This window comes from Rhipicephalus microplus, unplaced genomic scaffold, assembly GCF_043290135.1.
Source record: "Rhipicephalus microplus isolate Deutch F79 unplaced genomic scaffold, USDA_Rmic scaffold_12, whole genome shotgun sequence".
NCBI classification, from domain to species: Eukaryota; Metazoa; Arthropoda; class Arachnida; order Ixodida; family Ixodidae; genus Rhipicephalus; species Rhipicephalus microplus.
This window is the reverse complement of record NW_027464585.1, coordinates 4,405,985-4,670,301: the sequence shown is the minus strand read 5'-3', so window position 1 is coordinate 4,670,301 and position 264,317 is coordinate 4,405,985.

Sequence of the window (264,317 nt, the reverse complement as noted above, 5' to 3'; positions counted from 1 at the left end):
AGTTGGGGAGTTTCTAGTCGCGGAGTTTCTAGTTGTGGAGTTTCTAGTAGTGGACTTTTAGTTGTGGAGTTTCAAGTTGAGGAATTTATAGGTGTGGAGTTTCTAGTTGTTAAGTTTTTAGTTGTCGGGTTTCTAGTTGCGGAGTTTCTAGTTGTGGAGTGTCTAGTTGTGGAGCTTTTAGTTGAGGAGTCTGTAGTTGTTTAGTCTCTAGCTGTGGAAATTCTAGTTGTGGAGTTTCTGGTTCCAGAGTTTGTTGTTGCGGAGTTTCCAGATGTGGTGTTTCTAGTTGTGGAGTTTCTGGCTGTGGAGTTTCCAGTTGCGGAGTTTCTAGTTGTGGAGTTTCTAGTTGTGGAGTTTCTAGCTGTGGAGTTTCTAGTTGTTGAGTTTCTAGTTGACGAGTTTCTATTTGCGAAGTCTCAAGTTGTGGAGTTTCTGCTTGTGGAGCTTCTAGTTGCGGAGTTTGTAGTTGCGGAGTTTCTAGTTGAAGAGTTTCTAGTTGTGGAGATTCTAGTTGCCGAGTTTCTTGTTGCGAAGTCTAGAGTTGTGGAGTTTCTTGCTGTGGAGTTTCTAGTGGTTGAGTTTCCAGTTGACGAGTTTCTATTTGCGAAGTCTCAAGTTGTGGAGTTTCTAGCTGTAGAGTTTATAGTTGTGAAGTTTTTAGTTGTGCAGTTTCCAGTTGTGGAATATCTATCTGTGTAGTTTCTAGTTGTGCAGTCTCAATTTTGGAGTTCCTAGTTGTGAAGTCTCTAGTTGTGGTGTTTCTAGTTGTGGAGTGTCTATTTGTGGAATTTCTAGTTGTGCAGTTTCTAGTTGTGGAGTTTCTAGTTGGTGTTTTTTTGTTTTCGAGTTTCTAGCTGTAGATTTTCTATTTCCAGAGTTCCTAGTTGCGGAGTTTCTAGTTGCAGAGTTTCTAGTTGTGGAGTTTCTAGTTGTGGAGTTTCTAGTTGTGGAGTTTTAGTTGTGGAGTTTCAAGTTGTGGAATTTATAGGTGTGGAGTTTCTAGTTGTTGAGTGTCTAGTTGTGGAGTTTCTAGTTGCGGAGTTTCTAGTTGTGGAGTTTCTACTTGTGGAGTTTCTAGTTGTGGAGTTTTTAGTTGCGGAGTTTCCGGTTGCGGAGTTTCAGGTTGTGGAGTTTCTAGTAGTGGAGTTTGTAGTTGTGGAGTATCTAGTTGTGGAGTTTCAAGTTGAGGAGTTTTCAGTTGTGGATTTTGAAGTTGTAGAGTTCCTAGTTGTAGAGTTTCTAGTGGTGGAGTTTCTAGTTGTTGAGTTTCTAGTTGCGGAATTTGTAGTTGAGGAATTCGTAGTTGTGGAGTATCTAGTTGTGGTGTTTCAAGTAGTGAAGTTTCTAGCTGTGGAGTTTCTAATTGCGGAGTTTCTAGTTGCAGAGTCTCACGTTGCGGAGTTTTCTAGTTGTGGAGTCTGTAGTTGTGGAGTATCTATTTGTTGGGTTTCAACTTGTGGAGTTTCTAGTTGTCGAGTTTCTGGTTGTTGGGTTTCTAGTTGCCGAGTTTCTAGTTGCGAAGTCTCAAGTTGTTGAGTTTCTAGCTGTAAAAATTCTAGTTGCGAAGCTTCTAGTTGCGGAGTTTCTAGTTGTGGAGTTCCTAGTTGTGGAATTCGTAGTTGTGGAGTATCTAGTTGTGGTGTTTCAAGTAGTGAAGTTTCTAGCTGTGGAGTTTCTAATTGCGGAGTTTCTAGTTGCAGAGTTTCACGTTGCGGAGTTTTCTAGTTGTGGAGTTTCTAGTTTCAGAGTTTCTATTTGCGGAGATTCAAGTTGCCGAGTTTCTAGTTGTGAAGTCTCAAGTTGTGGAGTTTGTAGTTGTGGAGTATCTAGTTGTGGAGTTTCAAATTGTGGAGTTTTTAGTTGTGGATTGTGAAGTTGTAGAGTTTCTAGTTGCGGAGGGTCTAGTTGGGAGTTTCTAGTTGCGGAGTTTTCTAGTTGTGGAGTCTGTAGTTGTGGAGTTGCTAGTTGTGGAGTTTCTAGTGGTGGATTTTCTAGCTGTGGAGTTTCTAGTTGCGGAGTTTCTAGTTGCAGAGTTTCTAGTTGTGGACTTTCTAGCTGTGGAGTTTCCAGTTGTGGAATTTCTAGTTTGGAGTTTCTAACTATGGAGTTTCAAGTTGTGGAATTTATAGTTGTGGAGTTTCTATTTGTGAGTTTCTAGTGGTCGGGTTTCTAGTTGCGGAGTTTCTAGTTGTGGAGTTTCTAGTTGTGGATTTTCTAGTTGTGGAGTTTTTAGTTGCGGAGTTTCTAGTTGCAGAGTTTCTGGTTGTGGAGTTTCAAGTTGTGTAGTTTCAATCTGTGTAGTTTGTAGTTGTGGAGTCTATATTTGTGGAGTTCCTAGTTGTGGAGTCTCTAGTTGTGGAGTTTCTAGTTGTGGAGTGCCCATTTGTGGAGTTTCTAGTTGTGAAGTTTCTTAGTGTGGAGTTTCTAGTTGGAGTTTTTAGTTTTCGAGTTTCTAGTTGTAGATTTTCTATTTGCAGACATCCTAGTTGTGGAGTTTCTAGTTGAGGGGTTTCTAGTTGTGGAAATTCTAGCTGTGGAGTTTCTACTTATGGGATCTCTAGTCGTTGTGTTTTTAGTTGTGTAGTTTCTATCTGAGGAGTTTCTAAATGCAAAGTCTCTAGTTGTGCAATCTCTAGTTGTGGAGTTTCTAGTTGTGGAGTTTCTAGTTGTGGAGTTTTTTGTTGGGGAGTTTCTAGTTTTGAAGTTTCTAGTTGTGGATTTTCTAGTTGCAGAGTTTCTAGTGGCGGAGTTTCCAGTAGGGGAGTTTCTACTTGAGTTTATAGTTGTGGATTTTCTAGTTGCAGAGTTTCGAGTTGCAGAGTTTCAAGTTGTGGAGTTTCTAGTTACGCAGTTTCTAGTTGAGGGGTTTCTAGCTGTGGAGTTTCTAGTTGCGGAGTTTCTATTTGCAGAGTTTCTAGTTGCGGAGTTTCTAGTTGCTGAGTTTCTAGTTGCGGAGTTTTCTAGTTGTGGAGTCTGTAGTTGTGGAGTTGCTAGTTGTGGAGTTTCTAGTGGTGGATTTTCTAGCTGTGGAGTTTCTAGTTGCGGAGTTTCTAGTTGCAGAGTTTCTAGTTGTGGACTTTCTAGCTGTGGAGTTTCCAGTTGTGGAATTTCTAGTTGTGGAGTTTCTAGCTGTGGAGTTTCAAGTTGTGGAATTTATAGTTGTGGAGTTTCTATTTGTGAGTTTCTAGTGGTCGGGTTTCTAGTTGCGGAGTTTCTAGTTGTGGAGTTTCTAGTTGTGGATTTTCTAGTTGTGGAGTTTTTAGTTGCGGAGTTTCTAGTTGCAGAGTTTCTGGTTGTGGAGTTTCAAGTTGTGTAGTTTCAATCTGTGTAGTTTGAGTTGTGGAGTCTATATTTGTGGAGTTCCTAGTTGTGGAGTCTCTAGTTGTGGAGTTTCTAGTTGTGGAGTGCCCATTTTTGGAGTTTCTAGTTGTGAAGTTTCTAGTTGTGGAGTTTCTAGTTGGAGTTTTTAGTTTTCGAGTTTCTAGTTGTAGATTTTCTATTTGCAGACATCCTAGTTGTGGAGTTTCTAGTTGAGGGGTTCCTAGTTGTGGAAATTTTAGCTGTGGAGTTTCTACTTATGGGATCTCTAGTCGTGGTGTTTTTAGTTGTGTAGTTTCTATCTGAGGAGTTTCTAAATGCAAAGTCTCTAGTTGTGCAGTCTCTAGTTGTGGAGTTTCTAGTTGTGGAGTTTCTAGTTGTGGAGTTTTTTGTTGGGGAGTTTCTAGTGTTGAAGTTTCTAGTTGTGGATTTTCTAGTTGCAGAGTTTCTAGTGGCGGAGTTTCCAGTTGGGGAGTTTCTACTTGAGTTTATAGTTGTGGATTTTCTAGTTGCAGAGTTTCGAGTTGCAGAGTTTCAAGTTGTGGAGTTTTTAGTTACGCAGTTTCTAGTTGAGGGGTTTCTAGCTGTGGAGTTTCTAGTTGCGGAGTTTCTAATTGCAGAGTTTCTAGTTGCGGAGTTTCTAGTTGCTGAGTTTCTAGTTGTGGAGTTTCTAGTTGGGGAGTTTCTATTCGCGGAGTTTCTAGTTGTGGAGTTTCTAGTAGTGGACTTTTAGTTGTGGAGTTTCAAGTTGAGGAATTTATAGGTGTGGAGTTTCTAGTTGTTGAGTTTCTAGTTGTCGGGTTTCTAGTTGCGGAGTTTCTAGTTGTGGAGTGTCTAGTTGTGGAGCTTTTAGTTGAGGAGTCTCTAGTTGTTGAGTCTCTAGCTGTGGAAATTCTAGTTGTGGAGTTTCTGGTTGCAGAGTTTGTTGTTGCGGAGTTTCCAGATGTGGTGTTTCTAGTTGTGGAGTTTCTAGTTGTGGAGTTTCTGGCTGTGGAGTTTCCAGTTGCGGAGTTTCTAGTTGTGGAGTTTCTAGTTGTGAGGTTCGTAGTTGTGGAGTTTCTAGTGGTGGAGTTTCTAGTTGTGGAGTCTCTAGTTGTGGAGTTTCTAGTTGTGGAGTTTCAAATTGTGGAGTTTCTAGTTGTGGAGTTTCCAGTTATGGAATTTCTAGTTGTGGAGTTTCTGGCTGTGGAGTTTCAAGTTGTGGAATTTATAGGTGTGGAGTTTCTATTTGTGGAGTTTCTAGTGGTCGTGTTTCTAGTTGCGGAGTTTCTAGTTGTGGAGCTTTAAGTTGTGGATTTTCTAGTGTTGGAGTTTTTAGTTGCGGAGTTTCCAGTTGTGGAGTTTCTGGTTTTGGAGTTTCAAGTTGTGGTGTTTCAATCTGTGTAGTTTCTAGTTGTGGAGTCTCAATTTGTGGAGTTCCTAGTTGTGGAGTCTCTAGTTGTGGAGTTTCTAGTTGTGGAGTGTCCATTTGTGGAGTTTCTAGTTGTGAAGTTTCTAGTTGTGGAGTTTCTAGTTGGAGTTTTTAGTTTTCGAGTTTCTAGTTGTAGATTTTCTATTTGCAGAGTTCCTAGTTGAGGAGTTTCCAGTTGAGGGGTTTCTAGTTGTGCAAATTATAGCTGTGGAGTTTCTACCTATGGAATCTCTAGTCGAGGTGTTTCTAGTTGTGTAGTTTCTATCTGAGGAGTTTCTAAATGCAGTCTCTAGTTGTACAGTCTCTAGTTGTGCAGTCTCTAGTTGTGGAGTCTATATTTGTGGAGTTCCTAGTTGTGGAGTCTCTAGTTGTGGAGTTTCTAGTTGTGGAGTGCCCATTTGTGGAGTTTCTAGTTGTGAAGTTTCTAGTTGTAGAGTTTCTAGTTGGAGTTTTTAGTTTTCGAGTTTCTAGTTGTAGATTTTCTATTTGCAGAGTTCCTAGTTGTGGAGTTTCTAGTTGTGGGGTTTCAAGTTGTGGAAATTCTAGCTGTGGAGTTTCTACTTATAGAATCTCTAGTCGAGGAGTTTCTAGTTTTGTAGTTTCTATCTGAGGAGTTTCTAAATGCAAAGTCTCTAGTTGTGCAGTCTCTAGTTGTGGAGTTTCTAGTTGTGGAGTTTCTAGTTGTGGAGTTTCTAGTTGTGCAGTTTCTAGTTGTGGAGTTTCTGGTTGGAGTTTTTTTGTTTTCGAGTTTTTAGCTGTAGATTTTCTATTTCCAGAGTTCCTAGTTGTGGGGTTTCTAGTTGTGGAAATTCTAGCTGTGGAGTTTCTACTTATGGAATCTCTAGTCGTTGAGTTTCTAGTTGTGTAGTTCCTATCTGAGGAGTTTCTAAATGCAAAGTCTCTAGCTGTGCAGTCTCTAGTTGCAGAGTTTCTAGTTGTGGAGTTTCTAGCTGTGGAGTTTCTTGTTGGGGAGTTTCTAGTTGTGAAGTTTCTAGTTGTGGATTTTCTAGTTGCGGAGTTTCCAGTTGGGGAGTTTCTACTTGAGTTTATAGTTGTGGATTTTCTAGTTGCAGAGTTTCGAGTTGCAGAGTTTCAAGTTGTGGAGTTTCAAGTTGCGAAGTTTCTAGCTGCGGAGTTTCTAGTTGCGGAGTCTCTAGTTGTGCAGTTTGTAGTTGTTGAGTTTCTAGTTGTGAAGTTTATAGTTGAGGGGTTTCTAGCTATGGAGTTTCTAGTTGCGGAGTTTCTATTTGCAGAGTTTCTAGTTGCGGAGTTTTTAGCTGCAGAGTTTCTAGTTGTGGAGTTTCTAGTTGTGGAATTTCTAGTTGTGGAGTTTCTAGTTGTGGAGTTTTAGTTGTGGCGTTTCCAGTTGAAGAATTTATAGGTGTAGAGTTTGTAGCTGTTGAGTTTCTAGTTGTCGGGTTTCTAGTTGCAGAATTTGTAGTTGTGGAGTGTCTAGTTGTGGAGTTTTTAGTTGAAGAGTCTCTAGTTGTTGAGTATCCAGCTGTGGAAATTCTAGTTGTGGAGTTTCTAGTTGCAGAAATTGTTGTTGCGGAGTTTCTAGATGTGGTTTTTCTAGTTGTAAAGTTTCTGGCTGTGGAGTTTCCAGATGCGGAGTTTCTATTTGTGGAGTTTCTAATTGTGAGGTTTGTAGTTGTGGAGTTTCTAGTGGTGGAGTTTCTAGTTGTGGAGTCTCTGGTTGTGGAGTTTCTAGTTGTGGAGTATCTAGTTGCGAACTCTCAAGTTGTGGAGTTTCTAGTTTTGGAGTTTCTAGCTGTGGAGTTTCTAGTTGTTGAGTTTCTAGTTGACGAGTTTCTATTTGCGAAGTCTCAAGTGTTTGAGTTTCTAGCTATGGAGTTTCTAGTGGCGGAGTTTGTAGTTGCGGAGTTTCTAGTTGCAGAGTTTCTAGTTGTGGAGATTCTAGTTGCCGAGTTTCTTGTTGCGAAGTCTCAAGTTGTGGAGTTTCTAGTTGTGGAGTTTCTAGTTGTGGAGTTTCTAGTTGTGGAATTTGTATTTGTGGAGTATCAAGTTGTGGAGTTTCAAGTTGTGGAGTTTCTAGTTGCGGAGTTTCTAGTGGCAGAGTTTCTAGTTGCGGAGTTTTCTAGTTGTGGAGATTCTAGTGGCGGAGTTTCAAGTTGTAGAGTTTCTAGTTGAGGAGTTACTAGCTGTGGAATTTCTAGTTGCGGAGTCTCTAGTTGTGCAGTCTCTAGTTGTTGAGTTGCTAGTTGTGAAGTTTCTAGTTGTGGGGTTTCTAGCTGTGGAGTTTCTAGTTGCGGAGTTTCTAGTTGCAGAGTTTCTAGTTGCGGAGTTTATGGTTGCAGAGATTCAAGTTGTGTAGTTTCTAGTTGGGGAGCTTCTAGTTGTTGAGTTTCTAGTTGTGAAGTTTATAGTTGTGGGGTTTCTAGCTGTGGAGTTTCTAGTTGCTAAGTTTCTAGTTGCAGAGTTTCTAGTGGCGGAGTTTCTAGTTGCAGAGTTTCTAGTTGTGGAGTTTCTAGTTGTGGAGTTTCTAGTTGTGGAGTTTTAGTTGTGGAGTTTCAAGTTGTGGAATTTATATAGGTGTCGAGTTTCTAGTTGTTGAGTGTCTTGTTGTGGAGTTTCTAGTTGCGGAGTTTCTAGTTGTGGAGTTTCTACCCTTGGAGTTTCTAGTTGTAGAGTTTTTAGTTGCGGAGTTTCTGTTTGCGGAGTTTCAGGTTGTGGAGTTTCTAGTGGTGGAGTTTGTAGTTGTGGAGTATCTAGTTGTGGAGTTTCAAGATGAGGAGTTTTTAGTTGTGGATTTTGAAGTTGTAGAGTTCCTAGTTGTGGAGTTTCTAGTGGTGGTGTTTCTGGTTGTTGAGTTTCTAGTTGCTGAGTTTCTAGTCGCGAAGTCTCAAGTTGTGGAGTTTCTAGCTGTGTAGTTTCTAGTTATGGAGTTTCCAGTTGTGGAGTTTCTAGTTGCGGAATTTGTAGTTGTAGAATTCATAGTTGTGGAGTATCTAGTTGTGGTGTTTCAAGTAGTGAAGTTTCTAGCTGTGGAGTTTCTAATTGCGGAGTTTCTAGTTGCAGAGTTTCACGTTGCGGAGTTTTCTAGTTGTGGAGTTTCTAGTTTCGGAGTTTCTATTTGCGGAGTTTCAAGTTGTGGTGTTTCTAGTTGGGGAGTTTCTAGTTGTGGAGTCTGTAGTTGTGGAGTATCAATTTGTTGGGTTTCAACTTGTGGAGTTTCTAGTTGTGGAGTTTCTGCTTGTTGGGTTTCCAGTTGGCGAGTTTCTAGTTCCGAAGTCACAAGTTGTGGAGTTTCTATCTGTGGAAATTCTATTTGCGGATTTTCTAGTTGCAGAGTTTTTAGTTGCGGAGTTTCTATTTGCAGAGTTTCTAGTTGTGGAGTTTCTAGAGTCAGAGTTTCTAGTTGTGGAGTTTCTAGTTGCGGAGCTTCTAGTTGTGGAGTTTCTAGTTGTTGAGTTTCTAGTTGTCAGATTTCTAGTTGCGGAGTTTCTAGTTGTGGAGTGTCTAGTTGTGGAGCTTTTAGTTGAGGAGTCTCTAGTTGTTGAGTCTCTAGCTGTGGAAATTCTAGTTGTGGAGTTTCTAGTTGCAGAGTTTGTTGTTGCGGAGTTTCTAGATGTGGTTTTTCTAGTTGTAGAGTTTCTGGCTCTGGAGTTTCCAGTTGCGCAGTTTCTAAATGTGAGGTTTGTAGTTGTGGAGTTTCTAATAGTGGAGTTTCTAGTTGTGGAGTTTCTAGTTGTTGAGTTTCTAGTTGACGAGTTTCTATTTGCGAAGTCTCAAGTTGTGGAATTTCTAGCTGTGGAGTTTCTAGTTCCGGAGTTTGTAGTTGCGAAGTTTCCAGTTGCAGAGTTTTTAGTTGTGGAGATTCTAGTTGCCGAGTTTCTTGTTGCGAAGACTCAAGTTGTGGAGTTTCTAGCTGTGGAGTTTCTAGTTGCAGAGTTTCTAGTTGTGGAGTTTCTAGTTGTGAAGTTTCTAGTTGGGAAATTTGTAGTTGTGGATTATCTAGTTGTGAAGTTTCTAGCTGTGGAGTTTCTAGTTGCTTAGTATGTAGTTGCAGAGTTTCTAGTTGCGGAGTTTTCTAGTTGTGGAGTTTCTAGTTGTGCAGTCTCAAGTTGTGGTGTTTCTAACTGTAAAGTTTGTAGTTGCAGAGTTTCTAGTTGTGGAGTTTCCAGCTGTGGAGTTTCTAGTTGTGGAATTTGTAGTTGTGGATTATCTAGTTGTGGAGTTTCTAGCTGTGGAGTTTCTAGCTGTGGAGTTTCTAGTTGCGGAGTATGTAGTCGCAGAGTTTCTAGTTGCGGAGTTTTCTAGTTGTGGAGTTTCTAGTTGTGCAGTCTATGGTTGTTGAGTTTCTTGTTGTGAAGTTTATAGTTGTGGGGTTTCTAGCTGTGGAGTTTCTAGTTGCGGATTTTCTAGTTGCAGAGTTTTTAGTTGCGGAGTTTCTAGTTGCAGAGTTTCTAATTGTTGAGTTTCTAGTTGGGGAGATTCGAGTTGCAGAGTTTCTAGTTGTGGAGTTTCTAGTTGTGGAGCTTTAGTTGTGGAGTTTCCAGTTGACGAGTTTCTATTCGCGAAGTGTCAAGTTGTGGAGTTTCTAGCTCTAAAGTTTCTAGTTGCGGAGTTTCTAGTTGTGGAGTTTCCAGTTGTGGAGTTTCTAGTTGTGGAATTTGTAGTTGTGGAGTATCTAGTTGTGGTGTTTTAAGTTGTGAAGTTTCTAGCTGTGGAGTTTCTAGTTGCGGAGTATCTAGTTGCAGAGTTTCTAGTTGCGGAGTTTCTAGTTGTGGGGTTTATACTTGTGGAGTTTCTATTTGTGGAGTTTTTAGTTGCGGAGTTTCTGGTTGCGGAGTTTCAGGTTGTGGAGATTCTAGCTGTGGAATTTGTAGTTGTGGAGTATCTAGTTGTGGTGTTTCAAGTTGCGGAGTGTGTAGTTGTGGAGTATCTATTTGTTGGGTTTCAACTTGTGGAGTTTCTAGTTGTGGAGTTTCTGGTTGTTGGGTTTCTAGTTGCCGAGTTTCTAGTTGCGAAGTCTCAAGTTGTGGATTTTCTAGCTGTGGAAATTTTAGTTGCGGAGCCTCTATTTGCGGAGTTTCTAGTGGTGGAGTTTGTAGTTGTGGAGTATCTAGTTGTGGAGTTTCAAGATGAGGAGTTTTTAGTTGTGGATTTTGAAGTTGTAGAGTTCCTAGTTGTGGAGTTTCTAGTGGTGGAGTTTCTGGTTGTTGAGTTTCTAGTTGCTGAGTTTCTAGTCGCGAAGTCTCAAGTTGTGGAGTTTCTAGCTGTGGAGTTTCTAGTTATGGAGTTTCCAGTTGTGGAGTTTCTAGTTGCGGAATTTGTAGTTGTGGAATTCGTAGTTGTGGAGTATCTAGTTGTGGTGTTTCAAGTAGTGAAGTTTCTAGCTGTGGAGTTTCTAATTGCGGAGTTTCTAGTTGCAGAGTTTCACGTTGCGGAGTTTTCTAGTTGTGGAGTTTCTAGTTTCGGAGTTTTTATTTGCGGAGTTTCAAGTTGTGGTGTTTCTAGTTGGGGAGTTTCTAGTTGTGGAGTCTGTAGTTGTGGAGTATCTATTTGTTGGGTTTCAACTTGTGGAGTTTCTAGTTGTGGAGTTTCTGCTTGTTGGGTTTCTAGTTGGCGAGTTTCTAGTTCCGAAGTCACAAGTTGTGGAGTTTCTATCTGTGGAAATTCTAGTTGCGGAGCTTCTAGTTGCGGAGTTTCTAGTTGTGGAGTTTCTAGTTGTGGAATTCGTAGTTGTGGAATATCTAGTTGTGGTGTTTCAAATAGTGAAGTTTCTAGCTGTGGAGTTTGCTAGTTGTGGAGTTTCTAGTTGCGGAGTTTCTAGTTGCGGAGTTTCAAGCTGTGGAGTTTCTAGTTGGGGAGTTTGTAGTTGTGGAGTTGCTAGTTGTGAAGTTTCTAGTGGTGGATTTTCTAGCTGTGGAGTTTCTAGTGGCGGAGTTTCTAGTTGCAGAGTTTCTAGTTGTGGACTTTCTAGCTGTGGAGTTTCCAGTTGTGGAATTTCTAGTTGTGGAGTTTCTAGCTGTGGAGTTTCAAGTTGTGGATTTTCAAGTTGTAGAGTTTTTAGTTGCGGAGTTTCTATTTGCAGAGTTTCTAGTCGTGGAGTTTCTAGTTGGGGAGATTCGAGTTGCAGAGTTTCTAGTTGTGGAGTTTCTAGATGTGCAGTTTTAGTTGTAGAGTTTTAAGTTGTGGAATTTATAGGTGTGGAGTTTCTAGTTGTTGAGTGTCTAGTTGTGGAGTTTCTAGCTGTGGAGTTTCTAGTCGTTGAGTTTCCAGTTGACGAGTTTCTATTCGCGAAATGTCAAGTTGTGGAGTTTCTAGCTGTAAAGTTTCTAGTTGCGGAGCTTCTAGTTATGGGGTTTCTACTTGTGGAGTTTCTAGTTGTGGAGTTTTTAGTTGCGGACTTTCTGGTTGCGGAGTTTCAGGTTGTGGAGTTTCTAGCTGTGGAGTTTGTAGTTGTGGAGTATCTAGTTGTGGAAATTCTAGCTGTAGAGTTTCTACTTATAGAATCTCTAGTCGTGGTGTTTTTAGTTGTGTAGTTTCTATCTGAGGAGTTTCTAAATGCAAAGTCTCTAGTTGTGCAGTCTCTAGTTGTGGAGTTTCTAGTAGTTGAGTTCCTAGTTTTGAAGTTTATAGTTGTGGGGTTTGTAGCTGAGCAGTTTCTAGTTGCGGAGTTTCTAGTTGCAGAGTTTCTAGTTGCGGAGTTTCTAGTTGCAGAGTTTCTATTTGTGGAGTTTCTAGTTGGGGAGTTTCTAGTTGTGGAGTTTCTAGTTGTGGAGTTTTAGTTGTGGAGTTTCAAGTTGAGGAATTTATAGGTGTGGAGTTTTTAGTTGTTGAGTTTCTAGTTGTCGGGTTTCTAGCTGTGGATCTTCTAGTTGCGGAGTATCTAGTTGCAGAGTTTCTAGTTGCGGAGTTTCTAGTTGTTGAGTTTCTACTTGTGGAGTTTCCAGTTGTAGAGTTTTTAGTTGCAGAGTTTCTGGTTGCGGAATTTCAGGTTGTGGAGTTTGTAGTTGTGGAGTTTGTAGTTGCAGAGTTTCTAGTTGCGAAGTTTCCAGTTGTGGAGTTTCCAGTTGTGGAATTTCAATCTGTGTAGTTTCTAGTTGTGGAGTTATAGTTGCGGAGTTTCTGGTTGCGGAGTTTCAGGTTGTGGAGTTTGTAGTTGTGGAGTTTGTAGTTGCAGAGTTTCTAGTTGCGAAGTTTCCAGTTGTGGAGTTTCAAGTTGTGGAATTTCAATCAGTGTAGTTTCTAGGTGTGGAGTCTCAATTTTGGAGTTCCTAGTTATGGAGTCTCTAGTTGTGGAGTTTCTAGTTGTGGAGTGCCTATTTGTGGAGTTTCTAGTTGTGCAGTTTCTAGTTGTGGAGTTTCTAGTTGGAGTTTTTTGTTTTCGAGTTTCTAGTTGTAGATTTTCTATTTGCAGAGTTCCTAGTTGTGGGGTTTCTAGTTGTGGAAATTCTAGCTGTGGAGTTTCTACTTATGGAATCTCTAGTCGTGGAGTTTCTAGTTGTGTAGTTTCTATCTGAGGAGTTTCTAAATGCAAAGTCTCTAGTTGTGCAGTCTCTAGTTGAGGAGTTTCTAGTTGTGGAGTTTCTTCTTGAGGAGTTTCTAGTTGTGAAGTTTCTAGTTGTAGATTTTCTTGTTGCAGAGTTTCTAGTTGCGAAGTTTCCACTTGGGGAGTTTCTACTTGAGTTTATAGTTGTGGATTTTCTAGTTGCAGAGTTTCGAGTTGCAGAGTTTCAAGTTGTGGAGGTTCTAGTTGCGGAGTTTCTAGTTGCGGAGTCTCTAGTTGTGCAGTCTCTAGTTGTTGAGTTTCTAGTTGTGAAGTTTATAGTTGAGGGGTTTCTAGCTGTGGAGTTTCTAGTTGCGGAGTTTCTATTTGCAGAGTTTCTAGTCCAGACTTTCTAGTTGCAGAGTTTCTAGTTGTGGAGTTTCTAGTTGTGGAGTTTCCAGTTGCGGAGTTTCTAGGTGTGGAGTTTCTAGTGGTGGACTTTTAGTTGCGGAGTTTCAAGTTGAGGAATATTTAGGTGTGGAGTTTCTAGTTGTTGAGTTTCTAGTTGTGGAGTTTCTGGTTTCCGGGTTTCTAGTTACGAAGTTTCTAGTAGTGGAGTTTCTAGTTGTGGAGCTTTTAGTTGAGGAGTCTCTAGTTGTTGAGTCTCTAGCTGCGGAAATTCTAGTTGTGGAGTTTCTAGTTGCAGAGTTTGTTGTTGCGGAGTTTCTAGATGTGGTGTTTCTAGTTGTAGAATTTCTGGCTGTGGAGTTTCCAGTTGCGGAGTTTCTAGTTGTGGAGTTTCTAGTGGTGGAGTTTCTAGTTGAGGAGTCTTTAGTTGTGGAGTTTCTAGTTGTGGAGTTTCTAGTTGCGAATTCTCAAGTTGTGGAGTTTCTAGTTGTGGAGTTTCTAGCTGTGGAGTTTCGTGTTGTTGGGTTTCTAGTTGACGAGTTTCTATTTGCGAAGTCTCAAGTTGTGGAGTTTCTAGCTGTGGAGTTTCTAGTTGCGGAGTTTGTAGTTGCGAAGTTTCTAGTTGCAGAGTTTCTAGTTGTGGAGATTCTAGTTGCCGAGTTTCTTGTTGCGAAGTCTCAAGTTGTGGAGTTTCTAGCTGTGGAGTTTCCAGTTGCAGAGTTTCTAGTTGTGGAGTTTCTAGTTGTGGAGTTTCTAGTTGTGGAATTTGTAGTTGTGGAGTACAGAGTTTTGGTGCTTCAAGTTGTGGAGTTTCTAGCTTAGGAGTTTCTAGTTGAGGAGTTTCTAGTGGCAGAGTTTCTAGTTGCAGAGTTTTCTAGTTGTGGAGATTCTAGTGGCAGAGTTTCAAGTTGTGGAGTTTCTAGTTGCGGAGTTACTAGCTGTGGAGTTTCTAGATGCGGAGTCTCTAGTTGTGCAGTCTATAGTTGTTGAGTTGCTAGTTGTGAAGTTTATAGTTGTGGGATTTCTAGCTGTGGAGTTTCTAGTTGCGGAGTTTCTTGTTGCATAGTTTCTAGTTGCGGAGTTTCTAGTTGCAGAAATTCTAGTTGTGGACTTTCTAGCTGTGGAGTTTCCAGATGTGGAATTTCTAGTTGTGGAATTTGTAGTTGTGGAGTATCTAGTTGTGGTGTTTCAAGTTGTGGAGTTTCTAGCTGTGGAGTTTCTAGTTGTGGAGTTTCTAGTGGCAGAGTTTCTAGTTGCGGAGTTTTCTAGTTGTGGAGATTCTAGTGGCGGAGTTTCAAGTTGTTGAGTTTCTAGTTGCGGAGTTACTAGCTGTGGAGTTTCTAGTTCCGGAGTCTCTAGTTGAGCAGTCTATTGTTGTTGAGTTGCTAGTTGTGAAGTTTATAGTTCTGGGGTTTCTAGCTGTGGAGATTCTAGTTGCGGAGTTTCTAGTTGCACAGTTTCTAGTTGCGGAGTTTCTAGTTGTGGAGTATCTAGTTGTGGTGTTTCAAGTTGTGGAGTATCTATTTGTCGGGTTTCAAGTTCTGGAGTTTCTAGTTGTAGAGTTTCTAGCTGTGGAGTTTCTAGTGGTGGAGTTTCCAGTTGATGAGTTTCTATTTGCAAAGTCTCAAGTTGTGGAGTTTCTAACTGTAATGTTTGTAGTTGCAGAGTTTCTAGTTGCGGAGTTTCCAGTTGTGGAGTTTCTAGTTGTGGAATTTGTAGTTGTGGATTACCTAGTTGTGGAGTTTCTAGCTGTGGAGTTTCTAGTTGCGGAGTATGTAGTTGCAGAGTTTCTAGTTGCGGAGTTTTCTAGTTGTGGAGTTTCTAGTTGTGCAGTCTCTAGTTGTTGAGTTTCTAGTTGTGAAGTTTATTGTTGTGGGGTTTCTAGCTGTGGAGTTTCTAGTTGCAGAGTTTCTAGTTGCAGAGTTTCTAGTTGCGGAGTTTCTAGTTGCGGAGTTTCTAGTTGTGGAGTTTCTAGTTGGAGAGTTTCGAGTTGCAGAGTTTCTAGTTGTGGAGTTTCTAGTTGTGGAGTTTTAGTTGCGGAGTTTCAAGTTGTGGAATTTATAGGTGTGGAGTTTCTAATTGTTTAGTGTCTAGTTGTGGAGTTTCTAGTGGTTGAGTTTCCAGTTGACGAGTTTCTATTCGCGAAGTGTCAAGTTGTGGAGTTTCTAGCTGTAAAGTTTCTAGCTGCGGAGTTTCTAGTTGCGGAGTTTCCAGTTGTGGAGTTTCTAGTTGTGGAATTTGTAGTTGTGGAGTATCTAGTTGTGGAGTTTCTAGTTGTGGAGTTTCTAGTGGCAGACTTTCTAGTTGCGGAGTTTTTTAGTTGTGGAGATTTTAGTGGCGGAGTTTCAAGTTGTGGAGTTTCTAGTTGCGGAGTTACTAGCTGTGGAGTTTCTAGTTGCGGAGTCTCTAGTTGTGCAGTCTATAGTTGTTGAGTTGCTAGTTGTGAAGTTTATAGTTGTGGGATTTCTAGCTGTGGAGTTTCTAGTTGCGGAGTTTCTAGTTGCACAGTTTCTAGTTGCGGAGTTTCTAGTTGCAGAGATTCTAGTTGTGGAGTTTCTAGTTGGGGAGTTTCTAGTTGTGGAGTTTCTAGTTGCGGAATTTGTAGTTGTGGAGTATCTAGTTGTGGTGTTTCAAGTTGTGGTGTATCTATTTGTCGTGTTTCAAGTTGTGGAGTTTCTAGTTGTGGAGTTTCTAGCTGTGGAGTTTCTAGTGGTTGAGTTTCCAGTTGACGAGTTTCTACTTGCGAAGTCTCAAGTTGTGGAGTTTCTAACTGTAATGTTTGTAGTTGCAGAGATTCTAGTTGCGGAGTTTCCAGTTGTGGAGTTTCTACTTGTGGAATTTGTAGTTGTGGATTATCTAGTTGTGGAGTTTCTAGCTGTGGAGTTTCTAGTTGCGGAGTATGTAGTTGCAGAGTTTCTAGTTGCGGAGTTTTTAGTTGCGGAGTTTCTGGTTGCAGAGTTTCAGGTTGTGGAGTTTCTAGTTGTGAAGTTTGTAGTTATGGAGTATCTAGTTGTGGAGTTTCAAGTTGAGGAGTTTTTAGTTGTGGATTTTGAAGTTGTAGAGTTCCTAGTTGTGGAGTTTCTAGTGGTGGAGTTTCTAGTTGTTGAGTTTCTAGTTACTGAGTTTCTAGTCGCGAAGTCTCAAGTTGTGGAGTTTCCAGCTCTAGTTTCTAGTTGCGGAGTTTCCAGTTGTGGTGTTTCTAGTTGCGGAATTTGTAGTTGTGGAGTATCTAGTTGTGGTGTTTCAAGTTGTGGAGTCTGTAGTTGTGGAGTATCCATTTGTTGGGTTTCAACTTGTGGAGTTTTTAGTTGTGGAGTTTCTGGTTGTTGGGTTTCTAGCTGCCGAGTTTCCAGTTGCGAAGTCTCAAGTTGTGGAGTTTCTAGCTGTGAAAATTCTAGTTGCGGAGCTTCTAGTTGTGGAATTCGTAGTTGTGGAGTATCTTGTTGTGGTGTTTCAAGTAGTTAAGTTTCTAGCTGTGGAGTTTGTAGTTGCGGAGTTTCTAGTTGCAGAGTTTCACGTTGCCGAGTTTTCTAGTTGTGGAGTTTCTAGTTGCGGAGTCTGTAGTTGTGGAGTTGCTATTTGTGGAGTTTCTAGTGGTGGATTTTCTAGCTGTGGAGTTTCTAGTTGTGGAGTTTCTAGTTGCAGAGTTTCTAGTTGTGGAGTTTCTAGTTGCAGAATTTGTAGTTTTGGGGTATCTAGTTGTGGTGTTTCAAGTTGTGGAGTATCTATTTGTCGGGTTTAAAGTTGTGGAGTTTCTAGTTGTGGAGTTTCTAGCTGTGGAGTTTCTAGTGGTTGAGTTTCCAGTTGACGAGTTTCTATTTGCGAAGTCTCAAGTTGTGGAGTTTCTAACTGTAAAGTTTGTAGTTGCAGAGTTTCTAGTTGCGGAGTTTCCAGTTGTGGAGTTTCTAGTTGTGGAATTTGTAGTTGTGGAATATCTAGTTGTGGAGTTTCTAGCTGTGGAGTTTCTAGTTGCGGAGTATGTAGTTGCAGAGTTTCTAGTTGTGGAGTTTCTAGCTGTGGAGTTTCAAGTTGTGGAATATATAGGTGTGGAGTTTCTGTTTGTGGAGTTTCTAGTGGTCGGGTTTCTGGTTGTGGAGTTTCTAGTTGTGGAGTTTCTAGTTGTGGATTTTCTAGTTCTGGAGTTTTTAGTTGCGGAGTTTCTAGTTGCGGAGTTTTTGGTTGTGGAGTTTCAAATTGTGTAGTTTCAATCTGTGTAGTTTGTAGTTGTGGAATCTCAATTTGTGTAGTTCCTAAATGTGGAGTCTCTAGTTGTGGAGTTTCTAGTTGTGGAGTGTCCATTTGTGGAGTTTCTAGTTGTGAAGTTTCTAGTTGTGGAGTTTCTAGTTGGAGTTTTTAGTTTTCGAGTTTCTAGTTGTAGATTTTCTATTTGCAGAGTTCCTAGTTGTGGAGTTTCTAGTTGAGGGGTTTCTAGTTGTGGAAATTCTAGCTGTGGAGTGTCTACTTATGGAATCTCTAGTCGTGGTGTTTTTAGTTGTGTAGTTTCTATCTGAGGAGTTTCTAAATGCAAAGTCTCTAGTTGTGCAGTCTCTAGTTGTGGAGTTTCTAGTTGTTGAGTTTCTAGTTGTGAAGTTTATAGTTGTGGGGTTTCTAGCTGTGGAGTTTCTAGTTGCGGAGTTTCTAGTTGCAGACTTTCTAGTTGCGGAGTTTCTAGTTGCAGAGTTTCTATTTGTGGAGTTTCTAGTTGGGGAGTTTCTAATTGCGGAGTTTCTATTTGTGGAGTTTCTAGTTGTGGAGTTTTAGTTGTGGAGTTTCAAGTTGAGGAATTTATAGGTGTGGAGTTTTTAGTTGTTGAGTTTCTAGTTGTCGGATTTCTAGCTGTGGATCTTCTAGTTGCGGAGTATCTAGTTGCAGAGTTTCTAGTTGCGGAGTTTCTAGTTGTGGAATTTCTACTTGTGGAGTTTCTAGTTGTGGAGTTTTTAGTTGCAGTTCCTGGTTGCGGAATTTCAGGTTGTGGAGTTTGTAGTTGTGGAGTTAGTAGTTGCAGAGTTTCTAGTTGCGAAGTTTCCAGTTGTGGAGTTTACAGTTTTGGAATTTCAATCTGTGTAGTTTCTAGTTGTGGAGTTTTAGTTGCGCAGTTTCTGGTTGTGAAGTTTGTAGTTGTGGAGTTTGTAGTTGCAGAGTTTCTAGTTGCGAAGTTTCCAGTTGTGGAGTTTGCAGTTGTGGAATTTCTATCTGTGTAGTTTCTAGTTGTGGAGTCTCAATTTTGGAGTTCCTAGTTGTGGAGTCTCTAGTTGTGGAGTTTCTAGTTGTGGAGTGCCTATTTGTGGAGTTTCTAGTTGTGCAGTTTCTAGTCGTGGAGTTTCTAGTTGGAGTTTTTTGTTTTCAAGTTTCTAGTTGTAGATTTTCTATTTGCAGAGTTCCTATCTGTGCGGTTTCTAGTTGTGGAAATTCTAGCTGTGGAGTTTCTACTTATGGAATCTCTAGTCGTGGAGTTTCTAGTTGTGTAGTTTCTATCTGAGGAGTTTCTAAATTCAAAGTCTCTAGTTGTGCAGTCTCTAGTTGTGGAGTTTCTAGTTGTTGAGTTTCTTGTTGAGGAGTTTCTAGTTGTGAAGTTTCTAGTTGTAGATTTTATAGTTGCAGAGTTTCTAGTTGCGAAGTTTCCACTTGGGGAGTTTCTACTTGAGTTTATAGTTGTGGATTTTCTGGTTGCAGAGTTTCTAGTTGCAGAGTTTCAAGTTTTGGAGTTTCTATTTGCAGAGTTTCTAGCTGCGGAGTTTCTAGTTGCGGAGTTTCTAGTACAGACTTTCTAGTTGCAGAGTTTCTAGTTGTGGAGTTTCTAGTTGGGGAGTTTCTAGTGGCAGAGTTTCTAGTTGCGGATTTTTCTAGTTGTGGAGATTCTAGTGGCGGAGTTTCAAGTTGTGGAGTTTCTAGTTGCGGAGTTACTAGCTGTGGATTTTTTAGTAGCGGAGTCTCTAGTTGTGCAGTCTATAGTTGTTGAGTTGCTAGTTGTGAAGTTTATAGTTGTGGGGTTTCTAGCTGTGCAGTTTCTAGTTGTGGAGTTTGTAGTTGCAGAGTTTCTAGTTGCGCAGTTTCTAGTTGCAGGGACTCTAGTTGTGGAGTTTCTAGTTGGGGAGTTTCTAGTTGCGGAGTTTCTAGTTGTGGAGTTTCTAGTTGCAGAATTTGTAGTTTTGGAGTATCTAGTTGTGGTGTTTCAAGTTGTGGAGTATCTATTTGTCGGGTTTAAAGTTGTGGAGTTTCTAGTTGTGGAGTTTCTAGCTGTGGAGTTTCTAGTGGTTGAGTTTCCAGTTGACGAGTTTCTATTTGCGAAGTCTCAAGTTGTGGAGTTTCTAACTGTAAAGTTTGTAGTTGCAGAGTTTCTAGTTGCGGAGTTTCCAGTTGTGGAGTTTCTAGTTGTGGAATTTGTAGTTGTGGATTATCTAGTTGTGGAGTTTCTAGCTGTGGAGTTTCTAGTTGCGGAGTATGTAGTTGCAGAGTTTCTAGTTGTGGAGTTTCTAGCTGTGTTGTTTCAAGTTGTGGAATATATAGGTGTGGAGTTTCTGTTTGTGGAGTTTCTAGTGGTCGGGTTTCTGGTTGTGGAGTTTCTAGTTGTGGAGTTTCTAGTTGTGGATTTTCTAGTTGTGGAGTTTTTAGTTGCGGAGTTTCTAGTTGCGGAGTTTCTGGTTGTGGAGTTTCAAGTAGTGTAGTTTCAATCTGTGTAGTTTGTAGTTGTGGAATCTCAATTTGTGTAGTTCCTAGTTGTGGAGTCTCTAGTTGTGGAGTTTCTAGTTGTGGAGTGTCCATTTGTGGAGTTTCTAGTTGTGAAGTTTCTAGTTGTGGAGTTTCTAGTTGGAGTTTTTAGTTTTCGAGTTTCTAGTTGTAGATTTTCTATTTGCAGAGTTCCTAGTTGTGGAGTTTCTAGTTGAGGGGTTTCTAGTTGTAGAAATTCTAGCTGTGGAGTGTCTACTTATGGAGTCTGTAGTCGTGGTGTTTTTAGTTGTGTAGTTTCTATCTGAGGAGTTTTTAAATGCAAAGTCTCTAGTTGTGCAGTCTCTAGTTGTGGAGTTTCTAGTTGTTGAGTTTCTAGTTGTGAAGTTTATAGTTGTGGGGTTTCTAGCTGTGGAGTTTCTAGTTGCGGAGTTTCTAGTTGCAGACTTTCTAGTTGCGGAGTTTCTAGTTGCAGAGTTTCTATTTGTGGAGTTTCTAGTTGGGGAGTTTCTAATTGCGGAGTTTCTATTTGTGGAGTTTCTAGTTGTGGAGTTTTAGTTGTGGAGTTTCAAGTTGAGGAATTTATAGGTGTGGAGTTTTTAGTTGTTGAGTTTCTAGTTGTCGGATTTCTAGCTGTGGATCTTCTAGTTGCGGAGTATCTAGTTGCAGAGTTTCTAGTTGCGGAGTTTCTAGTTGTGGAATTTCTACTTGTGGAGTTTCTAGTTGTGGAGTTTTTAGTTGCAGTTCCTGGTTGCGGAATTTCAGGTTGTGGAGTTTGTAGTTGTGGAGTTAGTAGTTGCAGAGTTTCTAGTTGCGAAGTTTCCAGTTGTGGAGTTTACAGTTTTGGAATTTCAATCTGTGTAGTTTCTAGTTGTGGAGTTTTAGTTGCGCAGTTTCTGGTTGTGGAGTTTTTAGTTGTGGAGTTTGTAGTTGCAGAGTTTCTAGTTGCGAAGTTTCCAGTTGTGGAGTTTGCAGTTGTGGAATTTCTATCTGTGTAGTTTCTAGTTGTGGAGTCTCAATTTTGGAGTTCCTAGTTGTGGAGTCTCTAGTTGTGGAGTTTCTAGTTGTGGAGTGCCTATTTGTGGAGTTTCTAGTTGTGCAGTTTCTAGTCGTGGAGTTTCTAGTTGGAGTTTTTTGTTTTCAAGTTTCTAGTTGTAGATTTTCTATTTGCAGAGTTCCTATCTGTGCGGTTTCTAGTTGTGGAAATTCTAGCTGTGGAGTTTCTACTTATGGAATCTCTAGTCGTGGAGTTTCTAGTTGTGTAGTTTCTATCTGAGGAGTTTCTAAATTCAAAGTCTCTAGTTGTGCAGTCTCTAGTTGTGGAGTTTCTAGTTGTTGAGTTTCTTGTTGAGGAGTTTCTAGTTGTGAAGTTTCTAGTTGTAGATTTTATAGTTGCAGAGTTTCTAGTTGCGAAGTTTCCTTTTGGGGAGTTTCTACTTGAGTTTATAGTTGTGGATTTTCTGGTTGCAGAGTTTCTAGTTGCAGAGTTTCAAGTTTTGGAGTTTCTATTTGCAGAGTTTCTAGCTGCGGAGTTTCTAGTTGCGGAGTTTCTAGTACAGACTTTCTAGTTGCAGAGTTTCTAGTTGTGGAGTTTCTAGTTGGGGAGTTTCTAGTGGCAGAGTTTCTAGTTGCGGATTTTTCTAGTTGTGGAGATTCTAGTGGCGGAGTTTCAAGTTGTGGAGTTTCTAGTTGCGGAGTTACTAGCTGTGGATTTTTTAGTAGCGGAGTCTCTAGTTGTGCAGTCTATAGTTGTTGAGTTGCTAGTTGTGAAGTTTATAGTTGTGGGGTTTCTAGCTGTGCAGTTTCTAGTTGTGGAGTTTGTAGTTGCAGAGTTTCTAGTTGCGCAGTTTCTAGTTGCAGGGACTCTAGTTGTGGAGTTTCTAGTTGGGGAGTTTCTAGTTGCGGAGTTTCTAGTTGTGGAGTTTCTAGTTGCAGAATTTGTAGTTTTGGAGTATCTAGTTGTGGTGTTTCAAGTTGTGGAGTATCTATTTGTCGGGTTTAAAGTTGTGGAGTTTCTAGTTGTGGAGTTTCTAGCTGTGGAGTTTCTAGTGGTTGAGTTTCCAGTTGACGAGTTTCTATTTGCGAAGTCTCAAGTTGTGGAGTTTCTAACTGTAAAGTTTGTAGTTGCAGAGTTTCTAGTTGCGGAGTTTCCAGTTGTGGAGTTTCTAGTTGTGGAATTTGTAGTTGTGGATTATCTAGTTGTGGAGTTTCTAGCTGTGGAGTTTCTAGTTGCGGAGTATGTAGTTGCAGAGTTTCTAGTTGTGGAGTTTCTAGCTGTGTTGTTTCAAGTTGTGGAATATATAGGTGTGGAGTTTCTGTTTGTGGAGTTTCTAGTGGTCGGGTTTCTGGTTGTGGAGTTTCTAGTTGTGGAGTTTCTAGTTGTGGATTTTCTAGTTGTGGAGTTTTTAGTTGCGGAGTTTCTAGTTGCGGAGTTTCTGGTTGTGGAGTTTCAAGTAGTGTAGTTTCAATCTGTGTAGTTTGTAGTTGTGGAATCTCAATTTGTGTAGTTCCTAGTTGTGGAGTCTCTAGTTGTGGAGTTTCTAGTTGTGGAGTGTCCATTTGTGGAGTTTCTAGTTGTGAAGTTTCTAGTTGTGGAGTTTCTAGTTGGAGTTTTTAGTTTTCGAGTTTCTAGTTGTAGATTTTCTATTTGCAGAGTTCCTAGTTGTGGAGTTTCTAGTTGAGGGGTTTCTAGTTGTAGAAATTCTAGCTGTGGAGTGTCTACTTATGGAGTCTGTAGTCGTGGTGTTTTTAGTTGTGTAGTTTCTATCTGAGGAGTTTTTAAATGCAAAGTCTCTAGTTGTGCAGTCTCTAGTTGTGGAGTTTCTAGTTGTTGAGTTTCTAGTTGTGAAGTTTATAGTTGTGGGGTTTCTAGCTGTGGAGTATCTAGTTGCGGAGTTTCTAGTTGCAGACTTTCTAGTTGCGGAGTTTCTAGTTGCAGAGTTTCTATTTGTGGAGTTTCTAGTTGGGGAGTTTCTAATTGCGGAGTTTCTATTTGTGGAGTTTCTAGTTGTGGAGTTTTAGTTGTGGAGTTTCAAGTTGAGGAATTTATAGGTGTGGAGTTTTTAGTTGTTGAGTTTCTAGTTGTCGGATTTCTAGCTGTGGATCTTCTAGTTGCGGAGTATCTAGTTGCAGAGTTTCTAGTTGCGGAGTTTCTAGTTGTGGAATTTCTACTTGTGGAGTTTCTAGTTGTGGAGTTTTTAGTTGCAGTTCCTGGTTGCGGAATTTCAGGTTGTGGAGTTTGTAGTTGTGGAGTTAGTAGTTGCAGAGTTTCTAGTTGCGAAGTTTCCAGTTGTGGAGTTTACAGTTGTGGAATTTCAATCTGTGTAGTTTCTAGTTGTGGAGTTTTAGTTGCGCAGTTTCTGGTTGTGGAGTTTTTAGTTGTGGAGTTTGTAGTTGCAGAGTTTCTAGTTGCGAAGTTTCCAGTTGTGGAGTTTGCAGTTGTGGAATTTCTATCTGTGTAGTTTCTAGTTGTGGAGTCTCAATTTTGGAGTTCCTAGTTGTGGAGTCTCTAGTTGTGGAGTTTCTAGTTGTGGAGTGCCTATTTGTGGAGTTTCTAGTTGTGCAGTTTCTAGTCGTGGAGTTTCTAGTTGGAGTTTTTTGTTTTCAAGTTTCTAGTTGTAGATTTTCTATTTGCAGAGTTCCTATCTGTGCGGTTTCTAGTTGTGGAAATTCTAGCTGTGGAGTTTCTACTTATGGAATCTCTAGTCGTGGAGTTTCTAGTTGTGTAGTTTCTATCTGAGGAGTTTCTAAATTCAAAGTCTCTAGTTGTGCAGTCTCTAGTTGTGGAGTTTCTAGTTGTTGAGTTTCTTGTTGAGGAGTTTCTAGTTGTGAAGTTTCTAGTTGTAGATTTTATAGTTGCAGAGTTTCTAGTTGCGAAGTTTCCACTTGGGGAGTTTCTACTTGAGTTTATAGTTGTGGATTTTCTGGTTGCAGAGTTTCTAGTTGCAGAGTTTCAAGTTTTGGAGTTTCTATTTGCAGAGTTTCTAGCTGCGGAGTTTCTAGTTGCGGAGTTTCTAGTCCAGACTTTCTAGTTGCAGAGTTTCTAGTTGTGGAGTTTCTAGTTGGGGAGTTTCTAGTTGCGGAGTTTCTAGTTGTGGAGTTTCTAGTGGTGGACCTTTAGTTGCGGAGTTTCAAGTTGAGGAATATTTAGGTGTGGAGTTTCTAGTTGTTGAGTTTATAGTTGTCGGGTTTCCAGTTGCGGAGTTTCTAGTTGTGGAGTGTCTAGTTGTGGAGCTTTTAGTTGAGGAGTCTCTAGTTGTTGAGTCTCTAGCTGTGGAAATTCTAGTTGTGGAGTTTCTAGTTGCAGAGTTTGTTGTTGCGGAGTTTCTAGATGTTGTGTTTCTAGTTGTGGAGTTTCCAGTTGCGGAGTTTCTAGTTGTGGAGTTTCTAGTGGTGGAGTTTCTAGTTGAGGAGTCTTTAGTTGTGGAGTTCCTAGTTGTGGAGTTTCTAGTTGCGAACTCTCAAGGTGTGGAGTTTCTAGTTGTGGAGTTTCTAGCTGTGGAGTTTCTAGTTGTTGAGTTTCTAGTTGACGAGTTTCTTTTTGCGAAGTCTCAAGTTGTGGAGTTTCTAGCTGTGGAGTTTCTAGTTGCGGAGTTTGTAGTTGCGAAGTTTCTAGTTGCAGAGTTTCTAGTTGTGGAGATTCTAGTTGCCGAGTTTCTTGTTGCGAAGTCTCAAGTTGTGGAGTTTCTAGCTGTGGAGTTTCCAGTTGCAGAGTTTCTAGTTGTGGAGTTTCTAGTTGTGGAGTTTCTAGTTGTGGAATTTGTAGTTGTGGAGTACAGAGTTGTGGTGCTTCAAGTTGTGGAGTTTCTAGCTTAGGAGTTTCTAGTTGAGGAGTTTCTAGTGGCAGAGTTTTTAGTTGCAGAATTTTCTAGTTGTGGAGATTCTAGTGGCGGAGTTTCAAGTTGTGGAGTTTCTAGTTGCGGAGTTACTAGCTGTGGAGTTTCTAGATGCGGAGTCTCTAGTTGTGCAGTCTATAGTTGCAGAGATTCTAGTTGTGGAGTTTCTAGTGGGGAGTTTCTGGCTGTGGAGTTTCCAGTTGTGGAGTTTCTAGTTGTGGAGTTTCTAGTTGTGAGGATCGTAGTTGTGAAGTTTCTAGTGGTGGAGCTTCTAGTTGTGGAGTCTCTAGTTGTGGAGTATCTAGTTGTGGAGTTTTTAGTTGCGAACTCTCAAGTTTTGGAGTTTCTAGTTGTGGAGTTTCTAGCTGTGGTGTTTCTAGTTGTTGAGTTTCTAGTTGACGAGTTTCTATTTGCGAAGTCTCAAGTTGTGGAGTTTCTAGTGGTTTAGTTTCCAGTTGACGAGTTTCTACTTGCGAAGTCTCAAGTTGTGGAGTTTCTAGCTGTAAAGTTTCTAGTTGCAGGTTTTCTAGTTGTGGACTTTCTAGCTGTGGAGTTTCCAGATGTGAAATTTCTAGTTGTGGAATTTGTAGTTGTGGAGCATCTAGTTGTGGTGTTTCAAGTTGTGGAGTTTCTAGCTGTGGAGTTTCTAGTTGTGGAGATTCTGGTTGTTGGGTTTCTAGCTGCCGAGTTTCCAGTTGCGAAGTCTCAAGTTGTGGAGTTTCTAGCTGTGAAAATTCTAGTTGCGGAGCACCTAGTTGTGGAATTCGTAGTTGTGGAGTATCTTGTTGTGGTGTTTCAAGTAGTTAAGTTTCTAGCTGTGGAGTTTCTAGTTGCGGAGTTTCTAGTTGCAGAGTTTCACGTTGCCGAGTTTTCTAGTTGTGGAGTTTCTAGTTGCGGAGTCTGTGGTTGTGGAGGTGCTAGTTGTGGAGTTTCTAGTGGTGGATTTTCTAGCTGTGGAGTTTCTAGTTGTGGAGTTTCTAGTTGCAGAGTTTCTAGTTGTGGACTTTCTAGCTGTGGAGTATCCAGTTGTGGAATTTCTAGTTGTGGAATTTGTAGTTGAGGAGAATCTAGGGTTGGTGTTTCAAGTTGTGGAGTTTCTAGCTGTGGAGTTTCTAGTTGTGGAGTTTCTAGTGGCAGAGTTTCTAGTTGCGGATTTTTCTAGTTGTGGAGATTCTAGTGGCGGAGTTTCAAGTTGTGGAGTTTCTAGTTGCGGAGTTACTAGCTGTGGAGTTTCTAGTTGCGGAGTCTCTAGTTGTGCAGTCTATAGTTGTTGAGTTGCTAGTTGTGAAGTTTCTAGTTGTGGGGTTTCTAGCTGTGAAGTTTCTAGTTGTGGAGTTTGTAGTTGCAGAGTTTCTAGTTGCGCAGTTTCTAGTTGCAGAGACTCTAGTTGTGGAGTTTCTAGTTGGGGAGTTTCTAGTTGCGGAGTTTCTTGTTGTGGAGTTTCTAGTTGCAGAATTTGTAGTTTTGGAGTATCTAGTTGTGGTGTTTCAAGTTGTGGAGTATCTATTTGTCGGGTTTCAAGTTGTGGAGTTTCTAGTTGTGGAGTTTCTAGCTGTGGAGTTTCTAGTGGTTGAGTTTCCAGTTGACGAGTTTCTATTTGCGAAGTCTCAAGTTGTGGAATTTCTAACTGTAAAGTTTGTAGTTGCAGAGTTTCTAGTTGCGGAGTTTCCAGTTGTGGAGTTTCTAGTTGTGGAATTTGTAGTTGTGGATTATCTAGTTGTGGAGTTTCTAGCTGTGGAGTTTCTAGTTGCGGAGTATGTAGTTGCAGAGTTTCTAGTTGTGGAGTTTCAGGCTGTGGAGTTTCAAGTTGTGGAATATATAGGTGTGGAGTTTCTGTTTGTGGAGTTTCTAGTGGTCGGGTTTCTGGTTGTGGAGTTTCTAGTTGTGGAGTTTCTAGTTGTGGATTTTCTAGTTGTGGAGTTTTTAGTTGCGGAGTTTCTAGTTTCGGAGTTTCTGGTTGTGGAGTTTCAAGTTGTGTAGATTCAATCTGTGTAGTTTGTAGTTGTGGAATCTCAATTTGTGTAGTTCCTAGTTGTGGAGTCTCTAGTTGTGGAGTTTCTAGTTGTGGAGTGTCCATTTGTGGAGTTTCTAGTTGTGAAGTTTCTAGTTGTGGAGTTTCTAGTTGGAGTTTTTAGTTTTCGAGTTTCTAGTTGTAGATTTTCTATTTGCAGAGTTCCTAGTTGTGGAGTTTTTAGTTGAGGGGTTTCTAGTTGTGGAAATTCTAGCTGTGGAGTGTCTACTTATGGAATCTCTAGTCGAGGTGTTTTTAGTTGTGTAGTTTCTATCTGAGGAGTTTCTAAATGCAAAGTCTCTAGTTGTACAGTCTCTAGTTGTGGAGTTTCTAGTTGTTGAGTTTCTAGTTGTGAAGTTTATAGTTGTGGGGTTTCTAGCTGTGGAGTTTCTAGTGGCGGAGTTTCTAGTTGCAGAATTTCTAGTTGCGGAGTTTCTAGTTGCAGAGTTTCTATTTGCGGAGTTTCTATTTGTGGAGTTTCTAGTTGTGGAGTTTTAGTTGTGGAGTTTCAAGTTGAGGAATTTATAGGTGTGGAGTTTTTAGTTGTTGAGTTTCTAGTTGTCGGGTTTCTAGCTGTGGATCTTCTAGTTGCGGAGTATCTAGTTGCAGAGTTTCTAGCTGCGTAGTTTCTAGTTGCGGAGTTTCTAGTCCAGACTTTCTAGTTGCAGAGTTTCTAGTTGTGGAGTTTCTAGTTGGGGAGTTTCTAGTTGCGGAGTTTCTAGTTGTGGACTTTCTAGTGGTGGACCTTTAGTTGCGGAGTTTCAAGTTGAGGAATATTTAGGTGTGGAGTTTCTAGTTGTTGAGTTTCTAGTTGTCGGGTTTCCAGTTGCGGAGTTTCTAGTTGTGGAGTGTCTAGTTGTGGAGCTTTTAGTTGAGGAGTCTCTAGTTGTTGAGTCTCTAGCTGTGGAAATTCTAGTTGTGGAGTTTCTAGTTGCAGAGTTTGTTGTTGCGGAGTTTCTAGATGTGGTGTTTCTAGTTGTGGAGTTTCTGGCTGTGGAGTTTCCAGTTGCGGAGTTTCTAGTTGTGGAGTTTCTAGTGGTGGAGTTTCTAGTTGAGGAGTCTTTAGTTCTAAAGTTTCTAGTTGTGGAGTTTCTAGTTGCGAACTCTCAAGTTGTGGAGTTTCTAGTTGTGGAGTTTCTAGCTGTGGAGTTTCTAGTTGTTGAGTTTCTAGTTGACGAGTTTCTTTTTGCGAAGTCTCAAGTTGTGGAGTTTCTAGCTGTGGAGTTTCTAGTTGCGGAGTTTGTAGTTGCGAAGTTTCTAGTTGCAGAGTTTCTAGTTGTGGAGATTCTAGTTGCCGAGTTTCTTGTTGCGAAGTCTCAAGTTGTGGAGTTTCTAGCTGTGGAGTTTCCAGTTGCAGAGTTTCTAGTTGTGGAGTTTCTAGTTGTGGAGTTTCTAGTTGTGGAATTTGTAGTTGTGGAGTACAGAGTTGTGGTGCTTCAAGTTGTGGAGTTTCTAGCTTAGGAGTTTCTAGTTGAGGAGTTTCTAGTGGCAGAGTTTTTAGTTGCAGAATTTTCTAGTTGTGGAGATTCTAGTGGCGGAGTTTCAAGTTGTGGAGTTTCTAGTTGCGGAGTTACTAGCTGTGGAGTTTCTAGATGCGGAGTCTCTAGTTGTGCAGTCTATAGTTGTTGAGTTGCTAGTTGTGAAGTTTAGAGTTGTGGGATTTCTAGCTGTGGAGTTTCTAGTTGCGGAGTTTTTTGTTGCATAGTTTCTAGTTGCGGAGTTTCTAGTTGCAGAGATTCTAGTTGTGGAGTTTCTAGTGGGGAGTTTCTGGCTGTGGAGTTTCCAGTTGTGGAGTTTCTAGTTGTGGAGTTTCTAGTTGTGAGGATCGTAGTTGTGAAGTTTCTAGTGGTGGAGCTTCTAGTTGTGGAGTCTCTAGTTGTGGAGTATCTAGTTGTGGAGTTTTTAGTTGCGAACTCTCAAGTTTTGGAGTTTCTAGTTGTGGAGTTTCTAGCTGTGGTGTTTCTAGTTGTTGAGTTTCTAGTTGACGAGTTTCTATTTGCGAAGTCTCAAGTTGTGGAGTTTCTAGTGGTTTAGTTTCCAGTTGACGAGTTTCTACTTGCGAAGTCTCAAGTTGTGGAGTTTCTAGCTGTGGAGTTTCCAGTTGCAGAGTTTCTAGTTGTGGAGTTTCTAGTTGTAGAGTTTCTAGTTGTGGAATTTGTAGTTGTGGAGTACAGAGTTGTGGTATTTCAAGTTGTGGAGTTTCTAGCTTAGGAGTTTCTAGTTGAGGAGTTTCTAGTGGCAGAGTTTTAGTTGCAGAATTTTCTAGTTGTGGAGATTCTAGTGGCGGAGTTTCAAGTGGTGGAGTTTCTAGTTGCGGAGTTACTAGCTGTGGAGTTTCTAGATGCGGAGTCTCTAGTTGTGCAGTCTATAGTTGTTGAGTTGCTAGTTGTGAAGTTTAGAGTTGTGGGATTTCTAGCTGTGGAGTTTCTAGTTGCGGAGTTTCTTGTTGCATAGTTTCTAGTTGCGGAGTTTCTAGTTGTGAGGATCGTAGTTGTGGAGTTTCTAGTGGTGGAGCTTCTAGTTGTGGAGTCTCTAGTTGTGGAGTATCTAGTTGTGGAGTTTTTAGTTGCGAACTCTCAAGTTTTGGAGTTTCTAGTTGTGGAGTTTCTAGCTGTGGTGTTTCTAGTTGTTGAGTTTCTAGTTGACGAGTTTCTATTTGCGAAGTCTCAAGTTGTGGAGTTTCTAGTGGTTTAGTTTCCAGTTGACGAGTTTCTACTTGCGAAGTCTCAAGTTGTGGAGTTTCTAGCTGTAAAGTTTCTTGTTGCAGGTTTTCTAGTTGTGGACTATCTAGCTGTGGAGTTTCCAGATGTGGAATTTCTAGTTGTGGAATTTGTAGTTGTGGAGCATCTAGTTGTGGTGTTTCAAGTTGTGGAGTTTCTAGCTGTGGAGTTTCTAGTTGTGGAGTTTCTGGTTGTTGGGTTTCTAGCTGCCGAGTTTCCAGTTGCGAAGTCTCAAGTTGTGGAGTTTCTAGCTGTGAAAATTCTAGTTGCGGAGCTTCTAGTTGTGGAATTCGTAGTTGTGGAGTATCTTGTTGTGGTGTTTCAAGTAGTTAAGTTTCTAGCTGTGGAGTTTCTAGTTGCGGAGTTTCTAGTTGCAGAGTTTCACGTTGCCGAGTTTTCTAGTTGTGGAGTTTCTAGTTGTGGAGTCTGTGGTTGTGGAGGTGCTAGTTGTGGAGTTTCTAGTGGTGGATTTTCTAGCTGTGGAGTTTCTAGTTGTGGAGTTTCTAGTTGCAGAGTTTCTAGTTGTGGACTTTCTAGCTGTGGAGTATCCAGTTGTGGAATTTCTAGTTGTGGAATTTGTAGTTGAGGAGAATCTAGGGTTGGTGTTTCAAGTTGTGGAGTTTCTAGCTGTGGAGTTTCTAGTTGTGGAGTTTCTAGTGGCAGAGTTTCTAGTTGCGGATTTTTCTAGTTGTGGAGATTCTAGTGGCGGAGTTTCAAGTTGTGGAGTTTCTAGTTGCGGAGTTACTAGCTGTGGAGTTTCTAGTTGCGGAGTCTCTAGTTGTGCAGTCTATAGTTGTTGAGTTGCTAGTTGTGAAGTTTCTAGTTGTGGGGTTTCTAGCTGTGAAGTTTCTAGTTGTGGAGTTTGTAGTTGCAGAGTTTCTAGTTGCGCAGTTTCTAGTTGCAGAGACTCTAGTTGTGGAGTTTCTAGTTGGGGAGTTTCTAGTGTCGGAGTTTCTTGTTGTGGAGTTTCTAGTTGCAGAATTTGTAGTTTTGGAGTATCTAGTTGCGGTGTTTCAAGTTGTGGAGTATCTATTTGTCGGGTTTCAAGTTGTGGAGTTTCTAGTTGTGGAGTTTCTAGCTGTGGAGTTTCTAGTGGTTGAGTTTCCAGTTGACGAGTTTCTATTTGCGAAGTCTCAAGTTGTGGAGTTTCTAACTGTAAAGTTTGTAGTTGCAGAGTTTCTAGTTGCGGAGTTTCCAGTTGTGGAGTTTCTAGTTGTGGAATTTGTAGTTGTGGATTATCTAGTTGTGGAGTTTCTAGCTGCGGAGTTTCTAGTTGCGGAGTATGTAATTGCAGAGTTTCTAGTTGTGGAGTTTCAGGCTGTGGAGTTTCAAGTTGTGGAATATATAGGTGTGGAGTTTCTGTTTGTGGAGTTTCTAGTGGTCGGGTTTCTGGTTGTGGAGTTTCTAGTTGTGGAGTTTCTAGTTGTGGATTTTCTAGTTGTGGAGTTTTTAGTTGCGGAGTTTCTAGTTTCGGAGTTTCTGGTTGTGGAGTTTCAAGTTGTGTAGTTTCAATCTGTGTAGTTTGTAGTTGTGGAATCTCAATTTGTGTAGTTCCTAGTTGTGGAGTCTCTAGTTGTGGAGTTTCTAGTTGTGGAGTGTCCATTTGTGGAGTTTCTAGTTGTGAAGTTTCTAGTTGTGGAGTTTCTAGTTGGAGTTTTTAGTTTTCGAGTTTCTAGTTGTAGATTTTCTATTTGCAGAGTTCCTAGTTGTGGAGTTTTTAGTTGAGGGGTTTCTAGTTGTGGAAATTCTAGCTGTGGAGTGTCTACTTATGGAATCTCTAGTCGTGGTGTTTTTAGTTGTGTAGTTTCTATCTGAGGAGTTTCTAAATGCAAAGTCTCTAGTTGTGCAGTCTCTAGTTGTGGAGTTTCTAGTTGTTGAGTTTCTAGTTGTGAAGTTTATAGTTGTGGGGTTTCTAGCTGTGGAGTTTCTAGTGGCGGAGTTTCTAGTTGCAGACTTTCTAGTTGCGGAGTTTCTAGTTGCAGAGTTTCTATTTGTGGAGTTTCTAGTTGGGGAGTTTCTAATTGCGGAGTTTCTATTTGTGGAGTTTCTAGTTGTGGAGTTTTAGTTGTGGAGTTTCAAGTTGAGGAATTTATAGGTGTGGAGTTTTTAGTTGTTGAGTTTCTAGTTGTCGGGTTTCTAGCTGTGGATCTTCTAGTTGCGGAGTATCTAGTTGCAGAGTTTCTAGCTGCGTAGTTTCTAGTTGCGGAGTTTCTAGTCCAGACTTTCTAGTTGCAGAGTTTCTAGTTGTGGAGTTTCTAGTTGGGGAGTTTCTAGTTGCGGAGTTTCTAGTTGTGGACTTTCTAGTGGTGGACCTTTAGTTGCGGAGTTTCAAGTTGAGGAATATTTAGGTGTGGAGTTTCTAGTTGTTGAGTTTCTAGTTGTCGGGTTTCCAGTTGCGGAGTTTCTAGTTGTGGAGTGTCTAGTTGTGGAGCTTTTAGTTGAGGAGTCTCTAGTTGTTGAGTCTCTAGCTGTGGAAATTCTAGTTGTGGAGTTTCTAGTTGCAGAGTTTGTTGTTGCGGAGTTTCTAGATGTGGTGTTTCTAGTTGTGGAGTTTCTGGCTGTGGAGTTTCCAGTTGCGGAGTTTCTAGTTGTGGAGTTTCTAGTGGTGGAGTTTCTAGTTGAGGAGTCTTTAGTTCTGGAGTTTCTAGTTGTGGAGTTTCTAGTTGCGAACTCTCAAGTTGTGGAGTTTCTAGTTGTGGAGTTTCTAGCTGTGGAGTTTCTAGTTGTTGAGTTTATAGTTGACGAGTTTCTTTTTGCGAAGTCTCAAGTTGTGGAGTTTCTAGCTGTGGAGTTTCTAGTTGCGGAGTTTGTAGTTGCGAAGTTTCTAGCTGCAGAGTTTCTAGTTGTGGAGATTCTAGTTGCCGAGTTTCTTGTTGCGAAGTCTCAAGTTGTGGAGTTTCTAGCTGTGGAGTTTCCAGTTGCAGAGTTTCTAGTTGTGGAGTTTCTAGTTGTGGAGTTTCTAGTTGTGGAATTTGTAGTTGTGGAGTACAGAGTTGTGGTGCTTCAAGTTGTGGAGTTTCTAGCTTAGGAGTTTCTAGTTGAGGAGTTTCTAGTGGCAGAGTTTTTAGTTGCAGAATTTTCTAGTTGTGGAGATTCTAGTGGCGGAGTTTCAAGTTGTGGAGTTTCTAGTTGCGGAGTTACTAGCTGTGGAGTTTCTAGATGCGGAGTCTCTAGTTGTGCAGTCTATAGTTGTTGAGTTGCTAGTTGTGAAGTTTAGAGTTGTGGGATTTCTAGCTGTGGAGTTTCTAGTTGCGGAGTTTTTTGTTGCATAGTTTCTAGTTGCGGAGTTTCTAGTTGCAGAGATTCTAGTTGTGGAGTTTCTAGTGGAGAGTTTCTGGCTGTGGAGTTTCCAGTTGCGGAGTTTTTAGTTGTGGAGTTTCTAGTTGTGAGGATCGTAGTTGTGGAGTTTCTAGTGGTGGAGCTTCTAGTTGTGGAGTCTCTAGTTGTGGAGTATCTAGTTGTGGAGTTTTTAGTTGCGAACTCTCAAGTTTTGGAGTTTCTAGTTGTGGAGTTTCTAGCTGTGGTGTTTCTAGTTGTTGAGTTTCTAGTTGACGAGTTTCTATTTGCGAAGTCTCAAGTTGTGGAGTTTCTAGTGGTTTAGTTTCCAGTTGACGAGTTTCTACTTGCGAAGTCTCAAGTTGTGGAGTTTCTAGCTGTAAAGTTTCTAGTTGCAGGTTTTCTAGTTGTGGACTTTCTAGCTGTGGAGTTTCCAGATGTGGAATTTCTAGTTGTGGAATTTGTAGTTGTGGAGTATCTAGTTGTGGTGTTTCAAGTTGTGGAGTTTCTAGCTGTGGAGTTTCTAGCTGTGGAGTTTCTGGTTGTTGGGTTTCTAGCTGCCGAGTTTCCAGTTGGGAATCTCAAGTTGTGGAGTTTCTAGCTGTGAAAATTCTAGTTGCGGAGCTTCTAGTTGTGGAATTCGTAGTTGTGGAGTATCTTGTTGTGGTGTTTCAAGTAGTTAAGTTTCTAGCTGTGGAGTTTCTAGTTGCGGAGTTTCTAGTTGCAGAGTTTCACGTTGCCGAGTTTTCTAGTTGTGGAGTTTCTAGTTGCGGAGTCTGTAGTTGTGGAGTTGCTAGTTGTGGAGTTTCTAGTGGTGGATTTTCTAGCTGTGGAGTTTCTAGTTGTGGAGTTTCTAGTTGCAGAGTTTCTAGTTGTGGACTTTCTAGCTGTGGAGTATCCAGTTGTGGAATTTCTAGTTGTGGAATTTGTAGTTGAGGAGAATCTAGTTGTGGTGTTTCAAGTTGTGGAGTTTCTAGCTGTGGAGTTTCTAGTTGTGGAGTTTCTAGTGGCAGAGTTTCTAGTTGCGGATTTTTCTTGTTGTGGAGATTCTAGTGGCGGAATTTCAAGTTGTGGACTTTCTAGTTGCGGAGTTACTAGCTGTGGAGTTTCTAGTTGCGGAGTCTCTAGTTGTGCAGTCTATAGTTGTTGAGTTGCTAGTTGTGAAGTTTATAGTTGTGGGGTTTCTAGCTGTGAAGTTTCTAGTTGTGGAGTTTGTAGTTGCAGCGTTTCTAGTTGCGCAGTTTCTAGTTGCAGAGACTCTAGTTGTGGAGTTTCTAGTTGGGGAGTTTCTAGTTGCGGAGTTTCTAGTTGTGGAGATTCTAGTTGCAGAATTTGTAGTTTTGGAGTATCTAGTTGTGGTGTTTCAAGTTGTGGAGTATCTATTTGTCGGGTTTCAAGTTGTGGAGTTTCTAGTTGTGGAGTTTCTAGCTGTGGAGTTTCTAGTGGTTGAGTTTCCAGTTGACGAGTTTCTATTTGCGAAGTCTCAAGTTGTGGAGTTTCTAACTGTAAAGTTTGTAGTTACAGAGTTTCTAGTTGCGGAGTTTCCAGTTGTGGAGTTTGTAGTTGTGGAATTTGTAGTTGTGGATTATCTAGTTGTGGAGTTTCTAGCTGTGGAGTTTCTAGTTGCGGAGTATGTAGTTGCAGAGTTTCTAGTTGTGGAGTTTCTAGCTGTGGAGTTTCAAGTTGTGGAATATATAGGTGTGGAGTTTCTGTTTGTGGAGTTTCTAGTGGTCGGGTTTCTGGTTGTGGAGTTTCTAGTTGTGGAGTTTCTAGTTGTGGATTTTCTGGTTGTGGAGTTTTTAGTTGCGGAGTTTCTAGTTGCGGACTTTCTGGTTGTGGAGTTTCAAGTTGTGTAGTTTCAATCTGTGTAGTTTGTAGTTGTGGAATCTCAATTTGTGTAGTTCCTAGTTGTGGAGTCTCTAGTTGTGGAGTCTCTAGTTGTGGAGTGTCCATTTGTGGAGTTTCTAGTTGTGAAGTTTCTAGTTGGAGTTTTTAGTTTTCGAGTTTCTAGTTGTAGACTTTTTATTTGCAGAGTTCCTAGTTGTGGAGTTTCTAGTTGAGGGGTTTCTAGTTGTGGAAATTCTAGCTGTGGAGTGTCTACCTATGGAATCTCTAGTCGTGGTGTTTTTAGTTGTGTAGTTTCTATCTGAGGAGTTTCTAAATGCAAAGTCTCTAGTTGTGCAGTCTCTAGTTGTGGAGTTTCTAGTTGTTGAGTTTCTAGTTGTGAAGTTTATAGTTGTGGGGTTTCTAGCTGTGCAGTTTCTAGTTGCGGAGTTTCTAGTTGCAGACTTTCTAGTTGCGGAGTTTTTAGTTGCAGAGTTTCTATTTGTCGAGTTTCTAGTTGGGGAGTTTCTAATTGCGGAGTTTCTATTTGTGGAGTTTCTAGTTGTGGAGTTTTAGTTGTGGAGTTTCAAGTTGAGGAATTTATAGGTGTGGATTTTTTAGTTGTTGAGTTTCTAGTTGTCGGGTTTCGAGCTGTGGATCTTCTAGTTGCGGAGTATCTAGTTGCAGAGTTTCTAGTTGCGGAGTTTCTAGTTGTGGAATTTCTACTTGTGGAGTTTCTAGTTGTGGAGTTTTTAGTTGCAGAGTTTCTGGTTGCGGAATTTCAGGTTGTGGAGTTTGTAGTTGTGGAGTTGGTAGTTGCAGAGTTTCTAGTTGCGAAGTTTCCAGTTGTGGAGTTTACAGTTGTGGAATTTCAATCTGTGTAGTTTCTAGTTGTGGAGTTTTAGTTGCGGAGTTTCTTGTTGCGGAGCTTCAGGTTGTGGAGTTTGTAGTTGTGGAGTTTGTAGTTGCAGAGTTTCTAGTTGCGAAGTTTCCAGTTGTGGAGTTTCCAGTTGTGGAATTTCAATCTGTGTAGTTTCTAATTGTGGAGTCTCAATTTTGGAGTTCCTAGTTGTGGAGTCTCTAGTTGTGGAGTTTCTAGTTGTGGAGTGCCTATTTGTGGAGTTTCTAGTTGTGCAGTTTCTAGTCGTGGAGTTTCTAGTTGGAGTTTTTTGTTTTCGAGTTTCTAGTTGTAGATTTTCTATTTGCAAAGGTCCTAGTTGTGCGGTTTCTAGTTGTGGAAATTCTAGCTGTGTAGTTTCTACTTATGGAATCTCTAGTCGTGGAGTTTCTAGTTGTGTAGTTTCTATCTGAGGAGTTTCTAAATGCAAAGTCTCTAGTTGTGCAGTCTCTAGTTGTGGAGTTTCTAGTTGTTGAGTTTCTTGTTGAGGAGTTTCTAGTTGTGAAGTTTCTAGTTGTAGATTTTATAGTTGCAGAGTTTCTAGTTGCGAAGTTTCCACTTGGGGAGTTTTTACTTGAGTTTATAGTTGTGGATTTTCTAGTTGCAGAGTTTCTAGTTGCAGAGTTTCAAGTTTTGGAGTTTCTAGTTGCAGAGTTTCTAGCTGCGGAGTTTCTAGTTGTGGAGTTTCTAGTCCAGACTTTCTAGTTGCAGAGTTTCTAGTTGTGGAGTTTCTAGTTGGGGAGTTTCTAGTTGCGGAGTTTCTAGTTGTGGAGTTTCTAGTGGTGGACCTTTAGTTGCGGAGTTTCAAGTTGAGGAATATTTAGGTGTGGAGTTTCTAGTTGTTGAGTTTCTAGTTGTCGGGTTTGCAGTTGCGGAGTTTCTAGTTGTTGAGTTTCTAGTTGTCGGGTTTGCAGTTGAGGAGTCTCTAGTTGTTGAGTCTCTAGCTGTGGAAATTCTGGTTGTGGAGTTTCTAGTTGCAGAGTTTGTTGTTGCGGAGTTTCTAGATGTGGTGTTTCTAGTTGTGGAGTTTCTGGCTGTGGAGTTTCCAGTTGCGGAGTTTCTAGTTGTGGAGTTTCTAGTGGTGGAGTTTCTAGTTGAGGAGTCTTTAGTTGTGGAGTTTCTAGTTGTGGAGTTTCTAGTTGCGAACTCTCAAGTTGTGGAGTTTCTAGTTGTGGAGTTTCTAGCTGTGTAGTTTCTAGTTGTTGAGTTTCTAGTTGACGAGTTTCTTTTTGCGAAGTCTCAAGTTGTGGAGTTTCTAGCTGTGGAGTTTCTAGTTGCGGAGTTTGTAGTTGCGAAGTTTCTAGTTGCAGAGTTTCTAGTTGTGGAGATTCTAGTTGCCGAGTTTCTTGTTGCGAAGTCTCAAGTTGTGGAGATTCTAGCTGTGGAGTTTCCAGTTGCAGAGTTTCTAGTTGTGGAGTTTCTAGTTGTGGAGTTTCTAGTTGTGGAATTTGTAGTTGTGGAGTACAGAGTTGTGGTGCTTCAAGTTGTGGAGTTTCTAGCTTAGGAGTTTCTAGTTGAGGAGTTTCTAGTGGCAGAGTTTTTAGTTGCAGAATTTTCTAGTTGTGGAGATTCTAGTGGCGGAGTTTCAAGTTGTGGAGTTTCTAGTTGCGGAGTTACTAGCTGTGGAGTTTCTAGATGCGGAGTCTCTAGTTGTGCAGTCTATAGTTGTTGAGTTGCTAGTTGTGAAGTTTAGAGTTGTGGGATTTCTAGCTGTGGAGTTTCTAGTTGCGGAGTTTCTTGTTGCATAGTTTCTAGTTACGGAGTTTCTAGCTGCAGAGATTCTAGTTGTGGAGTTTCTAGTGGGGAGTTTCTGGCTGTGGAGTTTCCAGTTGCGGAGTTTCTAGTTGTGGAGTTTCTAGTTGTGAGGATCGTAGTTGTGGAGTTTCTAGTGGTGGAGCTTCTAGTTGTGGAGTCTCTAGTTGTGGAGTATCTAGTTGTGGAGTTTTTAGTTGCGAACTCTCAAGTTTTGGAGTTTCTAGTTGTGGAGTTTCTAGCTGTGGTGTTTCTAGTTGTTGAGTTTCTAGTTGACGAGTTTCTATTTGCGAAGTCTCAAGTTGTGGAGTTTCTAGTGGTTTAGTTTCCAGTTGACGAGTTTCTACTTGCGAAGTCTCAAGTTGGGGAGTTTCTAGCTGTAAAGTTTCTAGTTGCCGGTTTTCTAGTTGTGGACTTTCTAGCTCTGGAGTTTCCAGATGTGGAATTTCTAGTTGTGGAATTTGTAGTTGTGGAGTATCTAGTTGTGGTGTTTCAAGTTGTGGAGTTTCTAGCTGTGGAGTTTCTAGTTGTGGAGTTTCTGGTTGTTGGGTTTCTAGCTGCCGAGTTTCCAGTTGCGAAGTCTCAAGTTGTGGAGTTTCTAGCTGTGAAAATTCTAGTTGCGGAGCTTCTAGTTGTGGAATTCGTAGTTGTGGAGTATCTTGTTGTGGTGTTTCAAGTAGTTAAGTTTCTAGCTGTGGAGTTTCTAGTTGCGGAATTGCTAGTTGCAGAGTTTCACGTTGCCGAGTTTTCTAGTTGTGGAGTTTCTAGTTGCGGAATCTGTAGTTGTGGAGTTGCTAGTTGTGGAGTTTCTAGTGGTGGATTTTCTAGCTGTGGAGTTTCTAGTTGTGGAGTTTCCAGTTGCAGAGTTTCTAGTTGTGGACTTTCTAGCTGTGGAGTATCCAGTTGTGGAATTTCTAGTTGTGGAATTTGTAGTTGAGGAGAATCTAGTTGTGGTGTTTCAAGTTGTGGAGTTTCTAGCTGTGGAGTTTCTAGTTGTGGAGTTTCTAGTGGCAGAGTTTCTAGTTGCGGATTTTTCTAGTTGTGGAGATTCTAGTGGCGGAGTTTCAAGTTGTGGAGTTTCTAGTTGCGGAGTTACTAGCTGTGGAGTTTCTAGTTGCAGAGTCTCTAGTTGTGCAGTCTATAGTTGTTGAGTTGCTAGTTGTGAAGTTTATAGTTGTGGGGTTTCTAGCTGTGAAGTTTCTAGTTGTGGAGTTTGTAGTTGCAGAGTTTCTAGTTTGGGAGTTTCTAGTTGCAGAGTTTATAGTTGTGGAGTTTCTAGTTGGGGAGTTTAGAGTTGCAGAGTTTCTAGTTGTGGAGTTTCTAGTTGTGGAGTTTAAGTTGTGGAGTTTCAAGTTGTGGAATTTATAGGTGTGGAGTTTCTAGTTGTTGAGTGTCTAGTTGTGGAGTTTCTAGCTGTGGAGTTTCTAGTGGTTGAGTTTTCAGTTGACGAGTTTTTATTCGCGAAGTCTTAAGTTGTGGAGTTTCTAGCTGTAAAGTTTCAAGTTGCGGAGTTTCCAGTTGTGGAGTTTCTAGTTGTCGAGTTTCTAGTTGTGGAGTTTCTAATTGTGGAGTTTCTAGTTTTGGAGTTTTTAGTTGCGGAGTTTCTGGTTGCGGAGTTTCAGGTCGTCGAGTTTCTAGTTGTGAAGTTTGTAGTTGTAGAGTATCTAGTTGTGGAGTTTCAAGTTGAGGAGTTTATAGTTGTGGATTTTGAAGTTGTAGAGTTCCTAGTTGTGGAGTTTCTAGTGGTGGAGTTTCTAGTTGTGGAGTTTCCAGTTGTGGTGTTTCTAGTTGCGGAATTTGTAGTTGTGGAGTATCTATTTGTTGGGTTTCAACCTGTGGAGTTTCTGGGTGTGGAGTTTCTGGTTGTTGGGTTTCTAGCTGCCGAGTTTCCAGTTGCGAAGTCTCAAGTTGTGCAGTTTCTAGCTGTGAAAATTCTAGTTGCGGAGCTTCTAGTTGTGGAATTCGTAGTTGAGGAGTATCTAGTTGTGGTGTTTCAAGTAGTTAAGTTTCTAGCTGTGGAGTTCCTAGTTGCGGAGTTTCTAGTTGCAGAGTTTCACGTTGCCGAGTTTTCTAGTTGTGGAGTTTCTAGTTGCGGAGTTTCTAGTTGTGGAGTTTCAAGTTGTGGAGTTTCAAGTTGGGGAGTTTATAGTTGTGGAGTTTGTAGTTGTGGAGTATCTAGTGGCGGAGTTTCAAGCTGTGGTGTTTCAAGTTGTGGAGTTTCTAGCTGTGGAGTTTCTAGTTGCGGAGTTTCTAGTTGCACAGTTTCTAGTTGCGGAGTTTCTAGTTGCAGAGATTCTAGTTTTGGAGTTTCTAGTTGGGGAGTTTCGAGTTGTGGAGTTTCTAGTTGCGGAATTTGTAGTTGTGGAGTATCTAGTTGTGGTGTTTCAAGTTGTGGAGTATCTATTTGTCGGGTTTCAAGTTGTGGAGTTTCTAGCTGTGGAGTTTCTAGTGGTTGAGTTTCCAGTTGACGAGTTTCTATTTGCAAAGTCTCAAGTTGTGGAGTTTCTAACTGTAATGTTTGTAGTTGCAGAGTTTCTAGATGTGGAGTTTCCAGTTGTGGAGTTTCTAGTTGTGGAATTTGTAGTTGTGGATTATCTAGTTGTGGAGTTTCTAGCTGTGGAGTTTCTAGTTGCGGAGTATGTAGTTGCAGAGTTTCTAGTTGCGGAGTTTTCTAGTTGTGGAGTTTCTAGTTGTGCAGTCTCTAGTTGTTGAGTTTCTAGTTGTGAAGTTTATTGTTGTGGGGTTTCTAGCTGTGGGGTTTCTAGTTGCGGAGTTTTTAGTTGCAGAGTTTCTAGTTGCGGAGTTTCTAGTTGCAGAGTTTCTAGTTGTGGAGTTTCTAGTTGGAGAGTTTCGAGTTGCAGAGTTTCTAGTTTTGGAGTTTCTAGTTGTGGAGTTTTAGTTGCGGAGTTTCAAGTTGTGGAATTTATAGGTGTGGAGTTTCTAGTTGTTGAGTGTCTAGTTGTGGACTTTCTAGCTGTGGAGTTTGCAGTTGTGGAATTTCTAGTTGGGGAATTCGTAGTTGTGGAGTATCTAGTTGTGGTGTTTCAAGTTGTGGAGTTTCTAGCTGTGAAGTTTCTAGTTGTGGAGTTTCTAGTGGCAGAGTTTCTAGTTGCGGAGTCTTCTAGTTGTGGAGATTCTAGTGGCGGAGTTTCAAGTTGTGGAGTTTCTAGTTGCGGAGTTACTAGCTGTGGAGTTTCTAGTTCCGGAGTCTCTAGTTGTGCAGTCTATAGTTGTTGAGTTGCTAGTTGTGAAGTTTATAGTTCTGGAGTTTCTAGCTGTGGAGTTTCTAGTTGCGGAGTTTCTAGTTGCACAGTTTCTAGTTGCAGAGTTTCTAGTTGTGGAGTATCTAGTTGTGGTGTTTCAAGTTGTGGAGTATCTATTTGTCGGGTTTCAAGTTGTGGAGTTTCTAGTTGTGGAGTTTCTAGCTGTGGAGTTTCTGAAAGTTGAGTTTCCAGTTGACGAGTTTCTATTTGCAAAGCCTCAAGTTGTGGAGTTTCTAACTGTAATGTTTGTAGTTGCAGAGTTTCTAGTTGCGGAGTTTCCAGTTGTGGAGTTTCTAGTTGTGGAATTTGTAGTTGTGGATTATCTAGTTGTGGAGTTTCTAGCTGTGGAGTTTCTAGTTGCGGAGTGTGTAGTTGCAGAGTTTCACGTTGCCGAGTTTTCTAGTTGTCGAGTTTCTAGTTGCGGAGTTTCTAGTTGCGGAGTTTCAAGTTGTGGAGTTTCAAGTTGGGGAGTTTCTAGTTGTGGAGTTTGTAGTTGTGGAGTATCTAGTGGCGGATTTTCAAGTTGTGGTGTTTCAAGTTGTGGAGTTTTCAGCTGTGGAGTTTCTAGCTGTGGAGTTTCTAGTTGCGGAGTTTATAGTTGCACAGTTTCTAGTTGCGGAGTTTCTAGTTGCAGAGATTCTAGTCTTGGAGTTTCTAATTGGGGAGTTTCGAGTTGTGGAGTTTCTAGTTGCGGAATTTGTAGTTGTGGAGTATCTAGTTGTGGTGTTTCAAGTTGTGGAGTATCTATTTGTCGGGTTTCAAGTTGTGGAGTTTCAAGTTGTGGAGTTTCTAGCTGTGGAGTTTCTAGTGGTTGAGTTTCCAGTTGACGAGTTTCTATTTGCAAAGTCTCAATATGTGGAGTTTCTAACTGTAATGTTTGTAGTTGCAGAGTTTCTAGATGTGAAGTTTCCAGTTGTGGAGTTTCTAGTTGTGGAATTTGTAGTTGTGGATTGTCTAGTTGTTGAGTTTCTAGCTGTGGAGTTTCTAGTTGCGGACTATGTAGTTGCAGAGTTTCTAGTTGCGGAGTTTTCTAGTTGTTGAGTTTTTAGTTGTGAAGTTTATTGTTGTGGGGTTTCTAGCTGTGGAGTTTCTAGTTGCGGAGTTTTTAGTTGCAGAGTTTCTAGTTGCGGAGTTTCTAGTTGCAGAGTTTCTAGTTGTGGAGTTTCTAGTTGGAGAGTTTCGAGTTGCAGGGTTTCTAGTTTTGGAGTTTCTAGTTGTGGAGTTTCAGTTGCGGAGTTTCAAGTTGTGGAATTTATAGGTGTGGAGTTTCTAGTTGTTGAGTGTCTAGTTGTGGACTTTCTAGCTGTGGAGTTTGCAGTTGTGGAATTTCTAGTTGTGGAATTCGTAGTTGTGGAGTATCTAGTTGTGGTGTTTCAAGTTGTGGAGTTTCTAGCTGTGGAGTTTCTAGTTGTGGAGTTTCTAATGGCAGAGTTTCTAGTTGCGGAGTCTTCTAGTTGTGGAGATTCTAGTGGCGGAGTTTCAAGTTGTGGAGTTTCTAGTTGCGGAGTTACTAGCTGTGGAGTTTCTAGTTCCGGAGTCTCTAGTTGTGCAGTCTATAGTTGTTGAGTTGCTAGTTGTGAAGTTTATAGTTCTGGGGTTTCTAGCTGTGGAGTTTCTAGTTGCGGAGTTTCTAGTTGCACAGTTTCTAGTTGCAGAGTTTCTAGTTGTGGAGTATCTAGTGGTGGTGTTTCAAGTTGTGGAGTATCTATTTGTCGGGTTTCAAGTTGTGGAGTTTCTAGTTGTGGAGTTTCTAGCTGTGGAGTTTCTAGTGACTGTGTTTCCAGTTGACGAGTTTCTATTTGCAAAGTCTCAAGTTGTGGAGTTTCTAACTGTAATGTTTGTAGTTGCAGAGTTTCTAGTTGCGGAGTTTCCAGTTGTGGAGTTTCTAGTTGTAGAATTTGTAGTTGTGGATTATCTAGTTGTGGAGTTTCTAGCTGTGCAGTTTCTAGTTGCGGAGTGTGTAGTTGCAGAGTTTCTAGTTGCGGAGTTTCTAGTTGCGGAGTTTCTAGTTGCGGAGTTTCTAGTTGTGCAGTCTCTAGTTGTTGAGTTTCTAGTTGTGAAGTTTATTGTTGTGGGGTTTCTAGCTGTGGAGTTTCTAGTTGCAGAGTTTCTATTTGCAGATTTTCTAGTTGCGGAGTTTCTAGTTGCAGAGTTTCTAGTTGTGGAGTTTCTAGTTGGAGAGTTTCGAGTTGCAGAGTTTCTAGTTGTGGAGTTTCTAGTTGTGGAGTATTAGTTGCGGAGTTTCAAGTTGTGGAATTTATGGGTGTGGAGTTTCTAGTTGTTGAGTGTCTAGTTGTGGAGTTTCTAGCTGTGGAGTTTCTAGTGGTTGAGTTTCCAGTTGACGAGTATCTATTCACGAAGTCTCAAGTTGTGGAGTTTCTAGCTGTAAAGTTTCTAGCTGCGGAGTTTCTAGTTGCGGAGTTTCCAGTTGTCGAGTTTCTAGTTGTGGAGTTTCTAATTTTGGAGTTTCTAGTTTTGGAGTTTTTAGTTGCGGAGTTTCTGGTTGCGGAGTTTCAGGTCGTCGAGTTTCTAGTTGTGAAGTTTGTAGTTGTGGAGTATCTAGTTGTGGAGTTTCAAGTTGAGGAGTTTTTAGTTGTGGATTTTGAAGTTGTAGAGTTCCTAGTTGTGGAGTTTCTAGTGGTGGAGTTTCTAGTTGCGGAGTTTCCAGTTGTGGTGTTTCTAGTTGCGGAATTTGTAGTTGTGGAGTATCTATTTGTTGGGTTTCAACCTGTGGAGTTTCTAGTTGTGGAGTTTCTGGTTGTTGGGTTTCTAGCTGCCGAGTTTCCAGTTGCGAAGTCTCAAGTTGTGCAGTTTCTAGCTGTGAAAATTCTAGTTGCGGAGCTTCTAGTTGTGGAATTCGTAGTTGTGGAGTATCTAGTTGTGGTGTTTCAAGTAGTTAAGTTTCCAGCTGTGAAGTTTCTAGTTGCGGAGTTTCTAGTTGCAGAGTTTCACGTTGCCGAGTTTTCTAGTTGTGGAGTTTCTAGTTGCGGAGTTTCTAGTTGCGGAGTTTCAAGTTGTGGAGTTTCAAGTTGGGGAGTTTCTAGTTGTGGAGTTTGTAGTTGCGGAATTTGTAGTTGTGTAGTATCTAGTTGTGGTGTTTCAAGTTGTGGAGTATCTATTTGTCGGGTTTGAAGTTGTGGAGTTTCAAGTTGTGGAGTTGCTAGCTGTGGAGTTTCTAGTGGTTGAGTTTCCAGTTGACGAGTTTCTATTTGCAAAGTCTCAAGTTGTGGAGTTTCTAACTGTAATGTTTGCAGTTGCAGAGTTTCTAGATGTGGAGTTTCCAGTTGTGGAGTTTCTAGTTGTGGAATTTGTAGTTGTGGATTATCTAGTTGTGGAGTTTCTAGCTGTGGAGTTTCTAGTTGCGGAGTATGTAGTTGCAGAGTTTCTAGTTGTGGAGTTTTCTAGTTGTGGAGTTTCTAGTTGTGGAGTTTCTAATTGCGGAGTTTCTAGTTGTGGAGTTTATAGTTGCGGAGTTTCGGGTTGCGGAGTTTCAGGTCGTCGAGTTTCTAGTTGTGAAGTTTGTAGTTGTGGAGTATCTAGTTGTGGAGTTTCAAGTTGAGGAGTTTTTAGTTGTGGATTTTGAAGTTGTAGAGTTCCTAGTTGTGAAGTTTCAAGTGGTGGAGTTTCTAGTTGTTGAGTTTCTAGTTGCTGAGTTTCTAGTCGCGAAGTCTCAAGTTGTGGAGTTTCTAGCTGTAGAGTTTCTAGTTGTGGAGTTTCCAGTTGTGGTGTTTCTAGTTGCGGAATTTGTAGTTGTGGAGTATCTAGTTGTTGGGTTTCAACTTATGGAGTTTCTAGTTGTGGAGTTTCTGGTTGTTGGGTTTCTAGCTGCCGAGTTTCCATTTGCGAAGTCTCAAGTTGTAGAGTCTAGCTGTGAAAATTCTAGTTGCGGAGCTACTAGTTGTGGAATTCGTAGTTGTGGAGTATCTAGTTGTGGTGTTTCAAGTAGTTAAGTTTCTAGCTGTGGAGTTTCTAGTTGCGGTGTTTCTAGTTGCAGAGTTTCACGTTGCCGAGTTTTCTAGTTGTGGAGTTTCTAGTTGCGGAGTTTCTAGTTGCGGAGTTTCAAGTTGTGGAGTTTCAAGTTGTGGAGTTTCTAGTTGTGGAGTTTGTAGTTGTGGAGTATCTAGTTGTGGAGTTGCTAGTTGTGGAGTTTCTAGTGGTGGATTTTCTAGCTGTGGAGTTTCTAGTTGCGGAGTTTCTAGTTGCAGAGTTTCTAGTTGTGGACTTTCTAGCTGTGGAGTTTCCAGTTGTGGAATTTCTAGTTGTGGAATTTGTAGTTGTGGAGTATCTAGTTGTGGTGTTTCAAGTTGTGGAGTTTCTAGCTGTGGAGTTTCTAGTTGTGGAGTTTCTAGTGGCTGAGTTTCTAGTTGCGGAGTCTTCTAGTTGTGGAGATTGTAGTGGCGAAGTTTCAAGTTGTGGAGTTTCTAGTTGCGGAGTTACTAGCTGTGGAGTTTCTAGTTGCGGAGTCTCTAGTTGTGCAGTCTATAGTTGTTGAGTTGCTAGTTGTGAAGTTTATAGTTCTGGGGTTTCTAGCTGTGGAGTTTCTAGTTGCGGAGTTTCTAGTTGCACAGTTTATAGTTGCGGAGTTTCTAGTTGTGGAGTATAGAGTGGTGGTGTTTCAAGTTGTGGAGTATCTATTTGTCGGGTTTCAAGTTGTGGAGTTTCTAGTTGTGGAGTTTCTAGCTGTGGAGTTTCTAGTGGTTGAGTTTCCAGTTGACGAGTTTCTATTTGCAAAGTCTCAAGTTGTGGAGTTTCTAACTGTAATGTTTGTAGTTGCAGAGTTTCTAGTTGCGGAGTTTCCAGTTGTGGAGTTTATAGTTGTGGAATTTGTAGTTGTGGATTATCTAGTTGTGGAGTTTCTAGCTGTGGAGTTTCTAGTTGCGGAGTGTGTAGTTGCAGAGTTTCTAGTTGCGGAGTTTTCTAGTTGTGGAGTTTCTAGTTGTGCAGTCTCTAGTTGTTGAGTTTCTAGTTGTGAAGTTTATTGTTGTGGGGTTTCTAGCTGTGGAGTTTCTAGTTGCGGATTTTCTATTTGCAGAGTTTCTAGTTGCGGAGTTTCTAGTTGCAGAGTTTCTAGTTGTGGAGTTTCTAGTTGGAGAGTTTCGAGTTGCAGAGTTTCTAGTAGTGAAGTTTCTAGTTGTGGAGTTTTAGTTGCGGAGTTTCAAGTTGTGGAATTTATAGGTGTGGAGTTTCTAGTTGTTGAGTGTCTAGTTGTGGAGTTTCTAGCTGTGGAGTTTCTAGTGATTGAGTTCCCAGTTGACGAGTTTCTATTCACGAAGTCTCAAGTTGTGGAGTTTCTAGCTGTAAAGTTTCTAGCTGCGGAGTTTCTAGTTGCGGAGTTTCCAGTTGTCGAGTTTCTAGTTGTGGAGTTTCTAATTGTGGAGTTTCTAGTTTTGGAGTTTTTAGTTGCGGAGTTTCTGGTTGCGGAGTTTCAGGTCGTCGAGTTTCTAGTTGTGAAGTTTGTAGTTGTGGAGTATCTAGTTGTGGAGTTTCAAGTTGAGGAGTTTTTAGTTGTGGATTTTGAAGTTGTAGAGTTCCTAGTTGTGGAGTTTCTAGTGGTGGAGTTTCTAGTTGCGGAGTTTCCAGTTGTGGTGTTTCTAGTTGCGGAATTTGTAGTTGTGGAGTATCTATTTGTTGGGTTTCAACCTGTGGAGTTTCTAGTTGTGGAGTTTCTGGTTGTTGGGTTTCTAGCTGCCGAGTTTCCAGTTGCGAAGTCTCAAGTTGTGCAGTTTCTAGCTGTGAAAATTCTAGTTGCGGAGCTTCTAGTTGTGGAATTCGTAGTTGTGGAGTATCTAGTTGTGGTGTTTCAAGTAGTGAAGTTTCTAGCTGTGGAGTTTCTAGTTGCGGAGTTTCTAGTTGCAGAGTTTCACGTTGCCGAGTTTTCTAGTTGTGGAGTTTCTAGTTGCGGAGTTTCTAGTTGCGGAGTTTCAAGTTGTGGAGTTTCAAGTTTTGGAGTTTGTAGTTGTGGAGTTTGTAGTTGTGGAGTATCTAGTTGTGGAGTTGCTAGTTGTGGAGTTTCTAGTGGTGGATTTTCTAGCTGTGGAGTTTCTAGTTGCGGAGTTTCTAGTTGCAGAGTTTCTAGTTGTGGACTTTCTAGCTGTGGAGTTTCCAGTTGTGGAATCTCTAGTTGTGGAATTTGTAGTTGTGGAGTATCTAGTTGTGGTGTTTCAAGTTGTGGAGTTTCTAGCTGTGGAGTTTCTAGCTGTGGAGTTTCTAGTTGCGGAGTTTCTAGTTGCACAGTTTCTAGTTGCGGAGTTTCTAGTTGCAGAGATTCTAGTTTTGGAGTTTCTAGTGGGGGAGTTTCGAGTTGTGGAGTTTCTAGTTGCGGAATTTGTAGTTGTGGAGTATCTAGTTGTGGTGTTTCAAGTTGTGGAGTATCTATTTGTCGGGTTTCAAGTTGTGGAGTTTCAAGTTGTGGAGTTTCTAGCTGTGGAGTTTCTAGTGGTTGAGTTTCCAGTTGACGAGTTTCTATTTGCAAAGTCTCAAGTTGTGGAGTTTCTAACTGTAATGTTTGTAGTTGCAGAGTTTCTAGTTGTGGAGTTTCCAGTTGTGGAGTTTCTAGGTGTGGAATTTGTAGTTGTGGATTATCTAGTTGTGGAGTTTCTAGCTGCGGAGTTTCTAGTTGCGGAGTATGTAGTTGCAGAGTTTCTAGTTGCGGAGTTTTCTAGTTGTGGAGTTTCTAGTTGTGCAGTCTCTAGTTGTTGAGTTTCTAGTTGTGAAGTTTATTGTTGTGGGGTTTCTAGCTGTGGAGTTTCTAGTTGCGGAGTTTTTAGTTGCAGAGTTTCTAGTTGCGGAGTTTCTAGTTGCAGAGTTTCTAGTTGTGGAGTTTCTAGTTGGAGAGTTTCGAGTTGCAGAGTTTCTGTTTTGGAGTTTCTAGTTGTGGTGTTTTTGTTGCGGAGTTTCAAGTTGTGGAATTTATAGGTGTGGAGTTTCTAGTTGTTGAGTGTCTAGTTGTGGAGTTTCTAGCTGTGGAGTTTCTAGTGGTTGAGTTTCCAGTTGACGAGTTTCTATTCGCGAAGTCTCAAGTTGTGGAGTTTCTAGCTCTAAAGTTTCTAGCTGCGGAGTTTCTAGTTGCGGAGTTTCCAGTTGTGGAGTTTCTAGTTGTGGAATTTGTAGTTGTGGAGTTTCTAGTTGTGGTGTTTTAAGTTGTGGTTTTTCTAGCTGTGGAGTTTCTAGTTGCGGAGTATCTAGTTGCAGAGTTTCTAGTTTCGGAGTTTCTGGTTGTGGAGTTTCTAATTGTGGAGTTTCTAGTTGTGGAGTTTATAGTTGCGGAGTTTCGGGTTTCGCAGTTTCAGGTCGTCGAGTTTCTAGTTGTGAAGTTTGTAGTTGTGGAGTATCTAGTTGTGGAGTTTCAAGTTGAGGAGTTTTTAGTTGTGGATTTTGAAGTTGTAGAGTTCCTAGTTGTGAAGTTTAAAGTGGTGGAGTTTCTAGTTGTTGAGTTTCTAGTTGCTGAGTTTCTAGTCGCGAAGTCTCAAGTTGTGGAGTTTCTAGCTGTGGAGTTTCTAGTTGTGGAGTTTCCAGTTGTGGTGTTTCTAGTTGCGGAATTTGTAGTTGTGGAGTATCTATTTGTTGGGTTTCAACTTGTGGAGTTTCTAGTTGTGGAGTTTCTGGTTGTTGGGTTTCTAGCTGCCGAGTTTCCAGTTGCGAAGTCTCAAGTTGTGGAGTTTCTAGCTGTGAAAATTCTAGTTGCGGAGCTTCTAGTTGTGGAATTCGTAGTTGTGGAGTATCTAGTTGTGGTGTTTCAAGTAGTTAAGTTTCTAGCTGTGGAGTTTCTAGTTGCGGAGTTTCTAGTTGCAGAGTTTCACGTTGCCGAGTTTTCTAGTTGCGGAGTCTTCTAGTTGTGGAGATTCTAGTTGCGGAGTTTCAAGTTGTGGAGTTTCAAGTTTTGGAGTTTGTAGTTGTGGAGTTTGTAGTTGTGGAGTATCTAGTTGTGGAGTTGCTAGTTGTGGAGTTTCTAGTGGTGGATTTTCTAGCTGTGGAGTTTCTAGTTGCGGAGTTTCTAGTTGCAGAGTTTCTAGTTGTGGACTTTCTAGCTGTGGAGTTTCCAGTTGTGGAATCTCTAGTTGTGGAATTTGTAGTTGTGGAGTATCTAGTTGTGGTGTTTCAAGTTGTGGAGTTTCTAGCTGTGGAGTTTCTAGCTGTGGAGTTTCTAGTTGCGGAGTTTCTAGTTGCACAGTTTCTAGTTGCGGAGTTTCTAGTTGCAGAGATTCTAGTTTTGGAGTTTCTAGTGGGGGAGTTTCGAGTTGTGGAGTTTCTAGTTGCGGAATTTGTAGTTGTGGAGTATCTAGTTGTGGTGTTTCAAGTTGTGGAGTATCTATTTGTCGGGTTTCAAGTTGTGGAGTTTCAAGTTGTGGAGTTTCTAGCTGTGGAGTTTCTAGTGGTTGAGTTTCCAGTTGACGAGTTTCTATTTGCAAAGTCTCAAGTTGTGGAGTTTCTAACTGTAATGTTTGTAGTTGCAGAGTTTCTAGTTGTGGAGTTTCCAGTTGTGGAGTTTCTAGGTGTGGAATTTGTAGTTGTGGATTATCTAGTTGTGGAGTTTCTAGCTGCGGAGTTTCTAGTTGCGGAGTATGTAGTTGCAGAGTTTCTAGTTGCGGAGTTTTCTAGTTGTGGAGTTTCTAGTTGTGCAGTCTCTAGTTGTTGAGTTTCTAGTTGTGAAGTTTATTGTTGTGGGGTTTCTAGCTGTGGAGTTTCTAGTTGCGGAGTTTTTAGTTGCAGAGTTTCTAGTTGCGGAGTTTCTAGTTGCAGAGTTTCTAGTTGTGGAGTTTCTAGTTGGAGAGTTTCGAGTTGCAGAGTTTCTGTTTTGGAGTTTCTAGTTGTGGTGTTTTTGTTGCGGAGTTTCAAGTTGTGGAATTTATAGGTGTGGAGTTTCTAGTTGTTGAGTGTCTAGTTGTGGAGTTTCTAGCTGTGGAGTTTCTAGTGGTTGAGTTTCCAGTTGACGAGTTTCTATTCGCGAAGTCTCAAGTTGTGGAGTTTCTAGCTCTAAAGTTTCTAGCTGCGGAGTTTCTAGTTGCGGAGTTTCCAGTTGTGGAGTTTCTAGTTGTGGAATTTGTAGTTGTGGAGTTTCTAGTTGTGGTGTTTCAAGTTGTGGTTTTTCTAGCTGTGGAGTTTCTAGTTGCGGAGTATCTAGTTGCAGAGTTTCTAGTTTCGGAGTTTCTGGTTGTGGAGTTTCTAATTGTGGAGTTTCTAGTTGTGGAGTTTATAGTTGCGGAGTTTCGGGTTTCGCAGTTTCAGGTCGTCGAGTTTCTAGTTGTGAAGTTTGTAGTTGTGGAGTATCTAGTTGTGGAGTTTCAAGTTGAGGAGTTTTTAGTTGTGGATTTTGAAGTTGTAGAGTTCCTAGTTGTGAAGTTTAAAGTGGTGGAGTTTCTAGTTGTTGAGTTTCTAGTTGCTGAGTTTCTAGTCGCGAAGTCTCAAGTTGTGGAGTTTCTAGCTGTGGAGTTTCTAGTTGTGGAGTTTCCAGTTGTGGTGTTTCTAGTTGCGGAATTTGTAGTTGTGGAGTATCTATTTGTTGGGTTTCAACTTGTGGAGTTTCTAGTTGTGGAGTTTCTGGTTGTTGGGTTTCTAGCTGCCGAGTTTCCAGTTGCGAAGTCTCAAGTTGTGGAGTTTCTAGCTGTGAAAATTCTAGTTGCGGAGCTTCTAGTTGTGGAATTCGTAGTTGTGGAGTATCTAGTTGTGGTGTTTCAAGTAGTTAAGTTTCTAGCTGTGGAGTTTCTAGTTGCGGAGTTTCTAGTTGCAGAGTTTCACGTTGCCGAGTTTTCTAGTTGCGGAGTCTTCTAGTTGTGGAGATTCTAGTGGCGGAGTTTCAAGTTGTGGAGTTTCTAATTGCGGAGTTACTAGCTGTGGAGTTTCTAGTTCCGGAGTCTCTAGTTGTGCAGTCTATAGTTGTTGAGTTGCTAGTTGTGAAGTTTATAGTTCTGGGGTTTCTAGCTGTGGAGTTTCTAGTTGCGGAGTTTCTAGTTGCACAGTTTCTAGTTGCGGAGTTTCTAGTTGTGGAGTATCTAGTTGTGGTGTTTCAAGTTGTGGAGTTTCTATTTGTCGGGTTTCAAGTTGTGGAGTTTTTAGTTGTGGAGTTTCTAGCTGTGGAGTTTCTAGTGGTTAAGTTTCCAGTTGACGAGTTTCTATTTGCAAAGTCTCAAGTTGTGGAGTTTCTAACTGTAATGTTTGTAGTTGCAGAGTTTCTAGTTGCAGAGTTTCCAGTTGTGGAGTTTCTAGTTGTGGAATTTTTAGTTGTGGATTATCTAGTTGTGGAGTTTCTAGCTGTGGAGTTTCTAGTTGCGGAGTGTGTAGTTGCAGAGTTTCTAGTTGCGGAGTTTTCTAGTTGTGGAGTTTCTAGTTGTGCAGTCTCTAGTTGTTGAGTTTCTTGTTGTGAAGTTTAGTGTTGTGGGGTTTCTAGCTGTGGAGTTTCTAGTTGCGGATTTTCTATTTGCAGAGTTTCTAGTTGCGGAGTTTCTAGTTTCAGAGTTTCTAGTTGTGGAGTTTCTAGTTGGAGAGTTTCGAGTTGCAGAGTTTCTAGTTGTGAAGTTTCTAGTTGTGGAGTTTTAGTTGCGGAGTTTCAAGTTGTGGAATTTATAGGTGTGGAGTTTCTAGTTGTTGAGTGTCTAGTTGTGGAGTTTCTAGCTGTGGAGTTTCTAGTGATTGAGTTTCCAGTTGACGAGTTTCTATTCACGAAGTCTCAAATTGTGGAGTTTCTAGCTGTAAAGTTTCTAGCTGCAGAGTTTGAAGTTGCGGAGTTTCCAGTTGTCGAGTTTCTAGTTGTGGAGTTTCCAATTGTGGAGTTTCTAGTTTTGGAGTTTTTAGTTGCGGAGTTTCTGGTTGCGGAGTTTCAGGTCGTCGAGTTTCTAGTTGTGATGTTTGTAGTTGTGGAGTATCTAGTTGTGGAGTTTCAAGTTGAGGAGTTTTTAGTTGTGGATTTTGAAGTTGTAGAGTTCCTAGTTGTGGAGTTTCTAGTGGTGGAGTTTCTAGTTTCGGAGTTTCCAGTTGTGGTGTTTCTAGTTGCGGAATTTGTAGTTGTGGTGTATCTATTTGTTGGGTTTCAACCTGTGGAGTTTCTAATTGTGGAGTTTCTGGTTGTTGGGTTTCTAGCTGCCGAGTTTCCAGTTGCGAAGTCTCAAGTTGTGCAGTTTCTAGCTGTGAAAATTCTAGTTGCAAAGCTTCTAGTTGTGGAATTCGTAGTTGTTGAGTATCTAGTTGTGGTGTTTCAAGTAGTTAAGTTTCTAGCTGTGGAGTTTCTAATTGCGGAGTTTCTAGTTGCAGAGTTTCACGTTGCCGAGTTTTCTAGTTGTGGAGTTTCTAGTTGCGGAGTTTCTAGTTGCGGAGTTTCAAGTTGTGGAGTTTCAAGTTGGGGAGTTTCTAGTTGTGGAGTTTGTAGTTGTGGAGTATCTAGTTGTGGAGTTGCTAGTTGTGGAGTTTCTAGTGGTGGATTTTCTAGCTGTGGAGTTTCTAGTTGTGGAGTTTCTAGTTGCAGAGTTTCTAGTTGTGGACTTTCTAGCTGTGGAGTTTACAGTTGTGGAATTTTCAGTTGTGGAATTTGTAGTTGTGGAGTGTCTAGTTGTGGTGTTTCAAGTTGTGGAGTTTCTAGCTGTGGAGTTTCTAGCTGTGGAGTTTCTAGTTGCGGGGTTTTTAGTTGCACAGTTTCTAGTTGCGGAGTTTCTAGTTGCAGAGATTCTAGTTTTGGAGTTTCTAGTTGGGGAGTTTCGAGTTGTGGAGTTTCTAGTTGCGGACTTTGTAGTTGTGGAGTATCTAGTTGTGGTGTTTCAAGTTGTGGAGTATCTATTTGTCGGGTTTCAAGTTGTGGAGTTTCAAGTTGTGGAGTTTCTAGCTGTGGAGTTTCTAGTGGTTGAGTTTCCAGTTGACGAGTTTCTATTTGCAAAGTCTCAAGTTGTGGAGTTTCTAACTGTAATGTTTGTAGTTGCAGAGTTTCTAGTTGTGGAGTGTCCAGTTGTGGAGTTTCTGGTTGTGGAATATATAGTTGTGGATTATCTAGTTGTGGAGTTTCTAGCTGTGGAGTTTCTAGTGGCGGAGTATGTAGTTGCAGAGATTCTAGTTGCGGAGTTTTCTAGTTGTGGAGTTTCTAGTTGTGCAGTCTCTAGTTGTTGAGTTTCTAGTTGTGAAGTTTATTGTTGTGGGGTTTCTAGCTGTGGAGTTTCTAGTTGCGGAGTTTTTAGTTGCAGAGTTTCTAGTTGCGGAGTTTCTAGTTGCAGAGTTTCCAGTTGTGGAGTTTCTAGTTGGAGAGTTTCGAGTTGCAGAGTTTCTAGTTTTGGAGTTTCTAGTTGTGGAGTTTTAGTAGCGGAGTTTCAAGTTGCGGAATTTATAGGTGTGGAGTTTCTAGTTGTTGAGTGTCTAGTTGTGGAGTTTCTAGCTGTGGAGTTTCTAGTGGTTGAGTTTCCAGTTGACGAGTTTCTATTCGCGAAGTCTCAAGTTGTGGAGTTTCTAGCTGTAAAGTTTCTAGCTGCGGAGTTTCTAGTTGCGGAGTTTCCAGTTGTGGAGTTTCTAGTTGTGGAATTTGTAGTTGTGGAGTTTCTAGTTGTGGTCTTTCAAGTTGTGGTTTTTCTAGCTGTGGAGTTTCTAGTTGCGGAGTATCTAGTTGCAGAGTTTCTAGTTTCGGAGTTTCTAGTTGTGGAGTTTCTAATTGTGGAGTTTCTAGTTGTGGAGTTTATAGTTGCGGAGTTTCGGGTTGCGGAGTTTCAGGTCGTCGAGTTTCTAGTTGTGAAGTTTGTAGTTGTGGAGTATCTAGTTGTGGAGTTTCAAGTTGAGGAGTTTTTAGTTGTGGATTTTGAAGTTGTAGAGTTCCTAGTTGTGAAGTTTCTAGTGGTGGAGTTTCTAGTTGTTGAGTTTCTAGTTGCTGAGTTTCTAGTCGCGAAGTCTCGAGTTGTGGAGTTTCTAGCTGTGGAGTTTCTAGTTGTGGAGTTTCCAGTTGTGGTGTTTCTAGTTGCGGAATTTGTAGTTGTGGAGTATCTATTTGTTGGGTTTCAACTTGTGGAGTTTCTAGTTGTGGAGTTTCTGGTTGTTGGGTTTCTAGCTGCCCAGTTTCCAGTTGCGAAGTCTCAAGTTGTAGAGTTTCTAGCTGTGAAAATTCTAGTTGCGGAGCTTCTAGTTGTGGAATTCGTAGTTGTGGAGTATCTAGTTGTGGTGTTTCAAGTAGTTAAGTTTCTAGCTGTGGAGTTTCTAGTTGCGGAGTTTCTAGTTGCAGAGTTTCACGTTGCCGAGTTTTCTAGTTGTGGAGTTTCTAGTTGCGGAGTTTCTAGTTGCGGAGTTTCAAGTTGTGGAGTTTCAAGTTATGGAGTTTCTAGTTGTGGAGTTTGTAGTTGTGGAGTATCTAGTTGTGGAGTTGCTAGTTGTGGAGTTTCAAGTGGTGGATTTTCTAGCTGTGGAGTTTCTAGTTGCGGAGTTTCTAGTTGCAGAGTTTCTAGTTGTGGACTTTCTAGCTGTGGAGTTTCCAGTTGTGGAATTTCTAGTTGTGGAATTTGTAGTTGTGGAGTATCTAGTTGTGGTGTTTCAAGTTGTGGAGTTCCTAGCTGTGGAGTTTCTAGTTGTGGAGTTTCTAGTGGCAGAGTTTCTAGTTGTGGATTTTTCTAGTTGTGGAGATTCTAGTGGCGGAAATTCAAGTTGTGGAGTTTCTAGTTGCGGAGTCTCTAGTTGTGCAGTCTATAGTTGTTGAGTTGCTAGTTGTGAAGTTAATAGTTGTGGGGTTTCTAGCTGTGAAGTTTCTAGTTGTGGAGTTTGTAGTTGCAGAGTTTCTAGTTGCGCAGTTTCTAGTTGCAGAGACTCTAGTTGTTGAGTTTTTAGTTGGGGAGTTTCTAGTTGCGGAGTTTCTGGTTGTGGAGTTTCTTGTTGCAGAATTTGTAGTTTTGGAGTATCTAGTTGTGGTGTTTCAACTTGTGGAGTATCTATTTGTCGGGTTTCAAGTTGTGGAGTTTCTAGTTGTGGAGTTTCTAGCTGTGGAGTTTCTAGTGGTTGAGTTTCCAGTTGACGAGTTTCTATTTGCGAAGTCTCAATTTGTGGAGTTTCTAACTGTAAAGTTTGTAGTTGCAGAGTTTCTAGTTGCGGAGTTTCCAGTTGTGGAGTTTCTAGTTGTGGAATTTGTAGTTGTGGATTACCTAGTTGTGGTGTTTCAAGTTGTGGAGTTTCCAGCTGTGGATTTTGTAGTTGCGGAGTATCTAGTTGCAGAGTTTCTAGTTGCGGAGTTTTCTAGTTGTGGAGATTCTAGTGACGGAGTTTCAAGTTGTGGAGTTTCTTGTTGCGGAGTTACTAGCTGTGGAGTTTCTAATGGCGGAGTCTCTAGTTGTGCAGTCTATAGTTGTTGAGTTGCTAGTTGTGAAGTTTATAGTTGTGGGGTTTCTAGCTGTGGAGTTTCTAGTTGCGGAGTTTCTAGTTGCACAACTTCTAGTTGCGGAGTTTCTAGTTGCAGAGATTTTAGTTGTGGAGTTTCTAGTTGGGGAGTTTCGAGTAATGGAGTTTCTAGTTGCGGAATTTGTAGTTGTGGAGTATCTAGTTGTGGTGTTTCAAGTTGTGGAGTATCTATTTGTCGGGTTTCAAGTTGTGGAGTTTCTAGTTGTGGAGTTTCTAGCTGTGGAGTTTCTAGTGGTTGAGTTTCCAGTTGACGAGTTCCTATTTGCAAAGTCTCAAGTTGTGGAGTTTCTAACTGTAATGTTTGTAGTTGCAGAGTTTCTAGTTGCGGAGTTTCCAGTTGTGGAGTTTCTAGTTGTGGAATTTGTAGTTGTGGATTATCTAGTTGTGGAGTTTCTACCTGTGGAGTTTCTAGTTGCGGAGTTTCTAGTTGCAGAGTTTCTAGTTGCGGAGTTTCTAGTTGCAGAGTTTCTAGTTGTGGAGTTTCTAGTTGGAGAGCTTCGAGTTGCAGAGTTTCTAGTTGTGGAGTTTCTAGTTTTGGAGTTTTAGTTGCGGAGTTTCAAGTTGTGGAATTTATAGGTGTGGAGTTTCTAGTTGTTGAGTGTCTAGTTGTGGAGTTTCTAGCTGTGGAGTTTCTAGTGGTTGAGTTTCCAGTTGATGAGTTTCTATTCGCGAAGTCTCAAGTTGTGGAGTTTCTAGCTGTAAAGTTTCTAGCTGCGGAGTTTCTAGTTGCGGAGTTTCCAGTCGCGAAGTCTCAAGTTGTGGAGTTTCTAGCTGTGGAGTTTCTAGTTGCGGAGTTTCCAGTTGTGGTGTTTCTAGTTGCGGAATTTGTAGTTGTGGAGTATCTAGCTATGGTGTTTCAAGTTGTGGAGTCTGTAGTTGTGGAGTCTCTATTTGTTGGGTTTCAACTTGTGGAGTTTCTAGTTGTGGAGTTTCTGGTTGTTGGGTTTCTAGCTGCCGAGTTTCCAGTTGCGAAGTCTCAAGTTGTGGAGTTTCTAGCTGTGAAAAGTCTAGTGGCGGAGCTTCTAGTTGTGGAATTCGTAGTTGTGGAGTATCTAGTTGTGGTGTTTCAAGTAGTTAAGTTTCTAGCTGTGGAGTTTCTAGTTGCGGAGTTTCTAGTTGCAGAGTTTCAGGTTGCCGAGTTTTCTAGTTGTGGAGTTTCTAGTTGCGGAGTTTCTAGTAGCGGAGTTTCAAGTTGTGGAGTTTCTAGTTGGGGAGTTTTTAGTTGTGGAGTTTGTAGTTGTGGAGTATCTAGTTGTGGAGTTTCTAGTTGTGGTGTTTCAAGTTGTGGTTTTTCTAGCTGAGGAGTTTCTAGTTGCGGAGTATCTAGTTGCAGAGTTTCTAGTTTCGGAGTTTCTGGTTGTGGAGTTTCTAATTGTGGAGTTTCTAGTTGTGGAGTTTATAGTTGCGGAGTTTCGGGTTGCGCAGTTTCATGTCGTCGAGTTTCTAGTTGTGAAGTTTGTAGTTGTGGAGTATCTAGTTGTGGAGTTTCAAGTTGAGGAGTTTTTAGTTGTGGATTTTGAAGTTGTAGAGTTCCTAGTTGTGAAGTTTAAAGTGGTGGAGTTTCTAGTTGTTGAGTTTCTAGTTGCTGAGTTTCTAGTCGCGAAGTCTCAAGTTGTGGAGTTTCTAGCTGTGGAGTTTCTAGTTGTGGAGTTTCCAGTTGTGGTGTTTCTAGTTGCGGAATTTGTAGTTGTGGAGTATCTATTTGTTGGGTTTCAACTTGTGGAGTTTCTAGTTGTGGAGTTTCTGGTTGTTGGGTTTCTAGCTGCCGAGTTTCCAGTTGCGAAGTCTCAAGTTGTGGAGTTTCTAGCTGTGAAAATTCTAGTTGCGGAGCTTCTTGCTGTGGAATTCGTAGTTGTGGAGTATCTAGTTGTGGTGTTTCAAGTAGTTAAGTTTCTAGCTGTGGAGTTTCTAGTTGCGGAGTTTCTAGTTGCAGAGTTTCACGTTGCCGAGTTTTCTAGTTGCGGAGTCTTCTAGTTGTGGAGATTCTAGTGGCGGAGTTTCAAGTTGTGGAGTTTCTAGTTGCGGAGTTACTAGCTGTGGAGTTTCTAGTTCCGGAGTCTCTAGTTGTGCAGTCTATAGTTGTTGAGTTGCTAGTTGTGAAGTGTATAGTTCTGGGGTTTCTAGCTGTGGAGTTTCTAGTTGCGGAGTTTCTAGTTGCACAGTTTCTAGTTGCGGAGTTTCTAGTTGTGGAGTATCTAGTTGTGGTGTTTCAAGTTGTGGAGTTTCTATTTGTCGGGTTTCAAGTTGTGGAGTTTTTAGTTGTGGAGTTTCTAGCTGTGGAGTTTCTAGTGGTTAAGTTTCCAGTTGACGAGTTTCTATTTGCAAAGTCTCAAGTTGTGGAGTTTCTAACTGTAATGTTTGTAGTTGCAGAGTTTCTAGTTGCAGAGTTTCCAGATGTGGAGTTTCTAGTTGTGGAATTTGTAGTTGTGGATTATCTAGTTGTGGTGTTTAAAGTAGTTAAGTTTCTAGCTGTGGAGTTTCTAGTTGCGGAGTTTCTAGTTGCAGAGTTTCACGTTGCCGAGTTTTCTAGTTGTGGAGTTTCTAGTTGCGGAGTTTCTAGTTGCGGAGTTTCAAGTTGTGGAGTTTCAAGTTATGGAGTTTCTAGTTGTGGAGTTTGTAGTTGTGGAGTATCTAGTTGTGGAGTTGCTAGTTGTGGAGTTTCAAGTGGTGGATTTTCTAGCTGTGGAGTTTCTAGTTGCGGAGTTTCTAGTTGCAGAGTTTCTAGTTGTGGACTTTCTAGCTGTGGAGTTTCCAGTTGTGGAATTTCTAGTTGTGGAATTTGTAGTTGTGGAGTATCTAGTTGTGGTGTTTCAAGTTGTGGAGTTCCCAGCTGTGGAGTTTCTAGTTGTGGAGTTTCTAGTGGCAGAGTTTCTAGTTGTGGATTTTTCTAGTTGTGGAGATTCTAGTGGCGGAAATTCAAGTTGTGGAGTTTCTAGTTGCGGAGTCTCTAGTTGTGCAGTCTATAGTTGTTGAGTTGCTAGTTGTGAAGTTAATAGTTGTGGGGTTTCTAGCTGTGAAGTTTCTAGTTGTGGAGTTTGTAGTTGCAGAGTTTCTAGTTGCGCAGTTTCTAGTTGCAGAGACTCTAGTTGTTGAGTTTTTAGTTGGGGAATGTCTAGTTGCGGAGTTTCTGGTTGTGGAGTTTCTTGTTGCAGAATTTGTAGTTTTGGAGTATCTAGTTGTGGTGTTTCAACTTGTGGAGTATCTATTTGTCGGGTTTCAAGTTGTGGAGTTTCTAGTTGTGGAGTTTCTAGCTGTGGAGTTTCTAGTGGTTGAGTTTCCAGTTGACGAGTTTCTATTTGCGAAGTCTCAATTTGTGGAGTTTCTAACTGTAAAGTTTGTAGTTGCAGAGTTTCTAGTTGCGGAGTTTCCAGTTGTGGAGTTTCTAGTTGTGGAATTTGTAGTTGTGGATTACCTAGTTGTGGTGTTTCAAGTTGTGGAGTTTCCAGCTGTGGATTTTGTAGTTGCGGAGTTTTCTAGTTGTGGAGATTCTAGTGACGGAGTTTCAAGTTGTGGAGTTTCTTGTTGCGGAGTTACTAGCTGTGGAGTTTCTAATGGCGGAGTCTCTAGTTGTGCAGTCTATAGTTGTTGAGTTGCTAGTTGTGAAGTTTATAGTTGTGGGGTTTCTAGCTGTGGAGTTTCTAGTTGCGGAGTTTCTAGTTGCACAACTTCTAGTTGCGGAGTTTCTAGTTGCAGAGATTTTAGTTGTGGAGTTTCTAGTTGGGGAGTTTCGAGTAATGGAGTTTCTAGTTGCGGAATTTGTAGTTGTGGAGTATCTAGTTGTGGTGTTTCAAGTTGTGGAGTATCTATTTGTCGGGTTTCAAGTTGTGGAGTTTCTAGTTGTGGAGTTTCTAGCTGTGGAGTTTCTAGTGGTTGAGTTTCCAGTTGACGAGTTCCTATTTGCAAAGTCTCAAGTTGTGGAGTTTCTAACTGTAATGTTTGTAGTTGCAGAGTTTCTAGTTGCGGAGTTTCCAGTTCTGGAGTTTCTAGTTGTGGAATTTGTAGTTGTGGATTATCTAGTTGTGGAGTTTCTAGCTGTGGAGTTTCTAGTTGCGGAGTATGTAGTTGCAGAGTTTCTAGTTGCGGAGTTTTCTAGTTGCACAACTTCTAGTTGCGGAGTTTCTAGTTGCAGAGATTTTAGTTGTGGAGTTTCTAGTTGGGGAGTTTCGAGTAATGGAGTTTCTAGTTGCGGAATTTGTAGTTGTGGAGTATCTAGTTGTGGTGTTTCAAGTTGTGGAGTATCTATTTGTCGGGTTTCAAGTTGTGGAGTTTCTAGTTGTGGAGTTTCTAGCTGTGGAGTTTCTAGTGGTTGAGTTTCCAGTTGACGAGTTCCTATTTGCCAAGTCTCAAGTTGTGGAGTTTCTAACTGTAATGTTTGTAGTTGCAGAGTTTCTAGTTGCGGAGTTTCCAGTTCTGGAGTTTCTAGTTGTGGAATTTGTAGTTGTGGATTATCTAGTTGTGGAGTTTCTAGCTGTGGAGTTTCTAGTTGCGGAGTATGTAGTTGCAGAGTTTCTAGTTGCGGAGTTTTCTAGTTGTGGAGTTTCTAGTTGTGCAGTCCCTAGTTGTTGAGTTTCTAGTTGTGAAGTTTATTGTTGTGGGGTTTCTAGCTGTGGAGTTTCTAGTTGCGGAGTTTCTAGTTGCAGAGTTTCTAGTTGCGGAGTTTCTAGTTGCAGAGTTTCTAGTTGTGGAGTTTCTAGTTGGAGAGCTTCGAGTTTCAGAGTTTCTAGTTGTGGAGTTTCTAGTTTTGGAGTTTTAGTTGCGGAGTTTCAAGTTGTGGAATTTATAGGTGTGGAGTTTCTAGTTGTTGAGTGTCTAGTTGTGGAGTTTCTAGCTGTGGAGTTTCTAGTGGTTGAGTTTCCAGTTGATGAGTTTCTATTCGCGAAGTCTCAAGTTGTGGAGTTTCTAGCTGTAAAGTTTCTAGCTGCGGAGTTTCTAGTTGCGGAGTTTCCAGTTGTCGAGTTTCTAGTTGTGGAGTTTCCAATTGTGGAGTTTCTAGTTTTGGAGTTTTTAGTTGCGGAATTTCTGGTTGCGGAGTTTCAGGTCGTCGAGTTTCTAGTTGTGAAGTTTGTAGTTGTGGAGTATCTAGTTGTGGAGTTTCAAGTTGAGGAGTTTTCAGTTGTGGATTTTGAAGTTGTAGAGTTCCTAGTTGTGGAGTTTCTAGTGGTGGAGTTTCTAGTTGCGGAGTTTCCAGTTGTGGTGTTTCTAGTTGCGGAATTTGTAGTTGTGGAGTATCTATTTGTTGGGTTTCAACCTGTGGAGTTTCTAATTGTGGAGTTTCTGGTTGTTGGGTTTCTAGCTGCCGAGTTTCCAGTTGCGAAGTCTCAAGTTGTGCAGTTTCTAGCTGTGAAAATTCTAGTTGCGGAGCTTCTAGTTGTGGAATTCGTAGTTGTTGAGTATCTAGTTGTGGTGTTTCAAGTAGTTAAGTTTCTAGCTGTGGAGTTTCTAGTTGCGGAGTTTCTAGTTGCAAAGTTTCACGTTGCCGAGTTTTCTAGTTGTGGAGTTTCTAGTTGCGGAGTTTCTAGTTGCAGAGTTTCAAGTTGTGGAGTTTCAAGTTGGGGAGTTTCTAGTTGTGGAGTTTGTAGTTGTGGAGTATCTAGTTGTGGAGTTGCTAGTTGTGGAGTTTCTAGTGGTGGATTTTCTAGCTGTGGAGTTTCTAGTTGTGGAGTTTCTAGTTGCAGAGTTTCTAGTTGTGGACTTTCTAGCTGTGGAGTTTACAGTTGTGGAATTTTCAGTTGTGGAATTTGTAGTTGTGGAGTATCTAGTTGTGGTGTTTCAAGTTGTGGAGTTTCTAGCTGTGGAGTTTCTAGCTGTGGAGTTTCTAGTTGCGGGGTTTTTAGTTGCACAGTTTCTAGTTGCGGAGTTTCTAGTTGCAGAGATTCTAGTTTTGGAGTTTCTAGTTGGGGAGTTTCGAGTTGTGGAGTTTCTAGTTGCGGACTTTGTAGTTGTGGAGTATCTAGTTGTGGTGTTTCAAGTTGTGGAGTATCTATTTGTCGGGTTTCAAGTTGTGGAGTTTCAAGTTGTGGAGTTTCTAGCTGTGGAGTTTCTAGTGGTTGAGTTTCCAGTTGACGAGTTTCTATTTGCAAAGTCTCAAGTTGTGGAGTTTCTAACTGTAATGTTTGTAGTTGCAGAGTTTCTAGTTGTGGAGTTTCCAGTTGTGGAGTTTCTGGTTGTGGAATTTATAGTTGTGGATTATCTAGTTGTGGAGTTTCTAGCTGTGGAGTTTCTAGTGGCGGAGTATGTAGTTGCAGAGATTCTAGTTGCGGAGTTTTCTAGTTGTGGAGTTTCTAGTTGTGCAGTCTCTAGTTGTTGAGTTTCTAGTTGTGAAGTTTATTGTTGTGGGGTTTCTAGCTGTGGAGTTTCTAGTTGCGGAGTTTTTAGTTGCAGAGTTTCTAGTTGCGGAGTTTCTAGTTGCAGAGTTTCCAGTTGTGGAGTTTCTAGTTGGAGAGTTTCGAGTTGCAGAGTTTCTAGTTTTGGAGTTTCTAGTTGTGGAGTTTTAGTAGCGGAGTTTCAAGTTGTGGAATTTATAGGTGTGGAGTTTCTAGTTGTTGAGTGTCTAGTTGTGGAGTTTCTAGCTGTGGAGTTTCTAGTGGTTGAGTTTCCAGTTGACGAGTTTCTATTCGCGAAGTCTCAAGTTGCGGATTTTCTAGTTGTAAAGTTTCTAGCTGCAGAGTTTGAAGTTGCGGAGTTTCCAGTTGTCGAGTTTCTAGTTGTGGAGTTTCCAATTGTGGAGTTTCTAGTTTTGGAGTTTTTAGTTGCGGAGTTTCTGGTTGCGGAGTTTCAGGTCGTCGAGTTTCTAGTTGTGATGTTTGTAGTTGTGGAGTATCTAGTTGTGGAGTTTCAAGTTGAGGAGTTTTTAGTTGTGGATTTTGAAGTTGTAGAGTTCCTAGTTGTGGAGTTTCTAGTGGTGGAGTTTCTAGTTTCGGAGTTTCCAGTTGTGGTGTTTCTAGTTGCGGAATTTGTAGTTGTGGTGTATCTATTTGTTGGGTTTCAACCTGTGGAGTTTCTAATTGTGGAGTTTCTGGTTGTTGGGTTTCTAGCTGCCGAGTTTCCAGTTGCGAAGTCTCAAGTTGTGCAGTTTCTAGCTGTGAAAATTCTAGTTGCAAAGCTTCTAGTTGTGGAATTCGTAGTTGTTGAGTATCTAGTTGTGGTGTTTCAAGTAGTTAAGTTTCTAGCTGTGGAGTTTCTAATTGCGGAGTTTCTAGTTGCAGAGTTTCACGTTGCCGAGTTTTCTAGTTGTGGAGTTTCTAGTTGCGGAGTTTCTAGTTGCGGAGTTTCAAGTTGTGGAGTTTCAAGTTGGGGAGTTTCTAGTTGTGGAGTTTGTAGTTGTGGAGTATCTAGTTGTGGAGTTGCTAGTTGTGGAGTTTCTAGTGGTGGATTTTCTAGCTGTGGAGTTTCTAGTTGTGGAGTTTCTAGTTGCAGAGTTTCTAGTTGTGGACTTTCTAGCTGTGGAGTTTACAGTTGTGGAATTTTCAGTTGTGGAATTTGTAGTTGTGGAGTGTCTAGTTGTGGTGTTTCAAGTTGTGGAGTTTCTAGCTGTGGAGTTTCTAGCTGTGGAGTTTCTAGTTGCGGGGTTTTTAGTTGCACAGTTTCTAGTTGCGGAGTTTCTAGTTGCAGAGATTCTAGTTTTGGAGTTTCTAGTTGGGGAGTTTCGAGTTGTGGAGTTTCTAGTTGCGGACTTTGTAGTTGTGGAGTATCTAGTTGTGGTGTTTCAAGTTGTGGAGTATCTATTTGTCGGGTTTCAAGTTGTGGAGTTTCAAGTTGTGGAGTTTCTAGCTGTGGAGTTTCTAGTGGTTGAGTTTCCAGTTGACGAGTTTCTATTTGCAAAGTCTCAAGTTGTGGAGTTTCTAACTGTAATGTTTGTAGTTGCAGAGTTTCTAGTTGTGGAGTGTCCAGTTGTGGAGTTTCTGGTTGTGGAATTTATAGTTGTGGATTATCTAGTTGTGGAGTTTCTAGCTGTGGAGTTTCTAGTGGCGGAGTATGTAGTTGCAGAGATTCTAGTTGCGGAGTTTTCTAGTTGTGGAGTTTCTAGTTGTGCAGTCTCTAGTTGTTGAGTTTCTAGTTGTGAAGTTTATTGTTGTGGGGTTTCTAGCTGTGGAGTTTCTAGTTGCGGAGTTTTTAGTTGCAGAGTTTCTAGTTGCGGAGTTTCTAGTTGCAGAGTTTCCAGTTGTGGAGTTTCTAGTTGGAGAGTTTCGAGTTGCAGAGTTTCTAGTTTTGGAGTTTCTAGTTGTGGAGTTTTAGTAGCGGAGTTTCAAGTTGCGGAATTTATAGGTGTGGAGTTTCTAGTTGTTGAGTGTCTAGTTGTGGAGTTTCTAGCTGTGGAGTTTCTAGTGGTTGAGTTTCCAGTTGACGAGTTTCTATTCGCGAAGTCTCAAGTTGCGGAGTTTCCAGTTGTGGAGTTTCTAGTTGTGGAATTTGTAGTTGTGGAGTTTCTAGTTGTGGTCTTTCAAGTTGTGGTTTTTCTAGCTGTGGAGTTTCTAGTTGCGGAGTATCTAGTTGCAGAGTTTCTAGTTTCGGAGTTTCTAGTTGTGGAGTTTCTAATTGTGGAGTTTCTAGTTGTGGAGTTTATAGTTGCGGAGTTTCGGGTTGCGGAGTTTCAGGTCGTCGAGTTTCTAGTTGTGAAGTTTGTAGTTGTGGAGTATCTAGTTGTGGAGTTTCAAGTTGAGGAGTTTTTAGTTGTGGATTTTGAAGTTGTAGAGTTCCTAGTTGTGAAGTTTCTAGTGGTGGAGTTTCTAGTTGTTGAGTTTCTAGTTGCTGAGTTTCTAGTCGCGAAGTCTCGAGTTGTGGAGTTTCTAGCTGTGGAGTTTCTAGTTGTGGAGTTTCCAGTTGTGGTGTTTCTAGTTGCGGAATTTGTAGTTGTGGAGTATCTATTTGTTGGGTTTCAACTTGTGGAGTTTCTAGTTGTGGAGTTTCTGGTTGTTGGGTTTCTAGCTGCCCAGTTTCCAGTTGCGAAGTCTCAAGTTGTAGAGTTTCTAGCTGTGAAAATTCTAGTTGCGGAGCTTCTAGTTGTGGAATTCGTAGTTGTGGAGTATCTAGTTGTTGTGTTTCAAGTAGTTAAGTTTCTAGCTGTGGAGTTTCTAGTTGCGGAGTTTCTAGTTGCAGAGTTTCACGTTGCCGAGTTTTCTAGTTGTGGAGTTTCTAGTTGCGGAGTTTCTAGTTGCGGAGTTTCAAGTTGTGGAGTTTCAAGTTATGGAGTTTCTAGTTGTGGAGTTTGTAGTTGTGGAGTATCTAGTTGTGGAGTTGCTAGTTGTGGAGTTTCAAGTGGTGGATTTTCTAGCTGTGGAGTTTCTAGTTGCGGAGTTTCTAGTTGCAGAGTTTCTAGTTGTGGACTTTCTAGCTGTGGAGTTTCCAGTTGTGGAATTTCTAGTTGTAGAATTTGTAGTTGTGGAGTATCTAGTTGTGGTGTTTCAAGTTGTGGAGTTCCTAGCTGTGGAGTTTCTAGTTGTGGAGTTTCTAGTGGCAGAGTTTCTAGTTGTGGATTTTTCTAGTTGTGGAGATTCTAGTGGCGGAAATTCAAGTTGTGGAGTTTCTAGTTGCGGAGTCTCTAGTTGTGCAGTCTATAGTTGTTGAGTTGCTAGTTGTGAAGTTAATAGTTGTGGGGTTTCTAGCTGTGAAGTTTCTAGTTGTGGAGTTTGTAGTTGCAGAGTTTCTAGTTGCGCAGTTTCTAGTTGCAGAGACTCTAGTTGTTGAGTTTTTAGTTGGGGAGTTTCTAGTTGCGGAGTTTCTGGTTGTGGAGTTTCTTGTTGCAGAATTTGTAGTTTTGGAGTATCTAGTTGTGGTGTTTCAACTTGTGGAGTATCTATTTGTCGGGTTTCAAGTTGTGGAGTTTCTAGTTGTGGAGTTTCTAGCTGTGGAGTTTCTAGTGGTTGAGTTTCCAGTTGACGAGTTTCTATTTGCGAAGTCTCAATTTGTGGAGTTTCTAACTGTAAAGTTTGTAGTTGCAGAGTTTCTAGTTGCGGAGTTTCCAGTTGTGGAGTTTCTAGTTGTGGAATTTGTAGTTGTGGATTACCTAGTTGTGGTGTTTCAAGTTGTGGAGTTTCCAGCTGTGGATTTTGTAGTTGCGGAGTATCTAGTTGCAGAGTTTCTAGTTGCGGAGTTTTCTAGTTGTGGAGATTCTAGTGACGGAGTTTCAAGTTGTGGAGTTTCTTGTTGCGGAGTTACTAGCTGTGGAGTTTCTAATGGCGGAGTCTCTAGTTGTGCAGTCTATAGTTGTTGAGTTGCTAGTTGTGAAGTTTATAGTTGTGGGGTTTCTAGCTGTGGAGTTTCTAGTTGCGGAGTTTCTAGTTGCACAACTTCTAGTTGCGGAGTTTCTAGTCGCAGAGATTTTAGTTGTGGAGTTTCTAGTTGGGGAGTTTCGAGTAATGGAGTTTCTAGTTGCGGAATTTGTAGTTGTGGAGTATCTAGTTGTGGTGTTTCAAGTTGTGGAGTATCTATTTGTCGGGTTTCAAGTTGTGGAGTTTCTAGTTGTGGAGTTTCTAGCTGTGGAGTTTCTAGTGGTTGAGTTTCCAGTTGACGAGTTCCTATTTGCAAAGTCTCAAGTTGTGGAGTTTCTAACTGTAATGTTTGTAGTTGCAGAGTTTCTAGTTGCGGAGTTTCCAGTTGTGGAGTTTCTAGTTGTGGAATTTGTAGTTGTGGATTATCTAGTTGTGGAGTTTCTAGCTGTGGAGTTTCTAGTTGCGGAGTTTCTAGTTGCAGAGTTTCTAGTTGCGGAGTTTCTAGTTGCAGAGTTTCTAGTTGTGGAGTTTCTAGTTGGAGAGCTTCGAGTTGCAGAGTTTCTAGTTGTGGAGTTTCTAGTTTTGGAGTTTTAGTTGCGGAGTTTCAAGTTGTGGAATTTATAGGTGTGGAGTTTCTAGTTGTTGAGTGTCTAGTTGTGGAGTTTCTAGCTGTGGAGTTTCTAGTGGTTGAGTTTCCAGTTGATGAGTTTCTATTCGCGAAGTCTCAAGTTGTGGAGTTTCTAGCTGTAAAGTTTCTAGCTGCGGAGTTTCTAGTTGCGGAGTTTCCAGTCGCGAAGTCTCAAGTTGTGGAGTTTCTAGCTGTGGAGTTTCTAGTTGCGGAGTTTCCAGTTGTGGTGCTTCTAGTTGCGGAATTTGTAGTTGTGGAGTATCTAGCTATGGTGTTTCAAGTTGTGGAGTCTGTAGTTGTGGAGTCTCTATTTGTTGGGTTTCAACTTGTGGAGTTTCTAGTTGTGGAGTTTCTGGTTGTTGGGTTTCTAGCTGCCGAGTTTCCAGTTGCGAAGTCTCAAGTTGTGGAGTTTCTAGCTGTGAAAAGTCTAGTGGCGGAGCTTCTAGTTGTGGAATTCGTAGTTGTGGAGTATCTAGTTGTGGTGTTTCAAGTAGTTAAGTTTCTAGCTGTGGAGTTTCTAGTTGCGGAGTTTCTAGTTGCAGAGTTTCAGGTTGCCGAGTTTTCTAGTTGTGGAGTTTCTAGTTGCGGAGTTTCTAGTAGCGGAGTTTCAAGTTGTGGAGTTTCTAGTTGGGGAGTTTTTAGTTGTGGAGTTTGTAGTTGTGGAGTATCTAGTTGTGGAGTTTCTAGTTGTGGTGTTTCAAGTTGTGGTTTTTCTAGCTGAGGAGTTTCTAGTTGCGGAGTATCTAGTTGCAGAGTTTCTAGTTTCGGAGTTTCTGGTTGTGGAGTTTCTAATTGTGGAGTTTCTAGTTGTGGAGTTTATAGTTGCGGAGTTTCGGGTTGCGCAGTTTCATGTCGTCGAGTTTCTAGTTGTGAAGTTTGTAGTTGTGGAGTATCTAGTTGTGGAGTTTCAAGTTGAGGAGTTTTTAGTTGTGGATTTTGAAGTTGTAGAGTTCCTAGTTGTGAAGTTTAAAGTGGTGGAGTTTCTAGTTGTTGAGTTTCTAGTTGCTGAGTTTCTAGTCGCGAAGTCTCAAGTTGTGGAGTTTCTAGCTGTGGAGTTTCTAGTTGTGGAGTTTCCAGTTGTGGTGTTTCTAGTTGCGGAATTTGTAGTTGTGGAGTATCTATTTGTTGGGTTTCAACTTGTGGAGTTTCTAGTTGTGGAGTTTCTGGTTGTTGGGTTTCTAGCTGCCGAGTTTCCAGTTGCGAAGTCTCAAGTTGTAGAGTTTCTAGCTGTGAAAATTCTAGTTGCGGAGCTTCTAGTTGTGGAATTCGTAGTTGTGGAGTATCTAGTTGTGGTGTTTCAAGTAGTTAAGTTTCTAGCTGTGGAGTTTCTAGTTGCGGAGTTTCTAGTTGCAGAGTTTCACGTTGCCGAGTTTTCTAGTTGTGGAGTTTCTAGTTGCGGAGTTTCTAGTTGCGGAGTTTCAAGTTGTGGAGTTTCAAGTTATGGAGTTTCTAGTTGTGGAGTTTGTAGTTGTGGAGTATCTAGTTGTGGAGTTGCTAGTTGTGGAGTTTCTAGTGGTGGATTTTCTAGCTGTGGAGTTTCTAGTTGCGGAGTTTCTAGTTGCAGAGTTTCTAGTTGTGGACTTTCTAGCTGTGGAGTTTCCAGTTGTGGAATTTCTAGTTGTGGAATTTGTAGTTGTGGAGTATCTAGTTGTAGTGTTTCAAGTTGTGGAGTTCCTAGCTGTGGAGTTTCTAGTTGTGGAGTTTCTAGTGGCAGAGTTTCTAGTTGTGGATTTTTCTAGTTGTGGAGATTCTAGTGGCGGAGTTTCAAGTTGTGGAGTTTCTAGTTGCGGAGTTACTAGCTGTGGAGTTTCTAGTTGCGGAGTCTCTAGTTGTGCAGTCTATAGTTGTTGAGTTGCTAGTTGTGAAGTTAATAGTTGTGGGGTTTCTAGCTGTGAAGTTTCTAGTTGTGGAGTTTGTAGTTGCAGAGTTTCTAGTTGCGCAGTTTCTAGTTGCAGAGACTCTAGTTGTGGAGTTTTTAGTTGGGGAGTTTCTAGTTGCGGAGTTTCTGGTTGTTGAGTTTCTTGTTGCAGAATTTGTAGTTTTGGAGTATCTAGTTGTGGTGTTTCAACTTGTGGAGTATCTATTTGTCGGGTTTCAAGTTGTGGAGTTTCTAGTTGTGGAGTTTCTAGCTGTGGAGTTTCTAGTGGTTGAGTTTCCAGTTGACGAGTTTCTATTTGCGAAGTCTCAATTTGTGGAGTTTCTAACTGTAAAGTTTGTAGTTGCAGAGTTTCTAGTTGCGGAGTTTCCAGTTGTGGAGTTTCTAGTTGTGGAATTTGTAGTTGTGGATTACCTAGTTGTGGTGTTTCAAGTTGTGGAGTTTCCAGCTGTGGATTTTGTAGTTGCGGAGTATCTAGTTGCAGAGTTTCTAGTTGCGGAGTTTTCTAGTTGTGGAGATTCTAGTGACGGAGTTTCAAGTTGTGGAGTTTCTTGTTGCGGAGTTACTAGCTGTGGAGTTTCTAATGGCGGAGTCTCTAGTTGTGCAGTCTATAGTTGTTGAGTTGCTAGTTGTGAAGTTTATAGTTGTGGGGTTTCTAGCTGTGGAGTTTCTAGTTGCGGAGTTTCTAGTTGCACAACTTCTAGTTGCGGAGTTTCTAGTTGCAGAGATTTTAGTTGTGGAGTTTCTAGTTGGGGAGTTTCGAGTAATGGAGTTTCTAGTGGCGGAATTTGTAGTTGTGGAGTATCTAGTTGTGGTGTTTCAAGTTGTGGAGTATCTATTTGTCGGGTTTCAAGTTGTGGAGTTTCTAGTTGTGGAGTTTCTAGCTGTGGAGTTTCTAGTGGTTGAGTTTCCAGTTGACGAGTTTCTATTTGCAAAGTCTCAAGTTGTGGAGTTTCCAACTGTAATGTTTGTAGTTGCAGAGTTTCTAGTTGCGGAGTTTCCAGTTGTGGAGTTTCTAGTTGTGGAATTTGTAGTTGTGGATTATCTAGTTGTGGAGTTTCTAGCTGTGGAGTTTCTAGTTGCGGAGTATGTAGTTGCAGAGTTTCTAGTTGCGGAGTTTTCTAGTTGTGGAGTTTCTAGTTGTGCAGTCCCTAGTTGTTGAGTTTCTAGTTGTGAAGTTTATTGTTGTGGGGTTTCTAGCTGTGGAGTTTCTAGTTGCGGAGTTTCTAGTTGCAGAGTTTCTAGTTGCGGAGTTTCTAGTTGCAGAGTTTCTAGTTGTGGAGTTTCTAGTTTTGGAGTTTTAGTTGCGGAGTTTCAAGTTGTGAAATTTATAGGTGTTGAGTTTCTAGTTGTTGAGTGTCTAGTTGTGGAGTTTCTAGCTGTGGAGTTTCTAGTGGTTGAGTTTCCAGTTGACGAGTTTCTATTCGCGAACTCTCAAGTTGTGGAGTTTCTAGCTGTAAAGTTTCTAGCGGCGGAGTTTCTAGTTGCGGAGTTTCCAGTTGTGGAGTTTCTAGTTGTGGAATTTGTAGTTGTGGAGTATCTAGTTCTGGTGTTTAAAGTTGTGGAGTTTCTAGCTGTGGAGTTTCTAGTTGCGGAGTATCTAGTTGCAGAGTTTCTAGTTTCGGAGTTTCTAGTTGTGGAGTTTCTAATTCTGGAGTTTCTAGTTGTGGAGTTTTTAGTTGCGGAGTTTCTGGTTGCGGAGTTTCAGGTTGTGGAGTTTCTAGTTGTGGAGTTTCTAATTGTGGAGTTTCTAGTTGCGGAGTTTTTAGTTGTGGAGTTTCTGGTTGCGGAGTTTCAGGTTGTGGAGTTTCTAGTTGCTGAGTTTCTAGTCGCGAAGTCTCAAGTTGTGGAGTTTCTACCTGTGGAGTTTCTAGTTGCGGAGTTTCCAGTTGTGGTGTTTCTAGTTGCGGAATTTGTAGTTGTGGAGTATCTAGCTATGGTGTTTCAAGTTGTGGAGTCTGTAGTTGTGGAGTCTCTATTTGTTGGGTTTCAACTTGTGGAGTTTCTAGTTGTGGAGTTTCTGGTTGTTGGGTTTCTAGCTGCCGAGTTTCCAGTTGCGAAGTCTCAAGTTGTGGAGTTTCTAGCTGTGAAAATTCTAGTGGCGGAGCTTCTAGTTGTGGAATTCGTAGTTGTGGAGTATATAGTTGTGGTGTTTCAAGTAGTTAAGTTTCTAGCTGTGGAGTTTCTAGTTGCGGAGTTTCTAGTTGCAGAGTTTCACGTTGCCGAGTTTTCTAGTTGTGGAGTTTCTAGTTGCGGAGTTTCAAGTTGTGGAGTTTCTAGTTGGGGAGTTTTTAGTTGTGAAGTTTGTAGTTGTGGAGTATCTAGTTGTGGAGTTTAAAATTGTGGAGTTTCTAGTTGTGGATTTTGAAGTTGTAGAGTTCCTAGTTGCAGAGTGTCTAGTTGGGAGTTTCTTGTGGCGGAGTTTTCTAGTTGCGGAGTCTGTAGTTGTGGAGTTGCTAGTTGTGGCGTTTCTAGTGGTGGATTTTCTAGCTGTGGAGTTTCCAGTTGTGGAATTTCTAGGTGTGGAATTTGTAGTTGTGGAGTATCTAGTTGTGGTGTTTCAAGTTGTGGAGTTTCTAGCTGTGGAGTTTCTAGTTGTGGAGTTTCTAGTGGCAGAGTTTCTAGTTGCGGATTTTTCTAGTTGTGGAGATTCTAGTGGCGGAGTTTCTAGTTGCAGAGTTTCACGTTGCCGAGTTTTCTAGTTGTGGAGTTCCTAGTTGCGGGGTCTGTAGTTGTGGAGTTGCTAGTTGTGGAGTTTCTAGTGGTGGATTTTCTAGCTGTGAAGTTTCTAGTTGCGGAGTTTCTAGTTGCAGAGTTTCTAGTTGTGGACTTTCTAGCTATGGAGTATCCAGTTGTGGAATTTCTAGTTGTGGAATTTGTAGTTGAGGAGTATCTAGTTGTGGTGTTTAAAGTTGTGGAGTTCCTAGCTGTGGAGTTTCTAGTTGTGGAGTTTCTAGTGGCAGAGTTTCTAGTTGCGGATTTTTCTAGTTGTGGAGATTCTAGTGGCGGAGTTTCAAGTTGTGGAGTTTCTAGTTGCGGAGTTACTAGCTGTGGAGTTTCTAGTTGCGGAGTCTCTAGTTGTGCAGTCTATAGTTGTTGAGTTGCTAGTTGTGAAGTTTATAGTTGTGGAGTTTGTAGTTGCAGAGTTTCTAGTTGCGCAGTTTCTAGTTGCAGAGACTCTAGTTGTGGAGTTTCTAGTTGCAGAATTTGTAGTTTTGGAGTATCTAGTTGTGGTGTTTCAAGTTGTGGAGTATCTATTTGTCGGGTTTCAAGTTGTGGAGTTTCTAGTTGTGGAGTTTCTAGCTGTGGAGTTTCTAGTGGTTGAGTTTCCAGTTGACGAGTTTCTATTTGCGAAGTCTCAAGTTGTGGAGTTTCTAACTGTAAAGTTTGTAGTTGCAGAGTTTCTAGTTGCGGAGTTTAGAGTTGTGAAGTTTCTAGTTGTTGAATTTGTAGTTGTGGATTATCTAGTTGTGGAGTTTCTAGATGTGGAGTTTCTAGTTGCGGAGTATGTAGTTGCAGAGTTTCTAGTTGCGGAGTTTTCTAGTTGTGGAGTTTCTAGTTGTGCAGTCTCTAGTTGTTGAGTTTCTAGTTGTGAAGTTTATAGTTGTGGTGTTTCTAGCTGTGGAGTTTCTAGTTGCGGAGTTTCTAGTTGCAGAGTTTCTAGTTGCGGAGTTTCTAGTTGCAGAGTTTCTAGTTGTGGAATTTCTAGTTGGGGAGTTTCGAGTTGCAGAGTTTCTAGTTGTGGAGTTTCTAGTTGTGGAGTTTTAGTTGTGGAGTTTCAAGTTGTGGAATTTATAGGTGTGGAGCTTCTACTTGTTGAGTGTCTAGTTTTGGAGTTTCTAGCTTTGGAGTTTCTAGTGGTTGAGTTTTCAGTTGACGAGTTTTTATTCGCGAAGTCTGAAGTTGTGGAGTTTCTAGCTGTAAAGTTTCTAGTTGCGGAGTTTCTAGTTGCGGAGTTTCCAGTTGTGGAGTTTCTAGTTGTGGAATTTGTAGTTGTGGAGTATCTAGTTGTGGTGTTTCAAGTATTGGAGTTTCTAGCTGTGGATTTTCCAGTTGCGGAGTATCTAGTTGCAGAGTTTCTAGTTGCGGAGTTTCTAGTTGTGGAGTTTCTACTTGTGGAGTTTCTAGTTGTGGAGTGTTTAGTTGCGGAGTTTCTGGTTGCGGAGTTTCAGGTTGTGGAGTTTCTAGTTGTGGAGTTTGTAGTTGTGGAGTATCTATTTGTTGGTTTTCAACTTTTGGAGTTTTTAGTTGTGGAGTTTCTGGTTGTTGGGTTTCTAGTTGCCGAGTTTCTAGTTGCGTAGTCTCAAGTTGTCGAGTTTCTAGCTGTGGAAATTCTAGTTGCGGAGCTTCTAGTTGCGGAGTTTCTAGTTGTGGAGTTTATAGTTGCGGAATTTGTAGTTGTGGAGTATCTAGCTATGGTGTTTCAAGTTGTGGAGTCTGTAGTTGTGGAGTCTCTATTTGTTGGGTTTCAACTTGTGGAGTTTCTAGTTGTGGAGTTTCTGGTTGTTGGGTTTCTAGCTGCCGAGTTTCCAGTTGCGAAGTCTCAAGTTGTGGAGTTTCTAGCTGTGAAAATTCTAGTGGCGGAGCTTCTAGTTGTGGAATTCGTAGTTGTGGAGTATATAGTTGTGGTGTTTCAAGTAGTTAAGTTTCTAGCTGTGGAGTTTCTAGTTGCGGAGTTTCTAGTTGCAGAGTTTCACGTTGCCGAGTTTTCTAGTTGTGGAGTTTCTAGTTGCGGAGTTTCAAGTTGTGGAGTTTCTAGTTGGGGAGTTTTTAGTTGTGAAGTTTGTAGTTGTGGAGTATCTAGTTGTGGAGTTTAAAATTGTGGAGTTTCTAGTTGTGGATTTTGAAGTTGTAGAGTTCCTAGTTGCAGAGTGTCTAGTTGGGAGTTTCTTGTGGCGGAGTTTTCTAGTTGCGGAGTCTGTAGTTGTGGAGTTGCTAGTTGTGGCGTTTCTAGTGGTGGATTTTCTAGCTGTGGAGTTTCCAGTTGTGGAATTTCTAGGTGTGGAATTTGTAGTTGTGGAGTATCTAGTTGTGGTGTTTCAAGTTGTGGAGTTTCTAGCTGTGGAGTTTCTAGTTGTGGAGTTTCTAGTGGCAGAGTTTCTAGTTGCGGATTTTTCTAGTTGTGGAGATTCTAGTGGCGGAGTTTCTAGTTGCAGAGTTTCACGTTGCCGAGTTTTCTAGTTGTGGAGTTCCTAGTTGCGGGGTCTGTAGTTGTGGAGTTGCTAGTTGTGGAGTTTCTAGTGGTGGATTTTCTAGCTGTGAAGTTTCTAGTTGCGGAGTTTCTAGTTGCAGAGTTTCTAGTTGTGGACTTTCTAGCTATGGAGTATCCAGTTGTGGAATTTCTAGTGTTGGAATTTGTAGTTGAGGAGTATCTAGTTGTGGTGTTTAAAGTTGTGGAGTTCCTAGCTGTGGAGTTTCTAGTTGTGGAGTTTCTAGTGGCAGAGTTTCTAGTTGCGGATTTTTCTAGTTGTGGAGATTCTAGTGGCGGAGTTTCAAGTTGTGGAGTTTCTAGTTGCGGAGTTACTAGCTGTGGAGTTTCTAGTTGCGGAGTCTCTAGTTGTGCAGTCTATAGTTGTTGAGTTGCTAGTTGTGAAGTTTATAGTTGTGGAGTTTGTAGTTGCAGAGTTTCTAGTTGCGCAGTTTCTAGTTGCAGAGACTCTAGTTGTGGAGTTTCTAGTTGCAGAATTTGTAGTTTTGGAGTATCTAGTTGTGGTGTTTCAAGTTGTGGAGTATCTATTTGTCGGGTTTCAAGTTGTGGAGTTTCTAGTTGTGGAGTTTCTAGCTGTGGAGTTTCTAGTGGTTGAGTTTCCAGTTGACGAGTTTCTATTTGCGAAGTCTCAAGTTGTGGAGTTTCTAACTGTAAAGTTTGTAGTTGCAGAGTTTCTAGTTGCGGAGTTTAGAGTTGTGAAGTTTCTAGTTGTTGAATTTGTAGTTGTGGATTATCTAGTTGTGGAGTTTCTAGATGTGGAGTTTCTAGTTGCGGAGTATGTAGTTGCAGAGTTTCTAGTTGCGGAGTTTTCTAGTTGTGGAGTTTCTAGTTGTGTAGTCTCTAGTTGTTGAGTTTCTAGTTGTGAAGTTTATAGTTGTGGTGTTTCTAGCTGTGGAGTTTCTAGTTGCGGAGTTTCTAGTTGCAGAGTTTCTAGTTGCGGAGTTTCTAGTTGCAGAGTTTCTAGTTGTGGAATTTCTAGTTGGGGAGTTTCGAGTTGCAGAGTTTCTAGTTGTGGAGTTTCTAGTTGTGGAGTTTTAGTTGTGGAGTTTCAAGTTGTGGAATTTATAGGTGTGGAGCTTCTACTTGTTGAGTGTCTAGTTTTGGAGTTTCTAGCTTTGGAGTTTCTAGTGGTTGAGTTTTCAGTTGACGAGTTTTTATTCGCGAAGTCTGAAGTTGTGGAGTTTCTAGCTGTAAAGTTTCTAGTTGCGGAGTTTCTAGTTGCGGAGTTTCCAGTTGTGGAGTTTCTAGTTGTGGAATTTGTAGTTGTGGAGTATCTAGTTGTGGTGTTTCAAGTATTGGAGTTTCTAGCTGTGGATTTTCCAGTTGCGGAGTATCTAGTTGCAGAGTTTCTAGTTGCGGAGTTTCTAGTTGTGGAGTTTCTACTTGTGGAGTTTCTAGTTGTGGAGTGTTTAGTTGCGGAGTTTCTGGTTGCGGAGTTTCAGGTTGTGGAGTTTCTAGTTGTGGAGTTTGTAGTTGTGGAGTATCTATTTGTTGGTTTTCAACTTTTGGAGTTTTTAGTTGTGGAGTTTCTGGTTGTTGGGTTTCTAGTTGCCGAGTTTCTAGTTGCGTAGTCTCAAGTTGTCGAGTTTCTAGCTGTGGAAATTCTAGTTGCGGAGCTTCTAGTTGCGGAGTTTCTAGTTGTGGAGTTTATAGTTGCGGAATTTGTAGTTGTGGAGTATCTAGCTATGGTGTTTCAAGTTGTGGAGTCTGTAGTTGTGGAGTCTCTATTTGTTGGGTTTCAACTTGTGGAGTTTCTAGTTGTGGAGTTTCTGGTTGTTGGGTTTCTAGCTGCCGAGTTTCCAGTTGCGAAGTCTCAAGTTGTGGAGTTTCTAGCTGTGAAAATTCTAGTGGCGGAGCTTCTAGTTGTGGAATTCGTAGTTGTGGAGTATATAGTTGTGGTGTTTCAAGTAGTTAAGTTTCTAGCTGTGGAGTTTCTAGTTGCGGAGTTTCTAGTTGCAGAGTTTCACGTTGCCGAGTTTTCTAGTTGTGGAGTTTCTAGTTGCGGAGTTTCAAGTTGTGGAGTTTCTAGTTGGGGAGTTTTTAGTTGTGAAGTTTGTAGTTGTGGAGTATCTAGTTGTGGAGTTTAAAATTGTGGAGTTTCTAGTTGTGGATTTTGAAGTTGTAGAGTTCCTAGTTGCAGAGTGTCTAGTTGGGAGTTTCTTGTGGCGGAGTTTTCTAGTTGCGGAGTCTGTAGTTGTGGAGTTGCTAGTTGTGGCGTTTCTAGTGGTGGATTTTCTAGCTGTGGAGTTTCCAGTTGTGGAATTTCTAGGTGTGGAATTTGTAGTTGTGGAGTATCTAGTTGTGGTGTTTCAAGTTGTGGAGTTTCTAGCTGTGGAGTTTCTAGTTGTGGAGTTTCTAGTGGCAGAGTTTCTAGTTGCGGATTTTTCTAGTTGTGGAGATTCTAGTGGCGGAGTTTCTAGTTGCAGAGTTTCACGTTGCCGAGTTTTCTAGTTGTGGAGTTCCTAGTTGCGGGGTCTGTAGTTGTGGAGTTGCTAGTTGTGGAGTTTCTAGTGGTGGATTTTCTAGCTGTGAAGTTTCTAGTTGCGGAGTTTCTAGTTGCAGAGTTTCTAGTTGTGGACTTTCTAGCTATGGAGTATCCAGTTGTGGAATTTCTAGTGTTGGAATTTGTAGTTGAGGAGTATCTAGTTGTGGTGTTTAAAGTTGTGGAGTTCCTAGCTGTGGAGTTTCTAGTTGTGGAGTTTCTAGTGGCAGAGTTTCTAGTTGCGGATTTTTCTAGTTGTGGAGATTCTAGTGGCGGAGTTTCAAGTTGTGGAGTTTCTAGTTGCGGAGTTACTAGCTGTGGAGTTTCTAGTTGCGGAGTCTCTAGTTGTGCAGTCTATAGTTGTTGAGTTGCTAGTTGTGAAGTTTATAGTTGTGGAGTTTGTAGTTGCAGAGTTTCTAGTTGCGCAGTTTCTAGTTGCAGAGACTCTAGTTGTGGAGTTTCTAGTTGCAGAATTTGTAGTTTTGGAGTATCTAGTTGTGGTGTTTCAAGTTGTGGAGTATCTATTTGTCGGGTTTCAAGTTGTGGAGTTTCTAGTTGTGGAGTTTCTAGCTGTGGAGTTTCTAGTGGTTGAGTTTCCAGTTGACGAGTTTCTATTTGCGAAGTCTCAAGTTGTGGAGTTTCTAACTGTAAAGTTTGTAGTTGCAGAGTTTCTAGTTGCGGAGTTTAGAGTTGTGAAGTTTCTAGTTGTTGAATTTGTAGTTGTGGATTATCTAGTTGTGGAGTTTCTAGATGTGGAGTTTCTAGTTGCGGAGTATGTAGTTGCAGAGTTTCTAGTTGCGGAGTTTTCTAGTTGTGGAGTTTCTAGTTGTGCAGTCTCTAGTTGTTGAGTTTCTAGTTGTGAAGTTTATAGTTGTGGTGTTTCTAGCTGTGGAGTTTCTAGTTGCGGAGTTTCTAGTTGCAGAGTTTCTAGTTGCGGAGTTTCTAGTTGCAGAGTTTCTAGTTGTGGAATTTCTAGTTGGGGAGTTTCGAGTTGCAGAGTTTCTAGTTGTGGAGTTTCTAGTTGTGGAGTTTTAGTTGTGGAGTTTCAAGTTGTGGAATTTATAGGTGTGGAGCTTCTACTTGTTGAGTGTCTAGTTTTGGAGTTTCTAGCTTTGGAGTTTCTAGTGGTTGAGTTTTCAGTTGACGAGTTTTTATTCGCGAAGTCTGAAGTTGTGGAGTTTCTAGCTGTAAAGTTTCTAGTTGCGGAGTTTCTAGTTGCGGAGTTTCCAGTTGTGGAGTTTCTAGTTGTGGAATTTGTAGTTGTGGAGTATCTAGTTGTGGTGTTTCAAGTATTGGAGTTTCTAGCTGTGGATTTTCCAGTTGCGGAGTATCTAGTTGCAGAGTTTCTAGTTGCGGAGTTTCTAGTTGTGGAGTTTCTACTTGTGGAGTTTCTAGTTGTGGAGTGTTTAGTTGCGGAGTTTCTGGTTGCGGAGTTTCAGGTTGTGGAGTTTCTAGTTGTGGAGTTTGTAGTTGTGGAGTATCTATTTGTTGGTTTTCAACTTTTGGAGTTTTTAGTTGTGGAGTTTCTGGTTGTTGGGTTTCTAGTTGCCGAGTTTCTAGTTGCGTAGTCTCAAGTTGTCGAGTTTCTAGCTGTGGAAATTCTAGTTGCGGAGCTTCTAGTTGCGGAGTTTCTAGTTGTGGAGTTTATAGTTGTGGAATTCGTAGTTGTGGAGTATCTAGTTGTGGTGTTTCAAGTAATGAAGTTTCTAGCTGTGGAGTTTCTAATTGCAGAGTTTCTAGTTGCAGAGTTTCACGTTGCGGAGTTTTCTAGTTGTGGAGTTTCTAGTTGCGGAGATTCTAGTTGCGGAGTTTCAAGTTGTGGAGTTTCTAGTTGTGGAGTTTCTAGTTGTGGAGTTTGTAGTTGTGGAGTATCTAGTTGTGGAGTTTCAAATTGTGGAGTTTCTAGTTGTGGATTTTGAAGTTGTAGAGTTCCTAGTTGCGGAGTGTCTAGTTGGGAGTTTCTAGTTGCGGAATTTTCTAGTTGCGGAGTCTGTAGTTGTGGAGTTGCTAGTTGTGGAGTTTGTAGTGGTGGATTTTCTAGTTGCAGAGTTTCTAGTTGCGGAGTTTCTAGTTGCAGAGTTTCTATTTGTGGAGTTTCTAGTTGGGGAGTTTCTAGTTGCGGAGTTTCTAGTTGTGGAGTTTCTAGTTGTGGAGTTTTTAGTTGCAGAGTTTCTGGTTGCGGAATTTCAGGTTGTGGAGTTTGTAGTTGTGGAGATTGTAGTTCAGAGTTTCTAGTTGCGAAGTTTCCAGTTGTGGAGTTTCCAGTTGTGGAATTTCGATCTGTGTAGTTTCTAGTTGAGGAGATTTATTTGCGGAGTTTCTGGTGGCGGAGTTTCAGGTTGTGGAGTTTGTAGTTGTGGAGTTTGTAGTTGCAGAGTTTCTAGTTGTGAAGTTTCCAGTTGTGGAGTTTCCAGTTGTGGAATTTCAATCTGTGTAGTTTCTAGTTGTGGAGTCTCAATTTTGGAGTTCCTAGTTGTGAAGTCTCTAGTTGTGGAGTTTCTAGTTGTGGAGTGCCTATTTGTGGAGTTTCTAGTTGTGCAGTTTCTAGTTGTGGAGTTTCTAGTTGGAGTTTTTTGTTTTCGAGTTTCTAGTTGTAGATTTTCTATTTGCAGAGTTCCTAGTTGTGGGGTTTCTAGTTGTGGAAATTCTAGCTGTGGAGTTTCTACTTATGGAATCTCTAGTCATGGAGTTTCTAGTTGTGTAGTTTCCATCTGAGGAGTTTCTAAATGCAAAGTCTCTAGTTGAGCAGTCTGTAGTTGTGGAGTTTCTAGTAGTGGAGTTTCTTGTTGAGGAGTTTCTAGTTGTGAAGTTTTTAGTTGTAGATTTTCTAGTTGCAGAGTTTCTAGTTGCGAAGTTTCCACTTGGGGAGTTTCTACTTGAGTTTATAGTTGTGGATTCTCTAGTTGCAGAGTTTCTAGTTGCAGAGTTTCAAGTTGTGGAGTTTCTAGTTGCGGAGTTTCTAGCTGAGGAGTTTCTAGTTGCGGAGTCTCTAGTTGCGCAGTCTCTAGTTGTTCAGTTTCTAGTTGTGAAGTTTATAGTTGAGGGGCTTCTAGCTGTGGAGTTTCCAGTTGCGGAGTTTCTATTTGCAGAGTTTCTAGTCCAGACTTTCTAGTTGCAGAGTTTCTAGTTGTGGAGTTTCTTGTTGGGGAGTTTCTAGTTGCGGAGTTTCAAGTTGAGGAATATTTAGGTGTGGAGTTTCTAGTTGTTGAGTTTCTAGTTTTCGGGTTTCCAGTTGCGGAGTTTCTAGTTGTGCAGTGTCTAGTTGTGGAGCTTTTAGTTGAGGAGTCTCTAGTTGTTGAGTCTCTAGCTGTGGAAATTCTAGTTGTGGAGTTTCTAGTTGCAGAGTTTGTTGTTTAGGAGTTTCTAGATGGGTGTTTCTAGTTGTGGAGTTTCTGGCTGTGGAGTGTCCAGTTGCGGAGTTTCTAGTTGTGGAGTTTCTAGGTGTGAGGTTCGTAGTTGTGGAGTTTCTAGTGGTGGAGTTTCTAGTTGAGGAGTCTTTAGTTGTGGAGTTTCTAGTTGTGGAGTTTCTAGCTGTGGAGTTTCTAGTTGTTGAGTTTCTAGTTGACAAGTTTCTATTTGCGAAGTCTCAAGTTGTGGAGTTTCTAGCTGTGGAGTTTCTAGTTGCGGAGTTTGTAGTTGCGAAGTTTCTAGTTGCAGAGTTTCTAGTTGTGGAGATTCTAGTTGCCGAGTTTCTTGTTGCGAAGTCTCAAGTTGTGGAGTTTCTAGCTGTGGAGTTTCCAGTTGCAGAGTTTCTAGTTGTGGAGTTTCTAGTTGTGGAGTTTCTAGTTGTGGAATTTGTAGTTGTGGACTACAGAGTTGTGGTGCTTCAAGTTGTGGAGTTTCTAGCTTAGGAGTTTCTAGTTGAAGAGTTTCTAGGGGCAGAGTTTCTAGTTGCAGAGTTTTCTAGTTGTGGAGATTCTAGTGGCGGAGTTTCAAGTTGTGGAGTTTCTAGTTTCGGAGTTACAAGCTGTGGAGTTTCTAGATGCGGAGTCTCTAGTTGTGCAGTCTATAGTTGTTGAGTTGCTAGTTGTGAAGTTTATAGTTGTGGGATTTCTAGCTGTGGAGTTTCTAGTTGCGGAGTTTCTTGTTGCATAGTTTCTAGTTGCGGAGTTTCTAGTTGCAGAGATTCTAGTTGTGGAGTTTCTAGTGGGGAGTTTCTGGCTGTGGAGTTTCCAGTTGCGGAGTTTCTAGTTGTGGAGTTTCTAGTTGTGAGGATCGTAGTTGTGGAGTTTCTAGTGGTGGAGCTTCTAGTTGTGGAGTCTCTAGTTGTGGAGTTTCTAGTTGTCGAGTTTTTAGTTGCGAACTCTCAAGTTTTGGAGTTTCTAGTTGTGGAGTTTCTAGCAGTGGTGTTTCTAGTTGTTGAGTTTCTAGTTGACGAGTTTCTATTTGCGAAGTCTCAAGTTGTGGAGTTTCTAGTGGTTTAGTTTCCAGTTGACGAGTTTCCATTTGCGAAGTCTCAAGTTGTGGAGTTTCTAGCTGTAAAGTTTCTAGTTGCAGGGTTTCTAGTTGTGGACTTTCTAGCTGTGGAGTTTCCAGTTGTGGAATTTCTAGTTGTGGAATTTATAGTTGTGGAGTTTCTAGTTGCGGAGTTTCTAGTTGTGGAGTATCTAGTTGTGGTGTTTCAAGTTGTGGAGTATCTATTTGTCGGGTTTCAAGTTGTGGAGTTTCTAGTTGTGGAGTTTCTAGCTGTGGAGTTTCTAGTGGTTGAGTTTCCAGTTGACGAGTTTCTATTTGCAAAGTCTCAAGTTGTGGAGTTTCTAACTGTAATGTTTGAAGTTGCAGAGTTTCTAGTTGCGGAGTTTCCAGTTGTGGAGTTTCTAGTTGTGGAATTTGTAGTTGTGGATTATCTAGTTGTGGAGTTTCTAGCTGTGGAGTTTCTAGTTGCGGAGTATGTAGTTGCAGAGTTTCTAGTTGCGGAGTTTTCTAGTTGTGGAGTTTCTAGTTGTGCAGTCTCTAGTTGTTGAGTTTCTAGTTGTGAAGTTTATTGTTGTGGGGTTTCTAGCTGTGGAGCTTCTAGTTGCGGAGTTTCTATTTGCAGAGTTTCTAGTTGCGGAGTTTCTAGTTGCAGAGTTTCTATTTGTGGAGTTTCTAGTTGGAGAGTTTCGAGTTGCAGAGTTTCTAGTTGTGGAGTTTTAGTTGCGGAGTTTCAAGTTGCTGAATTTATAGGTGTGGAGTTTCTAGTTGTTGAGTGTCTAGTTGTGGAGTTTCTAGCTGTGGAGTTTCTAGTGGTTGAGTTTCCAGTTGACGAGTTTCTATTCGCGAATTCTCAAGTTGTGGAGTTTCTAGCTGTAAAGTTTCTAGCTGCGGAGTTTCTAGTTGCGGAGTTTCCAGTTGTGGAGTTTCTAGTTGTGGAATTTGTAGTTGTGGAGTATCTAGTTGTGGTGTTTCTAGTTGTCGGGTTTCTAGCTGTGGATCTTCTAGTTGCGGAGTATCTAGTTGCAGAGTTTCTAGTTGCGGAGTTTCTAGTTGTGGAGTTTCTACTTGTGGAGTTTCTAGTTGTGGAGTTTTTAGTTGCAGAGTTTCTAGTCGCGAAGTCTCAAGTCATGGAGTTTCTAGCTGTGGAGTTTGTAGTTGCGGAGTTTCCAGTTGTGGTGTTTCTAGTTGCGGAATTTGTAGTTGTGGAGTATCTATTTGTTGGGTTTCAACCTGTGGAGTTTCTAGTTGTGGAGTTTCTGGTTGTTGGGTTTCTAGCTGCCGAGTTTCCAGTTGCGAAGTCTCAAGTTGTGGAGTTTCTAGCTGTGAAAATTCTAGTTGCGGAGCTTCTAGTTGTGGAATTCGTAGTTGTGGAGTATCTAGTTGTGGTGTTTCAAGTAGTTAAGTTTCTAGCTGTGGAGTTTCTAGTTGCGGAGTTTCTAGTTGCAGGGTTTCACGTTGCCGAGTTTTCTAGTTGTGGAGTTTCTAGTTGCGGAGTTTCTAGTTGCGGAGTTTCAAGTTGTGGAGTTTCAAGTTGGGGAGTTTCTAGTTGTGGAGTTTGTAGTTGTGGAGTATCTAGTTGTGGAGTTGCTAGTTGTGGAGTTTCTAGTGGTGGATTTTCTAGCTGTTGAGTTTCTAGTTGTGGAGTTTCTAGTGGCAGAGTTTCTAGTTGTGGATTTTTCTAGTTGTGGAGATTCTAGTGGCGGAGTTTCAAGTTGTGGAGTTTCTAGTTGCGGAGTTACTAGCTGTGGAGTTTCTAGTTGCGGAGTCTCTAGTTGTGCAGTCTATAGTTGTTGAGTTGCTAGTTGTGAAGTTTATAGTTGTGGGGTTTCACGCTGTGAAGTTTCTAGTTGTGGAGTTTGTAGTTGCAGAGTTTCTAGTTGCGCAGTTTCTAGTTGCAGAGACTCTAGTTGTGGAGTTTTTAGTTGGGGAGTTTGTAGTTGCGGAGTTTCTAGTTGTGGAGTTTCTAGTTGCAGAATTTGTAGTTTTGGAGTATCTAGTTGTGGTGTTTCAAGTTGTGGAGTATCTATTTGTCGGGTTTCAAGTTGTGGAGTTTCTAGTTTTGGAGTTTCTAGCTGTGGAGTTTCTAGTGGTTGAGTTTCCAGTTGACGAGTTTCTATTTGCGAAGTCTCAAGTTGTGGAGTTTCTAACTGTAAAGTTTGTAGTTGCAGAGTTTCTAGTTGCGGAGTTTCCAGTTGTTGAGTTTCTAGTTGTGGAATTTGTAGTTGTGGATTATCTAGTTGTGGAGTTCTAGCTCTGGAGTTTCTAGTTGCGGAGTATGTAGTTGCAGAGTTTCTAGTTGCGGAGTTTTCTAGTTGTGGAGTTTCAAGTTGTGCAGTCTCTAGTTGTTCAGTTTCTAGTTGTGAAGTTTATAGTTGTGGGGTTTCTAGCTGTGGAGTTTCTAGTTGCGGAGTTTCTAGTTGCAGAGTTTCTAGTTGCGGAGTTTCTAGTTGCAGAGTTTATAGTTGTGGAGTTTCTAGTTGGGGAGTTTAGAGTTGCAGAGTTTCTAGTTGTGGAGTATCTAGTTGTGGAGTTTTAGTTGTGGAGTTTCAAGTTGTGGAATTTATAGGTGTGGAGTTTCTAGTTGTTGAGTGTCTAGTTGTGGAGTTTCTAGCTGTGGAGTTTCTAGTGGTTGAGTTTTCAGTTGACGAGTTTTTATTCGCGAAGTCTCAAGTTGTGAAGTTTCTAGCTGTAAAGTTTCTAGTTGCGGAGTTTCTAGTTGCGGAGTTTCCAGTTGTGGAGTTTCTAGTTGTGGAATTTGTAGTTGTGGAGTATCTAGTTGTGGTAATTCAAGTTGTAGAGTTTCCAGCTGTGGATTTTGTAGTTGCGGAGTATCTAGTTGCAGAGTTTCTAGTTGCGGAGTTTTCTAGTGTTGGAGATTCTAGTGGCGGAGTTTCAAGTTGTGGAGTTTCTTGTTGCGGAGTTACTAGCTGTGGAGTTTCTAGTTGCGGAGTCTCTAGTTGATCAGTCTATAGTTGTTGAGTTGCTAGCTGTGAAGTTTATAGTTGTGAAGTTTCTAGCTGTGGAGTTTCTAGTTGCGGAGTTTCTAGTTGCACAGTTTCTAGTTGTGGAGTTTCTAGTTGCAGAGATTCTAGTTGTGGAGTTTCTAGTTGGGAAGTTTCGAGTAATGGAGTTTCTAGTTGCGGAATTTGTAGTTGTGGAGTATCTAGTTGTGGTGTTTCAAGTTGTGGAGTATCTATTTGTCGGGTTTCAAGTTGTGGAGTTTCTAGTTGTGGAGTTTCTAGCTGTGGAGTTTCTGGTTGTTGGGTTTCTAGTTGCCGAGTTTCTGGTTGCGAAGTCTCAAGCTGTTTATTTTCTAGCTGTGGAGTTTCTAGTTGCGGAGTTTCTAGTTGTGGAGTTTCTAGTTGTGGAGTTTCTAGTTGTGGAATTCGTAGTTGTGGAGTATCTAGTTGTGGTGTTTCAAGTAGCGAAATTTCTAGCTGTGGAGTTTCTAGTAGCGGGGTTTCTAGTTGCAGAGTTTCTAGTTGTGGAGTTTTCTAGTTGTGGAGTTTCTAGTGGCGGAGTTGCTAGTTGTGGAGTTTCTAGTGGTGGATTTTCTAGCTGTTGAGTTTCTAGTTGCGGAGTTTCTAGTTGCAGAGTTTCTAGTTGTGGACTTTCTAGCTGTGGAGTTTCCAGTTGTGGAATTTCTAGTTGTGGAATTTGTAGTTGTGGAGTATCTAGTTGTGGTGTTTCAAGTTGTGGAGTTTCTAGCTGTGGAGTTTCTAGTTGTGGAGTTTCTAGTGGCAGAGTTTCTAGTTGTGGATTTTTCTAGTTGTGGAGATTCTAGTATCGGAGTTTCAAGTTGTGGAGTTTCTAGTTGCGGAGTTACTAGCTGTGGAGTTTCTAGTTGCGGAGTCTCTAGTTGTGCAGTCTATAGTTGTTGAGTTGCTAGTTGTGAAGTTTATAGTTGTGGGGTTTCTAGCTGTGAAGTTTCTAGTTGTGGAGTTTGTAGTTGCAGAGTTTCTAGTTGCGCAGTTTCTAGTTGCAGAGACTCTAGTTGTGGAGTTTTTAGTTGGGGAGTTTCTAGTTGCGGAGTTTCTAGTTGTGGAGTTTCTAGTTGCAGAATTTGTAGTTTTGGAGTATCTAGTTGTGGTGTTTCAAGTTGTGGAGTATCTATTTGTCGGGTTTCAAGTTGTGGAGTTTCTAGTGTTGGAGTTTCTAGCTGTGGAGTTTCTAGCTGTGGAGTTTCCAGTTGACGATTTTCTATTTGCGAAGTCTCAAGTTGTGGAGTTTCTAATTGTAAAGTTTGTAGTTGCAGAGTTTCTAGTTGCGGAGTTTCCAGTTGTTGAGTTTCTAGTTGTGGAATTTGTAGTTGTGGATTATCTAGTTGTGGAGTTCTAGCTGTGGAGTTTCTAGTTGCGGAGTATGTAGTTGCAGAGTTCCTAGTTGCGGAGTTTTCTAGTTGTGGAGTTTCAAGTTGTGCAGTCTCTAGTTGTTGAGTTTCTAGTTGTGAAGTTTATAGTTGTGGGGTTTCTAGCTGTGGAGTTTCTAGTTGCGGAGTTTCTAGTTGCAGAATTTGTAGTTTTGGAGTATCTAGTTGTGGTGTTTCAAGTTGTGGAGTATCTATTTGTCGGGTTTCAAGTTGTGGAGTTTCTAGTTTTGGAGTTTCTAGCTGTGGAGTTTCTAGCTGTGGAGTTTCCAGTTGACGATTTTCTATTTGCGAAGTCTCAAGTTGTGGAGTTTCTAATTGTAAAGTTTGTAGTTGCAGAGTTTCTAGTTGCGGAGTTTCCAGTTGTTGAGTTTCTAGTTGTGGAATTTGTAGTTGTGGATTATCTAGTTGTGGAGTTCTAGCTGTGGAGTTTCTAGTTGCGGAGTATGTAGTTGCAGAGTTCCTAGTTGCGGAGTTTTCTAGTTGTGGAGTTTCAAGTTGTGCAGTCTCTAGTTGTTGAGTTTCTAGTTGTGAAGTTTATAGTTGTGGGGTTTCTAGCTGTGGAGTTTCTAGTTGCGGAGTTTCTAGTTGCAGAGTTTATAGTTGTGGAGTTTCTAGTTGGGGAGTTTCGAGTTGCAGAGTTTCTAGTTGTGGAGTTTCTAGTTGTGGAGTTTTAGTTGTGGAGTTTCAAGTTGTGGAATTTATAGGTGGGGAGTTTCTAGTTGTTGAGTGTCTAGTTGTGGAGTTTCTAGCTGTGGAGTTTCTAGTGGTTGAGTTTTCAGTTGACGAGTTTTTATTCGCGAAGTCTCAAGTTGTGGAGTTTCTAGCTGTAAAGTTTCCAGTTGTGGAGTTTCTAGTTTTGGAATTTGTAGTTGTGGAGTATCTAGTTGTGGTGTTTCAAGTTGTGGAGTTTCCAGCTGTGGATTTTGTAGTTGCGGAGTATCTAGTTGCAGAGTTTCTAGTTGCGGAGTTTTCTAGTGTTGGAGATTCTAGTGGCGGAGTTTCAAGTTGTGGAGTTTCTTGTTGCGGAGTTACTAGCTGTGGAGTTTCTAGTTGCGGAGTCTCTAGTTGTGCAGTCTATAGTTGTTGAGTTGCTAGCTGTGAAGTTTATAGTTGTGGGGTTTCTAGCTGTGGAGTTTCTAGTTGCGCAGTTTCTAGTTGCAGAGACTCTAGTTGTGGAGTTTCTAGTTGCAGAATTTGTAGTTTTGGAGTATCTAGTTGTGGTGTTTCAAGTTGTGGAGTATCTATTTGTCGGGTTTCAAGTTGTGGAGTTTCTAGTTGTGGAGTTTCTAGCTGTGGAGTTTCTAGTGGTTGAGTTTCCAGTTGACGAGTTTCTATTTGCGAAGTCTCAAGTTGTGGAGTTTCTAACTGTAAAGTTTGTAGTTGCAGAGTTTCTAGTTGCGGAGTTTAGAGTTGTGAAGTTTCTAGTTGTTGAATTTGTAGTTGTGGATTATCTAGTTGTGGAGTTTCTAGATGTGGAGTTTCTAGTTGCGGAGTATGTAGTTGCAGAGTTTCTAGTTGCGGAGTTTTCTAGTTGTGGAGTTTCTAGTTGTGCAGTCTCTAGTTGTTGAGTTTCTAGTTGTGAAGTTTATAGTGTTGGTGTTTCTAGCTGTGGAGTTTCTAGTTGCGGAGTTTCTAGTTGCAGAGTTTCTAGTTGCGGAGTTTCTAGTTGCAGAGTTTCTAGTTGTGGAATTTCTAGTTGGGGAGTTTCGAGTTGCAGAGTTTCTAGTTGTGGAGTTTCTAGTTGTGGAGTTTTAGTTGTGGAGTTTCAAGTTGTGGAATTTATAGGTGTGGAGCTTCTACTTGTTGAGTGTCTAGTTTTGGAGTTTCTAGCTTTGGAGTTTCTAGTGGTTGAGTTTTCAGTTGACGAGTTTTTATTCGCGAAGTCTGAAGTTGTGGAGTTTCTAGCTGTAAAGTTTCTAGTTGCGGAGTTTCTAGTTGCGGAGTTTCCAGTTGTGGAGTTTCTAGTTGTGGAATTTGTAGTTGTGGAGTATCTAGTTGTGGTGTTTCAAGTATTGGAGTTTCTAGCTGTGGATTTTCCAGTTGCGGAGTATCTAGTTGCAGAGTTTCTAGTTGCGGAGTTTCTAGTTGTGGAGTTTCTACTTGTGGAGTTTCTAGTTGTGGAGTGTTTAGTTGCGGAGTTTCTGGTTGCGGAGTTTCAGGTTGTGGAGTTTCTAGTTGTGGAGTTTGTAGTTGTGGAGTATCTATTTGTTGGTTTTCAACTTTTGGAGTTTTTAGTTGTGGAGTTTCTGGTTGCGGAGTTTCTAGTTGTGGAGTTTATAGTTGTGGAATTCGTAGTTGTGGAGTATCTAGTTGTGGTGTTTCAAGTAATGAAGTTTCTAGCTGTGGAGTTTCTAATTGCAGAGTTTCTAGTTACAGAGTTTCACGTTGCGGAGTTTTCTAGTTGTGGAGTTTCTAGTTGCGGAGATTCTAGTTGCGGAGTTTCAAGTTGTGGAGTTTCTAGTTGTGGAGTTTCTAGTTGTGGAGTTTGTAGTTGTGGAGTATCTAGTTGTGGAGTTTCAAATTGTGGAGTTTCTAGTTGTGGATTTTGAAGTTGTAGAGTTCCTAGTTGCGGAGTGTCTAGTTGGGAGTTTCTAGTTGCGGAATTTTCTAGTTGCGGAGTCTGTAGTTGTGGAGTTGCTAGTTGTGGAGTTTGTAGTGGTGGATTTTCTAGTTGCAGAGTTTCTAGTTGCGGAGTTTCTAGTTGCAGAGTTTCTATTTGTGAAGTTTCTAGTTGGGGAGTTTCTAGTTGCGGAGTTTCTAGTTGTGGAGTTTCTAGTTGTGGAGTTTTTAGTTGCAGAGTTTCTGGTTGCGGAATTTCAGGTTGTGGAGTTTGTAGTTGTGGAGATTGTAGTTCAGAGTTTCTAGTTGCGAAGTTTCCAGTTGTGGAGTTTCCAGTTGTGGAATTTCGATCTGTGTAGTTTCTAGTTGAGGAGATTTATTTGCGGAGTTTCTGGTGGCGGAGTTTCAGGTTGTGGAGTTTGTAGTTGTGGAGTTTGTAGTTGCAGAGTTTCTAGTTGTGAAGTTTCCAGTTGTGGAGTTTCCAGTTGTGGAATTTCAATCTGTGTAGTTTCTAGTTGTGGAGTCTCAATTTTGGAGTTCCTAGTTGTGAAGTCTCTAGTTGTGGAGTTTCTAGTTGTGGAGTGCCTATTTGTGGAGTTTCTAGTTGTGCAGTTTCTAGTTGTGGAGTTTCTAGTTGGAGTTTTTTGTTTTCGAGTTTCTAGTTGTAGATTTTCTATTTGCAGAGTTCCTAGTTGTGGGGTTTCTAGTTGTGGAAATTCTAGCTGTGGAGTTTCTACTTATGGAATCTCTAGTCATGGAGTTTCTAGTTGTGTAGTTTCCATCTGAGGAGTTTCTAAATGCAAAGTCTCTAGTTGAGCAGTCTGTAGTTGTGGAGTTTCTAGTAGTGGAGTTTCTTGTTGAGGAGTTTCTAGTTGTGAAGTTTTTAGTTGTAGATTTTCTAGTTGCAGAGTTTCTAGTTGCGAAGTTTCCACTTGGGGAGTTTCTACTTGAGTTTATAGTTGTGGATTCTCTAGTTGCAGAGTTTCTAGTTGCAGAGTTTCAAGTTGTGGAGTTTCTAGTTGCGGAGTTTCTAGCTGAGGAGTTTCTAGTTGCGGAGTCTCTAGTTGCGCAGTCTCTAGTTGTTCAGTTTCTAGTTGTGAAGTTTATAGTTGAGGGGCTTCTAGCTGTGGAGTTTCCAGTTGCGGAGTTTCTATTTGCAGAGTTTCTAGTCCAGACTTTCTAGTTGCAGAGTTTCTAGTTGTGGAGTTTCTTGTTGGGGAGTTTCTAGTTGCGGAGTTTCAAGTTGAGGAATATTTAGGTGTGGAGTTTCTAGTTGTTGAGTTTCTAGTTTTCGGGTTTCCAGTTGCGGAGTTTCTAGTTGTGCAGTGTCTAGTTGTGGAGCTTTTAGTTGAGGAGTCTCTAGTTGTTGAGTCTCTAGCTGTGGAAATTCTAGTTGTGGAGTTTCTAGTTGCAGAGTTTGTTGTTTAGGAGTTTCTAGATGGGTGTTTCTAGTTGTGGAGTTTCTGGCTGTGGAGTGTCCAGTTGCGGAGTTTCTAGTTGTGGAGTTTCTAGGTGTGAGGTTCGTAGTTGTGGAGTTTCTAGTGGTGGAGTTTCTAGTTGAGGAGTCTTTAGTTGTGGAGTTTCTAGTTGTGGAGTTTCTAGCTGTGGAGTTTCTAGTTGTTGAGTTTCTAGTTGACAAGTTTCTATTTGCGAAGTCTCAAGTTGTGGAGTTTCTAGCTGTGGAGTTTCTAGTTGCGGAGTTTGTAGTTGCGAAGTTTCTAGTTGCAGAGTTTCTAGTTGTGGAGATTCTAGTTGCCGAGTTTCTTGTTGCGAAGTCTCAAGTTGTGGAGTTTCTAGCTGTGGAGTTTCCAGTTGCAGAGTTTCTAGTTGTGGAGTTTCTAGTTGTGGAGTTTCTAGTTGTGGAATTTGTAGTTGTGGACTACAGAGTTGTGGTGCTTCAAGTTGTGGAGTTTCTAGCTTAGGAGTTTCTAGTTGAAGAGTTTCTAGGGGCAGAGTTTCTAGTTGCAGAGTTTTCTAGTTGTGGAGATTCTAGTGGCGGAGTTTCAAGTTGTGGAGTTTCTAGTTTCGGAGTTACAAGCTGTGGAGTTTCTAGATGCGGAGTCTCTAGTTGTGCAGTCTATAGTTGTTGAGTTGCTAGTTGTGAAGTTTATAGTTGTGGGATTTCTAGCTGTGGAGTTTCTAGTTGCGGAGTTTCTTGTTGCATAGTTTCTAGTTGCGGAGTTTCTAGTTGCAGAGATTCTAGTTGTGGAGTTTCTAGTGGGGAGTTTCTGGCTGTGGAGTTTCCAGTTGCGGAGTTTCTAGTTGTGGAGTTTCTAGTTGTGAGGATCGTAGTTGTGGAGTTTCTAGTGGTGGAGCTTCTAGTTGTGGAGTCTCTAGTTGTGGAGTTTCTAGTTGTCGAGTTTTTAGTTGCGAACTCTCAAGTTTTGGAGTTTCTAGTTGTGGAGTTTCTAGCAGTGGTGTTTCTAGTTGTTGAGTTTCTAGTTGACGAGTTTCTATTTGCGAAGTCTCAAGTTGTGGAGTTTCTAGTGGTTTAGTTTCCAGTTGACGAGTTTCTATTTGCGAAGTCTCAAGTTGTGGAGTTTCTAGCTGTAAAGTTTCTAGTTGCAGGGTTTCTAGTTGTGGACTTTCTAGCTGTGGAGTTTCCAGTTGTGGAATTTCTAGTTGTGGAATTTATAGTTGTGGAGTTTCTAGTTGCGGAGTTTCTAGTTGTGGAGTATCTAGTTGTGGTGTTTCAAGTTGTGGAGTATCTATTTGTCGGGTTTCAAGTTGTGGAGTTTCTAGTTGTGGAGTTTCTAGCTGTGGAGTTTCTAGTGGTTGAGTTTCCAGTTGACGAGTTTCTATTTGCAAAGTCTCAAGTTGTGGAGTTTCTAACTGTAATGTTTGAAGTTGCAGAGTTTCTAGTTGCGGAGTTTCCAGTTGTGGAGTTTCTAGTTGTGGAATTTGTAGTTGTGGATTATCTAGTTGTGGAGTTTCTAGCTGTGGAGTTTCTAGTTGCGGAGTATGTAGTTGCAGAGTTTCTAGTTGCGGAGTTTTCTAGTTGTGGAGTTTCTAGTTGTGCAGTCTCTAGTTGTTGAGTTTCTAGTTGTGAAGTTTATTGTTGTGGGGTTTCTAGCTGTGGAGCTTCTAGTTGCGGAGTTTCTATTTGCAGAGTTTCTAGTTGCGGAGTTTCTAGTTGCAGAGTTTCTATTTGTGGAGTTTCTAGTTGGAGAGTTTCGAGTTGCAGAGTTTCTAGTTGTGGAGTTTTAGTTGCGGAGTTTCAAGTTGCTGAATTTATAGGTGTGGAGTTTCTAGTTGTTGAGTGTCTAGTTGTGGAGTTTCTAGCTGTGGAGTTTCTAGTGGTTGAGTTTCCAGTTGACGAGTTTCTATTCGCGAATTCTCAAGTTGTGGAGTTTCTAGCTGTAAAGTTTCTAGCTGCGGAGTTTCTAGTTGCGGAGTTTCCAGTTGTGGAGTTTCTAGTTGTGGAATTTGTAGTTGTGGAGTATCTAGTTGTGGTGTTTCTAGTTGTCGGGTTTCTAGCTGTGGATCTTCTAGTTGCGGAGTATCTAGTTGCAGAGTTTCTAGTTGCGGAGTTTCTAGTTGTGGAGTTTCTACTTGTGGAGTTTCTAGTTGTGGAGTTTTTAGTTGCAGAGTTTCTAGTCGCGAAGTCTCAAGTCATGGAGTTTCTAGCTGTGGAGTTTGTAGTTGCGGAGTTTCCAGTTGTGGTGTTTCTAGTTGCGGAATTTGTAGTTGTGGAGTATCTATTTGTTGGGTTTCAACCTGTGGAGTTTCTAGTTGTGGAGTTTCTGGTTGTTGGGTTTCTAGCTGCCGAGTTTCCAGTTGCGAAGTCTCAAGTTGTGGAGTTTCTAGCTGTGAAAATTCTAGTTGCGGAGCTTCTAGTTGTGGAATTCGTAGTTGTGGAGTATCTAGTTGTGGTGTTTCAAGTAGTTAAGTTTCTAGCTGTGGAGTTTCTAGTTGCGGAGTTTCTAGTTGCAGGGTTTCACGTTGCCGAGTTTTCTAGTTGTGGAGTTTCTAGTTGCGGAGTTTCTAGTTGCGGAGTTTCAAGTTGTGGAGTTTCAAGTTGGGGAGTTTCTAGTTGTGGAGTTTGTAGTTGTGGAGTATCTAGTTGTGGAGTTGCTAGTTGTGGAAATTCTAGTGGTGGATTTTCTAGCTGTTGAGTTTCTAGTTGCGGAGTTTCTAGTTGCAGAGTTTCTAGTTGTGGACTTTCTAGCTGTGGAGTTTCCAGTTGTGGAATTTCTAGTTGTGGAATTTGTAGTTGTGGAGTATCTAGTTGTGGTGTTTCAAGTTGTGGAGTTTCTAGCTGTGGAGTTTCTAGTTGTGGAGTTTCTAGTGGCAGAGTTTCTAGTTGTGGATTTTTCTAGTTGTGGAGATTCTAGTGGCGGAGTTTCAAGTTGTGGAGTTTCTAGTTGCGGAGTTACTAGCTGTGGAGTTTCTAGTTGCGGAGTCTCTAGTTGTGCAGTCTATAGTTGTTGAGTTGCTAGTTGTGAAGTTTATAGTTGTGGGGTTTCACGCTGTGAAGTTTCTAGTTGTGGAGTTTGTAGTTGCAGAGTTTCTAGTTGCGCAGTTTCTAGTTGCAGAGACTCTAGTTGTGGAGTTTTTAGTTGGGGAGTTTCTAGTTGCGGAGTTTCTAGTTGTGGAGTTTCTAGCTGCAGAATTTGTAGTTTTGGAGTATCTAGTTGTGGTGTTTCAAGTTGTGGAGTATCTATTTGTCGGGTTTCAAGTTGTGGAGTTTCTAGTTTTGGAGTTTCTAGCTGTGGAGTTTCTAGTGGTTGAGTTTCCAGTTGACGAGTTTCTATTTGCGAAGTCTCAAGTTGTGGAGTTTCTAACTGTAAAGTTTGTAGTTGCAGAGTTTCTAGTTGCGGAGTTTCCAGTTGTTGAGTTTCTAGTTGTGGAATTTGTAGTTGTGGATTATCTAGTTGTGGAGTTCTAGCTGTGGAGTTTCTAGTTGCGGAGTATGTAGTTGCAGAGTTTCTAGTTGCGGAGTTTTCTAGTTGTGGAGTTTCAAGTTGTGCAGTCTCTAGTTGTTCAGTTTCTAGTTGTGAAGTTTATAGTTGTGGGGTTTCTAGCTGTGGAGTTTCTAGTTGCGGAGTTTCTAGTTGCAGAGTTTCTAGTTGCGGAGTTTCTAGTTGCAGAGTTTATAGTTGTGGAGTTTCTAGTTGGGGAGTTTAGAGTTGCAGAGTTTCTAGTTGTGGAGTATCTAGTTGTGGAGTTTTAGTTGTGGAGTTTCAAGTTGTGGAATTTATAGGTGTGGAGTTTCTAGTTGTTGAGTGTCTAGTTGTGGAGTTTCTAGCTGTGGAGTTTCTAGTGGTTGAGTTTTCAGTTGACGAGTTTTTATTCGCGAAGTCTCAAGTTGTGAAGTTTCTAGCTGTAAAGTTTCTAGTTGCGGAGTTTCTAGTTGCGGAGTTTCCAGTTGTGGAGTTTCTAGTTGTGGAATTTGTAGTTGTGGAGTATCTAGTTGTGGTGTTTCAAGTTGTAGAGTTTCCAGCTGTGGATTTTGTAGTTGCGGAGTATCTAGTTGCAGAGTTTCTAGTTGCGGATTTTTCTAGTGTTGGAGATTCTAGTGGCGGAGTTTCAAGTTGTGGAGTTTCTTGTTGCGGAGTTACTAGCTGTGGAGTTTCTAGTTGCGGAGTCTCTAGTTGATCAGTCTATAGTTGTTGAGTTGCTAGCTGTGAAGTTTATAGTTGTGAAGTTTCTAGCTGTGGAGTTTCTAGTTGCGGAGTTTCTAGTTGCACAGTTTCTAGTTGCGGAGTTTCTAGTTGCAGAGATTCTAGTTGTGGAGTTTCTAGTTGGGAAGTTTCGAGTAATGGAGTTTCTAGTTGCGGAATTTGTAGTTGTGGAGTATCTAGTTGTGGTGTTTCAAGTTGTGGAGTATCTATTTGTCGGGTTTCAAGTTGTGGAGTTTCTAGTTGTGGAGTTTCTAGCTGTGGAGTTTCTGGTTGTTGGGTTTCTAGTTGCCGAGTTTCTGGTTGCGAAGTCTCAAGCTGTTTATTTTCTAGCTGTGGAGTTTCTAGTTGCGGAGTTTCTAGTTGTGGAGTTTCTAGTTGTGGAGTTTCTAGTTGTGGAATTCGTAGTTGTGGAGTATCTAGTTGTGGTGTTTCAAGTAGCGAAATTTCTAGCTGTGGAGTTTCTAGTAGCGGGGTTTCTAGTTGCAGAGTTTCTAGTTGTGGAGTTTTCTAGTTGTGGAGTTTCTAGTGGCGGAGTTGCTAGTTGTGGAGTTTCTAGTGGTGGATTTTCTAGCTGTTGAGTTTCTAGTTGCGGAGTTTCTAGTTGCAGAGTTTCTAGTTGTGGACTTTCTAGCTGTGGAGTTTCCAGTTGTGGAATTTCTAGTTGTGGAATTTGTAGTTGTGGAGTATCTAGTTGTGGTGTTTCAAGTTGTGGAGTTTCTAGCTGTGGAGTTTCTAGTTGTGGAGTTTCTAGTGGCAGAGTTTCTAGTTGTGGATTTTTCTAGTTGTGGAGATTCTAGTATCGGAGTTTCAAGTTGTGGAGTTTCTAGTTGCGGAGTTACTAGCTGTGGAGTTTCTAGTTGCGGAGTCTCTAGTTGTGCAGTCTATAGTTGTTGAGTTGCTAGTTGTGAAGTTTATAGTTGTGGGGTTTCTAGCTGTGAAGTTTCTAGTTGTGGAGTTTGTAGTTGCAGAGTTTCTAGTTGCGCAGTTTCTAGTTGCAGAGACTCTAGTTGTGGAGTTTTTAGTTGGGGAGTTTCTAGTTGCGGAGTTTCTAGTTGTGGAGTTTCTAGTTGCAGAATTTGTAGTTTTGGAGTATCTAGTTGTGGTGTTTCAAGTTGTGGAGTATCTATTTGTCGGGTTTCAAGTTGTGGAGTTTCTAGTTTTGGAGTTTCTAGCTGTGGAGTTTCTAGCTGTGGAGTTTCCAGTTGACGATTTTCTATTTGCGAAGTCTCAAGTTGTGGAGTTTCTAATTGTAAAGTTTGTAGTTGCAGAGTTTCTAGTTGCGGAGTTTCCAGTTGTTGAGTTTCTAGTTGTGGAATTTGTAGTTGTGGATTATCTAGTTGTGGAGTTCTAGCTGTGGAGTTTCTAGTTGCGGAGTATGTAGTTGCAGAGTTCCTAGTTGCGGAGTTTTCTAGTTGTGGAGTTTCAAGTTGTGCAGTCTCTAGTTGTTGAGTTTCTAGTTGTGAAGTTTATAGTTGTGGGGTTTCTAGCTGTGGAGTTTCTAGTTGCGGAGTTTCTAGTTGCAGAGTTTATAGTTGTGGAGTTTCTAGTTGGGGAGTTTCGAGTTGCAGAGTTTCTAGTTGTGGAGTTTCTAGTTGTGGAGTTTTAGTTGTGGAGTTTCAAGTTGTGGAATTTATAGGTGGGGAGTTTCTAGTTGTTGAGTGTCTAGTTGTGGAGTTTCTAGCTGTGGAGTTTCTAGTGGTTGAGTTTTCAGTTGACGAGTTTTTATTCGCGAAGTCTCAAGTTGTGGAGTTTCTAGCTGTAAAGTTTCCAGTTGTGGAGTTTCTAGTTTTGGAATTTGTAGTTGTGGAGTATCTAGTTGTGGTGTTTCAAGTTGTGGAGTTTCCAGCTGTGGATTTTGTAGTTGCGGAGTATCTAGTTGCAGAGTTTCTAGTTGCGGAGTTTTCTAGTGTTGGAGATTCTAGTGGCGGAGTTTCAAGTTGTGGAGTTTCTTGTTGCGGAGTTACTAGCTGTGGAGTTTCTAGTTGCGGAGTCTCTAGTTGTGCAGTCTATAGTTGTTGAGTTGCTAGCTGTGAAGTTTATAGTTGTGGGGTTTCTAGCTGTGGAGTTTCTAGTTGCGGAGTTTCTAGTTGCACAGTTTCTAGTTGCGGAGTTTCTAGTTGCAGAGATTCTAGATTTGGAGTTTCTAGTAGAGGAGTTTCGAGTAATGGAGTTTCTAGTTGCGGAATTTGTAGTTGTGGAGTATCTAGTTGTGGTGTTTCAAGTTGTGGAGTATCTATTTGTCGGGTTTCAAGTTGTGGAGTTTCTAGTTGTGGAGTTTCTAGCTGTGGAGTTTCTAGTGGTTGAGTTTCCAGTTGTGGAGTTTCTAGTTGTGGAATTTGTAGTTGTGGATTATCTAGTTGTGGAGTTTCTAGCTGTGGAGTTTCTAGTTGCGGAGTATGTAGTTGCAGAGTTTCTAGTTTCGGAGTTTTCTAGTTGCGGAGTTTCTAGTTGTGCAGTCTCTAGTTGTTGAGTTTCTAGTTGTGAAGTTTATTGTTGTGGGGTTTCTAGCTGTGGAGTTTCTAGTTGCGGAGTTTCTAATTGCAGAGTTTCCCGTTGCGGAGTTTCTAGTTGCAGAGTTTCTAGTTGTGGAGATTCTAGTTGGAGAGCTTCGAGTTGCAGAGTTTCTAGTTGTGGAGTTTCTAGTTGTGGAGTTTTAGTTGCGGAGTTTCAAGTTGTGTAATTTATAGGTGTGGAGTTTCTAGTTGTTGAGTGTCTAGTTGTGGAGTTTCTAGCTGTGGAGTTTCTAGTTGCGGAGTATCTAGTTGCAGAGTTTCTAGTTTCGGAGTTTCTAGTTGTGGAGTTTCTAATTGTGGAGTTTCTAGTTGTGGAGTTTTTAGTTGCGGAGTTTCTGGTTGCGGAGTTTCAGGTTGTGGAGTTTCTAGTGGTGGAGTTTCTAATTGTGGAGTTTCTAGTTGTGGAGTTTTTAGTTGTGGAGTTTCTGGTTTCGGAGTTTCAAGTTGTGGAGTTTCTAGTTGCTGAGTTTCTAGTCGCGAAGTCTCAAGTTGTGGAGTTTCTAGCTGTGGAGTTTCTAGTTGCGGAGTTTCCAGTTGTGGTGTTTCTAGTTGCGGAATTTGTAGTTGTGGAGTATCTAGTTATGGTGTTTCAAGTTGTGGAATCTGTAGTTGTGGAGTATCTATTTGTTGGGTTTCAACTTGTGCAGTTTCTAGTTGTGGAGTTTCTGGTTGTTGGGTTTCTAGCTGCCGAGTTTCCAGTTGCGAAGTCTCAAGTTGTGGAGTTTCTAGCTGTGAAAATTCTAGTGGCGGAGCTTCTAGTTGTGGAATTCGTAGTTATGGAGTATCTAGTTGTGGTGTTTCAAGTAGTTAAGTTTCTAGCTGTGGAGTTTCTAGTTGCGGAGTTTCTAATTGCAGAGTTTCACGTTGCCGAGTTTTCTAGTTGTTGAGTTTCTAGTTGCGGAGTTTCTAGTTGCGGAGTTTCAAGTTGTGGAGTTTCTAGTTGGGGAGTTTCAGGTCGTCGAATTTCTAGTTGTGAAGTTTGTAGTTGTAGAGTATCTAGTTGTGGAGTTTCAAGTTGAGGAGTTTTTAGTTGTGGATTTTGAAGTTGTAGAGTTCCTAGTTGTGAAGTTTCTAGTGGTGGAGTTTCTAGTTGTTGAGTTTCTAGTTGCTGAGTTTCTAGTCGCGAAGTCTCAAGTCATGGAGTTTCTAGCTGTGGAGTTTTTAGTTGCGGAGTTTCCAGTTGTGGTGTTTCTAGTTGCGGAATTTGTAGTTGTGGAGTATCTATTTGTTGGGTTTCAACCTGTGGAGTTTCTAGTTGTGGAGTTTCTGGTTGTTGGGTTTCTAGCTGCCGAGTTTCCAGTTGCGAAGTCTCAAGTTGTGGAGTTTCTAGCTGTGAAAATTCTAGTTGCGGAGCTTCTAGTTGTGGAATTCGTAGTTGTGGAGTATCTAGTTGTGGTGTTTCAAGTAGTTAAGTTTCTAGCTGTGGAGTTTCTAGTTGCGGAGTTTCTAGTTGCAGGGTTTCACGTTGCCGAGTTTTCTAGTTGTGGAGTTTCTAGTTGCGGAGTTTCTAGTTGCGGAGTTTCAAGTTGTGGAGTTTCAAGTTGGGGAGTTTCTAGTTGTGGAGTTTGTAGTTGTGGAGTATCTAGTTGTGGAGTTGCTAGTTGTGGAGTTTCTAGTGGTGGATTTTCTAGCTGTTGAGTTTCTAGTTGCGGAGTTTCTAGTTGCAGAGTTTCTAGTTGTGGACTTTCTAGCTGTGGAGTTTCCAGTTGTGGAGTTTCTAGTTTTGGAATTTGTAGTTGTGGAGTATCTAGTTGTGGTGTTTCAAGTTGTGGAGTTTCCAGCTGTGGATTTTGTAGTTGCGGAGTATCTAGTTGCAGAGTTTCTAGTTGCGGAGTTTTCTAGTGTTGGAGATTCTAGTGGCGGAGTTTCAAGTTGTGGAGTTTCTTGTTGCGGAGTTACTAGCTGTGGAGTTTCTAGTTGCGGAGTCTCTAGTTGTGCAGTCTATAGTTGTTGAGTTGCTAGCTGTGAAGTTTATAGTTGTGGGGTTTCTAGCTGTGGAGTTTCTAGTTGCGGAGTTTCTAGTTGCACAGTTTCTAGTTGCGGAGTTTCTAGTTGCAGAGATTCTAGATTTGGAGTTTCTAGTAGAGGAGTTTCGAGTAATGGAGTTTCTAGTTGCGGAATTTGTAGTTGTGGAGTATCTAGTTGTGGTGTTTCAAGTTGTGGAGTATCTATTTGTCGGGTTTCAAGTTGTGGAGTTTCTAGTTGTGGAGTTTCTAGCTGTGGAGTTTCTAGTGGTTGAGTTTCCAGTTGTGGAGTTTCTAGTTGTGGAATTTGTAGTTGTGGATTATCTAGTTGTGGAGTTTCTAGCTGTGGAGTTTCTAGTTGCGGAGTATGTAGTTGCAGAGTTTCTAGTTTCGGAGTTTTCTAGTTGCGGAGTTTCTAGTTGTGCAGTCTCTAGTTGTTGAGTTTCTAGTTGTGAAGTTTATTGTTGTGGGGTTTCTAGCTGTGGAGTTTCTAGTTGCGGAGTTTCTAATTGCAGAGTTTCCCGTTGCGGAGTTTCTAGTTGCAGAGTTTCTAGTTGTGGAGATTCTAGTTGGAGAGCTTCGAGTTGCAGAGTTTCTAGTTGTGGAGTTTCTAGTTGTGGAGTTTTAGTTGCGGAGTTTCAAGTTGTGTAATTTATAGGTGTGGAGTTTCTAGTTGTTGAGTGTCTAGTTGTGGAGTTTCTAGCTGTGGAGTTTCTAGTTGCGGAGTATCTAGTTGCAGAGTTTCTAGTTTCGGAGTTTCTAGTTGTGGAGTTTCTAATTGTGGAGTTTCTAGTTGTGGAGTTTTTAGTTGCGGAGTTTCTGGTTGCGGAGTTTCAGGTTGTGGAGTTTCTAGTGGTGGAGTTTCTAATTGTGGAGTTTCTAGTTGTGGAGTTTTTAGTTGTGGAGTTTCTGGTTTCGGAGTTTCAAGTTGTGGAGTTTCTAGTTGCTGAGTTTCTAGTCGCGAAGTCTCAAGTTGTGGAGTTTCTAGCTGTGGAGTTTCTAGTTGCGGAGTTTCCAGTTGTGGTGTTTCTAGTTGCGGAATTTGTAGTTGTGGAGTATCTAGTTATGGTGTTTCAAGTTGTGGAATCTGTAGTTGTGGAGTATCTATTTGTTGGGTTTCAACTTGTGCAGTTTCTAGTTGTGGAGTTTCTGGTTGTTGGGTTTCTAGCTGCCGAGTTTCCAGTTGCGAAGTCTCAAGTTGTGGAGTTTCTAGCTGTGAAAATTCTAGTGGCGGAGCTTCTAGTTGTGGAATTCGTAGTTATGGAGTATCTAGTTGTGGTGTTTCAAGTAGTTAAGTTTCTAGCTGTGGAGTTTCTAGTTGCGGAGTTTCTAATTGCAGAGTTTCACGTTGCCGAGTTTTCTAGTTGTTGAGTTTCTAGTTGCGGAGTTTCTAGTTGCGGAGTTTCAAGTTGTGGAGTTTCTAGTTGGGGAGTTTCAGGTCGTCGAATTTCTAGTTGTGAAGTTTGTAGTTGTAGAGTATCTAGTTGTGGAGTTTCAAGTTGAGGAGTTTTTAGTTGTGGATTTTGAAGTTGTAGAGTTCCTAGTTGTGAAGTTTCTAGTGGTGGAGTTTCTAGTTGTTGAGTTTCTAGTTGCTGAGTTTCTAGTCGCGAAGTCTCAAGTCATGGAGTTTCTAGCTGTGGAGTTTTTAGTTGCGGAGTTTCCAGTTGTGGTGTTTCTAGTTGCGGAATTTGTAGTTGTGGAGTATCTATTTGTTGGGTTTCAACCTGTGGAGTTTCTAGTTGTGGAGTTTCTGGTTGTTGGGTTTCTAGCTGCCGAGTTTCCAGTTGCGAAGTCTCAAGTTGTGGAGTTTCTAGCTGTGAAAATTCTAGTTGCGGAGCTTCTAGTTGTGGAATTCGTAGTTGTGGAGTATCTAGTTGTGGTGTTTCAAGTAGTTAAGTTTCTAGCTGTGGAGTTTCTAGTTGCGGAGTTTCTAGTTGCAGGGTTTCACGTTGCCGAGTTTTCTAGTTGTGGAGTTTCTAGTTGCGGAGTTTCTAGTTGCGGAGTTTCAAGTTGTGGAGTTTCAAGTTGGGGAGTTTCTAGTTGTGGAGTTTGTAGTTGTGGAGTATCTAGTTGTGGAGTTGCTAGTTGTGGAGTTTCTAGTGGTGGATTTTCTAGCTGTTGAGTTTCTAGTTGCGGAGTTTCTAGTTGCAGAGTTTCTAGTTGTGGACTTTCTAGCTGTGGAGTTTCCAGTTGTGGAATTTCTAGTTGTGGAATTTGTAGTTGTGGAGTATCTAGTTGTGGTGTTTCAAGTTGTGGAGTTTCTAGCTGTGGAGTTTCTAGCTGTGGAGTTTCTAGTGGCAGAGTTTCTAGTTGTGGATTTTTCTAGTTGTGGAGATTCTAGTGGCGGAGTTTCAAGTTGTGGAGTTTCTAGTTGCGGAGTTACTAGCTGTGGAGTTTCTAGTTGCGGAGTCTCTAGTTGTGCAGTCTATAGTTGTTGAGTTGCTAGTGTTGAAGTTTATAGTTGTGGGGTTTCTAGCTGTGAAGTTTCTAGTTGTGGAGTTTGTAGTTGCAGAGTTTCTAGTTGCGCAGTTTCTAGTTGCAGAGACTCTAGTTGTGGAGTTTTTAGTTGGGGAGTTTCTAGTTGCGGAGTTTCTAGTTGTGGAGTTTCTAGTTGCAGAATTTGTAGTTTTGGAGTATCTAGTTGTGGTGTTTCAAGTTGTGGAGTATCTATTTGTCGGGTTTCAAGTTGTGGAGTTTATAGTTGTGGGGTTTCTAGCTGTGGAGTTTCTAGTTGCGGAGTTTCTAGTTGCACAGTTTCTAGTTGCGGAGTTTCTAGTTGCAGAGATTCTAGTTGTGGAGTTTCTAGTTGGGGAGTTTCGAGTAATGGAGTTTCTAGTTGCGGAATTTGTAGTTGTGGAGTATCTAGTTGTGGTGTTTCAAGTTGTGGAGAATCTATTTGTCGGGTTTCAAGTTGTGGATTATCTAGTTGTGGAGTTCTAGCTGTGGAGTTTCTAGTTGCGGAGTATGTAGTTGCAGAGTTTCTAGTTGCGGAGTTTTCTAGTTGTGGAGTTTCAAGTTGTGCAGTCTCTAGTTGTTGAGTTTCTAGTTGTGAAGTTTATAGTTGTGGGGTTTCTAGCTGTGGAGTTTCTAGTTGCGGAGTTTCTAGTTGCAGAGTTTCTAGTTGCGGAGTTTCTAGTTGCAGAGTTTCTAGTTGCGGAGTTTCTAGTTGCAGAGTTTATAGTTGTGGAGTTTCTAGTTGGGGAGTTTAGAGTTGCAGAGTTTCTAGTTGTGGAGTTTCTAGTTGTGGAGTTTTAGTTGTGGAGTTTCAAGTTGTGGAATTTATAGGTGTGGAGTTTCTAGTTGTTGAGTGTCTAGTTGTGGAGTTTGTAGCTGTGGAGTTTCTAGTGGTTGAGTTTTCAGTTGACGAGTTTTTATTCGCGAAGTCTCAAGTTGTGGAGTTTCTAGCTGAAAAGTTTCTAGTTGCAGAGTTTCTAGTTGCGGAGTTTCCAGTTGAGGAGTTTCTAGTTGTGGAATTTGTAGTTGTGGAGTATCTAGTTGTGGTGTTTCAAGTTGTAGAGTTTGCAGCTGTGGATTTTGTAGTTGCGGAGTAACTAGTTGCAGAGTTTCTAGTTGCGGAGTTTTCTAGTGTTGGAGATTCTAGTGGCGGAGTTTCAAGTTGTGGAGTTTCTTGTTGCGGAGTTACTAGCTGTGGAGTTTCTAGTTGCGGAGTCTCTAGTTGTGCAGTCTATAGTTGTTGAGTTGCTAGCTGTGAAGTTTATAGTTGTGAAGTTTCTAGCTGTGGAGTTTCTAGTTGCGGAGTTTCTAGTTGCACAGTTTCTAGTTGCGGAGTTTCTAGTTGCAGAGATTCTAGTTGTGGAGTTTCTAGTTGGGGAGTTTCGAGTAATGGAGTTTCTAGTTGCGGAATTTGTAGTTGTGGAGTATCTAGTTGTGGTGTTTCAAGTTGTGGAGTATCTATTTGTCGGGTTTCAAGTTGTGGAGTTTCTAGTTGTGGAGTTTCTAGCTGTGGAGTTTCTGGTTGTTGGGTTTCTAGTTGCCGAGTTTCTAGTTGCGAAGTCTCAAGTTGTTTATTTTCTAGCTGTGGAGTTTCTAGTTGCGGAGTTTCTAGTTGCGGAGTTTCTAGTTGTGGAGTTTCTAGTTGTGGAATTCGTAGTTGTGGAGTATCTAGTTGTGGTGTTTCAAGTAGCGAAGTTTCTAGCTGTGGAGTTTCTAGTAGCGGGGTTTGTAGTTGCAGAGTTTCTAGTTGCGGAGTTTTCTAGTTGTGGAGTTTCTAGTGGCGGAGTTGCTAGTTGTGGAGTTTCTAGTGGTGGATTTTCTAGCTGTTGAGTTTCTAGTTGCGGAGTTTCTAGTTGCAGAGTTTCTAGTTGTGGACTTTCTAGCTATGGAGTTTCCAGTTGTGGAATTTGTAGTTGTGGAATTTGTAGTTGTGGAGTATCTAGTTGTGGTGTTTCAAGTTGTGGAGTTTTTAGCTGTGGAGTTTCTAGTTGTGGAGTTTCTAGTGGCAGAGTTTCTAGTTGTGGATTTTTCTAGTTGTGGAGATTCTAGTGGCGGAGTTTCAAGTTGTGGAGTTTCTAGTTGCGGAGTTACTAGCTGTGGAGTTTCTAGTTGCGGAGTCTCTAGTTGTGCAGTCTATAGTTGTTGAGTTGCTAGTTGTGAAGTTTATAGTTGTGGGGTTTCTAGCTGTGAAGTTTCTAGTTGTGGAGTTTGTAGTTGCAGAGTTTCTAGTTGCGCAGTTTCTTGTTGCAGAGACTCTAGTTGTGGAGTTTTTAGTTGGGGAGTTTCCAGTTGCGGAGTTTCTAGTTGTGGAGTTTCTAGTTGCAGAATTTGTAGTTTTGGAGTATCTAGTTGTGGTGTTTCAAGTTGTGGAGTATCTATTTGTCGGGTTTCAAGTTGTGGAGTTTCTAGTTTTGGAGTTTCTAGCTGTGGAGTTTCTAGTGGTTGAGTTTCCAGTTGACGAGTTTCTATTTGCGAAGTCTCAAGTTGTGGAGTTTCTAACTGTAAAGTTTGTAGTTGCAGAGTTTCTAGTTGCGGAGTTTCCAGTTGTTGAGTTTCTAGTTGTGGAATTTGTAGTTGTGGATTATCTAGTTGTGGAGTTCTAGCTGTGGAGTTTCTAGTTGTGGAGTTTGTAGTTGTGGAGTATCTATTTGTTGGTTTTCAACTTTTGGAGTTTTTAGTTGTGGAGTTTCTGGTTGTTGGGTTTCTAGTTGCCGAGTTTCTAGTTGCGTAGTCTCAAGTTGTCGAGTTTCTAGCTGTGGAAATTCTAGTTGCGGAGCTTCTAGTTGCGGAGTTTCTAGTTGTGGAGTTTATAGTTGTGGAATTCGTAGTTGTGGAGTATCTAGTTGTGGTGTTTCAAGTAATGAAGTTTCTAGCTGTGGAGTTTCTAATTGCAGAGTTTCTAGTTGCAGAGTTTCACGTTGCGGAGTTTTCTAGTTGTGGAGTTTCTAGTTGCGGAGATTCTAGTTGCGGAGTTTCAAGTTGTGGAGTTTCTAGTTGTGGAGTTTCTAGTTGTGGAGTTTGTAGTTGTGGAGTATCTAGTTGTGGAGTTTCAAATTGTGGAGTTTCTAGTTGTGGATTTTGAAGTTGTAGAGTTCCTAGTTGCGGAGTGTCTAGTTGGGAGTTTCTAGTTGCGGAATTTTCTAGTTGCGGAGTCTGTAGTTGTGGAGTTGCTAGTTGTGGAGTTTGTAGTGGTGGATTTTCTAGTTGCAGAGTTTCTAGTTGCGGAGTTTCTAGTTGCAGAGTTTCTATTTGTGGAGTTTCTAGTTGGGGAGTTTCTAGTTGCGGAGTTTCTAGTTGTGGAGTTTCTAGTTGTGGAGTTTTTAGTTGCAGAGTTTCTGGTTGCGGAATTTCAGGTTGTGGAGTTTGTAGTTGTGGAGATATTAGTTCAGAGTTTCTAGTTGCGAAGTTTCCAGTTGTGGAGTTTCCAGTTGTGGAATTTCGATCTGTGTAGTTTCTAGTTGTGGAGATTTATTTGCGGAGTTTCTGGTGGCGGAGTTTCAGGTTGTGGAGTTTGTAGTTGTGGAGTTTGTAGTTGCAGAGTTTCTAGTTGTGAAGTTTCCAGTTGTGGAGTTTCCAGTTGTGGAATTTCAATCTGTGTAGTTTCTAGTTGTGGAGTCTCAATTTTGGAGTTCCTAGTTGTGAAGTCTCTAGTTGTGGAGTTTCTAGTTGTGGAGTGCCTATTTGTGGAGTTTCTAGTTGTGCAGTTTCTAGTTGTGGAGTTTCTAGTTGGAGTTTTTTGTTTTCGAGTTTCTAGTTGTAGATTTTCTATTTGCAGAGTTCCTAGTTGTGGGGTTTCTAGTTGTGGAAATTCTAGCTGTGGAGTTTCTACTTATGGAATCTCTAGTCATGGAGTTTCTAGTTGTGTAGTTTCCATCTGAGGAGTTTCTAAATGCAAAGTCTCTAGTTGAGCAGTCTGTAGTTGTGGAGTTTCTAGTAGTGGAGTTTCTTGTTGAGGAGTTTCTAGTTGTGAAGTTTTTAGTTGTAGATTTTCTAGTTGCAGAGTTTCTAGTTGCGAAGTTTCCACTTGGGGAGTTTCTACTTGAGTTTATAGTTGTGGATTTTCTAGTTGCAGAGTTTCTAGTTGCAGAGTTTCAAGTTGTGGAGTTTCTAGTTGCGGAGTTTCTAGCTGAGGAGTTTCTAGTTGCGGAGTCTCTAGTTGCGCAGTCTCTAGTTGTTCAGTTTCTAGTTGTGAAGTTTATAGTTGAGGGGTTTCTAGCTGTGGAGTTTCCAGTTGCGGAGTTTCTATTTGCAGAGTTTCTAGTCCAGACTTTCTAGTTGCAGAGTTTCTAGTTGTGGAGTTTCTTGTTGGGGAGTTTCTAGTTGCGGAGTTTCAAGTTGAGGAATATTTAGGTGTGGAGTTTCTAGTTGTTGAGTTTCTAGTTTTCGGGTTTCCAGTTGCGGAGTTTCTAGTTGTGCAGTGTCTAGTTGTGGAGCTTTTAGTTGAGGAGTCTCTAGTTGTTGAGTCTCTAGCTGTGGAAATTCTAGTTGTGGAGTTTCTAGTTGCAGAGTTTGTTGTTTAGGAGTTTCTAGATGGGTGTTTCTAGTTGTGGAGTTTCTGGCTGTGGAGTTTCCAGTTGCGGAGTTTCTAGTTGTGGAGTTTCTAGGTGTGAGGTTCGTAGTTGTGGAGTTTCTAGTGGTGGAGTTTCTAGTTGAGGAGTCTTTAGTTGTGGAGTTTCTAGTTGTGGAGTTTCTAGCTGTGGAGTTTCTAGTTGTTGAGTTTCTAGTTGACAAGTTTCTATTTGCGAAGTCTCAAGTTGTGGAGTTTCTAGCTGTGGAGTTTCTAGTTGCGGAGTTTGTAGTTGCGAAGTTCCTAGTTGCAGAGTTTCTAGTTGTGGAGATTCTAGTTGCCGAGTTTCTTGTTGCGAAGTCTCAAGTTGTGGAGTTTCTAGCTGTGGAGTTTCCAGTTGCAGAGTTTCTAGTTGTGGAGTTTCTAGTTGTGGAGTTTCTAGTTGTGGAATTTGTAGTTGTGGACTACAGAGTTGTGGTGCTTCAAGTTGTGGAGTTTCTAGCTTAGGAGTTTCTAGTTGAAGAGTTTCTAGGGGCAGAGTTTCTAGTTGCAGAGTTTTCTAGTTGTGGAGATTCTAGTGGCGGAGTTTCAAGTTGTGGAGTTTCTAGTTTCGGAGTTACAAGCTGTGGAGTTTCTAGATGCGGAGTCTCTAGTTGTGCAGTCTATAGTTGTTGAGTTGCTAGTTGTGAAGTTTATAGTTGTGGGATTTCTAGCTGTGGAGTTTCTAGTTGCGGAGTTTCTTGTTGCATAGTTTCTAGTTGCGGAGTTTCTAGTTGCAGAGATTCTAGTTGTGGAGTTTCTAGTGGGGAGTTTCTGGCTGTGGAGTTTCCAGTTGCGGAGTTTCTAGTTGTGGAGTTTCTAGTTGTGAGGATCGTAGTTGTGGAGTTTCTAGTGGTGGAGCTTCTAGTTGTGGAGTCTCTAGTTGTGGAGTTTCTAGTTGTCGAGTTTTTAGTTGCGAACTCTCAAGTTTTGGAGTTTCTAGTTGTGGAGTTTCTAGCAGTGGTGTTTCTAGTTGTTGAGTTTCTAGTTGACGAGTTTCTATTTGCGAAGTCTCAAGTTGTGGAGTTTCTAGTGGTTTAGTTTCCAGTTGACGAGTTTCTATTTGCGAAGTCTCAAGTTGTGGAGTTTCTAGCTGTAAAGTTTCTAGTTGCAGGGTTTCTAGTTGTGGACTTTCTAGCTGTGGAGTTTCCAGTTGTGGAATTTCTAGTTGTGGAATTTGTAGTTGTGGAGTATCTAGTTGTGGTGTTTCAAGTTGTGGAGTTTCTAGCTGTGGAGTTTCTAGTTGTGGAGTTTCTAGTGGCAGAGTTTCTAGTTGCGGAGTCTTCTAGTTGTGGAGATTCTAGCGGCGGAGTTTAATGTTGTGGAGTTTCTAGTTGCGGAGTTACTAGCTGTAGAGTTTCTAGTTCCGGAATCTCTAGTTGTGCAGTCTATAGTTGTTGAGTTGCTAGTTGTGAAGTTTATAGTTCTGGGGTTTCTAGCTGTGGAGTTTCTAGTTGCGGAGTTTCTAGTTGCACAGTTTCTAGTTGCGGAGTTTCTAGTTGTGGAGTATCTAGTTGTGGTGTTTCAAGTTGTGGAGTATCTATTTGTCGGGTTTCAAGTTGTGGAGTTTCTAGTTGTGGAGTTTCTAGCTGTGGAGTTTCTAGTGGTTGAGTTTCCAGTTAACGAGTTTCTATTTGCAAAGTCTCAAGTTGTGGAGTTTCTAACTGTAATGTTTGTAGTTGCAGAGTTTCTAGTTGCGGAGTTTCCAGTTGTGGAGTTTCTAGTTGTGGAATTTGTAGTTGTGGATTATCTAGTTGTGGAGTTTCTAGCTGTGGAGTTTCTAGTTGCGGAGTATGTAGTTGCAGAGTTTCTAGTTGCGGAGTTTTCTAGTTGTGGAGTTTCTAGTTGTGCAGTCTCTAGTTGTTGAGTTTCTAGTTGTGAAGTTTATTGTTGTGGGGTTTCTAGCTGTGGAGCTTCTAGTTGCGGAGTTTCTATTTGCAGAGTTTCTAGTTGCGGAGTTTCTAGTTGCAGAGTTTCTATTTGTGGAGTTTCTAGTTGGAGAGTTTCGAGTTGCAGAGTTTCTAGTTGTGGAGTTTTAGTTGCGGAGTTTCAAGTTGCTGAATTTATAGGTGTGGAGTTTCTAGTTGTTGAGTGTCTAGTTGTGGAGTTTCTAGCTGTGGAGTTTCTAGTGGTCGAGTTTCCAGTTGACGAGTTTCTATTCGCGAATTCTCAAGTTGTGGAGTTTCTAGCTGTAAAGTTTCTAGCTGCGGAGTTTCTAGTTGCGGAGTTTCCAGTTGTGGAGTTTCTAGTTGTGGAATTTGTAGTTGTGGAGTATCTAGTTGTGGTGTTTCTAGTTGTCGGGTTTCTAGCTGTGGATCTTCTAGTTGCGGAGTATCTAGTTGCAGAGTTTCTAGTTGCGGAGTTTCTAGTTGTGGAGTTTCTACTTGTGGAGTTTCTAGTTGTGGAGTTTTTAGTTGCAGAGTTTCTAGTCGCGAAGTCTCAAGTCATGGAGTTTCTAGCTGTGGAGTTTGTAGTTGCGGAGTTTCCAGTTGTGGTGTTTCTAGTTGCGGAATTTGTAGTTGTGGAGTATCTATTTGTTGGGTTTCAACCTGTGGAGTTTCTAGTTGTGGAGTTTCTGGTTGTTGGGTTTCTAGCTGCCGAGTTTCCAGTTGCGAAGTCTCAAGTTGTGGAGTTTCTAGCTGTGAAAAATCTAGTTGCGGAGCTTCTAGTTGTGGAATTCGTAGTTGTGGAGTATCTAGTTGTGGTGTTTCAAGTAGTTAAGTTTCTAGCTGTGGAGTTTCTAGTTGCGGAGTTTCTAGTTGCAGGGTTTCACGTTGCCGAGTTTTCTAGTTGTGGAGTTTCTAGTTGCGGAGTTTCTAGTTGCGGAGTTTGTAGTTGTGGAGTATCTAGTTGTGGAGTTGCTAGTTGTGGAGTTTCTAGTGGTGGATTTTCTAGCTGTTGAGTTTCTAGTTGCGGAGTTTCTAGTTGCAGAGTTTCTAGTTGTGGACTTTCTAGCTGTGGAGTTTCCAGTTGTGGAATTTCTAGTTGTGGAATTTGTAGTTGTGGAGTATCTAGTTGTGGTGTTTCAAGTTGTGGAGTTTCTAGCTGTGGAGTTTCTAGTTGTGGAGTTTCTAGTGGCAGAGTTTCTAGTTGTGGATTTTTCTAGTTGTGGAGATTCTAGTGGCGGAGTTTCAAGTTGTGGAGTTTCTAGTTGCGGAGTTACTAGCTGTGGAGTTTCTAGTTGCGGAGTCTCTAAATGTGCAGTCTATAGTTGTTGAGTTGCTAGTTGTGAAGTTTATAGTTGTGGGGTTTCTAGCTGTGAAGTTTCTAGTTGTGGAGTTTGTAGTTGCAGAGTTTCTAGTTGCGCAGTTTCTAGTTGCAGAGACTCTAGTTGTGGAGTTTTTAGTTGGGGAGTTTCTAGTTGCGGAGTTTCTAGTTGTGGAGTTTCTAGTTGCAGAATTTGTAGTTTTGGAGTATCTAGTTGTGGTGTTTCAAGTTGTGGAGTATCTATTTGTCGGGTTTCAAGTTGAGGAGTTTCTAGTTTTGGAGTTTCTAGCTGTGGAGTTTCTAGTGGTTGAGTTTCCAGTTGACGAGTTTCTATTTGCGAAGTCTCAAGTTGTGGAGTTTCTAACTGTAAAGTTTGTAGTTGCAGAGTTTCTAGTTGCGGAGTTTCCAGTTGTTGAGTTTCTAGTTGTGGAATTTGTAGTTGTGGATTATCTAGTTGTGGAGTTCTAGCTGTGGAGTTTCTAGTTGCGGAGTATGTAGTTGCAGAGTTTCTAGTTGCGGAGTTTTCTAGTTGTGGAGTTTCAAGTTGTGCAGTCTCTAGTTGTTCAGTTTCTAGTTGTGAAGTTTATAGTTGTGGGGTTTCTAGCTGTGGAGTTTCTAGTTGCGGAGTTTCTGGTTGCAGAGTTTCTAGTTGCGGAGTTTCTAGTTGCAGAGTTTATAGTTGTGGAGTTTCTAGTTGGGGAGTTTAGAGTTGCAGAGTTTCTAGTTCTGGAGTATCTAGTTGTGGAGTTTTAGTTGTGGAGTTTCAAGTTGTGGAATTTATAGGTGTGGAGTTTCTAGTTGTTGAGTGTCTAGTTGTGGAGTTTCTAGCTGTGGAGTTTCTAGTGGTTGAGTTTTCAGTTGACGAGTTTTTATTCGCGAAGTCTCAAGTTGTGAAGTTTCTAGCTGTAAAGTTTCTAGTTGCGGAGTTTCCAGTTGTGGAGTTTCTAGTTGTGGAATTTGTAGTTGTGGAGTATCTAGTTGTGGTGTTTCAAGTTGTAGAGTTTCCAGCTGTGGATTTTGTAGTTGCGGAGTATCTAGTTGCAGAGTTTCTAGTTGCGGAGTTTTCTAGTGTTGGAGATTCTAGTGGCGGAGTTTCAAGTTGTGGAGTTTCTTGTTGCGGAGTTACTAGCTGTGGAGTTTCTAGTTGCGGAGTCTCTAGTTGATCAGTCTATAGTTGTTGAGTTGCTAGCTGTGAAGTTTATAGTTGTGAAGTTTCTAGCTGTGGAGTTTCTAGTTGCGGAGTTTCTAGTTGCACAGTTTCTAGTTGCGGAGTTTCTAGTTGCAGAGATTCTAGTTGTGGAGTTTCTAGTTGGGGAGTTTCGAGTAATGGAGTTTCTAGTTGCGGAATTTGTAGTTGTGGAGTATCTAGTTGTGGTGTTTCAAGTTGTGGAGTATCTATTTGTCGGGTTTCAAGTTGTGGAGTTTCTAGTTGTGGAGTTTCTAGCTGTGGAGTTTCTGGTTGTTGGGTTTCTAGTTGCCGAGTTTCTGGTTGCGAAGTCTCAAGCTGTTTATTTTCTAGCTGTGGAGTTTCTAGTTGCGGAGTTTCTAGTTGCGGAGTTTCTAGTTGTGGAGTTTCTAGTTGTGGAATTCGTAGTTGTGGAGTATCTAGTTGTGGTGTTTCAAGTAGCGAAGTTTCTAGCTGTGGAGTTTCTAGTAGCGGGGTTTCTAGTTGTGGAGTATCTAGTTGTGGTGTTTCAAGTTGTGGAGTTTCCAGCTGTGGAGTTTCTAGTTGTGGAGTTTCTAGTGGCAGAGTTTCTAGTTGCGGATTTTTCTAGTTGTGGAGATTCTAGTGGCGGAGTTTCTAGTTGCAGAGTTTCACGTTGCCGAGTTTTCTAGTTGTGGAGTTCCTAGTTGCGGGGTTTGTAGTTGTGGAGTTGCTAGTTGTGGAGTTTCTAGTGGTGGATTTTCTAGCTGTGAAGTTTCTAGTTGCGGAGTTTCAAGTTGCAGAGTTTCTAGTTGTGGACTTTCTAGCTATGGAGTATCCAGTTGTGGAATTTCTAGTTGTGGAATTTGTAGTTGAGGAGTATCTAGTTGTGGTGTTTAAAGTTGTGGAGTTCCTAGCTGTGGAGTTTCTAGTTGTGGAGTTTCTAGTGGCAGAGTTTCTAGTTGCGGATTTTTCTAGTTGTGGAGATTCTAGTGGCGGAGTTTCAAGTTGTGGAGTTTCTAGTTGCGGAGTTACTAGCTGTGGAGTTTCTAGTTGCGGAGTCTCTAGTTGTGCAGTCTATAGTTGTTGAGTTGCTAGTTGTGAAGTTTATAGTTGTGGAGTTTGTAGTTGCAGAGTTTCTAGTTGCGCAGTTTCTAGTTGCAGAGACTCTAGTTGTGGAGTTTCTAGTTGCAGAATTTGTAGTTTTGGAGTATCTAGTTGTGGTGTTTCAAGTTGTGGAGTATCTATTTGTCGGGTTTCAAGTTGTGGAGTTTCTAGTTGTGGAGTTTCTAGCTGTGGAGTTTCTAGTGGTTGAGTTTCCAGTTGACGAGTTTCTATTTGCGAAGTCTCAAGTTGTGGAGTTTCTAACTGTAAAGTTTGTAGTTGCAGAGTTTCTAGTTGCGGAGTTTAGAGTTGTGAAGTTTCTAGTTGTTGAATTTGTAGTTGTGGATTATCTAGTTGTGGAGTTTCTAGATGTGGAGTTTCTAGTTGCGGAGTATGTAGTTGCAGAGTTTCTAGTTGCGGAGTTTTCTAGTTGCAGAGTTTCTAGTTGTGGAATTTCTAGTTGGGGAGTTTCGAGTTGCAGAGTTTCTAGTTGTGGAGTATCTAGTTGTGGAGTTTTAGTTGTGGAGTTTCAAGTTGTGGAATTTATAGGTGTGGAGCTTCTACTTGTTGAGTGTCTAGTTTTGGAGTTTCTAGCTTTGGAGTTTCTAGTGGTTGAGTTTTCAGTTCACGAGTTTTTATTCGCGAAGTCTGAAGTTGTGGAGTTTCTAGCTGTAAAGTTTCTAGTTGCGGAGTTTCTAGTTGCGGAGTTTCTAGTTGTGGAGTTTATAGTTGTGGAATTCGTAGTTGTGGAGTATCTAGTTGTGGTGTTTCAAGTAATGAAGTTTCTAGCTGTGGAGTTTCTAATTGCAGAGTTTCTAGTTGCAGAGTTTCACGTTGCGGAGTTTTCTAGTTGTGGAGTTTCTAGTTGCGGAGATTCTAGTTGCGGAGTTTCAAGTCGTGGAGTTTCTAGTTGTGGAGTTTCTAGTTGTGGAGTTTGTAGTTGTGGAGTATCTAGTTGTGGAGTTTCAAATTGTGGAGTTTCTAGTTGTGGATTTTGAAGTTGTAGAGTTCCTAGTTGCGGAGTGTCTAGTTGGGAGTTTCTAGTTGCGGAGTTTTCTAGTTGCGGAGTCTGTAGTTGTGGAGTTGCTAGTTGTGGAGTTTGTAGTGGTGAATTTTCTAGTTACAGAGTTTCTAGTTGCGGAGTTTCTAGTTGCAGAGTTTCTATTTGTGGAGTTTCTAGTTGGGGAGTTTCTAGTTGCGGAGTTTCTAGTTGTGGAGTTTCTAGTTGTGGAGTTTTTAGTTGCAGAGTTTCTGGTTGCGGAATTTCAGGTTGTGGAGTTTGTAGTTGTGGAGATTGTAGTTCAGAGTTTCTAGTTGCGAAGTTTCCAGTTGTGGAGTTTCCAGTTGTGGAATTTCGATCTGTGTAGTTTCTAGTTGTGGAGATTTATTTGCGGAGTTTCTGGTGGCGGAGTTTCAGGTTGTGGAGTTTGTAGTTGTGGAGTTTGTAGTTGCAGAGTTTCTAGTTGTGAAGTTTCCAGTTGTGGAGTTTCCAGTTGTGGAATTTCAATCTGTGTAGTTTCTAGTTGTGGAGTCTCAATTTTGGAGTTCCTAGTTGTGAAGTCTCTAGTTGTCGAGTTTCTAGTTGTGGAGTGCCTATTTGTGGAGTTTCTAGTTGTGCAGTTTCTAGTTGTGGAGTTTCTAGTTGGAGTTTTTTGTTTTCGAGTTTCTAGTTGTAGATTTTCTATTTGCAGAGTTCCTAGTTGTGGGGTTTCTAGTTGTGGAAATTCTAGCTGTGGAGTTTCTACTTATGGAATCTCTAGTCATGGAGTTTCTAGTTGTGTAGTTTCCATCTGAGGAGTTTCTAAATGCAAAGTCTCTAGTTGAGCAGTCTGTAGTTGTGGAGTTTCTAGTAGTGGAGTTTCTTGTTGAGGAGTTTCTAGTTGTGAAGTTTTTAGTTGTAGATTTTCTAGTTGCAGAGTTTCTAGTTGCGAAGTTTCCACTTGGGGAGTTTCTACTTGAGTTTATAGTTGTGGATTTTCTAGTTGCAGAGTTTCTAGTTGCAGAGTTTCAAGTTGTGGAGTTTCTAGTTGCGGAGTTTCTAGCTGAGGAGTTTCTAGTTGCGGAGTCTATAGTTGCGCAGTCTCTAGTTGTTCAGTTTCTAGTTGTGAAGTTTATAGTTGAGGGGCTTCTAGCTGTGGAGTTTCCAGTTGCGGAGTTTCTATTTGCAGAGTTTCTAGTCCAGACTTTCTAGTTGCAGAGTTTCTAGTTGTGGAGTTTCTTGTTGGGGAGTTTCTAGTTGCGGAGTTTCAAGTTGAGGAATATTTAGGTGTGGAGTTTCTAGTTGTTGAGTTTCTAGTTTTCGGGTTTCCAGTTGCGGAGTTTCTAGTTGTGCAGTGTCTAGTTGTGGAGCTTTTAGTTGAGGAGTCTCTAGTTGTTGAGTCTCTAGCTGTGGAAATTCTAGTTGTGGAGTTTCTATTTGCAGAGTTTGTTGTTTAGGAGTTTCTAGATGGGTGTTTCTAGTTGTGGAGTTTCTGGCTGTGGAGTTTCCAGTTGCGGAGTTTCTAGTTGTGGAGTTTCTAGGTGTGAGGTTCGTAGTTGTGGAGTTTCTAGTGGTGGAGTTTCTAGTTGAGGAGTCTTTAGTTGTGGAGTTTCTAGTTGTGGAGTTTCTAGCTGTGGAGTTTCTAGTTGTTGAGTTTCTAGTTGACAAGTTTCTATTTGCGAAGTCTCAAGTTGTGGAGTTTCTAGCTGTGGAGTTTCTAGTTGCGGAGTTTGTAGTTGCGGAGTTTCTAGTTGCAGAGTTTCTAGTTGTGGAGATTCTAGTTGCCGAGTTTCTTGTTGCGAAGTCTTAAGTTGTGGAGTTTCAAGTTGTGGAGTTTCTAGTTGCGGAGTTACTAGCTGTGGAGTTTCTAGTTGCGCAGTCTCTAGTTGTGCAGTCTCTAGTTGTTGAGTTGCTGGTTGTGAAGTGTATAGTTGTGGAATTTCTAGCTGTGGAGTTTCTAGATGCGGAGTTTCTAGTTGCACAGTTTCTAGTTTCGGAGTTTCTAGTTGCAGAGATTCTAGTTGTGGAGTTTCTAGTTGGAGAGTTTTTAGTTGCGGAGTTTCTAGTTGTGGAGTTTCTAGTTGCGGAATTTGTAGTTGTGGAGTATCTAGTTGTGATGTTTCAAGTTGTGGAGTATCTATTTGTCGGGTTTCAAGTTGTGGAGTTTCTAGTTGTGGAGTTTCTAGCTGTGGAGTTTCTAGTGGTTGAGTTTGCAGTTGACGAGTTTCGATTTGCGAAGTCTCAAGTTGTGGAGTTTCTAACTGTAAAGTTTGTAGTTGCAGAGTTTCTAGTTGCGAAGTTTCCAGTTGTGGAGTTTCTAGTTGTTTAGATTCAAGTTGCCAAGTTTCTTGTTGCGAAGTCTCAAGTTGTGGAGTTTCTAGCTGTGGAGTTTCTAGTTGTGAGTTTCCAGTTGTGGAGTTTCTAGTTGTGGAGTTTCTAGTTGTGGAATTTGTAGTTGTGGAGAATCTAGTTGTGGAGTTTCTAGTTGTGGAGTTTCTAGTTGTGGAGTTTTAGTTGTGGAGTTTCAAGTTGAGGAATTTATAGGTGTGGAGTTTCTAGTTGTTGAGTTTCTAGTTGTCGGGTTTCAAGTGACAGAGTTTCTAGTTGTGGAGCTTTTAGTTGAGGAGCCTCTAGTTGTTGAGTCTCTAGCTGTGGAAATTCTAGTTGTGGAGTTTCTGGTTGCAGAGTTTGTTGTTGCGGAGTTTCTAGATGTGGTGTTTCTAGTTGTGGAGTTTCTAGTTGTGGAATTTGTAGTTGTAGAGTATCTAGTTGCAGAGTTTCTAGTTGCGGAGTTTCTAGTTGCAGAGATTCTAGTTGTGAAGTTTCTAGTGGGGAGTTTCTAGTTGAGGAGTTTCTAGTTGTGGTGTTTCTAGTAGCGGAATTTGTAATTGTGGAGTATCTAGTTGTGGTGTTTCAAGTTGTGGAGTCTGTATTTGTGGAGTATCTATTTGTTGGGTTTTAAGTTGTGGAGTTTCTAGTTGTGGAGTTTCTAGCTGTGGAGTTTCTAGTGGTTGAGTTTCCAGTTGACGAATTTCTATTTGCGAAGTCTCAAGTTGTGGAGTTTCTAGCTGTAAAGTTTCTAGTTGCAGAGTTTCTAGTTGTGGAGTTTCCAGTTGTGGAGTTTCTAGTTGTGGAATTTCAATCTGTGTAGTTTCTAGTTGTGGAGTCTCAATTTTGGAGTTCCTAGTTGTGGAGTCTCTAGTTGTGGAGTTTCTAGTTGTGGAGTGTCTGTTTGTGGAGTTTCTAGTTGTGAAGTTTCAAGTTGTATATTTTCTAGTTGGAGTTTTTAGTTTTCGAGTTCCTTGTTGTAAATTTTCTATTTGCAGAGTTCCTAGTTGTGGAGTTTCTAGTTGTGGGGTTTGTAGTTGTGGAGTTTCTTGTTGGGGAGTTTCTAGTTGTAGAGTTTCTGGCTGTGGAGTTTCCAGTTGCGGAGTTTCTAGTTGCGAAGTTTCCAGTTGGGTAGTTTCTACTTGAGTTTATAGTTGTGGATTTTCTAGTTGCAGAGTTTCGAGTTGCAGAGTTTCAAGTTGTGGAGTTTCTAGTTGCGGAGTTTTTAGCTGCGGAGTTTCTAGTTGCGGAGTATCTAGTTGTGCAGTCTCTAGTTGTTGAGTTTCTAGTTGTGAAGTTTATAGTTAAGGGGTTTCTAGTTGAGGAGTTTCTAGTTGCGGAGTTTCTATTTGCAGAGTTTCTAGTTGCGGAGTTTTAGCTGCAGAGTTTCTAGTTGTGGAGTTTCAAGTTGGGGAATTTCTAGTTGCGGAGTTTCCAGTTGTGGAGTTTCTAGTTGTGGAGTTTCTAGTTGTGGAGTTTTAGTTGTGGAGTTTTAATTTGAGGAATTTATAGGTGTGGAGTTTGTAGTTGTTGAGTTTCTAGTTGTCGGGTTTCTAGTTGCGGAGTTTCTAGTTGTGGAGTGTCTATTTGTGGAGCTTTTAGTTGAGGAGTCTCTAGTTGTTGAGTCTCTAGCTGTGGAAATTCTAGTTGTGGAGTTTCTAGTTGCAGAGCTTGTTGTTGCGGAGTTTCTAGATGTGGTTTTTCTAGTTGTAGAGTTTCTGGCTGTGGAGTTACCAGTTGCGGAGTTTCTAGTTGTGGAGTTTCTAGTTGTGAGGTTTGTAGTTGTGGAATTTCTAGTGGTGGAGTTTCTAGTTGTGGAGTCTCTAGTTGTGGAGCTTCTAGTTGTGGAGTTTCTAGTTGTGGAGTTTCTAGCTGTAGAGTTTCTAGTTGTTGAGTTTCTAGTTGACGAGTTTCTATTTGCGAAGTCTCAAGTTGTGGAGTTTCTAGCTGTGGAGTTTCTAGTTGCGGAGTTTGTAGTTGCGGAGTTTCTAGTTGCAGAGTTTCTAGTTGTGGAGATTCTAGTTGCCGAGTTTCTTGTTGCGAAGTCTTAAGTTGTGGAGTTTCAAGTTGTGGAGTTTCTAGTTGCGGAGTTACTAGCTGTGGAGTTTCTAGTTGCGCAGTCTCTAGTTGTGCAGTCTCTAGTTGTTGAGTTGCTAGTTGTGAAGTGTATAGTTGTGGAATTTCTAGCTGTGGAGTTTCTAGATGCGGAGTTTCTAGTTGCACAGTTTCTAGTTTCGGAGTTTCTAGTTGCAGAGATTCTAGTTGTGGAGTTTCTAGTTGGGGAGTTTTTAGTTGCGGAGTTTCTAGTTGTGGAGTTTCTAGTTGCGGAATTTGTAGTTGTGGAGTATCTAGTTGTGATGTTTCAAGTTGTGGAGTATCTATTTGTCGGGTTTCAAGTTGTGGAGTTTCTAGTTGTGGAGTTTCTAGCTGTGGAGTTTCTAGTGGTTGAGTTTCAAGTTGACGAGTTTCTATTTGCGAAGTCTAAAGTTGTGGAGTTTCTAACTGTAAAGTTTGTAGTTGCAGAGTTTCTAGTTGCGAAGTTTCCAGTTGTGGAGTTTCTAGTTGTTTAGATTTAAGTTGCCAAGTTTCTTGTTGCGAAGTCTCAAGTTGTGGAGTTTCTAGCTGTGGAGTTTCTAGTTGTGAGTTTCCAGTTGTGGAGTTTCTAGTTGTGGAGTTTCTAGTTGTGGAATTTGTAGTTGTGGAGAATCTAGTTGTGGAGTTTCTAGTTGGGGAGTTTCTAGTTGTGGAGTTTTAGTTGTGGAGTTTCAAGTTGAGGAATTTATAGGTGTGGAGTTTCTAGTTGTTGAGTTTCTAGTTGTCGGGTTTCAAGTGTCAGAGTTTCTAGTTGTGGAGCTTTTAGTTGAGGAGCCTCTAGTTGTTGAGTCTCTAGCTGTGGAAATTCTAGTTGTGGAGTTTCTGGTTGCAGAGTTTGTTGTTGCGGAGTTTCTAGATGTGGTGTTTCTTGTTGTGGAGTTTCTAGTTGTGGAATTTGTAGTTGTGGAGTATCTAGTTGCAGAGTTTCTAGTTGCGGAGTTTCTAGTTGCAGAGATTCTAGTTGTGAAGTTTCTAGTGGGGAGTTTCTAGTTGAGGAGTTTCTAGTTGTGGTGTTTCTAGTAGCGGAATTTGTAATTGTGGAGTATCTAGTTGTGGTGTTTCAAGTTGTGGAGTCTGTAGTTGTGGAGTATCTATCTGTTGGGTTTTAAGTTGTGGAGTTTCTAGTTGTGGAGTTTCTAGCTGTGGAGTTTCTAGTGGTTGAGTTTCCAGTTGACGAATTTCTATTTGCGAAGTCTCAAGTTGTGGAGTTTCTAGCTGTAAAGTTTCTAGTTGCAGAGTTTCTAGTTGTGGAGTTTCCAGTTGTGGAGTTTCTAGTTGTGGAATTTCAATCTGTGTAGTTTCTAGTTGTGGAGTCTCGATTTTGGAGTTCCTAGTTGTGGAGTCTCTAGTTGTGGAGTTTCTAGTTGTGGAGTGTCTGTTTGTGGAGTTTCTAGTTGTGAAGTTTCTAGTTGTATATTTTCTAGTTGGAGTTTTTAGTTTTCGAGTTCCTTGTTGTAAATTTTCTATTTGCAGAGTTCCTAGTTGTGGAGTTTCTAGTTGTGGGCTTTGTAGTTGTGGAGTTTCTTGTTGGGGAGTTTCTAGTTGTAGAGTTTCTGGCTGTGGAGTTTCCAGTTGCGGAGTTTCTAGTTGCGAAGTTTCCAGTTGGGTAGTTTCTACTTGAGTTTATAGTTGTGGATTTTCTAGTTGCAGAGTTTTGAGTTGCAGAGTTTCAAGTTGTGGAGTTTCTAGTTGCGGAGTTTGTAGCTGCGGAGTTTCTAGTTGCGGAGTATCTAGTTGTGCAGTCTCTAGTTGTTGAGTTTCTAGTTGTGAAGTTTATAGTTAAGGGGTTTCTAGTTGAGGAGTTTCTAGTTGCGGAGTTTCTATTTGCAGAGTTTCTAGTTGCGGAGTTTTAGCTGCAGAGTTTCTAGTTGTGGAGTTTCAAGTTGGGGAATTTCTAGTTGCGGAGTTTCCAGTTGTGGAGTTTCTAGTTGTGGAGTTTCTAGTTGTGGAGTTTTAAGTTGAGGAATTTATAGGTGTGGAGTTTGTAGTTGTTGAGTTTCTAGTTGTCGGGTTTCTAGTTGCGGAGTTTCTAGTTGTGGAGTGTCTATTTGTGGAGCTTTTAGTTGAGGAGTCTCTAGTTGTTGAGTCTCTAGCTGTGGAAATTCTAGTTGTGGAGTTTCTAGTTGCAGAGCTTGTTGTTGCGGAGTTTCTAGATGTGGTTTTTCTAGTTGTAGAGTTTCTGGCTGTGGAGTTACCAGTTGCGGAGTTTCTAGTTGTGGAGTTTCTAGTTGTGAGATTTGTAGTTGTGGAATTTCTAGTGGTGGAGTTTCTAGTTGTGGAGTCTCTAGTTGTGGAGCTTCTAGTTGTGGAGTTTCTAGTGGTGAATTCTCAAGTTGTGGAGTTTCTAGTTGTGGAGTTTCTAGCTGTAGAGTTTCTAGTTGTTGAGTTTCTAGTTGACGAGTTTCTATTTGCGAAGTCTCAAGTTGTGGAGTTTCTAGCTGTGGAGTTTCTAGTTGCGGAGTTTGTAGTTGCGGAGTTTCTAGTTGCAGAGTTTCTAGTTGTGGAGATTCTAGTTGCCGAGTTTCTTGTTGCGAAGTCTTAAGTTGTGGAGTTTCAAGTTGTGGAGTTACTAGCTGTGGAGTTTCTAGTTGCGCAGTCTCTAGTTGTGCAGTCTCTAGTTGTTGAGTTGCTAGTTGTGAAGTGTATAGTTGTGGAATTTCTAGCTGTGGAGTTTCTAGATGCGGAGTTTCTAGTTGCACAGTTTCTAGTTTCGGAGTTTCTAGTTGCAGAGATTCTAGTTGTGGAGTTTCTAGTTGGGGAGTTTTTAGTTGCGGAGTTTCTAGTTGTGGAGTTTCTAGTTGCGGAATTTGTAGTTGTGGAGTATCTAGTTGTGATGTTTCAAGTTGTGGAGTATCTATTTGTCGGGTTTCAAGTTGTGGAGTTTCTAGTTGTGGAGTTTCTAGCTGTGGAGTTTCTAGTGGTTGAGTTTCCAGTTGACGAGTTTCGATTTGCGAAGTCTCAAGTTGTGGAGTTTCTAACTGTAAAGTTTGTAGTTGCAGAGTTTCTAGTTGCGAAGTTTCCAGTTGTGGAGTTTCTAGTTGTTTAGATTCAAGTTGCCAAGTTTCTTGTTGCGAAGTCTCAAGTTGTGGAGTTTCTAGCTGTGGAGTTTCAAGTTGTGGAGTTTCTAGTTGCAGAGTTTCTAGCTGCGGAGTTTCTAGTTGCGGAGTCTCTAGTTGTGCAGTCTATAGTTGTTGAGTTTCTAGTTGTGAAGTTTATAGTTGAGGGGTTTCTAGCTGTGGAGTTTCTGGTTGCGGAGTTTCTATTTGCAGAGTTTCTAGTTGCGGAGTTTCTAGCTGCAGAGTTTCTAGTTGTGGAGTTTCTAGCTGTGGAGTTTGTAGTTGTGGAGTTTCTAGTTGTGGAGTTCTAGTTGTGGAGTTTCAAGTTGAGGAATTTATAGGTGTGGAGTTTGTAGTTGTTGAGTTTCCAGTTGTCGGGTTTCTAGTTGCGGAGTTTCTAGTTGTGGAGTGTCTAGTTGTGGAGCTTTTAGTTGAGGAGTCTCTAGTTGTTGAGTCTCTAGCTGTGGAAATTCTAGTTGTGCAGTTTCTAGTTGCAGAGCTTGTTGTTTCGGAGTTTCTATATGTGGTTTTTCTAGTTGTAGAGTTTCTGGCTGTGGAGTTTTCAGTTGCGGAGTTTCTAGTTGTGGAGTTTCTAGTTGTGAGGTTTGTAGTTGTGGAATTTCTAGTGGTGGAGTTTCTTGTTGTGGAGTCTCTAGTTGTGGAGTTTCTAGTTGTGGAGTTTCTAGTGGTGAACTCTCAAGTTGTGGAGTTTCTAGTTGTGGAGTTTCTATCTGTAGAGTTTCTAGTTGTTGAGTTTCTAGTTGACGAGTTTCTATTTGCGAAGTCTCAAGTTGTGGAGTTTCTAGCTGTGGAGTTTCTAGTTGCGGAGTTTGTAGTTGCGGAGTTTCTAGTTGCAGAGTTTCTAGTTGTGGAGATTCTAGTTGCCGAGTTTCTTGTTGCGAAGTCTTAAGTTGTGGAGTTTCTAGCTGTGGAGTTTCTAGTTGCGGAGTTTCTAATGTGGAGTTTCTAGTTGTGGAGTTTCTAGTTGTGGAGTATCTAGTTGTGGTGTTTCAAGTTGTGGAGTTTCTAGCTGTGGAGTTTCTAGTTGCGGAGTTTCTAGTGGCAGAGTTTCTAGTTGCGGAGTTTTCTAGTTGTGGAGATTCTAGTGGCGGCGTTTCAAGTTGTGGAGTTTCTAGTTGACGAGTTTCTATTTGCGAAGTCTCAAGTTGTGGAGTTTCTAACTGTAAAGTTTGTAGTTGCAGAGTTTCTAGTGTCAGAGTTTCCAGTTGTGGAGTTTCTAGTTGTGGAATTTGTAGTTGTGGATTATCTAGTTGTGGAGTTTCTAGCTGTGGAGTTTCTGGTTGCGGAGTATCTAGTTGCAGAGCTTCTAGTTGTGAAGTTTATAGTTGTCGGGTTTCTAGCTGTGGAGTTTCTAGTTGCGGAGTTTCTAGTTGCAAAGTTTCTAGTTGCGGAGTTTCTAGTTGCAGAGATTCTAGTTGTGGAGTTTCTAGTTGGGGTTTTTCTAGTTGCGGAGTTTCTAGTTGTCTAGTTTCTAGTTGCGGAATTTGTAGTTGTGGAGTATCTAGTTGTGGTGTTTCAAGTTGTGGAGTCTGTAGTTGTGGAGTATCTATATGTTGGGTTTCAATTTGTGGTGTTTCTAGTTGTGGAGTTTCTAGCTTGGGAGTTTCTAGTGGTTGAGTTTCCAGTTGACGAGTTTCTATTTGCGAAGTCTCAAGTTGTGGAGTTTCTAGCTGTAAAGTTTCTAGTTGCAGAGTTTCTAGTTGCGAAGTTTCCAGTTGTGGAGTTTCCTATTGTGGAATTTCAATCTGTGTAGTTTCTAGTTGTGGAGTCTCAATTTTGGAGTTCCTAGTTGTGGATTCTCTAGTTGTGGAGTTTCTAGTTGTGGAGTGTCTATTTGTGGAGCTTCTAGTTGTGAAGTTTCTAGTTGTGGAGTTTCTAGTTGGAGTTTTTAGTTTTCGAGATTCTAGTTGTAGATTTTTTATTTGCAGAGTTCCTAGTTGTGGGGTTTCTAGTTGTGGAAATTCTAGCTGTGGAGTTTTTACTTATGGAATCTCTAGTCGAGTAGTTTCTAGTTGTGTAGTTTCATTCTGAGGAGTTTCTAAATGCAAAGTCTCTAGTTGTGCAGTCTCTAGTTGTGAAGCTTCTAGTTGTGGAGTTTCTTGTTGGGGAGTTTCTAGTTGTGAAGTTTCTAGTTGCAGAGTTTCTAGTTGTGGAGATTCTAGTTGCTAAGTTTCTTGTTGCGAAGTCTCAAGTTGTGGGGTTTCTAGCTGTGGAGTTTCTAGTTGCGAAGTTTCTAGTTGTGGAGTTTCTAGTTGTGGAGTTTCTAGTTGTGGAATTTGTAGTTGTGGAGAATCTAGTTGTGGAGTTTCTAGTTGTGGAGTTTCTAGTTGTGGAGTTTCTAGTTGTGGAGTTTTAGTTGTGGAGTTTTAGTTGTGGAGTTTCAAGTTGAGGAATTTATAGGTGTGGAGTTTCTAGTTGTTGAGTTTGTAGTTGTCGGGTTTCAAGTTGCGGAGTTTCTAGTTGTGGAGCTTTTAGTTGAGGAGCCTCTAGTTGTTGAGTCTCTAGCTGTGGAAATTCTAGTTGTGGAGTTTCTGGTTGCAGAGTTTGTTGTTGCGGAGTTTCTAGATGTGGTGTTTCTAGTTGTGGAGTTTCTAGTTGTGGAATTTGTAGTTGTGGAGTATGTAGTTGTGGTGTTTCAAGTTGTGGAGTTTCTAGCTGTGGAGTTTCTAGTTGCAGAGTTTGTAGTTGCGGAGTTTTCTAGTTGTGGAGCTTCTAGTGGCGGAGTTTCAAGTTGTGGAGTTTCTAGTTGCGGAGTTACTAGCTGTGGAGTTTCTAGTGGCGGAGTCTCTAGTTGTGCAGTCTCTAGTTGTTGGGTTGCTAGTTGTGAAGTTTATAGTTGTGGGGTTTCAAGCTGTGAAGTTTCTAGTTGCGGAGTTTCTAGTTGCAGAGTTTCTAGTTGCGGAGTTTCTAGTTGCAGAGATTCTAGTTTTGAAGTTTCTAGTGGGGAGTTTCTAGTTGAGGAGTTTCTAGTTGTGGAGTTTCTAGTTGCGGAATTTGTAATTGTGGAGTATCTAGTTGTGGTGTTTCAAGTTGTGGAGTCTGTAGTTGTGGATTATCTATTTGTTGGGTTTCAAGTTGTGGAGTTTCTAGTTGTGGAGTTTCTAGCTGTGGAGTTTCTAGTGGTTGAGTATCAAGTTGACGAGTTTCTATTTGCGAAGTCTCAAGTTGTGAAGTTTCTAGCTGTAAAGTTTCTACTTGAAGAGTTTCTAGTTGCGGAGTTTCCAGTTGTGGAGTTTCTAGTTGTGGAATTTCAATCTCTGTAGTTTCTAGTTGTGGAGTCTCAATTTTGGAGTTCCTAGTTGTGGAGTCTCTAGTTGTGGAGTTTCTAGTTGTGGAGTGTCTATTTGTGGAGCTTCTAGTTGTGAAGTTTTTAGTTGTAGAGTTTCTAGTTGGAGTTTTTAGATTTCGAGTTCCTTGTTGTTGATTTTCTATTTGCAGAGTTCCTAGTTGTGGAGTTTCTAGTTGCAGAGTTTGTTGTTGCGGAGTTTCTAGATGTGGTGTTTCTAGTTGTGGAGTATCTAGTGTTGGTGTTTCAAGTTGTGGAGTTTCTAGCTGTGGAGTTTCTAGTTGCGGAGTTTCTAGTTGCAGAGTTTGTAGTTGCGGAGTTTTCTAGTTGTGGAGCTTCTAGTGGCGGAGTTTCAAGTTGTGGAGTTTTTAGTTGCGGATTTACTAGCTGTGGAGTTTCTAGTTGCAGAGATTCTAGTTGTGAAGTTTCTAGTGGGGAGTTTCTAGTTGAGGAGTTTCTAGTTGTGGAGTTTCTAGTTGCGGAATTTGTAATTGTGGAGTATCTAGTTGTGGTGTTTCAAGTTGTGGAGTCTGTAGTTGTGGAGTATCTAATTGTTGGGTTTCAAGTTGTGGAGTTTCTAGTTGTGGAGTTTCTAGCTGTGGAGTTTCTAGTGGTTGAGTTTCCAGTTGACGAGTTTCTATTTGCGAAGTCTCAAGTTGTGGAGTTTCTAGCTGTAAAGTTTCTAGTTGCAGAGTTTCTTGTTGCGGAGTTTCCAGTTGTGGAGTTTCTAGTTGTGGAATATCAATCTGTGTAGTTTCTAGTTGTGGAGTCTCAATTTTGGAGTTCCTAGTTGTGGAGTCTCTAGTTGTGGAGTTTCTATTTGTGGAGTGTCTATTTGCAGAGTTTCTAGTTGTGGAGTTTCTAGTTGTGGGGTTTGTAGTTGTGGAAATTTTAGCTGTGGAGTTTCTACTTATGGAATCTCTAGTCGTGGAGTTTCTAGTTTTGTAGTTTCTATCTGAGGAGTTTCTAAATGCAAAGTCTCTAGTTGTGCAGTCTCTAGTTGTGGAGTTTCTAGTTGTGGAGTTTCTAGTTGTGGAGTTTCTTGTTGGGGAGTTTCTAGTTGTAGAGTTTCTGGCTGTGGAGTTTCCAGTTGCGGAGTTTCTAGTTGCGAAGTTTCCAGTTGGGTAGTTTCTACTTGAGTTTATAGTTGTGGATTTTCTAGTTGCAGAGTTTCTAGTTGCAGAGTTTCAAGTTGTGGAGTTTCTAGTTGCGGAGTTTCTAGCTGCGGAGTTTCTAGTTGCGGAGTATCTAGTTGTGCCGTCTCTAGTTGTTGAGTTTCTAGTTGTGAAGTTTATAGTTAAGGGGTTTCTAGTTGAGGAGTTTCTAGTTGCGGAGTTTCTATTTGCAGAGTTTCTAGTTGCGGAGTTTTAGCTGCAGAGTTTCTAGTTGTGGAGTTTCAAGTTGGGGAATTTCTAGTTGCGGAGTTTCCAGTTGTGTAGTTTCTAGTTGTGGAGTTTCTAGTTGTGGAGTTTTAGTTGTGGAGTTTTAAGTTGAGGAATTTATAGGTGTGGAGTTTGTAGTTGTTGAGTTTCTAGTTGTCGGGTTTCTAGTTGCGGAGTTTCTAGTTGTGGAGTGTCTATTTGTGGAGCTTTTAGTTGAGGAGTCTCTAGTTGTTGAGTCTCTAGCTGTGGAAATTCTAGTTGTGGAGTTTCTAGTTGCAGAGCTTGTTGTTGCGGAGTTTCTAGATGTGGTTTTTCTAGTTGTAGAGTTTCTGGCTGTGGAGTTACCAGTTGCGGAGTTTCTAGTTGTGGAGTTTCTAGTTGTGAGGTTTGTAGTTGTGGAATTTCTAGTGGTGGAGTTTCTAGTTGTGAAGTCTCTAGTTGTGGAGCTTCTAGTTGTGGAGTTTCTAGTTGTGGAGTTTCTAGCTGTAGAGTTTCTAGTTGTTGAGTTTCTAGTTGACGAGTTTCTATTTGCGAAGTCTCAAGTTGTGGAGTTTCTAGCTGTGGAGTTTCTAGTTGCGGAGTTTGTAGTTGCGGAGTTTCTAGTTGCAGAGTTTCTAGTTGTGGAGATTCTAGTTGCCGAGTTTCTTGTTGCGAAGTCTTAAGTTGTGGAGTTTCAAGTTGTGGAGTTTCTAGTTGCGGAGTTACTAGCTGTGGAGTTTCTAGTTGCGCAGTCTCTAGTTGTGCAGTCTCTAGTTGTTGAGTTGCTAGTTGTGAAGTGTATAGTTGTGGAATTTCTAGCTGTGGAGTTTCTAGATGCGGAGTTTCTAGTTGCACAGTTTCTAGTTTCGGAGTTTCTAGTTGCAGAGATTCTAGTTGTGGAGTTTCTAGTTGGGGAGTTTTTAGTTGCGGAGTTTCTAGTTGTGGAGTTTCTAGTTGCGGAATTTGTAGTTGTGGAGTATCTAGTTGTGATGTTTCAAGTTGTGGAGTATCTATTTGTCGGGTTTCAAGTTGTGGAGTTTCTAGTTGTGGAGTTTCTAGCTGTGGAGTTTCTAACTGTAAAGTTTGTAGTTGCAGAGTTTCTAGTTGCGAAGTTTCCAGTTGTGGAGTTTCTAGTTGTTTAGATTCAAGTTGCCAAGTTTCTTGTTGCGAAGTCTCAAGTTGTGGAGTTTCTAGCTGTGGAGTTTCTAGTTGTGAGTTCCCAGTTGTGGAGTTTCTAGTTGTGGAGTTTCTAGTTGTGGAATTTGTAGTTGTGGAGAGTCTAGTTGTGGAGTTTCTAGTTGTGGAGTTTCTAGTTGTGGAGTTTTAGTTGTGGAGTTTCAAGTTGAGGAATTTATAGGTGTGGAGTTTCTAGTTGTTGAGTTTCTAGTTGTCGGGTTTCAAGTGTCAGAGTTTCTAGTTGTGGAGCTTTTATTTGAGGAGCCTCTAGTTGTTGAGTCTCTAGCTGTGGAAATTCTAGTTGTGGAGTTTCTGGTTGCAGAGTTTGTTGTTGCGGAGTTTCTAGATGTGGTGTTTCTAGTTGTGGAGTTTCTAGTTGTGGAATTTGTAGTTGTAGAGTATCTAGTTGCAGAGTTTCTAGTTGCGGAGTTTCTAGTTGCAGAGATTCTAGTTGTGAAGTTTCTAGTGGGGAGTTTCTAGTTGAGGAGTTTCTAGTTGTGGTGTTTCTAGTAGCGGAATTTGTAATTGTGGAGTATCTAGTTGTGGTGTTTCAAGTTGTGGAGTCTGTAGTTGTGGAGTATCTATTTGTTGGGTTTTAAGTTGTGGAGTATCTAGTTGTGGAGTTTCTAGCTGTGGAGTTTCTAGTGGTTGAGTTTCCAGTTGACGAATTTCTATTTGCGAAGTCTCAAGTTGTGGAGTTTCTAGCTGTAAAGTTTCTAGTTGCAGAGTTTCTAGTTGTGGAGTTTCCAGTTGTGGAGTTTCTAGTTGTGGAATTTCAATCTGTGTAGTTTCTAGTTGTGGAGTCTCAATTTTGGAGTTCCTAGTTGTGGAGTCTCTAGTTGTGGAGTTTCTAGTTGTGGAGTGTCTGTTTGTGGAGTTTCTAGTTGTGAAGTTTCTAGTTGTATATTTTCTAGTTGGAGTTTTTAGTTTTCGAGTTCCTTGTTGTAAATTTTCTATTTGCAGAGTTCCTAGTTGTGGAGTTTCTAGTTGTGGGGTTTGTAGTTGTGGAGTTTCTTGTTGGGGAGTTTCTAGTTGTATAGTTTCTGGCTGTGGAGTTTCCTGTTGCGGAGTTTCTAGTTGCGAAGTTTCCAGTTGGGTAGTTTCTACTTGAGTTTATAGTTGTGGATTTTCTAGTTGCAGAGTTTCTAGTTGCAGAGTTTCAAGTTGTGGAGTTTCTAGTTGCGGAGTTTCTAGCTGCGGAGTTTCTAGTTGCGGAGTATCTAGTTGTGCCGTCTCTAGTTGTTGAGTTTCTAGTTGTGAAGTTTATAGTTAAGGGGTTTCTAGTTGAGGAGTTTCTAGTTGCGGAGTTTCTATTTGCAGAGTTTCTAGTTGCGGAGTTTTAGCTGCAGAGTTTCTAGTTGTGGAGTTTCAAGTTGGGGAATTTCTAGTTGCGGAGTTTCCAGTTGTGTAGTTTCTAGTTGTGGAGTTTCTAGTTGTGGAGTTTTAGTTGTGGAGTTTTAAGTTGAGGAATTTATAGGTGTGGAGTTTGTAGTTGTTGAGTTTCTAGTTGTCGGGTTTCTAGTTGCGGAGTTTCTAGTTGTGGAGTGTCTATTTGTGGAGCTTTTAGTTGAGGAGTCTCTAGTTGTTGAGTCTCTAGCTGTGGAAATTCTAGTTGTGGAGTTTCTAGTTGCAGAGCTTGTTGTTGCGGAGTTTCTAGATGTGGTTTTTCTAGTTGTAGAGTTTCTGGCTGTGGAGTTACCAGTTGCGGAGTTTCTAGTTGTGGAGTTTCTAGTTGTGAGGTTTGTAGTTGTGGAATTTCTAGTGGTGGAGTTTCTAGTTGTGGAGTCTCTAGTTGTGGAGCTTCTAGTTGTGGAGTTTCTAGTTGTGGAGTTTCTAGCTGTAGAGTTTCTAGTTGTTGAGTTTCTAGTTGACGAGTTTCTATTTGCGAAGTCTCAAGTTGTGGAGTTTCTAGCTGTGGAGTTTCTAGTTGCGGAGTTTGTAGTTGCGGAGTTTCTAGTTGCAGAGTTTCTAGTTGTGGAGATTCTAGTTGCCGAGTTTCTTGTTGCGAAGTCTTAAGTTGTGGAGTTTCAAGTTGTGGAGTTTCTAGTTGCGGAGTTACTAGCTGTGGAGTTTCTAGTTGCGCAGTCTCTAGTTGTGCAGTCTCTAGTTGTTGAGTTGCTAGTTGTGAAGTGTATAGTTGTGGAATTTCTAGCTGTGGAGTTTCTAGATGCGGAGTTTCTAGTTGCACAGTTTCTAGTTTCGGAGTTTCTAGTTGCAGAGATTCTAGTTGTGGAGTTTCTAGTTGGGGAGTTTTTAGTTGCGGAGTTTCTAGTTGTGGAGTTTCTAGTTGCGGAATTTGTAGTTGTGGAGTATCTAGTTGTGATGTTTCAAGTTGTGGAGTATCTATTTGTCGGGTTTCAAGTTGTGGAGTTTCTAGCTGTGGAGTTTCTAACTGTAAAGTTTGTAGTTGCAGAGTTTCTAGTTGCGAAGTTTCCAGTTGTGGAGTTTCTAGTTGTTTAGATTCAAGTTGCCAAGTTTCTTGTTGCGAAGTCTCAAGTTGTGGAGTTTCTAGCTGTGGAGTTTCTAGTTGTGAGTTCCCAGTTGTGGAGTTTCTAGTTGTGGAGTTTCTAGTTGTGGAATTTGTAGTTGTGGAGAGTCTAGTTGTGGAGTTTCTAGTTGTGGAGTTTCTAGTTGTGGAGTTTTAGTTGTGGAGTTTCAAGTTGAGGAATTTATAGGTGTGGAGTTTCTAGTTGTTGAGTTTCTAGTTGTCGGGTTTCAAGTGTCAGAGTTTCTAGTTGTGGAGCTTTTATTTGAGGAGCCTCTAGTTGTTGAGTCTCTAGCTGTGGAATTTCTAGTTGTGGAGTTTCTGGTTGCAGAGTTTGTTGTTGCGGAGTTTCTAGATGTGGTGTTTCTAGTTGTGGAGTTTCTAGTTGTGGAATTTGTAGTTGTAGAGTATCTAGTTGCAGAGTTTCTAGTTGCGGAGTTTCTAGTTGCAGAGATTCTAGTTGTGAAGTTTCTAGTGGGGAGTTTCTAGTTGAGGAGTTTCTAGTTGTGGTGTTTCTAGTAGCGGAATTTGTAATTGTGGAGTATCTAGTTGTGGTGTTTCAAGTTGTGGAGTCTGTAGTTGTGGAGTATCTATTTGTTGGGTTTTAAGTTGTGGAGTATCTAGTTGTGGAGTTTCTAGCTGTGGAGTTTCTAGTGGTTGAGTTTCCAGTTGACGAATTTCTATTTGCGAAGTCTCAAGTTGTGGAGTTTCTAGCTGTAAAGTTTCTAGTTGCAGAGTTTCTAGTTGTGGAGTTTCCAGTTGTGGAGTTTCTAGTTGTGGAATTTCAATCTGTGTAGTTTCTAGTTGTGGAGTCTCAATTTTGGAGTTCCTAGTTGTGGAGTCTCTAGTTGTGGAGTTTCTAGTTGTGGAGTGTCTGTTTGTGGAGTTTCTAGTTGTGAAGTTTCTAGTTGTATATTTTCTAGTTGGAGTTTTTAGTTTTCGAGTTCCTTGTTGTAAATTTTCTATTTGCAGAGTTCCTAGTTGTGGAGTTTCTAGTTGTGGGGTTTGTAGTTGTGGAGTTTCTTGTTGGGGAGTTTCTAGTTGTATAGTTTCTGGCTGTGGAGTTTCCTGTTGCGGAGTTTCTAGTTGCGAAGTTTCCAGTTGGGTAGTTTCTACTTGAGTTTATAGTTGTGGATTTTCTAGTTGCAGAGTTTCGAGTTGCAGAGTTTCAAGTTGTGGAGTTTCTAGTTGCGGAGTTTCTAGCTGCGGAGTTTCTAGTTGCGGAGTATCTAGTTGTGCAGTCTCTAGTTGTTGAGTTTCTAGTTGTGAAGTTTTTAGTTAAGGGGTTTCTAGTTGAGGAGTTTCTAGTCGCGGAGTTTCTATTTGCAGAGTTTCTAGTTGCGGAGTTTTAGCTGCAGAGTTTCTAGTTGTGGAGTTTCAAGTTGGGGAATTTTTAGTTGCGGAGTTTCCAGTTGTGGAGTTTCTAGTTGTGGAGTTTTAGTTGTGGAGTTTTAAGTTGAGGAATTTATAGGTGTGGAGTTTGTAGTTGTTGAGTTTCTAGTTGTCGGGTTTCTAGTTGCGGAGTTTCTAGTTGTGGAGTGTCTATTTGTGGAGCTTTTAGTTGAGGAGTCTCTAGTTGTTGAGTCTCTAGCTGTGGAAATTCTAGTTGTGGAGTTTCTAGTTGCAGAGCTTGTTGTTGCGGAGTTTCTAGATGTGGTTTTTCTAGTTGTAGAGTTTCTGGCTGTGGAGTTACCAGTTGCGGAGTTTCTAGTTGTGGAGTTTCTAGTTGTGAGGTTTGTAGTTGTGGAATTTCTAGTGGTGGAGTTTCTAGTTGTGGAGTCTCTAGTTGTGGAGCTTCTAGTTGTGGAGTTTCTAGTGGTTAACTCTCAAGTTGTGGAGTTTCTAGTTGTGGAGTTTCTAGCTGTAGAGTTTCTAGTTGTTGAGTTTCTAGTTGACGAGTTTCTATTTGCGAAGTCTCAAGTTGTGGAGTTTCTAGCTGTGGAGTTTCTAGTTGCGGAGTTTGTAGTTGCGGAGTTTCTAGTTGCAGAGTTTCTAGTTGTGGAGATTCTAGTTGCCGAGTTTCTTGTTGCGAAGTCTTAAGTTGTGGAGTTTCAAGTTGTGGAGTTTCTAGTTGCGGAGTTACTAGCTGTGGAGTTTCTAGTTGCGCAGTCTCTAGTTGTGCAGTCTCTAGTTGTTGAGTTCCTAGTTGTGAAGTGTATATTTGTGGAATTTCTAGCTGTGGAGTTTCTAGATGCGGAGTTTCTAGTTGCACAGTTTCTAGTTTCGGAGTTTCTAGTTGCAGAGATTCTAGTTGTGGAGTTTCTAGTTGGGGAGTTTTTAGTTGCGGAGTTTCTAGTTGTGGAGTTTCTAGTTGCGGAATTTGTAGTTGTGGAGTATCTAGTTGTGATGTTTCAAGTTGTGGAGTATCTATTTGTCGGGTTTCAAGTTGTGGAGTTTCTAGTTGTGGAGTTTCTAGCTGTGGAGTTTCTAGTGGTTGAGTTTCCAGTTGACGAGTTTCTATTTGCGAAGTCTCAAGTTGTGGAGTTTCTAACTGTAAAGTTTGTAGTTGTGTTTCTAGTTGCGAAGTTTCCAGTTGTGGAGTTTCTAGTTGTTTAGATTTAAGTTGCCAAGTTTATTGTTGCGAAGTCTCAAGTTGTGGAGTTTCTAGCTGTGGAGTTTCTAGTTGTGAGTTTCCAGTTGTGGAGTTTCTAGTTGTGGAGTTTCTAGTTGTGGAATTTGTAGTTGTGGAGTATCTAGTTGTGGAGTTTCTAGTTGGGGAGTTTCTAGTTGTGGAGTTTTAGTTGTGGAGTTTCAAGTTGAGGAATTTATAGGTGTGGAGTTTCTAGTTGTTGAGTTTCTAGTTGTCGGGTTTCAAGTGTCAGAGTTTCTAGTTGTGGAGCTTTTAGTTGAGGAGCCTCTAGTTGTTGAGTCTCTAGCTGTGGAAATTCTAGTTGTGGAGTTTCTGGTTGCAGAGTTTGTTGTTGCGGAGTTTCTAGATGTGGTGTTTCTTGTTGTGGAGTTTCTAGTTGTGGAATTTGTAGTTGTGGAGTATCTAGTTGCAGAGTTTCTAGTTGCGGAGTTTCTAGTTGCAGAGATTCTAGTTGTGAAGTTTCTAGTGGGGAGTTTCTAGTTGAGGAGTTTCTAGTTGTGGTGTTTCTAGTAGCGGAATTTGTAATTGTGGAGTATCTAGTTGTGGTGTTTCAAGTTGTGGAGTCTGTAGTTGTGGAGTATCTATCTGTTGGGTTTTAAGTTGTGGAGTTTCTAGTTAAGGAGTTTCTAGCTGTGGAGTTTCTAGTGGTTGAGTTTCCAGTTGACGAATTTCTATTTGCGAAGTCTCAAGTTGTGGAGTTTCTAGCTGTAAAGTTTCTAGTTGCAGAGTTTCTAGTTGTGGAGTTTCCAGTTGTGGAGTTTCTAGTTGTGGAATTTCAATCTGTGTAGTTTCTAGTTGTGGAGTCTCAATTTTGGAGTTCCTAGTTGTGGAGTCTCTAGTTGTGGAGTTTCTAGTTGTGGAGTGTCTGTTTGTGGAGTTTCTAGTTGTGAAGTTTCTAGTTGTAAATTTTCTAGTTGGAGTTTTTAGTTTTCGAGTTCCTTGTTGTAAATTTTCTATTTGCAGAGTTCCTAGTTGTGGAGTTTCTAGTTGCAGAGCTTGTTGTTTCGGAGTTTCTATATGTGGTTTTTCTAGTTGTAGAGTTTCTGGCTGTGGTGTTTCTAGTTGTGGAGCTTCTAGTGGTGAACTTTCAAGTTGTGGAGTTTCTAGTTGTGGAGTTTCTAGTTGTGGAGTTTCTAGCTGTGGAGTTTCTAGTTGTTGAGTTTCTAGTTGACGAGTTTCTATTTGCGAAATCTCAAGTTGTGGAGTTTCTAGCTGTGGAGTTTCTAGTTGCGGAGTTTGTAGTTGCGGAGTTTCTAGTTGCAGAGTTTCTAGTTGTGGAGATTCTAGTTGCCGAGTTTCTTGTTGCGAAGTCTCAAGTTGTGCAGTTTCTAGCTGTGGAGTTTCTAGTTGCGGAGTTTCTAGTTGTGGAGTTTCTATTTGTGGAGTTTCTAGTTGTGGAATTTGTAGTTGTGGGGTATCTAGTTGTGGTGTTTCAAGTTGTGGAGTTTCCAGTTGTGGAGTTTCTAGTTGCGGAGTTTCTAGTGGCAGAGTTTCTAGTTGCGGAGTTTTCTAGTTGCGGAGATGCTAGTGGCGGAGTTTCAACTTGTGGAGTTTCTAGTTGCTGAGTAACTAGCTGTGGAGTTTCTAGTCGCGGAGTCTCTAGTTGTGCAGTCTCCAGTTGTTGAGTTGCTAGTTGTGAAGTTTATAGTTGTGGGGTTTCTATCTGTGGAGTTTCTAGTTGCGGAGTTTCTAGTTGCACAGTTTCTAGTTGCAGAGTTTCTAGTTGCAGAGATTCTAGTTGTGGAGTTTCTAGTTGGGGAGTTTCTAGTAGCGGAGTTTCTAGTTGTGGAGTATCTAGTTGTGGTGTTTCAAGTTGTGGAGTTTCTAGTATTGGAGTTTTTAGCTGTGGAGTATCTAGTGGTTGAGTTTCCAGTTGACGAGTTTCTATTTGCGAAGTCTCAAGTTGTGGAGTTTCTAACTGTAAAGTTTGTAGTTGCAGAGTTTCTAGTTGCGGAGTTTCCGGTTGTGGAGTTTCTAGTTGTGGAATTTGTAGTTGCGGATTATCTAGTTGTGGAGTTTCTAGCTGTGGAGTTTCTGGTTGCGGAGTATCTAGTTGCAGAGTTTCTAGTTGTCTAGTTTCTAGTTGCGGAATTTGTAGTTGTGGAGTATCTAGTTGTGGTGTTTCAAGTTGTGGAGTCTGTAGTTTTGGAGTATCTATATGTTGGGTTTCAAGTTGTGGAGTTTCTAGTTTTGGAGTTTCTAACTGTGGAGTTTCTAGTGGTTGAGTTTCCAGTTGACGAGTTTCTAGTTGCAAAGTTTCCAGTTGTGGAGTTTCCAGTTGTGGAGTTTCTAGTTGTGGAATTTGTAGTTGTGGAGTTTCCAGTTGTGGAGTTTCCTATTGTGGAATTTCAATCTGTGTAGTTTCTAGTTGTGGAGTCTCAATTTTGGAGTTCCTAGTTGTGGATTCTCTAGTTGTGGAGTTTCTAGTTGTGGAGTGTCTATTTGTGGAGCTTCTAGTTGTGAAGTTTCTAGTTGTGGAGTTTCTAGTTGGAGTTTTTAGTTTTCGAGATTCTAGTTGTAGATTTTTTATTTGCAGAGTTCCTAGTTGTGGGGTTTCTAGTTGTGGAAATTCTAGCTGTGGAGTTTTTACTTATGGAATCTCTAGTCGAGTAGTTTCTAGTTGTGTAGTTTCATTCTGAGGAGTTTCTAAATGCAAAGTCTCTAGTTGTGCAGTCTCTAGTTGTGAAGCTTCTAGTTGTGGAGTTTCTTGTTGGGGAGTTTCTAGTTGTGAAGTTTCTAGTTGCAGAGTTTCTAGTTGTGGAGATTCTAGTTGCTAAGTTTCTTGTTGCGAAGTCTCAAGTTGTGGGGTTTCTAGCTGTGGAGTTTCTAGTTGCGAAGTTTCTAGTTGTGGAGTTTCTAGTTGTGGAGTTTCTAGTTGTGGAATTTGTAGTTGTGGAGAATCTAGTTGTGGAGTTTCTAGTTGTGGAGTTTCTAGTTGTGGAGTTTCTAGTTGTGGAGTTTTAGTTGTGGAGTTTTAGTTGTGGAGTTTCAAGTTGAGGAATTTATAGGTGTGGAGTTTCTAGTTGTTGAGTTTGTAGTTGTCGGGTTTCAAGTTGCGGAGTTTCTAGTTGTGGAGCTTTTAGTTGAGGAGCCTCTAGTTGTTGAGTCTCTAGCTGTGGAAATTCTAGTTGTGGAGTTTCTGGTTGCAGAGTTTGTTGTTGCGGAGTTTCTAGATGTGGTGTTTCTAGTTGTGGAGTTTCTAGTTGTGGAATTTGTAGTTGTGGAGTATGTAGTTGTGGTGTTTCAAGTTGTGGAGTTTCTAGCTGTGGAGTTTCTAGTTGCAGAGTTTGTAGTTGCGGAGTTTTCTAGTTGTGGAGCTTCTAGTGGCGGAGTTTCAAGTTGTGGAGTTTCTAGTTGCGGAGTTACTAGCTGTGGAGTTTCTAGTGGCGGAGTCTCTAGTTGTGCAGTCTCTAGTTGTTGGGTTGCTAGTTGTGAAGTTTATAGTTGTGGGGTTTCAAGCTGTGAAGTTTCTAGTTGCGGAGTTTCTAGTTGCAGAGTTTCTAGTTGCGGAGTTTCTAGTTGCAGAGATTCTAGTTTTGAAGTTTCTAGTGGGGAGTTTCTAGTTGAGGAGTTTCTAGTTGTGGAGTTTCTAGTTGCGGAATTTGTAATTGTGGAGTATCTAGTTGTGGTGTTTCAAGTTGTGGAGTCTGTAGTTGTGGATTATCTATTTGTTGGGTTTCAAGTTGTGGAGTTTCTAGTTGTGGAGTTTCTAGCTGTGGAGTTTCTAGTGGTTGAGTATCAAGTTGACGAGTTTCTATTTGCGAAGTCTCAAGTTGTGAAGTTTCTAGCTGTAAAGTTTCTACTTGAAGAGTTTCTAGTTGCGGAGTTTCCAGTTGTGGAGTTTCTAGTTGTGGAATTTCAATCTCTGTAGTTTCTAGTTGTGGAGTCTCAATTTTGGAGTTCCTAGTTGTGGAGTCTCTAGTTGTGGAGTTTCTAGTTGTGGAGTGTCTATTTGTGGAGCTTCTAGTTGTGAAGTTTTTAGTTGTAGAGTTTCTAGTTGGAGTTTTTAGATTTCGAGTTCCTTGTTGTTGATTTTCTATTTGCAGAGTTCCTAGTTGTGGAGTTTCTAGTTGCAGAGTTTGTTGTTGCGGAGTTTCTAGATGTGGTGTTTCTAGTTGTGGAGTATCTAGTGTTGGTGTTTCAAGTTGTGGAGTTTCTAGCTGTGGAGTTTCTAGTTGCGGAGTTTCTAGTTGCAGAGTTTGTAGTTGCGGAGTTTTCTAGTTGTGGAGCTTCTAGTGGCGGAGTTTCAAGTTGTGGAGTTTTTAGTTGCGGATTTACTAGCTGTGGAGTTTCTAGTTGCAGAGATTCTAGTTGTGAAGTTTCTAGTGGGGAGTTTCTAGTTGAGGAGTTTCTAGTTGTGGAGTTTCTAGTTGCGGAATTTGTAATTGTGGAGTATCTAGTTGTGGTGTTTCAAGTTGTGGAGTCTGTAGTTGTGGAGTATCTAATTGTTGGGTTTCAAGTTGTGGAGTTTCTAGTTGTGGAGTTTCTAGCTGTGGAGTTTCTAGTGGTTGAGTTTCCAGTTGACGAGTTTCTATTTGCGAAGTCTCAAGTTGTGGAGTTTCTAGCTGTAAAGTTTCTAGTTGCAGAGTTTCTTGTTGCGGAGTTTCCAGTTGTGGAGTTTCTAGTTGTGGAATATCAATCTGTGTAGTTTCTAGTTGTGGAGTCTCAATTTTGGAGTTCCTAGTTGTGGAGTCTCTAGTTGTGGAGTTTCTATTTGTGGAGTGTCTATTTGCAGAGTTTCTAGTTGTGGAGTTTCTAGTTGTGGGGTTTGTAGTTGTGGAAATTTTAGCTGTGGAGTTTCTACTTATGGAATCTCTAGTCGTGGAGTTTCTAGTTTTGTAGTTTCTATCTGAGGAGTTTCTAAATGCAAAGTCTCTAGTTGTGCAGTCTCTAGTTGTGGAGTTTCTAGTTGTGGAGTTTCTAGTTGTGGAGTTTCTTGTTGGGGAGTTTCTAGTTGTAGAGTTTCTGGCTGTGGAGTTTCCAGTTGCGGAGTTTCTAGTTGCGAAGTTTCCAGTTGGGTAGTTTCTACTTGAGTTTATAGTTGTGGATTTTCTAGTTGCAGAGTTTCTAGTTGCAGAGTTTCAAGTTGTGGAGTTTCTAGTTGCGGAGTTTCTAGCTGCGGAGTTTCTAGTTGCGGAGTATCTAGTTGTGCCGTCTCTAGTTGTTGAGTTTCTAGTTGTGAAGTTTATAGTTAAGGGGTTTCTAGTTGAGGAGTTTCTAGTTGCGGAGTTTCTATTTGCAGAGTTTCTAGTTGCGGAGTTTTAGCTGCAGAGTTTCTAGTTGTGGAGTTTCAAGTTGGGGAATTTCTAGTTGCGGAGTTTCCAGTTGTGTAGTTTCTAGTTGTGGAGTTTCTAGTTGTGGAGTTTTAGTTGTGGAGTTTTAAGTTGAGGAATTTATAGGTGTGGAGTTTGTAGTTGTTGAGTTTCTAGTTGTCGGGTTTCTAGTTGCGGAGTTTCTAGTTGTGGAGTGTCTATTTGTGGAGCTTTTAGTTGAGGAGTCTCTAGTTGTTGAGTCTCTAGCTGTGGAAATTCTAGTTGTGGAGTTTCTAGTTGCAGAGCTTGTTGTTGCGGAGTTTCTAGATGTGGTTTTTCTAGTTGTAGAGTTTCTGGCTGTGGAGTTACCAGTTGCGGAGTTTCTAGTTGTGGAGTTTCTAGTTGTGAGGTTTGTAGTTGTGGAATTTCTAGTGGTGGAGTTTCTAGTTGTGAAGTCTCTAGTTGTGGAGCTTCTAGTTGTGGAGTTTCTAGTTGTGGAGTTTCTAGCTGTAGAGTTTCTAGTTGTTGAGTTTCTAGTTGACGAGTTTCTATTTGCGAAGTCTCAAGTTGTGGAGTTTCTAGCTGTGGAGTTTCTAGTTGCGGAGTTTGTAGTTGCGGAGTTTCTAGTTGCAGAGTTTCTAGTTGTGGAGATTCTAGTTGCCGAGTTTCTTGTTGCGAAGTCTTAAGTTGTGGAGTTTCAAGTTGTGGAGTTTCTAGTTGCGGAGTTACTAGCTGTGGAGTTTCTAGTTGCGCAGTCTCTAGTTGTGCAGTCTCTAGTTGTTGAGTTGCTAGTTGTGAAGTGTATAGTTGTGGAATTTCTAGCTGTGGAGTTTCTAGATGCGGAGTTTCTAGTTGCACAGTTTCTAGTTTCGGAGTTTCTAGTTGCAGAGATTCTAGTTGTGGAGTTTCTAGTTGGGGAGTTTTTAGTTGCGGAGTTTCTAGTTGTGGAGTTTCTAGTTGCGGAATTTGTAGTTGTGGAGTATCTAGTTGTGATGTTTCAAGTTGTGGAGTATCTATTTGTCGGGTTTCAAGTTGTGGAGTTTCTAGTTGTGGAGTTTCTAGCTGTGGAGTTTCTAACTGTAAAGTTTGTAGTTGCAGAGTTTCTAGTTGCGAAGTTTCCAGTTGTGGAGTTTCTAGTTGTTTAGATTCAAGTTGCCAAGTTTCTTGTTGCGAAGTCTCAAGTTGTGGAGTTTCTAGCTGTGGAGTTTCTAGTTGTGAGTTCCCAGTTGTGGAGTTTCTAGTTGTGGAGTTTCTAGTTGTGGAATTTGTAGTTGTGGAGAGTCTAGTTGTGGAGTTTCTAGTTGTGGAGTTTCTAGTTGTGGAGTTTTAGTTGTGGAGTTTCAAGTTGAGGAATTTATAGGTGTGGAGTTTCTAGTTGTTGAGTTTCTAGTTGTCGGGTTTCAAGTGTCAGAGTTTCTAGTTGTGGAGCTTTTATTTGAGGAGCCTCTAGTTGTTGAGTCTCTAGCTGTGGAAATTCTAGTTGTGGAGTTTCTGGTTGCAGAGTTTGTTGTTGCGGAGTTTCTAGATGTGGTGTTTCTAGTTGTGGAGTTTCTAGTTGTGGAATTTGTAGTTGTAGAGTATCTAGTTGCAGAGTTTCTAGTTGCGGAGTTTCTAGTTGCAGAGATTCTAGTTGTGAAGTTTCTAGTGGGGAGTTTCTAGTTGAGGAGTTTCTAGTTGTGGTGTTTCTAGTAGCGGAATTTGTAATTGTGGAGTATCTAGTTGTGGTGTTTCAAGTTGTGGAGTCTGTAGTTGTGGAGTATCTATTTGTTGGGTTTTAAGTTGTGGAGTATCTAGTTGTGGAGTTTCTAGCTGTGGAGTTTCTAGTGGTTGAGTTTCCAGTTGACGAATTTCTATTTGCGAAGTCTCAAGTTGTGGAGTTTCTAGCTGTAAAGTTTCTAGTTGCAGAGTTTCTAGTTGTGGAGTTTCCAGTTGTGGAGTTTCTAGTTGTGGAATTTCAATCTGTGTAGTTTCTAGTTGTGGAGTCTCAATTTTGGAGTTCCTAGTTGTGGAGTCTCTAGTTGTGGAGTTTCTAGTTGTGGAGTGTCTGTTTGTGGAGTTTCTAGTTGTGAAGTTTCTAGTTGTATATTTTCTAGTTGGAGTTTTTAGTTTTCGAGTTCCTTGTTGTAAATTTTCTATTTGCAGAGTTCCTAGTTGTGGAGTTTCTAGTTGTGGGGTTTGTAGTTGTGGAGTTTCTTGTTGGGGAGTTTCTAGTTGTATAGTTTCTGGCTGTGGAGTTTCCTGTTGCGGAGTTTCTAGTTGCGAAGTTTCCAGTTGGGTAGTTTCTACTTGAGTTTATAGTTGTGGATTTTCTAGTTGCAGAGTTTCTAGTTGCAGAGTTTCAAGTTGTGGAGTTTCTAGTTGCGGAGTTTCTAGCTGCGGAGTTTCTAGTTGCGGAGTATCTAGTTGTGCCGTCTCTAGTTGTTGAGTTTCTAGTTGTGAAGTTTATAGTTAAGGGGTTTCTAGTTGAGGAGTTTCTAGTTGCGGAGTTTCTATTTGCAGAGTTTCTAGTTGCGGAGTTTTAGCTGCAGAGTTTCTAGTTGTGGAGTTTCAAGTTGGGGAATTTCTAGTTGCGGAGTTTCCAGTTGTGTAGTTTCTAGTTGTGGAGTTTCTAGTTGTGGAGTTTTAGTTGTGGAGTTTTAAGTTGAGGAATTTATAGGTGTGGAGTTTGTAGTTGTTGAGTTTCTAGTTGTCGGGTTTCTAGTTGCGGAGTTTCTAGTTGTGGAGTGTCTATTTGTGGAGCTTTTAGTTGAGGAGTCTCTAGTTGTTGAGTCTCTAGCTGTGGAAATTCTAGTTGTGGAGTTTCTAGTTGCAGAGCTTGTTGTTGCGGAGTTTCTAGATGTGGTTTTTCTAGTTGTAGAGTTTCTGGCTGTGGAGTTACCAGTTGCGGAGTTTCTAGTTGTGGAGTTTCTAGTTGTGAGGTTTGTAGTTGTGGAATTTCTAGTGGTGGAGTTTCTAGTTGTGGAGTCTCTAGTTGTGGAGCTTCTAGTTGTGGAGTTTCTAGTTGTGGAGTTTCTAGCTGTAGAGTTTCTAGTTGTTGAGTTTCTAGTTGACGAGTTTCTATTTGCGAAGTCTCAAGTTGTGGAGTTTCTAGCTGTGGAGTTTCTAGTTGCGGAGTTTGTAGTTGCGGAGTTTCTAGTTGCAGAGTTTCTAGTTGTGGAGATTCTAGTTGCCGAGTTTCTTGTTGCGAAGTCTTAAGTTGTGGAGTTTCAAGTTGTGGAGTTTCTAGTTGCGGAGTTACTAGCTGTGGAGTTTCTAGTTGCGCAGTCTCTAGTTGTGCAGTCTCTAGTTGTTGAGTTGCTAGTTGTGAAGTGTATAGTTGTGGAATTTCTAGCTGTGGAGTTTCTAGATGCGGAGTTTCTAGTTGCACAGTTTCTAGTTTCGGAGTTTCTAGTTGCAGAGATTCTAGTTGTGGAGTTTCTAGTTGGGGAGTTTTTAGTTGCGGAGTTTCTAGTTGTGGAGTTTCTAGTTGCGGAATTTGTAGTTGTGGAGTATCTAGTTGTGATGTTTCAAGTTGTGGAGTATCTATTTGTCGGGTTTCAAGTTGTGGAGTTTCTAGCTGTGGAGTTTCTAACTGTAAAGTTTGTAGTTGCAGAGTTTCTAGTTGCGAAGTTTCCAGTTGTGGAGTTTCTAGTTGTTTAGATTCAAGTTGCCAAGTTTCTTGTTGCGAAGTCTCAAGTTGTGGAGTTTCTAGCTGTGGAGTTTCTAGTTGTGAGTTCCCAGTTGTGGAGTTTCTAGTTGTGGAGTTTCTAGTTGTGGAATTTGTAGTTGTGGAGAGTCTAGTTGTGGAGTTTCTAGTTGTGGAGTTTCTAGTTGTGGAGTTTTAGTTGTGGAGTTTCAAGTTGAGGAATTTATAGGTGTGGAGTTTCTAGTTGTTGAGTTTCTAGTTGTCGGGTTTCAAGTGTCAGAGTTTCTAGTTGTGGAGCTTTTATTTGAGGAGCCTCTAGTTGTTGAGTCTCTAGCTGTGGAATTTCTAGTTGTGGAGTTTCTGGTTGCAGAGTTTGTTGTTGCGGAGTTTCTAGATGTGGTGTTTCTAGTTGTGGAGTTTCTAGTTGTGGAATTTGTAGTTGTAGAGTATCTAGTTGCAGAGTTTCTAGTTGCGGAGTTTCTAGTTGCAGAGATTCTAGTTGTGAAGTTTCTAGTGGGGAGTTTCTAGTTGAGGAGTTTCTAGTTGTGGTGTTTCTAGTAGCGGAATTTGTAATTGTGGAGTATCTAGTTGTGGTGTTTCAAGTTGTGGAGTCTGTAGTTGTGGAGTATCTATTTGTTGGGTTTTAAGTTGTGGAGTATCTAGTTGTGGAGTTTCTAGCTGTGGAGTTTCTAGTGGTTGAGTTTCCAGTTGACGAATTTCTATTTGCGAAGTCTCAAGTTGTGGAGTTTCTAGCTGTAAAGTTTCTAGTTGCAGAGTTTCTAGTTGTGGAGTTTCCAGTTGTGGAGTTTCTAGTTGTGGAATTTCAATCTGTGTAGTTTCTAGTTGTGGAGTCTCAATTTTGGAGTTCCTAGTTGTGGAGTCTCTAGTTGTGGAGTTTCTAGTTGTGGAGTGTCTGTTTGTGGAGTTTCTAGTTGTGAAGTTTCTAGTTGTATATTTTCTAGTTGGAGTTTTTAGTTTTCGAGTTCCTTGTTGTAAATTTTCTATTTGCAGAGTTCCTAGTTGTGGAGTTTCTAGTTGTGGGGTTTGTAGTTGTGGAGTTTCTTGTTGGGGAGTTTCTAGTTGTATAGTTTCTGGCTGTGGAGTTTCCTGTTGCGGAGTTTCTAGTTGCGAAGTTTCCAGTTGGGTAGTTTCTACTTGAGTTTATAGTTGTGGATTTTCTAGTTGCAGAGTTTCGAGTTGCAGAGTTTCAAGTTGTGGAGTTTCTAGTTGCGGAGTTTCTAGCTGCGGAGTTTCTAGTTGCGGAGTATCTAGTTGTGCAGTCTCTAGTTGTTGAGTTTCTAGTTGTGAAGTTTTTAGTTAAGGGGTTTCTAGTTGAGGAGTTTCTAGTCGCGGAGTTTCTATTTGCAGAGTTTCTAGTTGCGGAGTTTTAGCTGCAGAGTTTCTAGTTGTGGAGTTTCAAGTTGGGGAATTTTTAGTTGCGGAGTTTCCAGTTGTGGAGTTTCTAGTTGTGGAGTTTTAGTTGTGGAGTTTTAAGTTGAGGAATTTATAGGTGTGGAGTTTGTAGTTGTTGAGTTTCTAGTTGTCGGGTTTCTAGTTGCGGAGTTTCTAGTTGTGGAGTGTCTATTTGTGGAGCTTTTAGTTGAGGAGTCTCTAGTTGTTGAGTCTCTAGCTGTGGAAATTCTAGTTGTGGAGTTTCTAGTTGCAGAGCTTGTTGTTGCGGAGTTTCTAGATGTGGTTTTTCTAGTTGTAGAGTTTCTGGCTGTGGAGTTACCAGTTGCGGAGTTTCTAGTTGTGGAGTTTCTAGTTGTGAGGTTTGTAGTTGTGGAATTTCTAGTGGTGGAGTTTCTAGTTGTGGAGTCTCTAGTTGTGGAGCTTCTAGTTGTGGAGTTTCTAGTGGTTAACTCTCAAGTTGTGGAGTTTCTAGTTGTGGAGTTTCTAGCTGTAGAGTTTCTAGTTGTTGAGTTTCTAGTTGACGAGTTTCTATTTGCGAAGTCTCAAGTTGTGGAGTTTCTAGCTGTGGAGTTTCTAGTTGCGGAGTTTGTAGTTGCGGAGTTTCTAGTTGCAGAGTTTCTAGTTGTGGAGATTCTAGTTGCCGAGTTTCTTGTTGCGAAGTCTTAAGTTGTGGAGTTTCAAGTTGTGGAGTTTCTAGTTGCGGAGTTACTAGCTGTGGAGTTTCTAGTTGCGCAGTCTCTAGTTGTGCAGTCTCTAGTTGTTGAGTTCCTAGTTGTGAAGTGTATATTTGTGGAATTTCTAGCTGTGGAGTTTCTAGATGCGGAGTTTCTAGTTGCACAGTTTCTAGTTTCGGAGTTTCTAGTTGCAGAGATTCTAGTTGTGGAGTTTCTAGTTGGGGAGTTTTTAGTTGCGGAGTTTCTAGTTGTGGAGTTTCTAGTTGCGGAATTTGTAGTTGTGGAGTATCTAGTTGTGATGTTTCAAGTTGTGGAGTATCTATTTGTCGGGTTTCAAGTTGTGGAGTTTCTAGTTGTGGAGTTTCTAGCTGTGGAGTTTCTAGTGGTTGAGTTTCCAGTTGACGAGTTTCTATTTGCGAAGTCTCAAGTTGTGGAGTTTCTAACTGTAAAGTTTGTAGTTGTGTTTCTAGTTGCGAAGTTTCCAGTTGTGGAGTTTCTAGTTGTTTAGATTTAAGTTGCCAAGTTTATTGTTGCGAAGTCTCAAGTTGTGGAGTTTCTAGCTGTGGAGTTTCTAGTTGTGAGTTTCCAGTTGTGGAGTTTCTAGTTGTGGAGTTTCTAGTTGTGGAATTTGTAGTTGTGGAGTATCTAGTTGTGGAGTTTCTAGTTGGGGAGTTTCTAGTTGTGGAGTTTTAGTTGTGGAGTTTCAAGTTGAGGAATTTATAGGTGTGGAGTTTCTAGTTGTTGAGTTTCTAGTTGTCGGGTTTCAAGTGTCAGAGTTTCTAGTTGTGGAGCTTTTAGTTGAGGAGCCTCTAGTTGTTGAGTCTCTAGCTGTGGAAATTCTAGTTGTGGAGTTTCTGGTTGCAGAGTTTGTTGTTGCGGAGTTTCTAGATGTGGTGTTTCTTGTTGTGGAGTTTCTAGTTGTGGAATTTGTAGTTGTGGAGTATCTAGTTGCAGAGTTTCTAGTTGCGGAGTTTCTAGTTGCAGAGATTCTAGTTGTGAAGTTTCTAGTGGGGAGTTTCTAGTTGAGGAGTTTCTAGTTGTGGTGTTTCTAGTAGCGGAATTTGTAATTGTGGAGTATCTAGTTGTGGTGTTTCAAGTTGTGGAGTCTGTAGTTGTGGAGTATCTATCTGTTGGGTTTTAAGTTGTGGAGTTTCTAGTTAAGGAGTTTCTAGCTGTGGAGTTTCTAGTGGTTGAGTTTCCAGTTGACGAATTTCTATTTGCGAAGTCTCAAGTTGTGGAGTTTCTAGCTGTAAAGTTTCTAGTTGCAGAGTTTCTAGTTGTGGAGTTTCCAGTTGTGGAGTTTCTAGTTGTGGAATTTCAATCTGTGTAGTTTCTAGTTGTGGAGTCTCAATTTTGGAGTTCCTAGTTGTGGAGTCTCTAGTTGTGGAGTTTCTAGTTGTGGAGTGTCTGTTTGTGGAGTTTCTAGTTGTGAAGTTTCTAGTTGTAAATTTTCTAGTTGGAGTTTTTAGTTTTCGAGTTCCTTGTTGTAAATTTTCTATTTGCAGAGTTCCTAGTTGTGGAGTTTCTAGTTGCAGAGCTTGTTGTTTCGGAGTTTCTATATGTGGTTTTTCTAGTTGTAGAGTTTCTGGCTGTGGTGTTTCTAGTTGTGGAGCTTCTAGTGGTGAACTTTCAAGTTGTGGAGTTTCTAGTTGTGGAGTTTCTAGTTGTGGAGTTTCTAGCTGTGGAGTTTCTAGTTGTTGAGTTTCTAGTTGACGAGTTTCTATTTGCGAAATCTCAAGTTGTGGAGTTTCTAGCTGTGGAGTTTCTAGTTGCGGAGTTTGTAGTTGCGGAGTTTCTAGTTGCAGAGTTTCTAGTTGTGGAGATTCTAGTTGCCGAGTTTCTTGTTGCGAAGTCTCAAGTTGTGCAGTTTCTAGCTGTGGAGTTTCTAGTTGCGGAGTTTCTAGTTGTGGAGTTTCTATTTGTGGAGTTTCTAGTTGTGGAATTTGTAGTTGTGGGGTATCTAGTTGTGGTGTTTCAAGTTGTGGAGTTTCCAGTTGTGGAGTTTCTAGTTGCGGAGTTTCTAGTGGCAGAGTTTCTAGTTGCGGAGTTTTCTAGTTGCGGAGATGCTAGTGGCGGAGTTTCAACTTGTGGAGTTTCTAGTTGCTGAGTAACTAGCTGTGGAGTTTCTAGTCGCGGAGTCTCTAGTTGTGCAGTCTCCAGTTGTTGAGTTGCTAGTTGTGAAGTTTATAGTTGTGGGGTTTCTATCTGTGGAGTTTCTAGTTGCGGAGTTTCTAGTTGCACAGTTTCTAGTTGCAGAGTTTCTAGTTGCAGAGATTCTAGTTGTGGAGTTTCTAGTTGGGGAGTTTCTAGTAGCGGAGTTTCTAGTTGTGGAGTATCTAGTTGTGGTGTTTCAAGTTGTGGAGTTTCTAGTATTGGAGTTTTTAGCTGTGGAGTATCTAGTGGTTGAGTTTCCAGTTGACGAGTTTCTATTTGCGAAGTCTCAAGTTGTGGAGTTTCTAACTGTAAAGTTTGTAGTTGCAGAGTTTCTAGTTGCGGAGTTTCCGGTTGTGGAGTTTCTAGTTGTGGAATTTGTAGTTGCGGATTATCTAGTTGTGGAGTTTCTAGCTGTGGAGTTTCTGGTTGCGGAGTATCTAGTTGCAGAGTTTCTAGTTGTCTAGTTTCTAGTTGCGGAATTTGTAGTTGTGGAGTATCTAGTTGTGGTGTTTCAAGTTGTGGAGTCTGTAGTTTTGGAGTATCTATATGTTGGGTTTCAAGTTGTGGAGTTTCTAGTTTTGGAGTTTCTAACTGTGGAGTTTCTAGTGGTTGAGTTTCCAGTTGACGAGTTTCTAGTTGCAAAGTTTCCAGTTGTGGAGTTTCCAGTTGTGGAGTTTCTAGTTGTGGAATTTGTAGTTGTGGATTATCTAGTTGTGGAGTTTCTAGTTGTGGAGTTTCTAGTTGTGGAGTGTCTATTTGTGGAGCTTCTAGTTGTGAAGTTTCTAGTTTTGGAGTTTCTAGTTGGAGTTTTTAGTTTTCGAGTTTCTAGTTGTAGATTTTTTATTTGCAGAGTTCCTAGTTGTGGGGTTTCTAGCTGTGGAAATTCTAGCTGTGGAGTTTTTACTTATGGAATCTCTAGTCGTGGAGTTTCTAGTTGTGTAGTTTCATTCTGAGGAGTTTCTAAATGCAAAGTCTCTAGTTGTGCAGTCTTTAGTTGTGAAGCTTCTAGTTGTGGATTTTCTTGTTGGGGAGTTTCTAGTTGTGAAGTTTCTAGTTGCAGAGTTTCTAGTTGTGGAGATTCTAGTTGCTAAGTTTCTTGTTGCGAAGTCTCAAGTTGTGGGGTTTCTAGCTGTGGAGTTTCTAGTTGTGGAGTTTCTAGTTGTGGAATTTGTAGTTGTGGAGAATCTAGTTGTGGAGTTTCTAGTTGTGGAGTTTCTAGTTGTGGAGTTTTTGTTGTGGAGTTTTAGTTGTGGAGTTTAGAGTTGAGGAATTTATAGGTGTGGAGTTTCTAGTTGTTGAGTTTCTAGTTGTCGGGTTTCAAGTTGCGGAGTTTCTAGTTGTGGAGCTTTTAGTTGAGGAGCCTGTAGTTGTTGGGTCTCTAACTGTGGAAATTCTAGTTGTGGAGTTTCTGGTTGCAGAGTTTGTTGTTACGGAGTTTCTAGATGTGGTGTTTCTAGTTGTTGAGTTTCTAGTTGTGGAATTTGTAGTTGTGGAGTATGTAGTTGTGGTGTTTCAAGTTGTGGAGTTTCTAGCTGTGGAGTTTCTAGTTGCGGAGTTTCTAGTTGCAGAGTTTGTAGTTGCGGAGTTTTCTAGTTGTGGAGCTTCTAGTGGCGGAGTTTCTTGTTGTGGAGTTTCTAGTTGCGGAGTTACTAGCTGTGGAGTTTCTAGTGGCGGAGTCTCTAGTTGTGCAGTCTCTAGTTGTTGAGTTGCTAGTTGTGAAGTTTATAGTTGTGGGGTTTCTAGCTGTGAAGTTTCTAGTTGCGGAGTTTCTAGTTGCAGAGTTTCTAGTTGCGGAGTTTCTAGTTGCAGAGATTCTAGTTGTGAAGTTTCTAGTGGGGAGTTTCTAGTTGAGGAGTTTCTAGTTGTGGAGTTTCTAGTTGCGGAATTTGTAATTGTGGAGTATCTAGTTGTGGTGTTTCAAGTTGTGGAGTCTGTAGTTGTGGATTATCCATTTGTTGGGTTTCAAGTTGTGGAGTTTCTAGTTGTGGAGTTTCTAGCTGTGGAGTTTCTAGTGGTTGAGTTTCAAGTTGACGAGTTTCTATTTGCGAAGTCTCAAGTTGTGAAGTTTCTAGCTGTAAAGTTTCTACTTGCAGAATTTCTAGTTGCGGAGTTTCCAGTTGTGGAGTTTCTAGTTGTGGAATTTCAATCTGTGTAGTTTCTTGTTGTGGAGTCTCAATTTTGGAGTTCCTAGTTGTGGAGTCTCTAGTTGTGAAGTTTCTAGTTGTGGAGTGTCCATTTGTGGAGTTTCTAGTTGTGAAGTTTCTAGTGTGAGTTTTTGGTTTTCGAGTATCTAGTTGTAGATTTTCTATTTTCAGAGTTCCTAGTTGTGGGGTTTCTAGTTGTGGAAATTCTAGCTGTGGAGTTTCTACTTATGGAATCTCTAGTCGTGGAGTTGATAGTTGTGTAGTTTCATTCTGAGGAGTTTCTAAATGCAAAGTCTCTAGTTGTGCAGTCTCTAGTTGTGGAGTTTCTAGTTGTGGAGTTTCTTGTTGGGGAGATTCTAGTTGTGAAGTTTCTAGTTGTGGATTTTCTAGTTGCGGAGTTTCTAGTTGGGGAGTTTCCAGTTGGGGAGTTTTACTTGAGTTTATATATGTGGATTTTCTAGTTGCAGAGTTTCGAGTTGCAGAGTTTTAAGTTGTGGAGTTTCTAGTTGCGGAGTTTCTAGCTGCAGAGTTTCTGGTTGCGGAGTCTCTAGTTGTGCAGTCTCTAGTTGTTGAGTTTCTAGTTGTGAAGTTTATAGTTGAGGGGTTTCTAGCTGTGGAATTTATAGTTGCGGAGTTTCTGTTTGCAGAGTTTCTAGTTGCGGAGTTTCTAGTAGCAGAGTTTCTAGTTGTGGAGTTTCTAGTTGGGGAGTTTTTAGTTGCGGAGTTTCTAGTTGTGGAGTTTCTAGTAGTCGAGTTTTAGTTGTGGAGTTTCAAGTTGAGGAATTTATAGATGTCGAGTTTCTAGTTGTTGAGTTTCTAGTTGTCGGGTTTCCAGTTGCGGAGTTTCTAGTTGTGGAGTGTCTAGTTGTGGAGCTTTTTGTTGAGGAGTTCCTAGTTGTTGAGTCTCTAGCTGTTGAAATTCTAGTTGTGGAGTTTCTAGTTGCAGAGTTTGTTGTTGCGGAGTTTCTAGATGTGGTGTCCCTAGTTGTGGAGTTTCTTGCTGTAGAGTTTCCAGTTGCGGAGTTTCTAGTTGTTGAGTTTCTAGTTGTGAGGTTCGTAATTGTGGAGTTTCTAGGGGTGGAGTTTCTAGTTGTGGAGTCTCTAGTTGTGGAGTTTCTAGTTGTGGGGTTTCTAGTTGCGAACTCTCAAGCTGTGGAGTTTCTAGTTGTGGAATTTCTAGCTGCGGAGTTTCTAGTTATCGAGTTTCTAGTTGACGAGTTTCTATTTGCGAAGTCTCAAGTTGTGGAGTTTCTAGCTGTGGAGTTTCTAGTTGCGGAGTTTCTAGTTGCAGAGTTTCTAGTTGTGGAGATTCTAGTTGCCAAGTTTCTTGTTGCGAAGTCTCAAGTTGTGGAGTTTCTAGCTGTGTAGTTTCTTGTTGTGGAGTTTCTAGTTGTGGAGTTTCTAGTTGTTGAGTTTCTAGTTGTCGGGTTTCAAGTTGCTGAGTTTCTAGTTGTGGAGTTTCTAGTTGTGGAGCTTTTAGTTGAGGAGCCTCTAGTTGTTGAGTCTCTAGCTGTGGAAATTCTAGTTGTGGAGTTTCTGGTTGCAGAGTTTGTTGTTGCGGAGTTTCTAGATGTGGTGTTTCTAGTTGTGGAGTTTCTAGTTGTGGAATTTGTAGTTGTGGAGTATCTAGTTGTGCTGTTTCAAGTTGTGGAGTTTCTAGCTGTGGAGTTTCTAGTTGCGGAGTTTCTAGTTGCAGAGTTTGTAGTTGCGGAGTTTTCTAGTTGTGGAGCTTCTAGTGGCGGAGTTTCATGTATGTGGACTTTCTAGTTGCGGAGTTACTAGGTGTGGAGTTTCTAGTGGCGGAGTCTCTAGTTGTGCAGTCTCTAGTTGTTGAGTTGCTAGTTGTGAAGTTTATAGTTGTGGGGTTTCTAGCTGTGGAGTTTCTAGTTGCGGAGTTTCTAGTTGCAGAGTTTCTAGTTGCGGAGTTTCTAGTGTCAGAGATTCTAGTTGTGAAGTTTCTAGTGGGGAGTTTCTATTTGAGGAGTTTCTAGTTGCAGAGTTTCAAGTTGTGGAGTTTCTAGTTGTGGAGTTTCTAGCTGCGGAGTTTCTAGTTGCGGAGTCTCTAGTTGCGCAGTCTCAAGTTGTTGAGTTTCTAGTTGTGAAGTTTATAGTTGAGGGGTTTCTAGTTGTGGAGTTTCTAGTTGCGGAGTTTCTATTTGCAGAGTTTCTAGTTGCGGAGTTTCTAGCTGCAGAGTTTCTAGTTGTGGAGGTTCTAGTAAGGGAGTTTCTAGTTGCGGAGTTTCTAGTTGTGGAGTTTCTATTTGTGGAGTTTCTAGTTGTGGAGATTTAGTTGTGGAGTTTCAAGTTGAGGAATTTATAGGTGTGGAGTTTGTAGTTGTTGAGTTTCTAGTTGTCGGATTTCTAGTTGCGGAGTTTCTAGTTGTGGAGTGTCTAGTTGTGGAGCTTTTAGTTGAGGAGTCTCTAGTTTTTGAGTCGCTAGCTGTGGAAATTCTAGTTGTGGAGTTTCTAGTTGCAGAGTTTGTTGTTGCGGAGTTTCTAGATGTGGTTTTTCTAGTTGTAAAGTTTCTGGCTGTGGAGTTTCCAGTTGCGAAGTTTCTAGTTATGGAGTTTCTAGTTGTGAGGTTTGTAGTTGTGGAATTTCTAGTGGTGTAGTTTCTAGTTGTGGAGTCTCTAGTTGTGGAGTTTCTAGTTGTGGAGTTTCTAGTGGCGAACTCTCAAGTTGCGGAGTTTCTAGTTGTGGAGTTTCTAGCTGTGGAGTTTCTAGTTGTTGAGTTTCTAGTTGACGAGTTTCTATTTGCGAAGTCTCATGTTGTGGAGTTTCTAGCTGTGGAGTTTCTAGTTGCGGAGTTTGTAGTTGCGTAGTTTCTAGTTGCAGAGTTTTTAGTTGTGGAGATTCTAGTTGCCGAGTTTCTTGTTGCGAAGTCTTAAGTTGTGGAGTTTCTAGCTTTGGAGTTTCTAGTTGCGGAGTTTCTAGTTGTGGAGTTTCTAGTTGCAAAGTTTCTAGTTGTGGAGATTCTAGTTGCTAAGTTTCTAGTTGTGGAGTTTCTAGTTGTGGGGTTTCTAGCTGTGGAGTTTCTAGTTGTGGAGTTTTAGTTGTGGAGTTTTAGTTGTGGAGTTTCAAGTTGAGGAATTTATAGGTGTGGAGTTTCTAGTTGTTGAGTTTCTACTTGTCGGGTTTCACGTTGCGGAGTTTCTAGTTGTGGAGCTTTTAGTTAAGGAGCCTCTAGTTGTTGAGTCTCTAGCTGTAGAAATTCTAGTTGTGGAGTTTCTTGTGGCGGAGTTTCAAGTTGTGGAGTTTCTAGTTGCGGAGTTACTAGCTGTGGAGTTTCTAGTTGCGGAGCCTCTAGTTGTGCAGTCTCTAGTTGTTGAGTTGCTAGTTGTGAAGTTTATAGTTGTGGGTATTCTAGCTGTGGAGTTTCCAGTTGCGGTGTTTCTAGTTGCACAGTGTCTTGTTGCAAAGTTTTTAGTTGAAGAGATTCTAGTTGTGGAGTTTCTAGTTGCGGAATGTGTAGTTGTGGAGTATCTAGTTGTGGTGTTTCACGTTGTGGAGTATCTATTTGTCGGGTTTCAAGTTGTGGAGTTTCTAGTTGTGGAGTTTCTAGCTGTGGAGTTTCTAGTGGTTGAGTTTCCAGTTGACGAGTTTCTATTTGCGAAGTCTCAAGTTGTGGAGTTTCTAACTGTAAAGTTTGTAGTTGCAGAGTTTGTAGTTGCGGAGTTTCCAGTTGTGGAGTTTCTAGTTGTGGAATTTGTAGTTGTGGATTATTTAGTTGTGGAGTTTCTAGCTGTGGAGTTTCTAGTGGCGGAGTCTCTAGTTGTGCAGTCTCTAGTTGTTGAGTTGCTAGATGTGAAGTTCATAGTTGTGGGGTTTCTAGCTGTGGAGTTTCTAGTTGGGGAGTTTCCAGTTGGGGAGTTTCTACTTGAGTTTATAGTTGTGGATTTTCTAGTTGCAGAGTTTCGAGTTGCAGAGTTTCAAGTTGTGGAGTTTCTAAGGTTGGAGTTTCTAGCTGCGGAGTTTCTGGTTGCGGAGTCTCTAGTTGTGCAGTCTCTAGTTGTTGGGTTTCTAGTTGTGAAGTTTATAGTTGAGGGGTTTCTAGCTGTGGAGTTTCTAGTGACGGAGTTTCTATTTGCAGAGTTTCTAGTTGCGGAGTTTTTAGTTGCAGAGTTTCTAGTTGTGGAGTTTCTAGTTGGGGAGTTTCTAGTTGCGGAGTTTATAGCTGTGGAGTTTCTAGTAGTGGAGTTTTAGTTGTGGAGTTTCATGTTGAGGAATTTATAGGTGTGGAGTTTCTAGTTGTTGAGTTTCTAGTTGTCGGGTTTCTAGTTGCGGAGTTTCTAGTTTAGGAGTGTCTAGTTGTGGAGCTTTTAGTTGAGGAGTTTCTAGTTGTTGAGTCTCTAGCTGAGGAAGTTCTAGTTGTGGAGTTTCTAGTTGCAGAGTTTGTTGTTGCGGAGTTTCTAGATGTGGTGTTTCTAGTTGTGGAGTTTCTGGCTGTGGAGTTTCCAGTTGCGGAGTTTCTAGTTGTTGAGTTTCTAGTTGTGAGGTTCGTAGTTGTGGAGTTTCTAGTGGTGGAGTTTCTAGTTGTGGAATTTGTGGTTGTGGAGTATCTAGTTGTGGTGTTTCAAGTTGTGGAGTTTCTAGCTGTGGAGTTTCTAGTTGCGGAGTTTCTAGTGGCAGAGTTTCTAGTTGCGGAGTTTTCTAGTTGTGGAGATTCTAGTGGCGGAGTTTCAAGTTGTGGAGTTTCTAGTTGCGGAGTTACTAGCTGTGGAGTTTCTAGTTGCGGAGTCTCTAGTTATGCAGTCTCTAGTTGTTGAGTTGCTAGTTGTGAAGTTTATAGTTGTGGGGTTTCTAGTTGTGGAGTTTCTAGTTGCGGAGTTTCTAGTTGCACAGTTTGTAGTTGTGGAGTTTGTAGTTGCAGAGATTCTGGATGTGGAGTTTCTAGTTGGAAGTTTCTAGTTGCGGAGTTTCTAATTGTGGAGTTTCTAGTTGCGGAATTTGTAGTTGTGGAGTATCTAGTTGTTATGTTTCAAGTTGTGGAGTATCTAGTTGTGATGTTTCAAGTTGTGGAGTTTCTAGTTGTGGAGTTTCTAGTGGTTGAGTTTCCAGATGACGAGTTTCTATTTGCGAAGTCTCAAGTTGTGGAGTTTGTAACTGTAAAGTTTGTAGTTGCCGAGTTTCTAGTTGCGGAGTTTCGAGTTGTGGAGTTTCTAGTTGTGGAATTTGTAGTTGTGGATTATCTAGTTGAAGAGTTTCTAGTTGCGTAGTTTTCTAGTTGGAAGGTTTCTAGTTGCGGATTTACTAGCTGTAGAGTTTCTAGTGGCGGAATCTCTAGTTGTGCAGTCTCTAGTTGTTGAGTTGCTAGTTGTGAAGTTTATAGTTGTGGGGATTCTAGCTGTGGAGTTTCTAGTTGCGGAGTTTCTAGTTGCAGAGATTCTAGTTGTGGACTTTCTAGTTGGGGAGTTTCTAGTTGCGGAGTTTCTAGTTGTCTAGTTTCTAGTTGCGGAATTTGTTGTTGTGGAGTATCTAGTTGTGGTGTTTCAAGTTGTGGAGTCTGTAGTTGTGGAGTACCCATATGTTTGGTTTCAAGTTGTGGAGTTTCTTGTGGTGGAGTTTCTAGCTGTGGAGTTTCTAGTGGTTGAGTTTGCAGTTGACGAGTTTCTATTTGCGAAGTCTCAAGTTGTGGAGTTTCTAGCTGTAAAGTTTCTAGTTGCAGAGTTTCTAGTTGCGAAGTTTTCAGTTGTGGAGTTTCCAGTTGTGGAATTTCAATCTGTGTAGTTTCTAGTTGTGGAATCTCAATTTTGGAGTTCCTAGTTGTGGAGTCTCTAGTTGTGGAGTTTCTAGTTGTGGAGTGTCTATTTTTGGAGTTTCTAGTTGTGGAGTATCTAGTTGGAGTTTTTAGTTTTCGAGTTTCTAGTTGTAGATTTTCTATTTGCAGAGTTCCTAGTTGTGGGGTTTCTAGTTGTGGAAATTCGAGCTGTGGAGTTTCTACTTATGGAATCTCTAGTCGTGGAGTTTCTAGTTGTGTAGTTTCATTCTGAGGAGTTTCTAAATGCAAAGTCTCTAGTTATGCAGTCTCTAGTTGTGGAGTTTCTAGTTGTGGAGTTTCTTGTTGGGGAGTTTCTAGTTGTGAAGTTTCTAGTTGTGGATTTTCTAGCTGCGGAGTTTCTAGTTGGGGAGTTTCCAGTTGGGGAGTTTCTACTTGAGTTTATAGTTGTGGATTTTCTAGTTGCAGAGTTTCGAGTTGCAGAGTTTCAAGTTGCGGAGTTTCTATTTGCAGAGTTTCTAGTTGCGGAGTTTCTAGTTGCAGGAGTTTCTAGTTGTGGAGTTTCTAGTTGGGGAGTTTCTAGTTGCGGAGTTTCTAGTTGTGGAGTTTCTAGTTGCAGAGTTTCTAGTTGTGGAGATTCTAGTTGCTAAGTTTCTAGTTGTGGAGTTTCTGGTTGTGGGGTTTCTAGCTGTGGAGTTTCTAGTTGTGGAGTTTTAGTTGTGGAGTTTTAGTTGTGGAGTTTCAAGTTGAGGAATTTATAGGTGTGGAGTTTCTAGTTGTTGTGTTTCTACTTGTCGGGTTTCACGTTGCGGAGTTTCTAGTTGTGGAGCTTTTAGTTAAGGAGCCTCTAGTTGTTGAGTCTCTAGCTGTGGAAATTCTAGTTGTGGAGTTTCTTGTGGCGGAGTTTCAAGTTGTGGAGTTTCTAGTTGCGGAGTTACTAGCTGTGGAGTTTCTAGTTGCGGAGCCTCTAGTTGTGCAGTCTCTAGTTGTTGAGTTGCTAGTTGTGAAGTTTATAGTTGTGGGTATTCTAGCTGTGGAGTTTCCAGTTGCGGTGTTTCTAGTTGCACAGTGTCTAGTTGCAAAGTTTTTAGTTGAAGAGATTCTAGTTGTGGAGTTTCTAGTTGCGGAATGTGTAGTTGTGGAGTATCTAGTTGTGGTGTTTCACGTTGTGGAGTATCTATTTGTCGGGTTTCAAGTTGTGGAGTTTCTAGTTGTGGAGTTTCTAGTGGTTGAGTTTCTAGTGGTTGAGTTTCCAGTTGACGAGTTTCTATTTGCGAAGTCTCAAGTTGTGGAGTTTCTAACTGTAAAGTTTGTAGTTGCAGAGTTTGTAGTTGCGGAGTTTCCAGTTGTGGAGTTTCTAGTTGTGGAATTTGTAGTTGTGGATTATTTAGTTGTGGAGTTTCTAGCTGTGGAGTTTCTAGTGGCGGAGTCTCTAGTTGTGCAGTCTCTAGTTGTTGAGTTGCTAGATGTGAAGTTCATAGTTGTGGGGTTTCTAGCTGTGGAGTTTCTAGTTGAGGAGTTTCCAGTTGGGGAGTTTCTACTTGAGTTTATAGTTGTGGATTTTCTAGTTGCAGAGTTTCGAGTTGCAGAGTTTCAAGTTGTGGAGTTTCTACTTGAGTTTATAGTTGTGGATTTTCTAGTTGCAGAGTTTCGAGTTGCAGAGTTTCAAGTTGTGGAGTTTCTAAGGTTGGAGTTTCTAGCTGCGGAGTTTCTGGTTGCGGAGTCTCTAGTTGTGCAGTCTCTAGTTGTTGGGTTTCTAGTTGTGAAGTTTATAGTTGAGGGGTTTCTAGCTGTGGAGTTTCTAGTGACGGAGTTTCTATTTGCAGAGTTTCTAGTTGCGGAGTTTTTAGTTGCAGAGTTTCTAGTTGTGGAGTTTCTAGTTGGGAAGTTTCTAGTTGCGGAGTTTATAGTTTTGGAGTTTCTAGTAGTGGAGTTTTAGTTGTGGAGTTTCATGTTGAGGAATTAATAGGTGTGGAGTTTCTAGTTGTTGAGTTTCTAGTTGTCGGGTTTCTAGTTGCGGAGTTTCTAGTTTAGGAGTGTCTAGTTGTGGAGCTTTTAGTTGAGGAGTTTCTAGTTGTTGAGTCTCTAGCTGAGGAAGTTCTAGTTGTGGAGTTTCTAGTTGCAGAGTTTGTTGTTGCGGAGTTTCTAGATGTGGTGTTTCTAGTTGTGGAGTTTCTGGCTGTGGAGTTTCCAGTTGCGGAGTTTCTAGTTGTTGAGTTTCTAGTTGTGAGGTTCGTAATTGTGGAGTTTCTAGGGGTGGAGTTTCTAGTTGTGGAGTCTCTAGTTGTGGAGTTTCTAGTTGTGGGGTTTCTAGTTGCGAACTCTCAAGCTGTGGAGTTTCTAGTTGTGGAATTTCTAGCTGCGGAGTTTCTAGTTATCGAGTTTCTAGTTGACGAGTTTCTATTTGCGAAGTCTCAAGTTGTGGAGTTTCCAGCTGTGGAGTTTCTAGTTGCGGAGTTTGTAGTTGCAGAGTTTCTAGTTGTGGAGATTCTAGTTGCCAAGTTTCTTGTTGCGAAGTCTCAAGTTGTGGAGTTTCTAGCTGTGGAGTTTCTAGTTGTGGAGTTTCTAGTTGTGGAGTTTCTAGTTGTTGAGTTTCTAGTTGTCGGGTTTCAAGTTGGTGAGTTTCTAGTTGTGGAGTTTCTAGTTGTGGAGCTTTTAGTTGAGGAGCCTCTAGTTGTTGAGTCTCTAGCTGTGGAAATTCTAGTTGTGGAGTTTCTGGTTGCAGAGTTTGTTGTTGCGGAGTTTTTAGATGTGGTGTTTCTAGTTGTGGAGTTTCTAGTTGTGGAATTTGTAGTTGTGGAGTATCTAGTTGTGCTGTTTCAAGTTGTGGAGTTTCTAGCTGTGGAGTTTCTAGTTGCGGAGTTTCTAGTTGCAGAGTTTGTAGTTGCGGAGTTTTCTAGTTGTGGAGCTTCTAGTGGCGGAGTTTCATGTATGTGGAGTTTCTAGTTGCGGAGTTACTAGGTGTGGAGTTTCTAGTGGCGGAGTCTCTAGTTGTGCAGTCTCTAGTTGTTGAGTTGCTAGTTGTGAAGTTTATAGTTGTGGGGTTTCTAGCTGTGGAGTTTCTAGTTGCGGAGTTTCTAGTTGCAGAGTTTCTAGTTGCGGAGTTTCTAGTGTCAGAGATTCTAGTTGTGAAGTTTCTAGTGGGGAGTTTCTATTTGAGGAGTTTCTAGTTGCAGAGTTTCAAGTTGTGGAGTTTCTAGTTGAGGAGTTTCTAGCTGCGGAGTTTCTAGTTGCGGAGTCTCTAGTTGCGCAGTCTCAAGTTGTTGAGTTTCTAGTTGTGAAGTTTATAGTTGAGGGGTTTCTAGTTGTGGAGTTTCTAGTTGCGGAGTTTCTATTTGCAGAGTTTCTAGTTGCGGAGTTTCTATCTGCAGAGTTTCTAGTTGTGGAGGTTCTAGTAAGGGAGTTTCTAGTTGCGGAGTTTCTAGTTGTGGAGTTTCTATTTGTGGAGTTTCTAGTTGTGGAGTTTTAGTTGTGGAGTTTCAAGTTGAGGAATTTATAGGTGTGGAGTTTGTAGTTGTTGAGTTTCTAGTTGTCGGATTTCTAGTTGCGGAGTTTCTAGTTTAGGAGTGTGTAGTTGTGGAGCTTTTAGTTGAGGAGTCTCTAGTTGTTGAGTCGCTAGCTGAAAAAGTTCTAGTTGTGGAGTTTCTAGTTGCAGAGTTTGTTGTTGCGGAGTTTCTAGATGTGGTGTTTCTAGTTGTGGAGTTTCTGGCTGTGGAGTTTCCAGTTGCGGAGTTTCTAGTTGTTGAGTTTCTAGTTGTGAGGTTCGTAATTGTGGAGTTTCTAGGGGTGGAGTTTCTAGTTGTGGAGTCTCTAGTTGTGGAGTTTCTAGTTGTGGGGTTTCTAGTTGCGAACTCTCAAGCTGTGGAGTTTCTAGTTGTGGAATTTCTAGCTGCGGAGTTTCTAGTTATCGAGTTTCTAGTTGACGAGTTTCTATTTGCGAAGTCTCAAGTTGTGGAGTTTCTAGCTGTGGAGTTACTAGTTGCGGAGTTTGTAGTTGCGTATTTTCTAGTTGCAGAGTTTTTAGTTGTGGAGATTCTAGTTGCCGAGTTTCTTGTTGCGAAGTCTTAAGTTGTGGAGTTTCTAGCTTTGGAGTTTCTAGTTGCGGAGTTTCTATTTGTGGAGTTTCTAGTTGCAGAGTTTCTAGTTGTGGAGATTCTAGTTGCTAAGTTTCTAGTTGTGGAGTTTCTAGTTGTGGGGTTTCTAGCTGTGGAGTTTCTAGTTGTGGAGTTTTAGTTGTGGAGTTTTAGTTGTGGAGTTTCAAGTTGAGGAATTTATAGGTGTGGAGTTTCTAGTTGTTGAGTTTCTACTTGTCGGGTTTCACGTTGCGGAGTTTCTAGTTGTGGAGCTTTTAGTTAAGGAGCCTCTAGTTGTTGAGTCTCTAGCTGTGGAAATTCTAGTTGTGGAGTTTCTTGTGGCGGAGTTTCAAGTTGTGGAGTTTCTAGTTGCGGAGTTACTAGCTGTGGAGTTTCTAGTTGCGGAGCCTCTAGTTGTGCAGTCTCTAGTTGTTGAGTTGCTAGTTGTGAAGTTTATAGTTGTGGGTATTCTAGCTGTGGAGTTTCCAGTTGCGGTGTTTCTAGTTGCACAGTGTCTAGTTGCAAAGTTTTTAGTTGAAGAGATTCTAGTTGTGGAGTTTCTAGTTGCGGAATGTGTAGTTGTGGAGTATCTAGTTGTGGTGTTTCACGTTGTGGAGTATCTATTTGTCGGGTTTCAAGTTGTGGAGTTTCTAGTTGTGGAGTTTCTAGCTGTGGAGTTTCTAGTGGTTGAGTTTCCAGTTGACGAGTTTCTATTTGCGAAGTCTCAAGTTGTGGAGTTTCTAACTGTAAAGTTTGTAGTTGCAGAGTTTGTAGTTGCGGAGTTTCCAGTTGTGGAGTTTCTAGTTGTGGAATTTGTAGTTGTGGATTATTTAGTTGTGGAGTTTCTAGCTGTGGAGTTTCTAGTGGCGGAGTCTCTAGTTGTGCAGTCTCTAGTTGTTGAGTTGCTAGATGTGAAGTTCATAGTTGTGGGGTTTCTAGCTGTGGAGTTTCTAGTTGGGGAGTTTCCAGTTGGGGAGTTTCTACTTGAGTTTATAGTTGTGGATTTTCTAGTTGCAGAGTTTCGAGTTGCAGAGTTTCAAGTTGTGGAGTTTCTAAGGTTGGAGTTTCTAGCTGCGGAGTTTCTGGTTGCGGAGTCTCTAGTTGTGCAGTCTCTAGTTGTTGGGTTTCTAGTTGTGAAGTTTATAGTTGAGGGGTTTCTAGCTGTGGAGTTTCTAGTGACGGAGTTTCTATTTGCAGAGTTTCTAGTTGCGGAGTTTTTAGTTGCAGAGTTTATAGTTGTGGAGTTTCTAGTAGTGGAGTTTTAGTTGTGGAGTTTCATGTTGAGGAATTTATAGGTGTGGAGTTTCTAGTTGTTGAGTTTCTAGTTGTCGGGTTTCTAGTTGCGGAGTTTCTAGTTTAGGAGTGTCTAGTTGTGGAGCTTTTAGTTGAGGAGTTTCTAGTTGTTGAGTCTCTAGCTGAGGAAGTTCTAGTTGTGGAGTTTCTAGTTACAGAGTTTGTTGTTGCGGAGTTTCTAGATGTGGTGTTTCTAGTTGTGGAGTTTCTGGCTGTGGAGTTTCCAGTTGCGGAGTTTCTAGTTGTTGAGTTTCTAGTTGTGAGGTTCGTAGTTGTGGAGTTTCTAGTGGTGGAGTTTCTAGTTGCGGAATTTGTAGTTGTGGAGTATCTAGTTGTGATGTTTCAAGTTGTGGAGTATCTATTTGTCGGGTTTCAAGTTGTGGAGTTTCTAGCTGTGGAGTTTCTAGTGGTTGAGTTTCCAGTTGACGAGTTTCTATTTGCGAAGTCTCAAGTTGTGGAGTTTCTAACTGTAAAGTTTGTAGTTGCAGAGTTTCTAGTTGCGAAGTTTCCAGTTGTGGAGTTTCTAGTTGTGGAATTTGTAGTTGCGGATTATCTAGTTGTGGAGTTTCTAGCTGTGGAGTTTCTGGTTGCGGAGTATCTAGTTGCAGAGTTTCTAGTTGTCTAGTTTCTAGTTGCGGAATTTGTAGTTGTGGAGTATCTAGTTGTGGTGTTTCAAGTTGTGGAGTCTGTAGTTTTGGAGTATCTATATGTTGGGTTTCAAGTTGTGGAGTTTCTAGTTTTGGAGTTTCTAACTGTGGAGTTTCTAGTGGTTGAGTTTCCAGTTGACGAGTTTCTAGTTGCGAAGTTTCCAGTTGTGGAGTTTCCAGTTGTGGAGTTTCTAGTTGTGGAATTTGTAGTTGTGGATTATCTAGTTGTGGAGTTTCTAGTTGTGCAGTTTCTAGTTGTGGAGTGTCTATTTGTGGAGCTTCTAATTGTGAAGTTTCTAGTTTTGGAGTTTCTAGTTGGAGTTTTTAGTTTTCGAGTTTCTAGTTGTAGATTTTTCATTTGCAGAGTTCCTAGTTGTGGGGTTTCTAGCTGTGGAAATTCTAGCTGTGGAGTTTTTACTTATGGAATCTCTAGTCGTGGAGTTTCTAGTTGTGTAGTTTCATTCTGAGGAGTTTCTAAATGCAAAGTCTCTAGTTGTGCAGTCTCTAGTTGTGAAGCTTCTAGTTGTGGAGTTTCTTGTTGGGGAGTTTCTAGTTGTGAAGTTTCTAGTTGCAGAGTTTCTAGTTGTGGAGATTCTAGTTGCTAAGTTTCTTGTTGCGAAGTCTCAAGTTGTGGGGTTTCTAGCTGTGGAGTTTCTAGTTGTGGAGTTACTAGTTGTGGAATTTGTAGTTGTGGAGAATCTAGTTGTGGAGTTTCTAGTTGTGGAGTTTCTAGTTGTGGAGTTTTTGTTGTGGAGTTTTAGTTGTGGAGTTTAGAGTTGAGGAATTTATAGGTGTGGAGTTTCTAGTTGTTGAGTTTCTAGTTGTCGGGTTTCAAGTTGCGGAGTTTCTAGTTGTGGAGCTTTTAGTTGAGGAGCCTGTAGTTGTTGGGTCTCTAACTGTGGAAATTCTAGTTGTGGAGTTTCTGGTTGCAGAGTTTGTTGTTACGGAGTTTCTAGATGTGGTGTTTCTAGTTGTTGAGTTTCTAGTTGTGGAATTTGTAGTTGTGGAGTATGTAGTTGTGGTGTTTCAAGTTGTGGAGTTTCTAGCTGTGGAGTTTCTAGTTGCGGAGTTTCTAGTTGCAGAGTTTGTAGTTGCGGAGTTTTCTAGTTGTGGAGCTTCTAGTGGCGGAGTTTCATGTTGTGGAGTTTCTAGTTGCGGAGTTACTGGCTGTGGAGTTTCTAGTGGCGGAGTCTCTAGTTGTGCAGTCTCTAGTTGTTGAGTTGCTAGTTGTGAAGTTTATAGTTGTGGGGTTTCTAGCTGTGAAGTTTCTAGTTGCGGAGTTTCTAGTTGCAGAGTTTCTAGTTGCGGAGTTTCTAGTTGCAGAGATTCTAGTTGTGAAGTTTCTAGTGGGGAGTTTCTAGTTGAGGAGTTTCTAGTTGTGGAGTTTCTAGTTGCGGAATTTGTAATTGTGGAGTATCTAGTTGTGGTGTTTCAAGTTGTGGAGTCTGTAGTTGTGGATTATCCATTTGTTGGGTTTCAAGTTGTGGAGTTTCTAGTTGTGGAGTTTCTAGCTGTGGAGTTTCTAGTGGTTGAGTTTCAAGTTGACGAGTTTCTATTTGCGAAGTCTCAAGTTGTGAAGTTTCTAGCTGTAAAGTTTCTACTTGCAGAATTTCTAGTTGCGGAGTTTCCAGTTGTGGAGTTTCTAGTTGTGGAATTTCAATCTGTGTAGTTTCTTGTTGTGGAGTCTCAATTTTGGAGTTCCTAGTTGTGGAGTCTCTAGTTGTGAAGTTTCTAGTTGTGGAGTGTCCATTTGTGGAGTTTCTAGTTGTGAAGTTTCTAGTGTGAGTTTTTGGTTTTCGAGTATCTAGTTGTAGATTTTCTATTTTCAGAGTTCCTAGTTGTGGGGTTTCTAGTTGTGGAAATTCTAGCTGTGGAGTTTCTACTTATGGAATCTCTAGTCGTGGAGTTGATAGTTGTGTAATTTCTTTCTGAGGAGTTTCTAAATGCAAAGTCTCTAGTTGTGCAGTCTCTAGTTGTGGAGTTTCTAGTTGTGGAGTTTCTTGTTGGGGAGATTCTAGTTGTGAAGTTTCTAGTTGTGGATTTTCTAGTTGCGGAGTTTCTAGTTGGGGAGTTTCCAGTTGGGGAGTTTTTACTTGAGTTTATATATGTGGATTTTCTAGTTGCAGAGTTTCGAGTTGCAGAGTTTTAAGTTGTGGAGTTTCTAGTTGCGGAGTTTCTAGCTGCGGAGTTTCTGGTTGCGGAGTCTCTAGTTGTGCAGTCTCTAGTTGTTGAGTTTCTAGTTGTGAAGTTTATAGTTGAGGGGTTTCTAGCTGTGGAATTTATAGTTGCGGAGTTTCTGTTTGCAGAGTTTCTAGTTGCGGAGTTTCTAGTAGCAGAGTTTCTAGTTGTGGAGTTTCTAGTTGGGGAGTTTTTAGTTGCGGAGTTTCTAGTTGTGGAGTTTCTAGTAGTCGAGTTTTAGTTGTGGAGTTTCAAGTTGAGGAATTTATAGATGTCGAGTTTCTAGTTGTTGAGTTTCTAGTTGTCGGGTTTCCAGTTGCGGAGTTTCTAGTTGTGGAGTGTCTAGTTGTGGAGCTTTTAGTTGAGGAGTTCCTAGTTGTTGAGTCTCTAGCTGTTGAAATTCTAGTTGTGGAGTTTCTAGTTGCAGAGTTTGTTGTTGCGGAGTTTCTAGATGTGGTGTCTCTAGTTGTGGAGTTTCTTGCTGTAGAGTTTCCAGTTGCGGAGTTTCTAGTTGTTGAGTTTCTAATTGTGAGGTTCGTAATTGTGGAGTTTCTAGGGGTGGAGTTTCTAGTTGTGGAGTCTCTAGTTGTGGAGTTTCTAGTTGTGGGGTTTCTAGTTGCGAACTCTCAAGCTGTGGAGTTTCTAGTTGTGGAATTTCTAGCTGCGGAGTTTCTAGTTATCGAGTTTCTAGTTGACGAGTTTCTATTTGCGAAGTCTCAAGTTGTGGAGTTTCTAGCTGTGGAGTTTCTAGTTGCGGAGTTTCTAGTTGCAGAGTTTCTAGTTGTGGAGCTTTTAGTTAAGGAGCCTCTAGTTGTTGAGTCTCTAGCTGTGGAAATTCTAGTTGTGGAGTTTCTTGTGGCGGAGTTTCAAGTTGTGGAGTTTCTAGTTGCGGAGTTACTAGCTGTGGAGTTTCTAGTTGCGGAGCCTCTAGTTGTGCAGTCTCTAGTTGTTGAGTTGCTAGTTGTGAAGTTTATAGTTGTGGGTATTCTAGCTGTGGAGTTTCCAGTTGCAGTGTTTCTAGTTGCACAGTGTCTAGTTGCAAAGTTTTTAGTTGAAGAGATTCTAGTTGTGGAGTTTCTAGTTGCGGAATGTGTAGTTGTGGAGTATCTATTTGTCGGGTTTCAAGTTGTGGAGTTTCTAGTTGTGGAGTTTCTAGCTGTGGAGTTTCTAGTGGTTGAGTTTCCAGTTGACGAGTTTCTATTTGCGAAGTCTCAAGTTGTGGAGTTTCTAACTGTAAAGTTTGTAGTTGCAGAGTTTGTAGTTGCGGAGTTTCCAGTTGTGGAGTTTCTAGTTGTGGAATTTGTAGTTGTGGATTATTTAGTTGTGGAGTTTCTAGCTGTGGAGTTTCTAGTGGCGGAGTCTCTAGTTGTGCAGTCTCTAGTTGTTGAGTTGCTAGATGTGAAGTTCATAGTTGTGGGGTTTCTAGCTGTGGAGTTTCTAGTTGGGGAGTTTCCAGTTGGGGAGTTTCTACTTGAGTTTATAGTTGTGGATTTTCTAGTTGCAGAGTTTCGAGTTGCAGAGTTTCAAGTTGTGGAGTTTCTAAGGTTGGAGTTTCTAGCTGCGGAGTTTCTGGTTGCGGAGTCTCTAGTTGTGCAGTCTCTAGTTGTTGGGTTTCTAGTTGTGAAGTTTATAGTTGAGGGGTTTCTAGCTGTGGAGTTTCTAGTGGCGGAGTTTCTATTTGCAGAGTTTCTAGTTGCGGAGTTTTTAGTTGCAGAGTTTCTAGTTGTGGAGTTTCTAGTTGGGGAGTTTCTAGTTGCGGAGTTTATAGTTGTGGAGTTTCTAGTAGTGGAGTTTTAGTTGTGGAGTTTCATGTTGAGGAATTTATAGGTGTGGAGTTTCTAGTTGTTGAGTATCTAGTTGTCGGGTTTCTAGTTGCGGAGTTTCTAGTTTAGGAGTGTCTAGTTGTGGAGCTTTTAGTTGAGGAGTTTCTAGTTGTTGAGTCTCTAGCTGAGGAAGTTCTAGTTGTGGAGTTTCTAGTTGCAGAGTTTGTTGTTGCGGAGTTTCTAGATGTGGTGTTTCTAGTTGTGGAGTTTGTGGCTGTGGAGTTTCCAGTTGCGGAGTTTCTAGTTGTTGAGTTTCTAGTTGTGAGGTTCGTAGTTGTGGAGTTTCTAGTGGTGGAGTTTCTAGTTGTGGAGTCTCTAGTTGCGGAGTTTCTAGTTGTGGAGTTTCTAGTGGCGAACTCTCAAGTTGCGGAGTTTCTAGTTGTGGAGTTTCCAGCTGTGGAGTTTCTAGTTGTTGAGTTTATAGTTGACGAGTTTCTATTTGCGAAGTCTCAAGTTGTGGAGTTTCTAGCTGTTGAGTTTCTAGTTGCGGAGTTTGTAGTTGCGGAGTTTCTAGTTGCAGAGTTTCTAGTTGTGGAGATTATACTTGCCGAGTTTCTTGTTGCGAAGTCTCAAAATGTGGAGTTTCGAGCTGTGTAGTTACTAGTAGCGGAGTTTTTAGTTGCGGAGTTTCTAGTTGTGGAGTTTCTAGTTGCGGAATTTGTAGTTGTGGAGTATCTAGTTGTGATGTTTCAAGTTGTGGAGTATCTATTTGTCGGGTTTCAAGTTGTGGAGTTTCTAGCTGTGGAGTTTCTAGTGGTTGAGTTTCCAGTTGACGAGTTTCTATTTGCGAAGTCTCAAGTTGTGGAGTTTCTAACTGTAAAGTTTGTAGTTGCAGAGTTTCTAGTTGCGAAGTTTCCAGTTGTGGAGTTTCTAGTTGTGGAATTTGTAGTTGCGGATTATCTAGTTGTGGAGTTTCTAGCTGTGGAGTTTCTGGTTGCGGAGTATCTAGTTGCAGAGTTTCTAGTTGTCTAGTTTCTAGTTGCGGAATTTGTAGTTGTGGAGTATCTAGTTGTGGTGTTTCAAGTTGTGGAGTCTGTAGTTTTGGAGTATCTATATGTTGGGTTTCAAGTTGTGGAGTTTCTAGTTTTGGAGTTTCTAACTGTGGAGTTTCTAGTGGTTGAGTTTCCAGTTGACGAGTTTCTAGTTGCGAAGTTTCCAGTTGTGGAGTTTCCAGTTGTGGAGTTTCTAGTTGTGGAATTTGTAGTTGTGGATTATCTAGTTGTGGAGTTTCTAGTTGTGCAGTTTCTAGTTGTGGAGTGTCTATTTGTGGAGCTTCTAGTTGTGAAGTTTCTAGTTTTGGAGTTTCTAGTTGGAGTTTTTAGTTTTCGAGTTTCTAGTTGTAGATTTTTTATTTGCAGAGTTCCTAGTTGTGGGGTTTCTAGCTGTGGAAATTCTAGCTGTGGAGTTTTTACTTATGGAATCTCTAGTCGTGGAGTTTCTAGTTGTGTAGTTTCATTCTGAGGAGTTTCTAAATGCAAAGTCTCTAGTTGTGCAGTCTCTAGTTGTGAAGCTTCTAGTTGTGGAGTTTCTTGTTGGGGAGTTTCTAGTTGTGAAGTTTCTAGTTTCAGAGTTTCTAGTTGTGGAGATTCTAGTTGCTAAGTTTCTTGTTGCGAAGTCTCAAGTTGTGGGGTTTCTAGCTGTGGAGTTTCTAGTTGTGGAGTTTCTAGTTGTGGAATTTGTAGTTGTGGAGAATCTAGTTGTGGAGTTTCTAGTTGTGGAGTTTCTAGTTGTGGAGTTTTTGTTGTGGAGTTTTAGTTGTGGAGTTTAGAGTTGAGGAATTTATAGGTGTGGAGTTTCTAGTTGTTGAGTTTCTAGTTGTCGGGTTTCAAGTTGCGGAGTTTCTAGTTGTGGAGCTTTTAGTTGAGGAGCCTGTAGTTGTTGGGTCTCTAACTGTGGAAATTCTAGTTGTGGAGTTTCTGGTTGCAGAGTTTGTTGTTACGGAGTTTCTAGATGTGGTGTTTCTAGTTGTTGAGTTTCTAGTTGTGGAATTTGTAGTTGTGGAGTATGTAGTTGTGGTGTTTCAAGTTGTGGAGTTTCTAGCTGTGGAGTTTCTAGTTGCGGAGTTTCTAGTTGCAGAGTTTGTAGTTGCGGAGTTTTCTAGTTGTGGAGCTTCTAGTGGCGGAGTTTCATGTTGTGGAGTTTCTAGTTGCGGAGTTACTGGCTGTGGAGTTTCTAGTGGCGGAGTCTCTAGTTGTGCAGTCTCTAGTTGATGAGTTGCTAGTTGTGAAGTTTATAGTTGTGGGGTTTCTAGCTGTGAAGTTTCTAGTTGCGGAGTTTCTAGTTGCAGAGTTTCTAGTTGCGGAGTTTCTAGTTGCAGAGATTCTAGTTGTGAAGTTTCTAGTGGGGAGTTTCTAGTTGAGGAGTTTCTAGTTGTGGAGTTTCTAGTTGCGGAATTTGTAATTGTGGAGTATCTAGTTGTGGTGTTTCAAGTTGTGGAGTCTGTAGTTGTGGATTATCCATTTGTTGGGTTTCAAGTTGTGGAGTTTCTAGTTGTGGAGTTTCTAGCTGTGGAGTTTCTAGTGGTTGAGTTTCAAGTTGACGAGTTTCTATTTGCGAAGTCTCAAGTTGTGAAGTTTCTAGCTGTAAAGTTTCTACTTGCAGAATTTCTAGTTGCGGAGTTTCCAGTTGTGGAGTTTCTAGTTGTGGAATTTCAATCTGTGTAGTTTCTTGTTGTGGAGTCTCAATTTTGGAGTTCCTAGTTGTGGTGTCTCTAGTTGTGAAGTTTCTAGTTGTGGAGTGCCCATTTGTGGAGTTTCTAGTTGTGAAGTTTCTAGTGTGAGTTTTTGGTTTTCGAGTATCTAGTTGTAGATTTTCTATTTTCAGAGTTCCTAGTTGTGGGGTTTCTAGTTGTGGAAATTCTAGCTGTGCAGTTTCTACTTATGGAATCTCTAGTCGTGGAGTTGATAGTTGTGTAGTTTCTTTCTGAGGAGTTTCTAAATGCAAAGTCTCTAGTTGTGCAGTCTCTAGTTGTGGAGTTTCTAGTTGTGGAGTTTCTTGTTGGGGAGATTCTAGTTGTGAAGTTTCTAGTTGTGGATTTTCTAGTTGCGGAGTTTCTAGTTGGGGAGTTTCCAGTTGGGGAGTTTTTACTTGAGTTTATATATGTGGATTTTCTAGTTGCAGAGTTTCGAGTTGCAGAGTTTTAAGTTGTGGAGTTTCTAGTTGCGGAGTTTCTAGTTGTGGAATTTGTAGTTGCGGATTATCTAGTTGTGGAGTTTCTAGCTGTGGAGTTTCTGGTTGCGGAGTATCTAGTTGCAGAGTTTCTAGTTGTCTAGTTTCTAGTTGCGGAATTTGTAGTTGTGGAGTATCTAGTTGTGGTGTTTCAAGTTGTGGAGTCTGTAGTTTTGGAGTATCTATATGTTGGGTTTCAAGTTGTGGAGTTTCTAGTTTTGGAGTTTCTAACTGTGGAGTTTCTAGTGGTTGAGTTTCCAGTTGACGAGTTTCTAGTTGCGAAGTTTCCAGTTGTGGAGTTTCCAGTTGTGGAGTTTCTAGTTGTGGAATTTGTAGTTGTGGATTATCTAGTTGTGGAGTTTCTAGTTGTGCAGTTTCTAGTTGTGGAGTGTCTATTTGTGGAGCTTCTAGTTGTGAAGTTTCTAGTTTTGGAGTTTCTAGTTGGAGTTTTTAGTTTTCGAGTTTCTAGTTGTAGATTTTTTATTTGCAGAGTTCCTAGTTGTGGGGTTTCTAGCTGTGGAAATTCTAGCTGTGGAGTTTTTACTTATGGAATCTCTAGTCGTGGAGTTTCTAGTTGTGTAGTTTCATTCTGAGGAGTTTCTAAATGCAAAGTCTCTAGTTGTGCAGTCTCTAGTTGTGAAGCTTCTAGTTGTGGAGTTTCTTGTTGGGGAGTTTCTAGTTGTGAAGTTTCTAGTTTCAGAGTTTCTAGTTGTGGAGATTCTAGTTGCTAAGTTTCTTGTTGCGAAGTCTCAAGTTGTGGGGTTTCTAGCTGTGGAGTTTCTAGTTGTGGAGTTTCTAGTTGTGGAATTTGTAGTTGTGGAGAATCTAGTTGTGGAGTTTCTAGTTGTGGAGTTTCTAGTTGTGGAGTTTTTGTTGTGGAGTTTTAGTTGTGGAGTTTAGAGTTGAGGAATTTATAGGTGTGGAGTTTCTAGTTGTTGAGTTTCTAGTTGTCGGGTTTCAAGTTGCGGAGTTTCTAGTTGTGGAGCTTTTAGTTGAGGAGCCTGTAGTTGTTGGGTCTCTAACTGTGGAAATTCTAGTTGTGGAGTTTCTGGTTGCAGAGTTTGTTGTTACGGAGTTTCTAGATGTGGTGTTTCTAGTTGTTGAGTTTCTAGTTGTGGAATTTGTAGTTGTGGAGTATGTAGTTGTGGTGTTTCAAGTTGTGGAGTTTCTAGCTGTGGAGTTTCTAGTTGCGGAGTTTCTAGTTGCAGAGTTTGTAGTTGCGGAGTTTTCTAGTTGTGGAGCTTCTAGTGGCGGAGTTTCATGTTGTGGAGTTTCTAGTTGCGGAGTTACTGGCTGTGGAGTTTCTAGTGGCGGAGTCTCTAGTTGTGCAGTCTCTAGTTGATGAGTTGCTAGTTGTGAAGTTTATAGTTGTGGGGTTTCTAGCTGTGAAGTTTCTAGTTGCGGAGTTTCTAGTTGCAGAGTTTCTAGTTGCGGAGTTTCTAGTTGCAGAGATTCTAGTTGTGAAGTTTCTAGTGCGGGAGTTTCTAGTTGAGGAGTTTCTAGTTGTGGAGTTTCTAGTTGCGGAATTTGTAATTGTGGAGTATCTAGTTGTGGTGTTTCAAGTTGTGGAGTCTGTAGTTGTGGATTATCCATTTGTTGGGTTTCAAGTTGTGGAGTTTCTAGTTGTGGAGTTTCTAGCTGTGGAGTTTCTAGTGGTTGAGTTTCAAGTTGACGAGTTTCTATTTGCGAAGTCTCAAGTTGTGAAGTTTCTAGCTGTAAAGTTTCTACTTGCAGAATTTCTAGTTGCGGAGTTTCCAGTTGTGGAGTTTCTAGTTGTGGAATTTCAATCTGTGTAGTTTCTTGTTGTGGAGTCTCAATTTTGGAGTTCCTAGTTGTGGAGTCTCTAGTTCTGAAGTTTCTAGTTGTGGAGTGCCCATTTGTGGAGTTTCTAGTTGTGAAGTTTCTAGTGTGAGTTTTTGGTTTTCGAGTATCTAGTTGTAGATTTTCTATTTTCAGAGTTCCTAGTTGTGGGGTTTCTAGTTGTGGAAATTCTAGCTGTGCAGTTTCTACTTATGGAATCTCTAGTCGTGGAGTTGATAGTTGTGTAGTTTCTTTCTGAGGAGTTTCTAAATGCAAAGTCTCTAGTTGTGCAGTCTCTAGTTGTGGAGTTTCTAGTTGTGGAGTTTCTTGTTGGGGAGATTCTAGTTGTGAAGTTTCTAGTTGTGGATTTTCTAGTTGCGGAGTTTCTAGTTGGGGAGTTTCCAGTTGGGGAGTTTTTACTTGAGTTTATATATGTGGATTTTCTAGTTGCAGAGTTTCGAGTTGCAGAGTTTTAAGTTGTGGAGTTTCTAGTTGCGGAGTTTCTAGCTGCGGAGTTTCTGGTTGCGGAGTCTCTAGTTGTGCAGTCTCTAGTTGTTGAGTTTCTAGTTGTGAAGTTTATAGTTGAGGGGTTTCTAGCTGTGGAATTTATAGTTGCGGAGTTTCTGTTTGCAGAGTTTCTAGTTGCGGAGTTTCTAGTAGCAGAGTTTCTAGTTGTGGAGTTTCTAGTTGGGGAGTTTTTAGTTGCGGAGTTTCTAGTTGTGGAGTTTCTAGTAGTCGAGTTTTAGTTGTGGAGTTTCAAGTTGAGGAATTTATAGATGTCGAGTTTCTAGTTGTTGAGTTTCTAGTTGTCGGGTTTCCAGTTGCGGAGTTTCTAGTTGTGGAGTGTCTAGTTGTGGAGCTTTTAGTTGAGGAGTTCCTAGTTGTTGAGTCTCTAGCTGTTGAAATTCTAGTTGTGGAGTTTCTAGTTGCAGAGTTTGTTGTTGCGGAGTTTCTAGATGTGGTGTCTCTAGTTGTGGAGTTTCTTGCTGTAGAGTTTCCAGTTGCGGAGTTTCTAGTTGTTGAGTTTCTAGTTGTGAGGTTCGTAATTGTGGAGTTTCTAGGGGTGGAGTTTCTAGTTGTGGAGTCTCTAGTTGTGGAGTTTCTAGTTGTGGGGTTTCTAGTTGCGAACTCTCAAGCTGTGGAGTTTCTAGTTGTGGAATTTCTAGCTGCGGAGTTTCTAGTTATCGAGTTTCTAGTTGACGAGTTTCTATTTGCGAAGTCTCAAGTTGTGGAGTTTCTAGCTGTGGAGTTTCTAGTTGCGGAGTTTCTAGTTGCAGAGTTTCTAGTTGTGGAGATTCTAGTTGCCAAGTTTCTTGTTGCGAAGTCTCAAGTTGTGGAGTTTCTAGCTGTGTAGTTTCTTGTTGTGGAGTTTCTAGTTGTGGAGTTTCTAGTTGTTGAGTTTCTAGTTGTCGAGTTTCAAGTTGCTGAGTTTCTAGTTGTGGAGTTTCTAGTTGTGGAGCTTTTAGTTGAGGAGGCTCTAGTTGTTGAGTCTCTAGCTGTGGAAATTCTAGTTGTGGAGTTTCTGGTTGCAGAGTTTGTTGTTGCGGAGTTTCTAGATGTGGTGTTTCTAGTTGTGGAGTTTCTAGTTGTGGAATTTGTAGTTGTGGAGTATCTAGTTGTGCTGTTTCAAGTTGTGGAGTTTCTAGCTGTGGAGTTTCTATTTGCGGAGTTTCTAGTTGCAGAGTTTGTAGTTGCGGAGTTTTCTAGTTGTGGAGCTTCTAGTGGCGGAGTTTCATGTATGTGGAGTTTCTAGTTGCGGAGTTACTAGGTGTGGAGTTTCTAGTGGCGGAGTCTCTAGTTGTGCAGTCTCTAGTTGTTGAGTTGCTAGTTGTGAAGTTTATAGTTGTGGGGTTTCTAGCTGTGGAGTTTCTAGTTGCGGAGTTTCTAGTTGCAGAGTTTCTAGTTGCGGAGTTTCTAGTGTCAGAGATTCTAGTTGTGAAGTTTCTAGTGGGGAGTTTCTATTTGAGGAGTTTCTACTTGCAGAGTTTCAAGTTGTGGAGTTTCTAGTTGCGGAGTTTCTAGCTGCGGAGTTTCTAGTTGCGGAGTCTCTAGTTGCGCAGTCTCAAGTTGTTGAGTTTCTAGTTGTGAAGTTTATAGTTGAGGGGTTTCTAGTTGTGGAGTTTCTAGTTGCGGAGTTTCTATTTGCAGAGTTTCTAGTTGTGGAGTTTTAGTTGTGGAGTTTCAAGTTGAGGGATTTATAGGTGTGGAGTTTGTAGTTGTTGAGTTTCTAGTTGTCGGATTTCTAGTTGCGGAGTTTCTAGTTGTGGAGTGTCTAGCTGTGGAGCTTTTAGTTGAGGAGTCTCTAGTTGTTGAGTCGCTAGCTGTGGAAATTCTAGTTGTGGAGTTTCTAGTTGCAGAGTTTGTTGTTGCGGAGTTTCTAGATGTGGTTTTTCTAGTTGTAAAGTTTCTGGCTGTGGAGTTTCCAGTTGCGAAGTTTCTAGTTATGGAGTTTCTAGTTGTGAGGTTTGTAGTTGTGGAATTTCTAGTGGTGTAGTTTCTAGTTGAGGAGTCTCTAGTTGTGGAGTTTCTAGTTGTGGAGTTTCTAGTGGCGAACTCTCAAGTTGCGGAGTTTCTAGTTGTGGAGTTTCTAGCTGTGGAGTTTCTAGTTGTTGAGTTTCTAGTTGACGAGTTTCTATTTGCGAAGTCTCATGTTGTGGAGTTTCTAGCTGTGGAGTTTCTAGTTGCGGAGTTTGTAGTTGCGTAGTTTCTAGTTGCAGAGTTTTTAGTTGTGGAGATTCTAGTTGCCGAGTTTCTTGTTGCGAAGTCTTAAGTTGTGGAGTTTCTAGCTTTGGAGTTTCTAGTTGCGGAGTTTCTAAATGTGGAGTTTCTAGTTGTGGAGTTTCTAGTTGTGGAGTATCTAGTTGTGGTGTTTCAAGTTGTGGAGTTTCTAGCTGTGGAGTTTCTAGTTGCGGAGTTTCTAGTGGCAGAGTTTCTAGTTGCGGAGTTTTCTAGTTGGGGAGATTCTAGTGGCGGAGTTTCAAGTTGTGGAGTTTCTAGTTGCGGAGTTACTAGCTGTGGAGTTTCTAGTTGCGGAGTCTCTAGTTGTGCAGTCTCTAGTTGTTGAGTTGCTAGTTGTTAAGTTTATAGTTGTGGGGTTTCTAGCTGTAGAGTTTCTAGTTGCGGAGTTTCTAGTGTCACAGTTTCTAGTTGCGGAGTTTCTAGTTGCAGAGATTCTAGTTGTGGAGTTTCTAGTTGGGGAGTTTCTAGTTGCGGAGTTTCTAGTTGTGGAGTTTCTACTTGCGGAATTTGTAGTTGTGAAGTATCTAGTTGTGGTGTTTCAAGTTGTGGAGTATCTATTTGGCGGGTTTCAAGTTGTGGAGCTTCTGGTTGTGGAGTTTCCAGCTGTGGAGTTTCTAGTGGTTGAGTTTCCAGTTGACGAGTTTCTATTTGCGAAGTCTCAAGTTGTGGAGTTTCTAACTGTAAAGTTTGTAGTTGCAGAGTTTCTAGTTGCGGAGTTTCCAGTTGTGGAGTTTCTACTTGTGGAATTTGTAGTTGTGGATTATCTAGTTGTGGAGTTTCTAGCTGTGGAGTTTCTAGTGGCGGAGTCTCTAGTTGTGCAGTCTCTAGTTGTTGAGTTGCTAGTTGTGAAGTTTATAGTGTTGGGGTTTCTAGCTGTGGAGTTTCTAGTTGGGGAGTTTCCAGTTGGGGAGTTTCTACTTGAGTTTATAGTTGTGGATTTTCTAAGGTCGGAGTTTCTAGCTGCGGAGTTTCTGGTTGCGGAGTCTCTAGTTGTGCAGTCTCTAGTTGTTGAGTTTCTAGTTGTGAAGTTTATAGTTGAGGGGTTTCACGCTGTGGAGTTTCTAGTTGCGGAGTTTCTATTTGCAGAGTTTCTGGTTGCGGAGTTTCTAGTTGCAGAGTTTCTAGTTGTGGAGTTTCTAGTTGTTGAGTTTCTAGTTGTCGGGTTTCTAGTTGCGGAGTTTCTAGTTAAGGAGTGTCTAGTTGTGGAGCTTTTAGTTGAGGAGTTTCTAGTTGTTGAGTCTCTAGCTGTGGAAATTCTAGTTGTGGGGTTTCTAGTTGCAGAGTTTGTTGTTGCGGAGTTTCAAGATGTGGTGTTTCTAGTTGTGGAGTTTCTGGCTGTGGAGTTTCCAGTTTTGGAGTTTCTAGTTGTTGAGTTTCTAGTTGTGAGGTTCGCAGTTGTGGAGTTTCTAGTGGTGGAGGTTCTAGTTGTGCAGTCTCTAGTTGTTGAGTTGCTAGTTGTGGAGTTTCTAGTGGCGAACTCTCAAGTTGCGGAGTTTCTAGTTGTGGAGTTTCTAGCTGCGGAGTTTCTAGTTGTTGAGTTTCTAGTTGACGAGTTACTATTTGTGAAGTCTCAAGTTGTGGAGTTTCTAGCTGTGGAGTTTCTAGTTGCGGAGTTTGTAGTTGCGGAGTTTCTAGTTGCAGAGTTTCTAGTTGTGGAGATTCTAGTTGCCGAGTTTCTTGTTGCGAAGTCTCAAGTTGTGTAGTTTCTAGCTGTGGAGTTTCTAGTTGCGGAGTTTCTAGTTGTGGAGTTTCTAGTTGTAGAGTTTCTAGTTGTGGAATTTGTAGTTGTGGAGTATTTAGTTGTGGTGTTTCAAGTTGTGGAGTTTCTAGCTGTGGATTTTCTAGTTGTAGAAATTCGAGTTGCAGAGTTTCAAGTTGTGGAGTTTCTAGTTGCGGAGTTTCTAGCGGCGGAGTTTCTAGTTGCGGAGTCTCTAGTTGCGCAGTCTCAAGTTGTTGAGTTTCTAGTTGTGAAGTTTATAGTTGAGGGGTTTCTAGTTGTGGAGTTTCTAGTTGCGGAGTTTCTATTTGCAGAGTTTCTAGTTGCGGAGTTTCTAGCTGCAGAGTTTCTAGTTGTGGAGTTTCTAGTTGGGAGTTTCTAGTTGCGGAGTTTCTAGTTTCTTGTTGTGGAGTTTCTAGTTGTGGAGTTTTAGTTGTGTAGTTTCTAGTTGAGGAATTTATAGGTGTGGAGTTTGTAGTTGTTGAGTTTCTAGTTGTTGGGTTTCTAGTTGCGGAGTTTCTAGTTGTGGAGTGTCTAGTTGTGGAGCTTTTATTTGAGGAGTCTCTTGTTGTTGAGTCTCTAGCTGTGGAAATTCTAGTTGTGGAGTTTCTAGTTGCAGAGTTTGTTGTTGCGGAGTTTCTAGATGTGGTTTTTCTAGTTGTAGAGTTTCTGGCTGTGGAGTTTCCACTTGCGGAGTTTCTAGTTGTGGAGTTTCCAGTTGTGAGGTTTGTAGTTGTGGAATTTCTAGTGGTGGAGTTTCTAGTTGTGGAGTCTCTAGTTGTGGAGTTTCTAGTGGTGAACTTTCAAGTTGTGGAGTTTCTAGTTGTGGAGTTTCTAGTTGTTGAGTTTCTAGTTGACGATTTTCTATTTGCGAAATCTCAAGTTGTGGAGTTTCAAGCTGTGGAGTTTCTAGTTGCGGAGTTTCTAGTTGCAGAGTTTCTAGTTGTGGAGATTCTAGTTGCCGAGTTTCTTGTTGCGAAGTCTCAAGTTGTGGAGTTTCTAGCTGTGGAGTTTCTAGTTGCGGAGTTTCTAGTTGTGGAGTTTCTATTTGTGGAGTTTCTAGTTGTGGAATTTGTAGTTGTGGGGTATCTAGTTGTGGTGTTTCAAGTTGTGGAGTTTCCAGTTGTGGAGTTTCTAGTTGCGGAGTTTCTAGTGGCAGAGTTTCTAGTTGCGGAGTTTTCTAGTTGCGGAGATGCTAGTGGCGGAGTTTCAACTTGTGGAGTTTCTAGTTGCTGAGCAACTAGCTGTGGAGTTTCTAGTCGCGGAGTCTCTAGTTGTGCAGTCTCCAGTTGTTGAGTTGCTAGTTGTGAAGTTTATAGTTGTGGGGTTTCTAGCTGTGGAGTTTCTAGCTGCGGAGTTTCTAGTTGCACAGTTTCTAGTTGCGGAGTTTCTAGTAACAGAGATTCTAGTTGTGGAGTTTCTAGTTGGGGAGTTTCTAGTAGCGGAGTTTCTAGTTGTGGAGTTTCAAGTTGCGGAATTTGTAGTTGTGGAGTATTTAGTTGTGGTGTTTCAAGTTGTGGAGTATCTATTTGTCGGGTTTCAAGTTGTGGAGTTTCTAGTATTGGAGTTTCTAGCTGTGGAGTATCTAGTGGTTGAGTTTCCAGTTGACGAGTTTCTATTTGCGAAGTCTCAAGTTGTGGAGTTTCTAACTGTAAAGTTTGTAGTTGCAGAGTTTCTAGTTGCGGAGTTTCCAGTTGTGGAGTTTCTAGTTGTGGAATTTGTAGTTGTGGATTATCAAGTTGTGGAGTTTCTAGCTGTGGAGTTTCTAGTTGCGGAGTCTCTAGTTGTGCAGTCTCTAGTTGTTGAGTTGCTAGTTGTGAAGTTTATAGTTGTGGGGTTTCTAGCTATGGAGTTTCTAGTTGGGGAGTTTCCAGTTGGGGAGTTTTTACTTGAGTTTATATATGTGGATTTTCTAGTTGCAGAGTTTCGAGTTGCAGAGTTTTATGTTGTGGAGTTTCTAGTTGCGGAGTTTCTAGCTGCGGAGTTTCTGGTTGCGGAGTCTCTAGTTGTGCAGTCTCTAGTTGTTGAGTTTCTAGTTGTGAAGTTTATAGTTGAGGGGTTTCTAGCTGTGGAATTTATAGTTGCGGAGTTTCTGTTTGCAGAGTTTCTAGTTGCGGAGTTTCTAGTAGCAGAGTTTCTAGTTGTGGAGTTTCTAGTTGGGGAGTTTTTAGTTGCGGAGTTTCTAGTTGTGGAGTTTCTAGTAGTCGAGTTTTAGTTGTGGAGTTTCAAGTTGAGGAATTTATAGATGTCGAGTTTCTAGTTGTTGAGTTTCTAGTTGTCGGGTTTCCAGTTGCGGAGTTTCTAGTTGTGGAGTGTCTAGTTGTGGAGCTTTTAGTTGAGGAGTTCCTAGTTGTTGAGTCTCTAGCTGTTGAAATTCTAGTTGTGGAGTTTCTAGTTGCAGAGTTTGTTGTTGCGGAGTTTCTAGATGTGGTGTCTCTAGTTGTGGAGTTTCTTGCTGTAGAGTTTCCAGTTGCGGAGTTTCTAGTTGTTGAGTTTCTAGTTGTGAGGTTCGTAATTGTGGAGTTTCTAGGGGTGGAGTTTCTAGTTGTGGAGTCTCTAGTTGTGGAGTTTCTAGTTGTGGGGTTTCTAGTTGCGAACTCTCAAGCTGTGGAGTTTCTAGTTGTGGAATTTCTAGCTGCGGAGTTTCTAGTTATCGAGTTTCTAGTTGACGAGTTTCTATTTGCGAAGTCTCAAGTTGTGGAGTTTCTAGCTGTGGAGTTTCTAGTTGCGGAGTTTCTAGTTGCAGAGTTTCTAGTTGTGGAGATTCTAGTTGCCAAGTTTCTTGTTGCGAAGTCTCAAGTTGTGGAGTTTCTAGCTGTGTAGTTTCTTGTTGTGGAGTTTCTAGTTGTGGAGTTTCTAGTTGTTGAGTTTCTAGTTGTCGAGTTTCAAGTTGCTGAGTTTCTAGTTGTGGAGTTTCTAGTTGTGGAGCTTTTAGTTGAGGAGGCTCTAGTTGTTGAGTCTCTAGCTGTGGAAATTCTAGTTGTGGAGTTTCTGGTTGCAGAGTTTGTTGTTGCGGAGTTTCTAGATGTGGTGTTTCTAGTTGTGGAGTTTCTAGTTGTGGAATTTGTAGTTGTGGAGTATCTAGTTGTGCTGTTTCAAGTTGTGGAGTTTCTAGCTGTGGAGTTTCTATTTGCGGAGTTTCTAGTTGCAGAGTTTGTAGTTGCGGAGTTTTCTAGTTGTGGAGCTTCTAGTGGCGGAGTTTCATGTATGTGGAGTTTCTAGTTGCGGAGTTACTAGGTGTGGAGTTTCTAGTGGCGGAGTCTCTAGTTGTGCAGTCTCTAGTTGTTGAGTTGCTAGTTGTGAAGTTTATAGTTGTGGGGTTTCTAGCTGTGGAGTTTCTAGTTGCGGAGTTTCTAGTTGCAGAGTTTCTAGTTGCGGAGTTTCTAGTGTCAGAGATTCTAGTTGTGAAGTTTCTAGTGGGGAGTTTCTATTTGAGGAGTTTCTACTTGCAGAGTTTCAAGTTGTGGAGTTTCTAGTTGCGGAGTTTCTAGCTGCGGAGTTTCTAGTTGCGGAGTCATTAGTTGCGCAGTCTCAAGTTGTTGAGTTTCTAGTTGTGAAGTTTATAGTTGAGGGGTTTCTAGTTGTGGAGTTTCTAGTTGCGGAGTTTCTATTTGCAGAGTTTCTAGTTGCGGAGTTTCTAGCTGCAGAGTTTCTAGTTGTGGAGGTTCTAGTAAGGGAGTTTCTAGTTGCGGAGTTTCTAGTTGTGGAGTTTCTATTTGTGGAGTTTCTAGTTGTGGAGTTTTAGTTGTGGAGTTTCAAGTTGAGGGATTTATAGGTGTGGAGTTTGTAGTTGTTGAGTTTCTAGTTGTCGGATTTCTAGTTGCGGAGTTTCTAGTTGTGGAGTGTCTAGTTGTGGAGCTTTTAGTTGAGGAGTCTCTAGTTGTTGAGTCGCTAGCTGTGGAAATTCTAGTTGTGGAGTTTCTAGTTGCAGAGTTTGTTGTTGCGGAGTTTCTAGATGTGGTTTTTCTAGTTGTAAAGTTTCTGGCTGTGGAGTTTCCAGTTGCGAAGTTTCTAGTTATGGAGTTTCTAGTTGTGAGGTTTGTAGTTGTGGAATTTCTAGTGGTGTAGTTTCTAGTTGAGGAGTCTCTCGTTGTGGAGTTTCTAGTTGTGGAGTTTCTAGTGGCGAACTCTCAAGTTGCGGAGTTTCTAGTTGTGGAGTTTCTAGCTGTGGAGTTTCTAGTTGTTGAGTTTCTAGTTGACGAGTTTCTATTTGCGAAGTCTCATGTTGTGGAGTTTCTAGCTGTGGAGTTTCTAGTTGCGGAGTTTGTAGTTGCGTAGTTTCTAGTTGCAGAGTTTTTAGTTGTGGAGATTCTAGTTGCCGAGTTTCTTGTTGCGAAGTCTTAAGTTGTGGAGTTTCTAGCTTTGGAGTTTCTAGTTGCGGAGTTTCTAAATGTGGAGTTTCTAGTTGTGGAGTTTCTAGTTGTGGAGTATCTAGTTGTGGTGTTTCAAGTTGTGGAGTTTCTAGCTGTGGAGTTTCTAGTTGCGGAGTTTCTAGTGGCAGAGTTTCTAGTTGCGGAGTTTTCTAGTTGGGGAGATTCTAGTGGCGGAGTTTCAAGTTGTGGAGTTTCTAGTTGCGGAGTTACTAGCTGTGGAGTTTCTAGTTGCGGAGTCTCTAGTTGTGCAGTCTCTAGTTGTTGAGTTGCTAGTTGTGAAGTTTATAGTTGTGGGGTTTCTAGCTGTGGAGTTTCTAGTTGCGGAGTTTCTAGTGTCACAGTTTCTAGTTGCGGAGTTTCTAGTTGCAGAGATTCTAGTTGTGGAGTTTCTAGTTGGGGAGTTTCTAGTTGCGGAGTTTCTAGTTGTGGAGTTTCTACTTGCGGAATTTGTAGTTGTGAAGTATCTAGTTGTGGTGTTTCAAGTTGTGGAGTATCTATTTGGCGGGTTTCAAGTTGTGGAGCTTCTGGTTGTGGAGTTTCCAGCTGTGGAGTTTCTAGTGGTTGAGTTTCCAGTTGACGAGTTTCTATTTGCGAAGTCTCAAGTTGTGGAGTTTCTAACTGTAAAGTTTGTAGTTGCAGAGTTTCTAGTTGCGGAGTTTCCAGTTGTGGAGTTTCTACTTGTGGAATTTGTAGTTGTGGATTATCTAGTTGTGGAGTTTCTAGCTGTGGAGTTTCTAGTGGCGGAGTCTCTAGTTGTGCAGTCTCTAGTTGTTGAGTTGCTAGTTGTGAAGTTTATAGTGTTGGGGTTTATAGCTGTGGAGTTTCTAGTTGGGGAGTTTCCAGTTGGGGAGTTTCTACTTGAGTTTATAGTTGTGGATTTTCTAAGGTCGGAGTTTCTAGCTGCGGAGTTTCTGGTTGCGGAGTCTCTAGTTGTGCAGTCTCTAGTTGTTGAGTTTCTAGTTGTGAAGTTTATAGTTGAGGGGTTTCAAGCTGTGGAGTTTCTAGTTGCGGAGTTTCTATTTGCAGAGTTTCTGGTTGCGGAGTTTCTAGTTGCAGAGTTTCTAGTTGTGGAGTTTCTAGTTGTTGAGTTTCTAGTTGTCGGGTTTCTAGTTGCGGAGTTTCTAGTTAAGGAGTGTCTAGTTGTGGAGCTTTTAGTTGAGGAGTTTCTAGTTGTTGAGTCTCTAGCTGTGGAAATTCTAGTTGTGGGGTTTCTAGTTGCAGAGTTTGTTGTTGCGGAGTTTCTAGATGTGGTGTTTCTAGTTGTGGAGTTTCTGGCTGTGGAGTTTCCAGTTTTGGAGTTTCTAGTTGTTGAGTTTCTAGTTGTGAGGTTCGCAGTTGTGGAGTTTCTAGTGGTGGAGGTTCTAGTTGTGCAGTCTCTAGTTGTTGAGTTGCTAGTTGTGGAGTTTCTAGTGGCGAACTCTCAAGTTGCGGAGTTTCTAGTTGTGGAGTTTCTAGCTGCGGAGTTTCTAGTTGTTGAGTTTCTAGTTGACGAGTTACTATTTGTGAAGTCTCAAGTTGTGGAGTTTCTAGCTGTGGAGTTTCTAGTTGCGGAGTTTGTAGTTGCGGAGTTTCTAGTTGCAGAGTTTCTAGTTGTGGAGATTCTAGTTGCCGAGTTTCTTGTTGCGAAGTCTCAAGTTGTGGAGTTTCTAGCTGTGGAGTTTCTAGTTGCGGAGTTTCTAGTTGTGGAGTTTCTAGTTGTAGAGTTTCTAGTTGTGGAATTTGTAGTTGTGGAGTATTTAGTTGTGGTGTTTCAAGTTGTGGAGTTTCTAGCTGTGGATTTTCTAGTTGCAGAAATTCGAGTTGCAGAGTTTCAAGTTGTGGAGTTTCTAGTTGCGGAGTTTCTAGCGGCGGAGTTTCTAGTTGCGGAGTCTCTAGTTGCGCAGTCTCAAGTTGTTGAGTTTCTAGTTGTGAAGTTTATAGTTGAGGGGTTTCTAGTTGTGGAGTTTCTAGTTGCGGAGTTTCTATTTACAGAGTTTCTAGTTGCGGAGTTTCTAGCTGCAGAGTTTCTAGTTGTGGAGTTTCTAGTTGGGAGTTTCTAGTTGCGGAGTTTCTAGTTTCTTGTTGTGGAGTTTCTAGTTGTGGAGTTTTAGTTGTGTAGTTTCTAGTTGAGGAATTTATAGGTGTGGAGTTTGTAGTTGTTGAGTTTCTAGTTGTTGGGTTTCTAGTTGCGGAGTTTCTAGTTGTGGAGTGTCTAGTTGTGGAGCTTTTATTTGAGGAGTCTCTTGTTGTTGAGTCTCTAGCTGTGGAAATTCTAGTTGTGGAGTTTCTAGTTGCAGAGTTTGTTGTTGCGGAGTTTCTAGATGTGGTTTTTCTAGTTGTAGAGTTTCTGGCTGTGGAGTTTCCAGTTGCGGAGTTTCTAGTTGTGGAGTTTCTAGTTGTGAGGTTTGTAGTTGTGGAATTTCTAGTGGTGGAGTTTCTAGTTGTGGAGTCTCTAGTTGTGGAGTTTCTAGTGGTGAACTTTCAAGTTGTGGAGTTTCTAGTTGTGGAGTTTCTAGTTGTTGAGTTTCTAGTTGACGATTTTCTATTTGCGAAATCTCAAGTTGTGGAGTTTCAAGCTGTGGAGTTTCTAGTTGCGGAGTTTCTAGTTGCAGAGTTTCTAGTTGTGGAGATTCTAGTTGCCGAGTTTCTTGTTGCGAAGTCTCAAGTTGTGGAGTTTCTAGCTGTGGAGTTTCTAGTTGCGGAGTTTCTAGTTGTGGAGTTTCCATTTGTGGAGTTTCTAGTTGTGGAATTTGTAGTTGTGGGGTATCTAGTTGTGGTGTTTCAAGTTGTGGAGTTTCCAGTTGTGGAGTTTCTAGTTGCGGAGTTTCTAGTGGCAGAGTTTCTAGTTGCGGAGTTTTCTAGTTGCGGAGATGCTAGTGGCGGAGTTTCAACTTGTGGAGTTTCTAGTTGCTGAGCAACTAGCTGTGGAGTTTCTAGTCGCGGAGTCTCTAGTTGTGCAGTCTCCAGTTGTTGAGTTGCTAGTTGTGAAGTTTATAGTTGTGGGGTTTCTAGCTGTGGAGTTTCTAGCTGCGGAGTTTCTAGTTGCACAGTTTCTAGTTGCGGAGTTTCTAGTAACAGAGATTCTAGTTGTGGAGTTTCTAGTTGGGGAGTTTCTAGTAGCGGAGTTTCTAGTTGTGGAGTTTCAAGTTGCGGAATTTGTAGTTGTGGAGTATTTAGTTGTGGTGTTTCAAGTTGTGGAGTATCTATTTGTCGGGTTTCAAGTTGTGGAGTTTCTAGTATTGGAGTTTCTAGCTGTGGAGTATCTAGTGGTTGAGTTTCCAGTTGACGAGTTTCTATTTGCGAAGTCTCAAGTTGTGGAGTTTCTAACTGTAAAGTTTGTAGTTGCAGAGTTTCTAGTTGCGGAGTTTCCAGTTGTGGAGTTTCTAGTTGTGGAATTTGTAGTTGTGGATTATCAAGTTGTGGAGTTTCTAGCTGTGGAGTTTCTAGTTGCGGAGTCTCTAGTTGTGCAGTCTCTAGTTGTTGAGTTGCTAGTTGTGAAGTTTATAGTTGTGGGGTTTCTAGCTATGGAGTTTCTAGTTGGGGAGTTTCCAGTTGGGGAGTTTCTACTTGAGTTTATAGTTGTGGATTTTCTAGTTGCAGAGTTTCGAGTTGCAGAGTTTCAAGTTCTGGAGTTTCTAGTGTCGGAGTTTCTAGCTGCGGAGTTTCTGGTTGCGGAGTCCCTAGTTGTGCAGTCTCTAGTTGTTGAGTTTCTAGTTGTGAAGTTTATAGTTGAGGGGTTTCTAGCTGTGGAGTTTCTAGTTGCGGAGTTTCTATTTGCAGAGTTTCTAGTTGCGGAGTTTCTAGTTGCAGAGTTTCTAGTTGTGGAGTTCCTAGTTGGGGAGTTTCTAGTTGCGGAGTTTCTAGTTGTGGAGTTTCTTGCAGTGGAGTTTTAGTTGTGGAGTTTCAAGTTGAGGAATTTATAGGTGTGGAGTTTCTAGGTGTTGAGTTTCTAGTTGTCGGGTTTCTAGTTGCGGAGTTTCTAGTTGTGGAGTGTCTAGTTGTGGAGCTTTTAGTTGAGGAGTTTCTAGTTGTTGAGTCTCTAGCTGTGGAAATTCTAGTTGTGGAGTTTCTAGTTGCAGAGTTTGTTGTTGCGGAGTTTCTAGATGTGGTGTTTCTAGTTGTGGAGTTTCTAGTTGTGGAATTTGTAGTTGTGGAGTATCTTGTTGTGGTGTTTCAAGTTGTGGAGTTTCTAGCTGTGGAGTTTCTAGTTGCGGAGTTTCTAGTTGCAGAGTTTGTAGTTGCGGAGTTTTCTAGTTGTGGAGCTTTTAGTGGCGGAGTTTCAAGTTGTGGAGTTTTTAGTTGCGGAGTTACTAGCTGTGGAGTTTCTAGTTGCAGAGATTCTAGTTGTGAAGTTTTTAGTGGGGAGTTTCTAGTTGAGGAGTTTCTAGTTGTGGAGTTTCTAGTTGCGGAATTTGTAATTGTGGAGTATCTAGTTGTGGTGTTTCAAGTTGTGGAGTCTGTAGTTGTGGAGTATCTAATTGTTGGGTTTCAAGTTGTGGAGTTTCTAGTTGTGGAGTTTCTAGCTGTGGAGTTTCTAGTGGTTGAGTTTCCAGTTGACGAGTTTCTATTTGCGAAGTCTCAAGTTGTGGAGTTTCTAGCTGTAAAGTTTCTAGTTGCAGAGTTTCTTGTTGCGGAGTTTCCAGTTGTGGAATTTCAATCTGTGTAGTTTCTAGTTGTGGAGTCTCAATTTTGGAGTTCCTAGTTGTGGAGTCTCTAGTTGTGGAGTTTCTAGTTGTGGAGTGTCTATTTGCAGAGTTTCTAGTTGTGGAGTTTCTAGTTGTGGGGTTTGTAGTTGTGGAAATTTTAGCTGTGGAGTTTCTACTTATGGAATCTCTAGTCGTGGAGTTTCTAGTTTTGTAGTTTCTATCTGAGGAGTTTCTAAATGCAAAGTCTCTAGTTGTGCAGTCTCTAGTTGTGGAGTTTCTAGTTGTGGAGTTTCTAGTTGTGGAGTGTCTAGTTGTGGAGCTTTTAGTTGAGGAGTCTCTAGTTGTTGAGTCGCTAGCTGTGGAAATTCTAGTTGTGGAGTTTCTAGTTGCAGAGTTTGTTGTTGCGGAGTTTCTAGATGTGGTTTTTCTAGTTGTAAAGTTTCTGGCTGTGGAGTTTCCAGTTGCGAAGTTTCTAGTTATGGAGTTTCTAGTTGTGAGGTTTGTAGTTGTGGAATTTCTAGTGGTGTAGTTTCTAGTTGTGGAGTCTCTAGTTGTGGAGTTTCTAGTTGTGGAGTTTCTAGTGGCGAACTCTCAAGTTGCGGAGTTTCTAGTTGTAGAGTTTCTAGCTGTGGAGTTTCTAGTTGTTGAGTTTCTAGTTGACGAGTTTCTATTTGCGAAGTCTCATGTTGTGGAGTTTCTAGCTGTGGAGTTTCTAGTTGCGGAGTTTGTAGTTGCGTAGTTTCTAGTTGCAGAGTTTTTAGTTGTGGAGATTCTAGTTGCCGAGTTTCTTGTTGCGAAGTCTTAAGTTGTGGAGTTTCTAGCTTTGGAGTTTCTAGTTGCGGAGTTTCTAAATGTGGAGTTTCTAGTTGTGGAGTTTCTAGTTGTGGAGTATCTAGTTGTGGTGTTTCAAGTTGTGGAGTTTCTAGCTGTGGAGTTTCTAGTTGCGGAGTTTCTAGTGGCAGAGTTTCTAGTTGCGGAGTTTTCTAGTTGGGGAGATTCTAGTGGCGGAGTTTCAAGTTGTGGAGTTTCTAGTTGCGGAGTTACTAGCTGTGGAGTTTCTAGTTGCGGAGTCTCTAGTTGTGCAGTCTCTAGTTGTTGAGTTGCTAGTTGTGAAGTTTATAGTTGTGGGGTTTCTAGCTGTGGAGTTTCTAGTTGCGGAGTTTCTAGTGTCACAGTTTCTAGTTGCGGAGTTTCTAGTTGCAGAGATTCTAGTTGTGGAGTTTCTAGTTGGGGAGTTTCTAGTTGCGGAGTTTCTAGTTGTGGAGTTTCTACTTGCGGAATTTGTAGTTGTGAAGTATCTAGTTGTGGTGTTTCAAGTTGTGGAGTATCTACTTGTCGGGTTTCAAGTTGTGGAGCTTCTGGTTGTGGAGTTTCCAGCTGTGGAGTTTCTAGTGGTTGAGTTTCCAGTTGACAAGTTTCTATTTGCGAAGTCTCAAGTTGTGGAGTTTCTAACTGTAAAGTTTGTAGTTGCAGAGTTTCTAGTTGCGGAGTTTCCAGTTGTGGAGTTTCTACTTGTGGAATTTGTAGTTGTGGATTATCTAGTTGTGGAGTTTCTAGCTGTGGAGTTTCTAGTGGCGGAGTCTCTAGTTGTGCAGTCTCTAGTTGTTGAGTTGCTAGTTGTGAAGTTTATAGTGTTGGGGTTTCTAGCTGTGGAGTTTCTAGTTGGGGAGTTTCCAGTTGGGGAGTTTCTACTTGAGTTTATAGTTGTGGATTTTCTAAGGTCGGAGTTTCTAGCTGCGGAGTTTCTGGTTGCGGAGTCTCTAGTTGTGCAGTCTCTAGTTGTTGAGTTTCTAGTTGTGAAGTTTATAGTTGAGGGGTTTCAAGCTGTGGAGTTTCTAGTTGCGGAGTTTCTATTTGCAGAGTTTCTGGTTGCGGAGTTTCTAGTTGCAGAGTTTCTAGTTGTGGAGTTTCTAGTTGTTGAGTTTCTAGTTGTCGGGTTTCTAGTTGCGGAGTTTCTAGTTAAGGAGTGTCTAGTTGTGGAGCTTTTAGTTGAGGAGTTTCTAGTTGTTGAGTCTCTAGCTGTGGAAATTCTAGTTGTGGAGTTTCTAGTTGCAGAGTTTGTTGTTGCGGAGTTTCTAGATGTGGTGTTTCTAGTTGTGGAGTTTCTGGCTGTGGAGTTTCCAGTTTTGGAGTTTCTAGTTGTTGAGTTTCTAGTTGTGAGGTTCGCAGTTGTGGAGTTTCTAGTGCTGGAGGTTCTAGTTGTGCAGTCTCTAGTTGTTGAGTTGCTAGTTGTGAAGTTTATAGTGTTGGGGTTTCTAGCTGTGGAGTTTCTAGTTGGGGAGTTTCCAGTTGGGGAGTTTCTACTTGAGTTTATAGTTGTGGATTTTCTAAGGTCGGAGTTTCTAGCTGCGGAGTTTCTGGTTGCAGAGTCTCTAGTTGTGCAGTCTCTAGTGGTTGAGTTTCTAGTTGTGAAGTTTATGAGTTGAGGGGTTTCAAGCTGTGGAGTTTCTAGTTGCGGAGTTTCTATTTGCAGAGTTTCTGGTTGCGGAGTTTCTAGTTGCAGAGTTTCTAGTTGTGGAGTTTCTAGTTGTTGAGTTTCTAGTTGTCGGGTTTCTAGTTGCGGAGTTTCTAGTTAAGGAGTGTCTAGTTGTGGAGCTTTTAGTTGAGGAGTTTCTAGTTGTTGAGTCTCTAGCTGTGGAAATTCTAGTTGTGGGGTTTCTAGTTGCAGAGTTTGTTGTTGCGGAGTTTCTAGATGTGGTGTTTCTAGTTGTGGAGTTTCTGGCTGTGGAGTTTCCAGTTTTGGAGTTTCTAGTTGTTGAGTTTCTAGTTGTGAGGTTCGTAGTTGTGGAGTTTCTAGTGGTGGAGGTTCTAGTTGTGGAGTCTCTAGTTGCGGAGTTTCTAGTTGTGGAGTTTCTAGTGGCGAACTCTCAAGTTGCGGAGTTTCTAGTTGTGGAGTTTCTAGCTGCGGAGTTTCTAGTTGTTGAGTTTCTAGTTGACGAGTTACTATTTGTGAAGTCTCAAGTTGTGGAGTTTCTAGCTGTGGAGTTTCTAGTTGCGGAGTTTGTAGTTGCGGAGTTTCTAGTTGCAGAGTTTCTAGTTGTGGAGATTCTAGTTGCCGAGTTTCTTGTTGCGAAGTCTCAAGTTGTGGAGTTTCTAGCTGTGGAGTTTCTAGTTGCGGAGTTTCTAGTTGTGGAGTTTCTAGTTGTAGAGTTTCTAGTTGTGGAATTTGTAGTTGTGGAGTATTTAGTTGTGGTGTTTCAAGTTGTGGAGTTTCTAGCTGTGGATTTTCTAGTTGCAGAAATTCGAGTTGCAGAGTTTCAAGTTGTGGAGTTTCTAGTTGCGGAGTTTCTAGCTGCGGAGTTTCTAGTTGCGGAGTCTCTAGTTGCGCAGTCTCAAGTTGTTGAGTTTCTAGTTGTGAAGTTTATAGTTGATGGGTTTCTAGTTGTGGAGTTTCTAGTTGCGGAGTTTCTATTTGCAGAGTTTCTAGTTGCGGAGTTTCTATTTGCAGAGTTTCTAGTTGCGGAGTTTCTAGCTGCAGAGTTTCTAGTTGTGGAGTTTCTAGTTGGGAGTTTCTAGTTGCGGAGTTCCTAGTTTCTAGTTGTGGAGTTTCTAGTTGTGGAGTTTTAGTTGTGGAGTTTCTAGTTGAGGAATTTATAGGTGTGGAGTTTGTAGTTGTTGAGTTTCTAGTTGTTGGGTTTCTAGTTGCGGAGTTTCTAGTTGTGGAGTGTCTAGTTGTGGAGCTTTTATTTGAGGAGTCCCTTGTTGTTGAGTCTCTAGCTGTGGAAATTCTAGTTGTGGAGTTTCTAGTTGCAGAGTTTGTTGTTGCGGAGTTTCTAGATGTGGTTTTTCTAGTTGTAGAGTTTCTGGCTGTGGAGTTTCCAGTTGCGGAGTTTCTAGTTGTGGAGTTTCTAGTTGTGAGGTTTGTAGTTGTGGAATTTCTAGTGGTGGAGTTTCTAGTTGTGGAGTCTCTAGTTGTGGAGTTTCTAGTTGTGGAGTTTCTAGTGGTGAACTTTCAAGTTGTGGAGTTTCTAGTTGTGGAGTTTCTAGTTGTTGAGTTTCTAGTTGACGATTTTCTATTTGCGAAATCTCAAGTTGTGGAGTTTCAAGCTGTGGAGTTTCTAGTTGTGGAGTTTCTAGTGGTGAACTTTCAAGTTGTGGAGTTTCTAGTTGTGGAGTTTCTAGTTGTTGAGTTTCTAGTTGACGATTTTCTATTTGCGAAATCTCAAGTTGTTGAGTTGCTAGTTGTGAAGTTTATAGTTGTGGGGTTTCTAGCTGTGGAGTTTCTAGCTGCGGAGTTTCTAGTTGCACAGTTTCTAGTTGCGGAGTTTCTAGTTGCAGAGATTCTAGTTGTGGAGTTTCTAGTTGGGGAGTTTCTAGTAGCGGAGTTTCTAGTTGTGGAGTTTCAAGTTGCGGAATTTGTAGTTGTGGAGTATCTAGTTGTGGTGTTTCAAGTTGTGGAGTATCTATTTGTCGGGTTTCAAGTTGTGGAGTTTCTAGTATTGGAGTTTCTAGCTGTGGAGTATCTAGTGGTTGAGTTTCCAGTTGACGAGTTTCTATTTGAGTTTATAGTTGTGGATTTTCTAGTTGCAGAGTTTCGAGTTGCAGAGTTTCAAGTTGTGGAGTTTCTAGTGTCGGAGTTTCTAGCTGCGGAGTTTCTGGTTGCGGAGTCCCTAGTTGTGCAGTCTCTAGTTGTTGAGTTTCTAGTTGTGAAGTTTATAGTTGAGGGGTTTCAAGCTGTGGAGTTTCTAGTTGCGGAGTTTCTATTTGCAGAGTTTCTAGTTGCGGAGTTTCTAGTTGCAGAGTTTCTAGTTGTGGAGTTCCTAGTTGGGGAGTTTCTAGTTGCGGAGTTTCTAGTTGTGGAGTTTCTTGCAGTGGAGTTTTAGTTGTGGAGTTTCAAGTTGAGGAATTTATAGGTGTGGAGTTTCTAGGTGTTGAGTTTCTAGTTGTCGGGTTTCTAGTTGCGGAGTTTCTAGTTGTGGAGTGTCTAGTTGTGGAGCTTTTAGTTGAGGAGTTTCTAGTTGTTGAGTCTCTAGCTGTGGAAATTCTAGTTGTGGAGTTTCTAGTTGCAGAGTTTGTTGTTGCGGAGTTTCTAGATGTGGTGTTTCTAGTTGTGGAGTTTCTAGTTGTGGAATTTGTAGTTGTGGAGTATCTAGTTGTGGTGTTTCAAGTTGTGGAGTTTCTAGCTGTGGAGTTTCTAGTTGCGGAGTTTCTAGTTGCAGAGTTTGTAGTTGCGGAGTTTTCTAGTTGTGGAGCTTTTAGTGGCGGAGTTTCAAGTTGTGGAGTTTTTAGTTGCGGAGTTACTAGCTGTGGAGTTTCTAGTTGCAGAGATTCTAGTTGTGAAGTTTTTAGTGGGGAGTTTCTAGTTGAGGAGTTTCTAGTTGTGGAGTTTCTAGTTGCGGAATTTGTAATTGTGGAGTATCTAGTTGTGGTGTTTCAAGTTGTGGAGTCTGTAGTTGTGGAGTATCTAATTGTTGGGTTTCAAGTTGTGGAGTTTCTAGTTGTGGAGTTTCTAGCTGTGGAGTTTCTAGTGGTTGAGTTTCCAGTTGACGAGTTTCTATTTGCGAAGTCTCAAGTTGTGGAGTTTCTAGCTGTAAAGTTTCTAGTTGCAGAGTTTCTTGTTGCGGAGTTTCCAGTTGTGGAATTTCAATCTGTGTAGTTTCTAGTTGTGGAGTCTCAATTTTGGAGTTCCTAGTTGTGGAGTCTCTAGTTGTGGAGTTTCTAGTTGTGGAGTGTCTATTTGCAGAGTTTCTAGTTGTGGAGTTTCTAGTTGTGGGGTTTGTAGTTGTGGAAATTTTAGCTGTGGAGTTTCTACTTATGGAATCTCTAGTCGTGGAGTTTCTAGTTTTGTAGTTTCTATCTGAGGAGTTTCTAAATGCAAAGTCTCTAGTTGTGCAGTCCCTAGTTGTGGAGTTTCTAGTTGTGGAGTTTCCAGTTGTGGAGTTTCTTGTTGGGGAGTTTCTAGTTGTAGAGTTTCTGGCTGTGGAGTTTCCAGTTGCGGAGTTTCTAGTTGCGAAGTTTCCAGTTGCGTAGTTTCTACTTGAGTTTATAGTTGTGGATTTTCTAGTTGCAGAGTTTCGAGTTGCAGAGTTTCAGGTTGTGGAGTTTCTAGTTGCGGAGTTTCTAGCTGCGGAGGTTCTAGTTGCGGAGTATCTAGTTGTGCAGTCTCTAGTTGTTGAGTTTCTAGTTGTGAAGTTTATAGTTAAGGGGTTTCTAGTTGAGGAGTTTCTAGTTGCGGAGTTTCTATTTGCAGAGTTTCTAGTTGCGGAGTTTTAGCTGCAGAGTTTCTAGTTGTGGAGTTTCAAGTTGGGGAGTTTCTAGTTGCGGAGTTTCTAGTTGTGGAGTTTCTAGTTGTGGAGTTTCTAGTTGTGGAGTTTTAGTTGTGGAGTTTTAAGTTGAGGAATTTATAGGTGTGGAGTTTGTAGTTGTTGAGTTTCTAGTTGTCGGGTTTCTAGTTGCGGAGTTTCTAGTTGTGGTGTGTCTATTTGTGGAGCTTTTAGTTGAGGAGTCTCTAGTTGTTGAGTCTCTAGCTGTGGAAATTCTAGCTGTGGAGTTTCTAGTTGCAGAGCTTGTTGTTGCGGAGTTTCTAGATGTGGTTTTTCTAGTTGTAGAGTTTCTGGCTGTGGAGTTACCAGTTGCGGAGTTTCTAGTTGTGGAGTTTCTAGTTGTGAGGTTTGTAGTTGTGGAATTTCTAGTGGTGGAGTTTCTAGTTGTGGAGTCTCTAGTTGTGGAGCTTCTAGTTGTGGAGTTTCTAGTGGTGAACTCTCAAGTTGTGGAGTTTCTAGTTGTGGAGTTTCTAGCTGTAGAGTTTCTAGTTGTTGAGTTTCTAGTTGACGAGTTTCTATTTGCGAAGTCTCAAGTTGTGGAGTTTCTAGCTGTGGAGTTTCTAGTTGCGGAGTTTGTAGTTGCGGAGTTTCTAGTTGCAGAGTTTCTAGTTGTGGAGGTTCTAGTTGCCGAGTTTCTTGTTGCGAAGTCTTAAGTTGTGGAGTTTCTAGCTGTGGAGATTCTAGTTGCGGAGTTTCTAGTTGTGGAGTTTCTAGTTGTGGAATTTCTAGTTGTGGAATTTGTAGTTGTGGAGTATCTAGTAGTGGTGTTTCAAGTTGCGGAGTTTCTAGTGGCAGAGTTTCTAGTTGTGGAGTTTTCTAGTTGTGCAGATTCTAGTGGCGGAGTTTCAAGTTGTGGAGTTTCTAGTTGCGGAGTTACTAGCTGTGGAGTTTCTAGTTGCGCAGTCTCTAGTTGTGCAGTCTCTAGTTGTTGAGTTGCTAGTTGTGAAGTGTATAGTTGTGGAGTTTCTAGCTGTGGAGTTTCTAGATGCGGAGTTTCTAGTTGCACAGTTTCTAGTTTCGGAGTTTCTAGTTGCAGAGATTCTAGTTGTGGAGTTTCTAGTTGGGGAGTTTTTAGTTGCGGAGTTTCTAGTTGTGGAGTTTCTAGTTGCGGAATTTGTAGTTGTGGAGTATCTAGTTGTGATGTTTCAAGTTGTGGTGTATCTATTTGTCGGGTTTCAAGTTGTGGAGTTTCTAGTTGTGGAGTTTCTAGCTGTGGAGTTTCTAGTGGTTGAGTTTCCAGTTGACGAGTTTCTATTTGCGAAGTCTCAAGTTGTGGAGTTTCTAACTGTAAAGTTTGTAGTTGCAGAGTTTCTAGTTGCGAAGTTTCCAGTTGTGGAGTTTCTAGTTGTTTAGATTCAAGTTGCCAAGTTTCTTGCTGCGAAGTCTCAAGTTGTGGAGTTTCTAGTTGTGGAATTTGTAGTTGTGGAGTATCTAGTTGCAGAGTTTCTAGTTGCGGAGTTTCTAGTTGCAGAGATTCTAGTTGTGAAGTTTCTAGTGGGGAGTTTCTAGTTGAGGAGTTTCTAGTTTTGGTGTTTCTAGTAGCGGAATTTGTAATTGTGGAGTATCTAGTTGTGGTGTTTCAAGTTGTGGAGTCTGTAGTTGTGGAGTATCTATTTGTTGGGTTTTAAGTTGCGGAGTTTCTAGTTGTGGAGTTTCTAGCTGTGGAGTTTCTAGTGGTTGAGTTTCCAGTTGACGAATTTCTATTTGCGAAGTCTCAAGTTGTGGAGTTTGTAGCTGTAAAATTTCTAGTTGCAGAGTTTCTAGTTGTGGAGTTTCCAGTTGTGGAGTTTCTAGTTGTGGAATTTCAATCTGTGTAGTTTCTAGTTGTGGAGTCTCAATTTTGGAGTTCCTAGTTGTGGGGTTTGTAAATGTGGAAATTTTAGCTGTGGAGTTTCTACTTATGGAATCTCTAGTCGTGGAGTTTCTAGTTGTGTAGTCTCTATCTGAGGAGTTTCTAAATGCAAAGTCTCTAGTTGTGCAGTCTCTAGTTGTGGAGTTTCTAGTTGTGGAGTTTCTAGTTGTGGAGTTTCTTGTTGGGGAGTTTCTAGTTGTGAAGTTTCTAGTTGTGGATTTTCGAGTTGCGGAGTTTCTAGTTGCGGAGTTTCTAGTTGTGGAGTTTCTAGTTGCAGAGTTTCTAGCTGCGGAGTTTCTAGTTGCGGAGTCTCTAGTTGTGCAGTCTCTAGTTGTTGAGTTTCTAGTTGTGGAGTTTCAAGTTGAGGAATTTATAGGTGTGGAGTTTGTAGTTGTTGAGTTTCCAGTTGTCGGGTTTCTAGTTGCGGAGTTTCTAGTTGTGGAGTGTCTAGTTGTGGAGCTTTTAGTTGAGGAGTCTCTAGTTGTTGAGTCTCTAGCTGTGGAAATTCTAGTTGTGCAGTTTCTAGTTGCAGAGCTTGTTGTTTCGGAGTTTCTATATGTGGTTTTTCTAGTTGTAGAGTTTCTGGCTGTGGAGTTTCCAGTTGCGGAGTTTCTAGTTGTGGGGTTTGTAGTTGTGGAATTTCTAGTGGTGGAGTTTCTTGTTGTGGAGTCTCTAGTTGTGGAGTTTCTAGTTGTGGAGTTTCTAGTGGTGAACTCTCAAGTTGTGGAGTTTCTAGTTGTGGAGTTTCTAGCTGTAGAGTTTCTAGTTGTTGAGTTTCTAGTTGACGAGTTTCTATTTGCGAAGTCTCAAGTTGTGGAGTTTCTAGCTGTGGAGTTTCTAGTTGCGGAGTTTGTAGTTGCGGAGTTTCTAGTTGCAGAGTTTCTAGTTGTGGAGATTCTAGTTGCCGAGTTTCTTGTTGCGAAGTCTTAAGTTGTGGAGTTTCTAGCTGTGGAGTTTCTAGTTGCGGAGTTTCTAATGTGGAGTTTCTAGTTGTGGAGTTTCTAGTTGTGGAATTTGTAGTTGTGGAGTATCTAGTTGTGGTGTTTCAAGTTGTGGAGTTTCTAGCTGTGGAGTTTCTAGTTGCGGAGTTTCTAGTGGCAGAGTTTCTAGTTGCAGAGTTTTCTAGTTGTGGAGATTCTAGTGGCGGCGTTTCAAGTTGTGGAGTTTCTAGTTGACGAGTTTCTATTTGCGAAGTCTCTAGTTGTGGAGTTTCTAACTGTAAAGTTTGTAGTTGCAGAGTTTCTAGTTGTGGAGCTTCTAGTGGCGGAGTTTCAAGTTGTGGAGTTTCTAGTTGCGGAGTTACTAGCTGTGGAGTTTCTAGTGGCGGAGTCTCTAGTTGTGCAGTCTCTAGTTGTGGAGTTGCTAGTTGTGAAGTTTATAGTTGTGGGGTTTCTAGCTGTGAAGTCTCTAGTTGCGGAGTTTCTAGTTGCAGAGTTTCTAGTTGCGGAGTTTCTAGTTGCAGAGATTCTAGTTGTGAAGTTTCTAGTGGGGAGTTTCTAGTTGAGGAGTTTCTAGTTGTGGAGTTTCTAGTTGCGGAATTTGTAATTGTGGAGTATCTAGTTGTGGTGTTTCAAGTTGTGGAGTCTGTAGTTGTGGATTATCTATTTGTTGGGTTTCAAGTTGTGGAGTTTCTAGTTGTGGAGTTTCTAGCTGTGGAGTTTCTAGTGGTTGAGTTTCAAGTTGACGAGTTTCTGTTTGCGAAGTCTCAAGTTGTGAAGTTTCTAGCTGTAAAATTTCTACTTGAAGAATTTCTAGTTGCGGAGTTTCCAGTTGTGGAGTTTCTAGTTGTGGAATTTCAATCTCTGTAGTTTCTAGTTGTGGAGTCTCAATTTTGGAGTTCCTAGTTGTGGAGTCTCTAGTTGTGGAGTTTCTAGTTGTGGAGTGTCTATTTGTGGAGCTTCTAGTTGTGAAGTTTCTAGTTGTAGAGTTTCTAGTTGGAGTTTTTAGATTTCGAGTTCCTTGTTGTAGATTTTCTATTTGCAGAGTTCCTAGTTGTGTAGTTTCTAGTTGTAGGGTTTGTAGTTGTGGAAATTTTAGCTGTGGAGTTTCTACTTATGGAATCTCTAGTCGTTGAGTTTCTAGTTGTGTAGTTTCTATCTGAGGAATTTTTAAATGCAAAGTCTCTAGTTGTGCAGTCTCTAGTTGTGGAGTTTCTAGTTGTGGAGTTTCTTGTTGGGGAGTTTCTAGTTGTGAAGTTTCTAGTTGTGGATTTTTTAGTTGCGGAGTTTCTAGTTGCGGAGTTTCCAGTTGGGGAGTTTCTACTTGAGTTTATAGTTGTGGATTTTCTAGTTGCAGAGTTTCGAGTTGCAGAGTTTTCTAGTTGTGGAGATTCTAGTGGCGGCGTTTCAAGTTGTGGAGTTTCTAGTTGACGAGTTTCTATTTGCGAAGTCTCAAGTTGTGGAGTTTCTAACTGTAAAGTTTGTAGTTGCAGAGTTTCTAGTGTCGGAGTTTCCAGTTGTGGAGTTTCTAGTTGTGGAATTTGTAGTTGTGGATTATCTAGTTGTGGAGTTTCTAGCTGTGGAGTTTCTGGTTGCGGAGTATCTAGTTGCAGAGCTTCTAGTTCTGAAGTTTATAGTTGTGGGGTTTCTAGCTGTGGAGTTTCTAGTTGCGGAGTTTCTAGTTGCAAAGTTTCTAGTTGCGGAGTTTCTAGTTGCAGAGATTCTAGTTGTGGAGTTTCTAGTTGGGGTTTTTCTAGTTGCGGAGTTTCTAGTTGTCTAGTTTCTAGTTGCGGAATTTGTAGTTGTGGAGTATCTAGTTGTGGTGTTTGAAGTTGTGGAGTCTGTAGTTGTGGAGTATCTATATGTTGGGTTTCAAGTTGTGGAGTTTCTAGTTGTGGAGTTTCTAGCTGTGGAGTTTCTAGTGGTTGAGTTTCCAGTTGACGAGTTTCTATTTGCGAAGTCTCAAGTTGTGGAGTTTCTAGCTGTAAAGTTTCTAGTTGCAGAGTGTCTAGTTGCGAAGTTTCCAGTTGTGGAGTTTCCAATTGTGGAATTTCAATCTGTGAAGTTTCTAGTTGTGGAGTTTCTAGTTGGAGTTTTTAGTTTTCGAGTTTCTAGTTGTAGATTTTTTATTTGCAGAGTTCCTAGTTGTGGGGTTTCTAGTTGTGGAAATTCTAGCTGTGGAGTTTTTACTTATGGAATCTCTAGTCGAGTAGTTTCTAGTTGTGTAGTTTCATTCTGAGGAGTTTCTAAATGCAAAGTCTCTAGTTGTGCAGTCTCTAGTTGTGAAGCTTCTAGTTGTGGAGTTTCTTGTTGGGGAGTTTCTAGTTGTGAAGTTTCTAGTTGCAGAGTTTCTAGTTGTGGAGATTCTAGTTGCTAAGTTTCTTGTTGCGAAGTCTCAAGTTGTGGGGTTTCTAGCTGTGGAGTTTCTAGTTGCGAAGTTTCTAGTTGTGGAGTTTCTAGTTGTGGAGTTTCTAGTTGTGGAATTTGTAGTTGTGGAGAATCTAGTTGTGGAGTTTCTAGTTTTGTAGTTTCTATCTGAGGAGTTTCTAAATGCAAAGTCTCTAGTTGTGCAGTCTCTAGTTGTGGAGTTTCTAGTTCTGGAGTTTCTAGTTGTGGAGTTTCTTGTTGGGGAGTTTCTAGTTGTAGAGTTTCTGGCTGTGGAGTTTCCAGTTGCGGAGTTTCTAGTTGCGAAGTTTCCAGTTGGGTAGTTTCTACTTGAGTTTATAGTTTGGATTTTCTAGTTGCAGAGTTTCGAGTTGCAGAGTTTCAAGTTGTGGAACTTCTAGTTGCGGAGTTTCTAGCTGCGGAGTTTCTAGTTGCGGAGTATCTAGTTGTGCAGTCTCTAGTTGTTGAGTTTCTAGTTGTGAAGTTTATAGTTAAGGGGTTTCTAGTTGAGGAGTTTCTAGTTGCGGAGTTTCTATTTGCAGAGTTTCTAGTTGCGGAGTTTTAGCTGCAGAGTTTCTAGTTGTGGAGTTTCAAGTTGGGGAGTTTCTAGTTGCGGAGTTTCTAGTTGTGGAGTTTTAAGTTGAGGAATTTATAGGTGTGGAGTTTGTAGTTGTTGAGTTTCTAGTTGTCGGGTTTCTAGTTGCGGAGTTTCTAGTTGTGGAGTGTCTATTTGCGGAGCTTTTAGTTGAGGAGTCTCTAGTTGTTGAGTCTCTAGCTGTGGAAATTCTAGTTGTGGAGTTTCTAGTTGCAGAGCTTGTTGTTGCGATGTTTCTAGATGTGGTTTTTCTAGTTGTAGAGTTTCTGGCTGTGGAGTTACCAGTTGCGGAGTTTCTAGTTGTGGAGTTTCTAGTTGTGAGGTTTGTAGTTGTGGAATTTCTAGTGGTGGAGTTTCTAGTTGTGGAGTCTCTAGTTGTGGAGCTTCTAGTTGTGGAGTTTCTAGTGGTGAACTCTCAAGTTGTGGAGTTTCTAGTTGTGGAGTTTCTAGCTGTAGAGTTTCTAGTTGTTGAGTTTCTAGTTGACGAGTTTCTATTTGCGAAGTCTCAAGTTGTGGAGTTTCTAGCTGTGGAGTTTCTAGTTGCGGAGTTTGTAGTTGCGGAGTTTCTAGTAGCAGAGTTTCTAGTTGTGGAGGTTCTAGTTGCCGAGTTTCTTGTTGCGAAGTCTTAAGTTGTGGAGTTTCTAGCTGTGGAGATTCTAGTTGCGGAGTTTCTAGTTGTGGAGTTTCTAGTTGTGGAATTTCTAGTTGTGGAATTTGTAGTTGTGGAGTATCTAGTAGTGGTGTTTCAAGTTGCGGAGTTTCTAGTGGCAGAGTTTCTAGTTGTGGAGTTTTCTAGTTGTGCAGATTCTAGTGGCGGAGTTTCAAGTTGTGGAGTTTCTAGTTGCGGAGTTACTAGCTGTGGAGTTTCTAGTTGCGCAGTCTCTAGTTGTGCAGTATCTAGTTGTTGAGTTGCTAGTTGTGAAGTGTATAGTTGTGGAGTTTCTAGCTGTGGAGTTTCTAGATGCGGAGTTTCTAGTTGCACAGTTTCTAGTTTCGGAGTTTCTAGTTGCAGAGATTCTAGTTGTGGAGTTTCTAGTTGGGGAGTTTTTAGTTGCGGAGTTTCTAGTTGTGGAGTTTCTAGTTGCGGAATTTGTAGTTGTGGAGTATCTAGTTGTGATGTTTCAAGTTGTGGAGTATCTATTTGTCGGGTTTCAAGTTGTGGAGTTTCTAGTTGTGGAGTTTCTAGCTGTGGAGTTTCTAGTGGTTGAGTTTCCAGTTGACGAGTTTCTATTTGCGAAGTCTCAAGTTGTGGAGTTTCTAACTGTAAAGTTTGTAGTTGCAGAGTTTCTAGTTGCGAAGTTTCCAGTTGTGGAGTTTCTAGTTGTTTAGATTCAAGTTGCCAAGTTTCTTGCTGCGAAGTCTCAAGTTGTGGAGTTTCTAGTTGTGGAATTTGTAGTTGTGGAGTATCTAGTTTCAGAGTTTCTAGTTGCGGAGTTTCTAGTTGCAGAGATTCTAGTTGTGAAGTTTCTAGTGGGGAGTTTCTAGTTGAGGAGTTTCTAGTTTTGGTGTTTCTAGTAGCGGAATTTGTAATTGTGGAGTATCTAGTTGTGGTGTTTCAAGTTGTGGAGTCTGTAGTTGTGGAGTATCTATTTGTTGGGTTTTAAGTTGCGGAGTTTCTAGTTGTGGAGTTTCTAGCTGTGGAGTTTCTAGTGGTTGAGTTTCCAGTTGACGAATTTCTATTTGCGAAGTCTCAAGTTGTGGAGTTTGTAGCTGTAAAATTTCTAGTTGCAGAGTTTCTAGTTGTGGAGTTTCCAGTTGTGGAGTTTCTAGTTGTGGAATTTCAATCTGTGTAGTTTCTAGTTGTGGAGTCTCAATTTTGGAGTTCCTAGTTGTGGGGTTTTTTAGTTGTGGAAATTTTAGCTGTGGAGTTTCTACTTATGGAATCTCTAGTCGTGGAGTTTCTAGTTGTGTAGTCTCTATCTGAGGAGTTTCTAAATGCAAAGTCTCTAGTTGTGCAGTCTCTAGTTGTGGAGTTTCTAGTTGTGGAGTTTCTAGTTGTGGAGTTTCTTGTTGGGGAGTTTCTAGTTGTGAAGTTTCTAGTTGTGGATTTTCGAGTTGCGGAGTTTCTAGTTGCGGAGTTTCTAGTTGTGGAGTTTCTAGTTGCAGAGTTTCTAGCTGCGGAGTTTCTAGTTGCGGAGTCTCTAGTTGTGCAGTCTCTAGTTGTTGAGTTTCTAGTTGTGGAGTTTCAAGTTGAGGAATTTATAGGTGTGGAGTTTGTAGTTGTTGAGTTTCCAGTTGTCGGGTTTCTAGTTGCGGAGTTTCTAGTTGTGGAGTGTCTAGTTGTGGAGCTTTTAGTTGAGGAGTCTCTAGTTGTTGAGTCTCTAGCTGTGGAAATTCTAGTTGTGCAGTTTCTAGTTGCAGAGCTTGTTGTTTCGGAGTTTCTATATGTGGTTTTTCTAGTTGTAGAGTTTCTGGCTGTGGAGTTTCCAGTTGCGGAGTTTCTAGTTGTGGGGTTTGTAGTTGTGGAATTTCTAGTGGTGGAGTTTCTTGTTGTGGAGTCTCTAGTTGTGGAGTTTCTAGTTGTGGAGTTTCTAGTGGTGAACTCTCAAGTTGTGGAGTTTCTAGTTGTGGAGTTTCTAGCTGTAGAGTTTCTAGTTGTTGAGTTTCTAGTTGACGAGTTTCTATTTGCGAAGTCTCAAGTTGTGGAGTTTCTAGCTGTGGAGTTTCTAGTTGCGGAGTTTGTAGTTGCGGAGTTTCTAGTTGCAGAGTTTCTAGTTGTGGAGATTCTAGTTGCCGAGTTTCTTGTTGCGAAGTCTTAAGTTGTGGAGTTTCTAGCTGTGGAGTTTCTAGTTGCGGAGTTTCTAATGTGGAGTTTCTAGTTGTGGAGTTTCTAGTTGTGGAATTTGTAGTTGTGGAGTATCTAGTTGTGGTGTTTCAAGTTGTGGAGTTTCTAGCTGTGGAGTTTCTAGTTGTGGAGTTTCTAGTGGCAGAGTTTCTAGTTGCGGAGTTTTCTAGTTGTGGAGATTCTAGTGGCGGCGTTTCAAGTTGTGGAGTTTCTAGTTGACGAGTTTCTATTTGCGAAGTCTCAAGTTGTGGAGTTTCTAACTGTAAAGTTTGTAGTTGCAGAGTTTCTAGTTGTGGAGCTTCTAGTGGCGGAGTTTCAAGTTGTGGAGTTTCTAGTTGCGGAGTTACTAGCTGTGGAGTTTCTAGTGGCGGAGTCTCTAGTTGTGCAGTCTCTAGTTGTGGAGTTGCTAGTTGTGAAGTTTATAGTTGTGGGGTTTCTAGCTGTGAAGTCTCTAGTTGCGGAGTTTCTAGTTGCAGAGTTTCTAGTTGCGGAGTTTCTAGTTGCAGAGATTCTAGTTGTGAAGTTTCTAGTGGGGAGTTTCTAGTTGAGGAGTTTCTAGTTGTGGAGTTTCTAGTTGCGGAATTTGTAATTGTGGAGTATCTAGTTGTGGTGTTTCAAGTTGTGGAGTCTGTAGTTGTGGATTATCTATTTGTTGGGTTTCAAGTTGTGGAGTTTCTAGTTGTGGAGTTTCTAGCTGTGGAGTTTCTAGTGGTTGAGTTTCAAGTTGACGAGTTTCTGTTTGCGAAGTCTCAAGTTGTGAAGTTTCTAGCTGTAAAATTTCTACTTGAAGAATTTCTAGTTGCGGAGTTTCCAGTTGCGGAGTTTCCAGTTGTGGAGTTTCTAGTTGTGGAATTTCAATCTCTGTAGTTTCTAGTTGTGGAGTCTCAATTTTGGAGTTCCTAGTTGTGGAGTCTCTAGTTGTGGAGTTTCTAGTTGTGGAGTGTCTATTTGTGGAGCTTCTAGTTGTGAAGTTTCTAGTTGTAGAGTTTCTAGTTGGAGTTTTTAGATTTCGAGTTCCTTGTTGTAGATTTTCTATTTGCAGAGTTCCTAGTTGTGGAGTTTCTAGTTGTAGGGTTTGTAGTTGTGGAAATTTTAGCTGTGGAGTTTCTACTTATGGAATCTCTAGTCGTTGAGTTTCTAGTTGTGTAGTTTCTATCTGAGGAATTTTTAAATGCAAAGTCTCTAGTTGTGCAGTCTCTAGTTGTGGAGTTTCTAGTTGTGGAGTTTCTTGTTGGGGAGTTTCTAGTTGTGAAGTTTCTAGTTGTGGATTTTTTAGTTGCGGAGTTTCTAGTTGCGGAGTTTCCAGTTGGGGAGTTTCTACTTGAGTTTATAGTTGTGGATTTTCTAGTTGCAGAGTTTCGAGTTGCAGAGTTTTCTAGTTGTGGAGATTCTAGTGGCGGCGTTTCAAGTTGTGGAGTTTCTAGTTGACGAGTTTCTATTTGCGAAGTCTCAAGTTGTGGAGTTTCTAACTGTAAAGTTTGTAGTTGCAGAGTTTCTAGTGTCGGAGTTTCCAGTTGTGGAGTTTCTAGTTGTGGAATTTGTAGTTGTGGATTATCTAGTTGTGGAGTTTCTGGTTGCGGAGTATCTAGTTGCAGAGCTTCTAGTTCTGAAGTTTATAGTTGTGGGGTTTCTAGCTGTGGAGTTTCTAGTTGCGGAGTTTCTAGTTGCAAAGTTTCTAGTTGCGGAGTTTCTAGTTGCAGAGATTCTAGTTGTGGAGTTTCTAGTTGGGGTTTTTCTAGTTGCGGAGTTTCTAGTTGTCTAGTTTCTAGTTGCGGAATTTGTAGTTGTGGAGTATCTAGTTGTGGTGTTTGAAGTTGTGGAGTCTGTAGTTGTGGAGTATCTATATGTTGGGTTTCAAGTTGTGGAGTTTCTAGTTGTGGAGTTTCTAGCTGTGGAGTTTCTAGTGGTTGAGTTTCCAGTTGACGAGTTTCTATTTGCGAAGTCTCAAGTTGTGGAGTTTCTAGCTGTAAAGTTTCTAGTTGCAGAGTGTCTAGTTGCGAAGTTTCCAGTTGTGGAGTTTCCAATTGTGGAATTTCAATCTGTGAAGTTTCTAGTTGTGGAGTTTCTAGTTGGAGTTTTTAGTTTTCGAGTTTCTAGTTGTAGATTTTTTATTTGCAGAGTTCCTAGTTGTGGGGTTTCTAGTTGTGGAAATTCTAGCTGTGGAGTTTTTACTTATGGAATCTCTAGTCGAGTAGTTTCTAGTTGTGTAGTTTCATTCTGAGGAGTTTCTAAATGCAAAGTCTCTAGTTGTGCAGTCTCTAGTTGTGAAGCTTCTAGTTGTGGAGTTTCTTGTTGGGGAGTTTCTAGTTGTGAAGTTTCTAGTTGCAGAGTTTCTAGTTGTGGAGATTCTAGTTGCTAAGTTTCTTGTTGCGAAGTCTCAAGTTGTGGGGTTTCTAGCTGTGGAGTTTCTAGTTGCGAAGTTTCTAGTTGTGGAGTTTCTAGTTGTGGAGTTTCTAGTTGTGGAATTTGTAGTTGTGGAGAATCTAGTTGTGGAGTTTCTAGTTGTGGAGTTTCTAGTTGTGGAGTTTCTAGTTGTGGAGTTTTAGTTGTGGAGTTTTAGTTGTGGAGTTTCAAGTTGAGGAATTTATAGGTGTGGAGTTTCTAGTTGTTGAGTTTCTAGTTGTCGGGTTTCAAGTTGCGGAGTTTCTAGTTGTGGAGCTTTTAGTTGAGGAGCCTCTAGTTGTTGAGTCTCTAGCTGTGGAAATTCTAGTTGTGGAGTTTCTGGTTGCAGAGTTTGTTGTTGCGGAGTTTCTATATGTGGTGTTTCTAGTTGTGGAGTTTCTAGTTGTGGAATTTGTAGTTGTGGAGTATGTAGTTGTGGTGTTTCAAGTTGTGGAGTTTCTAGCTGTGGAGTTTCTAGTTGCGGATTTTCTAGTTGCAGAGTTTGTAGTTGCGGAGTTTTCTAGTTGTGGAGCTTCTAGTGGCGGAGTTTCAAGTTGTGGAGTTTCTAGTTGCGGAGTTACTAGCTGTGGAGTTTCTAGTGGCGGAGTCTCTAGTTGCAGAGATTCTAGTTGTGAAGTTTCTAGTGGGGACTTTCTAGTTGAGGAGTTTCTAGTTGTGGAGTTTCTAGTTGCGGAATTTGTAATTGTGGAGTATCTAGTTGTGGTGTTTCAAGTTGTGGAGTCTGTAGTTGTGGATTATCTATTTGTTGGGTTTCAAGTTGTGGAGTTTCTAGTTGTGGAGTTTCTAGCTGTGGAGTTTCTAGTGGTTGAGTTTCAAGTTGACGAGTTTCTATTTGCGAAGTCTCAAGTTGTGAAGTTTCTAGCTGTAAAGTTTCTACTTGAAGAATTTCTAGTTGCGGAGTTTCCAGTTGTGGAGTTTCTAGTTGTGGAATTTCAATCTCTGTAGTTTCTAGTTGTGGAGTCTCAATTTTGGAGTTCCTAGTTGTGGAGTCTCTAGTTGTGAAGTTTCTAGTTGTAGAGTTTCTAGTTGGAGTTTTTAGATTTCGAGTTCCTTGTTGTAGATTTTCTATTTGCAGAGTTCCTAGTTGTGGAGTTTCTAGTTGTAGGGTTTGTAGTTGTGGAAATTTTAGCTGTGGAGTTTCTACTTATGGAATCTCTAGTCGTTGAGTTTCTAGTTGTGTAGTTTCTATCTGAGGAATTTCTAAATGCAAAGTCTCTAGTTGTGCAGTCTCTAGTTGTGGAGTTTCTAGTTGTGGAGTTTCTTGTTGGGGAGTTTCTAGTTGTGAAGTTTCTAGTTGTGGATTTTCTAGTTGTGGAGTTTCTAGTTGCGGAGTTTCCAGTTGGGGAGTTTCTACTTGAGTTTATAGTTATGGATTTTCTAGTTGCAGAGTTTCGAGTTGCAGAGTTTCAAGTTGTGAAGTTTCTAGTTGCGGAGTTTCTAGCTGCGGAGTTTCTAGTTGCGGAGTCTCTAGTTGTGCAGTCTCTAGTTGTTGAGTTTCTAGTTGTGAAGTTTATAGTTGAGGGGTTTCTAGTTGTGGAGTTTCTAGTTGCGGAGTTTCTATTTGCAGAGTTTCTAGTTGCGGAGTTTCTAGCTGCAGAGTTTCTAGTTGTGGAGTTCCTAGTTGCGGAGTTTCTAGTTGTGGAGTTTCTAGTTGTGGAGTTTCTAGTTGTGGAGTTTCTATTTGTGGAGTTTCTAGTTGTGGAATTTATAGGTGCGGAGTTTGTAGTTGTTGAGTTCCTAGTTGTCGGGTTTCTAGTTGCGGAGTTTCTAGTTGTGGAATGTCTAGTTGTGGAGCTTTTAGTTGAGGAGTCTCTAGTTGTTGAGTCACTAGCTGTGGAAATTCTAGTTGTGGAGTTTCTAGTTGCAGAGCTTGTTGTTTCGGAGTTTCTATATGTGGTTTTTCTAGTTGTAGAGTTTCTGGCTGTGGAGTTTCCAGTTGTGGAGTTTCTAGCTGTGGAGTTTCTAGGTGTGAGGTTTGAAGTTGTGGAATTTCTAGTGGTGGAGTTTCTAGTTGTGGAGTCTCTAGTTGTGGAGTCTCTAGTTGTGGAGTTTCTAGTGGTGAACTCTCAAGTTGTGGAGTTTCTAGTTGTGGAGTTTCTAGCTGTAGAGTTTTTAGTTGTTGAGTTTCTAGTTGACGAGTTTCTATTTGCGAAGTCTCAAGTTGTGGAGTTTCTAGCTGTGGAGTTTCTAGTTGCGGAGTTTGTAGTTGCGGAGTTTCTAGTTGCAGAGTTTCTAGTTGTGGAGATTCTAGTTGCCGAGTTTCTTGTTGCGAAGTCTTAAGTTGTGGAGTTTCTAGCTGTGGAGTTTCTAGTTGTGAAATTTGTAGTTGTGGAGTATCTAGTTGTGGTGTTTCAAGTTGTGGAGTTTCTAGCTGTGGAGTTTCTAGTTGCGGAGTTTCTAGTGGCAGAGTTTCTAGTTGTGGAGTTTTCTAGTTGTGGAGATTCTAGTGGCGGAGTTTCAAGTTGTGGAGTTTCTAGTTGCGGAGTTACTAGCTGTGGAGTTTCTATTTGCGGAGTCTCTAGTTATGCAGTCTCTAGTTGTTGAGTTGCTAGTTGTGAAGTTTATAGTTGTGGGGTTTCTAGTTGTGGAGTTTCTAGTTGCGGAGTTTCTAGTTGCACAGTTTCTAGTTGTGGAGTTTCTAGTTGCAGAGATTCTAGTTGTGGAGTTTCTAGTTGGGGAGTTTCTAGTTGCGGAGTTTCTAATTGTGGAGTTTCTAGTTGCGGAATTTGTAGTTGTGCAGTATCTAGTTGTTATGTTTCAAGTTGTGGAGTATCTAGTTGTGATGTTTCAAGTTGTGGAGTTTCTAGTTGTGGAGTTTCTTGCTGTGGAGTTTCTAGTGGTTGAGTTTCCAGATGACGAGTTTCTATTTGCGAAGTCTCAAGTTGTGGAGTTTGTAACTGTAACGTTTGTAGTTGCCGAGTTTCTAGTTGCGGAGTTTCGAGTTGTGGAGTTTCTAGTTGTGGAATTTGTAGTTGTGGATTATCTTGTTGTGGAGTTTCTAGCTGTGGAGTTTCTGGTTGCGGAGTATCTAGTTGCAGAGTTTCTAGTTGCGTAGTTTTCTAGCTTGAGGGTTTCTAGTTGCGGATTTACTAGCTGTAGAGTTTCTAGTGGCGGAGTCTCTAGTTGTGCAGTTTCTAGTTGTTGAGTTGCTAGTTGTGAAGTTTATAGTTGTGGGGATTCTAGCTGTGGAGTTTCTAGTTGCGGAGTTTCTATTTGCAGAGTTTCTAGTTGCGGAGTTTTAGCTGCAGAGTTTCTAGTTGTGGAGTTTCAAGTTGGGGAGTTTCTAGTTGCGGAGTTTCTAGTTGTGGAGTTTCTAGTTGTGGAGTTTCTAGTTGTGGAGTTTTAGTTGTGGAGTTTCAAGTTGAGGAATTTATAGGTGTGGAGTTTGTAGTTGTTGAGTTTCTAGTTGTCGGGTTTCTAGTTGCGGAGTTTCTAGTTGTGGAGTGTCTATTTATGGAGCTTTTAGTTGAGGAGTCTCTAGTTGTTGAGTCTCTAGCTGTGGAAATGCTAGTTGTGGAGTTTCTAGTTGCAGAGCTTGTTGTTGCGGAGTTTCTAGATGTGGTTTTTCTAGTTGTAGAGTTTCTGGCTGTGGAGTTACCAGTTGCGGAGTTTCTAGTTGTGGAGTTTCTAGTTGTGAGGTTTGTAGTTGGGGAATTTCTAGTGGTGGAGTTTCTAGTTGTGGAGTCTCTAGTTGTGGAGCTTCTGGTTGTGGAGTTTCTAGTGGTGAACTCTCAAGTTGTGGAGTTTCTAGCTGTGGAGTTTCTAGTTGCGGAGTTTGTAGTTGCGGAGTTTCTAGTTGCGAAGTTTCCAGTTGTGGAGTTTCTAGTTGTTTAGATTCAAGTTGCCAAGTTTCTTGTTGCGAAGTCTCAAGTTGTGGAGTTTCTAGCTGTGGAGTTTCTAGTTGTGAGTTTCCAGTTGTGGAGTTTCTAGTTGTGGAGTTTCTAGTTGTGGAATTTGTAGTTGTGGAGAATCTAGTTGTGGAGTTTCTAGTTGTGGAGTTTCTAGTTGTGGAGTTTTAGTTGTGGAGTTTCAAGTTGAGGAATTTATAGGTGTGGAGTTTCTAGTTGTTGAGTTTCTAGTTGTCGGGTTTCAAGTGTCAGAGTTTCTAGTTGTGGAGCTTTTAGTTGAGGAGCCTCTAGTTGTTGAGTCTCTAGCTGTGGAAATTCTAGTTGTGGAGTTTCTGGTTGCAGAGTTTGTTGTTGCGGAGTTTCTAGATGTGGTGTTTCTAGTTGTGGAGTTTCTAGTTGTGGAATTTGTAGTTGTGGAGTATCTAGTTGCAGAGTTTCTAGTTGCGGAGTTTCTAGTTGCAGAGATTCTAGTTGTGAAGTTTCTAGTGGGGAGTTTCTAGTTGAGGAGTTTCTAGTTGTGGTGTTTCTAGTAGCGGAATTTGTAATTGTGGAGTATCTAGTCGTGGTGTTTCAAGTTGTGGAGTCTGTAGTTGTGGAGAATCTACTTGTTGGGTTTTAAGTTGTGGAGTTTCTAGTTGTGGAGTTTCTAGCTGTGGAGTTTCTAGTGGTTGAGTTTCCAGTTGACGAATTTCTATTTGCGAAGTCTCAAGTTGTGGAGTTTGTAGCTGTAAAGTTTCTAGTTGCAGAGTTTCTAGTTGTGGAGTTTCCAGTTGTGGAGTTTCTAGTTGTGGAATTTCAATCTGTGTAGTTTCTAGTTGTGGAGTCTCAATTTTGGAGTTCCTAGTTGTGGAGTCTCTAGTTGTGGAGTTTCTAGTTGTGGAGTGTCTATTTGTGGAGTTTCTAGTTGTGACGTTTCTAGTTGTATATTTTCTAGTTGGAGTTTTTAGTTTTCGAGTCCCTTGTTGTAGATTTTCTATTTGCAGAGTTCCTAGTTGTGGAGTTTCTAGTTGTGGGATTACTAGTTGTGGAAATTTTAGCTGTGGAGTTTCTACTTATGGAATCTCTAGTCGTGGAGTTTCTAGTTGTGTAGTCTCTATCTGAGGAGTTTCTAAATGCAAAGTCTCTAGTTGTGCAGTCTCTAGTTGTGGAGTTTCTAGTTGTGGAGTTTCTAGTTGTGGAGTTTCTTGTTGGGGAGTTTCTAGTTGTGAAGTTTCTAGTTGTGGATTTTCGAGTTGCGGAGTTTCTAGTTGCGGAGTTTCTAGTTGCGGAGTTTCCACTTGGGGAGTTTCTACTTGAGTTTAGAGTTGTGGATTTTCTAGTTGCAGAGTTTCGAGTTGCAGAGTTTCAAGTTGTGGAGTTTCTAGTTGCAGAGTTTCTAGCTGCGGAGTTTCTAGTTGCGGAGTCTCTAGTTGTGCAGTCTCTGGTTGTTGAGTTTCTAGTTGTGGAGTTTCAAGTTGAGGAATATATAGGTGTGGAGTTTGTAGTTGTTGAGTTTCCAGTTGTCGGGTTTCTAGTTGCGGAGTTTCTAGTTGTGGAGTGTCTAGTTGTGGAGCTTTTAGTTGAGGAGTCTCTAGTTGTTGAGTCTCTAGCTGTGGAAATTCTAGTTGTGCAGTTTCTAGTTGCAGAGCTTGTTGTTTCGGAGTTTCTATATGTGGTTTTTCTAGTTGTAGAGTTTCTGGCTGTGGAGTTTCCAGTTGCGGAGTTTCTAGTTGTGGAGTTTCTAGTTGTGAGGTTTGTAGTTGTGGAATTTCTAGTGGTGGAGTTTCTTGTTGTGGAGTCTCTAGTTGTGGAGTTTCTAGTTGTGGAGTTTCTAGTGGTGAACTCTCAAGTTGTGGAGTTTCTAGTTGTGGAGTTTCTAGCTGTAGAGTTTCTAGTTGTTGAGTTTCTAGTTGACGAGTTTCTATTTGCGAAGTCTCAAGTTGTGGAGTTTCTAGCTGTGGAGTTTCTAGTTGCGGAGTTTGTAGTTGCGGAGTTTCTAGTTGCAGAGTTTCTAGTTGTGGAGATTCTAGTTGCCGAGTTTCTTGTTGCGAAGTCTTAAGTTGTGGAGTTTCTAGCTGTGGAGTTTCTAGTTGCGGAGTTTCTAATGTGGAGTTTCTAGTTGTGGAGTTTCTAGTTGTGGAATTTGTAGTTGTGGAGGATCTAGTTGTGGTGTTTCAAGTTGTGGAGTTTCTAGCTGTGGAGTTGCTAGTTGCGGAGTTTCTAGTGGCAGAGTTTCTAGTTGCGGAGTTTTCTAGTTGTGGAGATTCTAGTGGCGGCGTTTCAAGTTGTGGAGTTTCTAGTTGACGAGTTTCTATTTGCGAAGTCTCAAGTTGTGGAGTTTCTAACTGTAAAGTTTGTAGTTGCAGAGTTTCTAATGTCGGAGTTTCCAGTTGTGGACTTTCTAGTTGTGGAATTTGTAGTTGTGGATTATCTAGTTGTGGAGTTTCTAGCTGTGGAGTTTCTGGTTGCGGAGTATCTAGTTGCAGAGCTTCTAGTTGTGAAGTTTATAGTTGTGGGGTTTCTAGCTGTGGAGTTTCTAGTTGCGGAGTTTCTAGTTGCAAAGTTTCTAGTTGCGGAGTTTCTAGTTGCAGAGATTCTAGTTGTGGAGTTTCTAGTTGGGGTTTTTCTAGTTGCGGAGTTTCTAGTTGTCTAGTTTCTAGTTGCGGAATTTGTAGTTGTGGAGTATCTAGTTGTGGTGTTTCAAGTTGTGGAGTCTGTAGTTGTGGAGTATCTATATGTTGGGTTTCAAGTTGTGGAGTTTCTAGTTGTGGAGTTTCTAGCTGTGGAGTTTCTAGTGGTTGAGTTTCCAGTTGACGAGTTTCTATTTGCGAAGTCTCAAGTTGTGGAGTTTCTAGCTGTAAAGTTTCTAGTTGCAGAGTTTCTAGTTGCGAAGTTTCCAGTTGTGGAGTTTCCAATTGTGGAATTTCAATCTGTGTAGTTTTTAGTTGTGGAGTCTCAATTTTGGAGTTCCTAGTTGTGGATTCTCTAGTTGTGGAGTTTCTAGTTGTGGAGTGTCTATTTGTTGAGCTTCTAGTTGTGAAGTTTCTAGTTGTGGAGTTTCTAGTTGGAGTTTTTAGTTTTCGAGTTTCTAGTTGTAGATTTTTTATTTGCAGAGTTCCTAGTTGTGGGGTTTCTAGTTGTGGAAATTCTAGCTGTGGAGTTTTTACTTATGGAATCTCTAGTCGAGTAGTTTCTAGTTGTGTAGTTTCATTCTTAGGAGTTTCTAAATGCAAAGTCTCTAGTTGTGCAGTCTCAAGTTGTGAAGCTTCTAGTTGTGGAGTTTCTTGTTGGGGAGTTTCTAGTTGTGAAGTTTCTAGTTGCAGAGTTTCTAGTTGTGGAGATTCTAGTTGCTAAGTTTCTTGTTGCGAAGTCTCAAGTTGTGGGGTTTCTAGCTGTGGAGTTTCTAGTTGCGAAGTTTCTAGTTGTGGAGTTTCTAGTTGTGGAGTTTCTAGTTGTGGAATTTGTAGTTGTGGAGAATGTAGTTGTGGAGTTTCTAGTTGTGGAGTTTCTAGTTGTGGAGTTTCTAGTTGGGGAGTTTTAGTTGTGGAGTTTTAGTTGTGGAGTTTCAAGTTGAGGAATTTATAGGTGTGGAGTTTCTAGTTGTTGAGTTTCAAGTTGTCGGGTTTCAAGTTGCGGAGTTTCTAGTTGTGGAGCTTTTAGTTGAGGAGCCTCTAGTTGTTGAGTCTCTAGCTGTGGAAATTCTAGTTGTGGAGTTTCTGGTTGCAGAGTTTGTTGTTGCGGAGTTTCTAGATGTGGTGTTTCTAGTTGTGGAGTTTCTAGTTGTGGAATTTGTAGTTGTGGAGCATGTAGTTGTGGTGTTTCAAGTTGTGGAGTTTCTAGCTGTGGAGTTTGTAGTTGCGGAGTTTCTAGTTGCAGAGTTTGTAGTTGCGGAGTTTTCTAGTTGTGGAGCTTCTAGTGGCGGAGTTTCAAGTTGTGGAGTTTCTAGTTGCGGAGTTACTAGCTGTGGAGTTTCTATTGGCGGAGTCTCTAGTTGTGCAGTTGCTAGTTGTGAAGTTTATAGTTGTGGGGTTTCTAGCTGTGAAGTCTCTAGTTGCGGAGTTTCTAGTTGCAGAGTTTCTAGTTGCGGAGTTTCTAGTTGCAGAGATTCTAGTTGTGGAGTGTCTATTTGTGGAGCTTCTAGTTGTGAAGTTTCTAGTTGTAGAGTTTCTAGTTGGAGTTTTTAGATTTCGAGTTCCTTGTTGTAGATTTTCTATTTGCAGAGTTCCTAGTTGTGGAGTTTCTAGTTGTAGGGTTTGTAGTTGTGGAAATTTTAGCTGTGGAGTTTCAACTTATGGAATCTCTAGTCGTTGAGTTTCTAGTTGTGTAGTTTCTATCTGAGGAATTTCTAAATGCAAAGTCTCTAGTTGTGCAGTCTCTAGTTGTGGAGTTTCTAGTTGTGGAGTTTCTTGTTGGGGAGTTTCTAGTTGTGAAGTTTCTAGTTGTGGATTTTCTAGTTGCGGAGTTTCTAGTTGCGGAGTTTCCAGTTGGGGAGTTTCTACTTGAGTTTATAGTTGTGGATTTTCTAGTTGCAGAGTTTCGAGTTGCAGAGTTTCAAGTTGTGGGGTTTCTAGTTCCAGAGTTTCTAGCTGCGGAGTTTCTAGTTGCGGAGTCTCTAGTTGTGCAGTCTCTAGTTGTTGAGTTTCTAGTTGTGAAGTTTATAGTTGAGGGGTTTCCAGCTGTGGAGTTTCTAGTTCCGGAGTTTCTATTTGCAGAGTTTCTAGTTAAGAGTTTCTAGCTGCAGAGTTTCTAGTTGTGGAGTTTCTAGTTGGGGAGTTTCTAGTTGCGGAGTTTCTAGTTGTGGAGTTTCTATTTGTGGAGTTTCTAGTTGTGGAATTTATAGGTGCGGAGTTTGTAGTTGTTGACTTCCTAGTTGTCGGGTTTCTAGTTGCGGAGTTTCTAGTTGTGTAGTTTCATTCTGAGGAGTTTCTAAATGCAAAGTCTCAAGTTGTGCATTCTCTAGTTGTGGAGTTTCTAGTTGTGGAGTTTCTTGTTGGGGAGTTTCTAGTTGTGAAGTTTCTGGTTGTGGATTTTCTAGTTGCGGAGTTTCTAGTTGGGGAGTTTCCAGTTGGGGAGTTTCTACTTGAGTTTATAGTTGTGGATTTTCTAGTTGCAGAGTTTCGAGTTGCAGAGTTTCAAGTTGTGGAGTTTCTAAGGTCGGAGTTTCAGGCTGCGGAGTTTCTGGTGTCGGAGTCTCTAGTTGTGCAGTCTCTAGTTGTTGAGTTTCTAGTTGCAGAGTTTCTAGTTGGGGAGTTTCTAGTTGCGGAGTTTCTTGTTGTGGAGTTTCTAGTAGTGGAGTTTTAGTTGTGGAGTTTCAAGTTGAGGAATTTATACATGTCAAATTTCTAGTTGTTGAGTTTCTAGTTGTCGGGTTTCTAGTTGCGGAGTTCCTAGTTGTGGAGTGTCTAGTTGTGGAGCTTTTAGTTGAGGAGTTTCTAGTTGTTGAGTCTCTAGCTGTGGAAATTCTAGTTGTGGAGTTTCTAGTTGCAGATTTTGTTGTTGCGGAGTTTCTAGATGTGGTGTTTCTAGTTGTGGAGTTTCTGGCTGTGGAGCTTCCAGTTGCGGAGTTTCTAGTTGTTGAGTTTCTAGTTGTGAGGTTCGTAATTGTGGAGTTTCTAGTGGTGGAGTTTCTAGTTGTGGAGTCTCTAGTTGTGGAGTTTCTAGTTGTGGGGTTTCTAGTTGCGAACTCTCAAGTTGTGGAGTTTCTAGTTGTGGAGTTTCTAGCTGCGGAGTTTCTAGTTATTGAGTTTCTAGTTGACGAGTTTCTATTTGCGAAGTCTCAAGTTGTGGAGTTTCTAGCTGTGGAGTTTCTAGTTGCGGAGTTTGTAGTTGCGGAGTTTCTAGTTGCAGAGTTTCTAGTTGTTGAGATTCAAGTTGCCAAGTTTCTTGTTGCGAAGTCTCAAGTTGTGGAGTTTCTAGCTGTGGAGTTTCTAGTTGTGAGTTTCCAGTTGTGGAGTTTCTAGTTGTGGAGTTTCTAGTTGTGGAATTTGTAGTTGTGGAGAATCTAGTTGTGGACTTTCTAGTTGTGGAGTTTCTAGTTGTGGAGTTTTAGTTGTGGAGTTTCAAGTTGAGGAATTTATAGGTGTGGAGTTTCTAGTTGTTGAGTTTCTAGTTGTCGGGTTTCAAGTGTCAGAGTTTCTAGTTGTGGAGATTTTAGTTGAGGAGCCTCTAGTTGTTGAGTCTCTAGCTGTGGAAATTCTAGTTGTGGAGTTTCTGGTTGCAGAGTTTGTTGTTGCGGAGTTTCTAGATGTGGTGTTTCTAGTTGTGGAGTTTCTAGTTGTGGAATTTGTAGTTGTGGAGTATCTAGTTGCAGAGTTTCTAGTTGCGGAGTTTCTAGTTGCAGAGATTCTAGTTGTGAAGTTTCTAGTTGAGGAGTTTCTAGTTGTGGTGTTTCTAGTAGCGGAATTTGTAATTGTGGAGTATCTAGTTGTGGTGTTTCAAGTTGTGGAGTCTGTAGTTGTGGAGTATCTATTTGTTGGGTTTTAAGTTGTGGAGTTTCTAGTTGTGGAGTTTCTAGCTGTGGAGTTTCTAGTGGTTGAGTTTCCAGTTGACGAATTTCTATTTGCAAAGTCTCAAGTTGTGGAGTTTCTAGCTGTAAAGTTTCTAGTTGCAGAGTTTCTAGTTGTGGAGTTTCCAGTTGTGGAGTTTCTAATTGTGGAATTTCAATGTGTGTAGTTTCTAGTTGTGGAGTCTCAATTTTGGAGTTCCTAGTTGTGGAGTCTCTAGTTGTGGAGTTTCTAGTTGTGGAGTGTCTATTTGTGGAGTTTCTAGTTGTGAAGTTTCTAGTTGTATATTTTCTAGTTGGAGTTTTTAGTTTTCGAGTTCCTTGTTGTAGATTTTCTATTTGCAGAGTTCCTAGTTGTGGAGTTTCTAGTTGTGGGGTTTGTAGTTGTGGAAATTTTAGCTGTGGAGTTTCTACTTATAGAATCTCTAGTCGTGGAGTTTCTAGTTGTGTAGTTTCTATCTGAGGAGTTTCTAAATGCAAAGTCTCTAGTTGTGCAGTCTCTAGTTGTGGAGTTTCTAGTTGTGGAGTTTCTAGTTGTGGAGTTTCTAGTTGTGAAGTTTCTAGTTGTGGATTTTCGAGTTGCGGAGTTTCAAGTTGCGGAGTTTCTAGTTGCGGAGTTTCCAGTTGGGGAGTTTCTACTTGAGTACAGAGTTGTGGATTTTCTAGTTGCAGAGTTTCGAGTTGCAGAGTTTCAAGTTGTGGAGTTTCTAGTTGCAGAGTTTCTAGCTGCGGAGTTTCAAGTTGCGGAGTCTCTAGTTGTGCAGTCTCTAGTTGTTGAGTTTCTAGTTGTGAAGTTTATAGTTGAGGGGTTTCTAGCTGTGGAGTTTCTAGTTGCGGAGTTTCTATTTGCAGAGTTTCTAGTTGCGGAGTTTCTAGCTGCAAAGTTTCTAGTTGTGGAGTTTCTAGTTGTGGAGTTTGTAGTTGTGGAGTTTCTAGTTGTGGAGTTCTAGTTGTGGAGTTTCAAGTTGAGGAATTTATAGGTGTGGAGTTTGTAGTGTTTGAGTTTCCAGTTGTCGGGTTTCTAGTTGCGGAGTTTCTAGTTGTGGAGTGTCTAGTTGTGGAGCTTTTAGTTGAGGAGTCTCTAGTTGTTGAGTCTCTAGCTGTGGAAATTCTAGTTGTGCAGTTTCTAGTTGCAGAGCTTGTTGTTTCGGAGTTTCTATATGTGGTTTTTCTAGTTGTAGAGTTTCTGGCTGTGGAGTCTCCAGTTGCGGAGTTTCTAGTTGTGGAGTTTCTAGTTGTGAGGTTTGTAGTTGTGGAATTTCTAGTGGTGGAGTTTCTTGTTGTGGAGTCTCTATTTGTGGAGTTTCTAGTTGTGGAGTTTCTAGTGGTGAACTCTCAAGTTGTGGAGTTTCTAGTTGTGGAGTTTCTAGCTGTAGAGTTTCTAGTTGTTGAGTTTCTAGTTGACGAGTTTTCATTTGCGAAGTCTCAAGTTGTGGAGTTTCTAGCTGTGGAGTTTCTAGTTGCGGAGTTTGTAGTTGCGGAGTTTCTAGTTGCAGAGTGTCTAGTTGTGGAGATTCTAGTTGCCGAGTTTCTTGTTGCGAAGTCTTAAGTTGTGGAGTTTCTAGCTGTGGAGTTTCTAGTTGCGGTGTTTCTAATGTGGAGTTTCTAGTTGAGGAGTTTCTAGTTGTGGAGTTTCTAGTTGCGGAGTTTGTAGTGGCAAAGTTTCTAGTTGCGGAGTTTTCTAGTTGGGGAGATTCTAGTGGCGGCGTTTCAAGTTGTGGAGTTTCTAGTTGACGAGTTTCTATTTGCGAAGTCTCAAAATGTGGAGTTTCTAACTTTAAAGTTTGTAGTTGCAGAGTTTCTAGTGTCGGAGTTTCCAGTTGTGGAGTTTCTAGTTGTGGAATTTGTAGTTGTGGATTATCTAGTTGTGGAGTTTCTAGCTGTGGAGTTTCTGGTTGCGGAGTATCTAGTTGCAGAGCTTCTAGTTGTGAAGTTTCTAGTTGTGGGGTTTCTAGTTGTGGAGTTTCTAGTTGCGGAGTTTCTAGTTGCAAAGTTTCTAGTTGCGGAGTTTCTAGTTGCAGAGATTCTAGTTGTGGAGTTTCTAGTTGGGGTTTTTCTAGTTGCGGAGTTTCTAGTTGTCTAGTTTCTAGTTGCGGAATTTGTAGTTGTGGAGTATCTAGTTGTGGTGTTTCAAGTTGTGGAGTTTCAAGTTGAGGAATTTATAGGTGTGGAGTTTATATTTGTTGAGTTTCTAGTTGTCGGGTTTCAAGTTGCGGAGTTTCTAGTTGCGGAGTTTCTAGCTGTGGAGTTTCTAGTAGTTGAGTTTCCAGTTGATGAGTTTCTATTTGCGAAGTGTCAAGTTGTGGAGTTTCTAGCTGTAAAGTTTCTAGTTGCAGAGTTTCTAGTTGCGAAGTTTCCAGTTGTGGAGTTTCCAATTGTGGAATTTCAATCTGTGTAGTTTCTAGTTGTGGAGTCTCAATTTTGGAGTTCCTAGTTGTGGAGTCTCTAGTTGTGGAGTTTCTAGTTGTGGAGTGTCTATTTGTGGAGCTTCTAGTTGTGAAGTTTCTAGTTGTGGAGTTTCTAGTTGGAGTTTTTAGTTTTCGAGTTTCTAGTTGTATATTTTTATTTGCAGAGTTCCTAGTTGTGGGGTTTCTAGCTGTGGAAATTCTAGCTGTGGAGTTTTTACTTATGGAATCTCTAGTCGTGGAGTTTCTAGTTGTGTAGTTTCATTCTGAGGAGTTTCTAAATGCAAAGTCTCTAGTTGTGCAGTCTCTAGTTGTGAAGCTTCTAGTTGTGGAGTTTCTTGTTGGGGAGTTTCTAGTTGTGGAATTTGTAGTTGTGGAGAATCTAGTTGTGGAGTTTCTAGTTGTGGAGTTTCTAGTTGTGGAGTTTTAGTTGTGGAGTTTTAGTTGTGGAGTTTATAGTTGAGGAATTTATAGGTGTGGAGTTTCTAGTTGTTGAGTTTCTAGTTGTCGGGTTTCAAGTTGCGGAGTTTCTAGTTGTGGAGCTTTTAGTTGAGGAGCCTCTAGTTGTTGGGTCTCTAACTGTGGAAATTCTAGTTGTGGAGTTTCTGGTTGCAGAGTTTGTTGTTGCGGAGTTTCTAGATGTGGTGTTTCTAGTTGTGGAGTTTCTAGTTGTGGAATTTGTAGTTGTGGAGTATGTAGTTGTGGTGTTTCAAGTTGTGGAGTTTCTAGCTGTGGAGTTTCTAGTTGCGGAGTTTATAGTTGCAGAGTTTGTAGTTGCGGAGTATTCTAGTTGTGGAGCTTCTAGTGGCGGAGTTTCATGTTGTGGAGTTTCTAGTTGCGGAGTTACTAGCTGTGGAGTTTCTAGTGGCGAAGTCTCTAGTTGTGCAGTCTCTAGTTGTTGAGTTGCTAGTTGTGAAGTTTATAGTTGTGGGGTTTCTAGCTGTGAAGTTTCTAGTTGCGGAGTTTCTAGTTGCAGAGTTTCTAGTTGCGGAGTTTCTAGTTGCAGAGATTCTAGTTGTGAAGTTTCTAGTGGGGAGTTTCTAGTTGAGGAGCTTCTAGTTGTGGAGTTTCTAGTTGCGGAATTTGTAATTGTGGAGTATCTAGTTGTGGTGTTTCAAGTTGTGGAGTCTGTAGTTGTGGATTATCCATTTGTTGGGTTTCAAGTTATGGAGTTTCTAGTTGTGGAGTTTCTAGCTGTGGAGTTTCTAGTGGTTGAGTTTCAAGTTGACGAGTTTCTATTTGCGAAGTCTCAAGTTGTGAAGTTTCTAGCTGTAAAGTTTCTACTTGCAGAATTTCTAGTTGCGGAGTTTCCAGTTGTTGAGTTTCTAGTTGTGGAATTTCAATCTCTGTAGTTTCTAGTTGTGGAGTCTCAATTTTGGAGTTCCTAGTTGTGGAGTCTCTAGTTGTGGAGTTTCTAGTTGTGGAGTGTCTATTTGTGGAGTTTCTAGTTGTGAAGTTTCTAGTTGTAGAGTTTCTAGTTGGAGTTTTTAGATTTCGAGTTCCTTGTTGTATATTTTCTATTTGCAGAGTTCCTAGTTGTGGAGTTTCTAGTTGTAGGGTTTGTAGTTGTGGAAATTTTAGCTGAGGAGTTTCTACTTATGGAATCTCTAGTCATTGAGTTTCTAGTTGTGTAGTTTCTATCTGAGGAGTTTCTAAATGCAAAGTCTCTAGTTGTGCAGTCTCTAGTTGTGGAGTTTCCATTTGTGGAGTTTCTTGTTGGGGAGTTTCTAGTTGTGAAGTTTCTAGTTGTGGATTTTCTAGTTGCGGAGTTTCTAGTTGCGGAGTTTCCAGTTGGGGAGTTTCTACTTGAGTGTATAGTGCTGGATTTTCTAGTTGCAGAGTTTCGAGTTGCAGAGTTTCAAGTTGTGGGGTTTCTAGTTGCAGAGTTTCTAGCTGCGGAGTTGCTAGTTGCGGAGTCTCTAGAGTTGCAGCTCTAGTTGTTGAGTTTCTAGTTGTGAAGTTTATAGTTGAGGGGTTTCCAGCTGTGGAGTTTCTAGTTCCGGAGTTTCTATTTGCAGAGTTTCTAGTTGCGGAGTTTCTAGCTGCAGAGTTTCTAGTTGTGGAGTTTCTAGTTGGGGAGTTTCTAGTTGCGGAGTTTCTAGTTGTGGAGTTTCTAGTTGCGCAGTTTCTAGTTGTGGAGTGTCTAGTTGTGGAGCTTTTAGTTGAGGAGTCTCTATTTGTTGAGTCTCTAGCTGTGGAAATTCTAGTTGTGGAGTTTCTAGTTGCAGAGCTTGTTGTTTCGGAGTTTCTATATGTGGTTTTTCTAGTTGTAGAGTTTCTGGCTGTGGAGTTTCCAGTTGCGGAGTTTCTAGTTGTGGAGTTTCTAGTTGTGAGGTTTGTAGTTGTGGAAATTCTAGTGGTGGAGTTTCTAGTTGTGGAGTCTCTAGTTGTGGAGTTTCTAGTTGTGGAGTTTCTAGTGGTGAACTCTCAAGTTGTGGAGTTTCTAGTTGTGGAGTTTCTAGCTGTAGAGTTTTTAGTTGTTGAGTTTCTAGTGGACGAGTTTCTATTTGCGAAGTCTCAAGTTGTGGAGTTTCTAGCTGAGGAGTTTCTAGTTGCGGAGTTTGTAGTTGCGGAGTTTCTAGTTGCAGAGTTTCTAGTTGTGGAGATTTTAGTTGCCGAGTTTCTTGTTACGAAGTCTTAAGTTGTGGAGTTTCTAGCTGTGGAGTTTCTAGTTGTGGAATTTGTACTTGTGGAGTATCTAGTTGTGGTGTTTCAAGTTGTGGAGTTTCTAGCTGTGGAGTTTCTAGTTGCGGAGTTTCTAGTGGCAGAGTTTCTAGTTGCGGAGTTTTCTAGTTGTGGAGATTCTAGTGGCAGAGTTTCAAGTTGTGGAGTTTCTAGTCGCGGAGTTACTAGCTGTTGAGCTTCTAGTTGCGGAGTCTCTAGTTATGCAGTCTCTAGTTGTTGAGTGGCTGGTTGTGAAGTTTATAGTTGTGGGGTTCCTAGCTGTGGAGTTTCTAGTGGTTGAGTTTCCAGTTGACGAGTTTCTATTTGCGAAGTCTCAAGTTGTGGAGTTTGTAACTGTAAAGTTTGTAGTTGCAGAGTTTCTAGTTGCGGAGTTTCGAGTTGTGGAGTTTCTAGTTGTGGAATTTGTAGTTGTGGATTATTTAGTTGTGTAGTTTCTAGCTGTGGAGTTTCTAGTTGCGGAGTATCTAGTTGCAGAGTTTCTAGTTGCATAGTTTTCTAGTTGGAGGGTTTCTAGTTGCGGAGTTACAAGCTGTGGAGTTTCTAGTTGCGGAGTCTCTAGTTGTGCAGTCTCTAGTTGTTGAGTTGCTAGATGTGAAGTTCATAGTTGTGGGGTTTCTAGCTGTGGAGTTTCTAGTTGGGGAGTTTCCAGTTGGGGAGTTTCTACTTGAGTTTATAGTTGTGGATTTTCTAGTTGCAGAGTTTCGAGTTGGGGAGTTTCCAGTTGGGGAGTTTCTACTTGAGTTTATAGTTGTGGATTTTCTAGTTGCAGAGTTTCGAGTTGCAGAGTTTCAAGTTGTGGAGTTTCTAAGGTCGGAGTTTCTAGCTGCGGAGTTTCTGGTTGCGGATTCTCTAGTTGTGCAGTCTCTAGTTGTTGAGTTTCTAGTTGTGAAGTTTATAGTTGAGGGGTTTCTAGCTGTGGAGTTTCTAGTGACGGAGTTTCTATTTGCAGAGTTTCTAGTTGCGGAGTTTTTAGTTGCAGAGTTTCTAGTTGTGGAGTTTCTAGTTGGGGAGTTTCTAGTTGCGGAGTTTCTAGTTGTGGAGTTTCTAGTAGTGGAGTTTTAGTTGTGGAGTTTCATGTTGAGGAATTTATAGGTGTGGAGTTTCTAGTTGTTGAGTTTCTAGTTGTCGGGTTTCTAGTTGCGGAGTTTCTAGTTTAGGAGTGTCTAGTTGTGGAGCTTTTAGTTGAGGAGTTTCTAGTTGTTGAGTCTCTAGCTGTGGAAATTCTAGTTGTGGAGTTTCTAGTTGCAGAGTTTGTTGTTGCGGAGTTTCTAGATGTGGTGTTTCTAGTTGTGGAGTTTCTGGCTGTGGAGTTTCCAGTTGCGGAGTTTCTAGTGGTTGAGTTTCTAGTTGTGAGGTTCGTAGTTGTGCAGTTTCTAGTGGTGGAGTCTCTAGTTGTGGAGTCTCTAGTTGCGGAGTTTCTAGTTGTGGAGTTTCTAGTGGCGAACTCTCAAGTTGCGGAGTTTCTAGTTGTGAAGCTTCCAGCTGTGGAGTTTCTAGTTGTTGAGTTTATAGTTGACGAGTTTCTATTTGCGAAGTCTCAAGTTGTGGAGTTTCTAGCTGTAGAGTTTCTAGTTGCGGAGTTTGTAGTTGCGGAGTTTCTAGTTGCAGAGTTTCTAGTTGTGGAGATTCTAGTTGCCGAGTTTCTTGTTGCGAAGTCTCAAGTTGTGGAGTTTCTAGCTTTGGAGTTTCTAGTTGCGGAGTTTCTAGTTGTGGAGTTTCTAGTTGTGGAGTTTCTAGTTGTGGAATTTGTAGTTGTGCAGTATCTAGTTGTGGTGTTTCAAGTTGTGGAGTTTCTAGTTGCGGAGTTACTAGCTGTGGAGTTTGTAGTTGCGGAGTCTCTAGTTGTGCAGTCTCTAGTTGTTGAGTTGCTAGTTGTGAAGTTTATAGTTGTGGGGTTTCTAGCTGTGGAGTTTCTAGTTGCGGAGTTTCTAGTTGTGGTGTTTCAAGTTGTGGAGTATCTATTTGTCGGGTTTCAAGTTGTGGAGTTTCTAGTTGTGGAGTTTCTAGCTGTGGAGTTTCTAGTGGTTGAGTTTCCAGTTGACGAGTTTCTATTTGAGAAGTCTGAAGTTGTGGAGTTTCTAACTGTAAAGTTTGTAGTTGCAGAGTTTCTAGTTGCGGAGTTTCCGGTTGTGGAGTTTCTAGTTGTGGAATTTGTAGTTGTGGATTATCTAGTTGTGGAGTTTCTAGCTGTGGAGTTTCTGGTTGCGGAGTATCTAGTTGCAGAGTTTCTAGTTGCGTAGTTTTCTAGTTGGAGGGTTTCTAGTTGCGGAGTTACTAGCTGTGGAGTTTCTAGTGGCGGAGTCTCTAGTTGTGCAGTCTGTAGTTGTTGAGTTGCTAGTTGTGAAGTTTATAGTTGCGGAGTTTCTAGCTGCGGAGTTTCTGGTTGCGGACTCTCTAGTTGTGCAGTCTCTAGTTGTGGAGTTTCTAGTTGCGGAGTTTCAAGTTGTGGAGTTTCTAGTTGGGGAGTTTCCAGTTGTGGAGTTTGTAGTTGTGGAGCGTCTAGTTGTGGAGTTTCAAAATGTGGAATTTCTAGTTGTAGATTTTGAAGTTGTAGAGTTTCTAGTTGCAGAGTGTCTAGTTGGGAGTTTCTTGTTGCGGAGTTTTCTAGTTGCGGAGTCTGTAGTTGTGGAGTTGCTAGTTGTGGAGTTTCTAGTGGTGGATTTTCTAGCTGTGGAGTTTCTAGTTGCGGAGTTTCTAGTTGTGGACTTTCTAGCTGTGGAGTTTCCAGTTGTGGAATTTCTAGTTGTGGAATTTGAAGTTGTTGAGTATCTAGTTGTGGTGTTTCAAGGTGTGGAGTTTCTAGCTGCGGAGTTTCTTGTTGTGGAGTTTCTAGTGGCAGAGTTTCTAGTTGCGGAGTTTTCTAGTTGTGGAGATTCTAGTGGCGGAGTTTCAAGTTGTGGAGTTTCTAGTTGCGGAGTTACTAGCTGTGGAGTTTATAGTTGCGGAGTCTCTAGTTGTGCAGTCTATAGTTGTTGAGTTGCTAGTTGTGAAGTTTATAGTCGTTGGGTTTCTAGCTGTGAAGTTTCTAGTTGTGGAGTTTCTAGTTGCAGAGTTTCTAGTTGCGCAGTTTCTAGTTGCAGAGACTCTAGTTGTGGAGTTTCTAGTTGGGAAGTTTCTAGTTGCGGAGTTTCTAGTTGTCTAGTTTCTAGTTGCGGAATTAGTAGTGTTTGAGTATCTAGTTGTGGTGTTTCAAGTTGTGGAGTCTGTAGTTGTGGAGTATCTATATGTTGGGTTTCAAGTTGTGGAGTTTCTAGCTGTGGAATTTCTAGTGGTTGAGTTTCCAGTTGACGAGTTTCTATTTGCGAAGTCTCAAGTTGTGGAGTTTCTAGCTGTAAAGTTTCTGGCTGCAGAGTTTCTAGTTGCGAAGTTTCCAGTTGTGGAGTTTCCAGTTGTGGAATTTCAATCTGTGTAGTTTCTTGTTGTGGAGTCTCAATTTTGGAGTTCCTAGTTGTGGAGTCTCTAGTTGTGAAGTTTCTAGTTGTGGAGTGCCTATTTGTGGAGTTTCTAGTTGTGAAGTTTCTAGTTGCGAAGTTTCTAGATGGAGTTTTTAGTTTTCGAGTATCTAGTTGTAGATTTTCTATTTTCAGAGTTCCTAGTTGTGGGGTTTTTAGTTGTGGAAATTCTAGCTGTGGAGTTTCTACTTATGGAATCTCTAGTCGTGGAGTTGATAGTTGTGTAGTTTCTATCTGAGAAATTTCTAAATGCAAAGTCTCTAGTTGTGCAGTCTCTAGTTGTGGATTTTCTAGTTGCGGAAATTCTAGTTGCGGAATTTCCAGTTGGGGAGTTTCTACTGGAGTTTATAGTTGTGGATTTTCTAGTTGCAGAGTTTCTAGTTGCAGAGTTTCAAGTTTTGGAGTTTCTAGTTGCGGAGTTTCTAGCTGCGGAGTTTCTAGTTGCGGAGTCTCTAGTTGTGCAGTGTCTAGTTGTTGAGTTTCTCGTTGTGAAGTTTATAGTTGAGGGGTTTCTAGTTGTGGAGTTTCTAGTTGGGGAGTTTCTAGTTGCGGAGTTTCTAGTTGTGGAGTTTCTAGAAGTGGAGTTTTAGTTGTGGAGTTTCAAGTTGAGGAATTTATAGGTGTGGAGTTTCTAGTTGTTGAGTTTCTAGTTGTCGGGTTTCTAGTTGCGGAGTTTCTAGTTGTGGAGTGTCTAGTTGTGGAGCTTTTAGTGTAGGAGTTTCTAGTTGTTGAGTCTCTAGCTGTGGAAATTCTAGTTGTGGAGTTTCTAGTTGCAGAGTTTGTTATTGCGGAGTTTCTAGATGTGGTGTTTCTAGTTGTGGAATTTCTGGCTGTGGAGTTTCCCGTTGCGGAGTTTCTAGTTGTGGAGTTTCTAGTTGTGGAGTTTCTAGTTGCGAACTTTCAAGTTGTGGAGTTTCTAGTTGTGGAGTTTCTAGTTGCGGAGTTTGTAGTTGCGGAGTTTCTAGTTGCAGAGTTTCTAGTTGTGGAGATTCTAGTTGCCAAGTTTCTTGTTGCAAAGTCTCAAGTTGGGGAGTTTCTAGCTGTGGAGTTTCTAGTTGTGAGGTTCGTAGTTGTGGAGTTTCTAGTTGCGGAGTTACTAGGTGTGGAGTTTCTAGTGGCGGAGTCTCTAGTTGTGCAGTCTCTAGTTGTTGAGTTGCTAGTTGTGAAGTATCTAGTTGTGGTGTTTCAAGTTGTGGAGTCTGTAGTTGTGGAGTTTCTTAGCTGTAAAGTTTCTAGTTGCAGAGTTTCTAGTTGCGGAGTTTCCAGTTGTGGAGTTTCTAGTTGTGGAGTCTCAATTTTGGAGTTCCTAGTTGTGGAGTCTCTGGTTGTGGAGTTTCTAGTTGTGGAGTGTCTATTTGTGGAGTTTCTATTTTTGAAGTTTCTAGTTTTTTTTTATTCACAGATACTGCAGGCCCCACCCGGGCCCATGCAGGAGTGGGATACAAACAATACATTCGAGCAATAACTAGTAATACACTGGAGTACAGGGCATAAATGAAAGAATACATACTATCAAGTACAGAAAAGTCAAATATATTTTCTCGCTGTTCAACAGAACTGCGCTCAACTAAGAATATTTTCAACATTTGTAGCCGGATGATTTGCACTCAAGTGACAGTATTTTCTGCATACATCACTTATATGGTGAAATTTATCTTTTCTATCTGTTGAGTGAATGAAGCCGTCGAGGCAGCATTCACTACTTCCGCAGGTAATGCGTTCCAATGAAAAATTGCGCGAGGAAAGACAGCGAACTTGTGGGTATTAATGTGGCTAGGTGGCTGCCTAAGCGTTTTGTTGTGATTTGTCCTAGCTGAAAGTTTAGAAGGCTGCTGAAGGTATCGTTCCCGTGATAACTTAAAGTCCCCGCGATCAAGTTGGTAGACGAATTTTAATCTGGATATTATTGTGCGCTGTTCTAGTATTTGTAGGCTTGCCCGATTACGTAGATTAGTTACACTATGTTGTCGGGAGTAAGCGGAATATATAAAGCGCAGAGCTAAATTTTGGACCCTTTCTATTTTCTTAATCAAATATTGTTGCCAAGGGCTCCAAATAATGTCGGCATACACCAATTTTGGTCGCACGAGGGCTTTATACGCTTTTAGTATTAACGTGGGAGGAGTGTTACGCAGTTTTCTTTTCAAAAAGGGTAATTTCTTCAGTGCACCCGAACACACATTTTCAACGTGCGTTTCCCAACTGAGGTCACTGGTGATTGTAACTCCCAGATATTTAACCCGATCAGCTCTCGTGATTGCAGCATTTCCTATGAAATATGTGAAATGAAGGGGTAACGTTTTGTGGGTAAAAGTAACGGAATTTGTTTTTGAACGATTTATTTTTAGTCCCCACCTTATACACCATTCGTTAATTGAGCGCAAGGCATCATTAAGTTTAATTTGGTCTTCTTGGTTATTTATGGATGTGTACACTACGCAGTCCGCAAATATTTTAATCTGGATCGGTGGCTCGACACAGAAATAAATATCATTATTATAAACCAAAAAAGAAGAGGTCCGAGGACTGAGCCCTGCGGAACTCCCAAATGCACTGCCAACTCTTTCGAGAGACAGCCATTTATGGTAACACACTGTCTCCTGTTACTCAAGTAGCTCGCGATCCATGCTACAACCTTCTGCTCAATGCCTATAGCTAATAATTTTGTTATTAAATTCTGATGGGGTACGACGTCAAAGGCCTTAGAAAAATCCAAAAATATGGAATCGGTTTGACCTTTCAAATTAAGCGTTCTAATTAAATCATCAGTTATTTCAGCCAGTTGGGTGACGGTCGACAAACCAGACCTAAATCCATGCTGCTGGGCATACAGTAGTTTGTTATTTTCTAAGTAAGTGATCATGGCCTTAAATATAATGTGCTCAAATAATTTACAGCAAGTACTAGTTAATAAAACAGGCCTGTAATTGTTAACTTCCAAAGTGGAGCCCGATTTATGTACCGAAATTATTTTTGCCGAGCGCCAGTCATCAGGAATAACTGCAGCGTCTGACGATGCAGTGTAAATGCGATGTAAATATCTTGCCACCCAAACAGCATATCTACTCAAAAAAGTATTAGATAGTCCGTCCGGACCAGGTGATTTCTTTACATCTACTTTGTGTAAAAGGCAAAGGACTCCATCCTCAGTGATTTCCACTTCTGGCATGAGGCTATCAGAGTCATATGACCGCAACTGAGCATGCGTGGCTGTCCGTGTAAAAACGAACTGGAAAAAGACATTAAATTTGTTGACAATGGTAGTCGCGTCAACAATACTTTCTCCCTCGACCCTGATCTCTGAAATGCCTCGTTTATCTTTTGACAGATAGCGCCAGAATTTTCGGGGTTCATTCATCATGATGACGGTAGAGTATCTGAAAAAAAGCTTTCTTTTGCCGATCGCGTTAGTTCTCGCAGCTTAGAAGTAAGGCTTGAAAAATCACTCGTGTTCTGACACTTGCGCTGACGCTTAATTTTGCGTTTCAAATGAATCATTTCTCTCGTGAGCCACGGATATTCCCTATTAACTCGTTTCTTTTTTAACGGCACATATCTTTGCTCGCAAAAGAGAACAATTTCTCTAAAGTTTGACCACATTTCATTGACATTATTAACTTGGCTAAAACAATCAAAGCGCGATTCCAAATATTCCAAAATAGCGTTATCATCCGCATGAGTGAAATCTCTCACGAAAGTATCCGACGGTCTAGTAAATGAACGTGTTCCCGAAACAGGACATGACACAGCAAGCAACTTGTGATCAGATATTCCTTCTTCTACATTGGCTGAACAACCTTGGAACGAGCTGCTAACCAGTGCCAAATCAAGGAGGGATGATGATGAACTGTCAACCCTAGTAGCCTCAGAAACTAGTTGTTGTAAGCAGAAGTTGAATGCGGTCGTAATCAGTATATCTGCACTTCGAGATTATTTGCCATCATAAGAAAAATCAGCCCAGTTTATACCCGGTAGGTTGAAACCTCCTGTTATTATAATCCGGGATCGAGAATTTGTATTATCTGCAAGGTAGTCTTGAATGGCTTCTAAGTATTCGGGCGAAGAACTCTGTGGTCGATACACGCCCCCTAAAAGTAGTCTTTTACCAAGAAATTTAATTCTGCACCACACGCATTCGTGGTTGTTGATGCCATCCAAAACAGTAAATGCGACGTTATTTTTAATAGCGATTGCTACTCCTCCCCCGCGTGACTCCCTATCTTTACGAATAAGCTTGTAAGAAGACGGTATGACTTCCGAATCTTGCACATCTGCATGTACCCATGTCTCAGTGATTACTAAGACGTGTGGCTGGTAACAGGAGATAACGTCTTCAAGGGAACTGGCTTTGTTAACAACACTACGCGCATTCAGTGAAACAACTCTGAGAACTTTGCTCACAGGCTGTCATTTTTTACTGCTGCTTCTCGTGTTCACTCGGGTTGTTGCAGAATGACCAGAATTCCGCCGGGCCTGCGCATCACGTCGTGTAACTTCCAGCCGTTGGTTTGAAAGCTCGTCCCAGATATAAACGTTATCGTCTACTTTCAGTTTATCAAACAAGAGTGAAACCTTTGCTCCATTGGTTTTTTCCACTGCTGCCGAATGCCACAACCTACGGCGTAAGTCGCGAACTCTCTTGGAAAAATCTTCAGATATGGAAATCTGTGTTCCTTTTAGCTTGAAACAAGCCGACATAATTGTAGTTTTCTCAGAGTGATCAAATAGCCTTAACATAATATGTCGGCGTTTCCCAGCACGTTTAAAACCTACTCTGTGGATGCGCTCTATCGAATTCACTTCGACGCCGAGTAAGACCTTAAATACTTGTTGTTGAACCCTGTCTTGCAGAGATTTGTTATCTTCTTTTGATTCTTCACTTAAACCATAAATCATCAAGTTGTTTCTTCGACTTCGGTTTTCAAGGTCATCAACTTTAATCGTAAGCTCGTTCACTAGTTCCCTCGTCCCCTTGCGCGCTGCTTCGTGCTCAACCAGCTTTTGCTCGCATTTTTGTAACTGTCCAAGCTCTTTTTCAATTGATGCTATCCTTTCTTGAACACCACCTATAGTTTTTTCCACTTGTTTCAGGTTGGCAGAAAGCACGGTGAGCGTCTTATTGGTTTTCGTTTGCTCTTTTAAGATTTTTCTAAGAAGCTGACTGTTTACAGTAGCCTCGGATTCCGATTCCGAAGACGGACCTGGCTTCAGCTCCACGTCTCCCGAAGCTAACAAGAGCAATCTAATGACAATCAAACAGTCACACAGCGAAACAAACAAACATTGTGCGCTTGGCAGCACTATCAAAGTAAGAGAATCGTCACGAATAGACTGATAGACAAGATATTTGTCACCAACCTAGACGAAAAAGCAGAAATGCATGAGCGTCCGTCCGAAGAAGGTGCTGCCAAGACCACTGAAAGGCCGCTGAAGATGGACCTTGGTTTTATAGCCTAGCTGGTCAGTGTCCGCTGACGTCACACTGCGAACGTCATGGCGTCGACACAACACCTGAGGCGTAGCTTCCCATGATGACGTTCCATCGAGGCCTTGTCCCTGCGCATGCGCGATGGTACTGTCTTGCGGTGAGGCAATATCTGCAAATCTCATGGCGGCATCCGCCCAGAACAGGGCAATCTGGACGAAAAAGCAGAATTGCATGAGCGTCCGTCCGAAGAAGGTGCTGCCAAGCCCACTGAAAGGCCGCTGAAGATGGACCTTGGTTTTATAGCCTAGCTGGTCAGTGTCCGCTGACGTCACACTGCGTACGTTTTTGTTCGCAGTTGTAGAGTTTCTAGTTGGAATTTTCAGTTTTCGAGTTTCTAGTTGTAGATTTTCTATTTGCAGAGTTCCTAGTTGTGGAGCTTCTAGTTGTGGGGTTTGTAGTTGTGGAATTTTAGCTGTGGAGTTTCTACTTATGGAATCTCTTGTCGTGGAGTTTCTAGTTGTGTAGTTTCTAGCTGAGGAGTTTCTAAATGCAAAGTCTCTAGTTGTGGAGTTTCTAGTTGTGGAGTTTTTATTTGTGGAGTTTCTTGTTGTGGAGTTTCTAGTTGTGAAGTTTCTAGTTGTGGATTTTCTAGTTGCGGAGTTTATAGTTGCGGAGTTTCCAGTTAGGGAGTTTCTACTTGAGTTTATAGTTGGGGATTTTCTAGTTGCAGAGTTTCGAGTTGCAGAGTTTCAAGTTGTGGAGTTTCTAGTTGCGGAGTTTCTAGTTGCGGAGTTTCTCGCTGCGGAGTTTCTAGTTGCGGAGTCTCTAGTTGTGCAGTCTCTAGTTGTTGAGTTTCTAGTTGTGAAGTTTATAGTTGAGGGGTTTCTAGTTGTGGAGTTTCTAGTTGCGGAGTTTCTATTTGCAGAGTTTCTAGTTGCGGAGTTTCTAGCTGCAGAGTTTCTAGTTGTGGAGTTTCTAGTTGCGGAGTTTCTAGTTGTGGAGTTTCTAGTTGTGGAGTTTCTAGTTGTGTATTTTCTAGTTGCGGAGTTTCTAGTTGGGGAGTTTCCAGGTCGGGAGTTTCTACTTGAGTTTATAGTTGTGGATTTTTTAGTTGCAGATTTTTGAGTTGCAGGGTTTCAAGTTGTGGAGTTTCTAGTTGCGGAGTTTCTAGCTGCGGAGTTTCTAGTTGCGGAGTCTCTAGTTGTGCAGTCTCTAGTTGTTGTGTTTCTAGTTGTGAAGTTTATAGTTGGAGAGTTTCTAGTTGCGGAGTTTCTAGTTGTCGGGTTTCTAGTTGCGGAGTTTCTAGTTGTGGAGTGTCTAGTTGTGGAGCTTTTAGTTGAGGAGTCTCTAGTTGTTGAGTCTCTTGCTGTGGAAATTCTAGTTGTGGAGTTTCTAGTTGCAGAGCTTGTTGTTGCGGAGTTTCTAGATGTGGTTTTTCTAGTTGTAGAGTTTCTTGCTGTGGAGTTTCCGGTTGCGGAGTTTCTAGTTGCGGAGTTTCCAGTTGGGAAGTTTCTACTTGAGTTTAAAGTTGTGGATTTTCTAGTTGCAGAGTTTCGAGTTGCAGAGTTTCAAGTTGTGGAGTTTCTAGTTGCGGAGTTTCTAGCTGCGGAGTTTCTAGTTGCGGAGTCTCTAGTTGTGCAGTCTCTAGTTGTTGAGTTTCTAGTTGTGAAGTTTATAGTTGAGGGGTTTCTAGTTGAGGAGTTTCTAGTTGCAGAGTTTCTATTTGCAGAGTTTGTAGTTGCGGAGTTTCTAGCTGCAGAGTTTCTAGTTGTGGAGTTTCTAGTTGCGGAGTTTCAAGTTGTGGAGTTTCTAGTTGGGGAGTTTCTAGTTGTGGAGTTTGTAGTTGTGGAGTATCTAGTTGTGGAGTTTCAAATTGTTGAGTTTCTAATTGTGGATTTTGAAGTTGTAGAGTTCCTAGTTGCAGAGTGTCTAGTTGGGAGTTTCTTGTTGCGGAGTTTTCTAGTTGCGGAGTCTGTAGTTGTGGAGTTGCTAGTTGTGGAGTTTCTAGTGGTGGATTTTCTAGCTGTGGAGTTTCTAGTTCGGAGTTTCTAGTTGCAGAGTTTCTAGTTGTGGACTTTCTAGCTGTGGAGTTTCCAGTTGTGGAATTTCTAGTTGTGGAATTTGAAGTTCTGGAGTATCTAGTTGTGGTGTTTCAAGTTGTGGAGTTTCTAGCTGTGGAGTTTTTAGTTGTGGAGTTTCTAGTGGCAGAGTTTCTAGTGGCGGAGTTTTCTAGTTGTGGAGATTCTAGTGGCGGAGTTTCAAGTTGTGGAGTTTCTAGTTGCGGAGTTACTAGCTGCGGAATTTCTAGTTGTGGAGCCTCTAGTTGTGCAGTCTATAGTTGTTGAGTTGCTAGTTGTGAAGTTTATAGTTGTGGGGTTTCTAGCTGTGAAGTTTCTAGTTGTGGAGTTTCTAGTTGCAGAGTTTCTAGTTGCGCAGTTTCTAGTTGCTGAGACTCTAGTTGTGGAGTTTCTAGTTGGGGAGTTTCTAGTTGCGGAGTTTCTAGTTGTGGAGTTTCTAGTTGCAGTATTTGTAGTTGTGGAGTATCTAGTTGTGGTGTTTCAAGTTGTGGAGTATCTATTTGTCGGGTTTCAAGTAGTGGAGTTTATAGTGGTGGAGTTTCTAGCTGTGGAGTTTCTAGTGGTTGAGTTTCCAGTTGACGAGTTTCTATTTGCGAAGTCTCAAGTTGTGGAGTTTCTAACTGTAAAGTTTGTAGTTGCAGAGTTTCTAGTTGCGGAGTTTCCAGTTGTGGAGTTTCTAGTTGTGGAATTTGTAGTTGTGGATTATCTAGTTGTGGAGTTTCTAGCTGTGGAATTTCTAGTTGCGGAGTATGTAGTTGCAGAGCTCTAGTTGCGGAGTTTTCTAGTTGTGGAGTTTCTAGTGGTGCAGTCTCTAGTTGTTGATTTTCTAGTTGTGAAGTTTATAGTTGTGGGGTTTCTAGCTGCGGAGTTTCTAGTTGCGGAGTTTCTAGTTGCAGAGTTTCTAGTTGCGGAGTTTCTAGTTGCAGGGTTTCTAGTTGTGGAGTTTCTAGTTGGGGAGTTTCGAGTCGCAGTGTTTCTAGTTGTGGAGTTTCTAGTTGTGGAGTTTTAGTTGTGGAGTTTCTAGTGGTTGAGTTTTTAGTTGACGAGTTTCTATTCGCGAAGTCTCAAGTTGTGGAGTTTCTAGCTGTAAAGTTGCTAGTTGCGGAGTTTCTAGTTGCGGAGTTTCCAGTTGTGGAGTTTCTAGTTGTGGAATTTGTAGTTGTGGAGTATCTAGTTGTGGTGTTTCAAGTTGTTGAGTTTCTAGCTGTGGATTTTCTAGTTGCGGAGTATCTAGTTGCAGAGTTTCCAGTTGCGGAGTTTCTAGTTGTGGAGTTTCTACTTGTGGAGTTTCTAGTGTTGGATTTTCTAGCTGTGGAGTTTCTAGTTGCGGAGTTTCTAAATGCAGAGTTTCTAGTTGTGGACTTTCTAGCTGTGGAGTTTCCAGTTGTGGAATTTCTAGTTGTGGAGTTTCTAGCTGTGGAGTTTCAAGGTGTGGAATTTATAGGTGTTGAGTTTCTATTTGTGGAGTTTCTAGTGGTCGGGTTTCTGGTTGCGGAGTTTCTAGTTGTGGAGTTTCTAGTTGTGGATTTTCTAGTTGTGGAGATTTTAGTTGCGGAGTTTCTAGTTGCGGACTTTCTGGTTGTGGAGTTTCAAGTTGTGTAGTTTCAATCTGTGTAGTTTGTAGTTGTGGAGTCTTAATTTGTGGAGTTCTTAGTGGTGGAGTCTCTAGTTGTGGAGTTTCTAGTTGCGGAGTTTCTAGTTGCGGCGTTTCTAGCTGCGGAGTTTCTAGTTGCGGAGTCTCTAGTTGTGCAGTCTCTAGTTGTTGAGTTTCTAGTTGTGAAGTTTATAGTTGAGGGGTTTCTAGTTGTGGAGTTTCTAGTTGCGGAGTTTCTATTTGCAGAGTTTCTAGTTGCGGAGTTTCTAACTGCAGAGTTTCTAGTTGTGGAGTTTCTAGTTGGGGAGTTTCTAGTTGCGGAGTTTCTAGTTGTGGAGTTTCTAGTTGTGGAGTTTCTAGTTGTGTATTTTCTAGTTGCGGAGTTTCTAGTTGGGGAGATTCCAGGTCGGGAGTTTCTACTTGAGTTTACAGTTGTGGATTTTTTAGTTGCAGATTTTCGAGTTGCAGAGTTTCAAGTTGTGGAGTTTCTAGTTGCGGAGTTTCTAGCTGCGGGGTTTCTTGTTGTGGAGTCTCTAGTTGTGCAGTCTCTAGTTGTTGTGTTTCTAGTTGTGAAGTTTATAGTTGGGGAGTTTCTAGTTGCGGAGTTTCTAGTTGTGGAGTTTTAGTTGTGGAGTTTCAAGTTGAGGAATTTATAGGTTTGAAGTTTGTAGTTGATGACTTTCTAGTTGTCGGGTTTCTAGTTGCGGAGTTTCTAGTTGTGGAGTGTCTAGTTGTGGAGCTTTTAGTTGAGGAGTCTCTAGTTGTTGAGTCTCTTGCTGTGTAAATTCTAGTTGTGGAGTTACTAGTTGCAGAGCTTGTTGTTGCGGAGTTTCTAGATGTGGTTTTTCTAGTTGTAGAGTTTCTGGCTATGGAGTTTCCGGTTGCGGAGTTTCTAGTTGCGGAGTTTCCAGTTGGGGAGATTCTACTTGAGTTTATAGTTGTGGATTTTCTAGTTGCAGAGTTTCGAGTTGCAGAGTTTCAAGTTGTGGAGTTTCTAGTTGCAGAGTTTCTAGCTGCGGAGTTTCTAGTTGCGGAGTCTCGAGTTGTGCAGTCTCTAGTTGTTGAGTTTCTAGTTGTGAAGTTTATAGTTGAGGGGTTTCTAGTTGAGGAGTTTCTAGTTGCAGAGTTTCTATTTGCAGAGTTTGTAGTTGTGGAGTTTCTAGCTGCAGAGTTTCTAGTTGTGGAGTTTCTAGTTGCGGAGTTTCTAGTTGCGGAGTTTCAAGTTGTGGAGTTTCTAGTTGGGGAGTTTCTAGTTGTGGAGTTTGTAGTTGCGGAGTCTGTAGTTGTGGAGTTTCTAGTTGTGGAGTTTTAGTTGTGGAGTTTCTAGTGGTTGAGTTTTCAGTTGACGAGTTTCTATTCGCGAAGTCTCAAGTTGTGGAGTTTCTAGCTTTAAAGTTGCTAGTTGCGGAGTTTCTAGTTGCGGAGTTTCCAGTTGTGGAGTTTCTAGTTGTGGAATTTGTAGTTGTGGAGTATCTAGTTGTGGTGTTTCAAGTTGTGGAGTTTCTAGCTGTGGATTTTCTAGTTGCGGAGTATCTAGTTGCAGAGTTTCCAGTTGCGGAGTTTCTAGTTGTGGAGTTTCTACTTGTGGAGTTTCTAGTTGTGGATTTTCTAGCTGTGGAGTTTCTAGTTGCGGAGTTTCTGAATGCAGAGTTTCTAGTTGTGGACTTTCTAGCTGTGGAGTTTCCAGTTGTGGAATTTCTAGTTGTGGAGTTTCTAGCTGTGGAGTTTCAAGGTGTGGAATTTATAGGTGTTGAGTTTCTATTTGTGGAGTTTCTAGTGGTCGGGTTTCTGGTTGCGGAGTTTCTAGTTGTGGAGTTTCTATTTGCAGTATTTGTAGTTGTGGAGTATCTAGTTGTGGTGTTTCAAGTTGTGGAGTATCTATTTGTCGGGTTTCAAGTTGTGGAGTTTATAGTGGTGGACTTTCTAGCTGTGGAGTTTCTAGTGGTTGAGTTTCCAGTTGACGAGTTTCTATTTGCGAAGTCTCAAGTTGTGGAGTTTCTAACTGTAAAGTTTGTAGTTGCAGAGTTTCTAGTTGCGGAGTTTCCAGTTGTGGAGTTTCTAGTTGTGGAATTTGTAGTTGTGGATTATCTAGTTGTGGAGTTTCTAGCTGTGGAATTTCTAGTTGCGGAGTATGTAGTTGCAGAGCTCTAGTTGCGGAGTTTTCTAGTTGTGGAGTTTCTAGTTCTGCAGTCTCTAGTTGTTGAGTTTCTAGTTGTGAAGTTTATAGTTGTGGGGTTTCTTGCTGCGGAGTTTCTAGTTGCGGAGTTTCTAGTTGCAGAGTTTCTAGTTGCGGAGTTTCTAGTTGCAGGGTTTCTAGTTGTGGAGTTTCTAGTTGGGGAGTTTCGAGTCGCAGAGTTTCTAGTTGTGGAGTTTCTAGTTGTGGAGTTTTAGTTGTGGAGTTTCTAGTGGTTGAGTTTTTAGTTGACGAGTTTCTATTCGCGAAGTCTCAAGTTGTGGAGTTTCTAGCTGTAAAGTTGCTAGTTGCGGAGTTTCTAGTTGCGGAGTTTCCAGTTGTGGAGTTTCTAGTTGTGGAATTTGTAGTTGTGGAGTATCTAGTTGTGGTGTTTCAAGTTGTGGAGTTTCTAGCTGTGGATTTTCTAGTTGCGGAGTATCTAGTTGCAGAGTTTCCAGTTGCGGAGTTTCTAGTTGTGGAGTTTCTACTTGTGGAGTTTCTAGTTGTGGATTTTCTAGCTGTGGAGTTTCTAGTTGCGGAGTTTCTAAATGCAGAGTTTCTAGTTGTGGACTTTCTAGCTGTGGAGTTTCCAGTTGTGGAATTTCTAGTTGTGGAGTTTCTAGCTGTGGAGTTTCAAGGTGTGGAATTTATAGGTGTTGAGTTTCTATTTGTGGAGTTTCTAGTGGTCGGGTTTCTGGTTGCGGAGTTTCTAGTTGTGGAGTTTCTAGTTGTGGATTTTCTAGTTGTGGAGTTTGTAGTGGCGGAGTTTCTAGTTGCGGACTTTCTGGTTGTGGAGTTTCAAGTTGTGTAGTTTCAATCTGTGTAGTTTGTAGTTGTGGAGTCTTAATTTGTGGAGTTCTTAGTGGTGGAGTCTCTAGTTGTGGAGTTTCTAGTTGCGGAGTTTCTAGTTGCGGCGTTTCTAGCTGCGGAGTTTCTAGTTGCGGAGTCTCTAGTTGTGCAGTCTCTAGTTGTTGAGTTTCTAGTTGTGAAGTTTATAGTTGAGGGGTTTCTAGTTGTGGAGTTTCTAGTTGCGGAGTTTCTATTTGCAGAGTTTCTAGTTGCGGAGTTTCTAACTGCAGAGTTTCTAGTTGTGGAGTTTCTAGTTGGGGAGTTTCTAGTTGCGGAGTTTCTAGTTGTGGAGTTTCTAGTTGTGGAGTTTCTAGTTGTGTATTTTCTAGTTGCGGAGTTTCTAGTTGGGGAGTTTCCAGGTCGGGAGTTTCTACTTGAGTTTACAGTTGTGGATTTTTTAGTTGCAGATTTTCGAGTTGCAGAGTTTCAAGTTGTGGAGTTTCTAGTTGCGGAGTTTCTAGCTGTGGGGTTTCTTGTTGTGGAGTCTCTAGTTGTGCAGTCTCTAGTTGTTGTGTTTCTAGTTGTGAAGTTTATAGTTGGGGAGTTTCTAGTTGCGGAGTTTCTAGTTGTGGAGTTTTAGTTGTGGAGTTTCAAGTTGAGGAATTTATAGGTTTGAAGTTTGTAGTTGTTGACTTTCTAGTTGTCGGGTTTCTAGTTGCGGAGTTTCTAGTTGTGGAGTGTCTAGTTGTGGAGCTTTTAGTTGAGGAGTCTCTAGTTGTTGAGTCTCTTGCTGTGGAAATTCTAGTTGTGGAGTTACTAGTTGCAGAGCTTGTTGTTGCGGAGTTTCTAGATGTGGTTTTTCTAGTTGTAGAGTTTCTGGCTATGGAGTTTCCGGTTGCGGAGTTTCTATTTGCGGAGTTTCCAGTTGGGGAGTTTCTACTTGAGTTTATAGTTGTGGATTTTCTAGTTGCAGAGTTTCGAGTTGCAGAGTTTCAAGTTGTGGAGTTTCTAGTTGCAGAGTTTCTAGCTGCGGAGTTTCTAGTTGCGGAGTCTCGAGTTGTGCAGTCTCTAGTTGTTGAGTTTCTAGTTGTGAAGTTTATAGTTGAGGGGTTTCTAGTTGAGGAGTTTCTAGTTGCAGAGTTTCTATTTGCAGAGTTTGTAGTTGCGGAGTTTCTAGCTGCAGAGTTTCTAGTTGTGGAGTTTCTAGTTGCGGAGTTTCTAGTTGCGGAGTTTCAAGTTGTGGAGTTTCTAGTTGGGGAGTTTCTAGTTGTGAAGTTTGTAGTTGTGGAGTATCTAGTTGTGCAGTTTCAAATTGTTGAGTTTCTAGTTGTGGATTTTGAAGTTGTAGAGTTCCTAGTTGCAGAGTGTCTAGTTGGGAGTTTCTTGTTGCGGAGTTTTCTAGTTGCGGAGTCTGTAGTTGTGGAGTTTCTAGTTGTGGAGTTTTAGTTGTGGAGTTTCTAGTGGTTGAGTTTTCAGTTGACGAGTTTCTATTCGCGAAGTCTCAAGTTGTGGAGTTTCTAGCTTTAAAGTTGCTAGTTGCGGAGTTTCTAGTTGCGGAATTTCCAGTTGTGGAGTTTCTAGTTGTGGAATTTGTAGTTGTGGAGTATCTAGTTGTGGTGTTTCAAGTTGTGGAGTTTCTAGCTGTGGATTTTCTAGTTGCGGAGTATCTAGTTGCAGAGTTTCCAGTTGCGGAGTTTCTAGTTGTGGAGTTTCTACTTGTGGAGTTTCTAGTTGTGGATTTTCTAGCTGTGTAGTTTCTAGTTGCGGAGTTTCTGAATGCAGAGTTTCTAGTTGTGGACTTTCTAGCTGTGGAGTTTCCCGTTGTGGAATTTCTAGTTGTGGAGTTTCTAGCTGTGGAGTTTCAAGGTGTGGAATTTATAGGTGTTGAGTTTCTATTTGTGGAGTTTCTAGTGGTCGGGTTTCTGGTTGCGGAGTTTCTAGTTGTGGAGTTTCTAGTTGTGGATTTTCTAGTTGTGGAGTCTTTAGTTGCGGAGTTTCTAGTTGCGGACTTTCTGGTTGTGGAGTTTCAAGTTGTGTAGTTTCAATCTGTGTAGCTTGTAGTTGTGGAGTCTTAATTTGTGGAGTTCCTAGTTGTGGAGTCTCTAGTTGTGGAGTTTCTAGTTGTGGAGTGTCCATTTGTGGAGTTTCTAGTTGTGAAGTTTGTAGTTGTGGAGTTTCTAGTTGGAGTTTTTAGTTTTCGAGATTCTAGTTGTAGATTTTCTATTTGCAGGGTTCCTAGTTGTGGAGTTTCTAGTTGAGGGGTTTCTAGTTGTGGAAATTCTAGCTGTGTTGTTTCTACTTATGGAATCTCTAGTCGTGGTGTTTTTAGTTGTGTAGTTTCTATCTGAGGAGTTTCTAAATGCAAAGTCTCTAGTTGTGCAGTCTCTAGTTGTGGAGTTTCTAGTTGTTGAGTTTCTAGTTGTGAAGTTTATAGTTGTGGGGCTTCTAGCTGTGGAGTTTCTAGTTGCGGATTTTCTAGTTGCAGAGTTTCTAGTTGCGGAGTTTCTAGTTGGGGAGTTTCTAGTTGCGGAGTTTCTAGTTGTGGAGTTTCTAGTTGTGGAGTTTTAGTTGTAGAGTTTCAAGTTGAGGAATTTCTAGGTGTGGAGTTTCTAGTTGTTGAGTTTCTAGTTGTCGGGTTTCAAGTTGCAGAGTTTCTAGCTGTGGAGTTTCTAGTTGTGGAGCTTTTAGTTGAGGAGTCTCTAGTTGTTGAGTCTCTCGCTGTGTAAATTCTAGTTGTGGAGTTTCTGGTTGCAGAGTTTGTTGTTGCGGAGTTTCTAGATGTGGTGTTTCTAGTTGTGGAGTTTCTGGCTGTGGAGTTTCCAGTTGCGGAGTTTCTAGTTGTGGAGTTTCTAGTGGTGGAGTTTCTAGTGGTGGAGTCTCTAGTTGTGGAGTTTCTAGTTGCGAACTCTCAAGTTGTGGAGTTTCTAGCTTTGAGGTTTCTAGTTGCGGAGTATGAAGTTGCAGAGTTTCTAGTTGCGGAGTTTTCTAGTTGTGGAGTTTCTAGTTGTGCAGTCTCTAGCTGTTGAGTTTCTAGTTGTGAAGTTTATAGTTGTGGGGTTTCTAGCTGTGCAGTTTCTAGTTACGGAGTTTCTAGTTGCAGAGTTTCTAGTTGCGGAGTTTCTAGTTGCAGAGTTTCTAGGTATGGAGTTTCTAGTTGGGGAGTTTCTAGTTGCAGAGTTTCTAGTTGTGGAGTTTCTAGTTGTGGAGTTTTAGTTGTGGAGTTTCAAGTTGTGGAATTTATAGGTGTGGAGTTTCTCGTTGTTGAGTGTCTAGTTGTGGAGTTTCTAGCTGTGGAGTTTCCAGTGGTTGAGTTTTCAGTTGACGAGTTTCTATTCGCGAAGTCTCAAGTTGTGGAGTTTCTAGCTGTAAAGTTTCTAGTTGCGGAGTTTCTAGTTGCGGAGTTTCCAGTTGTGGAGTTTGTAGTTGTGAAATTTGTAGTTGTGGAGTATCTAGTTGTGGTGTTTCAAGTTGTTGAGTTTCTAGCTGTGGATTTTCTAGTTGCGGAGTATCTAGTTGCAGAGTTTCTAGTTGCGGAGTTTCTAGTTGTGGAGTTTCTACTTGTGGAGTTTCTAGTTGTGGAGTTTTTAGTTGCGGAGTTTCTGGTTGCGGAGTTTCAGGTTGTGAGTTTCTAGTTGTGGAGTTTGTAGTTGTGGAGTATCTATTTGTTGGGTTTCAACTTGCGGAGTTTCTAGTTGTGGAGTTTCTGGTTGTTGGGTTTCTAGTTGCCGAGTTTCTAGTTGCGAAGTCTCAAGTTGTCGAGTTTCTAGCTGTGAAAATTCTAGTTGCGGAGCTTCTAGTTGCGGAGTTTCTAGTTGTGGAGTTTATAGTTGTGGAATTCGTAGTAGTGGAGTATCTAGTTGTGGTGTTTCAAGTAGTGAAGTTTCTAGCTGTGGAGTTTCTTATTGCGGAGTTTCTAGTTGCAGAGTTTCACGTTGCGGAGTTTTCTAGTTGTGGAGTTTCTAGTTGCAGAGTTTCTAGCTGCGGAGTTTCTAGTTGCGGAGTCTCGAGTTGTGCAGTCTCTAGTTGTTGAGTTTCTAGTTGTGAAGTTTATTGTTGAGGGGTTTCTAGTTGAGGAGTTTCTAGTTGCAGAGTTTCTATTTGCAGAGTTTGTAGTTGCGGAGTTTCTAGCTGCAGAGTTTCTAGTTGTGGAGTTTCTAGTTGCGGAGTTTCTAGTTGCGGAGTTTCAAGTTGTGGAGTTTCTAGTTGGGGAGTTTCTAGTTGTGGAGTTTGTAGTTGTGGAGTATCTAGTTGTGGAGTTTCAAATTGTTGAGTTTCTAGTTGTGGATTTTGAAGTTGTAGAGTTCCTAGTTGCAGAGTGTCTAGTTGGGAGTTTCTTGTTGCGGAGTTTTCTAGTTGCGGAGTCTGTAGTTGTGGAGTTTCTAGTTGTGGAGTTTTAGTTGTGGAGTTTCTAGTGGTTGAGTTTTCAGTTGACGAGTTTCTATTCGCGAAGTCTCAAGTTGTGGAGTTTCTAGCTTTAAAGTTGCTAGTTGCGGAGTTTCTAGTTGCGGAGTTTCCAGTTGTGGAGTTTCTAGTTGTGGAATTTGTAGTTGTGGAGTATCTAGTTGTGGTGTTTCAAGTTGTGGAGTTTCTAGCTGTGGATTTTCTAGTTGCGGAGTATCTAGTTGCAGAGTTTCCAGTTGCGGAGTTTCTAGTTGTGGAGTTTCTACTTGTGGAGTTTCTAGTTGTGGATTTTCTAGCTGTGGAGTTTCTAGTTGCGGAGTTTCTGAATGCAGAGTTTCTAGTTGTGGACTTTCTAGCTGTGGAGTTTCCAGTTGTGGAATTTCTAGTTGTGGAGTTTCTAGCTGTGGAGTTTCAAGGTGTGGAATTTATAGGTGTTGAGTTTCTATTTGTGGAGTTTCTAGTGGTCGGGTTTCTGGTTGCGGAGTTTCTAGTTGTGGAGTTTCTAGTTGTGGATTTTCTAGTTGTGGAGTTTTTAGTTGCGGAGTTTCTAGTTGCGGACTTTCTGGTTGTGGAGTTTCAAGTTGTGTAGTTTCAATCTGTGTAGCTTGTAGTTGTGGAGTCTTAATTTGTGGAGTTCCTAGTTGTGGAGTCTCTAGTTGTGGAGTTTCTAGTTGTGGAGTGTCCATTTGTGGAGTTTCTAGTTGTGATGTTTGTAGTTGTGGAGTTTCTAGTTGGAGTTTTTAGTTTTCGAGATTCTAGTTGTAGATTTTCTATTTGCAGGGTTCCTAGTTGTGGAGTTTCTAGTTGAGGGGTTTCTAGTTGTGGAAATTCTAGCTGTGTTGTTTCTACTTATGGAATCTCTAGTCGTGGTGTTTGTAGTTGTGTAGTTTCTATCTGAGGAGTTTCTAAATGCAAAGTCTCTAGTTGTGCAGTCTCTAGTTGTGGAGTTTCTAGTTGTTGAGTTTCTAGTTTTGAAGTTTATAGTTGTGGGGCTTCTAGCTGTGGAGTTTCTATTTGCGGATTTTCTAGTTGCAGAGTTTCTAGTTGCGGAGTTTCTAGTTGGGGAGTTTCTAGTTGCGGAGTTTCTAGTTGTGGAGTTTCTAGTTGTGGAGTTTTAGTTGTAGAGTTTCAAGTTGAGGAATTTCTAGGTGTGGAGTTTCTAGTTGTTGAGTTTCTAGTTGTCGGGTTTCAAGTTGCAGAGTTTCTAGCTGTGGAGTTTCTAGTTGTGGAGCTTTTAGTTGAGGAGTCTCTAGTTGTTGAGTCTCTCGCTGTGTAAATTCTAGTTGTGGAGTTTCTGGTTGCAGAGTTTGTTGTTGCGGAGTTTCTAGATGTGGTGTTTCTAGTTGTGGAGTTTCTGGCTGTGGAGTTTCCAGTTGCGGAGTTTCTAGTTGTGGAGTTTCTAGTGGTGGAGTTTCTAGTGGTGGAGTTTCTAGTGGTGGAGTCTCTAGTTGTGGAGTTTCTAGTTGCGAACTCTCAAGTTGTGGAGTTTCTAGCTTTGAGGTTTCTAGTTGCGGAGTATGAAGTTGCAGAGTTTCTAGTTGCGGAGTTTTCTAGTTGTGGAGTTTCTAGTTGTGCAGTCTCTAGCTGTTGAGTTTCTAGTTGTGAAGTTTATAGTTGTGGGGTTTCTAGCTGTGCAGTTTCTAGTTACGGAGTTTCTAGTTGCAGAGTTTCTAGTTGCGGAGTTTCTAGTTGCAGAGTTTCTAGGTATGGAGTTTCTAGTTGGGGAGTTTCTAGTTGCAGAGTTTCTAGTTGTGGAGTTTCTAGTTGTGGAGTTTTAGTTGTGGAGTTTCAAGTTGTGGAATTTATAGGTGTGGAGTTTCTCGTTGTTGAGTGTCTAGTTGTGGAGTTTCTAGCTGTGGAGTTTCCAGTGGTTGAGTTTTCAGTTGACGAGTTTCTATTCGCGAAGTCTCAAGTTGTGGAGTTTCTAGCTGTAAAGTTTCTAGTTGCGGAGTTTCTAGTTGCGGAGTTTCCAGTTGTGGAGTTTCTAGTTGTGAAATTTGTAGTTGTGGAGTATCTAGTTGTGGTGTTTCAAGTTGTTGAGTTTCTAGCTGTGGATTTTCTAGTTGCGGAGTATCTAGTTGCAGAGTTTCTAGTTGCGGAGTTTCTAGTTGTGGAGTTTCTACTTGTGGAGTTTCTAGTTGTGGAGTTTTTAGTTGCGGAGTTTCTGGTTGCGGAGTTTCAGGTTGTGAGTTTCTAGTTGTGGAGTTTGTAGTTGTGGAGTATCTATTTGTTGGGTTTCAACTTGCGGAGTTTCTAGTTGTGGAGTTTCTGGTTGTTGGGTTTCTAGTTGCCGAGTTTCTAGTTGCGAAGTCTCAAGTTGTCGAGTTTCTAGCTGTGAAAATTCTAGTTGCGGAGCTTCTAGTGTTGGAGTTTCTAGTTGTGGAGTTTATAGTTGTGGAATTCGTAGTAGTGGAGTATCTAGTTGTGGTGTTTCAAGTAGTGAAGTTTCTAGCTGTGGAGTTTCTTATTGCGGAGTTTCTAGTTGCAGAGTTTCACGTTGCGGAGTTTTCTAGTTGTGGAGTTTCTAGTTGCGGAGTTTCTAGTTGCGGAGTTTCAAGTTGTGGAGTTTCTAGTTTGGGAGTTTCTAGTTGTGGAGTTTGTAGTTGTGGAGTATCTAGTTGTGGAGTTTCAAATTGTGGAGTTTCTAGTTGTGGATTTTGAAGTTGTAGAGTTCCTAGTTGCGGAGTATCTAGTTGGGAGTTTCTAGTTGCGGAGTTTGCTAGTTGCGGAGTCTGTAGTTGAGGAGTTGCTAGTTGTCGAGTTTCTAGTGGTGGATTTTTTAGCTGTGGAGTTTCTAGTTGCGGAGTTTCTAGATGCAGAGTTTCTAGTTGTGGACTTTCTAGCTGTGGAGTTTCCAGTTGTGGAATTTCTAGTTGTGGAGTTTCTAGCTGTGGAGTTTCAAGTTGTGGAATTTATAGGTGTGTGGTTTCTATTTGTGGAGTTTCTAGGATCGGGTTTCTGGTTGCGGAGTTTCTAGTTGTGGAGTTTCTAGTTGTGGATTTTCTAGTTGTGGAGTTTTTAGTTGCGGAGTTTCTAGTTGCGGAGTTTCTGGTTGCGGAGTTTCAAGTTGTGTAGTTTCAATCTTTGTAGTTTGTAGTTGTGGAGTCTCAATTTGTGGAGTTCCTAGTTGTGGAGTCTCTAGTTGTGGAGTTTCTAGTTGTGGAGTGTCCATTTGTGGAGTTTCTAGTTGTGAAGTTTCTAGTTGTGGAGTTTCTAGCTGTGGAGTTTCTACTTATGGAATCTCTAGTCGTGGTGTTTTTAGTTGTGTAGTTTCTATCTGAGGAGTTTCTAAATGCAAAGTCTCTAGTTGTGCAGTCTCTAGTTGTGGAGTTTCTAGTTGTTGAGTTTCTAGTTGTGAAGTTTATAGTTGTGGGGTTTCTAGCTGTGGAGTTTCTAGTTGCGGAATTTCTAGTTGCAGAGTTTCTAGTTGCGGAGTTTCTAGTTGCAGAGTTTCTATTTGTGGAGCTTCTAGTTGGGGAGTTTCTAGTTGCGGAGTTTCTAGTTGTGGAGTTTCTAGTTGTGGAGTTTTAGTTGTGGAGTTTCAATTTGAGGAATTTCTAGGTGTGGAGTTTCTAGTTGTTGAGTTTCTAGTTGTCGGGTTTCAAGTTGCGGAGTTTCTAGCTTTGGAGTTTCTAGTTGTGGAGCTTTTAGTTTAGGAGTCTCTAGTTGTTGAGTCTCTCGCTGTGTAAATTCTAGTTTTGGAGTTTCTGGTTGCAGAGTTTGTTGTTGCGGAGTTTCTAGATGTGGTGTTTCTAGTTTTGGAGTTTCTGGCTGTGGAGTTTCCAGTTGCGGAGTTTCTAGTTGTGGAGTTTATAGTGGTGGAGTTTCTAGGTGGGGAGTCTCTAGTTGTGGAGTTTCTAGTTGCGAACTCTCAAGTTGTGGAGTTTCTAGTTGCGAACTCTCAAGTTGTGGAGTTTCTAGCTTTTAGCTTTCTAGTTCCGGAGTATGTAGTTGCAGAGTTTCTAGTTGCGGAGTTTTTTAGTTGTGGAGTTTCTATTTGTGCATTCTCTAGTTGTTGAGTTTCTAGTTGTGAAGTTTATAGTTGTGGGGTTTCTAGCTGTGCAGTTTCTAGTTGCGGAGTTTCTAGTTGCAGAGTTTCTAGTTGCGGAGTTTCTAGTTGCAGAGTTTCTAGTTGTGGAGTTTCTAGTTGGGAAGTTTCGAGTTGAAGTTTCTAGTTGTGGAGTTTCTAGTTGTGGAGTTTTAGTTGTGGAGTTTCAAGTTGTGGAATTTATAGGTATGGAGTTTCTAGTTGTTGAGTGTCTAGTTGTGGAGTTTCTAGCTGTGGAGTTTCTAGTGGTTGAGTTTTCAGTTGACAAGTTTCTATTCGCGAAGTCTCCAGTTGTGGAGTTTCTAGCTGTAAAGTTTCTAGTTGCGGAGTTTCGAGTTGCGGAGTTTCCAGTTGTGGAGTTTCTAGTTGTGGAATTTGTAGTTGTGGAGTATCTAGTTGTGGTGTTTCAAGTTGTGGAGTTTCTAGCTGTGGATTTTCTAGTTGCGGAGTATCTAGTTGCTGAGTTTCTAGTTGCGGAGTTTCTAGTTGTGGAGTTTCTACTTGTGGAGTTTCTAGTTGTTGAGTTTTTAGTTGCGGAGTTTCTGGTTGCGGAGTTTCACGTTGTGGAGTTTCTAGTTGTGGAGTTTGTAGTTGTGGAGTATCTATTTGTTGGGTTTCAACTTGCGGAGTTTCTAGTTGTGGAGTTTCTGGTTGTTGGGTTTCTAGTTGCCGAGTTTCTAGTTGCGAAGTCTCAAGTTGACGAGCTTCTAGCTGTGAAAATTCCAGTTGCGGAGCTTCTAGTTGCGGAGTTTCTAGTTGTGGAGTTTATAGTTGTGGAATTCGTAGTTGTGGAGTATCTAGTTGTGGTGTTTCAAGTAGTAAAGTTTCTAGCTGTGGAGTTTCTTATTGCGGAGTTTCTAGTTGCAGAGTTTCACGTTGCGGAGTTTTCTAGTTGTGGAGTTTCTAGTTGCGGAGTTTCTAGTTGCGGAGTTTCAAGTTGTGGAGTTTCTAGTTGGGGAGTTTCTAGTTGTGGAGTTTGTAGTTGTGGAGTATCTAGTTGTGGAGTTTCTAGTTGCGAACTCTCAAGTTGTGGAGTTTCTAGCTTTGGGCTTTCTAGTTGCGGAGTATGTAGTTGCGGAGTTTTCTAGTTGTGGAGTTTCTAGTTGTGCAGTCTCTAGTTGTTGAGTTTCTAGTTGTGAAGTTTATAGTTGTGGGGTTTCTAGCTGTGCAGTTTCTAGTTGCGGAGTTTCTAGTTGCAGAGTTTCTAGTTGCGGAGTTTCTAGTTGCAGAGTTTCTAGTTGTGGAGTTTCTAGTTGGGGAGTTTCGAGTTGCAGAGTTTCTAGTTGTGGAGTTTTAGTTGTGGAGTTTCAAGTTGTGGAATTTATAGGTGTGGAGTTTCTAGTTGTTGAGTGTCTAGTTGTGGAGTTTCTAGCTGTGGAGTTTCTAGTGGTTGAGTTTTCAGTTGACAAGTTTCTATTCGCGAAGTCTCCAGTTGTGGAGTTTCTAGCTGTAAAGTTTCTAGTTGCGGAGTTTCGAGTGGCGGAGTTTCCAGTTGTGGAGTTTCTAGTTGTGGAATTTGTAGTTGTGGAGTATCTAGTTGTGGTGTTTCAAGTTGTGGAGTTTCTAGCTGTGGATTTTCTAGTTGCGGAGTATCTAGTTGCAGAGTTTCTAGTTGCGGAGTTTCTAGTTGTGGAGTTTCTACTTGTGGAGTTTCTAGTTGTGGAGTTTTTTAGTTGCGGAGTTTCTGGTTGCGGAGTTTCAGGTTGTGGAGTTTCTAGTTGTGGAGTTTGTAGTTGTGGAGTATCTATTTGTTGGGTTTCAACTTGTGGAGTTTCTAGTTGTGGGGTTTCTGGTTGTTGGGTTTCTACTTGCCGAGTTTCTAGTTGCGAAGTCTCAAGTTGTCGTGTTTCTGGCTGTGAAAATTCTAGTTGCACAGCTTCTAGTTGCGGAGTTTCTATTCGTGGAGTTTATAGTTGTGGAATTCATAGTTGTGGAGTATCTAGTTGTGGTGTTTCAAGTAGTGAAGTTTCTAGCTGTGGAGTTTCTAATAGCGGAGTTTCTAGTTGCAGAGTTTCACGTTGCGGAGTTTTCTAGTTGTGCAGTTTCTAGTTGCGGAGTTTCTAGTTGGCGAGTTTCTAGTTGTGGAGTTTGTAGTTGTGGAGTATCTAGTTGTGGAGTTTCAAATTGTGGAGTTTCTAGTTGTGGATTTTGAAGTTGTAGAGTTCCTAGTTGCAGAGTGTCTAGTTGGGAGTTTCTAGTTGCGGAGTTTTCTAGTTGCGGAGTCTGTAGTTGTGGAGTTGCTAGTTGTGGAGTTTCTAGTGGTGAATTTTCTAGCTGCGGAGTTTCTAGATGCAGAGTTTCTAGTTGTGGACTTTCTAGCTGTGGAGTTTCCAGTTGTGGAATTTCTAGTTGTGGAGTTTCTAGCTGTGGAGTTTCAAGTTGTGGAATTTATAGGTGTGGAGTTTCTATTTGTGGAGTTTCTAGTGATCGGGTTTCTGGTTGCGGAGTTTCTAGTTGTGGAGTTTCTAGTTGTGGATTTTCTAGTTGTGGAGTTTTTAGTTGCGGAGTTTCTAGTTGCGGAGTTTCTGGGTGTGGAGTTTGAAGTTGTGTAGTTTCAATCTTTGTAGTTTGTAGTTGTGGAGTCTCAATTTGTGGAGTTCCTAGTTGTGGAGTCTCTAGTTGTGGAGCTTCTAGTTGTGGAGTGTCCATTTGTGGAGTTTCTAGTTGTGAAGTTTCTAGTTGTGGAGTTTCTAGTTGGAGTTTTTAGTTTTCGAGTTTCTAGTTGTAGATTTTCTATTTGCAGAGTTCCTAGTTTGTGAGTTTCTAGTTGAGGGGTTTCTAATTGTGGAAATTCTAGCTGTGGAGTTTCTACTTATGGAATCTCTAGTCGTGGTGTTTTAGTTGTGTAGTTTCTATCTGAGGAGTTTCTAAATGCAAAGTCTGTAGTTGTGCAGTCTCTAGTTGTGGAGTTTCTGGTTGTTGAGTTTCTAGTTGTGAAGTTTATAGTTGTGGGGTTTCTTGTTTTGGAGTTTTTAGTTGCGGAGTTTCTAGTTGCAGAGTTTTTAGTTGCGGAGTTTCTAGTTGCAGAGTTTCTATTTTTGGAGTTTCTATTTGCAGATTTTTTAGTTGCGGAGTTTCTAGCTGCAGAGTTTCTAGTTGTAGAGTTTCTAGTAAGGGAGTTTCTAGTTGCGGAGTTTCTAGTTGTGGAGTTTCTAGTTGCGGAGTTTCTAGTTATGGAGTTTCTAGTTGTGGAGTTTTAGTTGTGGAGTTTTAAGTTGAGGAATTTATAGGTGTGGAGTTTGTAGTCATAGAGTTTCTAGTTGTCGGGTTTCTAGTTGCGGAGTTTCAAGTTGTGGAGTGTCTAGCTGTGGAGCTTTTAGTCGAGGAGTCTCTAGTTGTTGAGTCTCTAGCTGTGGAAATTCTAGTTGTGAAGTTTAGAGTTGCAGAGCTTGTTGTTGCGGAGTTTCTAGATGTGGTTTTTCTAGTTGTAGAGTTTCTGGCTGTGGAGTTTCCAGTTTCGGAGTTACTAGTTGTGGAGTTTCTAGTTGTCAGGTTTGTAGTTGTGGAATTTATAGTGGTGGAGTTTCTAGTTGAGGAGTCTCTAGTTGTGGAGTTTCTAGTTGTGGAGTTTCTAGTGGTGAACTCTCAAGTTGTGGAGTTTCTAGTTGTGGAGTATCTATATGTTGGGTTTCAAGTTGTGGAGTTTCAAGTTGTGGAGTTTCTAGCTGTGGAGTTTCTAGTGGTTGAGTTTCCAGTTGACGAGTTTCTATTTGCGAAGTCTCAAGTTGTGGAGTTTCTAGCTGTAAAGTTTCCAGTTCCAGAGTTTCTAGTTGCGAAGTTTCCAGTTGTGGAGTTTCCAGTTGTGGAATTTCAATCTGTGTAGTTTCTAGTTGTGGAGTCTCAATTTTGGAGTTCCTAGTTGTGGAGCCTCTAGTGGTGGAGTTTCTAGTTGTGGAGTGTCTATTTGTGGAGTTTCTAGTTGTGAAGTTTCTAGTTGTGGAGTTTCTAGTTGGAGTTTTTAGTTTTCGAGTTTCTAGTTGTAAATTTTCTATTTGCAGAGTTCCTAGTTGTGGGGTTTCTAGTTGTGGAAATTCTAGCTGTGGAGTTTCTACTTATGGAATCTCTAGTCGTGGAGTTTCTAGTTGTGTAGTTTCATTCTGAGGAGTTTCTAAATGCAAAGTCTCTAGTTGTGCAGTCTCTAGTTGTGGAGTTTCTAGTTGTGGAGTTTCTTGTTGGGGAGATTCTAGTTGTGAAGTTTCTAGTTGTGGATTTTCTAGTTGCGGAGTTTCTAGTTGGGGAGTTTCCAGTTGGGGAGTTTTTACTTGAGTTTATATAAGTGGATTTTCTAGTTGCAGAGTTTCGAGTTGCAGAGTTTCAAGTTGTGGAGTTTCTAGTTGCGGAGTTTCTAGCTGCGGAGTTTTCTAGTTGTGGAGTTTCTAGTTGTGCAGTCTCTAGCTGTTGAGTTTCTAGTTGTGAAGTTTATAGTTGTGGGGTTTCTAGCTGTGCAGTTTATAGTTGCGGAGTTTCTGTTTGCAGAGTTTCTAGTTGCGGAGTTTCTAGTTACAGAGTTTCTAGTTGTGGAGTTTCTAGTTGGGGAGTTTCTAGTTGCGGAGTTTCTAGTTGTGGAGTTTCTAGTAGTGGAGTTTTAGTTGTGGAGTTTCAAGTTGAGGAATTTATAGATGTCGAGTTTCTAGTTGTTGAGTTTCTAGTTGTCGGGTTTCTAGTTGCGGAGTTTCTAGTTGTGGAGTGTCTAGTTGTGGAGCTTTTAGTTGAGGAGTTTCTAGTTGTTGAGTCTCTAGCTGTAGAAATTCTGGTTGTGGAGTTTCTAGTTGCAGAGTTTGTTGTTGCGGAGTTTCTAGATGTGGAGTTTCTAGTTGTGGAGTTTCTTGCTGTGGAGTTTCCAGTTGCGGAGTTTCTAGTTGTTGAGTTTCTAGTTGTGAGGTTCGTAATTGTGGAGTTTCTAGTGGTGGAGTTTCTAGTTGTGGAGTCTCTAGTTGTGGAGTTTCTAGTTGTGGGGTTTCTAGTTGCGAACTCTCAAGCTGTGGAGTTTCTAGTTGTGGAATTTCTAGCTGCGGAGTTTCTAGTTATTGAGTTTCTAGTTGACGAGTTTCTATTTGCGAAGTCTCAAGTTGTGGAGTTTCTAGTTGCGGAGTTTCTAGTTGCAGAGTTTCTAGTTGTGGAGATTCTAGTTGCCGAGTTTCTTGTTGCGAAGTCTCAAGTTGTGGAGTTTCTAGCTGTGTAGTTTCTAGTGGCGGAGTTTCTAGTTGTGGAGTTTCTAGTTGTGGAGTTTCTAGTTGTGGAATTTGTAGTTGTGGAGAATCTAGTTGTGGAGTTTCTAGTTGGGGAGTTTCTAGTTGAGGAGTTTCTAGTTGTGGAGTTTCTAGTTGTGGAGTTTCTAGTTGTGGAGTTTCTAGCTGTGGAGTTCCTAGTTGTTGAGTTTCTAGTTGACGAGTTTCTATTTGCGAAGTCTCAAGTTGTGGAGTTTTTAGCTGTGGAGTTTCTAGTTGCGGAGTTTGTAGTTGTGGAGTTTCTAGTTGCAGAGTTTCTAGTTGTGGAGATTCTAGTTGCCGAGTGTTGAGTGTAGTTGTGGAGTTTCAAGTTGAGGAATTTATAGGTGTGGAGTTTCTAGTTGTTGAGTTTCTAGTTGTCGGGTTTCAAGTTGCGGAGTTTCTAGTTGTGGAGTTTCTAGTTGTGGAGCTTTTAGTTGAGGAGCCTCTAATTGTTGAGTCTCTAGCTGTGGAAATTCTAGTTGTGGAGTTTCTGGTTGCAGAGTTTGTTGTTGCGGAGTTTCTAGATGTGGTGTTTCTAGTTGTGGAGTTTCTAGTTGTGGAATTTGTAGTTGTGGAGTATCTAGTTGTGGTGTTTCAAGTTGTGGAGTTTCTAGTTGCGGAGTTTGTAGTTGCGGAGTTTCTAGTTGCGAAGTTTCCAGTTGTGGAGTTTCTAGTTGTTTAGATTCAAGTTGCCAAGTTTCTTGTTGCGAAGTCTCAAGTTGTGGAGTTTCTAGCTGTGGAGTTTCTAGTTGTGAGTTTCCAGTTGTGGAGTTTCTAGTTGTGGAGTTTCTAGTTGTGGAATTTGTAGTTGTGGAGAATCTAGTTGTGGAGTTTCTAGTTGTGGAGTTTCTAGTTGTGGAGTTTTAGTTGTGGAGTTTCAAGTTGAGGAATTTATAGGTGTGGAGTTTCTAGTTGTTGAGTTTCTAGTTGTCGGGTTTCAAGTGTCAGAGTTTCTAGTTGTGGAGCTTTTAGTTGAGGAGCCTCTAGTTGTTGAGTCTCTAGCTGTGGAAATTCTAGTTGTGGAGTTTCTGGTTGCAGAGTTTGTTGTTGCGGAGTTTCTAGATGTGGTGTTTCTAGTTGTGGAGTTTCTAGTTGTGGAATTTGTAGTTGTGGAGTATCTAGTTGCAGAGTTTCTAGTTGCGGAGTTTCTAGTTGCAGAGATTCTAGTTGTGAAGTTTCTAGTGGGGAGTTTCTAGTTGAGGAGTTTCTAGTTGTGGTGTTTCTAGTAGCGGAATTTGTAATTGTGGAGTATCTAGTCGTGGTGTTTCAAGTTGTGGAGTCTGTAGTTGTGGAGAATCTACTTGTTGGGTTTTAAGTTGTGGAGTTTCTAGTTGTGGAGTTTCTAGCTGTGGAGTTTCTAGTGGTTGAGTTTCCAGTTGACGAATTTCTATTTGCGAAGTCTCAAGTTGTGGAGTTTGTAGCTGTAAAGTTTCTAGTTGCAGAGTTTCTAGTTGTGGAGTTTCCAGTTGTGGAGTTTCTAGTTGTGGAATTTCAATCTGTGTAGTTTCTAGTTGTGGAGTCTCAATTTTGGAGTTCCTAGTTGTGGAGTCTCTAGTTGTGGAGTTTCTAGTTGTGGAGTGTCTATTTGTGGAGTTTCTAGTTGTGACGTTTCTAGTTGTATATTTTCTAGTTGGAGTTTTTAGTTTTCGAGTCCCTTGTTGTAGATTTTCTATTTGCAGAGTTCCTAGTTGTGGAGTTTCTAGTTGTGGGATTACTAGTTGTGGAAATTTTAGCTGTGGAGTTTCTACTTATGGAATCTCTAGTCGTGGAGTTTCTAGTTGTGTAGTCTCTATCTGAGGAGTTTCTAAATGCAAAGTCTCTAGTTGTGCAGTCTCTAGTTGTGGAGTTTCTAGTTGTGGAGTTTCTAGTTGTGGAGTTTCTTGTTGGGGAGTTTCTAGTTGTGAAGTTTCTAGTTGTGGATTTTCGAGTTGCGGAGTTTCTAGTTGCGGAGTTTCTAGTTGCGGAGTTTCCACTTGGGGAGTTTCTACTTGAGTTTAGAGTTGTGGATTTTCTAGTTGCAGAGTTTCGAGTTGCAGAGTTTCAAGTTGTGGAGTTTCTAGTTGCAGAGTTTCTAGCTGCGGAGTTTCTAGTTGCGGAGTCTCTAGTTGTGCAGTCTCTGGTTGTTGAGTTTCTAGTTGTGGAGTTTCAAGTTGAGGAATATATAGGTGTGGAGTTTGTAGTTGTTGAGTTTCCAGTTGTCGGGTTTCTAGTTGCGGAGTTTCTAGTTGTGGAGTGTCTAGTTGTGGAGCTTTTAGTTGAGGAGTCTCTAGTTGTTGAGTCTCTAGCTGTGGAAATTCTAGTTGTGCAGTTTCTAGTTGCAGAGCTTGTTGTTTCGGAGTTTCTATATGTGGTTTTTCTAGTTGTAGAGTTTCTGGCTGTGGAGTTTCCAGTTGCGGAGTTTCTAGTTGTGGAGTTTCTAGTTGTGAGGTTTGTAGTTGTGGAATTTCTAGTGGTGGAGTTTCTTGTTGTGGAGTCTCTAGTTGTGGAGTTTCTAGTTGTGGAGTTTCTAGTGGTGAACTCTCAAGTTGTGGAGTTTCTAGTTGTGGAGTTTCTAGCTGTAGAGTTTCTAGTTGTTGAGTTTCTAGTTGACGAGTTTCTATTTGCGAAGTCTCAAGTTGTGGAGTTTCTAGCTGTGGAGTTTCTAGTTGCGGAGTTTGTAGTTGCGGAGTTTCTAGTTGCAGAGTTTCTAGTTGTGGAGATTCTAGTTGCCGAGTTTCTTGTTGCGAAGTCTTAAGTTGTGGAGTTTCTAGCTGTGGAGTTTCTAGTTGCGGAGTTTCTAATGTGGAGTTTCTAGTTGTGGAGTTTCTAGTTGTGGAATTTGTAGTTGTGGAGGATCTAGTTGTGGTGTTTCAAGTTGTGGAGTTTCTAGCTGTGGAGTTGCTAGTTGCGGAGTTTCTAGTGGCAGAGTTTCTAGTTGCGGAGTTTTCTAGTTGTGGAGATTCTAGTGGCGGCGTTTCAAGTTGTGGAGTTTCTAGTTGACGAGTTTCTATTTGCGAAGTCTCAAGTTGTGGAGTTTCTAACTGTAAAGTTTGTAGTTGCAGAGTTTCTAATGTCGGAGTTTCCAGTTGTGGACTTTCTAGTTGTGGAATTTGTAGTTGTGGATTATCTAGTTGTGGAGTTTCTAGCTGTGGAGTTTCTGGTTGCGGAGTATCTAGTTGCAGAGCTTCTAGTTGTGAAGTTTATAGTTGTGGGGTTTCTAGCTGTGGAGTTTCTAGTTGCGGAGTTTCTAGTTGCAAAGTTTCTAGTTGCGGAGTTTCTAGTTGCAGAGATTCTAGTTGTGGAGTTTCTAGTTGGGGTTTTTCTAGTTGCGGAGTTTCTAGTTGTCTAGTTTCTAGTTGCGGAATTTGTAGTTGTGGAGTATCTAGTTGTGGTGTTTCAAGTTGTGGAGTCTGTAGTTGTGGAGTATCTATATGTTGGGTTTCAAGTTGTGGAGTTTCTAGTTGTGGAGTTTCTAGCTGTGGAGTTTCTAGTGGTTGAGTTTCCAGTTGACGAGTTTCTATTTGCGAAGTCTCAAGTTGTGGAGTTTCTAGCTGTAAAGTTTCTAGTTGCAGAGTTTCTAGTTGCGAAGTTTCCAGTTGTGGAGTTTCCAATTGTGGAATTTCAATCTGTGTAGTTTTTAGTTGTGGAGTCTCAATTTTGGAGTTCCTAGTTGTGGATTCTCTAGTTGTGGAGTTTCTAGTTGTGGAGTGTCTATTTGTTGAGCTTCTAGTTGTGAAGTTTCTAGTTGTGGAGTTTCTAGTTGGAGTTTTTAGTTTTCGAGTTTCTAGTTGTAGATTTTTTATTTGCAGAGTTCCTAGTTGTGGGGTTTCTAGTTGTGGAAATTCTAGCTGTGGAGTTTTTACTTATGGAATCTCTAGTCGAGTAGTTTCTAGTTGTGTAGTTTCATTCTTAGGAGTTTCTAAATGCAAAGTCTCTAGTTGTGCAGTCTCAAGTTGTGAAGCTTCTAGTTGTGGAGTTTCTTGTTGGGGAGTTTCTAGTTGTGAAGTTTCTAGTTGCAGAGTTTCTAGTTGTGGAGATTCTAGTTGCTAAGTTTCTTGTTGCGAAGTCTCAAGTTGTGGGGTTTCTAGCTGTGGAGTTTCTAGTTGCGAAGTTTCTAGTTGTGGAGTTTCTAGTTGTGGAGTTTCTAGTTGTGGAATTTGTAGTTGTGGAGAATGTAGTTGTGGAGTTTCTAGTTGTGGAGTTTCTAGTTGTGGAGTTTCTAGTTGGGGAGTTTTAGTTGTGGAGTTTTAGTTGTGGAGTTTCAAGTTGAGGAATTTATAGGTGTGGAGTTTCTAGTTGTTGAGTTTCAAGTTGTCGGGTTTCAAGTTGCGGAGTTTCTAGTTGTGGAGCTTTTAGTTGAGGAGCCTCTAGTTGTTGAGTCTCTAGCTGTGGAAATTCTAGTTGTGGAGTTTCTGGTTGCAGAGTTTGTTGTTGCGGAGTTTCTAGATGTGGTGTTTCTAGTTGTGGAGTTTCTAGTTGTGGAATTTGTAGTTGTGGAGCATGTAGTTGTGGTGTTTCAAGTTGTGGAGTTTCTAGCTGTGGAGTTTGTAGTTGCGGAGTTTCTAGTTGCAGAGTTTGTAGTTGCGGAGTTTTCTAGTTGTGGAGCTTCTAGTGGCGGAGTTTCAAGTTGTGGAGTTTCTAGTTGCGGAGTTACTAGCTGTGGAGTTTCTATTGGCGGAGTCTCTAGTTGTGCAGTTGCTAGTTGTGAAGTTTATAGTTGTGGGGTTTCTAGCTGTGAAGTCTCTAGTTGCGGAGTTTCTAGTTGCAGAGTTTCTAGTTGCGGAGTTTCTAGTTGCAGAGATTCTAGTTGTGGAGTGTCTATTTGTGGAGCTTCTAGTTGTGAAGTTTCTAGTTGTAGAGTTTCTAGTTGGAGTTTTTAGATTTCGAGTTCCTTGTTGTAGATTTTCTATTTGCAGAGTTCCTAGTTGTGGAGTTTCTAGTTGTAGGGTTTGTAGTTGTGGAAATTTTAGCTGTGGAGTTTCAACTTATGGAATCTCTAGTCGTTGAGTTTCTAGTTGTGTAGTTTCTATCTGAGGAATTTCTAAATGCAAAGTCTCTAGTTGTGCAGTCTCTAGTTGTGGAGTTTCTAGTTGTGGAGTTTCTTGTTGGGGAGTTTCTAGTTGTGAAGTTTCTAGTTGTGGATTTTCTAGTTGCGGAGTTTCTAGTTGCGGAGTTTCCAGTTGGGGAGTTTCTACTTGAGTTTATAGTTGTGGATTTTCTAGTTGCAGAGTTTCGAGTTGCAGAGTTTCAAGTTGTGGGGTTTCTAGTTCCAGAGTTTCTAGCTGCGGAGTTTCTAGTTGCGGAGTCTCTAGTTGTGCAGTCTCTAGTTGTTGAGTTTCTAGTTGTGAAGTTTATAGTTGAGGGGTTTCCAGCTGTGGAGTTTCTAGTTCCGGAGTTTCTATTTGCAGAGTTTCTAGTTAAGAGTTTCTAGCTGCAGAGTTTCTAGTTGTGGAGTTTCTAGTTGGGGAGTTTCTAGTTGCGGAGTTTCTAGTTGTGGAGTTTCTATTTGTGGAGTTTCTAGTTGTGGAATTTATAGGTGCGGAGTTTGTAGTTGTTGACTTCCTAGTTGTCGGGTTTCTAGTTGCGGAGTTTCTAGTTGTGTAGTTTCATTCTGAGGAGTTTCTAAATGCAAAGTCTCAAGTTGTGCATTCTCTAGTTGTGGAGTTTCTAGTTGTGGAGTTTCTTGTTGGGGAGTTTCTAGTTGTGAAGTTTCTGGTTGTGGATTTTCTAGTTGCGGAGTTTCTAGTTGGGGAGTTTCCAGTTGGGGAGTTTCTACTTGAGTTTATAGTTGTGGATTTTCTAGTTGCAGAGTTTCGAGTTGCAGAGTTTCAAGTTGTGGAGTTTCTAAGGTCGGAGTTTCAGGCTGCGGAGTTTCTGGTGTCGGAGTCTCTAGTTGTGCAGTCTCTAGTTGTTGAGTTTCTAGTTGCAGAGTTTCTAGTTGGGGAGTTTCTAGTTGCGGAGTTTCTTGTTGTGGAGTTTCTAGTAGTGGAGTTTTAGTTGTGGAGTTTCAAGTTGAGGAATTTATACATGTCAAATTTCTAGTTGTTGAGTTTCTAGTTGTCGGGTTTCTAGTTGCGGAGTTCCTAGTTGTGGAGTGTCTAGTTGTGGAGCTTTTAGTTGAGGAGTTTCTAGTTGTTGAGTCTCTAGCTGTGGAAATTCTAGTTGTGGAGTTTCTAGTTGCAGATTTTGTTGTTGCGGAGTTTCTAGATGTGGTGTTTCTAGTTGTGGAGTTTCTGGCTGTGGAGCTTCCAGTTGCGGAGTTTCTAGTTGTTGAGTTTCTAGTTGTGAGGTTCGTAATTGTGGAGTTTCTAGTGGTGGAGTTTCTAGTTGTGGAGTCTCTAGTTGTGGAGTTTCTAGTTGTGGGGTTTCTAGTTGCGAACTCTCAAGTTGTGGAGTTTCTAGTTGTGGAGTTTCTAGCTGCGGAGTTTCTAGTTATTGAGTTTCTAGTTGACGAGTTTCTATTTGCGAAGTCTCAAGTTGTGGAGTTTCTAGCTGTGGAGTTTCTAGTTGCGGAGTTTGTAGTTGCGGAGTTTCTAGTTGCAGAGTTTCTAGTTGTTGAGATTCAAGTTGCCAAGTTTCTTGTTGCGAAGTCTCAAGTTGTGGAGTTTCTAGCTGTGGAGTTTCTAGTTGTGAGTTTCCAGTTGTGGAGTTTCTAGTTGTGGAGTTTCTAGTTGTGGAATTTGTAGTTGTGGAGAATCTAGTTGTGGACTTTCTAGTTGTGGAGTTTCTAGTTGTGGAGTTTTAGTTGTGGAGTTTCAAGTTGAGGAATTTATAGGTGTGGAGTTTCTAGTTGTTGAGTTTCTAGTTGTCGGGTTTCAAGTGTCAGAGTTTCTAGTTGTGGAGATTTTAGTTGAGGAGCCTCTAGTTGTTGAGTCTCTAGCTGTGGAAATTCTAGTTGTGGAGTTTCTGGTTGCAGAGTTTGTTGTTGCGGAGTTTCTAGATGTGGTGTTTCTAGTTGTGGAGTTTCTAGTTGTGGAATTTGTAGTTGTGGAGTATCTAGTTGCAGAGTTTCTAGTTGCGGAGTTTCTAGTTGCAGAGATTCTAGTTGTGAAGTTTCTAGTTGAGGAGTTTCTAGTTGTGGTGTTTCTAGTAGCGGAATTTGTAATTGTGGAGTATCTAGTTGTGGTGTTTCAAGTTGTGGAGTCTGTAGTTGTGGAGTATCTATTTGTTGGGTTTTAAGTTGTGGAGTTTCTAGTTGTGGAGTTTCTAGCTGTGGAGTTTCTAGTGGTTGAGTTTCCAGTTGACGAATTTCTATTTGCAAAGTCTCAAGTTGTGGAGTTTCTAGCTGTAAAGTTTCTAGTTGCAGAGTTTCTAGTTGTGGAGTTTCCAGTTGTGGAGTTTCTAATTGTGGAATTTCAATGTGTGTAGTTTCTAGTTGTGGAGTCTCAATTTTGGAGTTCCTAGTTGTGGAGTCTCTAGTTGTGGAGTTTCTAGTTGTGGAGTGTCTATTTGTGGAGTTTCTAGTTGTGAAGTTTCTAGTTGTATATTTTCTAGTTGGAGTTTTTAGTTTTCGAGTTCCTTGTTGTAGATTTTCTATTTGCAGAGTTCCTAGTTGTGGAGTTTCTAGTTGTGGGGTTTGTAGTTGTGGAAATTTTAGCTGTGGAGTTTCTACTTATAGAATCTCTAGTCGTGGAGTTTCTAGTTGTGTAGTTTCTATCTGAGGAGTTTCTAAATGCAAAGTCTCTAGTTGTGCAGTCTCTAGTTGTGGAGTTTCTAGTTGTGGAGTTTCTAGTTGTGGAGTTTCTAGTTGTGAAGTTTCTAGTTGTGGATTTTCGAGTTGCGGAGTTTCAAGTTGCGGAGTTTCTAGTTGCGGAGTTTCCAGTTGGGGAGTTTCTACTTGAGTACAGAGTTGTGGATTTTCTAGTTGCAGAGTTTCGAGTTGCAGAGTTTCAAGTTGTGGAGTTTCTAGTTGCAGAGTTTCTAGCTGCGGAGTTTCAAGTTGCGGAGTCTCTAGTTGTGCAGTCTCTAGTTGTTGAGTTTCTAGTTGTGAAGTTTATAGTTGAGGGGTTTCTAGCTGTGGAGTTTCTAGTTGCGGAGTTTCTATTTGCAGAGTTTCTAGTTGCGGAGTTTCTAGCTGCAAAGTTTCTAGTTGTGGAGTTTCTAGTTGTGGAGTTTGTAGTTGTGGAGTTTCTAGTTGTGGAGTTCTAGTTGTGGAGTTTCAAGTTGAGGAATTTATAGGTGTGGAGTTTGTAGTGTTTGAGTTTCCAGTTGTCGGGTTTCTAGTTGCGGAGTTTCTAGTTGTGGAGTGTCTAGTTGTGGAGCTTTTAGTTGAGGAGTCTCTAGTTGTTGAGTCTCTAGCTGTGGAAATTCTAGTTGTGCAGTTTCTAGTTGCAGAGCTTGTTGTTTCGGAGTTTCTATATGTGGTTTTTCTAGTTGTAGAGTTTCTGGCTGTGGAGTCTCCAGTTGCGGAGTTTCTAGTTGTGGAGTTTCTAGTTGTGAGGTTTGTAGTTGTGGAATTTCTAGTGGTGGAGTTTCTTGTTGTGGAGTCTCTATTTGTGGAGTTTCTAGTTGTGGAGTTTCTAGTGGTGAACTCTCAAGTTGTGGAGTTTCTAGTTGTGGAGTTTCTAGCTGTAGAGTTTCTAGTTGTTGAGTTTCTAGTTGACGAGTTTTCATTTGCGAAGTCTCAAGTTGTGGAGTTTCTAGCTGTGGAGTTTCTAGTTGCGGAGTTTGTAGTTGCGGAGTTTCTAGTTGCAGAGTGTCTAGTTGTGGAGATTCTAGTTGCCGAGTTTCTTGTTGCGAAGTCTTAAGTTGTGGAGTTTCTAGCTGTGGAGTTTCTAGTTGCGGTGTTTCTAATGTGGAGTTTCTAGTTGAGGAGTTTCTAGTTGTGGAGTTTCTAGTTGCGGAGTTTGTAGTGGCAAAGTTTCTAGTTGCGGAGTTTTCTAGTTGGGGAGATTCTAGTGGCGGCGTTTCAAGTTGTGGAGTTTCTAGTTGACGAGTTTCTATTTGCGAAGTCTCAAAATGTGGAGTTTCTAACTTTAAAGTTTGTAGTTGCAGAGTTTCTAGTGTCGGAGTTTCCAGTTGTGGAGTTTCTAGTTGTGGAATTTGTAGTTGTGGATTATCTAGTTGTGGAGTTTCTAGCTGTGGAGTTTCTGGTTGCGGAGTATCTAGTTGCAGAGCTTCTAGTTGTGAAGTTTCTAGTTGTGGGGTTTCTAGTTGTGGAGTTTCTAGTTGCGGAGTTTCTAGTTGCAAAGTTTCTAGTTGCGGAGTTTCTAGTTGCAGAGATTCTAGTTGTGGAGTTTCTAGTTGGGGTTTTTCTAGTTGCGGAGTTTCTAGTTGTCTAGTTTCTAGTTGCGGAATTTGTAGTTGTGGAGTATCTAGTTGTGGTGTTTCAAGTTGTGGAGTTTCAAGTTGAGGAATTTATAGGTGTGGAGTTTATATTTGTTGAGTTTCTAGTTGTCGGGTTTCAAGTTGCGGAGTTTCTAGTTGCGGAGTTTCTAGCTGTGGAGTTTCTAGTAGTTGAGTTTCCAGTTGATGAGTTTCTATTTGCGAAGTGTCAAGTTGTGGAGTTTCTAGCTGTAAAGTTTCTAGTTGCAGAGTTTCTAGTTGCGAAGTTTCCAGTTGTGGAGTTTCCAATTGTGGAATTTCAATCTGTGTAGTTTCTAGTTGTGGAGTCTCAATTTTGGAGTTCCTAGTTGTGGAGTCTCTAGTTGTGGAGTTTCTAGTTGTGGAGTGTCTATTTGTGGAGCTTCTAGTTGTGAAGTTTCTAGTTGTGGAGTTTCTAGTTGGAGTTTTTAGTTTTCGAGTTTCTAGTTGTATATTTTTATTTGCAGAGTTCCTAGTTGTGGGGTTTCTAGCTGTGGAAATTCTAGCTGTGGAGTTTTTACTTATGGAATCTCTAGTCGTGGAGTTTCTAGTTGTGTAGTTTCATTCTGAGGAGTTTCTAAATGCAAAGTCTCTAGTTGTGCAGTCTCTAGTTGTGAAGCTTCTAGTTGTGGAGTTTCTTGTTGGGGAGTTTCTAGTTGTGGAATTTGTAGTTGTGGAGAATCTAGTTGTGGAGTTTCTAGTTGTGGAGTTTCTAGTTGTGGAGTTTTAGTTGTGGAGTTTTAGTTGTGGAGTTTATAGTTGAGGAATTTATAGGTGTGGAGTTTCTAGTTGTTGAGTTTCTAGTTGTCGGGTTTCAAGTTGCGGAGTTTCTAGTTGTGGAGCTTTTAGTTGAGGAGCCTCTAGTTGTTGGGTCTCTAACTGTGGAAATTCTAGTTGTGGAGTTTCTGGTTGCAGAGTTTGTTGTTGCGGAGTTTCTAGATGTGGTGTTTCTAGTTGTGGAGTTTCTAGTTGTGGAATTTGTAGTTGTGGAGTATGTAGTTGTGGTGTTTCAAGTTGTGGAGTTTCTAGCTGTGGAGTTTCTAGTTGCGGAGTTTATAGTTGCAGAGTTTGTAGTTGCGGAGTATTCTAGTTGTGGAGCTTCTAGTGGCGGAGTTTCATGTTGTGGAGTTTCTAGTTGCGGAGTTACTAGCTGTGGAGTTTCTAGTGGCGAAGTCTCTAGTTGTGCAGTCTCTAGTTGTTGAGTTGCTAGTTGTGAAGTTTATAGTTGTGGGGTTTCTAGCTGTGAAGTTTCTAGTTGCGGAGTTTCTAGTTGCAGAGTTTCTAGTTGCGGAGTTTCTAGTTGCAGAGATTCTAGTTGTGAAGTTTCTAGTGGGGAGTTTCTAGTTGAGGAGCTTCTAGTTGTGGAGTTTCTAGTTGCGGAATTTGTAATTGTGGAGTATCTAGTTGTGGTGTTTCAAGTTGTGGAGTCTGTAGTTGTGGATTATCCATTTGTTGGGTTTCAAGTTATGGAGTTTCTAGTTGTGGAGTTTCTAGCTGTGGAGTTTCTAGTGGTTGAGTTTCAAGTTGACGAGTTTCTATTTGCGAAGTCTCAAGTTGTGAAGTTTCTAGCTGTAAAGTTTCTACTTGCAGAATTTCTAGTTGCGGAGTTTCCAGTTGTTGAGTTTCTAGTTGTGGAATTTCAATCTCTGTAGTTTCTAGTTGTGGAGTCTCAATTTTGGAGTTCCTAGTTGTGGAGTCTCTAGTTGTGGAGTTTCTAGTTGTGGAGTGTCTATTTGTGGAGTTTCTAGTTGTGAAGTTTCTAGTTGTAGAGTTTCTAGTTGGAGTTTTTAGATTTCGAGTTCCTTGTTGTATATTTTCTATTTGCAGAGTTCCTAGTTGTGGAGTTTCTAGTTGTAGGGTTTGTAGTTGTGGAAATTTTAGCTGAGGAGTTTCTACTTATGGAATCTCTAGTCATTGAGTTTCTAGTTGTGTAGTTTCTATCTGAGGAGTTTCTAAATGCAAAGTCTCTAGTTGTGCAGTCTCTAGTTGTGGAGTTTCCATTTGTGGAGTTTCTTGTTGGGGAGTTTCTAGTTGTGAAGTTTCTAGTTGTGGATTTTCTAGTTGCGGAGTTTCTAGTTGCGGAGTTTCCAGTTGGGGAGTTTCTACTTGAGTGTATAGTGCTGGATTTTCTAGTTGCAGAGTTTCGAGTTGCAGAGTTTCAAGTTGTGGGGTTTCTAGTTGCAGAGTTTCTAGCTGCGGAGTTGCTAGTTGCGGAGTCTCTAGAGTTGCAGCTCTAGTTGTTGAGTTTCTAGTTGTGAAGTTTATAGTTGAGGGGTTTCCAGCTGTGGAGTTTCTAGTTCCGGAGTTTCTATTTGCAGAGTTTCTAGTTGCGGAGTTTCTAGCTGCAGAGTTTCTAGTTGTGGAGTTTCTAGTTGGGGAGTTTCTAGTTGCGGAGTTTCTAGTTGTGGAGTTTCTAGTTGCGCAGTTTCTAGTTGTGGAGTGTCTAGTTGTGGAGCTTTTAGTTGAGGAGTCTCTATTTGTTGAGTCTCTAGCTGTGGAAATTCTAGTTGTGGAGTTTCTAGTTGCAGAGCTTGTTGTTTCGGAGTTTCTATATGTGGTTTTTCTAGTTGTAGAGTTTCTGGCTGTGGAGTTTCCAGTTGCGGAGTTTCTAGTTGTGGAGTTTCTAGTTGTGAGGTTTGTAGTTGTGGAAATTCTAGTGGTGGAGTTTCTAGTTGTGGAGTCTCTAGTTGTGGAGTTTCTAGTTGTGGAGTTTCTAGTGGTGAACTCTCAAGTTGTGGAGTTTCTAGTTGTGGAGTTTCTAGCTGTAGAGTTTTTAGTTGTTGAGTTTCTAGTGGACGAGTTTCTATTTGCGAAGTCTCAAGTTGTGGAGTTTCTAGCTGAGGAGTTTCTAGTTGCGGAGTTTGTAGTTGCGGAGTTTCTAGTTGCAGAGTTTCTAGTTGTGGAGATTTTAGTTGCCGAGTTTCTTGTTACGAAGTCTTAAGTTGTGGAGTTTCTAGCTGTGGAGTTTCTAGTTGTGGAATTTGTACTTGTGGAGTATCTAGTTGTGGTGTTTCAAGTTGTGGAGTTTCTAGCTGTGGAGTTTCTAGTTGCGGAGTTTCTAGTGGCAGAGTTTCTAGTTGCGGAGTTTTCTAGTTGTGGAGATTCTAGTGGCAGAGTTTCAAGTTGTGGAGTTTCTAGTCGCGGAGTTACTAGCTGTTGAGCTTCTAGTTGCGGAGTCTCTAGTTATGCAGTCTCTAGTTGTTGAGTGGCTGGTTGTGAAGTTTATAGTTGTGGGGTTCCTAGCTGTGGAGTTTCTAGTGGTTGAGTTTCCAGTTGACGAGTTTCTATTTGCGAAGTCTCAAGTTGTGGAGTTTGTAACTGTAAAGTTTGTAGTTGCAGAGTTTCTAGTTGCGGAGTTTCGAGTTGTGGAGTTTCTAGTTGTGGAATTTGTAGTTGTGGATTATTTAGTTGTGTAGTTTCTAGCTGTGGAGTTTCTAGTTGCGGAGTATCTAGTTGCAGAGTTTCTAGTTGCATAGTTTTCTAGTTGGAGGGTTTCTAGTTGCGGAGTTACAAGCTGTGGAGTTTCTAGTTGCGGAGTCTCTAGTTGTGCAGTCTCTAGTTGTTGAGTTGCTAGATGTGAAGTTCATAGTTGTGGGGTTTCTAGCTGTGGAGTTTCTAGTTGGGGAGTTTCCAGTTGGGGAGTTTCTACTTGAGTTTATAGTTGTGGATTTTCTAGTTGCAGAGTTTCGAGTTGGGGAGTTTCCAGTTGGGGAGTTTCTACTTGAGTTTATAGTTGTGGATTTTCTAGTTGCAGAGTTTCGAGTTGCAGAGTTTCAAGTTGTGGAGTTTCTAAGGTCGGAGTTTCTAGCTGCGGAGTTTCTGGTTGCGGATTCTCTAGTTGTGCAGTCTCTAGTTGTTGAGTTTCTAGTTGTGAAGTTTATAGTTGAGGGGTTTCTAGCTGTGGAGTTTCTAGTGACGGAGTTTCTATTTGCAGAGTTTCTAGTTGCGGAGTTTTTAGTTGCAGAGTTTCTAGTTGTGGAGTTTCTAGTTGGGGAGTTTCTAGTTGCGGAGTTTCTAGTTGTGGAGTTTCTAGTAGTGGAGTTTTAGTTGTGGAGTTTCATGTTGAGGAATTTATAGGTGTGGAGTTTCTAGTTGTTGAGTTTCTAGTTGTCGGGTTTCTAGTTGCGGAGTTTCTAGTTTAGGAGTGTCTAGTTGTGGAGCTTTTAGTTGAGGAGTTTCTAGTTGTTGAGTCTCTAGCTGTGGAAATTCTAGTTGTGGAGTTTCTAGTTGCAGAGTTTGTTGTTGCGGAGTTTCTAGATGTGGTGTTTCTAGTTGTGGAGTTTCTGGCTGTGGAGTTTCCAGTTGCGGAGTTTCTAGTGGTTGAGTTTCTAGTTGTGAGGTTCGTAGTTGTGCAGTTTCTAGTGGTGGAGTCTCTAGTTGTGGAGTCTCTAGTTGCGGAGTTTCTAGTTGTGGAGTTTCTAGTGGCGAACTCTCAAGTTGCGGAGTTTCTAGTTGTGAAGCTTCCAGCTGTGGAGTTTCTAGTTGTTGAGTTTATAGTTGACGAGTTTCTATTTGCGAAGTCTCAAGTTGTGGAGTTTCTAGCTGTAGAGTTTCTAGTTGCGGAGTTTGTAGTTGCGGAGTTTCTAGTTGCAGAGTTTCTAGTTGTGGAGATTCTAGTTGCCGAGTTTCTTGTTGCGAAGTCTCAAGTTGTGGAGTTTCTAGCTTTGGAGTTTCTAGTTGCGGAGTTTCTAGTTGTGGAGTTTCTAGTTGTGGAGTTTCTAGTTGTGGAATTTGTAGTTGTGCAGTATCTAGTTGTGGTGTTTCAAGTTGTGGAGTTTCTAGTTGCGGAGTTACTAGCTGTGGAGTTTGTAGTTGCGGAGTCTCTAGTTGTGCAGTCTCTAGTTGTTGAGTTGCTAGTTGTGAAGTTTATAGTTGTGGGGTTTCTAGCTGTGGAGTTTCTAGTTGCGGAGTTTCTAGTTGTGGTGTTTCAAGTTGTGGAGTATCTATTTGTCGGGTTTCAAGTTGTGGAGTTTCTAGTTGTGGAGTTTCTAGCTGTGGAGTTTCTAGTGGTTGAGTTTCCAGTTGACGAGTTTCTATTTGAGAAGTCTGAAGTTGTGGAGTTTCTAACTGTAAAGTTTGTAGTTGCAGAGTTTCTAGTTGCGGAGTTTCCGGTTGTGGAGTTTCTAGTTGTGGAATTTGTAGTTGTGGATTATCTAGTTGTGGAGTTTCTAGCTGTGGAGTTTCTGGTTGCGGAGTATCTAGTTGCAGAGTTTCTAGTTGCGTAGTTTTCTAGTTGGAGGGTTTCTAGTTGCGGAGTTACTAGCTGTGGAGTTTCTAGTGGCGGAGTCTCTAGTTGTGCAGTCTGTAGTTGTTGAGTTGCTAGTTGTGAAGTTTATAGTTGCGGAGTTTCTAGCTGCGGAGTTTCTGGTTGCGGACTCTCTAGTTGTGCAGTCTCTAGTTGTGGAGTTTCTAGTTGCGGAGTTTCAAGTTGTGGAGTTTCTAGTTGGGGAGTTTCCAGTTGTGGAGTTTGTAGTTGTGGAGCGTCTAGTTGTGGAGTTTCAAAATGTGGAATTTCTAGTTGTAGATTTTGAAGTTGTAGAGTTTCTAGTTGCAGAGTGTCTAGTTGGGAGTTTCTTGTTGCGGAGTTTTCTAGTTGCGGAGTCTGTAGTTGTGGAGTTGCTAGTTGTGGAGTTTCTAGTGGTGGATTTTCTAGCTGTGGAGTTTCTAGTTGCGGAGTTTCTAGTTGTGGACTTTCTAGCTGTGGAGTTTCCAGTTGTGGAATTTCTAGTTGTGGAATTTGAAGTTGTTGAGTATCTAGTTGTGGTGTTTCAAGGTGTGGAGTTTCTAGCTGCGGAGTTTCTTGTTGTGGAGTTTCTAGTGGCAGAGTTTCTAGTTGCGGAGTTTTCTAGTTGTGGAGATTCTAGTGGCGGAGTTTCAAGTTGTGGAGTTTCTAGTTGCGGAGTTACTAGCTGTGGAGTTTATAGTTGCGGAGTCTCTAGTTGTGCAGTCTATAGTTGTTGAGTTGCTAGTTGTGAAGTTTATAGTCGTTGGGTTTCTAGCTGTGAAGTTTCTAGTTGTGGAGTTTCTAGTTGCAGAGTTTCTAGTTGCGCAGTTTCTAGTTGCAGAGACTCTAGTTGTGGAGTTTCTAGTTGGGAAGTTTCTAGTTGCGGAGTTTCTAGTTGTCTAGTTTCTAGTTGCGGAATTAGTAGTGTTTGAGTATCTAGTTGTGGTGTTTCAAGTTGTGGAGTCTGTAGTTGTGGAGTATCTATATGTTGGGTTTCAAGTTGTGGAGTTTCTAGCTGTGGAATTTCTAGTGGTTGAGTTTCCAGTTGACGAGTTTCTATTTGCGAAGTCTCAAGTTGTGGAGTTTCTAGCTGTAAAGTTTCTGGCTGCAGAGTTTCTAGTTGCGAAGTTTCCAGTTGTGGAGTTTCCAGTTGTGGAATTTCAATCTGTGTAGTTTCTTGTTGTGGAGTCTCAATTTTGGAGTTCCTAGTTGTGGAGTCTCTAGTTGTGAAGTTTCTAGTTGTGGAGTGCCTATTTGTGGAGTTTCTAGTTGTGAAGTTTCTAGTTGCGAAGTTTCTAGATGGAGTTTTTAGTTTTCGAGTATCTAGTTGTAGATTTTCTATTTTCAGAGTTCCTAGTTGTGGGGTTTTTAGTTGTGGAAATTCTAGCTGTGGAGTTTCTACTTATGGAATCTCTAGTCGTGGAGTTGATAGTTGTGTAGTTTCTATCTGAGAAATTTCTAAATGCAAAGTCTCTAGTTGTGCAGTCTCTAGTTGTGGATTTTCTAGTTGCGGAAATTCTAGTTGCGGAATTTCCAGTTGGGGAGTTTCTACTGGAGTTTATAGTTGTGGATTTTCTAGTTGCAGAGTTTCTAGTTGCAGAGTTTCAAGTTTTGGAGTTTCTAGTTGCGGAGTTTCTAGCTGCGGAGTTTCTAGTTGCGGAGTCTCTAGTTGTGCAGTGTCTAGTTGTTGAGTTTCTCGTTGTGAAGTTTATAGTTGAGGGGTTTCTAGTTGTGGAGTTTCTAGTTGGGGAGTTTCTAGTTGCGGAGTTTCTAGTTGTGGAGTTTCTAGAAGTGGAGTTTTAGTTGTGGAGTTTCAAGTTGAGGAATTTATAGGTGTGGAGTTTCTAGTTGTTGAGTTTCTAGTTGTCGGGTTTCTAGTTGCGGAGTTTCTAGTTGTGGAGTGTCTAGTTGTGGAGCTTTTAGTGTAGGAGTTTCTAGTTGTTGAGTCTCTAGCTGTGGAAATTCTAGTTGTGGAGTTTCTAGTTGCAGAGTTTGTTATTGCGGAGTTTCTAGATGTGGTGTTTCTAGTTGTGGAATTTCTGGCTGTGGAGTTTCCCGTTGCGGAGTTTCTAGTTGTGGAGTTTCTAGTTGTGGAGTTTCTAGTTGCGAACTTTCAAGTTGTGGAGTTTCTAGTTGTGGAGTTTCTAGTTGCGGAGTTTGTAGTTGCGGAGTTTCTAGTTGCAGAGTTTCTAGTTGTGGAGATTCTAGTTGCCAAGTTTCTTGTTGCAAAGTCTCAAGTTGGGGAGTTTCTAGCTGTGGAGTTTCTAGTTGTGAGGTTCGTAGTTGTGGAGTTTCTAGTTGCGGAGTTACTAGGTGTGGAGTTTCTAGTGGCGGAGTCTCTAGTTGTGCAGTCTCTAGTTGTTGAGTTGCTAGTTGTGAAGTATCTAGTTGTGGTGTTTCAAGTTGTGGAGTCTGTAGTTGTGGAGTTTCTTAGCTGTAAAGTTTCTAGTTGCAGAGTTTCTAGTTGCGGAGTTTCCAGTTGTGGAGTTTCTAGTTGTGGAGTCTCAATTTTGGAGTTCCTAGTTGTGGAGTCTCTGGTTGTGGAGTTTCTAGTTGTGGAGTGTCTATTTGTGGAGTTTCTATTTTTGAAGTTTCTAGTTTTTTTTTATTCACAGATACTGCAGGCCCCACCCGGGCCCATGCAGGAGTGGGATACAAACAATACATTCGAGCAATAACTAGTAATACACTGGAGTACAGGGCATAAATGAAAGAATACATACTATCAAGTACAGAAAAGTCAAATATATTTTCTCGCTGTTCAACAGAACTGCGCTCAACTAAGAATATTTTCAACATTTGTAGCCGGATGATTTGCACTCAAGTGACAGTATTTTCTGCATACATCACTTATATGGTGAAATTTATCTTTTCTATCTGTTGAGTGAATGAAGCCGTCGAGGCAGCATTCACTACTTCCGCAGGTAATGCGTTCCAATGAAAAATTGCGCGAGGAAAGACAGCGAACTTGTGGGTATTAATGTGGCTAGGTGGCTGCCTAAGCGTTTTGTTGTGATTTGTCCTAGCTGAAAGTTTAGAAGGCTGCTGAAGGTATCGTTCCCGTGATAACTTAAAGTCCCCGCGATCAAGTTGGTAGACGAATTTTAATCTGGATATTATTGTGCGCTGTTCTAGTATTTGTAGGCTTGCCCGATTACGTAGATTAGTTACACTATGTTGTCGGGAGTAAGCGGAATATATAAAGCGCAGAGCTAAATTTTGGACCCTTTCTATTTTCTTAATCAAATATTGTTGCCAAGGGCTCCAAATAATGTCGGCATACACCAATTTTGGTCGCACGAGGGCTTTATACGCTTTTAGTATTAACGTGGGAGGAGTGTTACGCAGTTTTCTTTTCAAAAAGGGTAATTTCTTCAGTGCACCCGAACACACATTTTCAACGTGCGTTTCCCAACTGAGGTCACTGGTGATTGTAACTCCCAGATATTTAACCCGATCAGCTCTCGTGATTGCAGCATTTCCTATGAAATATGTGAAATGAAGGGGTAACGTTTTGTGGGTAAAAGTAACGGAATTTGTTTTTGAACGATTTATTTTTAGTCCCCACCTTATACACCATTCGTTAATTGAGCGCAAGGCATCATTAAGTTTAATTTGGTCTTCTTGGTTATTTATGGATGTGTACACTACGCAGTCCGCAAATATTTTAATCTGGATCGGTGGCTCGACACAGAAATAAATATCATTATTATAAACCAAAAAAGAAGAGGTCCGAGGACTGAGCCCTGCGGAACTCCCAAATGCACTGCCAACTCTTTCGAGAGACAGCCATTTATGGTAACACACTGTCTCCTGTTACTCAAGTAGCTCGCGATCCATGCTACAACCTTCTGCTCAATGCCTATAGCTAATAATTTTGTTATTAAATTCTGATGGGGTACGACGTCAAAGGCCTTAGAAAAATCCAAAAATATGGAATCGGTTTGACCTTTCAAATTAAGCGTTCTAATTAAATCATCAGTTATTTCAGCCAGTTGGGTGACGGTCGACAAACCAGACCTAAATCCATGCTGCTGGGCATACAGTAGTTTGTTATTTTCTAAGTAAGTGATCATGGCCTTAAATATAATGTGCTCAAATAATTTACAGCAAGTACTAGTTAATAAAACAGGCCTGTAATTGTTAACTTCCAAAGTGGAGCCCGATTTATGTACCGAAATTATTTTTGCCGAGCGCCAGTCATCAGGAATAACTGCAGCGTCTGACGATGCAGTGTAAATGCGATGTAAATATCTTGCCACCCAAACAGCATATCTACTCAAAAAAGTATTAGATAGTCCGTCCGGACCAGGTGATTTCTTTACATCTACTTTGTGTAAAAGGCAAAGGACTCCATCCTCAGTGATTTCCACTTCTGGCATGAGGCTATCAGAGTCATATGACCGCAACTGAGCATGCGTGGCTGTCCGTGTAAAAACGAACTGGAAAAAGACATTAAATTTGTTGACAATGGTAGTCGCGTCAACAATACTTTCTCCCTCGACCCTGATCTCTGAAATGCCTCGTTTATCTTTTGACAGATAGCGCCAGAATTTTCGGGGTTCATTCATCATGATGACGGTAGAGTATCTGAAAAAAAGCTTTCTTTTGCCGATCGCGTTAGTTCTCGCAGCTTAGAAGTAAGGCTTGAAAAATCACTCGTGTTCTGACACTTGCGCTGACGCTTAATTTTGCGTTTCAAATGAATCATTTCTCTCGTGAGCCACGGATATTCCCTATTAACTCGTTTCTTTTTTAACGGCACATATCTTTGCTCGCAAAAGAGAACAATTTCTCTAAAGTTTGACCACATTTCATTGACATTATTAACTTGGCTAAAACAATCAAAGCGCGATTCCAAATATTCCAAAATAGCGTTATCATCCGCATGAGTGAAATCTCTCACGAAAGTATCCGACGGTCTAGTAAATGAACGTGTTCCCGAAACAGGACATGACACAGCAAGCAACTTGTGATCAGATATTCCTTCTTCTACATTGGCTGAACAACCTTGGAACGAGCTGCTAACCAGTGCCAAATCAAGGAGGGATGATGATGAACTGTCAACCCTAGTAGCCTCAGAAACTAGTTGTTGTAAGCAGAAGTTGAATGCGGTCGTAATCAGTATATCTGCACTTCGAGATTATTTGCCATCATAAGAAAAATCAGCCCAGTTTATACCCGGTAGGTTGAAACCTCCTGTTATTATAATCCGGGATCGAGAATTTGTATTATCTGCAAGGTAGTCTTGAATGGCTTCTAAGTATTCGGGCGAAGAACTCTGTGGTCGATACACGCCCCCTAAAAGTAGTCTTTTACCAAGAAATTTAATTCTGCACCACACGCATTCGTGGTTGTTGATGCCATCCAAAACAGTAAATGCGACGTTATTTTTAATAGCGATTGCTACTCCTCCCCCGCGTGACTCCCTATCTTTACGAATAAGCTTGTAAGAAGACGGTATGACTTCCGAATCTTGCACATCTGCATGTACCCATGTCTCAGTGATTACTAAGACGTGTGGCTGGTAACAGGAGATAACGTCTTCAAGGGAACTGGCTTTGTTAACAACACTACGCGCATTCAGTGAAACAACTCTGAGAACTTTGCTCACAGGCTGTCATTTTTTACTGCTGCTTCTCGTGTTCACTCGGGTTGTTGCAGAATGACCAGAATTCCGCCGGGCCTGCGCATCACGTCGTGTAACTTCCAGCCGTTGGTTTGAAAGCTCGTCCCAGATATAAACGTTATCGTCTACTTTCAGTTTATCAAACAAGAGTGAAACCTTTGCTCCATTGGTTTTTTCCACTGCTGCCGAATGCCACAACCTACGGCGTAAGTCGCGAACTCTCTTGGAAAAATCTTCAGATATGGAAATCTGTGTTCCTTTTAGCTTGAAACAAGCCGACATAATTGTAGTTTTCTCAGAGTGATCAAATAGCCTTAACATAATATGTCGGCGTTTCCCAGCACGTTTAAAACCTACTCTGTGGATGCGCTCTATCGAATTCACTTCGACGCCGAGTAAGACCTTAAATACTTGTTGTTGAACCCTGTCTTGCAGAGATTTGTTATCTTCTTTTGATTCTTCACTTAAACCATAAATCATCAAGTTGTTTCTTCGACTTCGGTTTTCAAGGTCATCAACTTTAATCGTAAGCTCGTTCACTAGTTCCCTCGTCCCCTTGCGCGCTGCTTCGTGCTCAACCAGCTTTTGCTCGCATTTTTGTAACTGTCCAAGCTCTTTTTCAATTGATGCTATCCTTTCTTGAACACCACCTATAGTTTTTTCCACTTGTTTCAGGTTGGCAGAAAGCACGGTGAGCGTCTTATTGGTTTTCGTTTGCTCTTTTAAGATTTTTCTAAGAAGCTGACTGTTTACAGTAGCCTCGGATTCCGATTCCGAAGACGGACCTGGCTTCAGCTCCACGTCTCCCGAAGCTAACAAGAGCAATCTAATGACAATCAAACAGTCACACAGCGAAACAAACAAACATTGTGCGCTTGGCAGCACTATCAAAGTAAGAGAATCGTCACGAATAGACTGATAGACAAGATATTTGTCACCAACCTAGACGAAAAAGCAGAAATGCATGAGCGTCCGTCCGAAGAAGGTGCTGCCAAGACCACTGAAAGGCCGCTGAAGATGGACCTTGGTTTTATAGCCTAGCTGGTCAGTGTCCGCTGACGTCACACTGCGAACGTCATGGCGTCGACACAACACCTGAGGCGTAGCTTCCCATGATGACGTTCCATCGAGGCCTTGTCCCTGCGCATGCGCGATGGTACTGTCTTGCGGTGAGGCAATATCTGCAAATCTCATGGCGGCATCCGCCCAGAACAGGGCAATCTGGACGAAAAAGCAGAATTGCATGAGCGTCCGTCCGAAGAAGGTGCTGCCAAGCCCACTGAAAGGCCGCTGAAGATGGACCTTGGTTTTATAGCCTAGCTGGTCAGTGTCCGCTGACGTCACACTGCGTACGTTTTTGTTCGCAGTTGTAGAGTTTCTAGTTGGAATTTTCAGTTTTCGAGTTTCTAGTTGTAGATTTTCTATTTGCAGAGTTCCTAGTTGTGGAGCTTCTAGTTGTGGGGTTTGTAGTTGTGGAATTTTAGCTGTGGAGTTTCTACTTATGGAATCTCTTGTCGTGGAGTTTCTAGTTGTGTAGTTTCTAGCTGAGGAGTTTCTAAATGCAAAGTCTCTAGTTGTGGAGTTTCTAGTTGTGGAGTTTTTATTTGTGGAGTTTCTTGTTGTGGAGTTTCTAGTTGTGAAGTTTCTAGTTGTGGATTTTCTAGTTGCGGAGTTTATAGTTGCGGAGTTTCCAGTTAGGGAGTTTCTACTTGAGTTTATAGTTGGGGATTTTCTAGTTGCAGAGTTTCGAGTTGCAGAGTTTCAAGTTGTGGAGTTTCTAGTTGCGGAGTTTCTAGTTGCGGAGTTTCTCGCTGCGGAGTTTCTAGTTGCGGAGTCTCTAGTTGTGCAGTCTCTAGTTGTTGAGTTTCTAGTTGTGAAGTTTATAGTTGAGGGGTTTCTAGTTGTGGAGTTTCTAGTTGCGGAGTTTCTATTTGCAGAGTTTCTAGTTGCGGAGTTTCTAGCTGCAGAGTTTCTAGTTGTGGAGTTTCTAGTTGCGGAGTTTCTAGTTGTGGAGTTTCTAGTTGTGGAGTTTCTAGTTGTGTATTTTCTAGTTGCGGAGTTTCTAGTTGGGGAGTTTCCAGGTCGGGAGTTTCTACTTGAGTTTATAGTTGTGGATTTTTTAGTTGCAGATTTTTGAGTTGCAGGGTTTCAAGTTGTGGAGTTTCTAGTTGCGGAGTTTCTAGCTGCGGAGTTTCTAGTTGCGGAGTCTCTAGTTGTGCAGTCTCTAGTTGTTGTGTTTCTAGTTGTGAAGTTTATAGTTGGAGAGTTTCTAGTTGCGGAGTTTCTAGTTGTCGGGTTTCTAGTTGCGGAGTTTCTAGTTGTGGAGTGTCTAGTTGTGGAGCTTTTAGTTGAGGAGTCTCTAGTTGTTGAGTCTCTTGCTGTGGAAATTCTAGTTGTGGAGTTTCTAGTTGCAGAGCTTGTTGTTGCGGAGTTTCTAGATGTGGTTTTTCTAGTTGTAGAGTTTCTTGCTGTGGAGTTTCCGGTTGCGGAGTTTCTAGTTGCGGAGTTTCCAGTTGGGAAGTTTCTACTTGAGTTTAAAGTTGTGGATTTTCTAGTTGCAGAGTTTCGAGTTGCAGAGTTTCAAGTTGTGGAGTTTCTAGTTGCGGAGTTTCTAGCTGCGGAGTTTCTAGTTGCGGAGTCTCTAGTTGTGCAGTCTCTAGTTGTTGAGTTTCTAGTTGTGAAGTTTATAGTTGAGGGGTTTCTAGTTGAGGAGTTTCTAGTTGCAGAGTTTCTATTTGCAGAGTTTGTAGTTGCGGAGTTTCTAGCTGCAGAGTTTCTAGTTGTGGAGTTTCTAGTTGCGGAGTTTCAAGTTGTGGAGTTTCTAGTTGGGGAGTTTCTAGTTGTGGAGTTTGTAGTTGTGGAGTATCTAGTTGTGGAGTTTCAAATTGTTGAGTTTCTAATTGTGGATTTTGAAGTTGTAGAGTTCCTAGTTGCAGAGTGTCTAGTTGGGAGTTTCTTGTTGCGGAGTTTTCTAGTTGCGGAGTCTGTAGTTGTGGAGTTGCTAGTTGTGGAGTTTCTAGTGGTGGATTTTCTAGCTGTGGAGTTTCTAGTTCGGAGTTTCTAGTTGCAGAGTTTCTAGTTGTGGACTTTCTAGCTGTGGAGTTTCCAGTTGTGGAATTTCTAGTTGTGGAATTTGAAGTTCTGGAGTATCTAGTTGTGGTGTTTCAAGTTGTGGAGTTTCTAGCTGTGGAGTTTTTAGTTGTGGAGTTTCTAGTGGCAGAGTTTCTAGTGGCGGAGTTTTCTAGTTGTGGAGATTCTAGTGGCGGAGTTTCAAGTTGTGGAGTTTCTAGTTGCGGAGTTACTAGCTGCGGAATTTCTAGTTGTGGAGCCTCTAGTTGTGCAGTCTATAGTTGTTGAGTTGCTAGTTGTGAAGTTTATAGTTGTGGGGTTTCTAGCTGTGAAGTTTCTAGTTGTGGAGTTTCTAGTTGCAGAGTTTCTAGTTGCGCAGTTTCTAGTTGCTGAGACTCTAGTTGTGGAGTTTCTAGTTGGGGAGTTTCTAGTTGCGGAGTTTCTAGTTGTGGAGTTTCTAGTTGCAGTATTTGTAGTTGTGGAGTATCTAGTTGTGGTGTTTCAAGTTGTGGAGTATCTATTTGTCGGGTTTCAAGTAGTGGAGTTTATAGTGGTGGAGTTTCTAGCTGTGGAGTTTCTAGTGGTTGAGTTTCCAGTTGACGAGTTTCTATTTGCGAAGTCTCAAGTTGTGGAGTTTCTAACTGTAAAGTTTGTAGTTGCAGAGTTTCTAGTTGCGGAGTTTCCAGTTGTGGAGTTTCTAGTTGTGGAATTTGTAGTTGTGGATTATCTAGTTGTGGAGTTTCTAGCTGTGGAATTTCTAGTTGCGGAGTATGTAGTTGCAGAGCTCTAGTTGCGGAGTTTTCTAGTTGTGGAGTTTCTAGTGGTGCAGTCTCTAGTTGTTGATTTTCTAGTTGTGAAGTTTATAGTTGTGGGGTTTCTAGCTGCGGAGTTTCTAGTTGCGGAGTTTCTAGTTGCAGAGTTTCTAGTTGCGGAGTTTCTAGTTGCAGGGTTTCTAGTTGTGGAGTTTCTAGTTGGGGAGTTTCGAGTCGCAGTGTTTCTAGTTGTGGAGTTTCTAGTTGTGGAGTTTTAGTTGTGGAGTTTCTAGTGGTTGAGTTTTTAGTTGACGAGTTTCTATTCGCGAAGTCTCAAGTTGTGGAGTTTCTAGCTGTAAAGTTGCTAGTTGCGGAGTTTCTAGTTGCGGAGTTTCCAGTTGTGGAGTTTCTAGTTGTGGAATTTGTAGTTGTGGAGTATCTAGTTGTGGTGTTTCAAGTTGTTGAGTTTCTAGCTGTGGATTTTCTAGTTGCGGAGTATCTAGTTGCAGAGTTTCCAGTTGCGGAGTTTCTAGTTGTGGAGTTTCTACTTGTGGAGTTTCTAGTGTTGGATTTTCTAGCTGTGGAGTTTCTAGTTGCGGAGTTTCTAAATGCAGAGTTTCTAGTTGTGGACTTTCTAGCTGTGGAGTTTCCAGTTGTGGAATTTCTAGTTGTGGAGTTTCTAGCTGTGGAGTTTCAAGGTGTGGAATTTATAGGTGTTGAGTTTCTATTTGTGGAGTTTCTAGTGGTCGGGTTTCTGGTTGCGGAGTTTCTAGTTGTGGAGTTTCTAGTTGTGGATTTTCTAGTTGTGGAGATTTTAGTTGCGGAGTTTCTAGTTGCGGACTTTCTGGTTGTGGAGTTTCAAGTTGTGTAGTTTCAATCTGTGTAGTTTGTAGTTGTGGAGTCTTAATTTGTGGAGTTCTTAGTGGTGGAGTCTCTAGTTGTGGAGTTTCTAGTTGCGGAGTTTCTAGTTGCGGCGTTTCTAGCTGCGGAGTTTCTAGTTGCGGAGTCTCTAGTTGTGCAGTCTCTAGTTGTTGAGTTTCTAGTTGTGAAGTTTATAGTTGAGGGGTTTCTAGTTGTGGAGTTTCTAGTTGCGGAGTTTCTATTTGCAGAGTTTCTAGTTGCGGAGTTTCTAACTGCAGAGTTTCTAGTTGTGGAGTTTCTAGTTGGGGAGTTTCTAGTTGCGGAGTTTCTAGTTGTGGAGTTTCTAGTTGTGGAGTTTCTAGTTGTGTATTTTCTAGTTGCGGAGTTTCTAGTTGGGGAGATTCCAGGTCGGGAG